The sequence below is a fragment of the Myotis nattereri genome (genome assembly GCF_964212035.1).
Source record: "Myotis nattereri genome assembly, chromosome: 2".
Classification (NCBI taxonomy): domain Eukaryota; kingdom Metazoa; phylum Chordata; class Mammalia; order Chiroptera; family Vespertilionidae; genus Myotis; species Myotis nattereri.
Genome location: NC_138076.1, coordinates 171,835,478 through 172,123,835, shown reverse-complemented (window position 1 = coordinate 172,123,835; position 288,358 = coordinate 171,835,478).

The window sequence follows — 288,358 nt, the reverse complement described above, 5'->3', positions numbered from 1 at the left end:
ACAATTTCAGGTACAGAGAGATGCTTAATAAATATTTGCTGAATTAATTATTAAGGATTAATTTTCACATAGAAGAGAGACAGCAGGAATACTAAGTATTTCACATTGCATTTTGGCAGCTCTCCAATTTTATCTTTTAAAATGGAGTTTCTATTATAATTTTTATAATTTTTAATAATTTACAAACTAAGAAAACTTCACTTAGGCAAACTTTCTGTTTGAATCACTAATCATTTATGTCTCCTTAGTAGTTACAAATCTTCCAAAGTCACTATACATTACTGATGACAAAAGCTTAATCAAGAATTTGAATCTATACCTCAATCAATAAATCTGTTTTTCCTACACCTTCAATCATGTTTATTATATTGATTTGGCTGAATGATGATTGGCATATTTGCAATAACAGGAAATAACTAAATTTTTCTAGTATAAATTCATTTCATTTAAGATTTTGGTCTCAAATGTTCCCTGAAACCCACATTGTCAGCTCCCCAGATTCCTTATATTATTGTGATCTATATCACTACATTCCATTACATACCACTCAAATTCATGATATGTAATTAAATGTAAATAAAACTGTGTTGGGAAACAGTATTTAAAATAATTTAATTCCATAACTATTTCATGGTGCCAGGCACTGTGCCAGGGACTACAGGAGATTCACAGAAGAGGAGAGAGCAGTGCCTCCTCTCAACACACTCACAGCCCTCAGACGCACCACGTTGAGAGAGAAAGGACATCACTGAGTAAAGTATTTCACTGGGGTTATCAGATCGCCTAAAAACACCAACAATTTGATTTAAAAGTTATGTATCTGATGACAGAAACTTGTAACAGCCAAAGGTTAAGTGTAGCTTGACACCCATAATTTACCAACTAAAATTATCTTGTCTTCTTATATTTTCTTTTAAATAACTTCAGGGGAATAATATTTGGCTTGGGTTTAAACCCTGGCCAACTCTAAAAATTGTTCTGCAGTAACTGTAAATTGTTCTAATGTTATTTTTCTACCCTATGTTTTCCAGTACAGAAGATAATATAAAAATAACTAAGTAAAATCAGTTTGTTCAATAAGATTTGGTCCAAGTTTTAGTTTGATGAGTCCAATCATTCAAGTTACCTCTGGAGGCCAGTTACCTGCAGATCATATTTGACAGGCTCATGTCATGTCAAATTCCTCCTAAAGCTCAGCAGCTATTACTAAACGCATTTTGTAAACATTCTTTAAATATCTTTTTTTTAAAAAAAATGTTTGGGGATACTGAGTGAAGAGGAAACAGTTTTTTAGAGAGTTAGGTCAGGGAGCTCACAATAAGGGGAAATCCATTGCTTTGCCTTTGTGGTGAGACAGCCACCATAAATTTAGATAGTTGTCAGGAATGATTTATCCTTCATATCAACTAGGTTCTTGGTCCATGGATTTTGCAAGCCACTTTGTGTTGGACATATGGTCCTGCTTATAGAAAGTAAGGAGAATGCTGAGACCCATTGGCCCACCAACAATGCAGATTTTAACTCTAAGGTGCTTTAAAGAATTAAAGTAGAGGGTATGTGTTACTTTTCACAACATAGGTGTTTATTTGTACTTCTCATTACTTTTCCTGAACAGGAGTGGTGAGATAAAAGGAACTAAAGAGCTGGGGGACAGATCTTTTACAAAGAGAGAGGAGTTTACTTTTTATTTCTCTGTTGTCCACATATAAATCTCTACAGCTGTGATCATGGAGAAAGTGCCCAAGAAAGTCACCAATTACAATGGCAAATGAATTTCATCTCTGATGCTAAAACATTCACAGTGCCTGCTTGAAACTATGTGCCAAGAAAAGCACGTGGCATATATTTGCTACTGCAGAACTGGGCGCAGGGCTCTCTTTGACCCGCACAATCCTTGAATCAAGTCAACATTTAATAATGGAAAACATCTTGGCACCTTGGTCCCACCGGGCAGGAGGAACTTTCTGGGCACCATAGTCTCACTCTGGTCTTCCCTTCTTTCCTTTCTACCTATATATTTCCTGTAAATCATTTAAGGCCCAGCCCAAACTCCAACTTCCTCAAAAGCCTTCCTACCAATTCTAATCCCCACACACTATTCTCTCCACAGAAACTTTATGACATATATAGTGTATGTCACGTAAGTTAGCATTTTATTAGATACTAGAGGCCCAATGCATGAAATTCGTGCAAGAGTAGGCCTTCCTTCCCCTGGCTGCTGGCACTGGCTTCCCTCTGGCACCTGGGACTCAGGCTTCCCTCTAGCTGCCAGGAGGCACCTAGGACCTGGGTTTCCCTCCGGGCGCCGGCAGGCACCCGGGACCTGGGCAACCCTGACTTCGTCTGGAAGCTCATCCGGAAAGACGTCCAGAAGGACATCCAGTCTAATTAGCATATTACACTTTTATTATTATAGACTAGAGGCCCGGCACATGAAATTCATGAGCAGGTACAGTCCCGAGGCCTGGTCTGCAATTAGTGCCATCCTCCCTGGCTGCCTGCAGCTGGCCCTGACCCCTGCCACCCTCCACCCCCAGTTCCCCATTTGCCAGGGGGAGGAACAAAGATGTCAGCCGTTCTGCCCACTCCTGCCCCCGTTGCAGGTTGCCCTCTGTGTGTGGGGCAATTGGTGGGGCGGGGCCTTGGCCTGACACCACCCGCATCCTCACCACCCATCGGGTGATGGGAGCCTGCCAGCCAGGAAAAGGGACCAAGAGGTGGTCAGTGCACCTCATAGTGACTGGTTGAGTGGTCATTCTGGTCTTTCTGCTGTTAGGGTCAATTTGCATATTACCCTTTTATTATATAGGCTTTTACTTTTTTCTAGCAAAAGCCTAACTTCAGTAAAAGAATAAAGATTTGTATTCATTTCATTATTCCTTACAGGGCCCAGTACCTTGTTGGTCACACAATATGTGCTTTGGAAATGTTGATCTTGTATTGAAAGGAAGGTTGTGGATGCCAAGCTGTTGGCAAGCTCCAGTTTATCTTAATATAGTCACTAATCAAGCAACCTATATAGACAAGCTGCAATAAATAGAACAGCCTGTTCAATAAATAGAACTCCTCTTCTCAAAGGAGTTAATTTGGCAAAGTAATCTCTCTTTTATGTTAGGACTACATTTTCCAAGTGAGGCCAAAGGCTTCAGCCACAGGCTCTTCTTTTTTCTACTGCTACTCCTGGTCACACAGAGACCCCCCAAGGCCTGCTAATTACATTCCTTGTGACAGAGTTCAGTGCTGAATATCCCCTGCTGTCATTGATGGATGTCAACAGACCTTAGGGTTCATGTAATCCAGGACTAAGGTTTACCTTCCCAAAGGGAAGGAGGCAAATCTTCCTCAGGACCAGAATTCAATGCGTAATGTGGGTAATAATGTCTATTGCATAGGGCTGTTTAGAGGTTTACATGGAGCTGGGTGGTGATGAGCCCCTAGTTGGTACTTTAATAACATTGGTTAGGCACTCAATAAATGAAGATAGCGTTGCTAGTATTATAATCTTGATTTAATTATCCATCTCCAACCTCGGCATCTATGTCTTAGGAATCTAATTTATTCTTTTGGTCACTTTTATTCAGGGATTTTTCTTGTCTTTGCCATTCACACCCCTCATAAGTCCCTCTCCATCCTATCAATCTTCCAAGGCTGAGATGGTGGAATACAATAACCATGACTGATCTTTTCCCAATAAACTGGTTCACATCTAACAGAGGCCACCCTCAGATCATGTAAACTTTTCATGTCCTTATTTGTCCTTCTCTCTGGCAAGCTGTTTGGGGGTCTCTTTGTACCTTTTAAAAATCAGATCACTTTGAAAAAAAAGAACTAAAAATCAAAACAATGTTCATGAGCTGTTTATTGCAATTCTGGTAAGAGATCAGATGGGATGAAGATTAAAATTAATAGATAAAATGAAGTAATAAGGCTTAGAAAGTATCTGTTAATACCAATTATCTACATTCTTTCATGCTATCCTCTCATTACCATGGACAATTGAGAAATGAAATATGCAAATTCAGTGTTATCCAATTTAAAAAAGAAAAGAAGAAGAGTTATACTAAGGAGTTATCTTATGACAAGGAAAGAAACTATCCTTAAGGCATTATTTTCTTATTCTAGAATGTCATCATTTCTTTTCTTATCCAGATTCTCTGTCAAGAAAGACATTTTTTCCCCTGTGCCTGGCTTCTGTCTCAATCCATGTGCCACTTAAAAATGAAGGGACATTTATGCATTTATTCAGGCCCACTTTACGTCTAATTTCAATAGTAAGACTAACTTTTTTCTGCTACCAAGTAAAGAATAGAAATTCAACCTTTAAAAAAATGAAAATTTTCTATCTTGACAGTTGAGTCAAGATGAATTTTAATCCTCATGATTTGTTCTACTTTCTAAGACTTTTGTAGTTCTCCCATAATTTCTTATGTTGTCCTACTTTATCTTTCCTTGTTACTCTTATTTACCTAATAATCTAAGGAACATAATATTCTGAATTTTAGTTAAACACAAGATCTCCTTTTGATAAGTGTTTATTATTATATTGAATTTGGCCTTCTTCAGAGAATCAAACAAGTAAACAAACCAAATTGTTACCAATTGTGTGTTGGAATTTACTCATTTACGCTTGCTTCAAGATTTCTGTTTAGCCCCTTTCACTATTCAATTGCATCCAGCAAGAATTTATTGAGCCCATATTCTATGTCTCAGCATATGTAAAGGAAAAGTAAAACATAATTCCTAACCATAAGAAGTAAATAGTCTACTTGAGATTTATTTAGTGTCTACCATGTCTAAAGCACTATATTAAGGTATTTTCACATATCAACAGTTACATAACAGTACACAACAGAATACTAGAGTTTAAGAGAAATTACTTTGGATTCAGTTCCATCTATGTTCAATGACAGTCATCAGCTACTTTGCTTGCCAGACCCAATATCCTTTCCTAATTTTCTAATTTAACTGATTTCATCCATGTCCACTGAAAAGTATAGCCCTACTTTATAGCCTGACCCTTTCTGCCCTCAACAAGAGCTGCTTAGATCAGTTGTTGATACTTGATTAATAGAGGCAATCCATAGACTGGAGGGGCCTCATTCTCTTCCAACCTCTCTCTCTCTCTCTCTCTCTCTCTCTCTCTCTCTCTCTCTCTCTCACACACACACACATTCTTTTTAACTCAGAGATAAAGAGGCTATATTTCTTTTGTTTCCCTAGCCGAAGGAGATATATGAGAAAAAATATTGTTATGAGAAATGTCTGAGATTTTACTGCCTATTTTTTCTTCTCAGACTTTTATGGTTTCAAGTCTAACAGTTACGTCTTTAATCCATCTTGAATTTACTATTGTGTATGGTGTAAGTTGGTGGTCTAGTTTCCTTTTTTGCATGTACCATTCCATTTTTCCCAACACCATTTATTGAATAGACTATCTTTACCCCATTGTATGTTTTTGTCTCCTTTGTAAAATATTTATCGATCATAAAGACATGGCTTCATTTCTGGGCTTTTTATTCTGTTTCATTGATCTATATGTCTGTTTTTATGTCAGTAGTACGCTGTCTTGATTACTATGGTTTTGTAGTATAGTTTGATATCAGGTAGTGTGATTCCTCCAACTTTGTTCTTCTTTCTCAAGATTGCCGGGGCTGCTCAGGGTCCTTTGTGGCTCCATATAAATTTTTGGAAATTTTTATTTTTTAGTTCTTTGAAATGTGCCATTGGTATCTTGATAGGAATTTCATTGAATCTGTAGATTGCTTTGGGCAGTATGGACATTTTAATGGTGTTAATTCTTTCTATCCATTAACATGGTATATGCTTCTACTTATTTGTATCTTCTTCCATTTCTTTCTTAGTGTCTTATAATTTCCCCACTATAAGTCTTTTACATCCTTGGTTAAATACATTGCAGCATTATTTACAATAGTCAAGATTTGGAAGCAGCCCAAGTGCCCATCAGTAGATGAGTAAATAAAGAAGCTGTGATACTTTACACAATGTAATACTACTTAGCTGTAAAAAAGAAGGACATCTTTCCCTTTGTGACAGGATGGATGGACCTGGAGAGTATTACACTGAGTGAAACAAGCCAGGGAAAGACAAATACCATGTGATTTCTCCTATACATGGAGTCTAATGAACAAAGTAAACTAACAAACAAAATAGAGGCAGACTCATAGATACAGAGAACAGAACGCCAGCTGTCAAAGGGCAGGAGGGTTAGGGGGCTGGGTGAAAAGGTGAAGGTACTATGCAAAGGGGGAAACTAATAGACACTGACAGCAACGTGGGGATTACCAGAGGGAAAAAGGGTAGGGGAGGCAGAAGATGGAAAAGGCGGGAAAAATGATAATGGAAGGAGACTTGACTTTGGGTGTGAACACACAATAAATATGTAGATGATGTATTATAAAACTGTATACCTTAAACCTATGTAATTTTATTAACCAATGTCACCCCAATAAATTTAATAAAAATATAAAAACAAAAAAGAGAAGATAAGAGGGAAAAAAAGAAAAGAGAAGAGAAGAGAAGAGAAGAGAAGAAAAGAAAAGAAAAATATTTCTTTATTTCAACAGCCACATCTTCACAAAACCTTTAGGTAGATTTTGCAACTTCACCCCACAAATGTCCCTATTGGTTCTCTGAGCCACTTAATATCCTCCTAGTAGATTCATTTTACTACTGAAGTTCGCCAGAGTCTGTTTCTATTACTTGCACTAAAGGATGTTGTAGCAGAGCAGGCTAATTCTCCACCAAGTATCTGTGCTCCCCTTCCAAAAGTTGTTTCTAGGAGATGCTTCCAGCCAGACTCTATTTCCAAGTACCCTGCCACCCTTCTATGTTCATGTGGCTAATTCTCATTGAGAGGATATAAATGTCAAGGATTTGTGTCTTTGTGTCATTTACAGACCCAAGTGGTAAACAAGTAGGTGAGGCTTCTCTACCTTTTCCTTCTGCCTGTGTGGGTAGAGTAGATGTTGCCACCCAGAGCAACCTTGGATGTCACATGTTGAAAATGGTAGATCCTCCATCAGCATGAGTGCCTGAATAACTGTGTGGACCAGAGTACCACATCCTCCCCCCTCCCCACGACCCTTACCTCCTCTATCACCTCTTCTTGCACATTATGAAAAACTGCTATTGTGTTAAACCATGGAGATTTCAAATTGTATCTATTATAGCAGCTGGCAGTACTTTAATACAAGCTAGCCAATACAAATGAAAATGTGAAAGTATTTTTATTAGCATTTTGAAGACTTTGAAACAACTGGGGAAAGCCTATTTGGCAGGGGCAAGAGTCATCTGACACTCCTCCCAAGGATCCAGCTGTCAGGATGCCAGACACGGACCCTCTCACTCACCCTACCCCCACTCCATTCTCTCCTTACCAGCAGAAAAATGACATTTTCTCTCTCCTCACCAAGAAACTGCTCAATATGTACGCTTTCCAAGATGAATTAAGTTCTGAGGTCAGTGTTGCCTTATTAATGACATCATGAAGCTATCTTAACACTTCTGTCTTCTTACTAGTACTTTTGGAGCCTTCAAAGGGAGTCTGCGCCAGAAAGATGCAGGTTGGACAGATCCAAACACACAAAAAAAGCAACTAATATGTCCTCTGAGAGAAAGAGCTTGGAAGGAGGTTGGAGAGCTATGGTTTCTATTAGTGTGGATGATCATGCTTGCACAGGACTGAGAACATTGAGATATATGTGTCAAAAGTTCTAAGTTTTCCACACCTGACTACATTAACTATATTAAACAAAATGTTTGGCCTCATTTTTTTTGCCTGTAATTCTTTCAATAATAATAAGTTACCAAGTAATAGTCTATAGCTTTGTGGCGTGTGATATGGTATGTGTGTGTGCATGTGCGTGTGTGTGTGTGTGTGTGTGTGTGTGTGTGTGTGATCAAAATGAGTAAGAAATGCCTATCTACAGACTTTTGAGTGTTTTCTGAGCACCTGATGAGTAATTCTCCCTTAGCCTGACTCTTAGGCCCTGGACTCCACTACTTGTATTTTTTGGAGAATGTGTGTTTGGAGGAAGAGTGGGGACTGGATTCGCACAATCCCATTTGAACCAGATCTCTACCATTTGTTTTACATAAAGCTTAACCTCCTTGAGACCACTTACACAGCTGAAAAATGAGTTGTGATATTTGCCCAGCCTCTCCCAGCAGAAATTAGGAGAGAGCGTGCAGAAATGCAGAAGTGAAAGTTCATACAGCTCTGGAACTCGGGTTGTGCAGGGCTCCAGCTCCCTCATTGTGTATGACTGTATAATCACGGCCCTAAAGCTTCTGTCCGCTCACCTTTCAGCTGAGGAGGGTGTCAAAAAGTGAACCTTCTTCACTCCGTTTTCTCAATTATAAAACAGGGAAAATGATACACCCTTGGCTAGTTTGTCGTGCTCACTGTGTCTAAGGTGCTTAGTGCAGTGCCAAGAAATCTACATACGGACCCTCAGTAGTTGGAGCAATTGTAAAATTATGCATTGCCTGAGGCCACACAACATCTTCTTGAAGTCTTAATAGAGGATGTCTGTATTTCTGACAAGGTTTTTCATTACCTTATGTACTCCAGTTTCATCTCTCACAGCTCATTCCTCCAAGTTTTGTGGGGTTCTTTTAGAACTCAGTTGAGGGGATTATTAACACAGTCCCATTTTCTTCTCTACAGAGAGTGTCCTGAAAAGTACTCTCCTATAAATTGAAATTAACCAAGTCAACCCATCGTAGGATTACTAGAATAAGCACTGCATGATCATAATTGTTCTCTCTCTGGTGTTACTTACCTTTACAAAGTTCTTTGTGAATATCTTTCTCTTCAGAGTATGTATGGTAGTATATAATAGACTTGTTACTTTTGCATTTATTTTTTTCTGCCTTTTTCATAATGTAGTCCTGAACTATTTACAGTCAGTTCTATATTTCAGTACTAGGGACTTGCAAGTCTCTGGTGAGTGTGTGTGTGTGTGTATACATATCTTCCATTTCTATCAGTGTGAAAAATGATATTTGCAAAATTTTTTTCCTGTGATATTGGCATTTAGAGTTAAGACATTTTGGGAAAAGGTTGTTAACAACATAAAAATGTAAAGGGAATAACATTAACTATGTGTGGTTATGTGTTTGGTTTTGTATGGATCTTAAGATACCAGATTTTAAAAAGAACTTAAGAAATATGATCTGATGATAACTTTGATGATTTTGATGCAAATTACACATTCTAAGAACAAGATGTAAGTTCTTGTCCCCTGGATGTCATAATGTCTCCTTTTAAGCCACCTTGTCAAGACCCATTTATGACCTTCTTATGGGGTTCATAACTCTTTCTTCTCACTTAGAGATTTCCTACCCATTAAAGACCATAAATTAAAGCACGCCAAGATAACCATTTGAGTAACAAACTTCTATTATGAAAGCTTCTTGGGTAATACCCAGTATCTTTGTTTCCAGTTCTTATAAAGAGTTCTTTTTTTTCTCCAAAACCTCAAAGCCCCACTTCACCTAATTGGTTAGTGCCCCATACATTCTTCATTTTCTAACACAGATCTCCTTTGAAGTGATAAGATTAAAAAACACATATACATTTTCTCCTTCAATCTAAATAGTTACAGTTCTGTGTGAAATTTAATATTATATCAAGTTTTAACACAAATCATTGCCAAGCTGTGAAATCAATACCTTGAAAGGGCCAAGGTTTAACCTTAAAGAATTTACTTTGAATTTGAGTTACAAACCTCAGAAGGAAAATACATTGAAAGGCTGCTATGACATATACACCTTGTTTTGTCTGACCATTTGTATCCTATCTCTATCACTAGGATGTGGAGAAGTGCCTAGAGGAAAGAAGGAAGGAAGGAAGGAACAAAGGAAGGAAGGAAGGAAGGAAGGGAGGGAGGAAGGAAGGAAGGAAGGAAGGAAGGAAGGAAGGTAGGAAGGAAGGAAGGAAGGAAATGAAATTCAGAGGGAGAGAAGAGGAAGAAAAAGGACAAAGAAAGGAGGGAAGGGAGAGTGAGAGGAAGAGAAGGAGGGAGGGAAGATGAAGATTCTTGTCTAAGTTGTCAGAAAGTGGACTTATTTTATCTCTTAGAAGGAGAGGAGGCAAACTCCTTGCACTTATGATGTTTTGGTGCTGCTCTGCACCTTGGAGCCCACAGAGAAATAGTTCTACAGGGAAATTCCCCTGTAGGTCAGCCACTTCTGAATCTCCACATTTTGGAGAAGAAAAATTAAAACTCTTGTTTTAAAAAGCAACTAATATATATCCACAGTCTATTCTCCCCATCACAGTATATGGTATATGATTCTCCCAGCCCAGATCAGTGAGTCTAGCTGCTCTGATTCAACAATATTGAATGTAAGAAACTAGCCATATTACACCCTGGAGTGGTACAATCAATATTCTGCCATTCCTGTGCTTTGTCTAGTTTTAAATTACACTCACAGAGTGGAATTTAGTTAAAGAAAATCTTCACTTGTCTGGGTTATGGTATCATAATAAACTCAATTTCCATAAACCGGGCAATAAAATGAATCTTATAACTTTGTCATTCTATCACGGGTAGAAATCATGTAAGTGGTTAGGTTGAATTTTTCACTTTTGGGGCTTATAACACAGCCCTTTTAATTTTGCCTGGAATACCTTTTTCCAGCACATAAACATAGTGAGGACATGTACCTTTCTGCATGGAAAAGACTATTTGCCACTGAGTTCCATTTCTCTGCATCCCCAGAAGAAGGGGAATGGAGACCCTGCAGACCTGCTGATATGAGTTATCAGGGTGTGTAGGGAAGGATTTGTCAAGAGGTCACTGACTTTCCTGTTCCTACTTGCCAGACTGACTCAACCACTGAATTCCTCTCCTTCAAATGCGTTCTTCCTGTTGCCTGGACTTTGAAAAGTCATGGATATTAATATGTTTGGCTCTATTTTTCTGGCAGAGCAGACTCTCTTAGCTATACTCCGGAAGAAACCTTTTTTTCTTGCCTTCTAGCAGTCTGTGAATAGGTTAAATCAACTCATACATTTTTAAAAAGTCAATGTTCCACTGATACACTGAGATTCTGGTTTTCAGAGCTACAGTGAAACATGTACTGATTTTTTAATTCAAAGAAAGGTAATTTGTTTTTGCATTTTGAGAAAATTCGTTTAAAATGCAGTTCAAGTGAAATTTCAGCTATGCTACTTGAATGAGAAATAAAGTTTAGGGGCCTCACTGAGAAAATTAATTTTTAATGGGAAGAAAAAGAGTACAGTAATCTTACTGAGGATATGCACAGATTCTGTAAATAATAATAATTGCAAATAAGACCAGAGCAAGTACTCTTTTACTCATTAAAATAAAATGTATTCACTGCCCTAACTGGTTTGGCTCATTGGATAGAGCAGTGGTTCTCAACCTTCTGGCCCTTTAAATACAGTTCCTCATGTTGTGGCCCAACCATAAAATTATTTTTGTTGCTACTTCATAACTGTAATGTTGCTACTGTTATGAATCATAATGTAAATATCTGATATGCAGGATGACCTTAGGTGACCCCTGTGAAAGGGTCGTTCGACTGCCAAAGGGGTCGTGACCCACAGGCTGAGAACCACTGGGATTAGAGCATCAGCCTGTGGACTGAAGAGTCCCAGGTTCGATTCCCATCGGGAATCCCAGGGTCACATCCCCATTAGGGAGTGTGCAGGAGAGTTAAACCTGTCTGTTAAATAATGATTGTAATGATGAGTCATGGAAACTAGGATGGATTATAAGGACTAGTGTTTTCTTCACCCCATTGGTGAGGAAGGAATTCCTGCCCTAGGGTTACAAGGAGAGGGAGGAGGACACCAATTACCATGCAGAGCCACACAGGGGTTGCACTGGGAAGCAGAGTGAACAATCAGTGGTTGTTGGAAGTTGACTTTGTAGTAGTAACAAGAGAATAAGTTACCCTTTGGTTTCTGCTGGGGGATGTGATTAGCTTGTTTTAATAATTTTGTCAGCTTGCAGTGAACTAAGACCTGCTACTCAGGGTTAAGCAAAACTGTGCCTGGGTCCCATGATCAGGAAGGTTGCTTGTGTAGGCCCTTATTTGCGGCAGAAGAGTGGAGAGGGGAACTTGCAGTTAGGCCATTTGAGGCTCTCCTGACTGTCCCCAGGTCTCAAAGTCACACATAATTGCCGGGAGTCAGTCCATCCTTGCTGTTTCAAGGGACCTGGCATATATGGCATACTGTTCTTAATATGTTTGCTCACCTTCTTGGCACTATGTGTTTTAACCAAGGTCACCTCTCTGAGAAAGGTTGTTTCCCCAGGTAGGGATTTTCCCCTGAAGTTAGGGAGGGAATAAAACCTCTTAACTAAGTGCCAGGCGGGTAATTAATCACTTTAACTACGAACAATCATGCTTAAGCTACATAATCTTTACTCCCTGGAATGGAGATAAGAAACGCCCTAACCTTTGAAATAGAGATTGATAGGATTGGAATCAACTGGTATAAATACAGATGTAAGAAGACAGAATGAAGAGAGACAGAAATTGGCACAGAACCTACACAGAACGTTCTCTAGAGACAGAAGAACTTCGCTGGAGAGAACATGGCAAAAGATCCTGGACAGAAACTGGCCTCAGAACCTAGAGACAGAACCTAGCGAGAGAACATGGCAAAAGATCCTGGACTGAACCTGACTACAGAAATTGGCAAGAGAACCTGACTAGAACCTGGTGACTGAACCTGGCTGGAGAACCTGGACAGAACCTGGCTGGAGAACCTAGCGAGGGAACATGGCTACAGAACCTGGCTGGAGAACCTGGAGAACCTGGCTGGAGAACCTAGCAAGAGACCATGGACACAGAACCTCTCTGGAGATCGAGACCAGAACTTGGCTGGAGATCCTGGCTAGGCTGCTGATCAACTGAACGCTGTCTCCGTGTCATTCCTTCTTCGCCGACTCCGTCCACACCTTTGGGGACCCCTGGACCCGCTGGGGTTGGACCCCGGCACATTATACTGAAACTTAAGTTTATTTATTTATTTTAAAATTGAATTTATTGGTGTGACATTGGTTCACAAAACCATATAGGTTTCAAGTGTACAACTCAACAAAATATAATCTGCATATTGCATTGTGGGCCCATTGTCCAAAGGAAAGCCTGTTTTTTTTCATTCTCATTTAGCCACATCCCTTTGCCTCTTCTACCTCCTCTCACCCCTTTCCCTCTGGCTATCACCATTGAACCGTAAGTTTAGATCCTATACCACAACTGAAAAGACAGATGAGGTGGTTCACAGTAACAAGGTAGTAATAGATTGGAAATCTCCATATGTTTGAAGAATTAGTAGAATGGAAATAATAGCACAACTGAGGTGGGAGGTTAAGAGATGGTTGTCAGAGTGATGATTGAAGCTGTGATCTTAGAGGGGTTTCAATTGTTTGAGATAAAATGAAGGATATGACCTTGGAAGTGGGTGGCTGAAATGGCATAGTGGGACTGGGTTGCAGTAGGTGATGATAAATGACCTTGGAGATGTGGAATTCTGGTGGTAATCAAGTTGTGAGACAGGATGGGGTTAGTTTTAAAATCATTTAAACATAGGTATGCAGTCAGATTACTGCCCTAGGTATTCACTGAGATGAGGTAGAGTCACTGGATAACTCTTCTTTTCTGGGGAGGATGATCTCACAGAGCCCAAGTGACTGTGATAACTTCCAAGGAAGCCAGGTGGACATGACCTCATTAGTAGCACTGAGGGTCGCAGACCACTTCTGCTGAGCTTAATTGCCTAGCATGGGCCCTGACATTAGGTGGAGGGTGCTCAATGAATGTTGGTGAAAATGATTTGGATTGAATGTATTAATTAAATAGAAAATTGCTAATGGAAATCCTGGAATTTCATCTTTATCCTTAAGAATCAAAGAAATGATTGTTTCCTTTCAGGTCTTTTAGATCATGGGATTATCTTGGGTACCAGGCTCAATTTAATTCAATTATTTAATATGCACTTAGTTTATGTCTACTAGATGCTAGGCATTGCATTAGGAGCTGAGCATGTATTGGAGAATAAGATACAGACTCCCCCTCCCCCGACACACACCCAAGTGGGACTTTTTGTGGTCTATATTTTAGGAAAATTGTAAAAAAACATTTGGAAGAAGTGTGATAAGTGCTATGATAGGGCAAGTATGTATACTTATAAGGGGCAGTTAATCTGGAATTAGGGTAAAGGAAGTCTTCATGGAAGGGATGATACCTACACTAGAATCTGAAAGATGAATAGAATTTAATTTCAGGGATTGGGGTCAGGGGGTGAGAAGTAAGCAAGTATGTTCCTGAATAAGAAAAAAGAATATATATTCCAACCATCTTGTGCATGTTCTTTGCCTCTCAACCTTAAAATGATTTTATCTTTGACCTTACACAACTAAAAGTATGCATTATATTAATTCGCATAATGGCTTTACAGTTTCATTCTTCTATTTATTTTCGGTATGTCCATAAACTCTTTTTACATCCATAAACTCTTGGGGGTCTAGTCTGTTTTCAGAGGAATTAGGTGCTTACTAAATAATAAGTCAAATAACTTGTGATTACTGTAGCAATGAGTATTCATATATAAACAACAGCATCACTAACAGAAAATGAAAATATTTTACACATAAAATGTGTATGTTTAAAAAGGAAATAGACTGAAATACACAAACTCACAGATACATGCTTTAATTTGAATTTATGTGAGCGATAATTCCTTATATTTCTAAAATATAAAAACAAAATCCAGACTTTCAAATATTCCCAGTTTCTGAAACAAACTCATAGACACAGACAATAGTATGATGGTTACCAGAGGGGAAAGGGGGTGTAGGGAGGAAGCAGAGGGTAAAAGGGGTTAAATATATGATGACGAAAGGAGACTAGACTATGGGTGATGAATACACAATGCAAAATACAGATGATGTGTTACACGATTGTATGCCTGAAACTTATATAATGCTATATAAGCAATGTTAGCCTGATAATTTAATTGAAAGACATAGTTCCCCCAAGGAATATTTTTTTTTCAAGAGCCTTTCCCCCAACCACCCCCACCCCCTCAGTTTCTACCCAATATGAAAACAACTAGCAAGAAAATAGGGACATCAATCATACAAGCTTGGAATCAGATCTTTCCCTAGTCAAGCCTCCGGATGAGGATGCAGCCAGCTGACACTTTGATTTCAACCTTGTGAAATGTTGAGCAGAGAATCTAGTGAAAATGTGCCAGATTCCTGACCCATGGAAACTGTGAGATAATAGATTTATATTGCTTTAAGCTGCTAAGTTTGTGGTGATTTGTTGTGGAGCAATAGAAAACTGTAACAGAATGATCATTACACTTTTTTTCCTAGGATTGTTTTGAGGTTCACATGAGATAATCCATGTGAAATATTTAGCATAGTACCTGGCACGTAGTAAACAGTATTAATTTAAGTTTAGGTAAATGATTTAATCTAGCTATACTTTTTTAATTATTATTATTCCCGATATAACATTGAACTAGAGCTAAATTTTTATAGACTCTGAAATCTGATTCAAAATGTACAGGAATTTCTAAAAAGCCAAACCACTGTTAGGATCTAGTCTTCTAAGCAGGAGCTGTGTGATGCTCCAGAAGCTGCTGCCTGACCAGTGTGGCTCAGTGGTTGAGTGTTGACCTATGGACCAGGAGGTCATGGCTCAATTCCCAGTCAGGGCACATTCCCAGGTTACGGGCTGGATCCCCAGTGTGGGCGTGCAGGAAGCAGCTGATCAATGATTCTCTCTCATCATTGATGTTTCTCTCTCCCTCTCCCTTCCTCTGAAATTAATAAAATATATTTAGAAACAGGAACTGCTAATATCAGAGCAACTAGTTTCATGGAACCTGCAATATGCTTTTTTGAATCATTAAGATATGCTTTTCAGGCTTTAAAAAATGTAGTTATTTATTTATCTAATGCCATCTTGTTGTGAAATAGTGTGTGTGTGTATGTGTGTGTGTGTGTGTGTGTGTGTGTGTGATTGTTTTTGGAGAGAACAGAAATCGGAATACTTCATGTCTATGGGGCACTATGCCATAAGCATTTAATAGTGGCTCTTCATTTCTTTCAGAAAATAAGGCCATTTTATAAGGTAAATTCAAAAGATTGAGTTTTACTAGCCAATTAATGCTGAACAAAGAACACCTCGAATGGAACAAAAAAGGCTATGGTCAGTTTTAAAACTCTTTGAAAACATCAATATACCAAATAAGCCATCTGGTCCTGGGTTAAAAGTAAAATGCAGGATATCAACCGTTGAAAATAAAATGTAGATAGTATATCAACTAGGTGCTAATATATCTTTATTAGGCCCCATTAATTCAAAATGAAGTTTTTAGAAAGAGCTCAGATTGGGTCTCATTAACCATCATCCTCTTTTAGGAAGAGATGTTAGAAGTCAGTGAATTCTCACAGCTATTTAAAAGCAGGCTTCCTGGATTTCACAGTATTTGTTAACAATGTGCAAAGATCACCTATAAAACCTAATGTGTTGGGCCAAGTAAACATGATATCCCAGCCATGATGAAATGTTTTTCGGGTGTTTTTTTTCCTTCTCATTATAGAGCCCACATGCAGCATGCATAAAAGGAGCAATGCTAAATTTACCTTGTAGCAACCTGTGATGGAAGATTCTGCTCCCATGTTGGGAGCCAGGCAGGAATGGCTTCCTTAATTCCTTTGGTGGAGGTTTCATGCAAGCTTTGATAATTGAAGAAAGAGTGAGGAAAAACAGTCTTTAAAAAAAATATGTGTTTATTGATTTCAGAGAGGAAGGGAGAGTGAGATAGAACCATCAATGGTGAGAGAGAATCATCGATCAGCTGCCTCCTGCATGCTCCCCCACTGGGGATCTAGTCTGCAACCTGGGCATGTGCCCTGACCAGGACTGGAACCGTGACCTCCTGGTTCATAGGTTGATGCTCAACTACTGAGCCAAGCTGGCTGGGCGAAAAGCAGTCTTGTTAAGGACCTAATGCGATTCTTTTTTTTTTTTTTTGTGGGTGTGCACATTCCAGATTCAGGAGGACCACCAGCAGATACTTGCCTCCCCATTTGCCTGTCATTAATTTTACTTCATTTATAATGGCTTATGATTGTGTGTATGTATTACTAGTCATATTTCTCTTCATCCTTAAAGGTTACAACCTGTGAAGCATTTACTTGTGCATTTCTGCGGCATTCCATTAGCTGCTAGTGCCTGAAAGAGAGAATTATCAAAAAGTGTTACTGGGCAGAGGTTGTTCTCATGTGAGCTGGGTTTTTCAATCTGTAACCCTTGAGTACGGGAGGCCTGCTGTATTTATTGGTCTAGTTAGTACTTGTACCTTCTTTCCCCCCCTAATTCAGCTGCTCAACAGGGACCCTGATTTCTGATGACAGACAGGCTTGTTTTCCATACAGAGTTGCTGTGCATTGCTTGAAGTCTCTTTTCCTAAATAATTAGGTGAAAGGCCATATTTTTCTTCCTGACTCTACTTTTGCTCAACATGCTCACTCTTCACTTATCACCTGACACAACGTATTTAACCTTTTGTTACTCATAATGTAAAAGTATGAAATCTGCATGTGGAGACCACCCCTGGTTCTAATATTAAGTGTTTTTCTGGCAGGTGGTCTTCCGTTTAACAATACTCCCTGTAGTTTATGCTTCTAACCCACATGGGATGGTTCTTCGGGGCTTAAGTAACCTATAATTATGCTACAGGCAATGTAGATGGCCCTGAACATCCTCCAAATTATCCCAAGGATTTTTTTGGTGATTGTGTGTGGAGTGGGGTCCCCATAATTGACCCCAGGAAACCTACAACAAGGTTGTCCACAGCCTCTCCATGAGTCATTAAACATTAAGTAGGGCCCTTGCTGGGCATTGGTTCAGCTTGGGGAACAGTGGGAAGCCTGTCTTAGGGGTCTGAGAACTCAGCAGGGAAGCTTGAAACCTCATGTGGGGTGGTTTTAAGAAAAGCATTGCCTATGGAGACAGGCATATGTGAAGCTGGAACTGGCTAGGCAAAGCGTTTTGTTCACCTCCTTTTTCTCAATAGTTTTTTTTTTAATAGCCTAACGTGCTGGGTAAATGGCCTGCATTCATGTTAGGCAGGTGGTCTCTTAAGGCAGGTTCAGAAAACATTACTCTGATGGGAAATAAACTATATGCTTAGAGCCCTTAGCTATTCCAGAAGGTGGTCTTTGGATATAGGTGGTCTCCTGAGCAATTTTTATTGTATACATTCAATGTATGTATTTGGTTAATTCTGCTTCATTTGTTTGTGTGTTCTCTATCTGTCTACAAACTTCTAATGGACAGTATCAGAATTAACTTGGTTTTTTAATAAACTGAGAAGAACTGTCTTTCACTATGGCTGTTTGAATGTGTTTTTAATTATCAAATGTGCTGGTTATGTTAAGCTTATGGGGGTACTGGGCTTATTGGGCAGACTGGTTTAGGAATGTCAAGTTACCCACCTGGAGCATGGGGTAGGAAACTCAGATGAACTAGCCAGAAGGTTAGGGACAATCTCATATGAGAAGGTAGGTACATGTTCTGATATATAGGTAGATAAAAAAAATGTCAGTCAGGGTTCCATTGATTAGAGTATCATAGTGTGAACCAAATACTGAAGCAAAGTCTGGCTTAACCAGGGCCCATGTCATCATCTAGTCCCCTGGTATAAAATCAGCTTGGCCTTCAAGTAACTAAATAAGTGGCTGTATCAAGTAGAAAGGAAGATGGAAGTGAAGAGCTGTTCTTAGAATGTTTCTGCCACATTTTCCTCTTCGGTTTACCTGGACTTAAGCAAGACCATCTTACTCTTTAGCTTCAAAGAACTGAGTTGTCCATCTTCTTTAAATATTAACATAGATGAAGCTTTGATGTAAGTAGGAGTGGACTAACATACTGTGCTCTGACATCGCAACTGTGAATGATTGTGCCTGACATTTAATGTAGAATGAGGCCTAACGGAGCTGCTGCCTTATCTGAGGATTTTCAGTGTTGGTCTTCTGCCTGGTCATATCCCCCTGGTGCTCCACAGCTTCCCCAAACTCAGAATGGCCAAATCTACACCTGGTGTATGTTACTCCAAAGCTTGTGGATGAATTCTCCATCCTAGGAAATACAACCACCATCCTCCTAGGGATTTGGGAGTCATTCATGACTCACGCCTTTCCTTATCCCTCATCCTTCAGCCAATTAAGTGCTAACGTCTAGTGCTTCTACCTTCTTCCAGTTCCTATTCTCAAGCTGCTTCCCTAGAACATCTGTTGTTATCTCCAACCTGAATTATTCCTATACCTCCCTGTGGCCTCCCTGTCTCTAGCTCTGCTCTCTCCAATCTAGTCTCAACAAGCTGCTAAGAGAATCTTTCTATAACCCAGATCTGGTCGTGTTTCTCCCTTGCTTGAAACCTTTTAATAACTACCCAGTTTTCTTAAGATAAAAACTCAAATCCTTATCATAAACTACAATCTGGCCCTAATTTACCTCTCTAGCCTCATATCTTGCTATGTCCTTTCTTGTATACCATGATGGAGTTACAGTGAACTATTTGTACTTAATTGAATAAATTATATTTCATTCTTTCTGCATTTGTTTATGCTCCCCATCAACCATTCTGTCACTCCTCTTCTAAATAACACCTTGCTAACCTGGGAACACCTACACATCATCTCTTGCATAGCTCAATGGTCACCTTTGTGAAGTGGAAAATTCCTGAAACATTTCCTCACGTTCCTCATTCATCAACTGAAGAACTAACTATTCCCTCCTTCGTACTTCACTGCACCAATTCTGTCACAGCAGCTATATCCCTTAATTTCTTCAATTTGTGTATGTCACCCCATCCCTTTACTAGACTGTAAATTTCTTAAGGGCAAGGACTTTGTTTTATTCATCTTGCATAGTGCCTGACACCTAGTAGTGATCCACACACACACACATGCACACACACATATAGAATAGATTTGTAGCTTATCTAGTGATCTCAGGTATAAGATTGATGGATGACAATTCTCTTGGGTAATAGGTTTCTTGCATTTTGTTAGTGCTTTTATTTATCTTATCAATATTTTTACATAAAAATAATAAAAAAACCAAGCCCCCTACCCCCAAAGGTTAAGTGACTTGCTTTTATAAAGTAAATGGCATCAGAATTAAGTTTTGTAAGTTCATATTTAGACTCTATGTTGGAGGAGGTTATTGAGAGGATGTAACTGCTGGTTGACCCTCAAGTTGAACCTAAATTGGAGGCTCCTCATCCCCACGCCTGTCTTTGAAATGTACATTCTGCCCACCGTTTCCATAGCAGAGCCCTTTCAAGGACTTAGCCTTGAGAGAGTAAGATATTTTGAGAACATCTGGATGGTATTCATGACAAAACCCAGTTAAGGCCTCTATATAAACTTTTAAGATTCTGGTAGGCATGGGCAGGAATCTCCTCATCTTGTGGGCCACCCAAGACAAGCCTAGTAAGGAAGCTCCCTTGCTCAGTAAAACTTTCTTCCATTTCTTCTTGTCCTTCGTGTATGGATGGCCAGCTTCAGAAGAAATGGGTATGGGAAGGAAGCATCTGTTGGGGAAATCTCAAGTTGTCCTTCAACCTCGATGTCGGAAGTTTGTGGACTGTGTAATTATAGGGACATGCCCAAACACCAGCTGCTTTCATGCACATAGTGCAATGTGGCAAAGAGAAACAAATGGCCGCCACAGTGGGCTCTCCTTTACTGCTAGCTTCAGGCCTAGGAGACAAGGTGGCAGAGCAAGATATTAAGGTGGAGGACTTAGTGTGCTGTTTGCAAAGCTAGGAGGGCACAAACTGAAGAGGATTAAGGTGTGAGTACTTATGACAGAGTCTGACTAGAATGCTAGGAGGTGGAATCCCTGGGGAGTGAGGAGAACCAAGGGGAGGATGCTATAGTGATTGCCAGTAGAGCACCCTGGTGTCATGGAAATCATGAATCTGGAGTGGTCTGCCACGTTCTTCTGTCTCTCCTTGTCCTCTGTGCAGGGGGGCCAGTTTCAGATTTCACCTGGGAAGCTCCTGAGTTTTCAACCAACACTCTAGTCAAATGCTGAATGTCTTACCAGCTCCATTTTGAACTGGTGCTAGATTGTATTGATTTTCTGGTTGCTGTTCCAACTTTCTATTATATATATATATAATAACTTTCATTTTTTCCAAGTACATGTTGATTTCATTTTATTTCAGTGTGTATTCTTTTATGTTATGAAGGTGTGCAAGGAGAAGGTGAAGATTGAGATCCATGGTAATTAAAAAGAAAAAGATATAAAAATGAACCAAGTTGGATAATATATACTTGGTGAATGAAATGTCTTAAAACTTTGTTTTCTTTGAATATGTAGTTTACTTTGCACATTTTGATTTTGCCTTGGGCCTTAAAGCATTTTTTAAACAAAGCTTTATTTCTCCCCACATGTCCAATGCAGTCTTTTAATAAGACCATAAAATAAAAATAAGTTTACTTGGGAAATGTAGACTGGTTTGTTATGAATACCAAGAATTATCAGCAAAGACCCCCATCTTTACATTTTGAGCAAAGAAAAGAACATTTCAAATTTAGAACTCATTTCAGCTCTCAGAGTATAAAGTAATCAGTCATCTTGGACTTTAAGATTTCTTCATAAAGCTATTATTTCCATTGAAATGAAGTTGAACAAAAATAATAGCCCATCATTACAATTATATTGATTGTAGCCATGATAGCAAACACTTTTCATACATTTAATTTGTTTGCATCCCCCAAATTGAATCTTTTCAGCTCTTGAATTTATAGCAAGTTTATTTTTATTTAAAATGAGTTTTGAAAAGATTTCCCACCAGACATTCTTTTTCCTGATTTAGGAATTATTTCTTCTGGGTTTTTTTTTCATCCTCCCTCTTCTTTCCCCCACAATTTAAAACTAAAGACCATTATCCTTTGTCCTTTGTCTACAGCTTGAGAAGGTTCACTACATGGCTGTCTAATGAGGAAATCACCACAGGGATGTCGGGGCAGTCACACCCCTTTGCCACTGCAGGTTTGTTCCATTACTGACCAAGGATGTGGGCTGTGTCTGTCATACATATGTTCTTCTGATGTCCTTATTTGGGATAACATTTAAGCAAAACTTGCTATAGCAATGCCCAATTGCATGACCCATAATTAGTCTGAATAACATTTTCCATTTTAAACCCTGATTTTATGGGGTTTACTACTTGGCCCATAAAATCTTGTTCCAAGCTTAGACTTGGCATAGTTTTTAGCATAAGCAAATTTATCATAGAAATAAATCATGAGCTAAATTCTTGAACCTATGGGGTGAAGAGCAAATTCATGTTAATTGACAGGGGAAAATCCCTGCAGGTTGGTGAGGCAGTGGCTGCATCTTTGCTGTTACTAGTTTTGTGCACAAGCTTTGTACCATCAGTGTCAGACCTAAATCGGGGAGGCGGAAAGGTGGGATTCAGAAAATAAGCATGTAGGTGCCGATCTTCTCTTAAGGGTAGTAAAGAATTGGCTAAAGACTCTTAGTGAAAGAATAATACTCATATGAATTTAGGAAAGTGTCTACCCTATGGATTTGATAAATGAGCATAGGAGGCTCTCTAAAGAAATCCAACGCTTTCGTGAAACTGGTATTCTTGGTGATAAAACATACCTATTTGAATACTAGCACCTGTCCCCCCTCCAGAAGAACATTGGCCAACATCCACTCAAATAAATAAATATTCCTGTTTCAATTTATTTATTTGATAGGGAAGGAAGTGTCAAATTTTTAGCATCAGAGTACTGCGGTGGTTCTCAGGGCGTGGTTCCTGTGCAGCGTCAGCATGACCTGGGAACTCATTAGAAATGAAAAGCCTGGGGACCCTCCCAGACATACTGAATCAGAAGCTGTGGGGGAAGGCCCAGGAACCTGTATTGTTATCAGTGATCCTGAGGCCTGCCCAAGTTTGAGAACCACTGGTGCACTGATTAGGATAAAGGGCTGTGTGATCAGGTGCATCTGGCTGTTGCCCTTGGTTCTGTTTCATCTTCTGCAAATTAATTAATTAAACTCCCTGACCCTTCATATTTTTACTTGTGTTTATTTATTTATAATGATAATGATATCACAACAATGATAACGATAAGAATAATACCTACCTCAAAAGGTTTTTATAATTATGAAATAAGCTAATATATACATTGAACTCTTAGCACATTGCCTGGAAGATATTAAGTGCTCAATAAAAATAATTATTATATTCATACATATAAAGAAGGAGAAAGTGAGAGAGGCATCTTGAATAGATCAAGATATGATAGAAGGATCTCCTATTTCTCTTAACCCACATGACACATTTTGTGCGCATGTGAGTTTGTGAGTAGTTGGACTAGGAGCTCATGAACCATGTAGCTAAGACAATTTGCATCTCCCACTTTGGTTGTTGTAGGGTAGGCTAATGACTCCCTCTGTACATAATGTAAGCCCAGACAATGAGGAGAATGAAGGATGGATGGATAGTATACTCCACAAATAATAGAGGCAATTCAAGCAAAGAATAATAGAGATGTTGTCTTGCTAAACAAAGAAAAATAATGTTCAGATTTTATGCTCATATTAGACGATTTGTCCGTTGTTTTTCAAGTTATGTAAATAGATGTTAATCAGTTAATGGAAGTATATTAAGTGCCAATAGGGCAGAGGAATTTACTCGTTTATATGACTTGTGAGGATTTTTTTTTTAGCATTAATTAGCTAATGTTTTGAAGATGAATATTACTGCAGAAGTTATAAAAATCATTATGTCAAAGATTATGAATCTGTCATTACCAGTAACGATTACAATCTGTAGCTTTGCTATTGCCTATAATTGCACATATTTATATCATAATTTAGAGCCAAAGGAAATTTAGAACATACTTAAAGATTTAAATATAACTTCAAATAAAGAAAAATTATTCTAAATAAATAAACAGTGTAATGGTAAATTCTTAAACAATGATCTGTGATATTTGGCATGTCGAAGTTTTATTATTACTTTGATTAAAAACGAGTGATTTTTCACTTTGAACTTTGGAATTTATTTTTGTATTTTGAAATCTTTTTGCGTCTTTAAAGTAGCTTGAATTGCCTCTTTCTCTCTTTGTACACAGAAACACACACACACATATTGCTCCTCAAAATTGAAATTTTTCACACATATAAATAAAGATTAAAAAGTTATTTTTCAGAATAAGATAACTACATGGACACAATTTAAAGTTTTTCTTTCTCAGTTTGATTGAAGAATGGAGATAAATGTAATATAATAATAAATAAATATAATAATAATGGGACCTAAGTCATTTAATTTTGGGATACAACATTATAATTTAGATATGACATAGTGATATTAAATAATTTAACACTTAATTCTCAGAAAGCAGTACTTGCTGTACAAATGAGAGAAGCTGGGGAAAATATCCGGGAAGGAGATGGCTAGATTACATCACAAAGTTCTTCCACGGTGATGGTGAAATGTGGGAAGCTGGGATTTTTTTTCTTCCCCAAGGTAAGGTAGAAAGGATGGGGGCAGCCTCTCAGGTGAGCTACGCCTCTTTTCAGACTTCTTTATTTCTTCATTGGAGAAGATGCAGGAAGTAGCATGATGTATGAAATCACAAAAATGAAATGTGAGACAAGTTGTTTCTGGATGTGAGTCCCTTCTCATTACTTTCTAGCTGTGTGACCTTCATTCGGTAAGTCACTTAACTACTCAGCTTTAGTTTCCTGAACATTGTAAAATGGACACGTTGAGCTCAAATGTGATAATATATATAAAATCAGGTGGTTAAATTACAAATGTTAGTTGTTATTATAAAAAATGTTATCCAACATTATGCCCATTTCCTCTTTTTCTGGAAAATAATTAGTAGGCCAAGGAGCTTGTTGCCTTTCTCTCACTTGTAGCACTTCAAGGAAGGCAGATTGGATAACTGAACCATCTGAGCTCATAAGGTGACTATGATGCGTGGATATAGCTCTGGTTGCCCTGGGATCTTAAGTGGTGATATTTAAGGATACATATATATACCAGTTGGGTGAATTAGCATATTTTTCCAAATGCCCAATCTACTCAATATATAAAGACTGAGTTCCAATTTTTTGCGATTGGCAATACTCATTTTCTCTAACTCAGGAAACACCCATTGGGAGCCTTCTAAATGTTGTCTTTGGGGTCAGTATTGAAGGGGAGCTTCAGGGGCAAAACATCTATACTAAAAAAGGGTAATATGCTAATTAGATCGGACATCGTCTGGACATCCTTCCAGACATCCTTCCGGACAATGCTACGGTGGCGGGGCTGAGGCAGAGGTGGTTAGGGGTGATCAGGCAGTCAGGCAGAGGTGGTTAGAGGTGATCAGGCAGGCAGGCAGAGGTGGTTAAGGGTGATCAGGCAGGCAGGCAGGTAGCATGATTAGGGGCAATCAGGAAGGTAGGCAGAGTGGTCAGGAGTGATCAGGCAGGCAGGCAGAGTGATTAGGGGTGATCAGGCAGGCTGGTGAGTGGTTAGGAGCCAGTGGTCCCAGATGTCCAACTGTGGGATCGGGCCTAAACTGCAGTCAGACAACCCTCGAGGAGTCCCGGATTGGAGAGTGACCCCCCCCCCCCGCCCCATATACAAATTTTATGCACCGGGCCTCTAGTCTATATATATAAAAGCCTAATATGCAAATTGTTCCTGCGGGAGTTTGACCAGGAGACCGATCTTCTCGTTATGATGTGCCCTGACCACAAGGGGGCAGCAAGGGATGAAGGAAGGCCCCAGCTGGCAGCCAGAAGGCCCCAATCGGTCTGGCCTAGGGACCCTACCCATGCATGAATTTTGTACACTGGGCTTCTAGTTTTATATAAAAGGCTTCTTGGAATTTTGCTCAGTCTCTTTCCTTAGATAGGATCTTGGGAACCAGATATTGCTGTGACTTTTTCTCTGTTGGTATCTTTATGATTATGATGTTTCATCAGATGTTGGTGTTTTCTTTTAATCTGTCTGGGGATTTAGCAGGGGTTGGAAACCCCAGCCAAGCTACTTTTAGGAACAAATGTACAATAAATTGACTTTCCATTTCCTCTCATTTTGTTTTCTTTTTTTTGTTTTTCATATGTAAATTCCAGAAAATTAATCATGCACTAGAATAGGACAAGCAGGGCCTTTTTGGTCAGAGTCCCTCATTCATCTGTGTTAGATGCTTAAACATGGAGTCCAGCTTCTATTTTAATGGCTTGAGAATAAGGGGGATTGAATATATTTCAGAATATCTTTGATTTAGTAAGAGAAGAATATCAGGTCCAGATTGTTTCACAGTACAGGACTGAGAACAGATATATTGCTATTAATCACTCTATGAAAGAGGGATTTAGTCTTTTAATAGGAGTTTAAAGATGAAAACACTTTAAACAAGTATATCAGAGAATGTTTCTTCTGGTGTTCTTGTGTTTTTTTTTTCTTTTTCTTTTTCTTGTTTTGTTTTGTTTTTGCTAACCCACGATAAAACTCTGGCTTTGAGTAAATCTAATTCCTGATTGATTTTTTCCCCCCTGAAAATCCCCTGCCAGATAATGTTGGGGTGGATTAAGCCAGTAATGCCCTGCTCCACTTCTTTTTCTCTCTTCTCCTCTTTAAAAACACCCCCACTTCAAGCCCAGCTCTTTGGCCCCCCTTCTACCACTATTAATTATCAACAATGTCATATGAACTGCCCATGGTGTTAGAAGCACTTATCATGTATTCTATAACACCTCATCTGTGCATTGTATTGTGTGTTCACCACCCAAAAGTCAATACTCTTTCTGTCACCATTTATCACTTCTTTACCCTCTTCTACTCACTACCCCCTGTTTTCCTCTGGTAATCACCATACTACTGTCTGTGTCTATGAGTTTTTTTCTTAATGCCTTCATCTTTCCCACCCAGCCCTCCAACCCCCTTCCCCTCTGACAGCTGTCAATCTGTTCTCTCTGTCTGTTTTTATTTCGTTTGTTTATTTTGTTCATTAGATTCCACACATAAGTGAAACCATATGGTACTTGTCTTTCTCTGACTGGCCTATTTCACTTAGCATAATACTCTCCAGGTCCATCCATGCTATCACGAAAGGTTCCTTCTTTTTATGGCTAATTAGTATTCCACTGTGTAAAGATACCACAGATTGTTTTTATTCACTCATCTACTCATGGGCACTTGAGCTGCTTCCAAATCTTGGCTATTGTTGATAATGCCGCAATGAACATAGGGGTGCATATATTCCTTTGAATTAGTGTTTTGGCTTTCCTCAGATTTATTCTCAGAAGTGGAATTGCTGGGTCATAAGGCAGTTCTATTTTAATTTTTTGAGGTAACTTTGTACTGTTTCCACAGTGACTGCACCCACCTGCCTTCCCGCCAGCAGTGCACCAGGGTTCTCTTTTCTCCACATCTTTGCCAACACATGGCTTCAGTGTGACTCCAGATCCATGAGCCTCGGCTTTTCAGAATCCTGTCTTCCTCCCCCACAACTGGTCTAGACTATGGACAGTGCAGCAATAACCTAAACAGCCTTATCACATTTTTACTTGGTTTTTCCAAAAATACTCCACAGAATGTTTCAACAATAATGGGAACTTAATTTTAATTGAGCACTGGGCTACATTCTAGTCATTTTTCTAGGTTCTAGAGAAAGAGATATAAATATGGCGAGGATGCATCCACCCTCATGGGACTTGTTTTTAATGGGGAGTCCAACATGAAGGGGACAACTTCCATACTTTTCTAGGGATTAGTGCTGGGATTCTCCAGGTTTTCAGGCCCTCCTGCTATCTCCCGGTAGGATTTGCATTCACCTCTACTGTCAATGTTTAGAAGAATGAAGAGTTAAAACCAAATGGAAATAAATACTTTTCATTAAAAAATAATAAATTCTACTGAAACAAAGTGTATGACTTTGTTTAGTATATATGCAACATGACTTATTCTTAAATATAGTTATTTCCCCTACTTGTTTGTAGATTGGTATAGGAGCAAGAACTACTCATGTATTTCTCATTTTCTAGAGAACAGCCAGGACTCTTGCACATAGTTGATGCTCAGTATTTGTTGTCTTTCTGGTTGGGGTAACTAGAAACTCTTATTTCATCTCACTTGATTTATAAGGGACAACTCACTGCACCTTCCTCGAGGCTTGAAGTTTTAAAAAGGCAAGAGGAAAGTTGGGCATGCTAAGTGAAGATGGCAACAATTGTGGTCTTGGGTGGCATATTTTGCTGTGTTAAATGAGAGAACCAACTCTCATCTGTGGTTTGCTAATTATTGTTTTTTTTTCCTTGCAGAACAAAGAAGTAAGAAACATTTCTTTTAAAGAAAAGCCAAAAAATTATTATAGATCTTTTCTTTTGACATTCCTAAACAAGAACAGGCCTACATGGTGTCATTTTTAATTCTTGCCCTAACTAGTATTGATTTTTTTTTTTTCAGATTGCCCTGAATTTTTGCCCAATTTTGGTTGTGTGTGGATGAACACTATTTTTGTATGGAACACCTAAGGTTTCTTAACTGTCTGCTTAGATACAAAATATTATTTTGTCTTCTTCTGAGTTTGATTAACAACTAACTTGATGTATATTATTAGTGATCCTTTGAGTTTTTCTTTTTGTAAGGATGGACTAACATCTAAGGCTCTCAGAGGAAAGAATCCATGGTGATTTTATTTGAAAATTTTCCCTTATTATCTCCATATGGCAAACTTACAACTTGACAGAAAAACTAGCTTTTGTATTATATGATTTAGAGATTTGTACTTTTGTTTTAGATTTTGTATGCTTTCTTTCTAGATTTTCTTTCTGTCCTTCTGGCTTAAGAGCCCTTGTTGGTACTGAGAAAAAGCATAGAATAAGTTTCATAAGGAGTTTATGAAAACTTCAAAATCATTTTTCCAAGCTTCAAAAATTGCTTCAGGGATTTATAAAAATGTGAGGGGAGATTTGCTATTTCATTTGTTATATTCAAACCAGAAACACACTGATGTTCTCATAGCTTAGCATTGGACTGAAAGTTTCTCAGAGCAGATTTCAAATGGTGCTACAAATAAAATTTACAAGTGTCATTTAAAATTCTAATTTGTCTCAGTTATCCATTAGAGCAACTGAGCAGTATTTATTGAACTTGTTCATCTTTCTATTTTGATGTGCTAACCATTTTAGGTTTCTTTTCTAGGGTGCCCAATCGATTTAAGATAAAAACAAAAACATAGGTGAGTAAATTAGACATTCTTTGTAATAAATAATTATATCTAGTGCATGGAAAAGATTGAGAAGATGATGGTCTAAAGTCACCTACATGTATCTCAGGGGACTATTCATTTTGAGAATTAACAAAGCTGGAATTTGAAGATATTGTTTAATTGAGAATCTGGATGTCCTGGGTGTACCTGATTTTAAAGCTGAATTTACAAATTCCTGGTTACTTGTTTTAAGTCTCTTGGTAAATGTGTTTGTGAGAAAACAAGAGGGGGAGAGAGAGACATAGGATTTTAAGCATTTTTATAGGGTGCAGTCACCAAATGAATCAAGAAGAGGAATTACAGTCAGAGAAAGAGAATGATGAGAGAGAGGGACTGTGAACTCAAAGCACATGGTTTTAAATATGTGATCTTGCTCTTTGATATTTTCTGAAGAGATAATTAACTTATTCTCAAATTCATAGTATTATTTATAATTGATTAAATATGATTTTCTTTTTTTAAAAATTTCTTTCTTTATTTTTTTTTTAATATATTTTATTGATTTTTTACAGAGAGGAAGGGAGAGAGATAGAGAGTTAGAAACATCGATGAGAGAGAATCACCGATCAGCTGCCTCCTGCACATCTCCCACTGGGGATATGCCCGCAACCCAGGTACATGCCCCTGACCAGAATCGAACCTGGGACCTCTCAGTCCGCAGGCCAACGCTCTATCCACTGAGCCAAACCGGTTTCGGCTAAAAATTTCTTTATTGATTAAGGTATTACATATGTGTTTTTATCCCCACACCCTTTACCCCCCACCCCCCCACTCATGCTCTCAACCCCCTGTTGTCTGTGTCCATTGGTTAGGCTTATATGCATGATTTTTTTTTTGATTCCTTAAATAAATGAAATGGTTATGTGCCCAAGAGTTAAACATGAACTTAAAATTTAAGTGGGTGCTTAGGCACTGGTGTTAGGCTTTTATTGATACAAAACTCGGGTATCTCCTCTTCTCTACCTCCAGATATTTTTGGTGGCCTTTCATTTTTTGAGTTAGTTTATTTTAATGCAGTATGAAAAAAATGATTCATAAATCCTTTAGGTATTGATGTCTAGTTTTTGGAGATTATGTTAACAATTACGAATCTTTATTGATACCAGGTACTAGATACTCTGCTAAGCATTTTATAAATATCATTTAATTTAATCTACACAGCTACACTACGGGGTAGGCACTATTTTTTTCTGACATTGTAGACATGAGGAAATTTAGGCACAAAAAGCTTAAGTAACTTGCATAAAGCCATGTAGCTAGTAAAGGGCGGATTTGGGATTTGAACCTGGGACTAAGACTATAGAGCTGTGGTCTTCACTACACCTCAGAGTACCTTCTTTCCTGACCAATAACACGGTCATTAAAGAGACTGTATCAAAAGCAAAGTCAAAGCACTTGTAGTCTCTGCTGTACTAGACACTTGGTTGTTTACCCAACAGCCATTTCCACTTCCCTACAATTTTGTTCAGGTAGTCAAGAACTTCAAGCACTGCCTCAACCTCAGGAAATTAAATAATGATTAGTCTAAGCCAAGACTGGTAACTCTGTTATTTTGCTATTAATTGCTTTGGGAATGGTCTTGTGACGGAATTCTCTTCAATCGGATATAAAGATAATTTTACATAATGGAGTCTGGAAAAGTGTACTTTGTTGTGAAAAGGGGATAAGGAAGAGGTACACTCCATTCTTCCTTCTTAAGATTGATTGGTGGGATAGAAAGCTTGGAGCAGCTGCAGTCAGCTTGCAACCACTAAGACACAGATCGAGGAAAAAAGCGCATTGAGAATGGTGGAAAGAACTTGAGTCCTTGTGGATGTCCTTAAGCTGCTGCAATAATTAATCCCAGAAATTCCCTACCTCTAAACTTCTTTTGGAGAAAATAAGCATACCCAACTGATTAAGCCATTTTGAACTGAGTTTTCTCTTTTTGTAGCCCCAAACATTCTAACTGATACATCTGCATTCCAGAACAGCCCCCACTCCCATATCTTCCCATCTTATTCCCTTTATAGGTGATATCAAGCTGTGTTTTTCTTTATAGTTTGTATTAGGTCAGAAACTGGCTGTAAGATCTTCTGAACAGTCCAGCTGGCATGGCTCAGTGGTTGAATGTCTACCAATGAACTAGGAGGTCATGGTTTGATTTCCGGTCAGGGCACATGCCCAGGGTTGCCGGCTCCATTCCCAGTAGGGGTCATGCAGGAGGAAGCCGATTGATGATTCTCATCATTGATGTTTCTCTCTCTCTCTCTCTCCTCTCTGAAATCAATAAAAACATATTTGAAAAAAAGACATAGATTATTAGCTTTGCTCCTTGTTAAAAAAAAAAAGTCTTCTGAACAGATGTTGAGATGTTGTAGACTTTTTCCAAACAGAGGTATTTTGAACAAAAGTGGATAGTTTTGACTTTCAGAACTAAATATTTACAGTGTCTCCAAGCCTCTAAAGCTGTCCAGGAAGAAAATTGTGAGTGAATGCTCTATCACATACAGAGCAGAATAAACAACGCACACGAGGGCCCTCAGGGGACTGTCAAACTACATAAAATTTTACACATCTTTAAGTAAAGCTACAGAGGCCAGTGCAAAGTGAGCACGAAGAGCCCAGAGTGGGTTTGGGACCTCCCTGAGGGCGTTTTCCCATCTCTTGAAAATATCCCAGATGGATGAGGCTCATCCATAAATATGCTCTTATTATCATCATGAGACAATTTAAAGAATTCAAATGGAGTAGACAAGTTCTCAGATAAAGTTTAAAACATTCTTGATTGACTTTATGTCTAACCCCATGTGTGAAGAGACCACAACCAAATGGAAAGCGTTCGTGAAAGCAAAGGGCAGGCTTCAACTTTATTATTATTATTTTTTAAATTTCTGAAGCCAACGGAAAGCCTCCAGGAGAGTGAAAGACACATTTCAAGACCTCCTCAGCTGTGGCCTGTTACCACCAGCTGTGACAGGTCTTCTGTGTCAGGAGCACACATGTTGCAGTTCATAGAATGAAGCTCAGAGTGCTTTCTTTTGGAGTATAACCCCTTGGTGACAAGGAGCATTTCTTATGAATGGCTTGCTTGGTTTTTCTTAGGGTGGGTCATCTTAAATTCTGTATTCAGAATAGGTTTGGCATTATCTCTAGGACTGGCTCAGACAACCTGGCAAATTATGAAATGTTGATTCCACCCCCTGGGTCTCTGGAACCAAATAGTGTGTGTCTTGAGGCCCTTCCTGTGGGTCTTGGAGGTGCTCTAACTCCACCTGATGAGATGTCTGACTGTTCAGGAAATGTCTCCTCTAGTTTTTTCTGCTTCAGTTATTATCTAAGGATGGTGAGTTTATCAATTTGTTTATGAATGTGTCTCCCTCAGTAGATGGTGAATTCCTTGAGGAACAGGCACTGGGATTTTTGAATTCCCAGCATGTAGCACCATGTCTGGCTCATATTAGCAGCTAATCAATAAACTCCATACTTTCCCCCCCACTCTTCAGTTGTCACTAAGAGAGATCTAAAGACAAATGCAGTGAAATGTCCTACCCTGCTCCTTTGCCAGAGAACAGAATGGGCTAAGTGGACTCCAGCCCAGTTGGTGCTCTGTATGCAGCCAAAGATTTGAAGGGGATGGATAGCCTCCTGGACTTGATTTGTCCTGGACAACAAAGGCAAAAAGCCAGATGTGTATTTGTAGGAAATCCATGGTGCTCTTGTTACAGCTCTAGGAGCCAAAGCAAAGGATCCTTCCCTTTCCTCTAAGCGCTGAATTTTGGAATTGGCAGACACATAACATAATAAGGCATGTCTATGGTTACTAAAGAATGGAAAACTAGAAAAATATTAAATCTAGGGTTATAATTATCTGATTAACCACAAATGGTACAAAATTTGAAAAATCTAATAAGGAAGCTGGCATGGCAAGCAGGATTGAGGCTTTCATAAAACTGAGCAACATATTGAAACAGAAATGTATTAAGTGTGATACTTGTAATGTGACAAGATCAAAATCCCCCCACCCTCAAGTATGCATATGGAATTCCAGAGATAAGGAAATTCACAATTGTTATGCGCCTCTTTATGCTTCTCCTCATGATAAAAATTCAGGATGCAATTGCAAAAGGTAAGGAAAGCTGCATGGGTAATTACAAGCAGAATGTCTTTGTTGAAATATATTCTTTTATGCTCATCAGTTATCTTCCTCCTCAAAGTGCTCTGGGAAGCATATAAAAATACTAAAACACATTAGTTGTTAAGAAAACCAATGCAGGATAGAATGAGCGAGGGGAGGAAGGTTGGCACAGAAGATGAAACTCGACTCCTGTTCTTTGGAAGGAACCAGGGAATAGTTAGTGCTGAAACAGGCCAAAAGGAGCATTCCCTTTAAAATCTAAATTATTTTCTAGGTCGGAATGACTTTGTAAGTACTTAGCTGTGGGATGGTGTCTGTTACTATATGCTCAGGATTTCTTAAGCAACTGGGATTCCGTCAGAAAAAACAAGCATCTTCCAGTTTGGTTCTCTCCCCACCCAACGGTTGCAGCAAAGCAACACATTTCTCAATATTGCACTCCAGTGAACGGTGACTGGGGCAGGACGTTCAAAGAGAAGTCTGTACTTACAAGGTGCTTTCATGGGTATTTCCACAATATCCTCTCGCCTCTCTTCTCACTCTTGTTGATAAGGGAGCAGGCATTTCCAGTTTGAGAGTGTCTGTGGAATGGTGATAGGGCTGTTCGTTTCTAACAGAGTTCACATGAGCGGTTAATAGGCTTGAAGGCTCAAAAGGAAATCCTGATGGAGACCATTGAGCTTTGACTTCGTGTCTGACGCTGTTCTAAGTGCTTCACTTATATCATTTTATTTAATCCTTACAACAAGCTTATTAGCTATGTACCTATCAGCATTTTAGAGGCTCAGAAAGGTTAGGGAAAGGTCACAGTGCTAGCAAGGACTGGACCCTGGATTCAAGCACAAGCAATCCGACTCCCACAGTGCAGCCACTCCTCCTGGTGGGATAAGATCACACCACGGGGCCTTGAACAGTACAGGTAATTAGTTACTCTATTCTTTGTGTAGGTCAATGGTGTGGAAACGTTTTCAACACTGTGAAATGCTCTTTCAAGTGATTTTTTGGTCAATAAATTGAACAGATAATAGTGAAAGCGCCAATGTACTAAAAAAAGACATTCGGTATATTAACAGATCACAGTGAACATGCTCTGGTTGAAGGGGGCAAGGATGTGGATCCCACCTACTCAGCAGCTTTCTCTGCCATGGCCCTGCAGACTCATCAGTGGCACTGCCAGGGTCCAGGTTGGCAATAATGGCCGTGTGTAAAGACAATCCTGGAGTTTGTTTAATAGAACAGTGTGCTGCTGAGTGGGATATTTTAGAAGTGTTTCTAGTACTGATCTGCAAGGTGATGATGGGGAGAGAAAGGGAGCAGGCCAATGAACAACCAGTCACAAGGTGACTGCAGGGGCCCACACCTGATTTGATGAAGGCCTGCTCTGGGTGGTAGAAACACGCAAGAGGAGGCTGTGAGGGAAGAATTAAACAAAAGATAAATGGTTTATAGTGAAGAGCAATGAAAGAGGAGAAGATAAATATTTCAGACAAGAATACTTTTTTTATTAAAAGTACAAGGTGTCAAGAATCAGGGGCTGGTTTGTGATTTTTTTTTTTTTTAGTGTATTCATTTAGTTCTTCTTTTTTTTTAGAATAAAAATTTTTTAGTTCAAAACATTTTTTAGTTTAAAAAATTGTTTCCCTGCCATATTTCATTTTAAAAGGCAGATTTAAGATGCGGGATATATAGAACATGTTGTAATCCATAAGCACTCGGGCATGAACTGAAAGGACATGATTGATTTAAATCTCAGAATGGTCTGTCACTACTCTCTGATAGCACACAGACAAGAGATTGATAGAGCGGCACGGGACCCACAGAGGGAAACCCCAATGTGTTTAGTGAGCGGCAGGGTTGTGGTTCCACAGATTTGAATGCCAGGAATGTACTCCTGGTTTTAAGAATCAATAGAACATTCATGCTGATTACATCAAGCTCTTAAATCTCTTTTACCTCTTGATGTCAACCAATCAGATTATGGAATTTTTGAAAAAAAATTTCAGTCCAAAGTTAGATGGATATGTTGTTACTAGATGGATGAACTTTCTCCCCCAAAACTACAGTTTAGACCCAGAATCATAAATCATTTTTAATTGACTAAAGCTGGTCCCTGAAGAAGAGTAATCAAAATATAGTGCTGGCTAATGAATCCACTGTGAAAGACAATTGTAGCACTTCCGGCGGATGACATTGTTTTTAAGCTGGCACTAAATTGCTTCAATTAATTCCATTTGGATTTATGAATAACCATTTGTTCTCCGTTGGGCATTCTAAATGTGTCTTTGCCTGAGAAAACTCACCTCAGCTCCTTCAATTCACGGTATTTTCTTCCAGTGAGTGATATGATTTATACACTAATGATTTTCTAATTTCTAGTTTTTAGAAAGCCTATCTCTGGGGACATCGTGTTCTTGGGTGGTTAAAGCAGTCCGCTGGGTAAAATATATGGAAATGACTAACAGTTGGAGACGTTAATGTAAAGAGAGAGTGTGATTTAATGAGCTGCTTTTGAAACAAGTTAGAACATTGATGTCGTTGGGGAGGGGGATCTCCCAGCCCACTTCTGGCTTCAGGACTACTCCAGAAACGGTAAGCGGAGTATTTCCTTAAGCCACGAGAGTGTGAAATCTTTTTAAAGCTTCTCAGAAAGCAAAAGGGGGGTACTAATGAACACAAACTATAATACAATTCCAATTTTACAGCACACTTAACGTTGCTGATAGCTTCTTAGAGCACGATTAAGTCAAATTGGAAGGAGATTCTGGTAGGAGAATAGTCCTCCTGGCTGAGAAAGTGGGTCCTCTTTTAAGTATTATTTACCCTAGGTTGACAATGTGCAAGCCAGCCCCGGGGAGTTCCTATGGGGGGCTGCAAGAAGCTATCAAGCTGTTTGGAGTGTTTTGTGATTTCCTCTATAGTATAAAGAAACATCTACTTTGGGACGAGAGAAGAAAAGGGGCAATTATGTTTGCACACTTAACTTTCTCTCAATAGAGGACTAAAAAAGGCAATACTACCCCTCCAAAAATATAACATAGCTTTCAAATAACAGGTTGCTTAAATTAACTTAGGAAGTGGTCTTATAGTAGAATGCATTAGCTTTTAAAAGCAAATTTCCCTGAGTATTTTGCTGACTTTTTCCTCTCATCCCAGGATTTATAAGTAAAAAAGGCTGCACACACTTTCTTCTAATGACCCCTACATTATAATTTTAAAACGCTAGTTAAAAAATGAAGGGTGATTGGATTGTTTATCTTATTTTTGTTAAGTTGTATGAGAGTTCCCTATAACAATTCAATCACAAAATGGGCAAAGAGAAGACATGCAGAAGTCCATGAGACATATGAAAACATGCTCAAAGTCATTAATCATCTGAAAGATGTAAATCAAAACAACAATGAGGTACCATCTCACACCTGTCAGAATGGCTATCATCAACAAATCAACAAATAATAAGTGCTGGAGAGGATGTGGAGAAAAAGGAACTCTTGTGCACTGCTGTGGGATGCAGACTGGTGCATCCACTGTGGAGAACAGTATGGAGTTTCCTCAAAAAACTAAAAATGGAACTCCCATTTGACCCAGTGATTCCACTTCTAGGAATATATCCCAAGAAACTAGAAACACCAATCAGAAAGGATATATGCATCCCTATGTTCATAGCAGCAACATTTGCAATAGTGAAGATTTGGAAACAGCCTAAGTGCCCATCAGCAGATGAGTGGATTAGAAAACAGTGGTATATCTACACAGTGGAATACTATGCTGCTGTAAAAAAAAGAAGGAATTCTTACCATTTGCAGCAGCATGGATGGACATGAAGAGCATTATGCTAAGCGAAATAAGCCAGTCAGAGAAAGATAAATACCACATGATCTCAATCATTTGTGGAATATAATGAACAACATAAACTGATGAACAAAAATAGAACCAGAGTCATAGAAGCATTGAACAGACTGTCCAACCTATGAGGGAAGGTGGAGGGTGAGGGGGTATGAGATCAACCAATTCTTGTATGCATGCATATGAACATAACTAATGGACATAGATGGGGGGTGGGTGAGGTGGTGAAGGCATGTGCTGGGGGGTGAGGGTGGCCGGGGAGTGGTCAATGTGGGATAAAGGAGACATATGTAATACTTTAAACAAGAAATAATTTAAATTAAAAATAAAAGTGAAGGGTGAGCCCAGCCAGTATGGCTCAGTGGTTGAGTGTCGACCTTTGAACTAGGAGGTCACCGTTTGATTCCTAGTCAGGGCTTGATCTCCAGTGTTGGGCATGCAGGAGGCAGCCGATCAATGATTCTCTCTCATCATTGATGTTTCTATTTCTCTCTCCTTCTTTGAAATCAATTATATATATATATATATATATATATATATATATATATATATATATATCCTTAAAAAGAAGGGTGATATCATTAAGCTTCGGGAAGAAAAATTAGGAAATCTAAACATGTAACTTCAAATTAATTACTTAAGAAGGTTTTCCTCAACTGTGTTGATTCTCCTTGGAAACTTACAGCTTGGCCTTGAAGCTGTTGGCTTCGGCCACACCTTTCAGCTCTCAGCAATCCTTACTGCAGGTTCCCCAGAGCTCCCCTGAAGTGGGTCTGAGCCCTCCCTGCCTCTTCCTTCCCCTTCTCTCATCAGCCTCACTAGGCAGCAGTTGACTTGGCTGTGTCTATTTAGGAAAGGGATTAAAAAACTGCCTGATTCTTTGTTATCTTCCCTCATCCCACTCCTTTAATTTTTTAAAATTGATTTCAGAGAGGAAGGGAGAGGGAGAGAGAGAGAGAGAGAGAGAGAAACATCAGTGATGAGAGAGAATCATTGATCAGCTGCCTCCTGCATGGCCCCACTAGGGATCGAGCCCCCAACCCGGGCATGTGCCCTTGACTGCAATCAAACCCAGGACCCTTCAGTCCACAGGCCGACGCTCCATCCACTGAACCAAACCAGCCAGGGCCCACTTCTTTAATTTGCAAAGACCTTCTTTGGATCCTAGAGCTTCTGATACACCACCCCAAACACTGTAGTTAAGGACAACAGAAATATCAATGGGCTTAGGTCAACGAAGGAGTTAAAGGAGAAATTTTTCAGGCATTCGGCCTCAAATTAGCACTCTGGAATGTGGGGAATGTTTTAAACATAAAAAGGCTGAGCTATATATTATAATACATGGTAACTTTTTAAATGTTAGGGTTTCATATCACAGAACATACACACTGGAAATTAAATGACCCATTGTTTTGAAACTGCTGCTGTTCCTATACTTACCTAAGCACTAGTTATAGCTGATTTAAAGACAGAGGCAGGGACCTCAAAAGACGTGTGTGATTTGAGGTTCTTTCTTCCATTACTTTTTATAAAAGCTTGGACGAGCCCAAGCATTCCCAAACATTGGTCTGAAGATTTAGGGCTCTTTTTACCATTACCTTTGGATTAGGCGGCTGTTTAATTTCTTGGTATGTGGGAGAAAATGAAATATGAGAGCAAACAGAGCTACAAATTGATTTTCAATCTGCCCTTTGTTGAAAAAGTTTTTCTTGGTACCTCAGGTAGGTTTCCAAGTCTGAGATTTCTACCACGGAAAATTAGACCCTCAGCTCTTTGAGAACATGAGAGCTATGTGATGTCCTTCTTGCAAACCTCACATAATTGTCCAGTTTGCTTCAAGGCAGTAGATAGGGATCTTCGAAGCCTCCATGGCACAGCTGTCCAGTCAGTAGGCAGACTGGTGGTGCCTCCGGGGCGATGGCTTGGCAAGTTCAGCAAAATCTGCCTTGTCCCAGAGTGCCTCCCCACACGCTTTCCTCTCTCCCAGAAACTCCCCCTTTCTCCCCTCAGCGCTGCTTTTTCACGAAGGCAGAGTTCCCTCTCTGGAGTCACTCCCTTAGTTACTTCCAGAAGGCCTCACGGAGCTCAGTCCTGGCCAAAGGGGACCTGGAGGGGACCAAACCTTTCACTCCCTTCTTTGTCCCTTCTCTTCCTTCTTCTACTTCTTTTTCTCCTCCTATCCTGCCACCTCCGTCAGACAGGACTTTTGATAGTGATTATTTCCTTAATTCATTGACCTGGAAACTTCCGATAGGATTAGGATTAGGGAGGAAAGAAAAAAGTAGTGTTTTTGTTTTCTGCCTCCAAGGCATGAGTAGTAACACCCTTCCTTCATGTGGTCAGTCCTGTTGGGTTCTGTTAGCACATTCTGAATGATCCAGCTTGCTCACGGGTTTCCCTCCATGAGATGCTACTTAGCCAGGGAGCAATGTGGAAGCAATTGGCTTCTTTTTCTTTTCCATTTTCTGTAAAGAGAAGGCTTGAGAATAAAAGCAGGAAGCATCATGTGTAGAATTATGGGCAGCATCACTGAGTAGGAAACTTTATTCCCTTGGAAATAAATGTGTGTTGCATGAATGACTAAAAATCTTTGCCTAGGGTTCCCCTTAAATAGCCTCAGTTACTCCAGGATGACACAGTAGACAAAAGGAAGATGGTTTGAGAGAGTGAAGAAGCTCATGGCTGGAGCCAAAAGAGATGCAGAATTAGATGTCAAAGTAAAAAGAGAATTTTATAAGATATAAATGATATGTCTTAATGCAAAAAAAGTTATTCAGGTATCTGTCTAGATCATCAGCAGAAATTCTATAAATAAACCAGAACACCTCTTAGGCCACTTTGAAAGCTCATCTGAAATTGTCATGTTAATGACAATTCACTCACACATTCATTTTTAGGAAGATCATAAAACCTGCCAGAACATTTAAGAAGAGAATATAAATAGTGAGATCAAATTTATTGTCTTATACAAGATTATCTATCTATCTATCTGCCAGGAGCCGGTCCATGCTTGCTGTTTCAAGGGACCTGGCATATATGGCATACTGTTCTTAATATGTTTGCTCACCTTCTAGGCACTATGTGTTTTAACCAAGGTCTCTGAGAAAGGTTGTTTCCCCAGGTAGGGATTTTCCCCTGAAGTTAGGGAGGGAATAAAACCTCTTAACTAAGTGCCAGGCGGGTAATTAATCACTTTAACTACGAACAATCATGCTTAAGCTACATAATCTTTACTCCCTGGAATGGAGATAAGAAACGCCCTAACCTTTGAAATAGAGATTGATAGGATTGGAATCAACTGGTATAAATACAGATGTAAGAAGACAGAAAGAAGAGAGACAGAACCTAGGCACAGAACCTACACAGAACGTTCTCTAGAGACAGAAGAACTTCGCTGGAGAGAACATGGCAAAAGATCCTGGACAGAAACTGGCCTCAGAACCTAGAGACAGAACCTAGCGAGAGAACATGGCAAAAGATCCTGGACTGAACCTGACTACAGAAATTGGCAAGAGAACCTGACTAGAACCTGGTGACTGAACCTGGCTGGAGAACCTGGAGAACCTGGCTGGAGAACCTAGCAAGAGACCATGGACACAGAACCTGGCTGGAGATCCTAGACAGAACTTCACTGGAGAACTGGCTACAGAACCTGGCTGGAGACCCTGACAAGAGAACCCGGCTATGATGATCACCTGAATGCTGCCTCTGTGTCATTCCTTCTTCGCCTACTCCGTCCACACCTTTGGGGACCCCTGGACCCGCTGGGGTTGGACCCCAGCATCTATCTATCTATCTATCTATCTATCATCTATCATATATGGATTCAATTTCTGCTGTGAAGTTAAAATACATGAAGATGTTAAAGTTGTCCTGTACCATCATGTCACTGGCATGATGTCTCTTTCATGTGGACTATATAAGGCCATATTGTATGTTTGGGGTTTTTAGGCACCCTAGAATATTTTCCCCTCCTTTCTTAAAATGCTGGCATTCACTCTGACCACTGTTCTAATGCATAAACTTCTTTATTATTGCTGTGGTTTAAATGAATTGATCAAGAACCTTCCAGAGAATAGGATTAAAAATGAGAAGGGCAGAAAGTTACCTGCAGGAGATGCTAGGTTTCAAGAGAGAAAGGAGTAAGTAAAACAATAATTGTGGTCTTATAATATTTCACTTTTTTGTGTCACTTTTTTTTTTTTGGTCAATGATATTGCCACACTTATAGTAGGGTAAAAAAAGAAGTTAAATGATAGATGATCTTATGTGCATCCTTGCACCTACTGATGTGTGAGGAAGTGCACTCAGTGGGATACAGATACCATAAATTGATTTTTTTGGAGAGGTTTTGCTAAGAGGAACCTTGGTTTTAAGATGGGAAAGGGGGTTGTATTAAGGAGCAATGTTCTGTCTTTTGTTTCTGTCACCATTAGAGAGAGTGAGGTGGGATGTGCAGGGCATGCAGAGGTTAGAAACCAGTCTTACCAAACGTATAGATACGAAGAACAAAGAGTTCCTTTCTGCAGTTCTGGTTCCAGAAGAAATGTCAGTGTAACCACATCACATTACAACTATAATAATAGGCCCCTGAATCATTCAACTGTATTGCCTTATTCTTTTGTTCTTGATATTAGTTGTTGTTTTTTTATTCGCTGTCAAACATTGAACTGTTCATAGGTATAGGCTTTATGATTTAAGTACCAAGCTAGGTCTTTGAGCAAATTCATCATTACAATAAATTTGTTGAAGTGGAATTGCTAGGAGTATTTGATGTTTATTGGCAATCTGCAATCAAGCAGGGTTGTACTGATTTATATAATCACCAATAGTATTCTCCCCAATACTTGTCAATAATAAATAGTCTAATTTTTTTCAATATTTGTCAATGTGAGAGGTGAAAGATTAGATACATAATTTAGTTTTCTTAGCTTTTAAATTGAATACTTTGTTTATTCTTATTTATTCTTATCTACACTAATAAAAGAGAAAAATGGTAATTGGCATACGGTGATACCGTTTTCATTGGCTAATCAGGGCTATATGCAAATTAACTGCCAACTAAGATTGGCAGTTAACTGCCAACAAGATGGCGGCTAATTTGCATATGTAGGCACAATGCAGGGAGGCGAAAGGGAAAGCAGGAAGAAGCCCCCTGCCACTGACAGTGATCTGAAACCCAGGGGGGAGCTAAGAGCTGGGGGGCAGGGCAAAGGCGGCCCTGGGGCCGCCTTTGCCCTGCCCCCCAGCCATGATTGGAGAATCAGGCGCCTTTGCCGCCCTGGCCAGTGATAGCAGGAAGTAGGGGTGGAGCCAGCGATGGGAGCTGGGCACGGTCGAAGCTGGCAGTCCCAGGAGCTAGGGGTCCCTTGCCTGGGCCCAAAGCGAAGCCCACGATCGCGGCGCCCACCGCTGCCACTGCAGGTCCCCGCTGCCCGGGCCAGACGCCTAGGCCAGAGGCGTTAGGCCTGGGCAGGGGCGGAGCCTGCAACCGCGGGGAGCTGGGGGTCCCCTGCCCAGGCCTAACACCTCTGCCGGAGGCCTCAGGCCTGGTCAAGGGGCCGATCCGGTGATTGGTGATCGGAGGGTGATGAGGGTCAACTCCTCTGGCTGAGGCATCAGGCCTGGGTGGGGGGCGGAGCCGGGGATTGGGGGGATATGATGGTCCCCTTGCCCAGGCCTGAAGCCTGGGTCAGAGGCGTCAGGCTTGGGCGGGGGGTGGAGCAAGCGATCAGAGGGAGATAGGGGTCCCCTGCCCAGGCATGATTCCTGGGCCAGAGGCCTCAGGCCTGGGCGGGGGCCAGAGCCAGTGATCGTGGGGAGATGGGGGTCCCCTGTCCAAGCCTGACACCTCTGGCGGAGGCGTCAGGCCTGGGCAATGGGCCGATCAGGCGATCGGAGGGTGATGGGGGTCAACGCCTGAGGGCTCCCAGTATGTGAGAGGGGGCAGGCTGGGCTGAGGGACACTCCCCCCGCCCCCCACCCAGTGCACGAATTTCGTGCACCGGGCCCCTAGTTTACTAATAATGCACTTAAAGCTACAAATTTTCCTCTGAGCACAGCTTTTGCCATACCTTTTGAGAGGTAGCTCCCACTGTTGATATTCTCTAAATAGCTTACACTAATAATTGAAATTTTTTTTTTACTTGTTACTTATGAGTATTTTTAAATTGCTAACTTGTTGTCCAGCCAGCACGCCTCATGGTTGAGCATTGACCTATAAACCAGGAGGTCATGGTTTGATTTCCATTGGGCACATGCCCAGGTTGCAAGCTTGTTCCCCAGTGGAGGCGTGTAGAAACCAGCCGATCAATGATTCTCTCTCATCACTGATGTTTCTATCTCTCCCTCTCTGAAATCAATAAAAATATATTAAAAAAATAAAATTGCTAAATTGTTGTTATTAGTTGCAGTAAAACATTTAAAATTGTTTTACAAAATCACATAGTTAGGACCATATTATATCACTCATTGAATTTCCCTTATAGTATTTTATGTTTTGGTAGACATTCTAAGAACATTTAAAAAGAAAGTGTATTCTCAGTTTGCAGAGTTTAGCAGACATTTATTACTAAAGCTTTTTATGTTATCCAAAACTATTATATCTGTTTTTATTGCCTTATCTGTCAAAGATAAGCCTACTTACAATTACATTTTAAAAAATTATTTGTTCTGTTTCTAAAAGCGTTTGCTATACTTTGCTATTGAAATTTAGCATGTCTATATTTAGTGCTGTAGTATCTTCACTATAGAGTATACCTTTTATTGACATAAAATAACTTCCTTTTTCTTTGACTTTAATTCAACTCTGATGTGTTAAAAAACAAAATTCAACCAAGTAAATTTGAAGATCTAACTGGCTTTATTCAGTGATTCATTCATGTATAGGGCAGCATGCTATCTAGCATCTAGAAGAGTGCAAATAGAAGGTTTTTATAGGAAGCAGTGTGGGGCATGGGAGCTATTAACAAAAGAAAAGGAGAAATTATTTTGAGAACTGGACATCTTTTTTAGGAAGGGAATTGACAAGGTTCTTTATCATGCAGATTGCCTTTTCTTTCCTGGGGGTGAAGGATGGAGAGGCCCACTTGACAGATTGCCTTGCTGGTGCCGACCAGAACATTTCAGACTGGTTAAGATGGCATTTCTGGGGGAAATTGAAATGGTAATTACATCAGGTGTTAAATCTAGGTTTGTTATCCTGGGGTTTTAGCTTGAGTGATGTCATCTGGGTCTGTGATTTCCTCTTTAGTAGATGTTAATAGGGCTGCTTCTTTCTTTTTATTTGAATATTTCATGGCATTTTAATTTAGTTTTGTCTTGTAAATAGCATACAATTATGTGTGTTTTTAATTAATCAGAGAGGGTGTTTGGTTTTTATGGAGGAGTCTTACTCATTTAATTTTCTCATAACTGAAAGGTTAGACTTACCTCTGGCATCTTATTTTATATCTGCATGTTGTCTTTTCTTGTTCTTTGCCCCTGTTTGCTATATTAGATTTTCTTAGTTCTTTTTTCCTTACTGCTTTTTTTTTTAAATCCTCACCCAAGAATATTTCTTTCATAATTTTTTTTTAAGAGAGAGAGAGAGAGAGAGAGAGAGAGAGAGAGAGAGAGAGAAAGAGAGAGAGAGAGGAAGGGAAGAGGGGGAAAGAGAGAAACATTCATGTGAAAGAGACACATCAATTGGTTGCCTCCCACATATGCCCCAACCGGTATTGGGGATCAAGCCTGCAACTGAGGTACGTGCCCTTGACCAAGAATCGAACCCAAGAGCCTTCAGTCAGTGGGCCAGCACTCTAACCACAGAGCAAAACTAGCCAGGGCCCTTCACTGCTTTGTAAGTTATGAGCTCCTTACTTAAATAACTAGTGGTTACTTTAAACATTTAAATATCATTTCCCTCTATGCATATCTATCAACATTAAAAATGAAACAATATCTAAAACCAAAATGTGGGATGCTGAGTTCGAATTCATTTTTTTTCTTTTCGCGAAATCGAAGAATTAAATCTCTGACAAAAACCATTTAGAGGAATGGAAGTTTATTGAGAGAAGCCAGTCCTGGAAAAGGTGCAGCAAGGTTCCAGAAACAGGCCAGTGTCCAGAGCTTCCTTTCCATGTCACAGTCAGGAGTAGTTTAGTATCCAAGCTAATTGAAGTCTAATAGTCCATGGGTGAAGGCCCACATGGCCATGAACCACCTGGGCACAGGGATGTGCGCTGCCACCACAGGAACAAATGTCAGGCACCCATTGCATGCCGGGGAGAAGAGAAGAGAGAGGAAGCACAGGCCTTTTGATAATGGGGGGTGGGTACAGTCTTGCTGTCTCCTGATTGGTCTTTCCAAAGAATTCTGCCTTAATAACATTCTTGGGATTGGTTATACACCTCATTGTCTTGTGGTCAGTTTTCTGTAAGCCACCTGTCCTGGTGATACAGGAATTTTGGATTGGAACATGCGGTGTTCCCCTGGGCATGATGGCTTCCTGGGGCTCTTTGTCCCTCAGAGTTGAAGGAAGAAACCACGGGTGGAAGTTGGTATAGCAAAGGTGGAAATTTATTAAAGAACAAGCATAGACTCCCACGTGGGGAGGGGGAAAGGGTCCCTCTGAGTTCCCTTTTCCCTGATTTATAAAGGCTGCAGTTTTTGTGTGCCTCCATACTGATTGTTTGCTATTCCCTTTGATTTGATCACTATAGTACAGTGATGGCGAACCTATGAACTCATTTTTTTGGTTGATTTTTCTTTGTTAAATGGCATTTAAATATATAAAATAAATATCAAAAATATAAATCTTTGTTTTACTATGGTTGCAAAGATCAAAAAATTTCTATATGTGACACGGCACCAGAGTTGAGTTAGGGTTTTTCAAAATGCTGACAGGCCGAGCTCAAAAGGTTCGCCATCACTGCTATAGTAACTCCTGAGCTCAAAGGTCAAACCTCACACAGGACCTGTGAGGCCCTCCTCCCTTATTGTTCTCCTAGTCCCTTTGAGCTTTCTTCCTGCTTCTTTATTTTATAAAAATAGACCTTTTGCTATGCCAAGTTCCCTTATCTTATGGAAATATAACTGTTGCCTCTCCCAACTCCCTTGTCTTATGTAAATGTAACCTTTGTAGCTCTGTAGCCCTGTGTTTCTTCCATGGACCCCCTTAATTTAAAAAATTCCCTAAATCTGCCTATTTCACCCCTAAAAATTCCTATTTCATTAGCAATAGCCAGACATTTCCAAGTTCATGCCTCTCGTTCACCCTTACTTCTCCATCCCGTTGGGGTGCCTTAGTAACTTCTCCTGAGTTCCTGGTTTCACTTCTTCCTCCCAGGGTCCTGCCACTATCCACCTAACTTTTTTCTGTTTCATATTTACTTATGCTTTAGTTACAGAATAAGAAAAATTCATTTTATTTATTTATTTATGAAAACACTTTCAGATTATTTTTCTTTAAAAATTTCGGGTTGTTTAATCTTAAAGCAAGTTGTATCAGATAACAATGGACAAAAGCATAAGAGGATGTAACAGAAGGATGGGAGTTGTTTTTAAGCAATGGTAGAGGTAGGAATAAAACATATATTAGTTAGCTGGAGCAGAGGGGCTAAATTGAGGAATAATCTATGAGAATCCATTTTTGTTTTATGTTGATGCAACTGGACACAGTTTTACCAAATTTGGGTTTGTTTGGGATGGTCTGACTTAAAATAGAGGACATTTGTTGGGGTAACCAGTGGGAGGCACCTCAATGAGTTCAGCTTCCAGAATGATGACCTCTCTAGTTTGCCACTGAGGTGTGAGATGCAGTTCTGTCTCAGTGAGATCCGGTTTGAGATTAGCAGAAATGGAGATTCATCTAGTTCATGATGCCTAATGAACAACTCAGAATAGCCCACTAGAGTGCAAAAAAATTGGATATACTATAGGGATCAAGTGAACTGACTTCACAAATTCTAGGGTTAAGAGTTTAGGTTTAAATCTTATTGGCTAAGAATGCATTGCTGGTCCCTTAGAAAGAAGTGACCTCTGCACCAATCGGCACCTATTATAGTACTTTGCCTCCTTTAGGTCCTGGAAGATTCTAAGAGCAATCACACATTTCTCATCTTTGCATTCACTTTAGAAATTGTCCTCAAATATAGGACTTTTGGTATGCAAAGGAAAAATTATTTCTACAAAATGTTTTATTAAGTACCAGGATTTTAATTCCACACAGAGTTAGTTCTTATGAAGCATTCTACCTACTAAAGAAAGAGTCATGATTTAGGGCCATCTGTGGTGTTTTAGGTGTGCTTTGTACAGCCTGTTCTCTGTAAAACTACAGAAAATTCCTATTCCAGTTTTTCTTTTATATGCATTTCTTTAATCAGCTAATAAGATCTATAGTGAAACTCTGACTTGCCTGACCAGTCCTTACTGAAAAGGTTAAAAAAGGACCTAAGAACATGGCTTTGGAAACGAACCAACACTTGCTTCATCAGGAGTCAAAGCAAAATGAAGAATCAGGAAATATCAGTTAAATGTGTATGTGTGCGGGGGGCAGGGGGAAAGTTCAGGGCAGGGGTATGTTCCTGATTGATCTTAGGGAAAGCAAGTGAAGAAAGGTATCAACCACTGCATTTGGTTTGTGAAAAACAACATTTAGTGTCTGTAAGACTTCATGCAAAATGCTTCTAAACCACTGCTACTATCATGTAATATAACTATTACCCAACCAAATGATAATACTTAGCATGAAGTGTCTTACTTCCCATTATTCAACTATCTAAATGCTATTCATTCTCCTTAGAATCTTCTCTGACTTCTCAAATTAGAGTTTTTTGTACTCTCGTATGTTAATCCATTGTAGCATTTTATAGGGTATAATTTATACACAATAATATTTACTTTCTTTAAGTGTACAGTTTGATGCATTTTGTTGGAATGTATACATCCATGTAACTATTAGTACAGTCAAGATACACAATGTTTTATCATCCCTCCAAAGTCCCTTCATCACTTTATAGTCAATCACCTCCCTCTATCCCAAGATGCAGCCACCAATGATCTCCCCTCCTCCCCCCCAGTTTTTTAAAGTATCATAGAAGCGCTTTTATTGTGAAATGAAGCATGAATTGATTTATGCTTTGCATAGATGCTACATAATGGAGGGATTAAGAGAATGAATCTGTCCCTAGATTCTGCCTTTTATAGAATGCCTTATAAAAAGAATCATACAGACTATAGTCTTTCATATTGGGCTGCTTTTCCTTAGCAAAATGCTTTTAAAACACAGCCATGTCATTGCATGTATTCATGGTTCAATCGTTTTTTATTGTGAAGTGTTTCACTTTATAGGTATACCACAATTTGTTTAGTGTTATTTGTTTTTGTTAAAAATAATCTCATCATCTATGAATGCATGTTGAACACTTACTATTATATGCTAGACATGTCATGGGTGCTGGGGGTAAAAATGTTAATTAAGAAATAGTTCCGATACTTCTGGAATTTTTATGAAAACAGATAATGCTACTACAATATGGCTGGGCCAAGATGAAGGTATATTCTGGAAGTATAGAGGAGGGATGTATAGAATAAGTTGAGCCTTTCAAGTGAATAAGAGCTAGCACAGAGGAGGAAGGTGTAGAAAGGAGAACAAGGAGAGGCAAGAGCATGGACAAAGGAATGAAGACAGATAAGAACAGATAATTATAAGGATTTTACTAGAGCGCTAAGTTTAAAGCCTGCCATGGCAAAAGAGGGTAAAGAAATATGTAGTGGCCAGAAAGTGGGGGACTAAGTATCATGAAAAGAGCGTGTTCTTTATTATGCCATGTTAGGAAGACTGATGTGTTTTAAGATGGAGAGATTGTTGGATTTGCACATTAGACTGGATTCAATGGGGCAGAGTCCAAGAGAACTGTAGGTGGTGTTTGTCTTATTGCAGGCCAGTGATAATGAGGACCTGAATAGCACAGGAGTCTTGAGGGCAGAGAAGTAAGTATCAGTTTGATAAATAGTTAGACAGGAAAAGAAGAACGTAGTGACTGTGTGGTTATGGATAGTAAGGAACAAAGAAACAGGAGCATGAGTCCCATGTTCTAAGGCAGGTGAAGGTTTTGGTTCTTTAAAAAAATATTTTTATTGATTTCAGATAGAAAGGGAGAGGGAGAGAGAGAAACATCAATGATGAGAGAGTCATTGATTGGCTGCCTCCTGCATGCTCCAAACTGGGGATCAAGCCCGCATCCTAGGCATATGCTCTGACCAGGAATTGAACTGTGACCTCCTGGTTCATTCAACCACTGAGCCACGATGGCTGGACTGTTTATGAAGGTTTGAGGAGGGGAGGTAAAGATTTTAGCTCTGCACATAGTGGGTTTGACATGCCTACTGTTCATTCAAGAAGAGATGTTTAGTGAGCAATGTGTTTATGAATCTAGACTTCATGTGTAAACATATGGCTGGGTTTAGGAATGATTAGCATATAAATGAAACATGGAAATGGAAGAAATTAAAGTTCTTGGAGAGTAGAGACAAAAATCCTTCTTAAGTCTCTGTTCTTCACAGCTCACAATACAGAGCCTGACATGCAAATGATGCTCCAGAAATATTTGTTGAGTAGATGAATGCATAGATGCTTATTTCCAAATTAAATTCTGTCCTATGCCTTGTACACTGGAGTTCATGGCACGAGACATATAACTAAGGCGTGGGATTGCATGACCTATTTAAAGACAGCCAGATAATGGTCTCTATCTATGGCAGAGAGAGCTTTGTGCAGTGAACATACAATAACCTTTTAGTTATTTTCTATTTCTGGGCTGCTGCGGGAGAGAGGGAAGGCCACCTGGAGCCTGGGTCGCATGGATTGCCAAACCACCCTGATGTCTACCATTTAGTTCTACTCTGATTAGGCCAGGACTGGGTAATGAATGTTTCATCTTGCATTTTTCCACATAAACAGATGTCCTTACCCACAGACAAATTTAGAAAATTGTGTGGTTACAAGGAAAGGGAGGCTATTTTTCCAGTGAGGAAAAAGGTGGCTGCTTATCATCATTCTTAAAGACATGTTTATGTTTCAAAACCCAGGTAACAAATCCCAGCTCTTCCAAGGAGGCGCCCAGATCTTGCCAGTTGGAATTAAATCCTGTCCACCATTTACTCTCTTATGTGCTCAGGAAGCTGCATGATACATTGGGAAGAGTATGAATTTTGGCATTGGGTAGTCATAGGTCCTATCTTGGCATTGGTGGTTACTAAATGAATCTGAATCCCACTCTTATCTCTGAATGATCTGTAATGATGCATGCTGGGGTTTGAAGGGATTCTGTAAAAAACCTTGTTTCCCCCTTATAAGTTCCAAACCTTGAGAGATAGATACAGGAGAGAGATGGACAAAAAATACTGATTGCTCCTCCCTAATTCACCAGCAGTTAAGCATCTCCTTCTGTAAAAAATTAAAAAAAAATACTAATGCAAGTCATATACTTTTCTTTAAAATAAAAATAAATAGGTTGTCATCTGATTTGTTGAATTGAGTCAGAAACAAATATTACCTGTTTCATTAATAGTAGATGTTGAATTTCTCTCCAGAATTATAATTCCTTTTCCATATGATCTTTAGACACCGTAGGCTTATACACTTTTCTTTCTTCAAATAAGTTTTAATTTGGAGTATAAATACAGAAATGTACAGAATCATAAATATACAACTTGATGAATTTAACCTATTGAACATACCTGTGTAACCATCACCCCAGGTGAAGCAATAGAACATCCTATCTAATAAAAGCATAATATGCAAATCAACTGAATGGCAGAATGACCAGTGGGTGGGGGGCGGGGCCAGTGAGCAGGCAGTGGTGGAGGGGCAATGTGGGGGGTGGCACCATCCCCTGATCAGCCCATCCAGTCGCCTGCTGCAGAGAGAGGCCAGACTGCAGGGAGCGGGCCTAAGCCATCAGTAGGAATCCCCTGAGGACTCCTGGACTGTGAGAGGGTGCAGGCCTGGCTAAGGGATGCCCCCTCCCACTGCATGAATTTTTGCGCACCGAGCCTCTAGTTAATAGTATATTAGAATACTCTCTTGAGTCCCCTCCAGAGATAGCCATTAGCTTTATTGCTAATCCTTATATTGATTTTATCTGTTTTTAAAAAGTGTATGTGTCTTATTCTCCTTATTTTATATATATATAAGATGCATCCATGTTGCTTTATATAGAAGTGATGTGTTCATTTTTTATTTGCTGTATCATTTTCCATTGTATGAATGTATTACCATTTATTTATCCATTCTACTGTTGATGGACATTTGGATTATTTCTGGTATTTTGCTAATGAATAAAGTTGCAATGAATATTCTTGCACAATTTTTGCATATTCATTTTAGGTACATACCTAGGAATGATATTAGTGGGACACAGGGTTAGTAAGTATATATTTAGATAATAAAAAAATCAATTTTCAAATGATTGTACCAATTTACAATTCCACCAGCACTGTATAAAAATTCAAATGCTCCATGTCATCATCAACACTGGATAATCTCAGTGTTTTGAATATTAGCTACTCTGCAGAGGGTGTAGTAATAACACATTGTGGTTTAAATTCGCATTTATATTATGATTAATAAAGTGAAGCAAATATTCATCACAGGTTTCTTTTGGCATTATATCATATAAAGTTCTTGTCTTTCATCTATTTTAATGAGGTTATTTATATTTTTATTATGAACTAGAGGCCTGGCCTGTGGGGATTGGGCCGAAACCAGCTCTCTGACATCCCCTGAGGGGTCCTGGATTGTGAGAGGGCGGTTCTTGGGTGACGCCACCCAAAATCGGGCTCCCTCCTCTCTGGTTCTGGGTGGGTCACCCAAGAACCACAGTTGCCAAATCACTGCAGCTCTGCAGCTCCTGCGTTGAGCATCTGCTCCTTGGTGGTCAGTGTGCATCATAGCTACTGGTCGGACAGTTGAATGGTCGGATGGTCACTTAGGCTTTTATATACATATGTATGTGTGTGTAGTCTACTTTAGAACCTATTTTCTTTATGATTGATGCTTTTTGTGTACTAGTTTAATAAATTGTTGCCTATCTCATGTCATTCAGATACATATCTATGCTATTTCTGGAAACTCCCCCATCCCCTTTTACATATACTTCTACATTCTACCTAGAATTGATTTTCTTGTATATGGTATGAGATAGGACCCATGTTAATTTTTTAATGAAAACCCAATTGGTTAGGGCTCTTTATTTTTAAAAAAATCTTTAAAATGTTCTCATTGTCATTAGCCCCCCCCCCCCCCCCCCCCCCCCCCCCGTAAATCAAGAGTGTATGTTTGAGGCTTTGTTTCTGGACTTTCTATTATATTCCATTGTTTTGTTGTTCTATTCTTGATTAATACCACAGTTTTAGTAGCTGTAGATTTACAATGTCTTGATATTGTGTGGCATAAGTCTTTTAGTTTATCTCTAAAATTGTCTTGGCTATTCTTGGCCCACTGAATTTCCATATAAAAATTAGTATTATCTCATTACTGCAAAAAAATCTATTGAAATATTTTTTAAAACTTTAAATTTGGGCATAATTTTATACTTACAGAAAAGTTGCATAGATCACACAGTAAGTTCTTGTGTACCCCTTATCGAGTTACTCACATTGTCCACAGCTCATATTACTGTGGTACATTTATCAAAACTAACAGACAATGATATAATACTATGAACTAAACTTCAGTCTTTATTTGAATTTCACCAGTTTTTCCATTAATGTCCTCTTCCTCTCCAGCATATCCCATTACATTTAGTTGTCATGTCTCTGCAGTTTTCTTTGATCCATGACGGTTTCTCAGCCTTTCCTTATGTTCTATCATGATTTTGACAGTCTTCAGGAGTCCTGGCTAGTCATTCTGTAGACTGTCCCTCATCCGAGATTTTCCACTGTGTTTCTTCTTGTTATTCTGGGGTTATGGGTTTTTGGAAAGAATATAACAGAGTTAAAGTGCCTTTCTTATCAAATTATATCAGGGATACATGACATCCACATGAAATCCCTGGAGATGGCAACCTTCATCACTTGGTTAAAGTAGTGTTTGACGGGTTTCTTCATTTCAAAGTTATAGTTTTCTTTTTCTCACTCTATGTTTTGGAAATGAGTCATTAGGTCTGGTCTATCCTGATGGTGTTGGGTGTGGTGGTGGTGATGGTGGGGTATTAAGCTTTACCTCCAGTAGAATGTACTATCTTCACATATTATTTGGAATTCTTCTGTAAAAAAAATCTTTCTTTCTTTCTCTCTCTTTCTTCTTTCTTTCTTTCTTTCTTTCTTTCTTTCTTTCTTTCTTTCTTTCTTCCTCTATCTATTTATTTAATCAATATGGACTCATGTACATATATTAACTTTATACTTTCTTAACTTTATTGCTAAAATTGTCCTTACTTTCGCGATGGGAAAATTTTCAGTTTGGTTCCTATACTTTTGTTTTTGGAGTACTTCCTTACTTTTTGGCACTACAAGATGCTTCAGGCCTAGCTTGCATATTCCCAGTCCTAGAATCAGTCGATTTCTTCAATGAGCCTTTGCTACTTTTATTGAAGAACTAGAGGCCTGGTGCACAAAATTCGTGCATGGGGGAGGGGGTTCCCTCAGCCCAGCCTGCACCCTCTCGCAATCTGGGACCCCTCGGGGGATTTCTGACTGCTGTTTTAGGCCTGATCCCGCAGGGATTCCTGCAGGTTCGGGCCTAAACTGGCAGTCGGACATCTCTCTCACAATACAGGACCACTGGCTCCTAACTGCTCACCTGCCTGCCTGCATGATCACCCCTAACTGCCACCCCTGCTGGCCTGGTCACCCTCAATTGCCCCTGCTGCTGGCCTGGTCATCCCCAACTGTCCCCTTGCCAGCCTGGTTGCCCCATGCAGCCTGCTGTTCAGTCATCCATCTGGTTATTTTGGTCATGATGGCCCCTGGCTTTTTATATATTAGGATGATATTTAGAAACCAAGATCTGAGCATTGCTTTTAGGTTTCATTGCTTTTAGGTCCTCTCAGTGGATAATATATGTATTTTTACTCACATCTACACACATATATACACACAAATATATGTATATATGTACATGTATATATATATCTATGGATACTAACCTATGCATATACACAATTATAATTGTTCCGTCTAACTATATGTATAGAGATAGCTAAACATTTGCTTGGGCTGCTTCTCAGCACTACGAGGTTCATTCTAGCCTTCCTTCCTTATTTATCTGTAACTGTCCCTCTGACAGTGAGAAGCTTGGTGCTCAACACACATTGTCTATTAACCAACTTGTTCAACCTTAGTATACAACTAGAACAGTCTCAAAATTGTTAATCTGTATCTCTATGACAAAGAAATTCACCAACTAGAGCAGTGGTTCTCAACCTTCCTAATGCCATGACCCTTTAATACAGTTCCTCATGTTGTGGTGACCCCCAATTTCATTGTTACAAATTGAACATAATTAAAGCATAGTGATTAATCACAAAAACAATATGTAATTATATATGTGTTTTCCGATTATCTTAGGCGACCCCTGTGAAAGGGTCATTTGACCCCCAAAGGGGTTGCGACCCACAGGTTGAGAACCGCTGAATTAGCGTATAGTGTTTATATATGGTTCCTTTTGTCTATACCTTGTAACTTTTAGTAAGAAAAATGTTTTTCAAATGGTTAGTTCCTTTTGTTTTTGCACACATGAAATGTACAGTTTTTAAGTTTTGATAAATGCGTACAGTCATGTGTCCATTGTCCCAGAATATTTCCTTTGCCCTAAAAGTTCCTCTGTAAATCCCTTTGTAGTCAACCATTCGCTCTACTCCAATCCCTGGCAACCACTAATCTTTTTATTTCTTATAGTTTTGCCTTTCCCAGAATGTCATATGAATGAAATCATACACTATGTAATCTTTTGGATATGACTTCTTTCACTTAGTACAATGCATTTAAGATTCATCCATGTCTGCATATGAATCAGTGGCTCATTCCTTTTTATAGCTGAATAGCATTTCATTGTACTGCCACTTTGTTTATCTATTCCTCTGTTAAAGGACTTTTTGGTTGAGTCCAGTTTTTAGCAATTAGGAATAAAGCTGCTAGAAACATAAACATACAGGCTTTTGTTTGGACATACAATTTCAAGTCATTTTGTTAAGTTCCCAAGAATGTGATTGCTGAATAGTATGGTAGGTTTATGCTTATAAGCATTGCCAAATGTTTTCCAAAGGGGCAGCACCATTTTGCATTCCCACCAGCATTGAATGAGACTTCCTGTTGATCTGCATCCTTGCCAGCATTTATTGTCATTTATGTCATTTTTTTTAGACTTAAGCCATGCCAATAAGTGTGTAGTGATATCTCATTGTGGTTTTAATTTATAGTCCCTAATGACATAATGTTTTTGTATATTCTTTTCATTTTTATGTTTTTTTTTAAAATGTTTTATATCTTCTTCACAGACGTGTCTGTTCATACCTTTATTTGACCATTTTTAAAACTAGGTGTTTCTTTTCCTTTTTCTGTGTTTTAAGAGTTCTTTACATAGTCTAAATAGAAGTCCTTTATCAGACATGTGATTTAAATATATTTTGTCTGTGGCTTATCTGTTCATTCTCCTAACAGTATCTTCACAAAGCAAAGTTTTAATGTTAATGAAGTTCAACTTCTCAGTTTCTTTCTTTTATAGATTGTATTTTTGATGTTTTATTTAAAAAGACTTGACTAAATTCAAGTCATGTAGTTTTTCTTCTGTTTTTTTTTCTCTCTAGAAATTTTAAGCTTATGCTTTACATTTATTTCTATGATTCATTTTGAACTAATTTTTGTATAAGGTATTAATTATATGGGTTTTTTTTAATGTATATGGGTGCCCAAATGTTTAAGCACTATTTGTTGAAAAGGCTATATTTTTTCAATTAAATTACATCAGCCCTTTTATCAAATATCAATTTGTGTTGCTCTCTATTCTGTTTTATTTGGGAGTGGGGATAGGATTTTTAATGGGAGTGCATATGAGAAGTCTATAGATCACTTTTTAAAAATATATATATTTTTATTGATTTTAGAGAGGCAGGGAGAGGGAAATAAAGATAGAAAGATCAATGTTGAGAGAAAATCACTGATTGGCTGCCTCCTGCACACCCCGCTCTGGGGATTGACCCCACAACCTGGGTATGTGCCTGTGACCGAAATTGAACCTGGGACCCTTCAGTCTGCAGGCTGATGCTCTATCCACTGGGCCAAACTGGATAGGGCTCCATAGATTACTTGTGACACAATTGGTATCCTTATAATAGTGAGCCTTCCAATCTATGAATATGGCTTATCTTTACATTTATTTACTTTTTCTTTAATTTACTTAAATAATGTTTGGTGTAGTGGTCATGTATATCTTTTTAAAAATTTATTCTTGAGTATTTCATGATTTTTTGATGCTATAGTAAATTACATTATTTCTTAAATTTTATTTTCTAATTGTTTGTTAATTGTATATAAACATGCAATTGATTTTTTAAAATATTGGTTTTGTATCCAGCAACATTGCCAAATGAATTTCCCATATTTTACCTCTCATAGTTTATTTCTCATAGTTAATCTGTAGATTAAAAAGAAAATTTAATTACATAGATTTTTCTTTTAAATAGTAACATTTATTTCTTTCCTTTAAAATTTTAGTTTTTAAAAAAATCTTACTGCATTGGCTAGAACACCCAGCACAATTCTGAATAGAAGTGCTAGCACACATCATTGTGTGTCTCAGCGGTAAATCTTTCAACATTAAAAAACTAATACAATGTTTTTTATGAATTAAAAAAAACTTTATCGAGTTAAGTAAATTCCAGTTTATTCCCAGTTTGCTAAGAGTTTTTAATAATGAATATATCTTGAATTTTGCGATTGCTTTTCCTGCATTTACTGAGGTAATCATATAGTCACTATCACTATCTTCTATTTTTTTAATGTTGTGAATTACATTTATTGTTTTTTGAATGGTAAACTAACCTTGAATTCCTGGGATAATGTCCCCCCACTCTTGATCACATTGTATTATCTTTTTAATTTAATACTGAGTTAAATATAGAATTTAGTTAATGATTTTTTATATACATTGAAAGAGATATTGGTTTGTATTTTTCCTTTTTTGAATATTTTTGTTCGATTTTGAAATAAAAAGCAGTGCTAGCCTCATAAAATGAGTTGGGAATAATTTTTTCTCTTTCTTACCTAAAAGATTTGAGTAAGATGGGTACTACTGCTTCTTTAATTTTTTGAGGGAATTTGCCACTGATGTCATCTGGATAATTTCTGCCATTGGTAGGTGCAATCTTCTATATATATGTTAATTAAGTTTGTTATTTATATCATTCAACTCTTTATTCTTATTTTTGTTGTTGTTAATCCATGCCTGAATATATTTTTTTCCATTGCTTTTTAGAGAGAGTGGAAGAGAAGGAAGGAGGGGAGAGAGAAAAAAAAACATCAGTGTGAAAGAGACACATCTATTGGTTGCCTCCCGCACGTGCTCTGACCAGGGCTGGGTATAGGACCTGCAACCCAGGTACATGCCTCTGATCAAGAATCGATACCATGACCCTTTGGTGCTCAGACCCATACTCCAACCATTGTACAACACAAGCCAGGCCAAACCAACTCAATATTCTTTTTTAAAAAATATATATTTTATTGATTTTTTACAGAGAGAAAGAGAGAGGGATAGAGAGCTAGAAACATCGATGAGAGAGAAACATCGATCAGCTGCTTCCTGTACACCTCCCACTGGGGATGTGCCCGCAACCAAGGTACATGCCCTTGACTGGAATCAAACCTGGGACCTTTCAGCCTGCAGGCCGACGCTCTATCCACTGAGCTAAACCAGCTAGGGCCAACTCAATATTCTTAATAAGATTTTATCTGCTTGTTCTATTAGTTATGAAGAATAGTGTGTTAAGGTCTACCACTGTGATTTTGGATTTTTGTGATTTATCCTTTAATTCTGTTATTTGTTTTATATATTTTAAAGGTATGTTATTAGGTGCAAAAACTAGAAATTACTGTATCTTCCTGGTACATTGAAAAATTTATTATTGTTATTTATCCATTTAATTTCTAATAATTTCTCCTATTTAAAATCTATTTGATATTAATATAGTCATAACAGCTTGCTTTTCATTACTATTTGACATATATAACAAATACATATGTATATATCAATACCTTCATATGTATTGATTTCAACATTTCTATGTTCTAATATTTAAGGTTTGTCTCACCAAGCAGCTTAAAGTATAGCTAAAGTTCAGTGTTTCACTTATATTTTATTGGAGCATTTAGTCTATTTTAAATAATAAGTTATAGGTACAGTTATATTTACCTTTATGATTTGTTTTCTATTTCTTCCAAGTCTTCTATGCTTCTTTGTTTTTAATCCTTTCTAACATGCTTTGAAATTAATTAAATATTTTGTTTTTCCTCTCTGTTGACTGGTTAGTTATATATTATTTACTTTATGTTTAGTAGTTACCCTAGAGGTTTCGATGTACAGTCTTGACTAATATAAATTAGTACTTCTACCCTTTTCTGTATACCCTTTAACTCCATTTTTTTACCACCCCATTTTTTATTAAAACAAACATGAAAATAAAAACTTTGTCTGTGTTTATTTCTGCTGTTACCCCACAGAAATGACTGTTATTTCATATAGTCAATATTAATGTAGATATACCCACACTTCTACACTTTGTATTGCTCTTTATTCTTTCCTGCATTTTCATACTACCATCTTGTTCCTTCTTGAAGTATTTGCTTTAATTTCCTTGAATGTGGATCTATTTTACTTGTCTGAAAATGTCTTTTTGCATTTGGTTATGATGAATATTTTTGTTGGAAATAGAGTCTAGGCTGGCATTTAGAAATTAGTTATTTTCTTTCAGCACCTGTAGTTTTCATTCTAATCATATGGATTCCATTGTTCTTGCGAAGTAGTCAGCCCTCAGTCATATTGATTCTCTTTAAAGAAAATATTTCTTTTTTCCCTCTGGTTGCTTCAAAATTCCCTTTGTCTTTGTTTTTCTGGCAGTTTTATTATCATTCTTAGGTACAGTTTTCTTTGAATTTACCTTGATTAGGATTTGTGGCACTTTTCAGTTTTGCAGTTTGATGTCTTTTTGTGTTATGAAATTAAAGGCCATTATTTCCTCAAAATTACTTTTGAACCATTCTCTGTCTTTCTTCTCCTCTGTGACACCAAACATTATTCTGGAATATCATATGTCTTTTACATCCCCCCTCCTGTATATTCCATCTCTTTTTCTCTTGTACTTCAGTCTGAATTTTTCTTTTGATCTTTAGTTTCACTAATCATCTCTTTATGTCTATTTCTGTTGTTAACCCATCTATTACAGTTTTAATTTTAGCTAATGCATTTCTTAGTTCTAGAATTTTCTTTGGACCCAATTTTTTAGATAAAATTCTCCATCTCTTCAACTAATTTCTTCAACATACTTATAAAGTATATTTCAAAATACATGTCTAGTAACTTAATGGCTGTTTCTTCTATGGGGCTGTTTCTATTTTATTTATCTTGCTTTTGACCACTTAGTCTTGTTTTCTGATATGCCTAGTAATGTTTGATTTACTGCAGGACATCAGATATGAACAATTGTAGAGATAAAGTGACTCTTTGGAGGGAGCTTTCTGTATCCCTAGAGAATTTGATTTGTATCTGTTAGGCAGCTAGGACATGGGTCATCACCTTAACCCAATCAGCAATTGAGTTGATTAAAACCAGTGCCTTTGTGAGCACTGATTTTATTTTGATTTCTCTCTGTTTTCTAGGTGGAGGCCTTTTGTGATCTGAAATGAAGGCCTGGGTAGTTTTTATAGGGATTTTTCTTTTTGAACTTCAACTATTGTCCCTCAATCTTATAAAAGTGTAAGAAGTTCTGCTCAGCATTTTAGCCTCTTAAGCTGCTATTTATTTTTCAGTTTCATGATGTCCCGGCAGCCACTTGAGAACCCAAAAATGATGTAAGGGAAAAAGTATACCAAATGTTGATGTTGATCCTCTAACTTTCCCTTCATTTTGAGGTCTTGGCCACTTAGTCCTCACAGGTTTGGATACCCTAATGCCTTCAAAGAAATTACACACACACACACACACACACACACACACACATACATATACACATATATAATTCAGATTCTTTTGGTTTGTTTTCATCATGGTATGCAACATACTTTTTGCAGAAAGATGTTGTTAATTTATATAATTATTGTATCTGATATATATCATATAAACTGAAGATTATTGTAAGAATCAAATAAGAGCATACATGGGAAAACTTGAGCAAACTGGAAAGCTCTATGTGAACAAAGCATTATTGGCCTAATATAGACCATGATCTCTATGAAATCTACAGCAATATGCAGGGAAATATTTGATAATTTCTTATTTGTTATTTTTGAAACTATAGATCTTCTTAAAGAGCCTGGGTCAATCTAGCAAATGAATTACTCAATGTAGAAGTGGGAGTGGTATTAAATAGGGGCCCTATGTATTAAATACATCTCTCAGTGTTCCCAGGCCTTACAGTTCTATAAGGCCAGAAGCAAGATGGGTAAAGGGCAGGAGGGAATAAAATAAGTAAGTGAATCACAGCATAGATGATGAACAGTGAGAGATATTTGGTGAGAACTTATCTGTTGCATTTCATGGGCCATGGCTGTGAGAATAAAATAAACTTCATGGGCTATAATTTACAACCTGATAATTTTTGTGGGTTTTATTTTTGCATCTCCTCAAGGCCATCTACTAGAATCATTTCTTTTCTGCTATTTCTTACACCCAAGTTAGAGACTGGGATGCATGGCCGCAATAATGTACTCTATCAGAGACACATTGAGGATTACTATGCAGATGAGCTCACATTGACTGTCCTTTGATTCTCTGGATACTGGTGTTGTGCTGTAGGAAAGATATGAGTACACAAAAGTGGATGATGTATGAAAGTGAAAGAAGGACAATATACCAGTGTTGAAGTGGCTTATCAGTCAGAGTTTAATTTAAAAACAGTAAAACAGTGTCCGTTTTGCTTAATATTGAAAATTATGCCGTTTTCATTATTGTCATTATTATTGTTGTTGTTTTTGAATCCATAGCATCTGCTGATAGAGGTAGAATGCCATCCTGATAGATGACCAAGATGGGTGCGAACAGTGTGGTTCTTTCTCTCGGGCCTTGTCCAGGTTCTCAGTGCGCAATGGCTCCAGACTGAAACCCACACACCCTGTCATCCCCTCCTTGCCAGTCTTGCTCAGGGTTTTTACTGTTAACAACTTTACACTTACACCTTTCTTCCTTTCTTCACTATTTCCTACTACCCCTAATTCCTCTGTGAGCTCAACTTCTCCGTACATTAGAAATGTTCAAGAGAAGAAGAATGAGATTAGCATTTGTTTCATTCTGAGCACTGTATCTTGATGTATAGTGTCTCATAAAGTAAGAAGACATTTCCAAATAAATATCACCTATTTTTAAAGCATATCTTTAAAAAATATAGTTTTATTGATTTCAGAGAAAAAGGGAGAGGGAAAGAGAGATATACAAACATCAATGATGAGAGAGAATCATGGATCGGCCACCTCTTATATGCCCCAAACTGGGGATCAAGCCTGCAACCCAGGCATGTGCCCCGACCAGGAATCAAGCAGTGACATCCTGGTTTATAGGTCAACTGAACCATGCTGGCTGGGCTAAAGTATATCTTTTAATAACTGCAATAAGAACTGTGTATTAGTCTAGATTGAATTTATGTATGTTTTTCTATAAAGGATCAGAAGAAAGGTTCAGATTAATTATCCAGGTTTATAATGGCCACTTCCAATGATGAATAAAAGAACTGTCAATAATAATATAAGAAACAGAAATAGTGCTTGGCCGGCATGGCTCAGTGGTTCAGCATTGACCTGTGAACCAGGAGATCAATGGTTCGATTCCCAATTAGGGTACATGCCTGGATTGCGGGCTCGGTCCCCATTGGGGACCATGCAAGGAAGCAGCCAATCAATGATTATCTCTCATCATTGATATTTCTATCTATCTCTCCCTTTCCCTTTTTCTATGAAATCAATAAAAAATATTTAAAATAAAACAAAGAAAAACAGAAATAGTAATTTAGAGTATGGGAGGTGAGTCCTATCATAAGTGCATTATTTGTCATAAAAGGGAAAAATAGATGTAGTTTTATAAGTTAGGAAATAGGGTAAAAGCATTGTATGTAATGTAATAACGGAAACACCCAAGAAGTGGAAGTTAATAAACTCATCTTAAAATGTTAATTTTAGAAAGTATGTTAAGAAAGATATTCTTAAGTAATGAACTAGCAAAAGAGGTATGCAATCTTGCAACCAGATATTAAATCATTCTAGATTGAGTTCAGTGCTGGACTTCTACTTTTGTGAAGTCAGAGACTTTGTACAATTTCAAGCTTTTCTTAAAATGATCTGTAATTTTGAGTAATATATGCGCTTGTTATTTGAGTTTATAAGTCTAAAAATTCTTATCACAACTTAAGGATCAAAATATCTGAATTGAAAAAAGAAACCTGGATATGCTCCAGGCATCTTATTTTAAAACATCAATCTCTTTTATAATTCTCTCCAACACATTGCTTTAGATTTATAATATCTGCTGATAACAGCAGATAGCCAATACATGTAATAATTTGACTTTGCTTTAGGATATTTCAGGATATTTAAAAATACATATAAAAAACAAAACGATAATTTGAGGCACACCCTGTTGCTTAGCATGCTTACATATAAGAAACCTAGTTTTGATTTTTAATAATGGGTTATTTTCATTTAGTTGCAAAATTTACACCTTTTTTATGTGTTCGGTGAAAAATGTATGGAGGAGCCTGTAAAAGACATCAACTAAAGTGATAAATTGTATACAAGTAATTATAAAGAAATTTTAGATTAAAATCTCTTTGGTTTTAAATACCTCTGAGTTATACATGCAAACTGCTTAGAACTCGGTATGGAATGTAATGAGTTTGACATGGGTTAAAAATTAAATGATTTCTTTCTATTTGAATGTTTTCTTAAGATGGGTATGATTGAGGTGTAACTGAAGTGACGATGCTGATTCTGTAAGTAGTTGGATCCTTGCACGGATGACACCTTGCATTCATTCATCACCAGTCAGTGTTTGACTTAAGAGGAGATCCAGGTGAGCCACATGCCAACGCGGAGGCTTTTTCATCTCCCTCACTCTTTGTTGATAGTTTTTCATTTTAATTCCTAATCCTTCAGTAGAGCTTTCACTCAAAGCTGACACTGGGGGAGGAAGAATGAAAAGATAGGGAGCTGTGAGCAAAGAGGAAGATATGGAAGGGCCTGGAGTAGGGGCAAGACTGGAAAATAGACATGAAAAGCAGGAAGAAAATTTCTTTAAGGAGTCAGGGGAGTAGTATAGAATCAAAAATTATCTCTTGCGTATTAACGTTGCCAGAGACTCCTCAGTGGAAATGCTTTCCCTGGAATTACATTTAGGAGACAGAGAACCAATAGAATTTTAAAGCCGGAATGAACATTGCAATCTGTCAGATAAAAGCAATTTAACAGGTGAGAGTAGAGTTTGCTAAAAATTGTAATGGGAAAGTTAGTAGAAAAAGCTAGCATTTCAAGAACAGCTCCACTTGTTGAGCCCATGCTATCTGAAAGTTGCTTTGCTCGATTTATAAGTTATATTTAATATATAGAATTTCTTTATGTACATCTTGTTTTTATTGGTAAAGCAGATCATATATGATTGGTAATTCAATCATTATTGTTGTTTTTAAAAATCTTTGTATGTTGAAAGTATTACATATGCCTCCTTTTCCTCCCCATTGATCCCTTTTAGCCTCCCCCCGCCCCCCCCCCCCCCGTAATGCAGTCATTATTGACATGAATAATGTTTTATTTTTTTTAGATGCAGAATATCAGTGTTTTCAAAAAATAGGGATCTACTCAATAGCATTGTCAAAAGGTAATCATTGAAAATGCAAAGCTTTATTTGGTTTTTGGACATCTGAAAGGCCACAGACTCTGCTTTATACTGAACTTAATTATCTCCCTGCTGCATTCATCCATTGCTGTTCAGTTCTTTGAGGTGAAATGGAATAAGCCACACCCATTTTAGGTATTTGCAGATCGCTATGCAATCCCAGCTCTCCTTTAAGTTTTCACCATATGGCATGGCCCCTTTCCCTTTATAATCCTGATTATCTTACTTGATTCAAGATAACTAAGGTCCATCTTGAGAATAGAGATAAAAAAGAAATATAAAAATGTGCTGCCTACCATTAGAGGATTTAGGAAATATTGACCCACCCTCATCCCCAAAACGCCTGTCATATCTTTCTGCCCAACAGGTTAACAGCTACAAAAGAGGAATTCTCACAAATAAAATCAGTTTTAGGAGCCTGCTGAGTTCTAAGTGGCAGTGAAAGTTCGTTTGCAGCACGTGCTGTCCCAACAAATACACCCATCAGGAAGGGATAGGTGCCAATTAGCGAATCCATTCAAAAATTACTTTTATTCATCCGTTCAGTCTTGTCACACTTCTCAAAATGTGTTCTGGGAACCACTCTGCTGAGAAAAGTTTTGTGTGTTTAAGTTAATTCTGCATACTGTGTTGCCCCTTTGAGGTTCTCTGCAATAATTTTCACAGGAAGGATTCTGATCAATCCTATAGTAAAGAAACTCCTTTGTCACTGTTTCATTCAGCTTCTCCAAACGTGATTTTGCTATGGAGAATTTTGTGCGCAACATCCATTGACCTCTTGAAGAACGTCTTTGGAAAGCACTGTCTTAAAACATTGAACCACAGGATTGACTGAACTTCCTATGCCAAACATGTCAATGTGAGTATAACTGTTTTCATGAAAAATGATTCTCCTGGGAGGACTGAGTGGCATCTGAACGTGACTCCAGTTTCTACTGGAGATTGATCACAAAACCCTGGGAGAAGGGATAGAGGAGATCAGTAGAGCACTCTGGCATGAGATTTCCAGGGAAATTCATAAAGGAGCGAGAAGGCAGGCATATCTTAAAACTGGAAGAAAACTTGAGAGATTTTTTTTTGTATCTCTATTCCATGGCTTCTTTTCTTTAATTAGGACAGTAGTTATTAAATAATCATCCACCAAAAATATATTCTAAGTCAGAGTATTTATAGATCACTAACTACAAGTGAAGACAAAACCGTTGTTGCCAAAGAGCCTAGAATGTAACCACAGAGAAAAGCTTTATATTCACAAAATAATCAGACAATGATATGAGGCAGTATATAATTAGTTGTTGAGTTGAGTGGCTCAGGTTATAAATACTCTGGAGTGAAGGAAGTTATCTTTTGCAAATGGAGTTGGAGAAGGTCTTCTATTTTTAAGAACTACTCAAAAAGGACAGTTTTAATGTATCTGATGAAAGAGAGCAACTACTTCAAAGTTATTTATGTTTAACAAAGGTATTATTACTGTAATTCGTACCAATTTCTCTTTGTCAGGCTTTGGTGAGAATGGAGAAAGGACATCTAATATATTAATACTACTTCATTAATACTTCATGAAAAGATCATTACAATTCTCTTTTGTCACCAGAGGATTTTAAGAAATATTTAGGTCAACAACAGATGGGTCTGCAAATCAGTGATAGCATTTGAAATGTTGACTTTAGAGAGCAGCTGGGGAAACTAAAAGAGTCATGGTAAGGAATAAATAAAATATAGGGTAAAATCTAACAAAGGCAATTTGATGTAAGCATCAGAAGGAAAGAGTTAACAGGGAATGTGTATTAAAGTCATAGAAGAAAATGGAAGCAAAGGAACAGAAAGGATGCAGAGGAAGCAGGTCCACCGGGTGAGTGAAAGGCTGAGATTAACATACGGAAACCAGACTGCAAGGATGTGTCAGAAGAAAGGAACAGCCACCTGGGGATGAATACAGCAGCAGATAAGAAGGAAGGGAAATATTGGATGGGGGTTTCCTTCCTATCTTGGAAAGATGGGGGAAAAGCATGAACTAGCTACTTTAAACAGCTTAAAAATTATATACTTCCCCTTTCTCAAAGGGGTTATGTAATTTGTAAATGCAAAAGCAGACCTTTAAAAAAACACTGGCATCACTCTCCATGTTATTTTTAAACGCCCTTTCATTCATTAAGCACAATTAAGCTATCAAGTCCTCTGCTTTAACTATGCAGAACATAGTTCCTACAGCCAGGAGTGCACAGCAATATTAGAAACATCATGAACAATTCTGAACTTGCACAAAGTGTAATTGGCCAATTTGGAGACATTGTTTTGCACAGTATGATGTGTCTCATACATTTTTCATATAGAGGCAATGCAGTTTAGGAGACACACAATAAGCATATGGAAATACATGCATTCTCAGGAGGCTAAGAAAAAACAGTGGGGGGGGGGGAGGGGGGGATGGGAGACCAAGAACTGAGCTGAGCTGCGTGACAAGATTTGTGAGCTCTGAAACTTGACAATCTTGGATAAAAACTATTCTAGGCAGTCTTTCCAAGGCACTTACAATGCTAATTATATCTGGTGTACTCCATTTTTCCCTAGCTATACTTTCTTCACTGGTTTTAATTAAGTGCTTTTAATGTCTTTTAGGGAGGTGGAGGAACAAGGAGGGTGAGAATTTGCTTACCAGACACGTTTTGCCTTGCCCTCACTTATTTTATGCCCTGCCCAACCTGTGCCTTTGCTAATCTTTTATATGATTAACCTACATTTCTCCTAATTGATGGCTTTTTAATTCTCTTCTTTTGCTAATTCTACAATTAAGCTTCTATTTAATGTTGTCAAGTTCAATCAATATCCTCTTTTGAGGTGTATTAGGGTAAATGGGTAATAATCTTTTGTTGATTGAAACGTGGTAATATTAAAAATTACTGATGCAGCTTGAAAGTAGCATTGCAGAGAATATGGAGAAGCCACTGAAATGTGGTGAGAAATGCCTTCAGCGGAGAGTGACCTATTTGTGTAGACAGACTTGGATCCGGACTGTAGAAGGAGCCCACGGCTCCCTTCACTCCCACTCCTGCATGAGCCGGGTCAGCACTGCCTGACTACTGTACTTGGGACAAAGCACATTTGTAATAATTTCAGAATTACATTGAAAAATTTAAAGCTGAACATACACATTATAGCATTTAATTTGTTACGCTCAGTTGCATTTAAAAAGAAGAAAGAAAGCTCTTTTTATTTATTCACCCAATCACCCAAAATGTATTGGGTACTATCTGTACCCAAGAATTTAATGTAGAAATGGATGGAATGAGACCACTAAGCATGTATTGGCTGACTTCTCTTGTCAGGAACAATGCTAGGGAATATGAAGATGAGGAGTACACAGCATGTATTCCCAAAGGATTTGGTAACTGGGATAGGGGCACAGACATGCAAATAAGCAATTACAGCAATGGGGAACTGTTATATAATTTCATGCGAGTGGTTCTCAGAATCCTGAGAAGGAAGTACTGAACTCTGCAAGAGAGTCAGGCTGGCTTCTTGGAAAAAAGGAGAGGCCTTCTCAGTGTAGTTAGAGTTTCTAGTTCCACACAATTTTCACTCTCCAGTGCTAGATCATGTGAGCGAATAAATACCCCACTTCCTTTTTTGCCTAAGCAAATTTGAGTTGGATTTCTCTCACTTATAGTCAAAAGAATCCTGTAGAAATCATAGCCAGACAGAGACTTGTACATATTGTTGCAAAACTGCTTGGAGAGATGCTAAGGAGCCATAGCAGAATACTTGTTTTGTCTTTTCACTGGAAATATTACTACATTTACATTTGAGTTATCTTCTTATACATTTTCAATTCTTACTTATTTTATGTTTAAATGTATTTCTACCATCTTGTGTTTTCTTTTTATCATGCTTTTATGTGTTTTTCTGCTTTTTACTGGATTGATTACATTTTTATCATTCTTTGTTTGCCCTTTACTTACTTGAAAGTTAAACATTCTATTTCTATTTTTTTGTAGTTTCTATTCCATTTTAAACATCAAAGTTTAAGTAAAAATGTAATAAATATCCTATTCTTCTCTGACTAATACAAATATTTTATTTCATTTATTCTTTTAAAAATATGTTTTTATTGATTTTAGAAAGAGAGGAAGGGAGAGGGATAGAGAGATAGACCATGGATGAGAGAGAAATACTCATTGGCTGCCTCCTGCATGCCCCTAACTGGGGATCAAGCCCAAAACTCAGGCATGTACCCTGACTGGGAATCAAACCAGTGACCTCTGGGTTCATGGGTTGACTCTCAACCACTGAGCACACTGGCCAGGCCAATATAAATAGTATAATGCTGTAATGTTACTCACCACTCATATATATATATATATATATATATATATATATATATATATATGTTTGGCATTGTTTTTACCACCACCCCACATTAATTATTATTACTAGTATTGTTTTTAGAATCTATACTTATATAGATTTACAAATGTTATCACTTTATTTTTTTAAAACATATTTTATTGATTTTTTACAGAGAGGAAGGGAGAGGGATAGAGAGTTAGAAACATCAATCAGAGAGAAACATCGATCAGCTGCCTCCTGCACACCCCCCACTGGGGATGTGCCCACAACCAAGGTACATGCCCTTGACTGGAATCGAACCCAGGACCCTCCAGTCCGCAAGCCGATGCTCTATCCACTGAGCTAAATCTGTCAGGGCAACAAATATTATCACTTTAACCTATTATTTTCTTTTGGACTTATTTCCTTCATATATATCAAAATGAAGGAAATAACTGATATATATCCTGCTCATTGCCCCAGAAGCGGATCTATACAGACCGAATCAAAGTCTCTTTGGCTTTGAATTGGGTAAAGCAGGAGAAACTCTGACAGGAGAGGGTTTGGAGGGAGGAGAAGGAGAATGAGGTATTTATTTCCTCCACTTCTCTCTCATATGTTACTATAGCTTGGCTTCTTCCTTTGACCAAAGGCCAAAGCTACCCATAGGTGGCCTTCCTCTTGCACTTTCTACAGGTTCCAGTAATTGCTCCTCCTTTTTGTTTCTTCAGGTTTAGGAGGTGGGTCATTGTCAGCAGTTATTAAGCCTGTAGTACTACTAGTATAGCACCTTTTGTTAACTTCTTTTAAACCTTCCTCCTACTTTTGGAGCTAGTCAGTCCCTTTATTAAAGTCCCCTCAATCATGGAGATGAGGTGTCATCTTTTTTCTCTTGGTTATAATAGTTATTTTTATTTTAGTATTTTAAGCACCTCTTCTTATTATCTCCTGCTCTGTTATTGGTGATGCGAAGCATGCTACCTAACATTCCTTTTTAGATTATCCATCTTTTCTCTCAGGTTGCTATTAAGATTTTTATTGTGTCCTTGGTGTTTTGCAGTTTCATGATCATGTATATAAGGGAGGGATTCATTTTTATTAGTGCTTCTTGATATGCTTCTTAAATTTGAGAATTTATGCCTTTTGGTCAATTCTAAAAGTTTCTTAGTTATCATCTTTTCACATATTACCTTCTTTCACTGTGCTATGCTCTCCTTGTGTAATTTTTATTAAATATATGCTGGGCCTTCTCATTCTGTTTTCCAGATAGAGCTTGTTTTAATCTTTCTTTTCTATTTCTACTTCTTTATTTCTCTGTGCTCCAGTATGCATAATTTTCTCAGAGCCTCCCTCTCATTTCTCTAATTATTTTTAATATGCTGTTCTCTGGTTCATTGATTTTTTAATTTCAATTACTAAGTCTTTCATCTTATGATGTTATAATTGCTCTTTTTCAATCTGCCATTATTTTTAGATGGCCCTTTCCTTCTTTTACCTCCTTGATAGTTTTAAGGAGATAGTTTTATCTTATAGTCACTTCTAGATTGTTATTTTATCTTATATTCTTGGTAGTTAAACTTTCTCTGTTACATTTGCTGATTCTGTCAGCAAATCATTTTCTCTTGCACTGTGAATGCACCTTCATCCCATATTTATTTGTGAGGGTGACACGCACTTGCTGAGTGGTGGAAGGGTTGTGATAGGGTAGTTTTGCCTTTGCTCTGTTAGATGTCAAAGGTTTCATTGATCCAGAAAAAGCCTTCATATTAAAGTACTATTATCTTGTACAAGAGTCCCTCAGGCTTCAGGTGATATTATACTATAGTCCACACCTGTGTGTGTGAAGGGCCTCAGACTTCAATTTCTCATGGGAGACTTTTATCTCTATAAAAACTTGAGCAGATCTAATCTTCCTTTTACTTCCCCAAAGCTGGTGGCAGTCTTTCTTGAGTTCCAGTTAGAGATCGTTTTCAGATCTTCACCGAGCATAGACTCTAAGCTATTATTCCTACTACTACTTGGATATATTTTCCTTATGGCCAAATGGATCTAGCTTGATGTTCTGGTAGATTTTCCTATTTGTCTTTTGAATTCAGCTAGGTATTAAAGTATTGTTATATTTTTATTTTTATATGTTTAGAAAGGGATGTTTTCTCCTCTGTCCTCTGTGATGCTTAAACAGGATATATATATATATATATATATATATATATATATATATATATATATATAAAGTTTTTCAAACAAAGGTTTAAAATGGTCTAGTTTTTATTTCAAAGGGCTCATGTTTAAAAGGATTCATGAAAGCCTGAACAAAGACAGGGTGTGAATGCAGATTTGAGTAATATTTAAGAGGCACAGAGTAAGTGTCTTCAAGAGACTCAAGCCTAAGTACTTGATGAGGTTTTAAGGTGGTGGCAGTTTGGTTTGAATCACTTAGTGAATCATGGTGCTGTTGATTCAAATCAGGAACAGGGAAAATTCACATATTCTGGTCTTTGTAGGATATATAGGTAGTAAAATCTAGAAGGCAGTTGGAAATAATGGTCAAGAGCTTTGTAGCTCTGGAGATAAATGAGAGGCTTAATTTTGTAATTAGGTTGGAGACATGGTAGTAGATTAAATTATATAAGGAGGGTGTATACCAGTAGTTCTCAACCTTGGCTGCACATTAGAATCACCTGGGAATCTTTTCAAAATCCTGATTTCTGGGCCTCATCCTCCGGAAATTCTCTTTCTTTGTTATGGGGTGGGGCCACAACATTAGTAACAAAGACACAGAATTTCCGGAGGATGAGGCCCAGAAATCAGGATTTTAAAAAGATTCCCAGGTGATTCTAATGTGCAGCCAAGGTTGAGAATCACTGGTGTATACAATGAGTAGAGACTGGTACAATGAACACTATTAATATAAAGAGTAGAAAACACTGATGTTTCCAATATATGTGAAAGGACAGTTGGTGATTTGAGAGTAAAGGATGGACAATAAAGACAAAGTAAATTAAGATTTTAAGGTGTAAGATGATCAATTAATAAGGTAAGGCTGTCAGAACATGATATTTATCACAAGAGGAAGTGAGTTGCTTATGTTCAGGTGTTCAAGAGTAGGTGTATATGGATGATGGGGGACTGGGGAGGGCCTGTAAAGTCTGACCCCCAAAGTCTATGGAAGAAGAGAGTTAGATCTCACCTCATAGGGTACAGGGTGCAGTTCCTATTGATCCAATACTAGGTGACTAGCAACGGTTGTTGATATTAGGATGCATTCTTCATTTCACCATCTACATCATGTAGCTGGCCAGACCTAAATAGAAATTACTATAAGTTCGTACCCAGCCCAGAAAAGAATATTTCTCTAAATATAACCAATTTGGGAGTCTTCACTATATGAGACTTTAAGGCTATTAAGTTGTAAAACTGAGGTTCAGACAGGGGGTGACAAAGTTGTTTGTTATACAGGAAAGACCCCTGAGTCAATCACCTCTGAACATTGTAGGTCGTATACAAACTAAAACCTGCTTTCTTCTCTAATTCAGAGCTCTCTCCTTTACAATTATTTTCCTGTGAATTGGGGTTGCCTGGGCCTCCATGGACATTCACTCTGTCTCCTCCCAGAACAGCCTGGTTCCTTCCCGGCCCCTGGGCTGCAGCCTGAAAAAGCACTCAAGGCAGCAACCTGGGGCAATCCGGGTCCACCTCTCAGGGATTGCCTTCATGTGTTACCTGGTGCCCAATACTTTAAGAATCTGTTTTTTTGTGTTTTTTTTTTTCATTTATTTGGCCAGTTATTTTAGTAACTTTCCCGTCAACACTGCATCTCCTTTTCTACCTTGCAACCAGTAATTTGTAAGGAATCCATGTAGCTTGCATTTGAATGACTTCAAAATACTCGAGTTCTACATTTTGATTTGACCCTTTGGGTTGACACTTTTTTTTTTAAACAATTTTAATCGTGTTACTAGTTAGCACTAAAAGTGCAATTATACGAAAAGCTCCATATTTTACATGTTTACGTTGTTTTTCTTTGTCTTTCCTTGTAACGTGTTGAAGGTGGGAATCTTCTTTCAAGCAAACGGGAAAATGATCAAGTGACACAATAAGCATGAAATGCATGAGCTGCTGCTGGCATAACGCAGCATACGGTCTTACAGCAAACTTTTTAAGAAGTAGAAAGAGTAGTCTAACAAAAATGTGTCGTAAATAAACCAGTGACCTAGTCATTTACTATCATTAGCAAGTATTATGTCCCGTACATCACTGGATGTGCTGTAATTTGATACAAGTGGCAGCACAATAGGTCTCCTACGCCATCATCACCACTAACACCTGTGCAGTGCCTTGCGTGGGCTGCAACGTCCTTAGGCGACAGGAAGTTTTCAGCTCCACTGTCATCTCATGGGACTGCCTGTGTCTTCAGAGTATTTGTTTCCATGTTTGTCTTTCCTAACGTACAAATCCTCACATCAGTGGCCTTGATAGCAGCAGAGGCCCCTGCTGCCACTCACCTGCTGCACCCTGCACTTGAGAACATGCAGGGATGCCTTATAATCTTGCAGGCTCCTCCCCAAGCCCCCTCCCAGGCCCCGCCTCCCAGGCCCCGCCCCCCAGACCCCCTCCCTGGCCCCCCCTCCCTGGCCCCCCTCCCAGGCCCCCCTCCCAGGCCCCGCCTCCCAGGCCCCGCCTCCCAGGCCCCGCCTCCCACCTGCAGGAAGCGCCACTCAGTGGCCTGGAGACCACCAGCAGGACATTTCAATTGCGAGAGGATTCAGACTCCTGCTCCTTTTTGGGTAAGAATTAAAAATTGATTTTATGCATTTCAACTTATTCCTTTCACTTTTACAATAAAAATTTAGTTTAGGAAACCCATTAGGTTGCATATAAACGTATCTATTTGATAGCCCACATTCTGAGACTTAGAATGGGCCGCGCCAGTAACCAGACCTTCTGGAAAATGGAGCCCTAACACTGCTCATTCCCTCTGGCTGTTTCACTTCACAAAACAGCATTCAAACAGTGTTGTTGTTTTTTTAAGGGGGGGGGGCGGTTCTGATTGGTCCAAATTGTGTAGTTTTTTAATTTAAAAACATTTTGAATCATAGTTTACATTTAATGTTATATTAGTTTCAGGTGTACAGCATAGAGGACAGACATTTATATAACTTACAAAGTGATTCCCCTTTTAAGTCTAGTGCCCACCTGACACCATACGGTTATTATGGAATATTGACTGTATTCCCTCTGCTGGCAAATACTTCACTTTAAAAAAAATGTTTTTTTATTGATTTCAGAGAGGAAGGGAGAGGCAGATAGAAACATCAATGATGAGAGCCATGCCGGCCAGATGCAAATACTTTAGTTTTAATGAACTGTCTCAAACAAGACAAACCTGATTTGGAAAAATTGGTTGAAAAAATTGCTGAAAATTAATAAAGAGTTAGGAATGTTTGAAAGGTATTACCCTGGACTACTGATAATTATAATTATAGTTGATTTTCAGTTGTACAACCAAAAGTTTGTATAAATTAAGTTATTAGAACTGAGGAAAAGATTCAAAATACAGAGATATTATGAAGACCAGGAAATTATTTTGTTCATCATGGTATTCCCAGGCCTAATAATATGTCTAGTAGATTGTAAAACTCCATAAATATTTGTGAAATAAAGAATAAATGAAAGAATTAATGCTGACTTCTTGAAGGCAGGGATTGTACTTATCTTGTTCATTATTCAATGTACAACACCGAGTTTTGTGTTGGGCACATTATACTCAATGAACATTTTGTGATTGGATTAATGAAGTGATTAAAATTGCATAGCCTACAGCTAATATTTTTGCGTGTAAATTTGAAAATATGTATTCAGTTCTGGACATTTCTAGTTATTCTAAAAATGGGAGGCTATATGAGTAAATGGTATAATGGTTAGAGGAATTTAAACATAGTCTTTTCCAATCTAGTGAGGAAAGAATGTTGAAAATACGAGTTGTACTACAAAAGCTAGAAAAATGAAAGAGTTCATATGTAGGCAATCCTTTTCTCTATTTCTATTTGAAGTTCATTCCATAAAGAAGGCATGGAAAGATAAAAATGCCAAAAAAGCAGACACAGGGATATAAAGAGAAAGGAAAATTAGTCAGCAACCCTGCACCACAAATCACCACTCAAACAATGAAAACTCATGAGATCAGAAGGTTGTTCCAGACAATAGATACTGCAAGGCCAAGGGTGGACCTCAGGGAACAAAAGGGAGCTATTTCCTGAGCTCCCTCTGCCTTAGTTCACAGGGCTGTTTTATCATAAATTCCTTGCTCATTGTTAGTAGGAATGCCCAGTTTTCCTCATGTACCTCAAAGCCAGTTGTGGGATAAGTGAGATGCACTTAATGTTATCAAGTCACTATCAGCCAGAAGCAGAGGGTGAGGATGCCTAGAGGGAGCAGGCCAGGTCAGCAGCTTGCCCGTCCATATAACAGCATCTTCACTGGTTTTATTCCTATCAGGGGCACAGGAGAGGCACAGGAATGCTAATAAAGCATCCCATCATGAAGCAAGCTGCCACAAAACAAGACTGTAAAACATTAGAAATGATAATTTTGTAATTGGGTCATTTCAGTCTTATTCTCTGATGTTAGACTCCAGCCTTTGGTGAAGATAATTCTGGGCAATGAGGTTAAACTCTCTCTCTCTCTCTCTCTCTCTCTCTCTCTCTCTCTCTCTCTCTCACACACACACACACACACACACACACACACACACACACCCACACCTACACCTACACCTGCCTCAGGTCAGGTCGTTCCCCCTCCTGGCCATGCCTGGTATGTTGCAGGATGTCTGTGACTCTGCAACAGAGCAGCAGCCCTCCCTCCCTTTTCCATTTGGACCCCAAGGAAACAGTGAGACCTAGTTCGTCAACTATTTGCTTGTGGGACTTTGCCATTCCTCTACTCAGCAAAAGACAGTTTCCTCTGTGTTGCAACTCTGTATTTGGCGAGAGGATAGGAGGGTTGGCACGACCGGAGTGGCTACGATGGTAAAAGCAGGCACAGTGAAACCCCACAGCGATCGGCCTCTTTTTCAGCTTGGAAGCTGGAATAGAGGAATGTTTGTAATAAATTACAGTTGGGAGGAGAGTGATGGCGCTTCTGTGGAAGTCCTGTGTTCCCTTCCCCACCCCCTCTCGGTGGCATAGTCATGAGCCTCACTTTTGTTTTTCATATTTTAAATCCAGCCTGTACGGAACTTGCCACAGAAATAGATCTGCACTGACACTCCCACTCTCAAGCTGCTATAGTGGCAGGCTTTGACATTGCTTGAGCCAACCCAGAAACTAGAAAGTTGAAGTCGAATTAAAGAGGGAGTTGTGTGAATAGACCCACTTCCTGGTTGGAGAATCAGGATCATATTTCATTTCCATCTGTGACACTGACACATCTTTCACACCAACACTATGCTTGTCACATAGTGATTGCCTACATTCACAGGTCTTGCTAAAAAAGGGATTGCTTTATGACACAGGTATTTTTTTGCCTAAGTGAAAGGGTACAGTGGGACTCGTCCTTCTGGCCACCTCCTCATTTGGATTACTCCACTGCAGATGCCTAATTCCTGGAAGTCAGATGGAACCACTGGGTGAGGGCCAACCTTCAGAGTGGGAGGTCAGCATCAGAGAGGCCAAGAGGGAGGCAACAGGAGGTCCAGGCTGGCAAGGGGGACAGAGCATCAAAGGTGGAGGTCTGGAAAGGCAGGCCAAGGTTCCAGGGACACTTGCCAGAGTGAGTCTCACTGTAGGGCTGAAAACCAGAGCAGCCCTTAAATGCTAGGCTGAGGTAGGAGAAAGGCGAGATCAGTGCTCTGTCCCTAGAGACAGATAACATTTATTGAGCAACTGAGCCTGGGCCTGGGCCAGCAATGTTCTGTACACCCATCACAGCCCTTTCAAAATCCATTTCATCTGCTTACTCATTCTTGTCTCTCTCTGGGTTGTGAGTTCCTTGAGGGAAGGACCTATGTCTTGATCACTTAACAGGGAACCTGGGGTATAGAAAGCATTTGGTAAATATTTATTGATTGACTGGGTAACCTTACATCTTTCAAATCCCTGCAAGATCCCTGGTCCTATTGACCAAACCAAGTGTTAGATTTAAAGACTTTTCCAAGGTCTCACACACAGAAGTAATCTCAAAGACAAGTTTTATTTATTTATTTTTTATTGTTGACACTATTACAGATGTCCCCATTTTCACCCCTTTCCCCCCTCTCCCCAGCTCCCGGCCCCCTTCCCTCTGGCATTATCACATTGTTGTCTGTGTCCATGTATCACATTGTTGTCTGTGTCCATGTATCACATTGTTGTCTGTGTCCATGTATCACATTGTTGTCGGTGTTCATGTATCACATTGTTGTCGGTGTCCATGTATCACATTGTTGTCTGTGTCCATGTATCACATTGTTGTCTGTGTCCATGTATCACATTGTTGTCGGTGTCCATGTATCACATTGTTGTCTGTGTCCATGTATCACATTGTTGTCGGTGTCCATGTATCACATTGTTGTCTGTGTCCATGTATCACATTGTTGTCGGTGTCCATGTATCACATTGTTGTCTGTGTCCATGTATCACATTGTTGTTGGTGTCCATTGTTGTCTATGCATCTGTGTTCTTTGGCTAATCCCTCTTTAAGCCACACTACTCAAAGGACCAAATCAGAATTTAAGAATGAAGACGCATTAGAGGTCCCAGAATCTGGAGGTGGAAGTTCAGAGTAGGGAACTTTTCAGATCGAAATTCCGTGGAAGGTGAAGTGCAACCAGCACCAGGGCTGGACTTGCTATAAAACTCCTGAGCTACTGAAATTATGCTAAACACACTTCCTGTGCCCTGCTCTGCTTATGCAGTAGGGGTAAGGTTGCCGGACAAAAATCTAGGGAACCCAGTTAAATTTGAATTTCAGATAAACAATGGATAATTTTTTTTTTAGTGTAAGTCTATCCCAGGTATTGCATGGACATACTTATATTGAAAACGCATTCATTGTTTATCTGACTTTCAAATATAACTTGCATCCTGTATTTTTATTTGCTCACTCTGGCAACCTAGTCGGGGGTTGATTTTAAGGACACATGTGGAAATCAGGAGATAGGTTAAACCATCTCAGCAGCCACAAAGCTAGTTACACAGTCTGCCAGCCCTTCCATGACTGGGGTATTCAATGGGAGAAAGGAGTGCTATAAAAACAGGCCACTGGATTCGAATTTAGCAGCAGCTAGCATGGCCTCTGGTCACCTCCTCAGAAGAAAGCCCATTCTTCCTGGTGCTGCTTCATTCCCGCTGTGCATCTCACCGCCATAATTCCCAAGACAGCATAGGGCCGGACGAGCTTGTCACTGTTTGGTATGGATGACCTGATGCAGAATAGGCACTCAGCAAATGTTTCTTGAATTAATGAATAATAAGTTTCAAATATGTCATCTATCTTATGTCCAAACTGTCCATGGTCAAGTTTGGCTGCATTTTCTCCAGTGTAACCAGTTATGGCTAAGGTATCAGGGCCAATTAGTGTCTCAATGCAAAAGCATGGGAGTTTTCTTTTTTCCTGAAAGAGCCCCTTGGGCTGCTTCTAGTAGGAATCTGGAGTACGGCAAGCGATCTAGGACATTTTATCATGTCTAGTTCGCATGGCCTGTCTAGCACACCTGTTTAGTACACACCTGTCTGATGAACATGGCTTGTCCAGTCTGAGACTATTAATAACCAATATGCTCTAGTCCCATTAATGTTGGGGTGACTAGTATATAATTTATTATCTAAACTGGAATACTTTGATGCATAAAGAAGATGCTATTCATAAATGCTGTTAGGACAAATGATAAAAACCTGAACTGTTCTGGGCAAACTGGGTCATGCTGACATCTTAGTCTTTATGAATAATGAATACCCTCTAGAATCCCCTGGATAATGTCATTTGAGAATGTCACTCTTTGGACACAGTGACCATATTACCCAACCAGCTACAGTGTGACCCTCTACTGCTTTTCCTCAAAGTAGTGTATCAGGAGAGATTCTATGAGATTTTCCTCACAAATCTGACTCATCCAATATTTTGCTGGGTATATTTCTGTCTCCATCACTTGATTGAATCTCTTAAAGATGATGGTCTGTACCTTTTACCTTTGTAGTCTAGCATCTGACACAGTTCCCTACACAAAGGAAGTCTACTTGTATCAATAGTAACACGCTGTGACAAACTACCCTCAATTCTGGTGGTATGTGAGGACAAGAGTTATTTTCTTGTTCACACCATATGTCCACTGTTGATCAGCTTGGGCTCTGCTCTGAGTTCTATTTAATCTGGAACCCAGACCGATGAGCAGTTTTATCGGGAATGCTGCAGGTCTCATGGCCGAGGGAAAAGGGACAATGTTGAATCACAGGCTGGCTCTTCAAGCTCCCGCTCAGAGGAGACAGTTACTGCCACTAGCGTTTCATTGTCAGAGCAAGTCATATGGCCAAGTGTGCTCCAATAAGGAAGGGAAATAGAATTCTCTCACAGGGAAGAATAGCAAAAGTTTTGAACAATAGTACAAAATCTGCCACTGTAGATTTTGAATGGAAATGTGAATGGAGTTAAATTTAGCATTATTATTTAACTCAGGAGGGCCACTTAGCTCCTAGGTGAGCCATGCCCACCCTCCATATCTCACCAGGTAGTTTTGGGAAATTTCAGAATTATTAAAGGTTTCAAGACAAATCTCTTCAAATGTCCAAGGTTCAGGTGTACCTCTCTGTGGATTCCAGAGCTGTGGTCCATTACTTTTCTGATTTCATGTTGACATTTTACTCATGAAAGACTGAAGTCTAGAAAGATGTAAGCAGTTTGCCCAAGGTCGCACACTTGGTTGATTGAAACATTCTACAACTCTGAAAGGTGACCCTGTATATGAAATGAAATCCATTAGGACAGTTGATCCCAAGAATGACAGGGCAGGTTTTCCTGAGTTCTGTGTTTGTGAAGACATCTCTTCGTAGACTTTTCAGTTTTTTAGTGTCATGTTGAATAAGACAACCCTGGTGAGCATGTACTGCATGTTTCACAATAGTACTGGTTCTTTAAAAGTCAGATTTCTGAGTCATGTTGAGTTATTAACACTAACAAAATCAGAATTCAGCAAATGGAATAACAGGGACAAACAGTAATATCACATGTGTCTTCTATAAAAGGCTGAAGCAACCCAGAAAGGAAGTTTCTCCATGAATTAGGGCAAAGTTGACTACTGAACATAACCTAATTATAATGATAGATAAAGAAGAATCATATCTGGTGAAGTAGACAAAATTGAGATAGTGTCTTTAATAAGCAGTAAAGTGCCTCTGTTATGGACTTTACTACTTAACAGTTAAAACTAACCTGGATATAAACTTCACTTAACTGACTCTGTGAAGATCCTCCTACTTGGGACCCTTTTGGATCCTTCTGCCCTTTGGTCCTCTAATGACAGTTTGGATAAGTCTCCTTTATAGTCCTTATCAGATCCTAGCCAAGCACATATAATAATTATCTTCATGTTTCATCTCCTCTGCTGTATAATAAGCCACCTGAATACAGGGAATGCATCTTTTCATCTGTGTCTTCACAAGGTCTAGCACTATGCCAAGTACATAGTCTACATTCTCCAAATGTTTGAGCAATTAAATGAAAATGAACTACATTTGAATTGATAGGGCTAGAGCTGAGTTAAAGTCTGAGAAGCATTGCCTGTTGACATAAAAGAAATCAAAGAAAGGTTGAGAATTTCAAATATCAGAGTTAAAGTGCGAGAACATGTACTTTTCAAATTCGAAAATATTTTTCTTTTTTGTTCATTGTGTATTTTGTATGATATGATTAATATATATTATCAAAAAGGAGTTAAATTATATTATGTTTTGTGCTTATAAGAAAATCTGTTTCCTTATGAAAATACTGAAAAGACTTTGACATATTACTTTACTCCCTTCCTATGCTTATACCATCCTGAATAATACAGAGGCCATATTAATGACCTGCATAAGAAAGCATTTTTTATCATTATCAGTGTTATATTTTTGTTTAAATTCCAGGTGCAGTCTTGATAGCACATTTGTTTATATGTTTTACCCTCCTTAGTCAGTGGCAGAATAGAGGGCCAGACCATGGGGAAAACACTGGCATGTTTTATGAGTGGACAGGGCTGAGACTAGCTCATCCTAGAATGAGAAAAAGATTAAAGGGACAACTGAAGGACTTGTATGCATGCATATAAGCATAATCAATGGACATAAGACACTGGGGGGTAGGGGAGGCCAGAGGAATGTGGGGGGGGGAGGGAAAGGAGACATATGTAATAAATACTCTTTATAATACTTGAAGCAAGAAAACAAATTTTTTAAAAAAACCCAAATGAAAAAAAAAAAGATTAAAGGGACAAAGACCAGCCTATGACAAAGCGTCAGCCTGTGAGGCTGATTAAGTGCCTGGCAGGATGTAGTGCACACTTCTCCATCGTAGATTCCTTGAGGAGATAGATTATTCCAGCCTAGGGTGAGATTTGGTGTAGCTGAGTATGCACACTTTGCCTGTGTGAATAAAGAGAGTTTGTATAGAACACATTTGAAATCTATCAATACTCTAGGTAGTTGTATATACATATGTGTGATAAAGAACCAATGCATAGGAGGAATGGATAAAGGAAATGATATTTTTTTGAGTCCCTGCCATGGACTAGGTAATGTGCCGTTAAATAATAATGATAGTAACAATAATAATGATGATGGTAGTAAAAATAACTTATTTTTAATGAATGCTTGGTCTGTGTATACATTGAGCCATTGAATCCTTTCATCAACCTCACAACATATTCTGTTCATTTTACAGATGAGTAAAGAAGCTCTGAGATTTTGAGTAAACTGTTCAAGGTCACCCATCCAGTTAGCGCCAGAGCTGGGACTGGACCTGATCTAGCCAGGGATGGTTTTGCTGCAGGGCCAGACCTCATCTCAGTCTAGTTCAAGGAACAAGAGTTCCTTTATTTTGTATATGCATGTATGTATATATGTGTGTGTGTGTGTGTGTGTGTGTGTGTGTGTGTGTGTGTGTGTGTATATATTAGAAGAGTTTAGACAGAAAAATTCCAAAGATATTATAGAAGTTCTCTTATACTCAACACTTTCCTTTGTTAACATGTTGAATTAGTACATCTTGTTATAGTTAATAAATCAATATTGATACATATTATTAAACTAGAGGCCCGGTGCACAAATTCATGCACAGGTGGGGTCCCTCGGCCTGGCCAGCGATTGGGACTGATACGGGCTGGCGGCTGCGGGGAGGGACCATGGGAGGTTGGCTGTGGGAATGCACTGACCACCGGGGGCAGTGCACATCATAGCTATCAGGCGGTCGTACAATCTTAACAGTCACTTAAGCTTTTATATATATAGATAAACTCTATAGTTTATTCAGATTTGCTTAGTTTTTACTAATGTCCCTTTTCTGTTCCAGATTCCAGTCCAGGAAACCATGCTAAATTTAGTCATCATGTCTCCTTGGGCTCATAGCTGTGATAGTTTTGCAGGTCTTCCTTGTTTTTGATGACATTGTCAGTTTTAAGGAATACTGTTTGGGTGTTTTTTAGAATGTCCCTCAATTGAGCTTCGTGCAGTCTTTTCTTATAATTTGACATGGCTTTCCTGAGCTGAGTCAGGAGCTAGTCCTGGATTATCTATGTTAGTCATTCTCCTCCTTGTTTCTTCTACTCTTTTTTGTCATTTCTCTGCTTCTTAGCACTTCCATTAAGGACTAGGGAAAAGAAGTTATAGCAAAGGCACTAGTTTTTCTGGATGCTTCCTGGTGTTGATAAATACTTAACGGTGTAGAAATAAATTCTTGGGATCTGCAGTGGCTTTTAAAAAAATCTCCCATTTTTTTCGTGTGTGTGTGTTTTGTCACTGACTATCAGAAATTAGTGTTACTTAAAATTGACTACAAAGTATCTAGCTCTAGCTAGTTTTCTGATCAGAGTCATATAGTATTTAAAAATAATTTAAGGGAATTTAATGCATCAAGAAGAAGTAAAGAAGCTAATATTGAGGAGGCAATATACACATGCCAACTATTTAAAATTTTAATATCTTTTTATGTGCAAAACCATCATTTAGAAAGTAATGCCAATGTAAATTTAAATATAGGATAGTACGAAAGTATCCTATTAATGAAAGTAGTTATTTTTCCTCCTCAAGAGATTATGGCCCCAGAGGAGGAGGAGACATAATAGATCAAAAGTCCAATGTTGTTGCCCTGGAATGGGATAATATGAAAACTCAGATTAACTTAAAAAATACTTTTAATTAGAAAATTAAATTTATTTTGTGAGAGTTTTTTTATTATTGAAAAACTGCTTATATTCTTAATGTAACCTGAATAATACTGACTAAACATTACCCAGGATTATGGCTTTCAGACTGTTGTATCTTTTGGTATGAAACGACACTATGAAACCAAAAGGCAATCTATTTGTTGGCAAGCATATCATTTAAATTGAATGGCCCTTCTGACTGTCCTGTGCCAGAAACAGAGCCGGGTCTGGCATCAGGTGCCGTGGAGAAACCTCTCTTCTGAGACTCAAGGTTTATCCAAATGCTCTATGCTCCCAAATATCTCCATGCTCAACTCCCACCCTCAACCAGCCATGTACTAAGCATTTCCCATCACTCACTCCTTCGAATAAAAGCACTAAAGTGTACATACTATCTTGGAGTGATAACTTGTAAAGTAATGTTTTTAAAGATAAGGCACTTCATTACCTCTGGAAAAAAATATTTAGATATGGAAATAGCTAATTAAACACTCAGCACCATGTTAACCATCTTGGATTATATAAACATATTTTTTCCATGTCCTCTTCAATTTATATACTTATTTTAAGCTATACCAAATAGATAAGAGAACTAAGTATTGATCTTCACATTGTAAAGACATAAGAAGAAAGTAAAACCTGGAAAAACAATCTATTCGTTTTTTTTAATGTTTTTATTGAAGGGAAAGAAGAGATAGGAACGTTAATGAGGAGAGAGAATCATTGATTGGCTGCCTCCTGCACCCCCTCCCCCCCAACTGGGGATGGAGCCTGCAAGCCGGGCATGTGCCCTTGACCGGAATCAAACCCATGACCCTTTAGTCCACAGGCCAATGCTCCATCCACTGAGCCAAAGCAGCAAGGGCAACCTATTCTTAACAAAAGAAAAAATGACCAAAAGATTTCCTAAAGATAAGCTAGATATTTTAGTGGCCTGCTGAGGAAAATAAAAGTAGCCAGGTATCCTCCACAGGATAGTCAAAATTCCATTCTAATGGCTCATGAATTTGCCATTCCTTGTTTAGCAATATTACTATTCTTTGTTCTCTGTACCATTCTTTCATTCATTTAATTAAATTCTAACCCCAGGGCATGCTTAGAGAGTAGAAGGTGGTGGTGGTGGTGGGGGGGGGGGAGGGTATTTCAAACATTGATGTGAGAGAGAAACATTAATCGGTTGCCTTCCTAAAGCTCCATGACCGGGGATCAAACTTGCAACCCAGGTATGTGCTCTGACAAGGAATTGAACTTTCAATTGAGCGTCAAACTTTCGGTGTAAGGTGTGATGCTCAATCAACTGTGCCTCGCTCACTGGGCTCATTTATTTTTTATATTTTAATTTTTTATACCCATGATTGATTCATCCCCCAAATGGACTCCTGGGTGTGGATTTTTTGCTACTATTATTCTTGGCCACATCCCTAGCAACCTTAGCCAATCTTGACCACACTGAAGTTCAGACTCAATGACTTGGGAGTTACCCTGATACCTGGGCCTACCTGTGCATGAGAAAAAAGGGACCTGCTTGTTAAATAATACTATTTCCCTGCATTCTCAGATCAGGGAGTTTACTTCTGCCGGCCTAGTTCAGCTATGGACCCTGGAATATAAATACATTTTTTCACTTTCCACTCTCCTGCCCCCTGCCCTGAGTTTTTGTCTCTGGGGCTATTTTCCTAATCACCTGCACTCTAGCCATTACCCAGCAGGTCCCACATCCCCCTCATGAACTTTATACTTATTTACAAGACTGAGTCCTCAATGTTCTGTACAGTGTCATTCTGGATGACTGTGGTCAGTAACCAAAAGTTGGACAACCAATGAGTCAGAACATATCAGGAATGCTTGGAGAAAAACAGTTAAAGAAAAATTACATGGTGGAAGATAGAAGTCCAATATGTTTTGATTGGATTTGGCTAAGAGTAAGGTATTAAATTATGCAATCATCCATATTCATAGCCAAAAAGTCATTCTTGTGGTAGCTAAATATAAAATATCTGTAATAAATAGACACCCATAAATAAAATCAGCTGCCTGATGATTTATATTGGCTACAATGAGAGGATAACATAAATAGTATTTTATTTCTACCATAACACAGTTATTAAGGCAGAACAGTCAAACATTTTATAGTTCCTCCTAATTATATAATTGCTATTATATAAACCAATTTCCGTTCTGATGGTTAAAGAATAGACTGTCTATTTTATAGCAGTTCAACAATGTCACTCGTGTGTTAATAAAGCACTATTTGTAACATCCATAATTTTTTAAAAAAATATATTTTATTGATTTTTTACAGAGAGGAAGGGAGAGAGATAGAGAGTTAGAAACATCGATGAGAGAGAAACATCGATCAGCTGCCTCCTGCACATCTCCAACTGGGGATATGCCCGCAACCCAGGTACATGCCCCTGACCGGAATCGAACCTGGGACCCCTCAGTCCGCAGGCCGACGCTCTATCCACTGAGCCAAACCGGTTTCGGCAACATCCATAATTTTTACTTAAAAATTTTAATCAATATTATCATTACCTCTTATGAAAGGTAAGAATTTTACTCCTGAAGAAAAACACAGACTTGCCTTATTTTTAGGGTGAATTTTGATTAAAAACTTATTTTCATACAAAATAATTGATGAATATTCATTTTAGTTGGAGGAGACATGGAATATATAGTGTGTTCTTTCTTTAGGGATTATGTATTTCTACCTTTATTCATTGACTTGCATTAGAAGTCATTGCCTGCTTTGAATGTGGGTAAATTTGAGATGTTCTTAGGACATCTGTAATAAAATAGATAGAACAAGTAATATTTTTAAAGCAATAGCATTCCTGTCATTCTTGTTCACAGGGCTGTGCAGTAAAGACTGCACATTTCCTTCTCTTTGCTTCTTGGACATGACTAGAAAGGCCACTTTCTTTCCTGGCTTTCGGAACCCTGGCTCTGGGATGCTGGGAAAGACATTTAGTATATTTGTGCCTCAGTGCCGCCTCTGCAAAGTAAGAAGTTGACTAGGATGTTCTTTGAGTCCCCTTTTAATTACATAGAAATAATAAAAAGCTCGTTGAGCAGACTTTTAATGCTTATTAATGCGGGTTCTTTGAAACAGATGACGGAGGAAAAAGCAGCCAAATAGTAGAGGAAGAAAACCCCCAGAATGGAGAATGTGTGGGAAGACCTGGAGGTGGCTCATCATGGCTAGCAGCTTGGCTCTTCTTCCTCCCTCTGTTTCCGATCAATTTCTTTATGATGCACTCTGAATGATCTCACACTAAGAAAGTCTGGGTGTGGGTTGAAAAGGAAGGGGGTAAATGTTACTGGTTGAGAATGCCAAGCTTAGTCTAAAATCCATTAGTTTCTTAAGTGATAGTTAAAACGATAGAACATTAGGTCAGAGGTGTGGTAATGAAGACAGGCAAACATATCTGCTAATCCATACTTCCCCTGTAAGGTCATTCGAGGCAATATTTTACCAGATTTAGAAAATATATATTTAGTTATGTCATTTATATGGTCAACATATGTCACACCCCTAAAACATATGCTTCTCCCTAAAATGCTGCTCAGAGGATGTTTTTCCTTTCCTAAATTTGTATCCTAGTCACTTTCTCACTGTGTGCATGTATGTGTGAGCAAATGTATGTGTGTATATGTATGTGTGTGCATGTGTGTTTATTTTTATAAAGTCAGCAAGAAATCTATGATGGTCCCAAATAAGTCTGTCTGCTGGCTTAGCTACATCTCCTCTGTGAGCATGTTTCCTCTAGCTCTGTGTTTGCCCGTGTGCTGTGGTGGTTTGTCTTCATTTTATTGCCCCTCAACAGAAACGTCCCTTGAGAACAGAAATTATATCTTATTTTGTTTTCCTACAACCAAAACTGCCCCTGGCTCGGAATGGATCAGACATGGTGCTGGAAAAGGTGATGGGCAGATGCAGGTTCAAACTGAGAAGCTTATAGTTCAGTGGGGGAATCAGGAGTAAAAATGTCTATGATGTTAACTGCAATAAATACTCTATTTGCTATATGACCCAGAGGACAATAAGTCATTAAAAATTTGGTTGTAAGGGCAAAAAAATGAGAAGGTGGTCGTAGAGTAGTTCACCTTATAATCACTAAATATTAATTAGACTTTTGCCATTACCATTAGATACTGCATCACCAGGATGAGAAATGCTGAGTTAGAGGATCAGTTTCTTTTCTTCCAATGAGATGGTGATGCCACATAGTTCTACACAGGTGCAGTGTGGAGCGAGGAATTATGAAATTGAACTACTGGCAATAGCCTCGCCTTGCCTCCAACTCCAACTACCAGTATGTGGCCTACACGCCAAACTGGGAGAAGATGAATGCTTGGTCCAGCTCCAGCCTCTGTCCACCCAGTCTGTTCTCTAGGTCTGGAAATGTTTCCACCACTTTTCTGTTTGATGACTTCCTACACATCTATGATAGATGAAAGATGGCTGAAAATTGTTGCTACTCTTGTCATTGAGAGGTATGGTGTGTATTCCTTCACTCTGAACATGGTTGGGCTCTGTGACTGCTTGGCTAATAAAACAAGACCGGCCCAAGCTTCACAGACTGGCAGCTTCCACTCTCTGTCTCTTAGAGTGCAAGCTCTGGAGGTGGCTAACAGTCATTAGTAGTCTGGCTACACTGCGACTGCCATGCTATTGAGAAGCCCAAGCCCCATGGACAGTCCCTGAAGGATGAGATGCCATGTAAAGAAAGGGAGAGGCCAAGGGACACCGAGTTACCAGACAGACAAGTGAGGGAGCATCTTGTGAGTGAATGCTGATGCCCCAGCTGCCTCAACTGACACCGCATGTGGAGATGATCCGCCCCCCTGCCCTCAGTCCTTCCTGAATTCCTGACCAGCAAAATCAGGAGCAATATGAGATGGCTATTTTCAGGCAGTAGGTTTTAGTGTAGTTTGTAACAGAGAAATAAATGCCTGAAGCAATATCCTTCAAGACCTGTTTGACATATTATTTCCCCTGGGCAGTAGTTGCCCTGTTTTGGGAGCATAATTGGCCTTTTCCTCCACTTCTCCCCATGTCCCTGTGTCCAAGAGCAGAAGCAGTTACATTTTGTTGACTGTCTTCTATGTGTTAGGGACATCACATGACGCCTCACATACATTTTCTCACTATTCTCTTAAGACAAATCTATAAAGAAGACATTCCTGTGATATTGATCAGGAAGTTGGGACTCAGTATTATCCAGAATTATTGACGGTCATGTAGCAGAATGTTGTGGAGCAGGAATCAGACCCCAGTTCTGTCTGATTCCTTCCACTGCAGGGCAGTGTATTCGCTTAGCCACTGTTGTTCTGGATTATGACCACCTCCTAATGAGGCTTTCTCTCCACATCCTCCCTCGCTTGCCTGTCTGGGAGAGTTTCTGTTGACCACCATGCACTAAGGGTCTTACACGAAGTGTTCCTTGAGTGAGTGAATGGCCTGCAGACACATTTCTAGAAAATCAAATACGAGGCCCTATTCACGTCGAAACAGAGTTGCTTTCCAGTGGAAAGGAAACAAGTCTTAGCAGGCCGTTGACATCCAGATTCTGCAATTCCTACCTGCTCCATCCTGAGAAGGCTACCGATGATAAAAATCGAGTGGTTAACCACGGGCCTGGCCTATCTTTACCAGAATCTTGAACAGACAATACCTCAGCAGGTTCACAGGGAACTAATATTGTTATCTGCAGTTGCTGTTGAGAAACACCTGTCTACCAAATGAGCTTGCTTTAAACAATAGTGGACTCAGTCACCTCTGTAGCGAACGTATTTGCTATCTTTTACTGCAAAAGCTATTAGAGTTGAGAATGCCGGGCTGGTACTTACTTAAAAGAAGGGAGACAGATAAGCAGCGTTGGGTGATGCAGCACAGGCTAGATAGAGATAAGATGCTCAAGAGGCTGGGCTTCCCACTTGGCTGCTGCTCTCACACTTACTTATTACAGACAAGAATTTTCTCTGGGACCCCTTACTTTTGCTGTTGCTGACATTGCACTCCCTTTGACACTTTATTGGGTGGACTCCATAAGCATTTGCTAACAGGATTCAGCAAAGACTATTTCAAAGACAGCCGTGTGGCCTGACTCCTTTTGTGAAAGCAGAGCTGATATAAAGGATTTCCATGGAGTATATGGCAAATAAAATGCCAGCTTAGAGCTGCAATCCTGCCCGGGGATCTGAGATCATGTAAAAATGTGTCCTTTTCACAAGCATATTTGCATGCAGGTATGGCTACGATAAGGAGCGAGGAGTCTTCTGCAAGAGAAATTACACCTTGAGATGTTGCTTGCTGTATTATGTGGGTGCCCTTCAGTGTGCAGTTACAGGCACGTGAATCATTTTGAGGAGGGTAGAGATTTTGTTAATTTTGTCCTATATTGGAAGAGGGAAATGAATTCCCATTATAGTACCTTTACATTTTGTTAATGGATTTGAAAAAAGAGAAAGATTTTGTGATGGATTGGTTTTTAATTAGCTTTCTGTTCCATTCTCTGAGTATACGGAGGCTTAATAAAAGAAAGGAAAAGAAAAGGAAAGGAAAACAACTATTGTAGTCTTATTGGGGTCAAGCAGCTGTATTCTTCTGGGTTTTCTGATGTGCAGGTACCCTTTACTGGCCTTGCAAGGCTCTGTATTCTTCTCAGTAACATGTCAGTACTATTGCTAAGGAATGTGTTTGAAACTCAAGGGGAAAATATGGATCATCCACTGCTTATATTATATTTCTTTCTTTGCATGTCTGTCATTTTCGTTGGAACATGCAGTGAAATTAGGTCAGTTATGGTTTTAGTTAGCAATGCAGCTCTTGTGTTGTACACAAATCATATGATGTTTCTAATTATCTCTGCTTTTTAACATTGATCTGAAACCAAATCCTTAATTATGCATGGCTTAGAGGTGTTTCCCTCTCCCCCTCTCCTTTTTGTTTTGACTTCTTTCTGGGGTGAATATGAAACTTAATCTTAAAATAGAAAAATATATTTTTGGCTTTATAGGCAGCTTGAAAGGCCAGGCTTAAGAGGAAAAGAAATGGATAATTTCTGAATGCGCAGTTGTAGGTAGAAATTTTGGGAGTAATTAATTGGGTGAGCCGCCAGTCTACTTCTGAGAGGTCGAGTGATGCTTATCTGCAATCTAGCTCTGCATAGACCAGCCTGTGGAATCTCAGTGGTCTGCCTGAGGCCAGGAGCTCTACATTTTTTGACTCTTGAACTGTGTTCAGTTTCCAAGGGTAGGGGAGCAACTGGAATGGGTTTCCAAGGGTCTTTATGTGGGAGGAGAACTTGGGAAATGCAGCATAATATATAAGGAAATATTGTGGGTTTTTTTTTAAAAGCGAATATTACTAGGAATGGCATCACAAAAGGAGGTTTTCAAAAGTATTTCTCCCATGGCTTCCCCCACTTCTTTTTTATTAAATTTATTGGGAAGACATTGGTTAATAAAATTATGTGTTTCAGGTGTACAAGTCTATAATACATCATCTGTATACTGTATTGTGTGTTCACCACCCCAAGTCAAGAATATAACTATGAAGTACATTGTCATTAAAACAAACTTAAATTAAGGAACAGTGTGTATTACCTAATCCCACTACACATACAAATATTACCTAATAATAGACAAACATGCAAATCGACCATACCTTCACTATGCCTTAAGCCACACCCAGCAGGCAATCAGAGCAACTATATGCAAATTAACCCAACCAAGATGGCGGCCAGCAGCCACGGAGCTGGAGTGAGCAGGAGGCTTGGTTGCCCCAATGATGGAGGAAACCCTGCTTCCTGGCCGGCTCTGAGCTCCACTCAAAGCAACAAAGTTTCAATTATAGAAGATAAATAAACCTCAGATACCTGCTTTCAGCCAGCCGCGAGCAGGAGGCTTGGTTGCCCCGGTGATGGAAGAAGCCAAGCTTCCCGCCGGCTGCTGCCTCCTCTCAAAGCAACAAAGTTTCAATTAGAGAAGGCAAATAAACCCCAGATACCTGCTTCCAGTCACCATGGCCATGGAGCTGGAGTGAATAAAAAACAAAAAACAAAAAAAGGAAAGGCTGGGAGCTTTGGTCTCTGGGGGGCTTGGTCAGTTTGAAAACAGCCATCAGCCCCTCACCCAGGCTGGCCAGGCACCCCAGTGGGGACCCCCACCCTGAATGGAGTGTGGGCAGCCTGCAAACAACCATTAGCCCCTCACCCAGGCTGGCCAGGCACCCCAGTGGGACCCCCACCCTGATCCAAGACACTCTTCAGGGAAAACCAGTTGGCTCTCACCCGTGCATCAGGCCTCTATTCTGTATAATAAAAGGGTAATATGCAAACTGACCCTAACAACAGAATGACTGGGAATGACTGGTCACTATGACCAGTCATTCTACCACCAGGGGGCAGATGCTCAATGCAGGAGCTGCCCCCTGGTGGTCAGTGTGCTCCCACAGGGGGAACTCTGCTCAGCCACAAGCCAGGCTGACGGCTGCCAGTACAGCAGTGGTGGCAGAAGCCTCTCTCACCTCCTCAGCAGCACTAAGGATGTCAGACTGCAGCTTAGGCCTGCTCCCCGCTGGCAAGTGGACATCCCCCGAGGGCTGCCGGGCTGCCAGAGGGATGTCTGACTGCCAGCTTGGGCCCGATCCCCCAGAGAGGGGGCCTAAGTCAGCAGGTGGACATCCTCCGAGGAGTCCCAGACTACAAGAGGGCATAGGCTGGGCTGAGGGACCCCCCCGAGTGCACAAATTTTTGTGCACTGGGCCTCTAGTATATAAATAATAACCAAGCTGTTAACCATACTCATTTACTGGGGGTTGCAGATTACAGAAAGACTTTCATGTTCTTGTTGTAATCAGAGTTCTTTACAAGGTGCAAGCATTGTTAGAATAAATGGTTGAAAAGTTTTTTTTATTCTCCTCAGTGTAGTTTATTAGATACTTTTTGGACACTAACTGTGCAGATGTGCCTCGAGGCAGACACTAAATGACTTCTGAATGCTTTCAGATCTGCAGCTCTGTAAAGAGACAGGAAGACTTTCAGTGTCATCTGGCCCTTTGGGGCTGATCCTTGGTAATGTTTGTTAACGGCTGTAGGCATAGAAGACTCTTTGAAGCTTAAGGGCAGAGAGAAGCTGTGTGTGAGCAAAAGAGAGACCATTTCACTTATAACCCACCTGCTTTTTTTCTTTCTTCTTCACAAATGTATTTATTAAGTGCTTAGTGGGTACTTGGAGCTATAATAAACTGTGGGGATTATTGAAGAGTAGGAGATAGTCCTTGCCCTCAAAAAGCCTGATGGAGGAGACATACACAAGAACAAATTATTATCTGACAGAGGTATTGTAGTAGATTGAATTGTGTCCCACAAAATGATATGTCTAGGTCCTAACACTGGGTACCTGTGAATGTAAGCTTATTTGGAAATAGAGTCTTTGCCGATATAGTTAAGATAAAGGTCTTGAAGTAAGATCATCCTGGGTTTAGGGTGGCCCCTAAATCATCGACTGGTGTCTCTATAAGAGAAAAGAGAGGGCAATTTGAGACACGGAGACACACAGAGAGACCATGTGATGACAGAGGCAGAAATGGAGTTTAAAGCAGCCCCAAGCCAAGGAGTGCTTAGGTTCCCAGTGAAGATGAGAAGTTAGGAAAAGGTAAGGAAGGATTCTCCCTCAGAGTCCCCAGAGGAAACCAGCCCTGCTGACACCTTGTTTTTGGGCTTCTGGGCTCCTGAATGTGAGAGCATACATTTCTGTTGTTTGAGGCCAAGTGTGGTAATTGGTCATGACAGCCTTAGGAAACTATTACACATTTTAAAATACTGTGTAGGAAGATCCAAGGAACAACTAAGTCTAAAAGAATCCTGGGGGGGCTTCTCAGAGAAGTTGCTATTTAAGCAGAATCTTGAAAGGAGAACAGTTCACTAGTTGTACAAGGTGGGGGATACATTACAGGCAGATGGAACATAATGGCAAATTCAATGTTAATAAACATGATGTCTTCAGGAAATGCTGTGGAATTCAGTGTCACTGGAGTATAGGGTGTGGTTTGGGGAATTCAAGATAATAACAAAAATTGAAGCAAAATTATGAAGGATTTGTATGGTATGCTAAAGTGAATTGAATTTTTCTTTAGGCTATTCATCCTTAATTTGAAGTATACCTGTGAGATATATTGTAAATAATTTATTATAAGCTAGAGGCCTGGTGCACAAAATTCATATACTCAGGGGGTAAATCCCTCTGCCTGGGCTGCGCCCTCTCACAGTTCAGGAGCCCTCAGGGGATGTCCAACTGATGGCTTAGGGGAGCAGGCCTAAGCTGTCAGTCGGACATCTTTAGCGCTGCCACGGTGGGAGAGGCTCCCCCCACCGCCACTGCACTCGCCAGCCATGAGCCCAGCTTCTTGCTGAGCAGCACTCGCCCTGTGGGACCACACTGACCAGCAGGGGGCAGCTCCTGCGTTGAGCATCTGCCCCCTGGTGGTCAGTGCGCATCATAGCAACCTGTCGTTCTACCGTTTGGTCGATTTGCTTATTAGTCTTTTATTATATAGGATAATATGCAAATCGACCAAAAGGTGGAACGACCGGTTGCTATGATGCGCACTGACCACCAGGGGTCAGATGCTTAATGCAGGAGCTGCCCCTGGTGGTCAGTGTGCTCCCACAGGGGGAGTGCTGCTCAACCAGAAGCCAGACTCACAACTGGCGAGCGCAGAGGTGGTGGCAGGAGCCTCTCCCGCCTCTGCAGCAGTGCTAAGGACCCCCGACGGTTCCTGACCTGAGAGAGGGTGCAGGCTGGACTGAGGAACACCTCCCCTCAGTGCACGAATGTCATGCACCAGGCCTCTAGTATAGGATAATAAAATGTTAAATTTTCTAAAATAATTAATTTTACTTTCAACTAGGGAATATTTACAGTTGTTCAGGTAAATATGACATCTTTACTCATTTGTGTTTTGATGTGTTTCTTCATTGGGAGAGAAAGGGGCTATGACAAACATTAGAGTGTTTTACTGTGTAGAACTAAGTTCTATGTTCTATGTTTTCCACAATATGGGCCAATTATATAGAGAACCATGAAAGAAGTAGTGGACTAAGTTCTTAATGGTCCTTCTCTGATGAAAGTAAAAGATTTAATAAAAATGGAAGTGGATAGACTCCTTCGGGAAACCAAGACAATATGATGTACACTTGGATAATTGCATCTATGTATTAATCTTTGTTAGTCTCACTGTTTCCATGTTTGCAAAATAACCTTGATTTTTTTCTTATGTATACAATATGAAATATAAGCCATGTGTGGATGTGCTATAATGCTAGTGAGGAGGATGATTGAAGAGAAGGGGAAGGGCTGATTCTTTATAGAAATGCACACTAATGCAAGGAAATTAAATGACCAGGGTTCGGATTAGGGATTAAATGTTATGGACTGAATAGCTTCGATGGTGTCATCAGTTGGTGCTTTAGCTTGGAAATATGGAATAAATACATGGATATTAATAATATCTTGTCCTGATTTGTTTGATGTTAAGTTGAAAGGTCTTTGAACCATAATAAATGTCCTATGATATGTCCCAAGGCATTTTGTTATTACAGTTTTTCAGGAGTATAGTCAAGATCATTGAACATTGAGGAATACACATTTTGACCAATATAGTTTCATGTCATGTGCATAGAATTTAGAGACCTTTAGTTCTGCACATACTTGGGAAGCCCATAGGTGACTTGCAAATGTGTAAAACAATTTACAAAGAAGTCCACATTGTATAGCTAGGATTAAATATATCTGGCATTGAGACATTTTTACTGCCTGTTTCGTAACCCATTGTCCAATCTTCTGTATTATATATTTAAGTAATAGTAGGCTTCTCCTTCAGACACCAGTCAGAATGGTTATAGTTTTGATTTACTGATTTTTGTTGGATTGTTTCAGTTTTGGAGAGGCCATTTAGTCCATCCTCATCACATGCATAGCCGATATCTATTCACTTTTGGAAGGTGGAAGGCCCAGGGCATATGAACTCCTTGGCAGAGGGGGCTGGCACGTGTACAGGTTGTTGACTTTTGGGAATATTTAAGCTGAAAGTATATGAGGCAGAGGCAAGGACATTGCGGTGCTTCATTTTTTTTAATGCACTGATTTTTTTTTTTTTTTTTTGCTTTGGTGATTGTGACTAAATTTAAACGTGGGAGGATCTTGTGGGTGTGGGTGTTCTACATGAGAAAGAAGTTGTCTGATAAAGCTATGAAAGTTTTATTTCTTCAATCAGGTACATGGCAATTTTCATGGTCTCAAGCCACAAACATTACCTCATAAATGGCACCATGGAAATGTGTCAACAGAATTCAACCTACTCCAATCAGGTCTTAGAGTAACAGCTGCTGGTGCTCTGGCTCCAGGAGCAGGTGTGAGACCACCTACGGTACCAGCTCAGAAAGCATTCTGTCAGTAGGCAGCCAGCCTGTGCCTCCCCCCGGGTGCCAAACAATGCAGTAGATAGGGCAGCAACACGAAGATAAAAATTAGTACAATTTACGTTTCACAAGAACTTGAGCTCGTGCCAGAGAAACAAATTAATGATAAAATAACTGCTCAAACCAAGGCATTGAGCCTGCAGCTAATAATATACCAGGGCCTGTTTCTGAACATTTATGTTTTCTGTTTATGGTTTGCCAGGCTGTGAAAATCCCCATGGTTGGAGGTAGGGAAGAGATAGGGTTGGTTTTAATCCATTGTAGGACAGCACTTTGCATCTGTTTTTACAAGAAAGAACATGTAATATAAACTGTGTGTGTGTGTGTGTGTGTGTGTGTGTGTTTGGGGGGCGGGGCGGGCTGATGAAGAGCGGAAAAGTGAGAGGGCCATCAAAGGTGGAGGGAGCTCCTCAGTCAGGGAGGTCCAAGGTTTTACTGCCTGAGAACTGTGTAACCCACTGCCAAGGGGGAAACGGGCTCCACCCTAACCTGCTCAAATGAAAGCTACAAAAGCAAAGGACAAGTGGAGAAGTCATTAGGAAATCCTTGCCTGAAACAGAGACCCAGCATGCGAGCCCCTTGCCACCTTTCATGGGATGCCCCCTCCCACACCCTTGCAGTTCTGGGAGACAGGCAACATCATGTCCACAGTGCTGGAAAAGACATTTTGCAAACTCTTGTAAAAATCTTGAAAATTTGGCTTGCATTAACTTTCCACCCAGATCTACTTGGAGGATTTCTTTTTTTTTTTTTTTTTTAAATCACGGCATGCTTTCAATAGCAATTTATCTTAAAGCTCTGGTTAATTTTATAGTATATTGAAAGTCTAAAGTTTTATGGCACAACTGAGTGTGGGCCAGGAAGAAATGTTAGGGAAAGAAGCAAGCTGGTGGACTGTACTGCAGGAAGCTAGAGGCAGAAGGAAGGCAAGAAAAAATGTGTCGCCTTTGCAGATTTCGCCTTGATTTGAAGAGTGTCTGGATTTGAGAGAGCCACATGTACTAGGAGTAAGGTTGTCTGCGACAATAAGAGCGTAGTGTGTGGTGGTCTAGGAGTGTTTTCATTATGTTGTTCTAAGGCATTTTTCACCCACTGCAATTTATTTCCCGTGAAATTGATATCTCTGAATAAAATGTAATAGTCGAGTATCGAGGTGGCGACAATTACACTGATTAAAATGGAATCCCATTACGTTTATTTTCTTTGGGAATCCAGCATCCTCTGCTACAGGAGGGCAAATCAAGCAAGGTAGCACTATACCATCCTTTGCTCAGTCTCAGCTCACGAATTTGGATTGTCTGGGGCCAGGTATGAGGTAGATTATTGCAACCAAAGACCAGAAATCTAAAGAGATATTCTAAGACTCTTCTTCTGCATAGAGATGACTTTGGAATGGCTCAATAAAACTGAAGAGCTATCCTTCCGTGTAAGCACTGGACAGGTCTTTTCATCAGGCATTTACTTTTTTTAAAGTAATACACTTTAATTTCTCAGAGCAGTTTTAGTTTCACTGCAAAACTGAACAGAAAGTACAGATTTGCCATGCACCTCTGCTCCCACACGTGTACAGCCTCCCTCACTATCAACATCCCCCACCATAGTGGTACATTTGTTACAGTGGTTGAACCTAATTGACACATGATTATCACTCCATGTCCATAATTTACATCAGGGTTTTTTCTTAGTGTTGTATATTTTATGGGTTTGGGAAAATGTCTAATGACATATATCCACCATTGTAGTATCATATAAAATGGGTTCACTGCCAGAAAATCCTCTGTGTTCTGCCTTTTTATTTTTTAAATCTGTTTTTAGTGATTTCAGAGAGAGGAAGGGAGAGGGAGATGACAGAAACTCATCAATTGGGCTGCCTCCCACACGCCCCCTCCTGGGGATAGAGCCCCAAACTCAGGCATGTGTCCTGACCGGGAATCCTACTGTGACCTCCTAGTTCATGGGTCTATACTCAACCACTGAGTAACACCGGCCGGGTGGTGTTCTGCCTTTTTATCCCTTCCTCTCCCTCACCCCCTGGCAACCACTGACCTTTTTACTTTATCCATAGTGTTGCCTTTTCCCTAATGTTATATGGATGGAATCATACAGTATGTGGTCTTTTCAGGTTGGCTTCTTTAACTTAATAATATGCATTTAAGGTTTCTCCATGTCTTTTTATAACTCGATAGCCCATTTCTTTTTAGTGCTGAACAGTATTCTATTGTCTGAATGCAGGTATTTAATTTCAAGCTCAGGATTCTGCTGAAATGGAAGAAACGGAAATGTGGGCTGTGCCATGTGGGGCAGAAAACAGACTTAAATAAACAACACCTATCTGCACCAGGGGACGTTGAATGGATGAGGCTGCACCATTTTCCCTGGTAGCATGGAATTGGGTTTTTCATTACAGACTATGCGCTCCGTTCTTGGAGTTTCCCCATTATCACGGGGCAATTCCGTTCTTCTGAGTTCTCCAGATGTGTGGACTGTGTTTGTTAGTGAGGATGCAGCTTCTGTTCACCCTCAGCACCCTGGGCTGCTCATTGCTGCTGGACTGGACTTTTCAGTGATGTGAGCGCTTCCTGCTGAAAGACAATTTCCAGAAGTTAAGTCCCATCACATGAGGAATTTGAATGTTACTAATATGCCATCATACTCTGGGGTGTTGGGTACTATTTTGCCATTAAAGGAGAGTTCTGTACTGGTAAATTTTAGCTTTTATTGCTTTTGTTGGTACACTTAAAGGAAACCTTTTCTTCCTTACATTTGATAGTGAGAGGAGGAGAAAAAGTTTCACATAAAAGGCAAAATTGACACAGAGAGATGTTTAAAGTTAGTATGAGGATGTTAAGTTTTGGGGCTATTAAAAGAATCCATTAATTATGTAACTGTGGTGTGTGGTAATGCAGATTAAGGAGATGATTACTACTTTCCCAATCCTGTTGGATTTAGGACAGTTGGTTCTGAACATTTTCCAGTTTGACGCTGAATGTCACAAGGAGAAACATGGGCTTCTCCATTTGTTAATGATGTGTTGTTGGCATTTAGTTGAGTACTGACATGGAAGAGCTGGTGCTGCTGACTCAATGCAATAAACAGTTGACTCATCCTGACAGAGCCTCTTTTCATGATGAAGGGCACCACCTGCCAGGGGGGCTGCCAAGGACTGATGGATAGTCCCTCATGCATCAGCACCAATCAATTCCCAGCTCCCTTGCATTGCCTGCTACCTTGCTAATGCCAGGATGGGCATCATCTTGTTCCATCCCATTATCCTTAACGCTGGAATGCTTTTACCCTCTGATGCTTGACTCCATGCCCCCATTCCAAATTCTTAGCCCCTCAATTCTTCTGTTTTTAACTGAAGAAGACATTTCATTCCAGAGTTGGTGTCTGTTAGCCATTGTAACCAGGGCATGTAGCAATTCCAAGAATAGATCCTGAAAAATTATCTGTCTAAACATGAAGAGAATCAAGGGGCAGTAAACAGTCACCTTGGATTAAAACAGATTAAACATTTGCATATGTCAAGCGCTGAGTTAGGTACTGAGGATATATAGATGAATAGGACACAGTCCCTAAGCTTGAGGAATTGTCAGGGAGTGTGGTAGAAAGCCATAGAAAGCAAATGATTATAATGCAGCCCGATATGGCAACAGTGTGAATATCAATACCAGAGAAATTAACTTTGGGAGGGGGGTCAATGTGGGGTATATGTTATGGAAAGCTTCATTTAGTTCACAAGGTAAACAAAAGGCGGTGAGAGGGGGCATTCTAGGCAGAAAAAGTTGCATGTTCAAGGCACAGAAGTGTAATATGTTACAGTAATTAGAAATATATTATTGCTGAGGGTAGGGTTGCTAAGTAGATCCAAGTAAAAGCCATATCAGGAAATAGTTTTAAGCCATTAAGGAATGTGTGTTTATCTTGTAGATAATGGGGAAGCATTAAAGGATTTAATCAGCAGAGTGACTTGGTTGCCTTTATATTTTAGAGAGGTATTTGTGTGCATCACAGAAGATGATTTTGAAGAGGACGAAGTTGGACAGAGGGAGACCAGTCAGGATGCTATCATCATATTTCAGGTGAGAGATGGTAGCTGCCAAATGAGGAATATTGAAGACATGATGAAACAGAACAGAGTTAGATGAAAAATGGACAGAACTTAAATATGTGTTTGAAAGTGGGGGATGAGGGAGGGATCAGAATGGCTCCCAGTTTTCTGTCATGGGGAAGCAGTCACTGCCACACTGAAGTCACAAGTGAGGTGGAGAACTCATGGGAGAAGCAGGATTTGTGAGTTATGTGGTGGGGTGGTAACTGTGGCAACATCGAGAATAGAGAATTCAAGTTGGGACGCTCTACATTTTGGGTATCTGTGGATCAGCAGGTGGAGGAGTCCAGTAGATAGTGGGATGTAAACATCTGGGCTGGATGTTCAGGTTGGCACACTTCATGGGAACTCTCAGCTCTAGGTGTTTCATTCTTTGAAAGGAAAAACGCATCAAAACTTAAGTATTTGATTCTACTTGTCAGGGGTTCAGCTTGGCAGGGTACTTATTCCTAAGATATTTATTATTCCAAATGTCACCAGAATATTTTATTCCAGATTTTACTTTAAGTGCTTATGGGTAAGACAAACATCTATTCCCAGTCTTGTTCTTTACCTTTTCTTCTTGAAGTGGAGAATATTGATAGCACATACTTTGAATCAAGCAGAAATATGCCCCCCATCTAATATTCCAGTTTCATCTTTTGTCTCTTTCTCTCTCACCGTACTCTAGTCTAGAGTCACCACAATGTATATGCTGTACTGTCTCGTGTGATTTAGCCCTCATGGCAGCTCACTACAGTAAATACTTTTTAGCTCCACTTTAAAGATGAGCCAGCAGGCTGAGACAAGCTAAGTAAATTGCTCATTGACAAACAGAGCTGGAATTTGCATGGCTGGAATTCAAATCCAACTATTTCATTGCCTATGCTTTAGGATATTGACACATATTTCTCATAATTTATTTAAATAAGTCAAAGCAATTTTTGATGTATTCAGTAACATTGATTTAGCATTCCATGCAGTTGAAAAAATGAACAAAGGAATCCAATTCAGCACAGCTCTAACACATTTTTTGGGGGAAGGGGAATCAATTAGCCATTTATTTGTTTTACTCCATTTGATTTATTTAAATGAAAAATAGAATATTCTAGTAGAAATATTGAACACTTGCTGTGAAAATATCTTATTTTCCTAGCTATTACCGGGTACAATTTTATTGTTAAGATAAACAATTTTCATTCATCCATTTTAATAGGTAAGAAAATTGCAATCAATACTAGAGGCAAAATGACAAAACCATAAATTCTAAAATATAGGCCTAAGCAAGAGTAAGGGGAAAAAGTGAAAAGCTGACTTCTATCAGACCACATCTTCATGGTCTTTTCCAAACCATAATTTTCTTGGGGGGCAGGGGATCTCCATTTTTTCCATCTGCAAATGGTGAATAGTATTAAGCTCCTCTCCCAAAATCATATAGAGGGGGCCCTATTTAATCAAAATAATAGACTTGAAAAATATTTGATTTAGACATGCTGAAAGCCTCAGTTTTGATCAAAACAACAATTAATTATAAAGTTTTCTTCTGACACTGGTTTTCCTGATGTTACACTGGCTTCTTTTTTTTTTTTTAATATATATTTTATTGATTTTTTACAGAGAGGAAGGGAGAGAGATAGAGAGTTAGAAACATCGATCAGCTGCCTCCTGCACATCTCCTACTGGGGATATGCCCGCAAGCCAGGTACATGCCCTTGACCGGAATCGAACCTGGGACCTTTCAGTCCGCAGGCCGACGCTCTATCCACTGAGCCAAACCGGTTTCGGCTACACTGGCTTCTTATAAAACAACCAATAATTAACAATACTTTGAATCCTTAATATGTACTCAGAAAATTATAAGACATGGAAGAAAGAAATTAAAGAAGATAAAAATAAGTGGAAGCATATACTGTGTTCATGGATAGGAAGAATTAACATCATTAAACTATCTATACTTCCCAAAGCAACCTATAGATTCAACACAATTCCAATCAAGTTACCAATGATGCATTTCACAGAACTAGAACAAATATTCCAAATATTTATATGGAACCACAAAAGACTCCAAATAGCCACAGCAATCTCGAGAAAGAAGAATAAAGTTGGAGGAATCACTACCTGATTTCAAAGTATATTACATGGCCATAATAATCAAAACAGCATGGTTCTGGGATCAAAACAGACATATAGAGTCAATGGAACAGAATAAAGAGCCTAGACATAACAGTTTTTAAAAACCTTATTTACAATACAAGGGCTTATAATGTAGCTAGAAAAATGTAATTATCTCGACTGGTCCAATATAATGTTTTATATATGAAAAGAGAAGAGCCTCATTTTGAGGTTCTTTAGCTGGAAACATCTCCATTTTCAATCTTACTGTGGGAGTTCCAAAGAGAGGCAGTGGACTGCATTTGTGAGAACATGAGATGGCAATCTGGACGCTCCGAATCCGGCCTGGCCCCAACTTTGTGTGCCTTTAAACAAGTCTCTTCATCTTTCTGGGCCACATTTTCTCTGCCATGAAATGAGAGGTTTATATTAGATTAGTAATTTCCAAACGTATTGAAGCAACAGACTTCTTTCTTCTGATGACAGCTCAAAGTGGTTGAGCATTGACCTATGAACCAGGAGGTGATGGTTCAATTCCCAGTCAGGGCACATGCCCGGTTTGCGGGCTTGATCCCCAGTGTTGGGTGTGCAGGAGGCAGCCTATCAATGATTCTTTCTCATCATTGATGTTTCTATCTCTTTCTCCCTCTCCCTTTCTCTCTGAAATCAATAAAAATATATTTTTTAAAAAGGGAGCCCAGTATAAAAGACAGAAAAAGGACAAGAAGCTTAGTTTTAAAAGAAGGTGTGTAAAACCCCAACTGCCTGTTGTGTAAATTGTGATGATGCCTTGAGAAAGGGAAACATTTCAAACATCTTTAGCCCCAACATGAATTATTTATTTCCATCCCTGATGACAAAAATAATGAAAAAAAAAAGAAAAAAAAAACAAGTAAAGAAAAACCAGTGGCAGAGAGTACTTTCAAATTGGAAAAAGAAGATATGAAAACCTCTGACGTTGGAGGCAGTACAGGCTCTGGAGTCACAGAGCACACCCAGCTCTGCTACTCACTTGCTGTGAGATCCTGGGGCAAATTAGCCTAAACCCCAGTTTGCTCCTCTCTCTGAAATAGGGTTAAGAATCGGATCTATCTCATAGAAACATGGGGAGGAATGATTAGGATGAGCCTTGTAAGATGGTTAGGACAGTGCCTGACACCTACTAAGAGCTCATAACTGTTAACTGCTATTAGTATTACTTTTTGTTATTATTAAAAGCATTTTAGTTTATTGGTGGCAAAAAGTATTTGACAAATGATTGCTGATATGATGAGAAGATGACCATGACCACCCCGCCCCCCCCCCCAAAAAAAAAAATCAATTCCAGATTAAGGACTTAAATGACCAAAACAAACAAAAATTACCTTAAAATCTCTAGTAGAATTATAGGTAAATCTCTTTTAGACTTTAATTTTTGAAAAGATTATAGATTATGAACTTAAATGTCAAAAACAAAGCTTTAGAACCCTTAGTGGGAAGTATAGGTGAAAATATTTTAGACCCTAGAGTTGAGAAAAAATGTTCAGCACCATTAAAGATCAAGGAAATGCAAATCAAGATCTCAGTTGGCAATAATTTTACACTCAATTGGCAAAAATTTAAAAATCTAATAATACCAAGTGTCAGAGAGAACCTGGATGGCATACGCTGTTGATGGGAGTGTAATTAGTGCAACTATGTTGGAAAGCAGTTTGCTATGATCTACTAAAGTTGAATATTCACCTATTCTGGGTCCCAGTGATTCCATTTCTAGGTGACAAAAAAAAAATAGAAAAAAAGAAGGAAGGTATTTAGAACCCCAACTCTCTCTGCAGGCCCTGAGGAAGCTCCTCAGAGTGCAGCTTGAAAACCATTGAATTGGATGATCTCTAATGATCAGCAAATTATATATATATGTATATACACACACACACACACATATATATATATATATATATATATATATATATATATTTTTTTTTTTTTTTTTCAGAGAGGAAGGGAGAAGGAGAGAGAGGGAGAAACATCAATGATGAGAGAGAATCATCGATTGGCTGTCCCCTGCATGCCCCACACTGGGAATTGAGCCTGAAACCCTGGCAAGTTCCCTGACCGGGAATCAAACCCTGACCTCCTTGGTTCATTGGTCAACACTCAACCACTGAGCCATGCTGGCCCGACATGGTCAGCAATATTAATATTATCTTATAGGACCTTGATTAAAGTGGTGCTAGTATTTTTCCTAATAGCTGTATGTATTATTGACACATAATATAAACTGTGCATATGTAAATTGTACAATTTGATGAGTTTTGACATATGTATGCACTCATGCAAGGATCATTTATCAAAATAATCAACATATCCACCCTCAACACTTTCCTTGTGACTTTCCCCTCCTTTGCCACATTGCCAAGCAACCACTGACCTGTTTTTGCTATCCTGGGGTAGTTTGCATTTTCTAGAGTTTTATGTAAACATTTAATAGTGAACATACTCTTTTTTAAGTCTGGCTTCTTTCAACTCAGCATAATTATTTCAAGATTCATCTATAGAATGTCTGTCAATGGTTCCTTTTTATTGCTGAGTGATATTCCATTGTATGGACATACCAGTTTGTTCATTCATCTGTTGGTGGACATTTTGAATATTTCCAGTTTTTTACTATTAAAACACATGTGCTATAAACATTCATGTACAAGCTTTGAGTGTGCATATGTTTCTCTTTCTCCTGGGTAAATACCTAGGAGTGGAATGGCTGGATTATATGATTGGTGTATGTTTAAATTTCTATGAAGCTGTTTTCCAGAAATGATCTCATAATTTGATATTCCTACTGGCAACATATGAGAATTCCAGTTCCTCTATGTCCTTTATGCACTTGCTATGGTCAGATTTGTTCATTGAGTCATTCCTGAGATACTAGTGTGAGGTGCTCTTTCATTGTGGTTTTGCATTTCCCTAATGACAAATGATGTAGAGCGTCTTTTCATGGGCTTAATTGTCACATAAAACTTCTCTGGTGAAGTGTCTGTTCAAATAATGCCTATTTTTAAAAATGGGTTGCTTTCTTATTATTGAGTTTTGAGAGTGATTTGTGCATTCTTGGTACAAATCCGTTGTCAGATATATGATTTGCAAATATTCTCTTCTTAGTCTGTGGCTTATCTTTTCATTCTCTCAACAGTGTCTTTAAAAGAGTAGACATTTTTAATTTTGATGAAATTGAACTTATCAACATTTTCTCCTATAGAGTTCCTTTTGATGTGATATGTAACATATGCCTTTAGTGATATAAATTTTCCTGTAAATTCTGCTTCAGTGGCATCCCACAATATTAATGTTATGTCCTCATCTACATTTAGTTATCAACCCTTTATAATTTCCCTTTTGATTTTTTTTTCTATGACCCATGGGTTATTTAGAAGTGTATTATTCAATTTCCTAATAGTTGGGAGCTTTCCATATACTAATTTTGTGTTATTGATTTTTAATTTAATTCCACTCTGGTCAGCACGTACTTTGCATAAATTAAACCCTCATAGTTTATTGAGACTTGTTTTATGGCTCGGAATATGATCTATCTTGGAAAATTTTACTGTGCACTGGAAAAGAATGTATATTCTGCCTGAGTGGGGTGGTGTGCTCTGTAAAGGTCACTGAGATCAGATTTGTTGACAGTGTTATTAAGTCTTCTGTAACCTTACTGATTTTCTGTCTACTTGTTGTTATCAATTACTGAGAGATGTGTATTGCAATCTTTCTAATCATAAATCTATGTCTCCCTGAACCTTCATCAGTGTTTGTTTCATTCTGAAGCTCTATTATTAGGTGTTTAAATGATTATGTACCTCCTAATGAATTGACCCCTTTATTGTAATGAAACAATTTCTTTATTCCTAGTAATGTTCTTTGCTCTGACATCGGCTATCTTTTTATTTGTGTTAACATTTTCCAATCTTTTATTTTTAAGTCTGTGTGTGTCTTTATACTTACAGTGCATTTCTTATAGGAGCATAAACTTAGGTCTTTTAAAAAAAATCTAATCTGACAGTCTCTGCTCTTTAACTGGGGTACATAGACCATTTGCATTTAATGAGGTTATTGATATCACTAGGTTTAAACCTACTTGTTATTTATCTCATCTGTTCTTTGCTTCCTTTGTCCCTTTTTCTGCCATTTGAATTAAAATATTTTTAACGTTTTTATTTTATCTCATTTGCTGGTTTATTAGCTGCAACTCTTTGTTTTATTATTTCAGTGGCTGTATTTGGTTTACGGTATACATCTTTAACTTATCATCATCTATTTTCAAGTAATATTCAACTACTTTATGAATAATAGAACCTTTTAACTTACTTTATACTTAAGAATCTTATACTTACATTTATCACTTTCTAAACTTTGTGCTATTATTGGCATGCATTTCACTTTTATGTATGTTGCAATGTTATTTTTGGTTAACCATAAATCACCTTTTCAAAATATTTCAATAATAATAAAATCATGCTATGTATTTACCATGTAGGTACCATTCCCAGGGCTCTTCATTCCTTTATATAGATCTGTTATCATTTTCTTTATGCCAGAAGGAATTCTTCTAACATTTCTTGTAGTGTAATTTGGTAGGTGATATAATCGTTCAATTTTTATATGTCTGAAAAAGTGTTCTTTTACCTTTGTTTTTGAAAGGCATTTTTACGGAATTCTCAAATGGACATGTTTTTCTTTCAGTACTTTTAAGATGTTGCTGTATTCTTCTCACTTTCACAAATTCTGACGAGAAATAGGCAGTCATCATTACCTTTGTTTCTTTTTATGTAGCATATCTTTTTGGGGGGCTGCTTTTAAGATTTTCTCTTTGTCCCTGGTGCTCAGCTGTGAAGCCTGCTGGGACCTTAGTGTATTGGCCACTTTGGGTAAAGGAAACAGGAATAAGCCTACATATTGGAATATGGCCTGTGGAATCCAGACCACCCTGGAAAGTGGCAGGCCAGCATGCCAGCAGAGTGGCAAGGCGCCTCTAGTCAGGAGTCTATGGTACAAACTGGGCCACATGACCATGGGTATGGGCACACTGAATATGGACATCCCATCATGACTCATTCCAGAGCTCTGTAGTTGATGACTGGAGCATGGAGTACAAAGTGGGTGTGGCTGAACCTAGTAGAGAGGCATCAGAGAAGGGCTTCCAGATAGCAGAACTCAAAATAACCCCAAAGTAAGTAATAATAGAGCAAAATAATGGGAGTGATTAAGGGAAGTTGAAGGGCTAATTCTAAGGCTTTAATTCTACAAAAAAACCCCACACCATTTAAATGTGTGTGTGTGTGTGTGTGTGTGTGTGTGTGTGTTTGTGTAGATTTGCCTAGTAGAATTCCATTACATTTCCAGAGTTGCCCTTTCCAAATGAGTAAAAAGTAAGAAGCACTGTGTGCAAAATAACTAACTTACAAAATATTTTTGGAAGACATTTTTTAATATCACAGACCAATAGTATTATTAAAAACAAGGGGCCCAGTGCACCTTGAAAGGAACTGTGGGCCACAAGGCTGCGGTGACACAGGGGCGGGTCTTGGCCCATCATTCGTGCCCCCACCCCATCCCTTCCACCACAGCCTCTGGTCCCCTGTCTGCTGGCAGCCCCGCTCCAGCCACAGCCGCCCCCATGCACTGACATTGCCGGCCCTGCTTGCACCCACTGATGGCACCTAGCTATTGAGGCTGGCACCGGCAGCAGGTGTGATTGCCGAGCGGGATTGTAGTGCGCAGGAGCAAAGAATTTTCAGTAACTACCACAGGCTTGCCCCGATGACAGTGACCGGCGCCCCATCTTGGTCTGGTGCTCCCCCTCACCTGCTCCACCATCTCACCGCAGCCTATGCCCACCATGTTCCGTGTGTGCCCCCCTGGTGGTCAGCGCATGTCATAGCAACCGGTTGTTTGGTTGTTCTGCCGTTCGGTCTATTTGCATATTAACCTTTTATTATATAGATAGTTTGTGTAACAGTATTATTAAAAAAAATAGTGTGGAAGTTAAAAATACCCCCCAAAATAAAATTTTTTTATTCTTTCCATTTAATCATTTAAAAACATTCTTTTAACATTTTGCATTTGATGATGTAATTTTGTTTTACCTTCTTATGATTTGCCTCTTGTTTTGCATGGACAAGTTCCTATTGCTTATAGGAACTTATCTTTTCAAACAGGGAACTCCTCGAAAGCTTTTATTTAATCTGGTTAAATAAATTACTAATTATCATTAAGCAGGGACAAGTCCAAAGTCACCACACGAAGGGTAATTAACAATAGTTTTTTTTAGCAACAACTATCTCTGTTTCTTGCCAAACTAGTCAGCAGTCTGGCAATTTGGTTTTTGCAATGAATCAGAATTTTGTGCCAGGCCATTTGCACCATCTGCTGCAGGGGTGTCACAGGAGAGAGGCTGTGGACACCTGGTGGGTTGACGTGGAAATGTCAGCTTGAGGGCAAACCCCCGCTTCCGTGATGAAAGACCAAGGAAGCAAAAAGCCAGGAGGACAGGAAGCTGCTGGTAGCAGCAAAAGAGACACACCTGTTTCTGAACTCAGAAGAATGTATGTATGCATGTATAGGTGTATGTATGTATGCACTTATGTAGGTCTGTATTTTCAGCATCAGTGAATTTTCAGAATCAGAATGACAGGATGAGATTAAATTCTTGGAAAAGATAAAACCAGATAACATTATACATGCAAGTTCTATTAAAGGCAACTAATACTATTTGGAGGAGAAACTGTAAAACATGCATATATTTATGTTATGTTGCCTATGGGTGACTTGGAGTGAGATTTTTTCACTGCATCCTTTAGGAATAAAGCTGTAACCATGGGCTCAGAAAAACTCTTTTCACTCTCCACATGGCATATGCTGTCCAATAGATTTAATTTTGGTTCCTTTTTTTGTTAAGGATCTATTCAACATCCCCCTAATGTTTAAGGTGATTAAAACACCTACTAGTTGAATCCAACTGGGAAGTGCTTTAAGATTTCGGTTTTGTATAACACAAAACACCTGGCCATGATAGGGGAGGAATTATGAGCCATTTTCCAGTTATGGGCTCTTGAAGTTGGTGTGCTACAGTGACAGTTTCCTGTAAAAATAAAAATAACTCTCTTCTGTGTGCCTTTATCCAGCTTAAATATACCCACACATACTCATGCTTTTTATCTTCTCTCTAGTGGTACGCGGGAGTAAAGACCATCAGAATCGCACTTGAAGGGATTCTGAACTTGTTGGAGTTCAAGATCTTGTAGTCAGTAGGGGAGCTAGTGTTTGAGGCCAGCCCCTCCCAGCCCCAAAGATTATGCATATTTCATCTGCCATGCTGCATTCTAAGGTCGTTGTTCATTAGTTCCCCATGGTCGGCAAGGGGGCCACGAGATGCTCTGGAGTAGCATGTAGTTGACCTCATTGGCATCTGTTTCAAATTCAGCTCCTATCCCAAGTGTTTCTCACTTCCCAGAAGAGTAAACTTATTATAATAATAACCATAAATGTCAATCATTTTTCCTGGCTGCTGTACAGTTATAATTTTGGTATATATCTAAAATTCTTATCTCTAATTTTTCAATTTCTATCCTCTCATCCCTCCCAAATCTGCATCCATTTTCTCTTTTTCCTATCTTAGTCCAGGCTCTTACAGTTTTTTTTGCATGGAACTTTACAACTTCCTGCTAGGCTTTCTCCTTCTCCTCCTTCTTCTGGCACAAAAGATAGCTTATGATGTGATTTCTTCTGATGTTCTCCCCAGGATCCTGAAATATCAGCTATTTTCTTTTAAAAAATATATTTTTATTAGTTTCAGAGAGGAAGGGAGAGGGAGAGAGAGACAGAAACATCAATGATGATAAAGAATCATTGGTTGGCTGCCTCTTGCACACCCCCTACCAGGGGGTGAGCCCACAACCTGGACATGTGCCCTGACTGGGAATCGAACCATGACTTCCTGTTTTATAGGTCAGCGCTCAACTACTGAACAACACTGGCCGGGCTCCCCACTGTTTTCTAAGCATAAAATGTACAAGACTGTTTTGTGCTCCTGGATGCTTCTGTCTTCTCTGCTCCTTGCCACTCATCTGATCTGCCTGACGAACTCACTCCTAAGACTCAGCTCTAAGGTCCACTTCCATGAAGCCTTCATAGATTGTTTCAGCCTTTCTTTTTCTTGCTCTTTGAATATTTTGTTTTTCCTAATTACATGGCTCTAATTATTTGTTAATTGCCTGCCAACCCTGTTGCCCTGTGAACCCTTTGAAGGCAGAGCTTGACTTATAGTCATCTCTGCAGCCCCAGAACTTGCACAGTACTTGGCAGAAAGGAGGTGCATAATGAGAAATTTGTGAGTGCATTGTTTGCCTTTTGAAACCTTCAGGAAGTTTTGCTGGTGTTTGGGGGAAGTATTTATCTGTGGCCTTTCTTCACGGGAGATATTTTTACAACTGGAAATGACTAAAGGGAGCTTGACAAAGGATTTACTTTATAAATGTCATTAAATGCCTAGAATTGGCACAGTTTCTCAACCCTGATGCTCAGAGGATCAGAGACTTAAATTGCCATATACATGCAGATGATTCCAGTCTTTAGCTGCTGCCCAGAGAGCTCTTGGAGGGAATGCCATACCAAACCTCAGAGTGTCTATCAAACATGCCTGCGTACATACCTCCAGGGCCCCCAAATTCTCCTCTCAGCCACTGCACAGAAGGACAAATGGTACCCAGATACCCAAGCAACAACCTGGGAATTATTCTGAAATACCTGCTCTTCCTCGTTCTTCTACATTCAACAATCTCCAAGTCCAGCTAATTCTCCCACAGTAATGATGACAAATCTGTTCCCTTTGCTACAGTTTTATAGTCCTTTCCCAGATGTCCCCATTTTTTTTTCTCCCTGGATAAGAAAAAAGGCTGATTTGTTTTGTCTCCTCCCAATATCTGTTCTCTACAGTATAGTTGAGTGTGTGTGTGTGTGTGTGTGTGTGTGTGTGTGAGAAAGAGAGAGAGAGAGAGAGAGAGAGAGAGAGAGAGAGAGAGAGAGAGAGAGAGACAGAGACAGAAGCAAATCTGATCAGTGGTTGTTCCTACATAAAGCTGTCTTTGGCTCTTCATCACCTTCAGAAAAGAGCCTGAACTCCTCAGCTTGGTTTCCCAGGCCCTGGGGTGCCTGCTGTTACCTCTAGCTGAGCTCCATTCACTACCCCTCCACCCCCGACCCTGCCCCCCTGCCAGTGCTTTAGCCATGCTAAGTTACTTGTTTACCACCCCCCAAGTAATATATATATATATATATATATAATTTATTTTGCCTTCAGGGTTTTAACATAGTGTTCTCTTTTTCTAGAACTTTAAAACCTGCCCGCCTCCCTATTCCCACCTTCCATGTCCTACTCATCTTTCAGTCCTTAATGTAAACATTATCTCTTTAGGAAGAATTTCTTTATTCTCTCAAACCCAGTTAACTGCGCCTCCTAAGTGCCCCATGAATATATCTATTATGATTCTTACCGCAAGTACTGTGGTGATCTAATTTGTGTTTGTCTCTCTCACTAGAGCCAGTGGTTCTCAACCTTCCTAATGCCGCGACCCTTTAATACAGATCCTCATGTTGTGGTGACCCCCAACCGTACAATTATTTTCATTGCTACTTCATAACTGTAATTTTGCTACTGTTATGAATCGTAATGTAAATATCTGATATGCAGGATGTATTTAGGCAACCCCTGTGAAGGGTCGTTCGACCCCCAAAGGGGTCGTGACCCACAGGTTGAGAACCACTGCCTAGACTGTGAGTTCCATTGTACAAGACTAGGTCCTGTGCATTATTATAATCCTAGTTTCTAGCACACTGTCTGGACCCAGAAGTTGCTCAAGAAGTACTTGTTGGCTAAACAAATAATTGTTAATACATAACCAAGTAAATACATTGGGCAATTTGCAAGTACTTGGAGATCTGCTCAGATAAAGCTCTTCATAACCACTACAATCTTGACATTTGTTTTAACCAAGATACTTAGAGCATTTAAAATACTCACCTACTTCATTGACATCTTTATCTGTTTGCTTATGAAGAGTGAACAAGTCAGTCTAGTGTCTAGTCTAATTAGGAGTGAAAGGGGTCTGGAGTGTGCAGCCTAGCCCTGCAATGCTTATGAAGGACATGTTTTGTCTTGGTCTCTGCCAATTAAAATAAAGGTAAAGGGGAAGTAAAACTTCAGACATCTTGTTATGGCAGGAGCAAACTGTGAATTTAAGACAAAGGAGATTATTTAATAGAAAATATTTTGACCTTGAATAATAAAAAGCCTGAGAAAAATTTGTGGAGATAAAGAATACTAATCTTCTTGCCCTGGGTTACTGTTGGGGTCAGTACAAATAGTGTCCAATTTGTATATGGATGACCTCTTTTAAAAGGTGTCAACACTCATCTATCATTATCTACACTGACTTCCATTGTCTAGTTGCAACTCTAGGTACAATTCATGAAACTTTTCTGGAAACACCAGTGAGAATAGTTAAAAAGGAACACACACACACACACACACACACACACACTACTTTGAATTATCAACTACAATTAATCTGTCGTATGGGTAATTTTTCAAGTTCTAAAAAAGCAAATAAAGTATCTGAAAAAAATTTGTAACCACAGTAGACTCAGAGAGAAAAGTCAATTTCTAAAGTGTAGGAAAATATTTATTATCCCAGAATTTGTTGATGTATTGGTAGTTGGTAGAAGAGACCTCAATAGTGATAAATCTTTTGGAAAATATGGTTGCAGTCAGCCAGCCTGGCGATTTGTTTTTATTTTCAGTGTATATTTCATGTCACTTTACTTATGCTGTGACTTATTCAGCATTCCTACTTCATTCATTCAGTGTACACTGAGAACATAATAAGTGCCATGTAACCGTTGGGTATATAAAGTTGCCTGAGATAGAGGTGCTGCTTATAAGGAGTGCCTAGACTCATAGAATAGAAATGCTTATAGACATAATTACAAATCAGCAGGATGGGTTGAGTGACTAGTTCTGCATGGAGGAATGAGGGAAGGCTTTAGGGCTAATGTGAACTCTGACTTGTATTAACTCCTTAAAGGAGTTTTCCAGGATTTTGTTGAGGGTAGAGAGTGCAGAATGGGGAATGAGATGGGGTTTGAGGAGAGAACATTCTAGCCATCAAGAATGGAATGGGCAGAGAAATATAAAGGTGCATGCGATGTTAGGGAAAGAATGTTTGTTAAGGGCAGTAAAATAGATGCTTGGAAAGGGAATGACTAAAGATGAAGCTATTTTCAGATTTCGAAAAACATGGTATTATAACCTCAAGACATTATAAGCACATTTTATTCATTTCTCACTTTTTAGGATGAACTTTTTAAACCAATCAAAATTTTATACATAAAATTTATACACGTACTCAAATTAAATTGACAAATAGTTCTATCAGACTTACTACAAAATTTAATTTAATTAATTAATTTATTTATTTGTCAAATGCTAAGATTACTCATATACCAGGTGGTTTACTAAATACTTTAGCAACATTACCTCATTTTAAACAAAGCACAGCAGTCTTATTTCTCTCTCCACATTATGTACTAGATTCTTACTCCATGCCATAGCTATTTTAAGCTATTTTAGTTATTTCTTTTGGTATTCTCCTTTGTTTCTAAATAATGGGCTCAGACTGCTCTTCACTGATATATTATTCATTAAATTCCTGCAATTATATAGTTGTTATTTTTGGTTAGATCAGTATTCAGGATTGACATTATTATGCTCATGCAAATGTAACTTACAGTTGAGTCATATAGAATTCTATGGCAAGATTAATTTTGTGTGAAAAGTTTTTGTCCTTTCTGGACACGATTCTCTTGTTTGTTACTTGCTTTCTTATTTATGTTCTCATCATTAATTCTTCCTCCCAAAAATCTTTGTCAGAAGTGCTAGTATTACATAAATCAGGAATTCTATCAGTTTCTCCTTTGTCATTCATTCCCTTCTGGATGTTGCTCCTTTTCTGCGCTAGTCTAAGCCTCTGTGTCTGGGTCTGCTGCCCAGCTGCTGCTTTAAAATATCCCTTGGGTCATCATTCTGGAGCTTCCTTTCACTTCTTTCCTGGGTTAGGTTCTCTACTTTTTTGATTCTACAAAATTCCACTCTTTTGTTTTGGTAGATCATCAGCTCTAGTAGCTTCCAAATATATTGTGTGGACCAGTGATGGCGAACCTATGACACGCATGTCAAATCAACCACCTTTTTTTGGTTGATTTTTCTTTGTTAAATGGCATTTAAATATATAAAATAAATATCAAAAATATAAATCTTTGTTTTACTATGGTTGCAAATATCAAAAAATTTCTATATGTGACACGGCACTAGGGTTAAGTTAGGGTTTTTCAAAATGCTGACACGCCGAGCTCAAAAGGTTCGCCATCACTAGTGTAGATGAAACTTTCATAGATATTGAATATGTGAAAAGTCTCTTTATTCTACATATTGACCTTGGTGGAGGTGGGATTTTGAGGTCCATTTTCTTTTAACACCATTTAGATTCCTGTTGCTTTACATAAAATCTGTTTTTGGTTTTCCTCATTCAAGCTTGTAAAATCTCCTCTTTGTCAGTGTTTTAAAATTTTATGATAATATGTCTTGGTATAGGTCTTTTTCACTCTTTATTTTGGGCACTCCGTGAACCTTTTCAATCTAGAGACTCATGTAATCAATTTTGGGCAATTACATAGAATATTTCATCTTTTTCATTTCTTCTTCTCATTCTTTATGCAACTCCAAATATTTTGTTGTTGAAACTACTAGACTTCCCTCTCTTGCATTTTAAATACCTCAGTGAAAAGGGATGAAGACCAAATGAAGGCTAATACTCAGTGATGAGTCAGGCAGGAAAAGGAAATAACATCACATAGCTGAGTCCATCTTTTTATACCTTAACTAGAGGCCTGGTGCATGAATTTCGTGCATGGGGGGGTCTCCTCAGCCCAGCCTGCACCCTCTCCAATCTGGGACCCCTCAGACATCCCTCTCACAATCCTGGACTGCTGGCTCCTAATCTCTCACCTGCCTGCCTGCCTGGTTGCCCCTAACTGCCCTCCTTGCCGGCCTAATTGCCCCTCACTGCCTCCGCGTGCTGGCCTGATCGCCCCTAACTGCCCCCCCTCCACTGGCCTGGTTGCCCCTAACTGCCCCCCGCTGCTGGCCAGGTCGCCCCCAACTGCCTTCTTCCTGCTGGCCTGGTCATTCCTAACTGCCCCCTTCCCGCTGGCCTGGTCACCCCCAACTGCCTTCTTCCTGCCGGCCTGGTCATTCCTAACTGCCCCCTTCCCACTGGCCTGGTCGCCCCTAACTGCCCCCCCCCCTGCCATCCTGGTTGCCCCCAACTGCCTCCCCCCGCTGGCCTGGTCACCCCTCACAGCCCACCCCCGCCGGCCTGGTCGCCCCACACAGCCTGCTGTTCAGTCGTTTGGTCGTCCCTCATTAACTCCCCTGCTGGCCTGGTGGCCCAAAGGCAGCATGCTTGTTCAGTCATCTGGTCGTGTCCCTCACTAACCCCTGCCTGGTCATAGGCAGCCATCTTGTGAGGGTGTGAGGGTTAATTTGCATATTACCTCTTTATTATATAGGACAATATGAAAGACCATTTTAAATGCAGACCTCTAGCTTTCAAGAACATTCTAGACCAGCGGTTCTCAACCTGTGGGTTGCGACCTCTTTGGGGGTCGAACGACCCTTTCACAGGGGTTGCCTAAATATATCCTGCATATCAGATATTTACATTAGGATTCATAACAGTAGCAACATTACAGTTATGAAGTAGCAACGAAAATAATTTTCTGGTTGGGGGTTACCACAACATGAGGAACTGTATTAAAGGGTCGCAGCATTAGAAAGGTTGAGAACTACTGTTCTAGAGCATGTGCCTACTAAAAGACCTATCTCACAAAACTGGCTTGATATGTCCTAAGTGTTTCAATTACACCTAATATTAGAATTATTTAAAAAAAATCTGAGTTTGTCCAGATAAAGATTAGACTTGTGTATTCACCTAATAAAATGAGGGCCCAACCAGGAAGATTTCAAATTCTTTGGGTGCACAACACACTCACAACTTCTCTTAGAATAGGAGATCAGCTAGTGGTGATATGTCTTTTCCCATTCATTCCAAAAACTTGGCTTCTAACATTATATCTCCTCCAGTAAGGCTTTACATAAAAAAAAACAAACGAGTTCATCCAAATAAGAGCTGGGGTCTTTTAATTGGATAAAAATTTGTGATGTTGGCTGTTGATGGAAGTTGCATGTACCTAAGAAAGTTGGGTAAACTTACGTCCAGCATATGGAGGTGAAATGACCTTCTTCTAGCCCTTAGGTTTTCCAACCTGAGTCATGACCAAAAAGGCAGGCTTCAGCAAGAACACATCAGATTTATGTTTTTAAAAGTCCTATGTCCACTTTGGCCAGTGTATTCTTTCTTATTATAACATGGGGGTGGAGGAAGCCATTCCAAGAAGATGCTCCTCTGAATCTGGTGAGAAGGGGGAAGACCCGCCTGGAAATAAGTATATTAGGAGTGGATGAGTTTATAAGTGGTGCAAACAGTCGAACCAATGGCCATTTACTTTCCCTTCTGAGGGGTTTCAAGGTCATCTCAATTACTTACTACCCTAGACTTGGCCCAATGGTCTTACACTCAGGGGATAGTTTTTGTTGATTTCTCAGTAATCATTTCTCCTCAGCTTGTAGAATACTATTGACCTTCTTTCCCAAAAGCACCCAGGGTAAATATGTCAGAGGTCATGGATTTGAAGACACAATTTCTCTGTTTATTAATGAAGTTAATTTTGTTTGTCTTTTAAATCCAGTCCTACAGCAGCTAGAGCATCCATTGAGCGCATCAGAAAGGCAGCCTTGGATAGTTGGAGCTACAGGGGCTTAGAAGAGGGAGGTGAGGGTGAGGAAGAAATGCCTGAACTTCCCCAATTAAGGTGATTTGGCTTCTTTACATACTACCATCCCTTGATGCTCATTATGAAAAATATTAAAATCAGGAAACAATATAAAAGAAGAAAAGTGAAAGACAATTAGAAAAATGGAAAAGGACAGTTGGCTAAGTAGAGGTTAAAATTTAAAAACAGAGTCTAAGGTAAGAAAAAACTAAGCTAAAAGAGAATAAAGTGAACGCTAAAGTGGGAGATTTAAAATCCCCACAAAAGGTTAAGAGTTTAAAAATACGAAACACATGAGATTTAAAAATAAAGGATAAAATACTGTAAGCCAATGAGATAAAAGGTTAAAACAAGAGTAAAAGCTGTAATGGTTTAGGCTAACAGACTAAAGCCCATGAGATGAAAAGCTAAAAACAGACCATTCCTTGGGATTAAGGCTTTGAAACAGGAAATCAGAACTAAAAAGTCAAACAACAGAACATTTAAAAATTAAATTAAAATTATAAGACTGAAGTGGATTAGGGGAACTATTATTTATTTATTTTTTTAAAAAATGAATTAACAGAAAAACAAAAGAGAACTGGTTAGGGGAAGTGGCACAATCCTCAGGGCAGCCTGGCCTTCCCTGTGGAAAGAGAGGCCGGGTGAGGCAGTAGCGATGGAGTCTTCTGCAGGGGGCATCGGGGGCAGAGGCAGCTGGGGGAGGACTGCACAGGCAGGAGCTGGCCGGGCCCCTGCAGACATCATAGGGATGCATCTCCTCCTTTATCTTTAAAAAATTCCCTTTCACTTGCTCCCCATGTTCTCTTCCCACGGCTACCCCAGCAGCCTCTGCCTTCAGCACCTCCTCTCTAATCTTTAAATTGGCTGCTGCCTCAAGTCTTTTCCCCTCCAGTCTCTCCCCACACTGCATCCAGACTAATCTTCTAAAAACACTCTTTTGGTCAAGGCATTATATTGTATAAAACCTTCTGTGCTTATCATTTTAAAGACCAAACTCTGGCTTAATGCACTCTTTTCAAATACGTTAGAGATCTTCTATGTTTGTACTTAAATTCAACCTTATCTATTACTTTACGTATGCTAACCCCCAAGATATCTACGGGTTAAGTGTTTTGAAGTTCAGGGTTTGATCATGCGATTTGGAATTATATTTCAGCTTTTGGTTCCCAGTGAGAGAGAGGGGGAGCGGGGAAGGAAAGAGAAAAGGACAGAAGAGAGAGACAAGGAAAAGAACAAAAGAACTAAAATTCATGTGCTTCTGGGAAAATTAGATTTTTGTTTTATCAGAATGATGGCGCTCCCTTCCTAGCTACTCCCCCCAAAATGACTTACTTTCCTGAGTTTAAGGATATATTATCTTTAAAAATACATTTTGATTATTTCTCTACTAAGTCCTGAAAAATAAGAAAAATTCAGCTTCTCTCAGTGTTTGTAAGGAAAAAAAAAAAAGATTTGGGAAAGAAAACACACCATATTTAAGATTATCCCAATGAGTTTTATGCCAAAACACCAGATGCTACTGGGGAAAAAAACTTTCTGCCATAATTTGTTCTCTGGGAGCTGTGCCTGGCTCTTTAGCAGGATGAGGAGAGTAATGTAAAGGATTGAGGTAAATGGCAATCCTACTCGAAATAACCAGTGCTTTAATATTAAAAATGTTTGCATTAAGACTATTATGATTATAACACTAATTCACATTAAACTGTCTAATATAATCAGGAATACAAGGCCACCTTGGAGCAAAGATGGTATAAATGCTGGCCACTGTCATACTTAGCCTTCCTAAAAGCTTTTTAATATCTTCATAATTAAACTTTCTAGAAATATTATAAGTTTCAGCCTGGGTATTCTAGCTGAAATTTATAATATTAAAATTACTAACTTTGCTTTACATTTCCATGTTCTCATGTTGATTTTTGTTTTAATTTTTACACCAGTTTGGATATGTCCAAAGCCTTATATAAGCCAAATCTGTGTTGCATTTGCTATATCCATATTTAGATCCCCTTCGCCTCCTCTCAGTGAATGAAAGCATTATAAATAGAATTGAATTTTGAAAAATGGAATATGTGTAGCTTGAAGTGAGGCAATTAAAACTCATATTAGAAGAAAGTTTCAAATTTTGGGGTTTTTTTTTGTACATTAAAAGAATGCTCAGGTGACTGGCTCATGTCCTCTATTTTCATGCGATTCTGCAACCTGGCTGGCTCCAGCCTACAGCAGCCACAGAAGTTCCAAAAAACTGGGGAAGGCAGATTTTGCCATACTTCTCAACTCTCTAGGATGTAAAAGAAAACCAGAAGGAAGATAGGATCTAGAATTCTGCTTTTTGAGTTATCCTAGTCTTACTCAATCTGAGATTTGGATTGTTTAATAGTTCATCATTTAAAAAATTTGTTATGGACTGAATGCATGTGTGTCCCCTGAATTCATGTGTTGAAGCCTTGATTCCTCAGTGTGGCTGTCTTTGGAGTAAGGAAGTGATTAGGTTCAGATGAGGTCATAAGGATGAGGCCTTAATCCAATAGGATTATTGTCTTTATAAGAAGAAATACCAGAGAGCTCCCCCAACCCCAGCATCGCTCCCCACTGCCCACGCATCGAGGAAAGGCCACGTGAGGACAGAATGAGAAGGTAGCCGTCTGACAGCCGGGATGAAAGCACTCACCAGAAACCTAATTGGCCAGAAATTTGATCTTGAATTACCCAGTCTACGGCATTTTGTTATGATAGCCTGAGAAGACTAATGTAATATTCTTATTTGTGCTGAAAATAAAAGAAGATATATTAGCTCCAAAAAGGAGACCGGTTATAGAAGGGCTTAGGGACCTTGTTTGTCTTGTTTAATGACTGTATCCCTAACACCCACAGGAGGGCCTGGCTCTTGGCAGATACTCAGTGTATATTTTGTTAAATGAATGAATAGATGAATGAATGAATGAATGCATAGGAAGAGAACCCATCTAAGCTCATGATAAACCAAATTGATTACTGACGTGAATTGCAAAAGCGAGTATGGCATTTCTTCCCTTAAGATTTTCATATGTATGCCAATCTTGTTTATTATGGATTGTTTTGGGGCAGTTCTAACTAAAGGCCATCCTGAGTTTTAGTTTTAACTCCAGATTTATTTGGTTTTCACTAGTATTTCCATTAATGTTCTCTCTCCTTCTCCAGAACTTAATACAGCATACCACATTGCATTTGCTGTCATGTCTCCCTGATCTCTCGGTATATTATTGTTTCCCAGTTTTTTTCTTGCTTTTCATCACCTTGAGGAGTGCAGGGCAAACGGTTCTGTATAATGCCCCCCCTCCCCCAATCTAGATTGGTCTAATGTTTTTCTCATGATGAGACTGGGATTATGGGTCTTTGGAAAGAATATCACAGAGGTGAAATGCCCTTCTCCTCACATGATCTCAGCAAGCACATGAAATTACTAGTGATTACACGGAAGTCATTTGTGCCATATTACTATGATTACTTTATACTTCCATGGTGTTTACAGCAATAATACTTTCCACGTTCTGATTAGACATAGGAGATTTCAATCTCATCTTCCTGAATTCAGAAATGAAGACATCTCCCTTTCCACTCATGTTATAGAAAATAAGATTATCTGTATATCTTTGTGTGTGGTCTCATACTATGTAGAATGAATGTTATCTTTACAGCCGAATCTTTTTCTCTTTGTCTGAAGAACCACAGTGAAATATGCTAATAAATGAATAAGGAGGGAATTTTCTCTAAGGTACTTGGTTCATTTTTGAGATCCAGATAGGAACTTGGATGGCATGGAGCCCAACCTAGCCCTCCCGGCATTAGCGCATTAGGCACCTTATAAAATATAATTTATTTAATGTCCCGCCAGCCATACCACCCTTGAGTGTGATGTCATCAACACATTAAATAAAGACATTTGGGACCTCCAAAATATGAGTTTTGGCAGGTAGCTAAGAAAGTAGTATGGAAGCAGTGGTGTGGTCTCCCTTCAGCTACACCTGAGTAATGCACTTGTGAGTAACGCAGAGGGCAGGTACTGTGTGCTGATGGGCACAAATAAAGAGACATAGAGCTCAGAGTCAGACCACTTTCTTCTGGAAAGATTGAGATGTTTCCCTCAGCCTTACTTTTTTTGTAGGGATATTTATATTGGAACTTATCCAGAGTTAAGTCAAATTAGGGTGAGTAAAGTAGCCCCTGGGGGATAGTGTGCTCGTCCAGCAGGGGTCGTTTCCTTGGCTAGGGTTTGGCATGTGAATGAGCACTTTGCTCTCAACAAGGCCTGCAACTTGCCCAGCCTTCACTCTTGAATTGGGCCCATTGTGCCTTACTGAAATCTCGAAATTTTATTGACTATTCACATTTTACTTTCTGTCTTGGCATATAATTTAATGCACCCACAGTCACAGTGCAAATCAAGCAGGTCCCTGTGACTCAGAAAGTGAGAAGTAACCTCAGATAGATAGTCATTTTCTGGATTAAAGTTATTTTTGACCATGAAGGTTGACGCAAACTACGATTTCAAAAAGAGCACTTTTAAGTGTTCATTCTAGTTTAAGGACTCTTTTTGAATGTGTCTTATGTGCAGATCATTATGTTAGATCTATAAAGAGAAATAAGACATGGCCTGCCCTTCCCATAATGTATTGTTAGACAAAAATTAATTTCATGATCAATTAATAATAAAATCCAGAATATAAACTATAATAAAAAAGAAGGAAATATAGCAGTTGACTTTATGAAGCTGTTTACAGTATTAAAGTAGGAAGAGGCATGCAAATTGGATGGGCATTTTACTTTATGACGAGGTGAAGTCATGCCTGTATTTGGTGACGCGTAAGCATTTCCGAGTCTCATAGATCAAACTTTACAATTGCCTTTGTAATTTTCTTGTGGGATATTATCTCACCAAACTAGAAGTCAACCTTAGACCTTTCAGCTGCATAACTTGGCAGTTCTGAAAACTGCACCCACATTCCTTGGCAGAAAAAGGCTCCAAAGAATTCTGAGTTCTTAACCTCTAAGTTTTCTTAGAGGCATGTCATCAACCACACCTATAGTCACCCTTCTCATTCCTTTAGCATTCTACTAAGCTGGGTACAGACAGCTAAACTACCCAACACATATTCTTTACTTTCAGAGTATATTAAATGGTGCAATAAGTTTAGGAGGTTTGCAGGAAAACACACACACAACTGAAAGCATTGTAGTGATTTTCCTCATTTGTTAATTCTGACACATCTTTCATCATCCGTGGCTCCTATTTTGGAATGTACTGCCCAGCAATGAGGATGCTTATCTTTGGTTTCTAGGGATGGTATTGTTTCCTAGGGTATCCTGTTTTCTTTACTTCTTCCTCATTTTTTGGTGGCAGAGAGAGGGTGAGTTCTTGGGGATTATTTTTGATTTTCATATATTCTCAACAATGCTTTTAAAATAATTGTATTTTATCCAGCATTTAGGTTTTTATAATTGAAGATCTTTTCAAAACACCTAATTCATTATGCTCTTCAATGCGGAAGTTCTCTCGAACAGCTAGAAAAAGGAATAAATATGTATGGTTTTATCTCATTCCTTTCAGTTTTATCTCATGCTCTACCGGTAAAATACTTTTTGTAATGAATAAATGAGGTGCTGTAAATCAGTTCACGTATATTATTAGAAAGCATAGAGAATTCTGTGAGGTTCTCTTCTATACTTTCTGTAGCACCACCTCTGCTTTCTGACTCCCATAGCAACTTTGAGTTGCTAGGAAATTTTAGTCATTTTTGTGGAAATAGGCACTGTGAACTGGTCCTCCCCTGAAAGAGCTAAAGAAAGGCAGGTCTTTTCAGCCTGTTCCTCAGGCTGGTTCACCTGATGGATTTGGCCTCATGGAAGAACTTAGAAGAAAATTTCATGGTGGAGCTTGTGTTGGTGTACCGTTATGAGGGCCATAGGTAGAGTTGGGGTATGATCGGAATGGCCAGAAGAGTCAGTTAAGGTACAGAATAATGGGGAGGGTGATAATGACAAAAAAAAGATACTGATATCGGTGTTTATGATCTGTCAGGCATTGCTTTCAGCATTTTAGATATTTAGATCATTTAATGCTTAACACAACCCTATGAGTAGGTACAATGATTTTCTCCATTTTACATTGTTTATACACCTTGCCTAAAGTCATCCAGTTGGCAAGGATTCAGGCCTCAAGTCCATGTTCAAAATCTCCATGCTTTTCTCACAGAATCGCTCAAGGTGGCTAACTCTATGACCTGTGTTCATAAGTCCACAGAGTCATCTATTTATTTACTTATTTGTTATTTTTTAAAAAAATATTTTTATTGAGTTCAGAGAGGAAAGGAGAGGGAGAGAGAGATAGAAACATCAATGATGAGAGAGAATCATTGATCGGCAGCCTCCTGCACACCCCACACTGGGGATCGAGCCCACAACCCATGCATGTACCCTGACTGGGAATTGAACCTCCTGGTTCATAGGTCAACACTCAACCACTGAGCTACACTGGCCAGGTCACACAGTCATCTATTTAGACACGTATTTGAAGTGAGATAAATTTCATTTTTGCATTTCATTAGCAGTAGGTGATTAGTTATAGCTAGGCCTTTTAATGTATGTACTTAGTGAATTAATACTTTAATTTTTTCTTTTAGAGGCTGGTGATAAAGATAAGAATAGATTATGTCCCATGTTCAACTATAACATTCAAAAAACATTTTAAAAAATCTTGCCCAGCCAGCATGGCTCAGTGGTTGAGATTAGGCCTATGAACTAGGAGATCACGGTTTGATTCTCGGTCAGAGCACGTGCCTGGGTTTGGGCTTGATCTCCAATAGAGGGTGTGCAGGAAGCTGCCAATCAATGATTGTTTCTCAACATTGATGTTTCTCTCTCTCGCCTTCTCTTTTCCTCTCTAAAAAAATAAAATAAATAAATAAATAAATAAAAATCTTTATGTCTTGTATGTACCAGTTATTATATGAGAATCTGGGATAATAGTGTTAGGACAAGCAAGGTCACTAGGCCAAAGGGTATTAAAATCTGGTGGAGGTTATAGATAAGTAAATAAATAAATACAGTTGGATAAAATCCAAGAGAGAGCTCAGTCTTTTCTACCCATAGATACTTTGTTATCTTGAGATTTTGCTATTAAAAACTTTAAACAAAAGAGACAACAAATGTAAATACGATGCACATTTAAAGAAATTATGACTGATGATCTGTGAAAATTTTATAATTTTGATTCTTTGGCACAGTGAGAATTTACATAATAAAGAGTGTTATTGGGGGAAATCTGTAATTTTAACATCCCAGGTATATAATTTAAGAAAATGGCAGCAAATTGGAATGGCATGAAATGAAACTCAGAAATATTTGTTGAATGGGTGAATGAAGAAAAGCACAGTTGACTATAGAGCTTTTCCATCTTGCCTCTTAGTTGAGAAACATTGAAACTATTCTTTGTAACTTGCTTAATTTCATTCCTCATGTTAATGATTGCCCTGCTAGATCTCAATTATTTTTTCAGGTTTTATTTTCGTTGCAAAGAATTCAACAATTCTCTTCTTTGCTCTGTTTTAGGAACATCTGTTGCAAATCTAGTGTTGAGTTTATTTGAAACTAACAGCTGCCCGGTAGCACCTTAAGAGAAACAGCCTGGATGAAATTTCCATGCAGATTCCTTTCTAAAAGGGCTAGTTCTAAAAATCTACCTTCAATTACATTTAAATTATGTGATATGAGGGATATGGGGATGGCAGCAACTCTCTCTGGTTAGCAGGACTCACCAGTGTTTTGTGTTTATGATAATCCTAATGTATTTAATCCAAATATTTAGATATTTAAAGACTACAAAAGAGAAATAAAAAGTTACAATTTGAACTTGAAGCCAGCTGGCTTATCTGGCTTTTCTTGGCTAATGCTTTCCAAGCAAAGTGCCACTGTCCAGACTGCAAGTTTCTTTGACAAATTCCCAATTCATGCCTGCCTACAAATTACATTAAAATAAATGTGAATGGTCTAACAATCCGAGTCTTTGAGTGGAGCTTACTTTTCAGAACTGAGCAAACACAAGCTACTACTAAAACAGCCATTCAAAAGAAAACCACTACCAGACCAGACTCTACAAATCTTAGGGCCTCTGATGCCCAACTCAGAGGTTTTCACTAATTCTTCAAGGAGCATTTCTGAAATGTTTGCAAAGTCTCCTCCAGACACATAACATAATACAGCAATAACATACACTTTAAGCCCTGAATTTGTAGAATTGCTTGATAACCAAATAAGACCCTTGCTCATATAGCTAAATTTTTGTATGGAGTCTATTATGCTAAGCGTCTATACACACTGTCTCCTATTCCAGACAGCAGCCCTGAGAGGTGAGGATTATTGCTAACCTTATGTTGTAAATGAGGAGTGGAAGTTGAATAACTCATTTAAAGTCATGTAGCAAACAGATGGGCAAAGTCTAAGGTCACGGAGCTAGCAAATGGCAGGGCTGGGACTGAAATGCAGGCCTTTCCAATTCAAAATTCCATCTGCCTTAGTGCAATTAAGGATTCATCTTTTAGGTATCTGCCTTGGGAGTGTGCAAAAGCAATAAAAAGATATTAGGGGCAGAATTCAAGACACAGAAACACTCGGTAATTCTGTGGAAATGTGCTGGTTCTCTCTTTACTCCATCTTCCTTCCTTCCTGTTGTCTTAATATCTATTTCATTTGGTCCCCATATTGCATATTCCTACTCTGTACTAATATGGAAATTCTTCCTAAGTGCTTATCAGGATCTGCAAAACTGTCTACGTGTTAAAAGACAAAAGAGAACTAAAAAAATAGAGTATGTAGAGATCAAAATACATCATTTAAATCTCAAAGTCAACTTTTTCTGATATTCTTCCCATAGACGGGCCAGGAAATATCATTGATTGATGGCATTCTTAGAGTTGGAAAGAGCCATACTTGCAGTCAAGTCAACATCTTAACTGTAAAGATACAGGAAATGTGTCCTAGGGAGTAGGGTGATGCCCAAGGTCACGGAGACCTGGGGCTTTGCCATGGGAATCCTCATGCTTAGCTTATACTCTCCTCTCCTCTTTGAATCCATGTGGCAGAGGTCTCCCTCATGGCACACAGAATGACTGTTTGGCTTATGCCCAAGCAGGAGATTGCATGCTGTGGGGGACGAGGCAGAGTACATTGCCTTTAAGACTTTGAGTTCTGGAATCAGATAGTCCTGGGTCCAATTCTTGACTCTGCCACTGAATAGCTGTGTGATTCAAGACATGTTAGTCTCTTTAAGACTCACTTTCCTCATCTGTAAAAAGAAGATACTTCATGCCTCCTGTAAAGGAAATAATACTGAATGTTTGCAAACTGCTTGCTTGCTGTGTCATATTCTGTGGTAAATAGATTTCTTTAATGTAATACTTATAATGTATGCTAAGTGCTTAGACCATATAGTAGTAAGTGTGTGTGTGTGCGCGTGTGTGTACCCATACACATCAGGAAACACACACACACACATACACGTACACACACATCCTGGTCAGGAATTTCATTTCAGTTTTGTCTACATTGACTAAATAAATAACAGTGGTTTGTTGAAGGCAGTCCCTGTGGTTGTCCCATGAAGCTACCACGGCTCACACTTTTTCTGTCTTTTTTGCCCTGCCAAAGCTTGGGTAGGAAGCTTTTACTTTCAAGGTCACAGGATGACTGCTAAGTCATACTGTTGTCTGGGCTTCGGGCAGTCAAATAGCAGAAAGGGAGATAGTAAGAGCAGGGCAAAGCATGCTCTCCTGAAAATGTTGACCGATGATATATACGTGCTCCTGCTTATGTATCATTAACATCTCTAGCTATGAGAAAGGCGGGGAAAGATAGTTTTTATTTGGTCATTTCATAGCAACAGGTATATGAAATAAGTAGGTGATTGGCAAGTTCTACCACATATTTATCAAGGTCAGGTGAAGATTGTGTACAACTCTCTCCAATTTATTGAGAAATACACACACACACACACACACACATTCTATATATTACACTGATATGTTTTATTGTTAAGAAAACATGGGTACTTACTACATGCAGAAGTGGGGCCTTAATATATGTAGAGGTCAGAAGTGTAAAGATAATTTTCACATCATCCCAGTGAATTGGTAGCTGATATTTGGGGCAAGGATTAAGCAAAATTAAATTACCCAAAACAAAATTATTTTTTGTGGGCCGGGGTAATTAAAGCAGGATTAAGAAAGGAGTATAACAGCAGAGAAAAAGCAAATTGGCTAGAAATGTGATCAAAGGGACAGCTATGGGAGGAAAGTCATCTGGGTACAGAGAAATGGTCTGGGGTAGGGAGCTCTGGAAGGCGCTCGCACTCAAAGTTAGAAAGCTGTTTGGGGGCAGTGTCAGCTAACCTTGAGGTCAACAGATGGAGAAACTGCAAAGGGATGGCCTGGCCTCCTCACTAAAGGACAGAGAGAGGGACAGAGGGACAGAAGGAGAGAGGGAAAGAGAGAGAGGTGGGGAGAAAGAAGGAGAGGGGGAGAGAGAGAGGAGAGAGAGAGAGAGAGAGAGAGAGAGAAAGAGAGAGAGAGAGAGAGAGAGAGAGAGAGATCTGATCTCCAGTTCATATGTGGGGCAGGAGGGAGGTTAAGATTAGATGGGAAATATAATAGCTTGTAATAAGTTGTTCCAAGTTGAGTTGAGTAATGAATCTGTACACTTATATTTCATGACATATAATAAAATAAATTTTCCACCCTCACTGCTTCCCTGGTTTTGGGCTTTCTCCCACACCCCTTACTGAGCAGGGCCATTAGGGAAGACAAACAGCCAAGTTTGAAGTCTTAGAAGACAATCTCCTGAGACGTTGGCCAAGAACCATTGAAAGTTACTTGTGGCAGAAACTTTCTGGAAGTTTTCCATTCTGAGATACTCAGCCCATTTTGTCAGAGGCCTTTATGATTTGGCAAATGGATGACATATTGAGTAGGTCCCAAAGCTGAACAAAGGACAGCCTGAAATCTGAGTTTATCAATTCCTTGTTAGGTGTGTTTGAGAAGCGTGCCTAGCACAGCCGTGGGCAAACTACGGCCCGCGGGCCGGATCCGGCCAGTTTGAAATGAATAAAACTAAAAAGAAAAAGACCGTACCCTTTTATGTAATGATGTTTACTTTGAATTTATATTAGTTCACACAAACACTCCATCCACGCTTTTGTTCCGGCCCTCCGGTCCAGTTTAAGGACCCATTGTGGCCCTTGAGTCAAAAAGTTTGCCCACCCCTGGCCTAGCACATGCCACCCAATACAAATGTAACTAATTTTATTAATGAAAATAAATAAATGAGTAACCATCTAGAGCAGTGGTTCTCAACCTTCCTAATGCCGCAACCCTTTAATACAGTTCCTCATGTTGTGGTGACCCCCAACCATACAATTATTTTCGTTGCTACTTCATAACTGTAATTTTGCTACTGTTATGAATCGTAATGTAAATATCTGATATGCTATATGTGTTTTCCGATGGTCGCGACCCACAGGTTGAGAACCGCTGATCAGATATTTACATTATGATTCATAACAGTGGCAAAATTACAGTTATGAAGTAGCAACAAAAATAATTTTATGGTTGGGGGTCACCACAACATGAGGAACTGTATTAAAGGGTTGCGGCATTAGGAAGGTTGAGAACCACTGAGCTAGAGGATACTTATTATGGCTCCAGAAAGTGGCAATCTGATCTAATAAAGAGGGAATATGCAAATTGACCATTCCTCCAGAACGGTCAATATGGCTGCGCCGACACTGGAGGTAGGGATTCCGTAAAACAGGTGGCTGTGCCCACAGTGGAGGCCGAGTTCCCATAACGAGCCTTAATGAGCAATTAGCAGGGACCTGAGGCTGTGCCCCCTGCCTCGTGGGGCTTGACAGGGGACCTCAGGCCATGCCTCCCGCCCCGGCACTAGGCTGGGGGACCTCAGGCTGTGCCCCCTGCCCAGCAGGGCTTGACGGGGGAACCTCAGGTGGTGCCCCCCACCCCTGTGCCAGGCCGGGGGAACTCAGGCTGCAACCCACGCCCCAGTGCTGGGCTGTGGGACCTGAGGCCATGCCCCCTGCCTGGTGGGGCTTGACAAGGGACCTCAGGCTGTGCCCTCTGCCCCGGCGCCAGGCTGGAGGATCTGTGGCCATGCCCCCCACCCCAGCGCCAGGCTGGGGAACCTGAGGCCGAGCCCCCCACCTGGCAGGGCTTGATGGGGGTGGGTCTGGCTGGGTCTGGATCTAACCCAATGGGGATGGGGCCGGCTGGGTTTGTCTTGTGCGATTTCAAGGCAAACATGGGTGGGCGGGGACTTGACTCTGGTTCCCATGGCGGGCCCTAGACTCTGACAGGAGGAAGATTTTCATATACATTTTACTAATTTTCTTTCATCTCTGACACTTCTATTATAGAGAAAGGGCAAACAGCAATATTAAAATATTTCCTCTAATTAATTCCCTTTTAATGTGCATGAATTTTGTGCATTGGGTCACTAGTATGACTATAATTACTTAGTCATCTATCCATAGTGTTGCAAAAACTAGCTTGCCTAAAGTAAAATTTGAGTGTTTATATTCTAGTATTTTGTTGAAATCATCACAAATGAACTATTCCCATGCAGTGAAAAAGTACTTTGGAGGAGTAACAGCAACAATTGCTTTAAAACATGTTGATTTCCTGGTCGAATGTCTTGAAATCATATTACTTTTCTCAAATCTACAACTCGTGAGGATGAGGACATCATTCCTCGCCCCACCCAATCACCCAAAACAGATAAAACAGTTTCTAATATTTTATTAATATTCATGACAGATTGGCTAAAAATCCTTTCCTAAATTAGGTTTTTTTCTTAGTTCCCCCAAACATATTTTTAAAGAATAAGCCCTAGATATATAAGTTTGATTACCTTAAAGTCTTTCCCACTTGGTATATCTGATACTAGTGTTTATTCATGCAATGAGTATAGTCCCACTCTTTTCAAAGCAGTGAGTCAAATAAGATCTGATTCCCCATTTCAAGGAGCTCTCAGTCTACCAAAAGATAAAAATATACAGAGCACCAGTTAAAATATAATGCTACGAGGTGATGTAAGTGCTAAAATACAGTGATGTAAATGCTATGATGATGATTTCCATAGTGTCTTCTGGCAATAGAGGGAGGCGGATTAGTGTCATTTTTAAAAGCTTAAACTTAGATGTCTGCATTTAAATCTTCTAATCCGCTTATACCCCTCACTAGCTGGGTAATGTTGAACAAATTCCTTTTATCTCTCAGAGCCTCAAGTTCCTCATCTGTAAAATGAAGCTAACAGTAGTATTTATCTCAAAAGGTGTTGTAGGGACTTCATGAGATATGTTTATAATGGAATCACTTAGAATAAAATAAGTACTCCTTAGCATCATGCTAAGTCCTAGCATTGTCTGTCACCGATTTCATCTTTCCCACCTTCTCCCTCTCTGCCTTCACACCAGCCAGACTCCCTCCAGGCCCTGCAGTGCACCAAGCTTTCTCTGCCCCAGGGCCTCAGCACAGGCTGGTTTCCTGTCTGAAATGCTTTAATACCTGAAGTCACCCCACTAATGATGACTCATCCCTGAAATTCAAGCCCAAATGACTTTTTTCCCTGATCCCAAAGTGGAAATGAGTTCCATTCACTTTGTGGTTTTCTTTCCTAGCTGCCTATTGTTTTCTTATACAGAATTTCTCATAATATATAATTCTACTAGAGGCTTGATGCATGAAATTTGTGCACGGGGCAGGGGTGGGGGGTTCCCTCAGCCCAGCCTGCACCCTCTCGAAATCCAGGACCTCTGTGGATCAGGCCTAAACTGGCAGTCAGACATCCCTCTCACAATCCGGGACTGCTGGGCCCTAACTGCTCACCTGTCTGCCTGATCTCCCCTAATCATTCTACCTTCCTGCCTGATCACCCCTAACCACCTCTGCCTGCTTGCCTGATTGCCCCTAACCACTCGCCTGCCTTCCTGATCGCCCCAACTCCTCTGCCTGCCTGACTGTCTCTGCTTGCCTGGCTGCCCCTAACCACTCGCCCATCTGCCTGATAGCCCCTAACTGCCTCAGCCTGCCTGGTCACCCCTAACCACTCTGCCTGCCTGACTGATCACCCCTAACCTCTTCTGCCTGCCTGATCACCCCTAACCACTCACTGGGGGTGGCCGGCTGGGGTGAGGGGCCATGGTAGTTCTGGTCTCTGGTCGATCCTTTTTTTCGGTTGCTGGGCTCTTATTATATAGGATATTTTGCCATCCTATCTAATAATAGACAAACATGGTAATTAACCATACCTCCGACATGCTTCCTATTGGCTAATCAGGGCGCTATGCAAATTAACTGCCAAGAAAGATGGCGGTAACCGCCAAGAAAGATGGCGTTTAATTTGCATATGTGCAATGATGGGAGGCGAAAGGGGAAGGACTGAAGAATGGTGATCGGCAACCCAGGCGGCAGGCAAGAGCTGGGGGGTGGGCAAAGGCTGCCTTTCCCCACGCCCCAGCTGGTGATTGCCATCGGAAAGCCGGGGGGCAACCCCGGACCCCAGGAGGCCATGATCGCCATGGTGATCGGAGGGCGAGAGGGCCGGGGCGCAGGCCAGGTGGCAACCCCGAACCCTGGAACCTCTCTTAAAGGTTCTCTTAAAGCAGTTGGAGAGGGACCTCGGAGAGTCCCAGGGGGCCCTGGTGCCAGCAAAACTGAGACCTGGGGCGGCTCTCCCCAGGAAGTCCACGCTGGGCCCGAGGACCCACCCCCTCCCAGAGGCCCCTCGCTTGCTCATGCAGCCCTGGTCACGTCACCGGAGCAGCTACAAGGCACAGACAGCACCAGGGCCGGCCGCTGGCCCCCACCCGCATTTGCAAAGACAAGGCCGGAGGGTGGAGGGCCGCTCACACCTCCTCCTCCCTCCTTTTGCTCCTCCTCTGGCTGCTCAGCTCGCCCAGCTTCTTATCCAGGCTTCTCTGCAGCTGGGCCCTCTTGGCGGGGTCCAGGGACCGGTCCTTGGCCCCACTGCCGGCGTACAGCACTCCCTCCCAGCTGATTCTCTGCCGGCTGCCGGCTGTGGGCGCGGGCCCTCTCCCCACAGCCGTGGATCTCGGGCAGGCAGTGGCCGAGGCAGTAGCGGTGGCTGCAGTGTGGGCAGAGCTGGCCCAGAGTCACGACGCTGGCCTGGCACCTGGGGAGGCCACAGGTGTTATCAGCCTTCATGGAGGCCGAGACCAGGGCATCAAAGTCCTCCATGGAGGGCAGATCCAGGGCCATGGGTCCTTTTGCATCTTTCTTCTTTTTCTTTTCTGGTAACTTCCACAGTCCCGGGCCTGTGGCCTGTGGGCCCTCCTTGGCTCACTGCTTCTGCCTGCCCCTCTCCCTCTGCAGTTGCTGCAGGTGCACAGCCCTCAGGTCCACGCTGCTAGGCTCTCGCCCCGGGGGGCTCTGTCTGCACGGGGCTGGAGGGCTCGGGATGGAGAGGGGCTTTGCTGTCAGTCCCTGCCAGGATGGGTGGGACAGGTGAGACTGGTGGAGCCGATTTTTTATTTTTGGCCGTGTGCATATAGCTTTAATTCTTAAATAATTTATACTCCTCTGAAACAAATAAAACTCTGCGGCCCCGTGATCGCCACGGTGATCAGAGGGCGGGAGAGCCTGGGCGCAGGCCAGGCGGCACCCAGGCACCCCAGCACCTGACATGCAAAGGTCGGGGATGAAATGACTTTTCCCAACCACATCTGCAAATATCCTGGGGAAGGCATCACTGAAGCGTTCACAACAACTTTCTTACTTGGCAAGGAAGAAAAAAGTTGGCAATGGAAACAATCCCTTACATCAAAGTTAAGGTCCCTCTGGGTAAAAAAGAATATTTCCAACGTAAAGGAGGGAGCAGGCAAAAATAATAGGTTCTCATGACTTCCACTGAAGATTGAGCATATGACAGAGTCAAAACAAACATACAAATTAAAACAGACAGTGGACATTCAAATGACCTGAATCAACTGTCACTGTTTGTCCCAATAGCAGCAATGCTTATGTGATAATATAGTTTAACAGACATACAAAACAAGTCACATGATAAGATAGGTTCGGCTTCTAAAGTAAATTGAATATGTTCTTTTAAAATTCTAATGTCCTTCCCTCTGACTATAATTCTTAATTTTCCAATTAGAAAATTACCCCAGGTGATCCAGTAACATGTAGAACTCCAGTAACCTAACTTATTTAAAAAAACAAACATCCCAACCATTTTAAAAATATTTAAATTGATATTTTAGGGTTAAAATTATAGAAGATATTTAGATCTAAATATATTTTCTGAATAGAAAATATTTCAGTTTTTGATTTAAAAAAAATATATATATATAAGTGACACATTTTCCCAAGGAACTCTGAATTAGTACCTTTCCCTCTAACTTTCTTCAAATTGAGAGAATCTATGGAGTTCTCTATACTGCACAAGTTTTAATGAAAGAAAATAAGACTTTCTATGAGCATCAAATACATGTTTTCTTATTTACAAACATATACACTCCTCTCCCTCTCTCTCTCTCTCTCTCTCTCTCTCTCTCTCTCTCTCTCTCTCTCTCTCTCTCTCTCTCTCTCTCTCTCTCTCTCTCTCTCTCTCTCTCTCTCTCTCTCTCTCTAAAATATATTCTTACTGATTCAGAGAGGAAGGGAGAGGGAGAGAGAAACATCAATGATGAGAGAGAATCATTGATCAGCTGCCTCCTACACACCTCGTACTGGGGATCAGGCCAAAACCTGGGCATGTGGCCTGACCTGGAATCAAACTGTGACTTCCTGGTTCATAGGTCGATGCTAAACCACTGAGTCACACCCGCCGGGCTCAAATCTTATTTATAAATTCATTCCAAGGACATATACAGCTTGAAAAGCTTTGGAAGCAGTTTCAAAAAAAACTAGCTTTTAAGTAACAAGAAAACAGTTATAGAAGAAAGTTTAAATTAAAAGAAAAAAATTGTTTTGATTTATTCAAGAGTGGGAACATCCTCCATGAAAATGTGTACCTTGACTGTGGATGGCTGGGAGGCCTTATCACACCTTAGGAATTCAAATGATTTTTACAATGAAAAGAAAGGGAGTTTCATCTCATTTCTCTCCCAGGGTAGATGTCTGTCAACAGAAGGTGGACATCAATAAAAGGAGGGGCTTGCATAATCAATCCAGAAAGTCAGCAATCTACAAATAATCCAGAACCCAGTATTTATCTCCTCTGCCACACACCCTCCCTCCCAGCCAGTGAGCAAGATAATTACCCTCAAGTCAAGCTAAGTGCCTCCCAGTCACAGTGGCCCAATGCTGACATACAAAGCATACAAATAATTCTCACTCTGGCATAAAAGTGACAACTTTCTTGGAAGAAAAGCAGATACTGTAAATTTCTCAAAGTCTTCCTGAAACACTTTTTAAAGTAAGTTTTACTTCTTTAGAAAAAATGCATACATGACAAACCATCTGTAATAAAAGGCCCATTCTATAAAATTTTACCTGGTCCTACTCATATCTGCAATCATAATCATATTTACAGACAAATATATCTATACTAATAAAAGAATAATATGCTAATTAGACTGGGAGACCTTCCAGGAGACCTTCCAGATGTTCTTCTGGACAAAGCCATGGTGGTGGGGCCGAGGTAGAGGCGGTTAGAGGCCAAGAGGGGAGGGCAGTTGTGGGTGATCAGGCTGGTGGGGGGGTGGGGCCATTGGGGGTAAGCAGACCAGCAGGGGGGGACAGTTGGGGGAAAGCAGGCCATCAGTGGGGGTCAGTTGGAGGTGATCAGGACAGCGGTGGGAGGAGCAGTTTGGAGTGAGCAGGCCAGCAGGGGGACAGTTGGGGATGAGCAGGCCAGTGGGGATGGAAGGTAGGGGCGAGCAGGCCAGCAGGGGGGGCAGTTTGGGGTGATCAGGCTGGCGGGGGGGCATTTGGGGGCAAGCAGGCTGGCAGCGGCGGGGAGGGCAGTTGGGGGCGAACAGGCCAGCAGGCAGAGTGGTTAGAGGCAATCAGGCAGGCAGGCAGGCAGGCAGGTGAGCGGTTAGGAGCCAACAGTCCCAGATTACGAGAGGGATGTCCGACTGCTGGTTTAGGCCCAATCCCTGTAAACTGGCAGGACATTTTTCGAGGGGTCCCAAATTGGAGAGGGTGCAGGCCAGGCTGAGGAACACACCCTCTTCCGTGCACGAATTTCGTGCACCGGGCCACTAGTATATATAATATTTATCTTCCTCTCTGGATAGTAGCTCAAGAAGGGTAAGGATCATATCTTTTTGGTTCATCACCATAAATTCAGTTCAGCACAAAGCTTGGCACACAGGATGCACTTTAAAGATTTGATATTTAGCCCTAGCTGGTTTGGCTCAGTGGATAGAGCATTGGCCTGCTTACTGAAGGGTTCCAGGCTCGATTCTAGTCAAGGCCACATGCCCAGGTTGCGGGCTTGATCCCCAGTAGGGGGCATGCAGGAGGCAGCCGATCAATGATTGTCATCATTGATGTTTCTATCTCTCCCTTCCTCTATGAAATCAATAAAAATATATTAAAAAATAAGTATTTGACATTTAAAGAATAAATCAGTGAATAGAAACATGAATTTTCATATAAAGCCTTACCACCATGTTTGGCTCTTAGTGTCTTTTAAATACCAGTTTTTACCATTTCAAAGAGCAGGTATCAGATGTAGATTGCAGTTGAGGTCAGAAAAATTTTTTTAGAAGAGATGACATTGGAGATGAATTTCGAAGTCAAGTTCTTTTATCTCCCATATTTCTGGCTTTGAAGAACAGAGGTTTTCAGGCCATATCAGAATGTTTTATGGCAATCCAGAAGAATTATAGGGAAAGAGTGATGAGTCACTTCACTTTTGAAATTATTTGGTGTAGTACCTTCTGAAATGTACAAGGCGTTGCTTCATATTATCTCTTTAAGGTAGGTAGCAGAAAAGATGATCAGTTCTATTTCAGAGGTGACGAATTATGTAACACAAATCAGAGGTTAAGTCAGGCTATGTGCTGGAACTTCTGGAAGAAACAGGAGTAAAAGGCAGAAGGCAACAAAATAAACTGTAAAGCCTACGGGTCAAAGACACTATCATTGAACTCCCAGCCAGTTACATGTTTGGCAGCTGTCGGCTACGTGCTGAGCTGATCCACCCAAAGAGGGCATGCAGGAAAAGGGAGTGGTCCCCATTCCAGCAGGCTGGACCCCCCAAGTGCAACTCACTAGAGCCTCATTAGGAATCAGATGCCTCTGTCTTGGTGGGCCTTGGCCTGCCAAATGAAATGACCTGCAGTAGGTCAAAAGCAGACTCTGATAAAATCTCAAGTGTGGCAAGGTGCTTAACTTCGGGACTTTTTATTTATTTATTTTTTTTCAGAAAATACTGAAGATTTCAGATTTGCATGCCTACTTATGGAATTTTGTAGGAAACCATCATTCTACCACATACTGTAGCATTTCAAGTTTTCCAATCTAAGCTTATTTAAAGAATTTAAAATAGCAAAATATGATGAAGTATTTAACATCTGTTTTCCTTAAAATGAGTCAAAGGCAGAAGGATTAGATCTCTTTTGGGAAACTCATCAAGTTTACAATAGGAAGAAAAGGGCTCTGATTTCTGTTCAAGGAAGTCTGTTGTTTCTTTCCTTTTTTTCCTTTCTTTTTTTAATTCTCTCTTGGTCTCTGGCCCCTAACAATTGTCAGAAAGATGAAAACCAAGGCTATCTGTCAGATCTGACTCCTCAGTTTCTGTATCTCAGCTTGGGCTGGCTTGTCCCCGCCCATCTGAATAACTGGATTCCGTGTCATTCTTGAAACGAATACAGGCGCTTTCTCCTGCCTGACATGCCAGCCTTGTAAACTGAGGCTATGATGCCTTTGAGTCAGCATTGATTTAATGTTTAGTATAGGGCAAAGTCTAAACTAAACTAACCAAAAGAATGCAAAGGCAACTCTAATCTAGGGGGTAGGAGGAAATGCCAACCTTTTGTGGCAGTGCGATAACTACTCCATCATAGGCGCACTTGTTATGGAGGCACAGGAGAGAAATTGCCTTCCGATCATACATTATAGATATAGAGCATCTACTCTTTGCCCCTTAACTGAGGAAGATAAACCCTGAAGAGAAATTTCTTTCCCTCCAGGAACTCTGCGTGCTCCTGTGAGAGGCATACTCATAGGTCAGGGGTGGGGAATGTCCAGCCCACGGGCCATATGTATAAGGCCCACAGAAGCCTTGGGTCTGGTCCTGCCAAGGCATAGGAGTGAGTTAATTAAATGTTTGACCAAACATAGCAGGCTAATTTTTAAGTTGATAATTTTGTATGGCCTGCAAATGGTATTATAAATGTCCAAATGGCCCATGGCAGAAAAAAGGTTCTCTGATGTAGATAATAACCCAAATAACATATAATGAAATCTGTTATAGGTTCTTTAAAATAACTGAAAAAGCGATTTGTGTCTGGGAGGACATCTATTTCAAGCATTATGGCAAACTAAAAATCCTACAACCCTCCTACATCTAAAAACCCTTAGTAAAATGTTTTAATATATACTTTTAAATGCATTGCTGAGCCAGAAACAAGGTAAAGAAAATACTAAGAGGCTGAAAAGTAAATCAAAAGCACTGATTCCTCAAGGTGAGCCATTGGTGAAAATCAGCTGTTTTTCTAAAATCATTTCCCATGGCTACAGGGTTGGTTTTGTTGCTAAATGTGGGTCATGAAGAAAGACTATGCGCATACCAGAAGGGATATCAGATTAGAGATACAAAATCAAAAAACCTATCTGTCCAAAACTATAGTCAGTGAAATTGTGAACAGGAAAAATTCTTTACTTGGCCTTGGCTTTGGGTGGGAGGGAAAAATTCTCCTCTGAGTTGGCCATCGAAGAGATTGGGGCACCTTTGCATGTGAGATATCTTAAGTTGATAATTTATTATAAAGTGACCCCATGTTGCCACTCTCCCAAAATGCTTGAAAGAAGCAAATATAAATCCTGTCTAAAAGAATGCATCTTTTAAAATCTACACCTTAAAAATCCCTATAGATGAAGTTTATGGAACATGTGCTGATGATAACAAAAATCATAAAATTCAGGGAAAGAATAGAAAACACAATTTAGTAAAAACAAACAAAAAATCCACAAAAAACCCTCCCCAAACCAAAAGAAACATAAAACAGCCAGACCCACAAAGACATTAGATATTATAATTATTACATTAGTATGTTTAATGTGTTTAAACATTAAAATATATTTGAAGCATGAGTTTAGAAGAGAGGTTTTTAAAAATTAATAGGCAGATTCAAAAAGACTCAAATAGAAATTGTAGAAATAAAAATATAATCATTGAAATGAAAAACAATGAATTGGTTAAACAACACATTAAATAAAAGTGAAGAGAGAATTAGTAAACAGAAAGATACCTAAAGAAATCCAGAATGTGGCCAGAGAAACAAAGATATAAAATATTATGAAAGAGAAATTAAGAATCATGAAACGATGCAGTGAGACAACATAATAAATTTGTATTTGGGCTTCTAGAAGAAAAGCAGAGATAATCCAGACAGGCACTATCTGAAGTGATACGGTCTGCAAATTATGCAGAAATGGTAAAAGAACTAAGGATTCATAGAAGCAGAAAGCCCAAAAAGTTCCAAGCAAGTTAAATAAAAAGAAGTCCACATCAAGTCATTTTGTTGTGAGGTTTCTGAATTCCAAGAAGAAATAAAAAACTCAAAAATAGCCAGAGAGAGTAAAACCAGGTTATCTGTGGAAGAAAAACAATTAAATTGACATTTAACTTCTCCAAAAACAGCAGTGTAAACTAAAAGAGCATAGAAAACAATCTTCACAGTGTAGAGAAAATACTTGTCAACCTAGTTGTGTGTACTCAGCAAAAATAAGCTTGAGAATAACATCAAAGTTTTTTCAGATGACGAATAAATTTTTTGATCAATAACATACCCTAATGCAACAAAAATTAATACAATTTGAATAAACAGTAACAATACTGTCTAATTTTGTGGGTCTAACAGCGACATAATCAAAATATTATGGTAATTAGACTTTCTTTGATTAAATACAGATGTGAAAATTTCTAGGTTAGTGGTTAGAATAATAAAGGAAAAAATCTATAATTCCAGACTAGTTATGGTCAGGGACAGGAATGATAAAAAATAGCACAAACTATGAAAAAAAGTAGACAAGCAGAAAATTTAGAAAGCACAAAATAAGAAAGTAAAAATATATTAGTAATCATAACAAAAGCATATGAGCTATTTTTTTTGTGTGTGTGTATTAAAAGACAAAATTGCCAGACTGGGGAAGAAACAAATTCAGCTATATGTTATATAGAGGTATACCAAAAATAAAAGTACTCAGAAAAGGTGAAAGTGAAAGAATAAAACAATCCTATGTAATAAAAGCCCAGTGACCAAAATGGCAGAATGACCAGAATGACCAAAGACCAGAACGACTGCAGCCCCTAGCCACGGCTGGCCATTTATTGAAGAGACTGTCTTGACTCCATTGTATGCTCTTACCTCTTTTGTCAAATATTAATTGAGCATAGTGGTTTGAGGCGATTTCTGGGTCCTCTATTCTTTTCCATTGGTCTATATATCTTTTATTGTGCCTGTACCAGGCAGTTCTATTGTGCCAGTACCAGGCTTTGTAATATAGCTTGATATCTGATATTGTGATCCCTCCAACTTTGTTCTTCTTTCTCAGGATTGCTGCAGCTATTTGGGGTATTTTTTGTTCCATATGAATTTTTGGGGAGTTTGTTCTAGGTCTGTGAAATATGCCTTTGGTATTTTAATGGGGATTGCATTAAATCTATAGATTGCTTTGGGTAGTATAGACATTTTAATTATGTTGATTCTACCAATCCATGAACATGGTATATTCTTCCATTTGTTTATGTCTTCCTCTATTTCTTTTTTCAATGTCCTATAGTTTTTTGAGTGCAGGTCTTTTATCTCCTTAGTTAAGTTTATTCCTAGGTATCTTAATTTTTTGGTGCAATGGTAAATGGGATTGCTTTTTGAGTTTCTCTTTCTGTGAGTTCATTATTGGTGTATAAAAAAAGCCATAGATTCCTGGGTGTTAATTTTGTATCCTGCTACATTGCTGAATTCATTTATTAAATCTAGTAGTTTTTTGATGGAGTCTTTAGGGTTTTCTGTGTACAATATCATGTCATCTGTGAATAATGACAGTTTTACTTCTTCTTCTCCAGTTTGGATGCCTTTTATTTCTTCTTCTTGCCTGATCGCTATGGCTAGCAGTCCCAGTACTTTGTTGAACAGGAGTGGTGAGAGTGGGCATCCGTGTCTTGTTCCTGTTCTTAGGGGAAATGGTTTTAGTTTTTGCCCATTGAGTATGATGTTGGCTGTGGGTTTATCATATATGGCTTTTATTATATTGGGGTATGATCCCTCTATTCCCATTTTGCTGAGAGTTTTTAACAAGAAAGGGTGTTGGATTTTGTCAAATGCTTTATCTGCATTGATTCATATGACTATGTGATTTTTGTCTCTCAAATTGTTTATGTGATCTATGATGTTTATTGATTTGCGGATATTGTACCAACCTTGCATCCTCAGAATAAATCCCACTTGGTCATGGTGTAAGATCTTTCTAATGTAATGCTTGATCTGATTTACTAGGATTTTGTTGAGGATTTTAGCATCTATGTTCATCAGGGATATTGGCCTGTAATTCTCTTTCTTTGTAGTGTCTTTACGTAGTGTTGGGATTAGGATAGTGCTGACTTAATCCTCTTGAATTTTTTGGAATAGTCTAAGGAGGATAGGTTTTAGATTTTCTTTGAATGTTTGGTAAAACTCCCCCATGTGAAGCCATGGACCAGGGCTTTTGTTTTCTGGAAATTTTTTGATTAATGATTCAATTTCCTCCATAGTTAAAGGCCTATTCAGATTTTTTGATTTTTCCTGATTGAGTATTGGAAGGTCATATTTTTCTAGGAATAGGTCCATTTCTTCTAAGTTGACCAGTTTGTTGGAATAGAATTTTTCATACTATTATTATTATTATTATTATTATTATTATTATTATTATTTTACAATCCTTTTTATTTCTGTGGGGTCTGTTGTTATTTCGCCCATTTTATTTCTGATTTTGTTTATTTTGGTCCTCTCTCTTTGCTCCTTGGTGAACTGGCTAGAGGTTCACCAATCTCATTTTTCCTTTCAAAGAACCAGCTCTTGGTTTCAGTGATCTTTTGTATTGCCTTTTTTGGTCTCTGTCATTTATTTCCACTGTGATCTTTTTTATTTCCTTCCTTCTGTTCACTCTGGGCATTTCTTGTTGCTCTTTTTCTAATTCTTTAAGTTGTAGACTTAGATAATTTATTACCAGTTTTTCTTATTTTTTGAGGTAGGCCTGTAATGCTAGGAACTTGCCTCTCAAGGCTGCTTTCACTGTATCCCATAGATTTTGGATTGTTGTGTTTTCATTGTCATTTGTTTCCAGGAAGTTTTTTATTGCTTCTTCGATCTTTTTGGTAACCTAATCATGTATATATACATATATAAAGAGCCAGGGGACCGTCACATCTGAAACAACCAAATGGACAACCAAATAGGCTGAGTGGGCTGATAAGGCTGGCAGGGGGGTTAGTGAGGGTCAACCAATCGATTGAACACCAGGCTGCGTGGAGTGACCAGGCCGGCAGGAGGGTTAATGAGGGATGACCAAAAGACTGAACAAGCAGGCTGTGTGGGGTGATCAGGCCATCAGGGGGGTTAGTGAGGGACGACCAAACAACTGAGCAGCAGGCTGTGTGGGACGTACCTGACCAGCAGGGGGGGCAGTGACGGGTGACCAAATGACTGAACAGCAGGCTGCTTGGGGCAACCAGGGGGGCAGTGAGGGGTGACCATGCTGGCAGAGAGGGGCAGTGAAGGGTGACCAGGCTGTCAGGGGGTGCAATTGGCGGCGACCAGGCCAGCAGAAGGGGGCAGTGTAGGGTAACCAGGCCAGCAGGGGAGGCAATTGGGGTCCACCAGGCTGGCGGGGGGGCTGTGACAGGTGACCAAGCCAGCAGGGGGGCAGTTTGGGGTGACCAGGCTGGCCGGGGGGGGGCAGTGAGGGGTGACCAGGCTGGTGGTGGGGGGGAGTTAGAGACGATCAGGCTGGCAGAGGGGCAGTTAGGGGTGACCAGGCAGGCAGGCAGGTGAGCGATTAGGAGCCAGTGGTTCAGGATTGTGAGAAGGATGTCCAACTGCCGGTTTAGGCCTGATCTCGGGCCTAAACCGGCAGTCGGACATCTCCCAAGGGGTCCTGTATTAGAGAGGGTGCAGGCTGGGCTGAGGGGACCCCCCTACCCCCTGTGCATGAATTTCATGCACTGGGCCTCTAGTTGTTTAATAACATGCTATTTAGCCTCCAAGTGTTTGAATTTCTTTTGGTTGTTTTTATTGTAGTTTATTTTTAATATTATGCCATTGTGATCTGAGAAGATGCTTCATATGATTTTAATCTTCTTGAATTTGATGACACTTTGCTTGTGTCCCAATATGTGGTCCATCTTTGAAAATGTCCCATGTAAACTTGAGCAGAATGTATATTCTGTAGCTTTTGGGTGAAATGTCCTAAAGATGTCTATTAAGTCCATCTGATCTAGTGAGTTGTTTAGATTGCTATTTCTTTGTTGATTTTATGTCTAGAGGATTTATCCAGTGATGCCAATGGGGTATTTAAGTCCTCTACTATGATTGTATTGGTGTCAATTTCTCCCTTGATATCTTCCAGAAGTTTTTTTAATGTATTTGGGTGTTCCTGCATTGGGTGCATATATGTTTACCAGAGTTATATCCTCTTGTTGTATCGATCCCTTTAATATTATGAAGTGCCCTTCCTTATCTCTTGTTATGGCCTTCACTTTGAGGTCTATTTTTCCAGATATAAAAATTGCTACCCCACTTTTTCATTTCCATTTGTCTGAAAAATATTTTTCCAACCCTTCACTTTCAGTCTGTGTGAGTCCCTTGTTCTCAGGTGGGTATCTTTAAGACAGAATGTATATAGGTCATGTTTTATTTTTTATCCACTCAGCCACTCTGTCTTTTGATTGGACCAGTTAGTCCATTTACATTTAAAGTTATTATTAATAGGTACTTGTTTGTAGCCATTTCTATTCTTTATGCCTGTGTTCATCTCTTTCTATTTCATCTTTTTACAATAGTCCCTTTAGCATTTCTTGCATTGCTGGCTTGGTAGTGATAAACTCCCTTAGCTTTTTTTTTTTTTTTTTTTTTTTTTTTTGTCTGAGAAGCTCCTGATTTCCCCTTTAATTTTGAATGATAGCCTTGATGGGTAGAGTATTCTTGGATTCAGTCCCTTGTTTTGCATCACTTTGTATACTTCATTCCATTTCCTTGTGGCCTGATGTGTTTCTGGTGAGAAATCATTTGATAATATAATGGGAGATCCTTTGTAGGTAACTTTCTGTCTCTCTCTGGTAGCCTTTAAGATTCTCTCTTTTTGTTAATGTTTGCCATTGTAATTATGACGTGTCTTGGTGTGGGCCTTTTTGGGTTCATCTTGTTTGGGACTCTCTGTGCTTGTGTGACTTTTCTTCCCCAAATCAGGGAAGTTTTCTGTCAGTATTTCTTCAAATAGTTTTTCGAATCCTTGCTGCTCTTCTTGTCCTTCTAGCACCTCCATTATACATATGTTACTTCATTTCATGTTGTCCCAGAGCTCCCCTAGGCTCTTCTCCTGCTTTCTAATTTCTTTCTCCAATTGTTATTCAGATGGGGTGTGTTTTTCTGCCCTATCTTCTAATTCACTAATTCGGCCCTCCACTGCTTCTAGTCTATTGCTGAAACCTTCCACCATGTTTTTTATTGTAGCTATATCATTTTTTATTTCCTCTTGATTATTACATAAATTATTGATTTTCTCATCCATACAGTTTATGAACTGTATGACCCTTACTCTGAATTCTTTTTATGACATATTTCATGCCTCCATTTCATTTATTTCCTTTTCTGGAGATGCCTCCTTTATTTTCCTTGGTGGGTTGTTTCTTTGTCTCCCCATTTTTGCTTCTGTTTCTGTCCATGGGCACCCTGCTTGGGGTTTTAGAGGTTGAAGATCCTATCAGGGCAATGGTCTGAAAATTGTTATCCTAGTGTGGGTATCTCTTGAGTTTCAAGCCTTTATTGTCTCTGCACTGAGTTGTATCCCCTTCTCCCACAAATCTGGTCCCTCAGTTGTCTGCTTCAGATACTTGGGATGGGGGGAGCATGTATACTGTTCCTCTGATGTGTCCTGTGAGGACCCAGAGAGCTCTGGAATGCAATTTCCTGTGCAGCCTCAGCACTTGTGCCAGGGTGGCACACTAGGTCCCTCTGGAAGTGCACTTGGACATGGTCCTGTGGCCCCTGGCTGGGCACATCAGCTAGCTCCAGGTTGCCCCAGGAGTGCTTTCCTATGGCCCAGAGAGAGGCATGTGCTGGGTTGCTCTGGGTAGCCCCTGCAGGACTGTCCCTGGAGCCAGGTAGAAGCTGCTGAGGGTTGCTCTGGGTCACTCAGTCCCTGCTTTCTTGTATCCAGGAGTGAGATATGCACTGGGTTTTTCCAGATTGCCCTTCCTTGGTGTGGAGTGGGGGCGGGTTGCCCTGGGTTGCTCAGTCTGCGATTCTGTGTCACCCAGAGTGAGGTGGGCATTGTGTTGCTTCAGATGGCCCCAGAAAGACTATCCTGGTGGCCAAGGTGGAGCAGGTATGGGCTGCTTTGGGTCGCACAGTTAGAGATCCCCTGTGGCGTGCTCTGGGTCACCCTGGCAGCAGGTCCTGGTGCTGGGATGGCATGGGTTCCGGGTGGCTTGGGGTCAGGCTAACAGCAAGGTTCTGGGGTCCTGGGTTGGGTAGGGCATAGGGTTTCCCCGGTTTGCACTCAGTGTGGGGTGCTGGAGCCGGATCCTAGATGCTGGATTCCAGCAGGCTGGTGAGGAGGCCTGGTGATGGAGCTCACTTTGGCAGCACACACTCCCTGCAGACATCTAAGAACCTGCTGGAAGGTACTGGTCCACTCACGGCTGGGGCATGGTGCTGGTTCCATGCAGGTTATGGCTGGCAAACAGCATCCTCTAGGTCAGTGATGGCGAACCTTTTGAGCTTGGTGTGTCAGCATTTTGAAAAACTCTAACTTAACTCTGGTGCTGTGTCACATATAGACATTTTTTGATATTTGTAACCATAGTAAAACAAAGATTTATATTTTTGATATTTATTTTATATATTTAAATGCCATTTAACAAAGAAAAATCAACCAAAAAAATGAGTGTTATAGGTTCGCCATCACTGCTCTAGGTGTCCTCTGCCCTTCCTTATTTAAAATTATCTCCTCAGCTGTGTCTAATTTATTAATTCAGGGTGGGTGTTCTCCGATTTAGTTGCTTTTCTGGCCTGGCCCTAGGAAGAGGTGCATGACACTGCTACCTGTTCAGCTACCATTTTTCACACTCTGCAGCACTGTTTTTAATATCCTGAACTAGAAAAAAATCCAAATATCCATAATTAAAAGTGGTGTGTTCATATAATAAAATACTATGCAACAATAAAAATGAGGGAACACAGCCACACAAAATAGCAAGGAAGGAATACACCAAAGAATACATAGATAATGGCATCTTTTATATAAAACACAAAAATGGGTAAAATGAACCATACAGTAAACAATGAACTAGCCGTAGAGCAAATATCAACACATAGTGAGTTTTATATAGATTCTATTTCTTAACCACACTTTAATTAAATTTGAAATAAATAATAAAGTTATATTTCTAAAACTCCCATTCATTTGATACTTTTTAAAGTGGTGGGGACTGTATTTGGAAAAATGAATAAGAATGTCAACGGGAATGTTTAGTAGCTATGATAATTGACATTATGGAGGGCTTGCTTGGTGCCAGGCAAAATTCCAAGTGCTTTATCTGTAGTATCTCATTTATTTCTACAGCAATCATATGAATTAAGTCCTTTTTATTAGCTCTGTTTTACCATGAAGGAAACAAATTAACTTGCCTGAAGTCACATAACTGCTAAGTGGTGGAGCCATATGGGATCCAAACCCCAGGCCATCTGATTCTAGAGACTGTCCTTAACCTTTGCTATGCTGGGCAGGAAGAGCAAAGATGGAGAAACAGGGACATGCAAGACATATTTGTGAAATATGTATCGGTGTCGATGGACTATGGGGAATGTTGGTGATAAAGATGAAAAAATACCTGGTAGTGGAAAGAGCAAAATTTGAATGATGAATTGGATTAGTTTTGTGTGTGCTAGGGAAACACTGAAGACTATGGAGCAGAGAGATGACGCAATGAAATCTGTATTTAAAGAATATCTGTCTCTTGTCGTGGGAGAGAAACATTTGGAGGGCAAGGTAGCAAGATCCTTTAGCAGAAATGAGAAAGGACCTGTGCCAGAGAAGTTTGGATGGAAGAGAAGTATAAGAGGAAGGAGCATTTCTGAAGAATTGATACTTGATACATGGTTAGATGTGGTGGCTAATTCCAAATTTATAAGCCTCTTCAATTGGCAAGATCATGATGCCATGAACCAAGATAAAGAATAGAAATGAAGGTGTAAGTATTTGGGGAAGGCTGAGCCCTGAGTTGGACATGCTGACTTTAAGTTCTGCATAATATAGAAATACTTAGAGGTTCATTGCCAATTCTGGAAATTGAAGCAAAGCAGTGAGAAAGGAAGGGCTAGAGACATAGGCTTGGTCAATCATCCCACATGGTGACAGTGCATCATGGGAAGCTTCTGAGAGGAATTTCTTCTGCATAGCCAGATGATAACGGTTAGAGCAGAGAGGGGTGCAGAAGTGCAGAGATTCAGTGTCTGCCAATCTTTTAAGAATTTGGGTAAATAAAGAGAAAGTGAAGGAGAAATGGTGAACTAGAGAAAAATGGCATCAAATTGGTAATAACTGCTGACATTTATTGAGTGTTTATTAAGAGCTTTACCTAGATTATCTCAGTTAACCCTAAAAATTCAGAGATGGGTCCTTTTGTTATTTACATTTCATAGGTGGGAGAACTGAGGCACAGGGAGATTCAGGTCACACAGCTGAGTGGTAAAGTCAGGATTTATACATAAGGAGTCTGACCAGAATATACTTTTACAAACAGGATACTTAAACGCAGCAGGATTCCCGGCAGTGGGTGAGATTTCAGCATCTTGTAGCATGAAGGGAGTGGGGTGAGGAGAAGGCCTTGTGAAGGAAGTGGGTTGGGCACAGCAGACAACAGGAAGTACTAGGGTTGACTGGGAGGAGGGGTGGGGAAGGGGATAATGTTTCCACTGGGTCTAGAGGAAAAAAAAGGGGGTGATGGAGAAGCTTTGAGGTGTGGGTGGCAGGAAATCACAGGGAATCATTTTGTTGGATTCCTGTAGTTTGCTCATGGGGATCATCTGTTGAGATAAAGGGAGACCAGAGTAGCTTTGTGGCACTGAGTGGTTGGTAGCCCTTGTTTGAAGCAGCTGGGGACCCTAGGCTGAAACAGTGGCAGTGCATTGGAGTCACACATGACTGGGGTTAGGTCCAAATGTCAGCACATAAAGTAAAAATCACATAGAGTAAGAGTTACTTTTGAAAAATCTCTTAAGTCTCCCCTAAAGTACTGTCCTGTGTATTGTCCTGTCTCTGTCTGACAGAGCCAGCTTTTCCTCTAGCGACGAAACAGCTGGTCATTCCCTTGTTGGAGCACCACAAGAAGGAGTCAGCTTGCACTGGGCCCTTTGTATGAGAATTCTACGCACATCCAGACTCCACCATGCACGATGGTGTTACAAGTGTCACCTGTGTAGGCACACAGGGGTGTGAATCCTGGCCTGACCTGTTCGCTGTGTGATGGTGGGCACAGCTTCACCATAGTTTTCAGTCTCAAGTTCTATGTCTAAAATACTATGGGGCATCGATTAGATGCTCAATGACCAGGAGAAAATAAGAAAACATAAAACCAAGTAGTAAAACCAGCTGGTGTGGATAAGTAAATGAAGAGGCTAAGCCAAGGACTGGGCTGAGGTTGTGGAGCCTGAAGCTGTTATCTGTTAGGCCGGTGCCAGGGGTGCTCACCGTATGGAACCTAAAGTAAGAAAGCACACAGTTGAGTTTACCCCGAGTCGAGGATCGGTGTCAATGCTGTATAGAGTGTAGCATCAGGTCAAGAGTAGTGGCACATAGGTCCCTTGTAGAAAAACTTGTTGAAAACACGTGCCTGAGGAGACTCCATTGGGTGATGACAGAGGAGTGGGAAGAGTTAATACGTGGAGAATAAGGAGGACTCAGGAACTAAACGCCATGCTGGGTTTTAAGAGCAGGATCTAGCAGGATGAGGGAAGAAAGAGTAAAATATGGGAAGTGATAGTATAGGGGAGAACCTCTACTCTTAGGTTCTGTGACTGGGGCCTACAAATTAAGCAGACAAAGGACTGCTTCACAGGAAAAACGTTCATATTTTATGTGACTTTCATATTTTTATGTGCATGGGGGTTTCAAAGGAAGAAGCAAAAACCCTAAAGAAGCATTTAGACCAGGGCTTATATCCTATTTAACAAAGAGCAATACATTGTGGAGAGATGACAAGATGAAGGAACAAGGGGTTTTGGCTAGGGCGGGTAAGTTGTGGGAAAGAGACTAGGAAATCTATGGGGGGAACTAATGCAAGGCACGGGTTATTTTACTAAAGTTTGTTTGTACAGACTCATCTTGGAATTGACTCCTCATCTCTCATTGTAAGAATGCTCTCTTCTTCCTAGTAGAGGGAAAGCACCTTTCTCACTGGAAATTTATGCCCTGCTTTTAGTTAAAATAGGGGAGGTTCAGAGAACCCTTCCTGCATCTGCTATTTCTCAGTTGCCTTTGGCTCAAAATAATGACTAATAATGGCATATTGGGAGGAAGTGTGTTCTGATCTTCTTCAGTGGAGTTCAGGGCCAGTGCCTGGAGCTCTTCCATCCACAGTGATGCCTTCCATGGACTGCGGAGGTCAGAGGCAGCAGAACACTTCCTTTCTAACCTTGGATTTGAGTAGTGGGCACATTCCTCTGAGCCAGGGGTCCTCAAACTACGGCCCGCAGGCCACATGCAAATACAAATACTGTATTTGTCCCCGTTTTGTTTTTTTACTTCAAAATAAGATATGTGCAGTGTGCATAGAAATTTGTTCATAGTTGTTTTTTTTTTTTAAACTATAGTCCGGCCCTCCAATGGTCTGAGGGACAGTGAACTGGCCCCCTGTTTAAAAAGTTTGAGGACCCCTGCTCTGAGCACTCACGAAAGCCTCGTTATTTTAAAGGATGACAGCACTGTGCTCTGGTAAGATCATGAAGTCTAGAGCCAAGAGCATGGGGCCTGGAACCATGCTCTCTCAGGTCAAGTACTGCTCTTCCATCAGCCAGCTGTGTGATTTTGGTCAATGGGGCTAACTTCTCTGTTCCTTGGTTTCCCCATCTATAAAAAGGAAGTAAAAGTGGTTGTCAAGGGTCTTAAATGAATAACATGCTGAAACCTGTGATGAGCCCTTAGGAAGTGCTTGACAAGTGAGGTCTCATTATTATAAAAATGGGAAAAAAAGCTAATTTACTGATGGGCGCTAACCTTTGTTGGGCCGGTTCTATTTTGATTGTCTAGTTTGCTTTTAGTCAGTGGTGTATACCTATGAGTTTGTTGGCTAGGATTAAAAGGGTCATCAATGGCCATGGAGCATACTGTGCTCTGCCAAGGGAATGACAGGGGGTGGGGATGGTGTAGGGGAGACGAAGGGTTTGGTCTGTGATTGTAACTTTAGGAGCACTGTGATTGGCTCAGCTGAGAATGTTACTACCTATGGGCACCCTTCCTTAGCCATCACAGCAGCAGATCTCATTCCCCACTTTTTTTTTCCTAGAGGCATTTTCATTTTTTTCCTGGAAGTCTGTCTATCCCCAGGTCCTGGATTACCGTTATGGAGAGAGACCTGTACAATAATTTCTATTGTTTGGGGGGGGGGGGTTGGCCATAATTTTAATTTTTTAAAAATCTGTGTAGTTTGCAACCTAATGACTGTTTCTGTAACATCCATCACTCTGACAGAGATAATCACACCCAAGTAGAACAAGGAATTAATAATTTAACAGAAAAAAATAGGATCCCAGCATAAGTTCCTCAAAGAGAGAATATTCTCTGAATTGGAGGTGAGGTCATCTGTTTGGCACAGAATAAATTAACCCTTTCTTTTGTGTTCAGAGCTCCTTGAAGGATTGTTCATATCGTATCTGAATGGAGTTGAAACAATTAGGCATTATCTAGGTATCTAAAAGTATCCATGCAAGATTCTCTTATATTATAACAAGTCCCTTGAATGGTTATTGCAACAACCTGTCTAGCCTAACTGCCTAACCTGGGTCCCCACTGAGCCTTTAACAATGTCTTTCACAGTATAGGGCTGGAAGCTATAGGGCTCTCTGAAGTCACATCACCTGTAATGCTTATTGATTAGAAAATCAACCTGCTTTGATTCCTTCCAAAGGTTCGGAAACTCTGACTCTGATGCTACGCCAGCAGGGTATGCTCTTAATGTGAAGATGGGGCAGAAGCCAGTTCTGTGATGCTTTTTATTCTTATATACCGACAGTGTGTGCAAGCATTTGCTAATGGAAAATAGGGCAGGAGAAGCCATTAAAAGATATTAGTATTGCCAAGCTCCAGAGAGATGAAGGAAAATGTGGGGGCATCAGTACCAGGCAAGTTTAAACAAAGAGGAAAGATGATTTATAGTTTAATATACTATTATAATTTTTGACTTTAGAATTTCTTCTTGAACGAGCAATCTGGAGAGCAGTAGCCATGTAGCAGTAGTAGCCTTTAAAGAAGAAAATCTGTTTTTTAGTTTCAGTATCTCTTTTAAGTCATGCCTTGCGATCAGGAATGGATGTTTGGATCTGCAGCTGGGAGGTCAAAAGGCCAGTGGAGACGAGGTTCTTTTTTATTGTAAACATATGAATTAATCATGACTCAAAAATGAAATCAGGAGAAAATCTGCAGCTGGAAAAGGAAATAAAAAAAGGAAAAATGTTTTAATTTATTTATTTGAATAAATAGACACACAGACATGTAAATATGTACACATACATATATATGCACATGGCATAAATATCTATATATATAAAAGCCTAATATGCAAAGTGTCCCCTCGGGAGTTTGACTGACTGGGAGTTTGATCGCTCACTATGATGTGCGCTGACCACCAGGGGGTGGCACGGAACAAAGGAAGACCCCGGCCAGGGAAGGGAGACCCTGGCTGGCAGCTGGCAGCCGCTAGGGACCCTACCTGGGCACAAATTTCGTGCACTGGGCCTCTATTGCACTCATATTCACCATCTAGTTTCTGAAAATCATGAGCTCGAGTATAGAAGTAATATTGATTCGACACTTGAGAAGAAAACCAACGTTCATATTTTTACATTGGGTTGATTTTAGATAGAATTTGTGCTTAAGGAGGAGTGTTCTCAACAGATTTTAAAACAAAATAATTTCCTTACTCCTATTTGTACCCCAAATCTGATGCATTTTATATATATATCTTAGAGAGGAAGGGAGAGGGAGAGAGAGACAGAAACATCAATGATGAGAGAGAATCATCAATCGGCTGCCTCCTGCATGCCCCACACTGAGGATCAAGCCCACAACCTGGGCATGTGCTCTTGACCAGGAATAGTATTGTGACCTCCAGGTTCATAGGTTGATGCTCAACCACTGAGCCACACTAGCCAGGGAAATCAGAGGCATTTTCAAAAGCAAAAATGAAATGAAATGCCATGTGAGTTCTTGTGTGACAATGCCTCAGAACTATAAAGAGGGCAAGCAGCCATTGAGGGGCATCAAACTATCAAACTAGTGGCGGTAATTCTGGGTAAATGGTCCTTCTTCACTGCTTTGAAATGTTTTCTTTCAAAAATTTTATCATCTATCTATTATCTATCAATCAAACACTCATCTATTTATCTTTATCACAGTACAATGCACAAAGACATGGAACTTTCCACAATCTGATTTTTTTTTCTTCTTCAAAATGAAACTTACAGAATTTACAACCCAGAATACTGACTCTACTCAATGTGGTCGTGAGTTCTTTCTTACAATTACTGGCTACTCCAGAGGGCTGGGGTCAGAGGCTTGATTAAATAAATTACGGCTTCGGGTCCCCTCCAATAAACCATGTCAGGCTTTGGGCAACCCAAAACAATGCTCCCTGTTTTAACCCATAATGGGCAGTTGAGTTTAGTAAATGGCCTAATCACTACAGCATAAATATTTATGGGAGAATTTTTCCAATTAAGGTAGAGGCTTGTTTAGATGCTATCAGTTTAGAGAGGGCTTTTCCAACAAGAAAATTACTGTTAAAAGACATCAGGAAATGGTTAAACTCCAGAAGGCTAAAAGGTCAGTGAGTCTGCAAAGCGCAAAGCCTGCGTTCTTATTACTGCAGTCAATATGCATGAAACTCTCTCTCCTACCCCTTTAAAAGGGGGATTAAAAAATAGTCCTTTGTACCCAAGAAAAAAATGTTGGTGCATTTATATAAAAATATTTATGCTAAGAAGTATAAAAATGTGGGCAATGACTCAATGAGATTTCGTGTTATCCCAACTTTTACAACAGGCTGTGCATGGGGCTTGTATCTTTGCTGGGAGGATGGAGGGTGGCGCCAATAAAGGTAGGCATTGAGTGATCTCCATAGTAGGTGCTGTCAGCATGGACTTCCTGGATTCCTGTTGAACACACACTAGAAAAAGATGCAAACATGCCATTTGTAAGCCATATTACCAAGAAAGAGCTGTATGAAATCTGAAATGTGGAGTGCAGGCAGAAAAACTCCCAGAGGAGAAGAATATGTGATCTCAGTGGGAATTCATTAATCGACCAAACAGTGTACATGCGTGTCTGCCATATGGTATTTTACTCTAAAGGAAAACATAGAAAAAAGAAAAAGAGAATGTGAACACCAAGTACCTTTGCCTGAAGAATAAACTTGCTACGTTTATAACAGAAGAAACACAGGAGAGTACCCTACATCCCGCCATGGGAGCTGAGAAGGTTCCAGAAGCATTGCCATCTGATTTTGATTCTCCTTGGAAAAATGGAATAAAAGTATTAAAGATTAAGGTTATTTAGCAACAATTTCAGCAGTTAGCTATGACGTAAAACAGCATAAACTACATAAGATGGGGGAAGATTGGTCTTCTGCAGGAGGATAACGGGTCTGCGTAAGCCAAAAGTACAGTCAGTCCTTTCCAAGTCACAGCTGTGGCAAAAGCAGAAGGCAGTGAGACACCTGAAAAAAATAGAGACCATAAAGAGAGGCATTTGCAGTTTCGTAATTAAACTGGAGGACAATCGACTCTGAGTCCCTGTCCAAAGCCCACCCCCAGCGTGAACATGTTAAGTATTTCAAAATAATGCCTCCAAGCTCAGCCTCAGCAATGACTTTGACTCTTGCCCAAACTGCCCCTTTCCTTCCAGGACTGAGGATTAACCAAACCAGTGCTGGAAACAGCACAGGTGGCAGAGCCCAAGGGTTCCCTGGAGCATCCTTTCTGCCAAGAAAGTGCCCACCTGCACATGCGCGAAGCGTGGCTTTGAGGGAGAGCCTTTAAGACAGTGACACTTGGTCAGGGCTGCTTCAGGTTCTGTGTAGGCAGCCTCTAGGCCTGGGAAAACACAGGGCAGTTGTCTTTTAAACACTTGCCCATTGGCGTTGGCAATGGGCAAGGAAATTAGAGTAAACATTTTCTCATTCTCGTTCCTGCTCTTCTATGTCTTCCTTTTAAAACAATGTGTTCTTATATTTCCCCTCTTATTTTATATCTTCAACTTAATGATATCAGTTGCTTTAGAATTTAATTTCTCTTAAGATGGAAGCTGAAGCACTCATCCATGGACAGAAATCCTCTAACTTTGGGGTGGAAGTCCTGTTATTTACCGTGGCGGGAAAGGGGGTCAATCATACAAATTTAAGCAGATTCTCATTCTACTCAGACTTGTATCTGATTATGTAAAAGCATGTTTGTAGTTAGAGAACTCGAGTTTCTACTTAAAAGAGACCATCCTATATAATGAAAGCTTAATATGCAAGTTGACCAAATGGCAGAACGACTGAAATGCCTGTGGCTCCTCACCCCAGCCGGCCCCACTCCCAAGTGGGCACCCCATCCCGATTGGGGGCGGGGCCAGCCAGCAAACCGCCCACAGCCCCTTGCCTGGGCTGGCCCCACCCACAGCCCCTTGCCCCAGCCGGCCTGCCCCTGATGGCCCCCATCAGGGTGGGCCAGCTGGATCCCACCAGTGCACGAATTCATGCACTGGACCTCTAGTATTTTATAATATGGAGGTTGGGAGTCAGCTCAGAACTCTACCATTAGCCTTTCCTCTGAAATGTCCATTGGCCCAGATTTGGGGGAGGACACACATTTCATGCAGTGTTTGGCTCACAAATTAGCAGCAGGAAAACAACTGTATTCAGAAGATTTTCTTCTAAATTAGATCACTAATACATGTGGAGATTGGAGATTTGGGCAGATTTGATTTGGTTTCCTCGTTCCCACTAGAAGTGTCTTAGAGATCAACTGAGTGGCGTTGATAATTGCTTTAGGAAAGTTGCTATATAGATATAATAGATTGAAGACTCATTATTAATTAAGAAAAGGAAATTAGTCTTCCTTCTACATCATCTTAAAGAAACCATCACAGACAACTTCAAGAGCTTTGGCAGGATTGCTAGATCACCGTGATGATCACACTGGGGCTTTGGTGGAAGGGCAATTTCCTCCCTTGTCTCTCGCTAATGCATATTGCAGTCTTGACCATCTGCAACGTGCCTAATACATCCTTTTCCTGACATAGAGTCTTCAGTGTGAGTACTTCAGAAGCTTTTCAAAATGGGTATTTTTATAATAAGAACTGTAATAATCTGTTATTATTTTTTAAAGCCTACAGATGATAAGAACAGGCATAATGTTCTTTAGTTTCAACAAGTAGCATGTAGCAACACTTCTTACTCCGATAGTTTTCCAAGTGGTGCTCTCCACATGCTTTCTGTGTAGGTATAGCTCTCTAAATTCAGAGAAATAATAACAAAGAGGACATGCTGGGTTTAACTCTGATTTGTCTTCTGACCTCAAAGGCTGAAGAGACAGTGATTCTTTCTTTTTTTGTTTGATTTTTGGTTAATCCTCACCTGAGGATATTTTTCCGTTGATTTTTAGAGAGAGTGGAAGTTGAGGGGGAGAGACACAGAGAGAGGAACATCAATGTGAGAGAGACACAGTGATTGGTTGCCTCCGGGGATTGAGCCTGCAACTGAGGTGCATGTCCTTGACTGGAATCGAATCTGTGACCCTTCAGCCCACAGGCCGACGCTCTATCCACTGAGCCAAACCAGCTAGGGAGAGACAGTTATTCTTGATGATAACACTGTGATTTGAATTGAAAAGGTTTGGTTTTTTTGATAGGAATAAGTAAGGTATTGTTCCACATGCGCTTCATTGTTTGTGCAGTGGCTGTAACAACCCAAACTAAATAACTAAATTGCCAAGTCATAAACAGAATAACAAAACCAGAGCATGAATGCGGTATCTTAGGAAGCCTACTGTTTGTATGCACATAAGTGAACCCATCTGAGACAAACACTGAACCCAAGCCATGCATCCATTTCCACAAATGAGCTCCAGTCTATGGTGAACCAGGTTGGCCAAATGGCTTAAAATAAACTGTTTACTTTCAGAACCCAAATACATTCTTTTCTAAGAATTTGGAGCATCATTTAGAGCAGTTATGGAAATAACTAATGTTCTGCACATACACAGAAATCAGGACCAGACTAAAGAAACAGGTTTTGGATCTAATAGCAATTCAATATATCCTTTCTCTTTTTGCTTTGTTCCTTTTGTTTTGTTCTCATGGAAACTACAGTTTATGAGAAAATTCTGAATTTTTTTTTGCTGTTAGCATAAGTATGTGTTATATTAGTCAAGTGATATAGAAGAATAGTTCTCATAAAGTTGATTTAATCAATTGTAAATTTTAGGGTACTATTGAATTGCTCATGGTTTGATAAATGGGTTTAACATCTTTCAGGACTTAACATCCTGTTTTTCAGACATTTTCCATTTTATTTCATGAATAGATTTTTTTTTGCTTACATCCTATAATTTTATATCAAATTCAATTACAGTCATCATTAAAAATACATACAACACAAAATAGCACCGTAGTAAAAAAAATCAATACCAATTTTTACAATGTTACGCTACTGTAATGCTATGAAAATAATTCCCAAATTTGTTTTGTTTCTAACATATTACTTCAAAAATAAACCCACAATATAATACTAATTGAATATTATGTTCATGTAGTACTTTATGCATTTAGAAATTATTTTACATCTACTACTTAAAAACACCTCTGGAAAGCAGTATAAAAAAGACCAAATGATTTTATTAATAGTTTGGGGATCATATATAATAGACTCATTCTACCAGTGACTACTTTTTAAGCAAATTACTTAAATATCTCAAATACTTTGCCAGAATCATGTATTTTGGTGATTGCTACATTAAAACAAAACTACTAGATTACCAAAATGTCTCTGTGTTTAAAGGGAAAACCTACCCTTAAAAAAAGTGGGGTTGTTTTGGTTGTTGTTTTTTTAGTAAATAGCTAGAAATGACGTATGTTAGGTTTGAAACTCCGGGTGACCTGCTGATTTTTTAGGTGGACAGCATGATGATCAATTATTTTTTGAGAAATAAAATTTTCAAGATTTATACTTAGTGTATGATTCCAAGCAGTGAATTTTAATCATTTTCAGGATGCAGGGGCTGGGGTACTCAATTTAGAGTTTCTGAGGCACAAGTTTACGGCACTTTGGGTAACTGTGGCACAGACGACATTGTTATAACTCAAGCACTTCACAGCTAAGGAATGCATGTCTGGAAATTTCCTTCTGGAGTGAACTGTTCCTAGGGCTGATAACGGTGGTGTTGAGAGGTACGCTCTGCCCCATAACTTCCCTTGCCCCATGGCTAGTCTGGCTGTGTAGGAGAAGTCATGTATTCTGGCAGCTGGAGCCTCTTTCCCTAAGACCTTTCGAAAGCACCCATCCTTCACTCCTCTGTACACCTGCTGACAGTCTCTGCCATGGATCAGCGGTTTCTTCACGACTCTACAGAATTGATGACAGTTTTCAAGGGGGTATGAAAAATATCCTGGCCTTGAAGTTGTTTATACCAATATTCACAGTTGATAAATTTTGCTGTCATTCTGATCTTACCGGGGAGGGCAAAAAAGGGGATTTAGTAGTGGTGTTGATCATGGCGATACAAGGCACACACTGATCCTACATCCATTACCAGGTTTCTGCGTTTGCCACCATCTGTTGTTCTCATCTCTGTGGAGCAGAGGCAAAGAAGGGCTCACCTGCAACAGAAGGATGCAGGTTATAGCGCAGAGGAAAGGATAGCTGGGAAAGAAAAGGCGTTACATCCTGAACTGGACAGCTGAGAGAGTTTATGGACCCTGCTTACACTAAAGGGCTTTAAATATAAACTGGGAACTCTTCTGTTTGGGGACTAGTTTATTAAAAGTTCTTACTTCAAGACAGGTGAAGAAAAAAATGGTCTCACAGTAGTGGTTTTATGATTTTAGTTCTTTGTTGTACTCACTTCCAAACCACTGATATGTGTGGATAGGTAGGCTAGACCAGTGGTTGGCAAACCGCGGCTCGTGAGTCACACGCGGCTCTTTGGCCCCTTGACTGTGGCTCTTCCACAAAATACTGGCTCTTCCACAAAATACTAGCTCTTCCACAAAATACTGACTTCTGTGTATGGGCCACAAAGTTTCAATCACACTGTACATGCGCGCCCGCACCTGGTATTTTGTGGACGAGCCACAGTCAAGGGGCCAAAGAGCCACATGTGGCTCGTGAGCCGTGGTTTGCCGACCACCAGGGGTGGGCAAACTTTTTGACTCGAGGGCCACAATGGGTTCTTAAACTGGACCGGAGGGCCGGAACAAAAGCATGGATGGAGTGTTTGTGTGAACTAATATAAATTCAAAGTAAACATCATTACATAAAAGGGTACGGTCTTTTTTTTTTTTTTTTAGTTTTATTCATTTCAAAGGGGCCGGATCCGGCCCGCGAGCCGTAGTTTGCCCACGGCTGGCTAGACTATATTAAAATACGGGGCTGAGCAAAGTAGGTTTACAGTTGTTAATATAAAAAATATATATAATACAAAAATGAACTCTGTGTTTTGAGTACTCAGGACTATAAGCCTACTTTTGCCCACCCCTGTATAATGCTATATTTAGGAATTACAATGTACAAAGTCAGAATCATCTGGATAGTTTTGGCAAACTGCACGCCTGGTCCTTGCAACCTCAGTCCTGCTGAGCCAGATTCCTGGGGCTGGGTGAGTGGGATCTAGACTGATGAGGCTCAGCCATGTGATCAGTAGTGTGTCTTGTTCTCCTGGTCAAGACATACTACTTTAGGTAGATCAGTGTTTCCTAAAAATCTCAGCTTATCAGGATCACCTGGGGAGCTTTATCAAAATATAAATATCCAGCTCCCACTCCAGCCCTAAGCAGAATCCTTAGGAGGTTGGGGGGTGGGGGGTGGGTAGGAACTATGTATCTGTATTTTGAAAAACCTGCCCAGGTGATTCTGAGACGCTGGCAGGTTTTGGAACAATTATCCTAGATAGTGGAATAAATTGATGGAATGAGAATAGCATATTTAATGGTGAAAAGGCTCCCTGGCAGTGAGGAAGCAATTCATGGAGGATTCAAAGCTGAGGTTTGAAATTTGATGAAGGCTATTTTCATTAGATTAGTTTTCTGCTCACAATATCAGTTTGTTTAAATTGAAATTTTTATTTTTATGTTTTGACAATCAGAAATATTGATAGTTTTTTAGTAGTGGCAGTGGAAGCACGTAGATGTTTCGGAACCCTAGGGTAGGAAAGTGTAGAAATGACCTTTAATTCAGAAATTCATTTGAGGCACCGGTTCTCAACCTGTGGGTCGCGACCCCTTTGGGGGTCGAACAACCCTTTCACAGGGGTTGCCTAAGACCATCGGAAAACACATATATAATTACTTATTGTTTTTGTGATTAATCACTATGCTTTAATTATGTTCAATTTGTAACAATGAAATTGGGGGGCACCACAACATGAGGAACTGTATTAAAGGGTCGCGGCATTAGGAAGGTTGAGAACCACGGGTCTAAGGTCCTTAGGAAAAAAATGGAGTCTGGGAAAACTGGCTGCCCCACCTGTGGGCTGATGTGTGAATGATCCAGCTGCTAAGCTGTTTGCAGGATTCTTGCACGCAGTGATGACTTTGCCTCCAGGAAGATTGCAGCAGGGCACTGGCTACATAAATACATAAGCAGTTACTAAGACTGGCGGGGTGTTGTTTTGGGAGTGGGTGGGGGAGGGGTAAGAGGAAGCTGAGCAATTTTGGGGGAAATGTAGCAATCACTGCATAGTCTGGTAAGGGTTGAGGCGAATAGGTTATTTTATGGACAAGGTGGTTCTGTGATGCCCCGGTTTTGCCAGCCTGCTGGAATGATCATGCAAGCTCGTTCTCATTTTTCACTTCCTAAGAACAGCATTCTAGTAACCAACTTAACATGAAAATGTAAACTTTTTGTTTCAGAAGTGTAGTCATACAAATATAGATTCATTGGTTACGAAAACTTCCTTTGGCGCTTAAAACTGGCAGGAAAAAAGCCTGACGTTATTAAGTAACGTCATCGTTATCAAAACTGGAGTGATGGGAACCGTTGTATCTTTTGCAGAAATTGGATAAAAAGTAGCTGAAACTGGTGTTCCAAATGGCAAGGATCAAACCACGTGGCAGCCTGAGACAGCAGTCACAGGGGCCTGGAGGCCTGCTCTGTGACTCCCGGGCCCTTTAAAGCTGTGCCCCTGGCTGAGCAGATAAGTGGCGATGAGATAGTCAGCAGCCTGGCCTGGGCTGCTTTCTTGCCAGGGAACAACCCTAATTTGAACTCTGCTTCTCCCACCCCTCCCCCCTGCTCTCCAAATTAGGATGTTTGCTTGTTTTTTCATAGTGTCAACTTTCAAATATAAGATCCTGAAGAAAAAAGGACTGTTTCTTTGGAATGTTTTAATGTATGTTTCCCAAGTCAGTGGCTACTTTTCATAAAAACAAAGTAACTAAAAACTTGAAATGATATTCACCTCCCTAAACTTGTGCTTTAGAAACATTCTCTTCTATGAGATTCCTTAGAAGAGAATCCAGCAGGCTTCAGAGAGACTTCTTAGGTGCTTGAATACCAAACTGAAAAACTGCTAAATGAACTCAGGCGTTCTTGTCGTGGCCTTGGTGCAGTCACTCTGTAGATTGATCAGTTATCAAATCCCATTAATAAATCCAATTTAACTAGCATTTATTTTTAAAAATATATTTTTATTATTTATTTCAGAGAGGAAGGAGAGAGAGAGAGAGGGAGAGAGAAACATCAACGATGAGAGAGAATCATTGATCGGCTGCTGCCTTCTGCACATCCCACATCCCACACTGGGGATCGAGCCCATAATCCGGGCATGCACCCTGACCGGGAATCGAACCGTGACCTCCTGGTTCATAGGTTGACGCTCAACTACTGAGCCACACCAGCTGGGCTTTACTACCATTTAAATTCTCTCGCAGGAAATGTATATGAGCTTATGGCAAAGGGTATGAATCTAAATCACAGACTTTTACTCTTTACAAGAATGTTATTCAACTCGGTTAAACAAGTATTGGAGGAAAAATCTGAAAAGCTGACTGTGTTTTTAAGGCACCAGAACAGTAGTGGAAGATCCCATACTTTTCTACAGTTCTGACACTCTCTAGCCCGAGGGAAAGGGCATTCGATGCCAGGACCTGGGCTCAATTGATAGCTCCCAGCCCAAGAGCTTAATGAATCATGGGATCTGAGCGATAAATGAATGTCAGATGGAGCTTAACAATTATGACTTACAAGCAATAATCTGATTTAGAAAAATATTAAATTAGGGACTAAATGGAAAGTGGGGCTTAAACCGTTCCATTTGAGGGACCCACTTGCACTCTGCTAAGTGGTGTTGGTGGGCAAAGGCCGTTTGTTTCTGCCGTGGCAGCAGCATGATTGATGCAGCTGCTCCTGCAAGCCTCGTAACCAACTTATTATTCCAGCGGCTCTGAGGTTTGTCGCCGGGCTGTGCAAACAAATGATCGACATCATGTGGGAATGGCAGTAAGTGGAAGGGCCTCGGTGGAAAACATCGTTTGTGAAACAGGCTTTTCAGCCCAGAAGTTAGCTACTGAGAGTGTAAAAACAAAGGTCTTTGCAAGAGAGACAGTGAGCAAAGCATGATGGATAATCTCGACCATGCACGTAATTGCTTCCAGGTGCCTGGCCACTTTATTACTCTTGGGGTTAGGCTACCACCCTGACAATGTTTTCTTTCTCAAACACGATAACTCCTCAGAAGGCTGGTGCCAGCAGTTACTGTTACCTACATCACCCTAGGTTTGACTTGGTTATGGCACCGTCTCCAGACAACTGCCACACTAGGGAGATTTAACAAGGTGTGCATATAAAATGGAGTTCAGGGGAACCCCAGGGAAAGTCAGCCGAGGGCTGGGAGTTTGTTTTCTCCATCTGGGCTGAGTCATCCACTGCTAGAGGTATTGATAATTCTTTTCAAAGGCAGTTGCTTTTTTCCCCTCTGAATGGCACTTTTAGATAAAAGAATAGCTTTCTTTCCTTTAACTGATTGGATTTCTATGCCATTTTCAGAGTTTTGCTATCCACAATTCAGTCTTTAATGATTTAATTCAGATGCAGAGTGAAAATATAGTGTGTTCTTGCCAGGATGTCAACACCTAGGAAGTTGAAGCCCTTTTCTTAACTACTTGTTTTTCTAGGCAGGAGAGAATGATCATGAAATCTTAAAAATAATATGTCACATTTTATTTCTAAAAAGCTTGTCCCAAGAATAATCAAAACAAATTCTTGTGTCCTTTAAATTCCTTGATACAGGCAGATTTAGGGGCTTTAATAATTCAGTATCTGGTTTTAAAATTTGCTATAAAAAGACCAAAACCTTGAAAGTAAATTTCAACACTGCTGACATTTTGTAACTAATTACAGTGTTCCCCTCCCAGAATCCCCAGAATCTCCAGAATCAATGGAGAGAGAAGAAATATGTTTTTGAAAGTTGGAAATAAATGATAGGCTTGGTGAAAAAATTATGACATGTAGGAAAAATACAATAATGTATCTAATCTATTTTATCATTAGGTAGTATTTGACTTAAGACATCCTATAAGTCAATATATATATATATTAGTTACTTTATGCTCCTATAAGAATATTTTTAGACTTTAAACTCTCTTACAAGAAAAAATGTTATTAAACTATGGGGATAATTTTATATTTATTAAAATTTTTATTACTCTATTATTTTAAAAACTGATCACCAGAGTCATCAGCAATTTCCTTTTATTCTGTATACTGAGTGGCATCTACAAGGTGAAAGTCCTGCCCTTGGGGCAGAGGAGACCTTACATTCAGGGCCATTCTGCTTCCACCATCCATCATCCATTTTTTCACATGTTTGTGTTCCTCTTCCCTTCTTGACCTTATCTCATATATTCACAATTCAGGGAAGTACACAAAGGTTGCATCTTACATGTAAAAATTCAAATGTATTTTGACTCACATGACTCAATCAAATTTTACAGTAAAAATGAATTGTGTTGGAATACAGACCTAATCTCCTAGGATGCACTGAAGCGTCACTTTTGACCTGGGCGAGGCCAGACGCATCTGCATGCTGGCAGGGGGGCCACAGCGGAGAGCAGGATGGTTATTAAAAAATATAATAGTGTGAGGATTGCAATGAATTTTAATAAACTTATCTTTCCGCAATTTAAGTCCATTTCTTCTACAAGAACATATGTATAGAAAAAGGTCCTCCTTCTTATTACAAAGATAATAACAATAACTTTCCACTATTCAAATGTGCCAGGCAAAAGGCTTTTACTTTATACAGAGCAATTTATATGGGGACCCGAAGTAAACCATTTTACATGGCATTTAGAATATCTCAATTTATTTTACATTCTTCATGACCGAAGTGGTGGGTCTGGAATATAGAATGGCCTGCCAAGTGTGTCTTTCATAGGTACACAGCCTGGTTCTGCTCTTTCCCGGGTGCTCTTCCTCTGGCCTGCTTTTGCCCAGCTGCTCTCATCTGCTGACCCATCCCTGAACGTTTCTCTTCCTCTGTGGCCAGTCAAATGACCGATCCTGTTCTCTTGGACCCACTGTTTCTTGACCACTTCTCTGAGTAACAACTCCTGGCTCCTCCCTGAATAGACAGTCTGCACCACCAGCACCCTTGAAATGCTTGCATTCGCAATGTGAACCCAGCTCAGGGCCTTCCTCCGAGAACCTTGCCTGAAGAAATAACAAGTGAAGCAGGAGTAATGAATGGCTCTGGAAGGACATAGCCAAGAACAGAATGTCGTTTCTTCATCAAAGGCCCTGGAAAGGATTTCAGCCAAGGAACCATGTCATTGGGTCATTCTCTTTTAATGGTGTTGAACATTCTCGAATAAGGCCATCAGGAAGCAGGCGAGGAAGTGAAAGCTTAATGGCTTATAGCAGGAGGGTCAGTCTGAAAGTGAGACCGACCCTCCCTTCTTGCAGTTTGCAGAGGTTTTATATGTTACACAGGAGTCTGGTTGGTCATAAGGAATAGGAACGTGAAGAAGAGACTGAGGCAGATAATACTCAACAGTTCTGTTTTCAGAACAGACTGCTAAGGAGAGGCAGTCCAGGAAAAGAATGTTCTGTGGTCATTGGTTTATCAAGGAAATGGCAACCTGGGGCTTGAGTAGCACAGATCTTTTTACCCATAGGCTGTGAAAGGACCTGAAGCTATTATCATGGCCCTGATTCCTGTCCTGTGCACACCTGACTGGGTGCGTCCTCTAGTGCTCTGCCTTGCCCTTTTCTACCTGTGAGACGTGGCTCTTGCATTTTCTCCATCTCAAAGGTTCTCCCTCAGCTCTCCTCGGCCAAATCTCAGCCATTCCACATGGCTTAGATCAGATGTCACTTCCTGAAGGTGTCTCTGATCACCTTGGCAACTACTGAGCTCTCCTTTGAAGTCCACATGGGTCGATTGTAATGCAATATAACATTTACCTCCTCTGGCCTTCTACTGCAGTTATTTGTGTGTTTGTCCCCCTCCTTCTATTGGACTTGTAATCATTTGGTGGAGAGAAAATTCATGTGCCAGGCGGTGTGTTATATGCTGCTTGTATCTAATCTCCTTTGTTCCTGGTGAAATACCTCTAGGCATTTTGCCCTCATTTTGAAGAAGCCGAGACCAGAAGGTTTGAGGAACTTGTTCAGGTTCCACGGGTGGTCAGTGGCAGGCTGGGGGTTTGGCTCAGGTGTGCATGACTGTTCAGCCGATGCCTGTGCCCACACTGTATGCTGACCCTCTCAGAGCAGGGATGAAAACTGATTTTTATCCTCTCCTGGGACTGTTACATATTTGTTGACTTAATGAGTGATTTTGACAAATTACCTGGCATTTGGCTTTGTAAGTGTGATAGTCTAAAGTGGTTGAAGATGGCATTAAAGAAAAAGGAGTGTATTTTGTATTTGGCATTGTGGTTAATTGATTGCATGTCATTTTAACAATCATAGGTTCAGTGATTGGGTAAAACGATAGCAAGAAATGACTGACTTGACCAAAGGGACTTAAATTTTTTCCTATCACTTTAACAATATGGATGAATTAAAGAAATTTGGGGGGCAGTTTGTTTATTTTAAATGCCAATAGCAAATAAAAGACTTGGTCTTTTGCTTTTCAGGATTTCTTCATAATGGAGTAAGCGGCTGGCTCATCCTGAGGGCAGAGAAAGTTCACATGTTTGGTCTGGAGTCACTGTTTCTGGGGAAGGAATAGTTCTGAGTGCAGATTAGTATAACGTCCCTGGAATTGAGGTTCATTTCAGGGGAACCTGAACCACATCAGAATAAAAATCCATAACACTGTCAACAACAATACCAAAAATCCATAACACTAGATGGGCCATGAAGCACTCTGCTGGCCATGCGATTGAGGAAGCAAAAGGGAGGCAGTAGGTAGGGGTGGGCTGTGTTCACCATAGTGAAGAGACCGTCAGAGTAAATTCCAGAAGCCTGTGGCTTTCACAAACAGGGAGGAGAGGGTGGCAACAGAGTCAAGACTACAAAGGTAGAGACTAAGTCCTCCTTGCTCATTCTTTTAACCCCCACTGCCCAGCAGTTTGCATGGTCCATAGTGCTCAAAACATACTTGAATGAATGGCTATTAGAAGCTGCCATGGAACGGTGCTTTGCCCACATACAGATTATGGTACATAGCGTGCTATGTGTAACCAAGAGACCTGTTATTTGTGAATGAATGTGAGGCTGTCTCAGAATCATTCTGAGTTAGGTAGGAGGGAAGTGGGGGCTGAAGGACAGTGATTTCCACAGTAGGAGCTAAACTGATGATTAGGGGTATTTTTCTTCTGATCCCATTATTCCCCTAGGTAGGTTCAGCCTGAGGAAATGTGAGGGAACATGCTTGTGTATTTATGCTGAGATTTACACCGTGGGAGATAGCTCCTGGGGTAGTAAGATGAGTACTCTTGGAAACTGTTTTGTCATTTCCAGGGATTGTTTAGTAAATTATTATTATTTTTTCAAACCTTACGTGGGCCCCAATATGGCCAGAAAGAGTTAATGTAACTTCCCAAACATCCCTTATATAGTCCTAGAGACAGATATAGTCGCAGGAGAAGCGATTTCCAAATTTAGTTTACAAACACAATTAAATAATCTATGTTGTAAAGGGTTTGGAGATATTTTAAAATGATTTAATTCGGCCCTGGTTTTAGCACCCATTTAACTTACATGTATAGCCTGGGATAATACTTCTAAGACTGCTGACTTGGAATTCCATTTAGGGCTTGTAAGCCTTTTTAAAAACCTCATTTCCTTAAAAGGAACAAGAAGCCCTGTTTTTGTCCTACACAGAGGAATTTGTGCAGGAACCAGGAAGGTAGCAGGGTTAGTTATTTGAAGCAGATTCCTGCTGTGTGCAGCATCGCTGGTGAAATTGCATTTGAGGCTCCAAAGACAGTTTACTCCAAATGGGTAGAAGAGCTCTCTGTTGATCTGAGAGAACAAATGAAATCAAGAACACACCATACGTCTTCCGCATCTCAGAATTCCTAGAAACGCTGCTGCTTTTCTTGTGGAGACGTGATGTAAAAATTCATGGTGAAAGGCAGATGTTCTTAATTAGCACCTAGAAATATTGCTGATAACCGACAAGTTTATACATTTGGTAGCAAGTCCCTAAATGAACTTGAGAAGCAAAGACATATTTTGAGGGAGAAGGAGGGGAAGGACCTGAGGAAATGGAACTCTGTTAGACTGGGAATGGCCCCCATGCTCAGTTGATCAATAAGGTTCTTGTTTCCAAGGCGGTGACATTCATTCCGAGGAAAGAAGCAAAGTGAATGAACCTCCAACTGGAGGTTGGCTTAGCTTGTAAGGTGGAAGGCAGCAGCTGGATCCTGGCACATGGTCGTGTCTTGTGCTGTTGGATTTTCAGAGACTGTCACCAGGTTGCACCCAGTAGTGCAGGTTGTTTATTTATTTATATTTGACATTGTTGATTAAGCCAATATGGGTGTCCGAGGTCTCTCACCAGATGGTCACAGGATTGTTCCCCGTGTGCTTTTGGTTCAGTAGGGTCATCCATTTATGTGTTGTTTAGAAAGGAAACATAATCAAGCTTGTAAAAGGGCTAGCACTCCTCCAGTCCAGAGAAGCAGCCTAGTTATGAGGGAACAAGGTCAAGGTTATGAGGACAAAGCCAGATCTCAGCATAATGCTGGGTTGCATGTGGCAAGAGGCAGAGTGGGAATAAGATCAAAAATGGGAAAATCAAGGTCAGAATTGGAACTGGGGAGGGCAGGAGAGAGGCTCCCAGGGCTGGAGGCCAGGGAAGCCACAGGGATGCCTTTCTTCCTGAGGGGAAGCCACAGTGCCTTCTATGACAGAATAATAATGCTTTGGGTTTACTTAGAACTTTTATACTGAAGAACTTTGGGTTTATAAAATATTGACTAGAGAACTAAATATTAAAATATTTTATTCTTAAGAATTTTTTATGCAATAAACAATCCCTTTGAATCTAAAATGTAAACCCTATAAAAACAAGGGCTGCATTTCACTCACTATTGAATTCTCAATGCACAGGACAGTATCCAATAAATATTTATACAGTGAATGAAAATCTCACGGACCATGGAATTAAGCTAGATTCTATGGAGACACACATAACTCAGGGGATTTAGGTCATTCATAAATAACTATACATAAGGCAGGAAATGGTAATAGAGGAGACCATACTCAATGAGTTTATAGTGAAGATGGAGTCTTCCTGATGGGTGGGGAGTGGCAGTTGGTAAGGGAAGACAATGTATGGCCAGTTATATTCTCCTTAGACTTTGTAGGGTGGAGTGGGGTTTAGAAATAGCAGGGATGTAGAAAAAGGTTTTCAGGCCAAAGGAAACACACAAAGGAGGGTATATCAGGAAGTATAGGAGACCCTGAGTAGCTTATTTCAGCTACAGTAAAAGCTACTCAGTGGGGAATCCTGGGAAATCACATGGGGAATGAGCGTCAGTTTAAATTGGTTGACTTTATCGCAGAAAGAAGTTTGAATACCGCATAAATGAATGCCATGGGGCTTTATTTTGTAGGATGGAGAAGTATAGAGAGTTGTTTTTAAAAAACAAAACAAAACATGGTCAGGGTCGTACTTTTGGAAAAAGAATTTGGTAGCAGGATAGGCAATGCGTTCGAAGAGAGTGAGGTTAGAATCCACTAAGGAGGTCTTCATGGGACCCAGGCAAAAGGCCTTGAGCATTTGAACTAGGGCAGTGATAATGAGGGTGAAATGTGAAGGTGAAGGTGACAGACATCACAGAAGGAGTGATCATAGGTGCTGAGGTAATATCCAAGTGTAATTGTTTGACACAGAGTTGGAGATGTGGAAGTAACACTTGGGAGAGAAGGCAGAAATAGATTTGGAAGTCATTCGTATAGAGCTGTTAGTTGAAGCTATAACATTGAATCAGTCACCAAGTGAGTGAAAGTAGAATGAACAGGGAATTTTGCCAAAGATCCTCTAGGAACACCTGCATTTATGGAGACAATTAAAGAAGGAGAACTGGAGAAAAAATGCAGAGGAAAGATTGTCAGAGTCACGAGAGAATGATGAGTATGCATTATGGAAACCATAGGGAGAGGGCTTCAAGACATGAGTGTCCAAGGGCTTCTAATGTGGTAAGAAGGTGAAGGATGCAAAATGAGAAAAAAAGCTCTCTCAACAGAAAGTTTATTAGAGACACAAAGGAAAGTGCAGTGATAAAATTGAGCCAGTGATTCAATCCACTCATTCTAGAAGTTTTGAGATTAAGAGGAAAGAGATATAGTAGTGCCTTGATGGAATGGTAAAGGTATTGGGAAAAGCTTATGGATAGAATAGGTTTGTGTTGCTCTATTAGAGAAATGGAAGGATAGAAGGGGGAGACAGGGAAAGGTTGGTGGTGGTGGTGAGAGAGGGAGAGGGAGAGGGAGAGAGAGAGAGATTTGATAGCATAAATTACCAAAAAGGAGAAAAAGGAGCAAGGTCCTTAAATTGAGATCCTGTCTACAAACTGAAAATATTCTGAAATGTTTTTACGAATACAGAATGAAAGTTGGAGATTAGAGGGTCTTTACTGCATCACTTTTTTTAATGTACTTTTGTGTGTGTGCCTGAGTTGTGGGGAGGGGAGAGATGGAAAAATGGATGAAGCATTTGGGAAAAATCCTGGAATCATTAGCCATTTTTTCCCCTCTCTGATTCTTTCCAGTAGGGCTTGGAAAAGGGGCTTAGTAAATAAAGAGATGTCAGATTGTCAGTTGAGTATGGAATGTTCACCTGAACTCTGCTTTTGCCAAAGCCCAAATTATGTTTTTGCAGAAGTACTTTTCCCTATTATTTTCTTATCATTTGTTGGCTGGAGTTATCCCCTGAGTGCACCTGGTCTGCCAGTTTGAAAACACAGACCTAGACTTTTGGTTCCAAAATATAATAACTTAACTGTTGAAGCTGTTACCATGACCTGTTCATTCATGCGAATGGTCCAGATTAGAATGGCCCCGTCGTACACTTTGTACCTTTTAAGGACTGTTTCTGCTGATTTCTGGGCATGGTTTTGGGTTGCTTTTGAAAATGGAAGCCAATGCCAAAATTACACGCATATTCATAAACTATAAACAAACACACAATTATACATACACAATCTGACACACCCCCTCGAATAATAAAACTAAAAAACCAAAGGCACCACACAAAATACTTTTTCGCTTTGCTGGCGGAGGTTGTGGAAGGCTTTTTGTAACACTGGGCTCAATTTTCAGAGTTTATTACAAGTCCACAATTAAAGATAGTGCACACAAAAGAATTATTCTCAGATGTAGGATTGCAGTACTGTTTGCGACTCAAATATGCACTAGCTGGGATGCCATTTGAGGTTCACAACATAGTACTTATAATTGTATGTAGCCCTGGTCATGTTTTCAACATATTCTTGGAAAAGTTCTTTTATTTGCTTTTTAGCATACGTGGGCCTTTGCAATTTGTTCTCTTATTTGGGCTGTATAAACAGCATCAAGAAGCTTTTTCCTTTCATTCAAACAAACAATGGCTTTGTAACTAAGAAGAAAATTAGTAACAGGTGAAAGTTTATTTTTAATGATGTTGAGATCAAATTGCTGTTTAACTTACAGAAAAAATTCCCCCACGTCTCTTTTAATGTTTCAAAATTATTTATAAGTTAAACTTACACAACCTCCAAACATGCTCAGAGCAAAAAAGGGCCTCTTTATTCTGTATTACTAACAGAATAGGAAGGATATTGCTTTGTTCTGATTTTTTTTTTTGCAAATTTATTTTCAAAACATCTTGCATTATAAAAATTTACATAGAGCTGTCTTGGAGAGTTTTAGTTTTGTACTTGTATGTGAATCAAAGTTCTGAGCTTAGCATTATGTTTCTCTTTAAAATTCATACTAAGTTTGCTTTCATTAGGTATGTTTCATATTTCATTGTATCAACATGATCGTGTCTTTTGGGGACTTTTCTTTGTCCTTATCCTATTTCATTACCATAATCTAGAGAGCTTATAACCACCAATCTAATAAGAATATTTATTAAAGGTAAAATCCTCCCTACCCCTTTCTCTTTCTCTAAAAAGTCAAAGTGTCTAGTACCTTTAAATTACATAAACAATATAAATCAAGATCTACTTTTAATCAATATGTCCCTACTTCTAGCATACATTTCTGTTGAAATAAGTCAAATATTGGATTCTTTCATTAATGATGGTTTTATAAGGTATTTGGGACAGAAGGAAGATAGATCTCAGCTCAAACAAAGAATGTTGTAAAGTCAAGAGCTCTTCAGAGATGAACACAGTGACCTGTAAGGTGGAGGGGTCTCCATAAGTGGGTTGATGGTTCCATGGGGGAGGAGGCTTCCCTCGTAGGTGAGAGACCAGGGAACATTGCCAACGCCTGGTTGGACTTGTTAAGTGTGTCGCTAAGACTCGGTCAGGTTATAAGAACTGCAGATTTGAGAATAATTCCACAATGGATCCGATTGAAACAATGCAGATTTTCAAGATTGGGGTGTGACATGGGTGGGTAGGCTTAAGGAAGTTGGTTTGTATAGCCTTGAAAATGACTGGTGACAAGTTAAATTTTCTTTCCTTTTTCTCCAATGTTAGGGATATTCTGTCCCCTTTTGAAAGCGTTTACTTGTAGCACTGTGCTGTGCATGCAAATGTCTCCAAACTAAATACTCGTAAAGGTCCCATCTTTTCCCAACTTAAAAATGGTTGATTCGAGTGTAAACTTTGGTGGGCTGAGAGCATGTCTTCTGTATCCAGCTCTGGGCAGGAAGTGGGATGGCCTATAAATCACTGTGAATGGGAGATGCTGCAAGTTCTGTAGAGATTTAGTTCAATTCCCCTTAATAAACAACTTACTGGATACCAGTTATGTGTAGTAATTATGCTAGCAGAAGACCTAGTCCTATAATTGAGGGTTTTGCATCGAGAGAAATAGAAAGCCGGTAGAAGACGTAGGTATTTTTGCTTCTCTTCTACTTTCTCATTCACATTGCCTTTCCTCCTTTTACCTACTGGCAAACTGAATGAGTAAATCCAGACTAGGGAGCCAACAATGGTTTGGGGGCAGTTTAGCTTGGCAACAAGTTCTGATAATGGAGGCTTTAGTGGTGTAGAGGTGAACCTTGCCCTGGCTGGAGTGGCTCAGATGGTTGGGCGTTGTCTGTGCACTGAAAGGTTGCCCATTTGATGCCCTGTAACCAATCGATGTTCTGCTCTCAAATCAATGTTTCTCTCTACCCCTGCTGCCTTCCTCAATAAAAATATTTTTTAAAAAACATAGGAAAACCTGCAACATTCCTGTAGGCCAGGGAATGGTTCGCATTCATCCATCTGTGGCTAGTGCCCACCTCATGGAAGGCACCCATCTGTGTTGGTTTAACCATTGAGTGGGCAGGACAGATTTCAGTGTGCTCTGCCCCCTACTTTTCTAGAGCCTCTTCCCCCTTCTTTGGCATAACCCTTATTATCATGCTACCATAGGTCCCCCAAACACCCTCCCTCTGTCTACTCCAGATCAAAACCACCATTTTCTAAGGAGGTTGCTTAGATTATTCTGCCCTGGAGCGAATGAGCTCCAGATTTCTAGGTGTTTGTGTTTTAGACAAGCACATTGATCCGGTGACTATGGAGCTAGCATGAGCTGTCAGTAAAGAGTGCAAAGTTCTGAGTCGGATGCTCCCTGCCTACTCTTCTTCTTCCACATCTGCTGGCCTCACCTCTGCCAAGGACTAAAATGTATGGCATCAGCTTTACAGAAACAGATCATTCACTGCTATTTTTCCCGCTTTTTGTAGACACTGAACCCCCAGGGGCTCAGAAGAGGAAAGAGTTGTTGCTTAGTGAGTGTATGTGGCCGGAACATATCACACATATTTGAAATGTGGGTTTCCAAATGTGGGGGTCTCTTTTAATTCTCTTGCAGCACAGTTCTGAGCACATTATTGGGGTGGCTTCAGTTACCTGTTTTGCTGCATAAAAACCACCCAAACTTAGAGGTGCGAAACAACAAGCATTTTGCTGCGCTCATGTTTCTGTGGGTGAAGGGTCGCATAGAGCATAGCCCTGTACTACCTGGGGGCCTCAGCTGGGAAGCCTCAAACGACTGGGGGTGACTCACAGGACTGGGGCTGGAATCTCCTGGAGACTTCTTCAGTCGCTGGCATCTGGGCTGATCTCCGTTGGGATTGTTTAACAGAACACTACCTGTCACCTCTCCATGTAGCTTGGGCTCCTGGTCATAGCAGCTGGGTTCAGAGAGGAAGTGTTCCCAGAGGAGTGTCAGGGGGGTAAATGTTCCAAGAGAATGGGGAGGTTGCGGGCTTTCCTTGTGAAGCTTCATCGGGCAGCCAAGGTCACACTGGGGAAGAGAACGTGAGATAGGAGTGAATGGTGGACTCATGCTCAGAAAATACAGTCAGCCACAGCGCTCAGTAACGTTGCCCCTGGTTAGGATACCCTATGCTTAACACATGCACTCCAATCCTCTCAACCACCCTGCAGGGTAACCATGGCCCTTATTTCTGAGCTAAAGAGACTGAGGCCCAGGGAAGCTGAGAGACTTGCCTCAGGCCACACGGTGGGTGATAAAGCCAGGATTGCGCCCTGGCGCTGTGTTACTCCAAAGCCACACTCCTTGGGTTCTATTACCTTTTTTATATCAGATTATACGGGGAAAGGGTACAATTATGTTTAATAGAACTAGTTTTAACTAGCTAGAGTAATTAGCGAATTATGAGGGATTATTTAAACTGAAATCAATACATGTTCACATTAAAGAAATGAGAAAGTTTCACACAATACAAGTCATTTTTCCTTCTTACTGATTTTTTATTGTTGTCGCTCTACCCTGGAACGGGTTGAAACTAAGATGTAAGCATGAATGTATACTTTAAACATTTAGGTTATGTACTGTTTAGGCAGTCATCGGGTAGTCAAATTCTTTGGGAAAAGGAGAACAATATTTCCAAATTTTTAGTCACTGAACATCAGATTATCTGACAATGTTAACAATGTGTGGCAGACACATAGTGAGAGGAAACCATCTAGATTGTTTTTAACCACATTCCTTGCTTCAAATTTTTCCAGTGCATCTCTCTACAGACTCTCTGACATTAATTAAAAACAACTTGTTGAAGCATTTGTGATGTATTAGATCGAGTTGTAAGATATTTATTTTCAAAGGAACAGCATCAATGACAAATGCTCTGTTTGCATCTGTAAGTGTATGTTCATGGCTGTGACCTGGTGTAGCTAAGAAGATAGAAGATAAAATTTTACAAAATGTATACAAATCCTAAATTTCTGGGTCTAGCGTCTTTGTGTCTGTGAGTAGATGTACGTGGGAGGGGAAGGGGTGGTGAAAGGGTAGAGCTGCTGGGAGAAACGTGCTGCTGTTTCCGTGAGGAAAAATATTGCTGTAAAACTAGGTCTGATTTATGTAACTTGCATATATTTACTTTAGAGAACAAAGAGCAAATTATCAGCCCTCTGAATGACTGGTAAATTCCATGGGTACAGATTCCTCATAATAGTGTGCTGTTATGCTTTCTAGATAAATGTGTTAATAATTTATAACTCCCAGGCAGCTGGAGTAGAGATTCTGAGGTGTTTTCAGGGAACCTCAACTCTGATATATGTCATTCTTGCTAATTGAGCATTTTTGTCATTATTCACAGCTTTATTTTTAGTTTTCTCTCTAGAGTTCCCATAGAACATTGCTGCAAGTAACTGATGATGGGCCTTCTCCCTTGGACACTATGTTGGTTTCCTAGGGTTGGTGTTACAAAGTACAACAAACTAGGCAGCAACAGAAATCCGTCAACAACAGAAAATTCATTGTCTCACAGTTCTGGGGGATGGAAGTCTGAGAGCGAGGTGTTTGCAGGGTTGGTTCCTTCTGAGGCAGTGAGGGGAGGTGCTGTTCCAGGTCTCTCTCATCTCCAGGCTGCAGATGGCTGTCTTCTCCCTGTATCTTCACATCATCTCCCTCTATGCCTATCTGCTTCCAATTTCCTTTTTTTTTATAAGAAAGCCAGTTATATTGGATTAGAGCTCACTCTAATGACCTCATTTTAATTTGGTAACCCCTGTAAAGCCATATCTGCAAATAGGGTCACATTCTAAGGTACTGGGGGTTAGGACTTCAACCTAAGAAATGTAGTGGGAGAGGGGGCACAGTTCCATCCACAACTGACTCTGTCCTAAGCTTTGATCTGGAAAGGGGCACAGAGTCCTCTAGGTGCTTGAGAACCTGGCTGCTCAAAATCACTCAGAGAAAGAAGAACACTAAAGTTCCTAGTAGAAGGGTGACTCTGTGATTTCTGATTTAAATAAGGACACTTGAGAGCAAAAGGGGGCCACTAACCAGATGACATGCTGGGCCCCGGTGCATCCTGGGACTGTCACCCTACTGTAGACAGACTCAGAGAATTCCCAATGGAGAATAAATGCATTCCCACAAATGGTGCTGCCACCTCCCAATGCATGACAGTCATGGTGCTGTGTGTGACATACTGCTAACCCCTTTCTGTATGTTGTCTCATAGTCTCTATAATGTTCTTCCAGGCAAGTGTTATTTTCTTTTTACAGATGAGGAAAATGAGACTTGGAGAGTTAGTAGTTCAGTGGAAGTCACACAGCTACTAAAAAGAAGAGCCTGGATCCTTACTCACGTTATTCAATTTCCAAGCCTGTTCCTCCCTCCCTCCCTCCCTCCCTCCCTCCCTCCCTCCCTCCCTCCCTCCCTCCCTCCTTCCCTGCCCACTCTCCTCCCTTCTCTCTTTCACATTGCACACAGACTACCTGGAATGTAGCAAACTAACATGGAGGGAGTTCTCTGAGTCTGAATTCTCATCTTCCATAAAGAATTAACCTAGTAGACAAGTACTGCGAAAGGGCTGTTGTTCTTGTGTTGGTTCTACAGCTACACATACGCAAAGCAATCCTCACTATAAAAACATGCAGTCACAATGCATTTTATTAAGTTGACTTACATAGAGAGCTCTTTTAAAAAACTGGACGGACTGTGTACGCAGGTCCAGTTAACTAATACAGGTTTGGTGAGCTTATACCTTCCACATGCAGCCTGAAGCCTTTGCCACTGGTTACATAGTTGGGCTCGTGCCTCCCTTTATCACCTGAAAGCTCTTTATAAGTCTACATCCTTGTACACGGTTGCATATGTAGCACTTAGGAAGGTTAATAATTATGGCCTTTGACACAAGAAAAAGGATTAAGTGATTCAATTCACATTTAATCATTTTTATTTCATTCTGATGCAGAAATCCATTTCCTTCAGAATGAAATAAATGATTCAATCTTCCTCCAGGGAAGAATTAAGGTAAATGCAGTTGCCACATAAAATCCAAATGGCTCAATGTAATATTACATATTTCTAAAAGTAGGCAGTTGGATATGGAAATGAAATTTAATAATAATACTGCAAGCATGCCTGGGGATTTTATTATAAGCTTATTGCGATCATAAATATGGAATTTACATGCAATATATATATATATTTCAATATTATGTTTTGTTAAATTAGTTCAGCATTTAGTCATTAACTTGTTGGTGGTATGTTACTTATATTCCCTTTACATTATATATTCGTCTTCTGAGGCCCACAAAATGAATTAAAAATCAATTCTTTACCTTCATAATATATTCTAAAGCAGAGTTTATATATATTCTCCGTGTTTTAACTACGTAGGAGGTTTTTTGCTCAAACACCTGTGAAAAATTAAATCTGTTCTGTAATCGGTGTGCTTGTGTATATGTGTGTATGTGTGTGTGCAAAATTGAGGGTTTGACATGGAAATTAAGCCATAAATAATTGAATGACCCACCTAATGATCTACAAAGAATCCAATGACTTCCTTCTCTGAATTCATAGATGAAACTCCCAGGGCGGTCTCTCATATTCACTCACCAGAGAAGCCCAACAGGCTGTCAACAAGGTCTGAAGCTCAACAAGGTCCCAAGCTCAACAGACTGTCACTGGGGTACCCTGTGAAAGGGGATCCTGTGGAGTTAGTGTTCTGTCCCACCCTTCTTCCTTTCTGTTTCTGTATCACATATCTCCCAGGCCTGCTGTCCCCATCCCCCCTCCATCCCCTTTTCGTCCTCCCCCAACCTGCCCTAACCCATTAAGAAGTTGGAGCAGGGCATCCAACAGTTTTCCTAATTTCCTATTTCCAAAGCCAAGCCAAATAGATTAGGACAGTGTACGTTCCTTTGCTTTGGACTACCCTGGGTCCTCCTAAGAATGACCATGAATTTTAGCATGGGTGTCAGAAAGAGACTTCCTTTTAGCTGATTCTGTTGACCCCATAGATTCTTAGAGAGAATCCTATTTATGTTAAGGTTCATTTGGTATAAGATCATTACATAAGCTTTCAGGAAAGAAAAAAGTTTCAAAATGACTCTATTTGCAATATTTATTAAAACACATAATGTTCTTAAGCCTCATTATAAATTCATTTCAGGGTTCAAGTCACATAACTACACAAACACAAAGTCTTCCAGAAAATTTTGTAACTAAATTTACTTGGCTGAAAATTCAAGATAGATCAAGTTTACAGCCACAAGCCGAATGGTTATATCCCAAATGTAACCTGTGTCTACACCCATGCCCCCTACTACTAAAAGCATGTGGACAGTGAAGAGTGACTACAATTCTTTTTTTTACAGCGGGATTTGGGATAGAAAACTGGAACTTGTGGTGAGGAGCTGCATTTGCATGGCAAGCACATTTTAAATATAGAATACATGTTATAAGTCAATTAAAATAACAGCCTTCTATTTCCAGATGCTTTTGTTCACACTTAGTAACATTGGGAAATGTCAACTGTCTGTATTGAAAAAATATTACTTTATTTTACCTGAGTGGTTGGAGGATTGATAGGAAATATTTGTGTGTGGGATTAAAGCCCCCTCTCCCATTCAAGCTCCCACTTCGTGCAAAGCTTAGCGAAAGTTAGAGCGATGTAGGCAAAAAGAGAATCCAACACAAAAGTGAAACTTTGACCATGGGAAGTGGTTGGTTAATTCAGATCTGTTTCCTCATCTCCACCTCCCATAGCCTGACAAGTCTCAGATGATGCAGTTATAAGCGTAGCAGAATAAAATATTAACCCTTGGAAAGAGAAAAGGATCATAAAGATGCATGCATCAGGCTATATTAGCAATGTGGATACAGAAATTCAAGGAAGATTCTTAATGTGGCGACTTTTCTCCCACTCACCTATCACACTATGCCTGGGAGGGGTGGTGGTGTTCTCCTTGCTTCTCATTACCACCTTCTAGTTTATTCTTTCTCCTTTGTCCCACACCCCTCAGATTTTTCTGCTCTTATCCTCAGGCTAACACCTATAGCACCCACCCCCCTCTTGTTGAAGTTGGTCAAAGATCTCTGACTACTTTCCCTAGTTACTTGAGAATTTTAGCTTTTGTTCCCTGGTTCTCCATCTCCATTCAACATTTATGGGTATTTTAATACTGACGTGGACCATTTTTCTAATGACCTACCTTCAGAGTTTCTCTCTTCCAATTTTCTTGTTCTCTATCCCACTGCAGTAATCAACTCCTATGGTCACACATACCATAGGCCTTTTAATTAGCAATAACAAAACCTCCTTTAAAAATAATAATTTTAAGCATCAAGTTCTCCGAGTCCCTCTTCCTGTCTTTTCAACTTACTCCCTCTAGAACTTGGCCCAAATGATTTTCTGATCTCACTGGGATATACGTTGATTCTTCTACTCTTTCTTTGTTTCACATTCCCTTCTTGGCCCTATTTATCTCTTTACCCAACTTTCATTCTATGATCTTTCATCATCATCACCACCATCACCATTGTCATCATCATTACTACCTTCACAGCCTTCCTCTTCTTTCTCCTTATTGTGCTCACTTAGAAAAATCTAACTGTGCACATCAGTCCTTCATTTATGTGAATGAATGTGGCTGGAGGAAACAAACCCTTCATGCCACCTGGTCTCACTGTAAAGTCAAGACTGCCATTCTCAAGCATGTTCTCGGGCTGTCAGGCAATCCCATCTTATGTCACTAGTTTTTTCATTCTATCATTCTTCTAAATAACTTTGTCATCCCTTCTCCCCTTCTTTAGGCCTTTAATACCCTCCCCAATTTCCACTCCTAGCAGATGGCCTTGCTTTCTCTATCACTGAGAGTCATATCCTATATTCCCACCACATCTGCCAACCGATTAGCACCTGTATCCACATGCTTTAGTGTCTGCCCTTTTCTCTGGAAGGAGTGTCCATACTCCTATCTGCCTAATCCTTCTAATTGTGCACTAGCTAGATGCCTTCTCCTTTCCTTTTCTCAGGGATAGCACATCAGCAACTGTCCCTCTATTCCTGGAATCAACAGACTTTGCCTTCTATGGAAACAGAATTCCACAAAAATAAAAAGATGCTATAATGTTTATCAGCTAAATAAAACAAAACACTGCTTTCTCATCCATATACTACTCCATTTCTCATTTTTTTTCTGAAAAATTTCTTCAAAGTGGTTAAAATTATAGTGTGCAAATTTTCCTGCTGAATTGTGTGTTAGTGGCTAAGGAATTTCATACAGATTGTAAATTTTAAAAGTATAGCAGCACAAAAGGGGGGGCAAAGGCAGGAGTAGAAGCAGGTGCTTTTCAGTCTTAGCCAGTCTGGTTAATAAAAGTTTCTGTCCTTCTCATTGCTCTCTTTATATATCATAATAATATTCTTATCCATAACAATCAAGCTTAAAAAGAATTCAAAACCTAGAAGTATTTTTATTTTGCCAGCACTATCTTATGAGAATTGTATTTTATTCTGAAGCACTGGCATTCTGGTAAATCTTAATCATAATTTTGTATGGAAAAAGGCTTACAGGGAGTAAATGGAAAAGTTGCTGAGCATAAGGAAGAGGTGGGAAGACACATCAGGACAGAGCTCATTCTGTATGTATTAGAGTCCTTTCTGTTAAAATTTCTAAATATTTAGAATAGACAGTATATTCATTCAAGTAGCTCTTGATGACCATAAATTACATGAAGAATACTTATTCATTCTTTGTTTACAATTTTCTTTAAGCTTGGCAACGAAAATGAAATCCTGCTTTCATACCCATTTTTTTTTTGGTGTTTCTTGGAAAGAATATTTTGAAACCCAGTGCCCACCCACCTTGATGTACAAGTGACTCAAGCAGAAAGGAAAAAAAAAGGCAAAATTCCATGAATAAATAGAATAAATTGGGAAGTCAACGAATAAAACAAAACGTAAATCCCTCGGACGATTGCATTTTCCAGGCCAGCAAATAATGAATTACCCACCCTTAAGAAATATGTATGGTAGACTTGGTCCAGACTTCATTTTATATTCTCGTGGGAAAAGATAAAATGCGGCTATTAACATGGTTTTGCGCCTCTGAGATGTTTTATCTCTATAGTTATAACACTGTGCAATGTAACCAAACACCTGACTAATTCATGAGTCCAGAAATTAGCATACTTCAGTAGCCAAGAGACACAAAACTGCTGTTGAAATACAATCTTGCTTGGAAAAGGTATTGGGGACACAGCACTAGAGGGTCCCATTGATTTATACTTTCACATTCTATGTGTATATGACTTATGTGTTCAGTTATTCGTTTTCCCCCAGAAAATAATTCAGCATCAAAGCCGTTCCTTTAGGCCATGTGTGAAAACGTGGAAACCAAGGCGAGCAAGAACAAACAAAAGCCATGTGTATCTGAGCGAGCTGTTCGAAGCGCATAGGAGATGCTGTCTTTAGAAGTCCTACCGCCAGAGCTAAAAAGTGACCGAAATACCACCATTTCTAAAAACTAGAACTGTTTTGATTCATCACAAAAAATTAATGCCCTGACTGTTTCTGGGAGCCCTTTCGCTCCTCTTGTTCTCTTTTCTTTATGGACACTTTATGGTAAGAAGAAACAATGGTGACTTTGATGTTTTGTTGTTAGTGCCAGTCCTTCCTCTTCCCTTTGGCACTTCTCAGAGTCAGCGAAAGCCTTTCCTAGATCGCCTGCCCTGAGCTGGGCCTTGCAGTGAGCGGGAGCGAGTCCTGGCAGGAATCCCGTTCTTATCATTCAAAGTCACTGTTGTTTCTTCTCCGGAGGGGATAGGAAAGGGAAGACAATTTCAGGCATTGCGTAGAGCCAAGATAATTCTTTATTTTGAATGTGTTCAAAGAAGATCTTTTTCAAATGTTTCTACCTATAAAACTTTATGTAAATCTTGAAAAGTCATTTCTGCAGAAACCAGATTTCCTGACAGTCGTCGCTTTCTATCATTCATTTGCAGGCTGTGTTCCAAAGATAAAATAAAGAAAAGCCTATTTACAGTCCATGCTAAATCTATTCTTCCCATCTTATTTTTATAAAATGTTTCAGTCATACAAAATGATGGTATGAGATAATATAACAAATAACTGTGTTTCTAGCACTCAGTTAAGAAATAAAACATAAATACAGTGGAAATCTGTGTACCTTCCCCAGTTGCATTTTTCTCCACCTTTTATCTAACCTGTGGATAACTGTTGTCCAAAATTCAGTGCTGATCATTCCTACTGTGACTGTATACTTTTGTATGCTAAATCTTCAAAACAAATTTACTGACCAAAGTCAGAGAACATGAAGCAATAGAACAAGAATACAATATCTCTAAAAATAAGAGCGCTTTAGAGCATGTTTCCACTCTGAAATTCCATGGTTCTATAAAATGTGGAAAATACAGGGGATCAACTAATTTGTTAACATAAAACCAAATGGCAGAAGTCAGTATTTTGTGGAAGAGCCACACTGAAGGAGCCAAAGAGCTGCATATGGCTCGCGAGCCGCGGTTTACTGAACAGCAGTTTGCCAGCCACTGGAATAAGGGATTTATATAGGAATTTGGTCTACACAATTATAGGAGAAGCTGGGGATATAAGGGTCTGTGAAGGCAAGCTGGAGGGTCAGAGACTATTTACTAAGCAGTCCTTCTAAAGTCAGGCACATCACTGCCAGATGTAAGCACAAGGGAAAGCTGGTGATGAAGAGGGGAGGCATCATCTCTGCATCTGTGGATGAGCCTGTCAGGAAGAAGAGCTGGGTATGGGGTGGGGGGCAGGAGACAAGAAGTCGCACCCACCCTGGGTGGTTTGGCACAGTGGATGGAGCGTCGGCCTGCGGACTGAAGGGTCCTGAGTTTTATTCCAGTCGGGGAGCCCATTCCTGGGGTGTGGGCTCGATCCCCCGTAGGGGACATGCAGGAGGCAGCTGATCAGTGATTCTCATCATTGATGTTTCACTCTCCTTCCCTCTTCCTTCCTCTCTGAAATCAATAAAAATATATTAAAAAAGAAGAAGAAGAAGCCGCACCCGCCAGCACCTGTGCATCTATTCCTTATTACATCTAATCACCATCTGACCTCCAAATCTTGTGCCAACTTCTTCTTTGGTCAATTCCAACCTAGAACCACATAGGAAAGGGGGTTCTGGGAAACAGAGTTTGCCCAAGTTGATACAAAACAAAACCACCACGCCTTCTTATCTTCAATACCTGGCTCTAATTGCTGAGTTAGAATCTATCCTATTCTCACTCAAACTTATCTACTTTTTTTCATTTGATTATTATCACCATATATTTGAGATAGATCTGTTGTTTGTCTGTTTATCTGAGTTAGTATGCCCCTATTTCTGACTTCATCCAAAATACCAGGCTTTCTTATTCTATCTATATTTCCCCCTGTATCTACTTTAATCCCTAGAGATATTTGCTCTATTTGTGGCCACCAGCATCTTCTGAACACATTTTCCGTATTATGAGTCCTTCCATCCTGAAATATAAACTATAACTCACCTTCCCAGCCCCCACTGATCTAGATTCTACAGATCAAACTCATCACCATGGTCCCAGGTTGGTATTGAAGTTTTGGAGGCAGCAACAGCCGAAGTCCCAGTGGGCGTGGTCCGTGTTGGACATCCCAGGGACAAATGTGGTGCCTGTTCCCACAGGCCTAGAGATGTTCAAGGCCTGCCCATAACCATCCTGATAGCGAGAGTATGCGTAATTCCAGGATGCAGAGTCTCCAAGATGATTCCCCACACCTCCTGAAGGGTCTGTGAACCACCTGATATCCCTAATAGCACTTCTCAAACTTGGATGTACATGTGAAGTAGGTCTAGAATGGGGTTTGGACTCTGTACTTCTGCAAGCTCCCAGGTAATGGCAAAGCTTCTGGTCTAACTGATTCAGGGCAAATCCATTTTCAACTTTGTGCCATCAGTGTGGAGGCCAGCATTCCTGGGATTTAGTGGGTGAACATCCTGCTGCAAATAGGAAAAGTGTGACTATTACTTCCTTTCTATCTTAAGGGAAGAGGGATTCCTTACAAAATTTTACTCACTATTTTTCAGTGTTCTAATTATGATTGGCATTGTAGATGATCTCATGCCTCTTTTCTATGTTGAGCCCAGAACTCACGCCTGGACTCTAGACTTGTATATCCAGCTATCAATTCAACATCTCCACTTGCGAGTCTCATTTTAGATTTAGCACAACCCAAACTGATCTCATGATATTGTCCCCAAACCTACTCCACTCATAAATCTTTCTCATCTCAGTTAATGGCAACTCCATCACTTGAGCTGCTCATGTTCAAACCTGAGAGGCAGTCGGACTCCTCCTTTTGTAACTAACATCCATTTCATCGGAAAATTCTCTTCAAAATCTAATTCTTAGCACCTTCACTGCTCTCACTCTGGTTTAAACCACCGTCATCTCTTGCCTGGACTGTAAGTCTTCCAGGGCTTCTCTCTTTGCTCTGCTTGTCTGTCTGTAGCACAGAAACAAGTTTTGTTGATAAAACACATCCTTCATTTGCTCCTCGGCTGAAAATATACCAGTGACTCTCCCTTTCTTTCAGACTAAGAGCCAAACTCCTTACAGTGGCCTGCAAGGACCTACATAATTTGGCCCTTTGTCAATGTTTGACTTTATCTTCTGTTAGTTTAATCTTCTGCATATTGAGCTATAGACAGATTGGCCTTGCTCACTCAAACATGCTAGTCAGGGACCTACTTCAGAGCCCTCACATTGCCTAGTCTCTCTGTCTGGAATATTGTTGTTGTTTTTCTCTCCAGATTTTCACATAGTTTTCCCCACACAATACCTTTACTTTTTACTCAGATGTCCGATTTTCTCACTAAAACCTTTGCTGGCCATCCTATCTAAAATTCAGTCTTCTTTCCCCTCCTTTGCCAAACCCTTTCTCTGCTTTAGGTTTTTTCCTTGTTCTTATTACATTGACCATACTGTATATGTTGTCTTGTATATTTTGTTTTTCTCATTAGAGTGTGAGCTCCATGAGGGAGACATTTTGTGTGTTTTGTTTATGGCTCTGTACACAGTGCATAGAAATGCGCTTGGCACATAATAGGTGATCACTGAGTGTCTATGAATGATGGAATCAACAGAAGAAAAGATAAATCAGTGTAAACCTAGCAGCCAAGAAAAGTGAATTTCAGGCCTTTCAGGTAGATCTAGTCATAAAATAGGAGTATTTTATGCTGTATAAGATGACACTGTATGGGAACATTTATTTATGGTAACAATTATTCAGTACTAAGAAAAGTGGGATAAAAGATGCATAGAACATAGTTATTGCTTCTAAAAATCTAGAGATCAAATTAAGAAGGAAAATATCTCCAAAAAATAACTGTAATTCAAGATGGGTGTTGGTTGGTGGGCCTTCTACGAATGTGCTATTAGCAAGTAATTAGTTTCAAAGTTCACATGGGCACACTGTGGTGGAGGGGTTAATTTTAAAGCCTTGTAAAATGAGAAGATGCCTGTCATCACACAGCCCAATGCTACTAAATGGCAACTGTTATAAAAAATAGCATGTCATTGTAATAATGCCATTAGAGATAGGGGAGGAGCCGAATGAAAGAATGCCTGTCTCAGAATTAGCATTAAACTACCACCACTTTTCTGATTAGTTGGGAAGTATTGCTTATTATCTAAAATTGGAAAATTGAACAAGGTCAACATATCAAATGAAGAAATTGAAGTACACTAATAATTCTACAACCCAGAGTTCATCAAATTTGATAAATATGAATGAGATCATATGACATATTCTGTCCCATATTTTTTTTACCTATTTTATCAAGAACATTTTCCTTTATCGATAAGCATATTTTAAATATAATTTTGAATGCCTACAATATGTTTTATTTTATGTCATATAATTTTTAAAGTTATTTTTCAGTTGTTGGATCTTTATATCATTTTCTTGTCAAAACTATGTGTAATACCATCCACTTTCCTAATATTTACTTAGGATGGATTCCACCAAATTATATTAGTCAAAAGTTTTGTTCAAGGCAAAAAAAAGTGCATACTGTAGAGTAGACATCTTTATAAAATGTTGCACTGATTAGTATGTGAATGAATATAAAATAGAGATGGACATTTTTACCAGCTGCATAATTATAAAAATGCGCTTTTCCCACTTACAATATAAGTGCTCTTTCCTGTTGACTTGATTAGTATCCAACATCCTTGGCTCCATGCAATAATATCATTGTCCTTAGGAAGAACGGGAGGTGACACATTTGGACTCTTGGGGTCTGGTTCTGCTTTGCCCACCTGGTTGGTACTTATCACCAGAAGGATTTCTCTTATATGACATAAGTGTATTTAAAGTGTTTTCTCTGCATCAGTGCTGCGTTCTACTGGTGGACTGTTAAAGAGAGGCAAGGTAAGAGAGCATCACACCCCCAGGCACCCCTGGCAGCAAGCAAGCTTGGGAACCCTCATAATGCCAAAGTAAGCTACTGTACAGTGGTGTAAAGGTCTTCTCTTCTTCAGAAGCATTTGCCAATACTAACTCATTAACCTTAATGCCATCCCTGTGAGGCAGGCAAGGCTAGGGAGGAAAGACGAACTAATAATTATAAGGCCCCTTTAAAATAAAAATGCTCTCTAAATGCTGAATACCAAATAATAAAAAACAGGTAAATATTATTGTCCCAGTTTTATAGACTGGGGAACTAGGTCATGGGTATTAAGCATTAAGTTATTGCCCACTGGGGACAATATAACTCAGGGTATAGGAGGATGCATAATTCGAACTCAGCATCCTCCAGTCTGAGAGGCTGTGCTCAGAGATCTGGATCAGGCCTTTGGCAGTGGTCTTACACACTGGGAACTATTAGAAATTGGTAACTACTAGTAAAGATCAGGGGCTTGAAAGCGAAAGATTCAGAGTTTGTACTGAAGTGCTCTTAATGCTGGGCAATAAAAATGCTCGTTGCAATTAAATGCATAGCATGCTCATGGCAGAGTTTCCTCTTCTGAGCTTCCAATACACATTAAATTTGTTCATATTATAGCACCTCTTCTTCATAATAATAGTTATTTTTTTTACATTTTTGTCTTTCAGTGAAGCTATCCCTGAGATCATGAGTTACATTTTATTTTTTGTATCTTTGGTGCCTAGCTCAGTTCTTGGTACATAGTAGGTGTCAAATTTTATGGAATGTACACAAAAGAATAAGTAGTTAGAAACATGATAGCATCATAACTTTGTACAATGAACCTACCGCCTAGGAAACGATATTCCAGTGGTTCTCAACAGAAGATTCGCATCAAAATCAATTGTAGAGCTATTAAAAAATAGTATCTACTCCAACCCAGACCTTATAATGTATAATCTCTGAGATAGTTGAACTCTGTAGTTGACCTCAACGTTCACTGCTGATGAAGAATATTTAGTCTATTTTCTTGTAAAATCCTTCAGTATCCTGTTGTGAACCCACCACTGAAGGACACACACAGGAATCCCTTTACACTATATATTTAAAGTGATGTGAGAGAGATTGATAGAAAAGAAGGGGGGGATCACATCGATGGAGTACCTTCTATGTGCCACGCTTGTAGTTGCTCACGTAGGTTATCCTGCTGAGTCTTCACAATAACTGTGCAAGTAGGTGCTATTATTGCTAATTTTCTTTATTTTAAAGATAGAAAAACTGGGCTTTCATATTTCAAGTTAAATATGAATGACAATTATTTCATTTACAATTACATGTACAATTAATTACAACTATTTCATTGGTTTCAACTACCATTCAATAAAATTATATACAAATATAGTTTTTTTCTTTTGCTATTAAGATAGTAAGGTAAAGATATTTAGATTTAGTCTCTTAATTGGGTTGCACTGGTGTTTTTGTTTAGTAAGTACTCAGTTTATTTCTATTAGTTTTCATGCACTATGCTAGCTTCTCATTTGGATTAAAAGTCATGCAAAGGCAGAGTTCATCTTTATTTTTTTTCTCCCTCCTTTTCCTTCTCTCTCTTCCTCTCTATTTTAAAAAACAGGTTTTCCTATTATTCAGGTATAGGAGGCCAACAGATCAGGAGATGACAACTGGCACTGAAAAGATAATTGGTTACACATAGTTCCAAGAGGAGGAGCAGGCTGTGCCACGGAGACACCTGGTAAAGCATCAGGATAGTCAGGAGGCAGAAGGAGATAGGAGGAAGGATGGGCAAAAGCCTTGATTGTGGTTTCTACAGGAAAGAACAGGGCAGGAAAAGTGAGCACGTTTAGGATTAGCTAGTTTGCATCATTTTAGTGGGCTCTGGCTTATAGGGATGGTCTCTAGTTGTCTGGGACCAGGCTCTGGGGTGATTTAGTGCAAAGGAAGTAGGTGAGAGTAAGGATGCGTATCAAAGGCTTGCTCTAGGCATATTGTGTGCTACCCCCTAGGAAGTAGCTGCCCTTGAGTAAGGAAGTTCCTCCCCAGGCCCACAAGGCACCAAGATGTCAAAGCATCACAAAATATAGAAAAAAAAATGCCCATGATGGACACACACTTTGTTCTCCATCATACGATTCCATACGTTTCTTAGTTAACACCTATAGCAACACAAGAGAAAGGAAACTGTGAGAAAACACCTGTAGAATATACATAACAGATTTCAGATGAAAAGTCTTTCCGGAATTACTTTTTTTTTTTTTTTTTTTTTTTTTTTATATATTTTATTGATTTTTTACAGAGAGGAAGGGAGAGAGATAGAGAGTTAGAAACATCGATGAGAGAGAAACATCGATCAGCTGCCTCCTGCACATCTCCTACTGGGGATGTGCCCGCAACCCAGGTACATGCCCTTGACCGGAATCGAACCTGGGACCCCTCAGTCCGCAGGCCGACGCTCTATCCACTGAGCCAAACCGGTTTCGGCCGGAATTACTTTTAAAAGAAAAACTTAAGTTAGGAATTAATGATTAAGTTTCAAAAGATTTAAACTTGTATTTCCTTACAGTAAAATATGTGAAAACAAAGACAAGTTAAATTGAGCCAATGACCTGATGAGAAGGAAAAAAGGTACAAACACAGTAACCTTTGTCTTTAAGGATAAAGAGATGACCAGTTTGATCTCTGAGCTCAGAAAGATGTGTTTGTTTATTTTTTACTGGAATAGACATGCTGATCCCAGACAGCAGTATAGCTCTATTGTCTTAATCGCCACTCCCCGCCTCCTCCCCAGTGGTCTCATGATAATTTAAGACCCAGAAACACGTTTTTGGGTAAGAAGATAAGCATGTAATTAAAGGAAGGAGAAAATCTAGGATTCAGTCTGTTGAAAACCCTTGAATAATGTTCAGCCAATCTGAGGCAGATATATCCAAATGTCAGCTTTCTACTCACAAATGAATGAATAATGAGTAACAAGGAGAAGCTGGATTCACTGAGAAAATCAAAAGTATTCCATGTTTTCTCTGGCAGGGTAACTCATAAATATGATATACTGGCTGGAAATTTTTTTCTCTTTAATGCACATTTTGTTCCAGGTCAAAAAGAATTCAGAGGCAGTATCCATGATTGGAAAACCAGCTGCTTATAAAAGAGGATTAAAGATTAAAAAAATACTTGATACTAGTATAAAATAAAGGGTTACCAGAGAACAGTGTGGCTAACTGGAAAAAGCCTTTGCATAGCCTCTTCTCTAAAAACATTAGGAAATGAACTATGCTCATATAAACTGCTTCAATCAAGCTATGCCTTTCCAATTATATTCAGTATTGCTCTTGGAGTGGTGAAATTGTGTTAGGGTAATTAAAATGGTCACAACTGACATTCCTATGACCTCTGCACATATTCTCCTCATTTAATGCTCAGAACAATTCCATAACCCAGGTTACTGTTTTTATTTTACAGCTAATGTAAGAGAGGATCAAAGGTTTGCATCACAACCCAAATATAAATACCCAGTCATTGACTGACCTGGGATTCAAGTTCAGGTCTTGTTGGCTACCAGTGTTATGCCCTTTCAGCTACCACGTCCTGCCTCCTTGTCCACTGTTGGTGCTGCACAGATATGTGTTGAATTATATTGAGTTGACATCAAATTTGAAGGAGTTCCAAAATTATATATGTATATATATATATATATATATACACACACACATATGTATATATACATATATAATATGTATATATACATATATGTGTGTGTATATATATATATATATATATATATGCAATCTTTTACTTTTGAAATTTAAAATAGGCATGTGAATAAAAAGTGGACTTGATACCCAAAACACTGAGAAATTTTTGACCTGTGATGGGAGAACAAAAGTAAGTCCACAGGGATACAACTTTCTATGTTATTTAAAAAAACACAGTTCACCCCATACCTTCAGGTGTCTAGCCTGTCAGCTGCTGATTTGGGAGACATCTGCGTTCTTTCCCTTTCCCACCAATGCGTAGATGATCCCTCCTCTAGTCACCAGTGGAAGAGATAACAGCCTCTCCATCTTGGAGATGTACGTGGGAAGGTCATGAGAAGAAAGAAGGGCCGTAGCCTAGTGTATGTCTTTGAGGCAGATCATTTTCACTAACTGTTGGGTTAGAGGATGTGCTTGCTAGCCATGATAGCCATGGATAGTTACTTCGCCATCTCACCTGGCTCCTGGGAAAGCTCCCTAAATGATTCAAAACCTAGTGATTATTCCAGTTGTTTCTGCCAGTGGTACACACCCCATTCCACTCTGACAGCAGCTACCAATACACAATGGCTGCTCACTTTAGCTACTCAGCACTCTCCTAAGAAATGACGACTGTGGATGGGATTTGTGAGGGAGTAACAGACATCCTAACACTGCAACACCAGGGAAATTTTTTTCCCCTAGAAAATATCTCTTAGGCATAAACTCTGTCCTTTGTTAGATTACTGCCTTCCATAGAAGTGGATGCAGTACTGAAAGCAGTGGTTTGTATTATTTTTTTTCTCTAATCCCCTATTGTGACTCCAAAACCTGATGTTTTTGACTTTTGGGTATAGATCAAGTTTCCTTTCAATAATAATTTGCATCTAGTTCTTTATGGGCATTTCCTTATTTGTTTGTTTCTCAAAGACGAGCAGATCCTATCAGTGCTCATACTGGCTCTTAAATTCAAGGATTCTGTGACTCATATTAGTCCTCTGTCAAAATCCCAGTTGCACAGCAGGCTCAATGAACCTATCTTTGATTACATATGGATTCCCATCCATCTTGCATGTAAGGAAAAAGCTTCCCTAACATACTCCAGAGCTACTGTAGTAAGCCTAATGGCAAATCACCTCTGCCAAAGGTCAGGGGCAGCAACTTAATTCAAAGCTTGAGCACTGTTGGGATTTAATTGTGGCAAGTGTTGCTCATGAATGCTGCCTTTTGGCACTGAAATGGATAGCCTCTGGGTTTTATACCCTGAGGATGAAATACAGCTTAATATCTCAAAAGTAAATTTTTAGTAATTGGGTGAAGAGGACAAGTCATAAAACACTAACATGAGAGTTAAATCTGTTGTGATGCTACCTACGCCAGGGGTGGAGAGGGAGTGCAGGAGAAGGGAGAGGGGTTTCATTTAACATTTGCTGTCCTGAGTAGCAACAACCAGGTCAAGTGGTAAAAGCAGCTCTGAACATCTAATGTGCTATTAGATCACACCAAGTGGTTTTTAAAGGTATAGTATACTTATATAGGAGATGCCGGAATAGAAATTCCCAATTTTAGATTCATGGCCTATGGTACATACATAATTTCTCACTTGATACAATTTCTAGTGTTGGTTGCTTTTCATATTGCGCCTGACACATGCAATTTGAAACATTTCCTTTTAACTATACAAATTGTATAACTTAAGTTTTAAGACTAGCAGAGCAAAATATCCTAGTTTATCAACTGGAATTTGTAATGGTTAGATATTTATCAAACTTTATAATAAAAATGTTGGGACAAGAAAGTTGGAATAGTGGTGGGATAGGTGGGAGTAATATTAACTAATAGGTTCACATCTGATTAATTGCTAACGTGCAATACATCATCACTACTGTTGACTGCATATCCCCTTTGGAGTCAAACCTATTTGTTTAGAACACTAAATGGTGAGTACAGCTTCCCAGCTGAAATGAGGTGGCTTAAGATATATCCCCATCAAACTTGTTCCAAACCACCAAAGGAAATCAAATAAGGCCAGATACCACATTTCTAATCTGTCTTCAACATGCCAGAAAAATTAAAAATTTGCAACTTATTGAATGTAGCTTATGAATGAGATTGACAGATGTTTAGTCTCAATAGGGAATGGTTAGTGTAACTGACTTCCAATTGTTACTACTGACTACCAGGCAGGGTAAATACAGAGATTTATGGACATTTATATTTAGTTATGTTGAAAGTAAAATGCCGTTATGCAGATGGTGTCCTTTATCTCATCTGCAGCTTAACACATCTTGCCTAGTGACATTATTAGGTAGAACAATAAACTTTCTAGGAACCCAGTGCTCAGATCCATCCGTGTTGTTTTTCAATATGGTGGTGATCTGGTATAAGTCATATAAGCTGGGAGGGAGAACACTGAACTTCTGTCTGCTCTTGGCTTTTGGGCTAAGTATTCATATTTCCCTAAATTAGTAACCCAAGATGAATGATGATAGACAATAGCTTCAGTAAGCAAAAAGTCATGACATATAAAGCAGGCTATAGTTAGTTGGAAAGGTGGGGCACAGAATACTTTTTAAAAACTCAAACATTCTCAATGATTATAGCTCTTTATGTCAAAATATTCAGGACTGAAATTACTGAAACCCACAAGAGCAGGTGTTCTGAATAATACTCTAAGGTATAATTAGCGTTTCTGAAGAACATTATGAGGTACAGTTAATTGAAAGACACTATATGGTTAATCATGAAACGATTTATTAAAAACATTAAAAATAGACAAGCTATAAAAAAACCCTTTTCCAAATCTCTATTTTACTAAATATAACCTGAAATATGTTGCTCCTTTGATTAAAAAATGTAAACAATTTAGTTGTGTCTTCAAAATGGTATATAATTATCTCACTTTTTATTATATTACACCTCATTATTTACATAATATGTAAGTTGTTTCCAAGGTTCGCAAAACCACGCTGAGCAGATAGATTATAGGGATAAGTGGTAGGACAGTGCTTTAAATTCCACTTGGATTAAAGGACTTAAAAAATGTAGAACAAAATAGAGATGTAGCCCTCTGCTCTTAGTATTTGTAACCACTTTGGGTGTTCATATTTAAACCACTGTAATCTCTATGTGTCTATCAATAACTTCTTAGTCACATCTTTGATTTTGTCAATTCCCCCCAAATCTAATGTAGACCTCTGTAATTAGTATGAAAGGAATTTTAATGCATGATGGTAGGTGCTGGTGTGACAGGTTAGAACAAGAATACTTCAGAGGTAGGGTTCATTTGAATACTGGTGTGTGGGGACAGGGATCACACATTAGCCAGAAGAAGGGCATCAAAGAGTAGTGCTGGAAAGAGTATTAAAGGTATCACATTGTTCTCCTTTATCCTGCGAATGATAAAATTGGGGCCCAATGAGAATAAATGACTTCCCCAAAGGACCAATGTAAAGCACTAAGTTCATGGAGAAAACAATTGGATCAGTGATCAGTACTTTGGCATAATCTGTTCAAGAGGAGTAGATGTCACATTCAAAAGCAGGAAAGACAAAGGCATCGCAAAGAGAGTGATATTTCATCATATGGCTTTTAAAAACAGAGATTTAGAATTTTCAATGGTTGAGCTGAAGGTCAAAAAGAATGACAAGGGGAAAGTATTCTACTGTGTATAATGACCTTGTGCCACAAAATATGGAATACCTTAGAGCAGCGGTTCTCAACCTGTGGGTCCGACCCCTTTGGCAGTCGAACGAGCCTTTCACAGGGGTCGCCTAAGACCATCCTGCATATTTACCATCCTGTAAATACCGATATTTACATTACGATTCATAACAGTAGCAACATTATAGTTATGAAGTAGCACCGAAAATAATTTTATGGTTGGGTCACAACATGAGGAACTGTATTTAAAGGGCCAGAAGGTTGAGAACCACTGCCTTAGAGCAAGGTTTCTCAACCTCAGAACTACTAACATTTGGGGGCAGATCGTTCCTTGGTGTCAGGGGCTACCCTGTGCATTGTAAATGTTTAGCAGAATCCCTGCGCTCTATCCACTATGTGCCACGAGTACACCCATCCACCCACACTCTTGATCTGTGGCAACCAGAACTATTTCCAGACTTTGTCAAATGTAGGGCAAAATTGCTCCTCTAAAATCTTAAGAACAACTGCAATAAAGCAACAGATAGTCTTGGAAAAAGGGTTTGGTCACTGTATATATTAGTCACTCCTACATGCTTGTTAAAAATAAAAAAGGAGAAAAAAATATGTCAGGAGAGAAGGGAGGAAAGAAAGAATATATTTATATTCCTGAAAACTCCATTACTAAGCTAAAAGCCATTAAAATGATTTTAATGGAAAAATTGTGATGCATTCCATTTCAAACTGAGATATGCAAATAATTTTCACAGACAGAAAATTACATCAGTTTAACTCCATGTTTTAACCTTGGGGCTTAAAATTCAGTCTAAGGAAAGTTTGCTCTATAAAATTCACCCAGGGAAGGTGGAAGAAAGGATGTGATAGTCGGTATGTGGGTGGCAGTGGGCTATGAGGGAGTGAGTTATTGAAAGGTAGTGGAGAGTCAGATGATTCACTTTTTGCAAGCAACCTTTTTGTGACTCATGGTTATCTTATATTTAAAATTTAATAATAAAGTAATAGCTCAGAAAAACATCTTCAGGGCAAAATGAAGGTTAAAAATGAGAGTGTTTTGGGACCTATGGAAATAACACAATGAATACAGGCGAGTGAAAAGTAGTAAAAGTTGCTGCCTCTTCATCCCACTCACCAAGCAACATGTCTTGAGTTCATTCAAATATGGTGCATAATTCAGATTGGTTCCCTTTAGTAGTCTCAAACCAGAAATTGATGTATGAAGTAAATTGGTAAGAGTAAGTTTCCATGAGGGTTAAAATGTTAAACCTAGAAACAAAAATTATAGGTATCTTCAACTATATTTATGATATAAAATAGTGAACTGAAGAAACATTCTGTGATATGTCTGTATATGTCAGGGTTCATGGGGAGCTGAGCTGTGAAGGTAGGATGGAGACATATGATTAAACAAATATTATAGTCAAGTACATGCAACATAAGGATGAATAAGACGTGGAACCTATTATCTAGGAAGAATTGCTGTAGACATCAGAGAAGCGTAGAATTAAGTGTGACTAGTAGACCTGTGAATGCTTCACAGGAAAGGTTGCCATAAATGAGTAAGACTCCAAAAGAAGTGGGTGGGGGAAAAGTATGCTCTGGGATGAAGGAAGGCTATAGCCTAAGAGGGCAGAGTGGGTTTGTGAAATAGAATGGGATCTGAGGTTTCTGAGCATGGTGTCGTTGTGAGGTGACGACAAGGGGCCCTAAGCCACTTCATAGAGCTGCTTGCCTGTGTTGCATAGTTGGTTTTTTTGTGTGTATAACAAACCATCCCTAAACTAATATATCAAAACAGAAAATATCTGTTATTTCTCATGATTCTGTGGGTTGGCTGAGTAGTATATTTGGTTTGGGCTGGGTCAGCTGATTTTTTTAGTATTCTAGCAGCATGGCTGAGTGAAGGTTCTAGAATGGCTTTATTCAACTGACTAGTCCTAGAGCAGGGGTCAGCAGAATTCTTCTATGAAGGATCAGCAGTAAATATTTTAGTCTTTGTCGTCCAAAAGGCAAAATGGAGGATATCTATAATAATAAAAGCGTAATATGCTAATTAGACCAGACAGCTGGACGACACCTTCCAGATGTCCTTCAGGACGGCTTTTCAGATGAAGCCGCAGTGGTAGGGGCTGAGGCAGAGGTGATGAGGGGTGATCAAGCAGTTAGGGGTGATCAGGCAGGCAGGCAAGCAGTTAGGGGCAATCAGCAGCAGGTGAGCAATTAGGGGCAATCAGGCAGGCAGGCAGAGTGGTTAGGGGCAATCAGGCAGGCAGGCAGGTGCGCGGTTAGGAGCCAGTGATCCTGAATTGTGAGAAGGTGCAGGCCAAGCTGAGGAACACGCCCACCCCTCCATGCATGAATTTCATGCACCAGGCCTCTAGTATTTAAATAAGAGTATTAAAGTATAAAAAAGAGTACTTGTAACAAAATGTGGAAGGGAATGAACAAATACTACCTATTATTTGCAGACCAATTGGTTTACCGGGAAGTGTGAGTGCCTTGTGCAGGGGAAACTCAAGATAGGTCCTTTTTGTTGAGCTCTCCAGCACTAATGTTCTCTTCATGTTCTACTCATGTCTCCCATAAGACATATGACTAAAAGGTCCATATTTTATTCCATGGCTTTGAGGATGTAGAGAATGTGTGAATGATTCTTCCACTGGTGCCAAGCAGTAGGTGACGAGAACAGGAGAATATTGAGAGTTGGAGAGAGCCCAAAAGAAATATTATATTGAAGAGTACCAGAAGATCTAGTGGTTGAAAGCAGAACTTGGTCAATGGAGGAGATCAAGTGAGACTGGAAGTATTAGTGCAATTTAGAAAATTAATTGAGGGAGAAATTAGGATGGACAAAATGTAGGTTTTCAAAATGTAAATTTAAAAATAAACTCAATAGCTATAGTAAAGTAAAATAAATATAAATGAGGACAATTAATCAAAAAATGTTTTACTAGGTTCTATAAGTTTAGTATAAGGAGTGTTAATATGATAAAAGCAAAATAATTCAGGATGGCAAGCATAATTAAGGCCTCTTAATTATAAGAGGACTTTTCTTCTTTTCTTTAATTGGATTAAATTTGGTCTAATTTTTACCCATGCTGAGGTGAAAACCTTGAAATAGAATATTTAATAAGCCATAGAGTGTTTCACTAAATAGAGTTTGTGTCAGATAAATATTTGCTCTTCAAATTCAGTGAAGTATTTCATGTTACCAGTATTCCAGGTGAAAACTTGCCTCCAAGTCTTAAGAAGAAGGTAGTACCTTTAAATCACTTGTTAGCATCTCTGTCTTTGGTTCATCACTCTTTCTGTTCGATTGAATAATTAACTTAATATCAATCTGCCTTTTCCTCCCTCCCTCCCTCCCTCCCTCCCTCCCTCCCTCCCTCCCTCCCTCCCTCCCTCCCTTCCTTCTCTCTCTCTCTCTCTCTCTCTCTCTCTCTCTCTCTCTCTCTCTCTCTCTTCTCTCTCTCTTCCTCCTATTTTTCTTTTTTAATCAACAACAAACCTATAGTACAACCAGGCATCCAAAATTTTTTTTATAACTGCATACTCTGTTGGATAAAGGACTCATAAGACAGCAAATTTTTGTTGAACACCACACTTCCTACACACTCCTCAACCCCTTCAATCCAGCTTCCACCCCCATCATTCCTGAAATACCTCCTGCTAAGGTCATCAACCATCCTAGGGCCCCAAATTTAAAGGATACTGTTCAGCCTTAATTCTGTTTGACTTTCACAACAGTGAATCATTCTGTCCTTAAAACAATCTTTTCCCTTGTCTTCTAGAACAAAGCCATCCTCCTGAGGTTTTTACCCTCCTCTCTTCCTCAGACTCTTTTTAACTGGCTCATTTCACTCTGCCCACTCTTTAAATATTAAAGTTCCTTAAGATTTGTTTATAGAACCCTTTCTCTTCTCATCCTATACAACTTTCCCATTGCTGCAGTTATCTTTGATGTGTCAGTGACTCCCAAATTTGTTTCCAGTTTGAATGAGTCTCTTCAGAGTCTCAGACATGTGTATCTGAGTGACTTGATATCTTGACATAGAGGTCTTACAAGTACCCAAAATTCAACATGGTCACAACTAAACTTATTTTTACCTGCAACCTACTTCAGTGCCTCCTACCATAGAAAGTGTCACTGTCATCCATAGAGATTCAAAAGCCAGAAATCTAGACATCATTCTTGACTAAATCTAATCCTTCTTAATGTTGTTACTCTGGTCAAAGCTATCAACAACTGTTGCTTGGAGTAAAGCAGTTGCCTCCTAAATAATCTTCCAGACATTCATTGTTTGTTCTCTGCAATCTGCTATTTTCATGGCCGCCCAAGTAATCTCTTAAATATGTAAACTTTATCACATCAACATCTTACCCCAAATCCTTGAATGACTTTCATTGTTACTAGACTAAAAACCCAAATCCTCATCTCCTAACACTTTCCTACCACTTCCCTATCTCTTAGGTCTCACATATTGAGCTGGTTCATTTCCTTGAATGTTTCATGTTTTATTCTCACCTAATACCTTTGTGTACACCTGTCTATCTACCTGGGATGCTTCCTCTTTTCATTCCTTCCATATTTAAATAAACGAATTTCCACTCATCCATCAGATTTCATCTCTATTGTCCTGGTCTCACATAAACTTCCTGTTATGTACAATGTTATATACTCTCACAAATTCCTGTTCTTTTTCTTTGTAGAATTTGTTGGAGTTTGAAACTTTCTGTGTGGAATTATTTGCTTATTATATGTCTTCCTCACTAGACTTCAAGCTCTACGGCAGTGGTTCTCAACCTTCCTAATGCCACGACCCTTTAATACAGTTCCTCATGTTGTGGTGACCCCCAACCATAAAATTATTTTCGTTGCTACTTCATAACTGTAATTTTGTTACTGTTATGAATTGTAATGTAAATATCTGATGTGCAGGATGTATTTTCATTGTTATAAATTGAACATAATTAAAGCATAGTGATTAATCACAAAAACAATATGTAATTATATATGTGTTTTCCGATGGTCTTAGGCGACCTCGGTGAAAGGGTCGTTTGACCCCCAAAGGGGTCGCGACCCACAGGTTGAGAATCGCTGCTCTACGGGGAAGGGTGGGAGAGACCATTTCTGTTCTGCTGGTCATTGTGCGAATCACTGTTCCTGACTCAATTGACACTTAATAGTTCCTTGTTGAATCAACGGAGAGGCTATTGTCTATTCTCGTTTCTGACTCATGCAAGAAAAATGAGTTAAGTGTATATATAACACAAGTCTTAATATACATACAAATTTGTAAAACATGAGCTTGTTAGAGGATGCACCAAAATAACTTTACCTAATGAAGCAAGAAACATTGAATCTGGATAGCATTCAGCCTAGAATTTTCTCAGATACAGAAGTACATTTTGGGGGTTCTTTGGGGAAACTGACTGTTATTTTTAACTATTATTGTTCCTTTGCCGTGGTCCACAAGATCAATGTGTAATGTAGAGGGCAATGGTTAGAATGGGCATAATGACGAGCTTGGGCAAAGTGGGCTGCACTCAGTTTCCAGCTCCACTGGCCATCCCGGAAAGGTAATGGTGTACCCTACGTGTTGGCTGCGAGAGACACCCACCCAGGCAGAGCTCTCAGCGGTAGGCTTCGAAAAGGAAAGTGCTGGTGCATGCCATCAGTGTGAAGTTGAGTTGTTGCCACTGGGGGAAGAGAGCAGGTGATCATTTAAAAAGCTTTTCGCAAATATTCCTCCATCCAACTTGAAGTGAAACATATACGGCATCCCAAGTTCCAGTGTGTGGATCACATTCCTGAAAAAGTCAGACTAAGTGTCAGAATCGGCAGGTGTTTCCTTTTAGTTTTTTGCCTCTAGAAATAAACCAAAAGTAAATAAAAATTATGGTTATTCCATTGGCACCAGAATTATATATATATTTAGTATAAGCTATAAAGGAAGAAGTTGTGAGTGAAGAGAACTATCCTTTCTGCACTTTCTGATTATTTTAATAACTATCACCAATATGAATTTAATTCAGGAAAGAGTGAATGGACTCCAGTATTTCAAATACCTTTGTGTAACTGGTCTTGAAATTTTATCTGTTTTCTTTTTCAAGGTAAGGGATCTGTTTTTGTTCTGTTTATTTTGTTTTAGTCATGCCATGAGGAAATGAGGTATATAAGTTAATTATTTTAATCCCAATAAAATGATAACAAACTGTAACTACATAATACTCTCCCCAACTGGTCAATTTATTTAAACAGTATGTAAACTAGACTTTATTTTGGTGATTTGTAAACAAAGTGCTTAAATGTTCCTCGTGGAAATGGGTTACTAAATCATGCTATCTTAGAGAAAATCTGAAATTGAGTAAGATGCAAAATCTCATTCTATTCTATCCCAGAAATCTTAGCTACATTACTATAAGTTCAAAAGATTTAAAATAGTTGTTGAGACTCACAAGCAACTATGCTAAGTTACTATGGCCTTGCCATTTTTACCCCGCAGGGACACATTTTTCTATGAGCATAAGATTTGGTGTAAAAGTTCATGCAATTTTTCAAGAACCTGTTACGAAATAATTGTCATCTCTAGGAACATGGGTTTTCAAATTAGCATCATGTATGTATCACAAAGAACTCACATCTACTTTTCAATTAATAAAATTGTAAAATCAATAAACCAAATAAGCAAGCAAGCAACCAAGCAAATAAAAATCACTCCACCTCAGTATTTCTGTACTGGATTGAGTAGTGTCTCCCCAAAACTCCTGCCACTGGAACCTAAGAATGTGGCCTTATTTGGAAAAAATGCTCTTTGTGGATGTAATTAGTTAGGTTATGATGAGGTCATACTGGATGTTATGGACTAAAGGTTTGTATATCCCTACCCCCACACACACACAAAAAATCATGTTGAAATCTAATCCCCAATGTGATGGTGTTTTGAAGTGGGACCTTTCGGAGACTATTAGGCCATAAGGGTAGAGCTCCTCTGAATGGGATTAGTGCCCTTATAAGAAAAGGCCAAAGAACTAGCTCACTCTCGTCCCACCATGTGAGGATGCAAGGAGAAGTTGGCAGTCCACAAAACAGAAGAGGGCTCTCACCGGGGCTCAATCGTATTTCCAGCCTCCAGAACTGTGAGAAATGCATTTCTGTTGGGTAAGCCACCCAGCTTTTGGTATTTTGTTTTAGCAGCCTGAGCTGACTAAAATGCTGGAGTAGGTGGACCCTACGTCCAAGGACTGGTGTTTTTATAAGAGAAAGGAGAGGAAGATTCAGACACAGAGACACAGACACAGAGGGAAGAAGGCCAGGTGGAGACAGTGGTAGAGACTGCAGTACCTCAGCCACAAGCCAAGGAACACCAATCGTTACCAGACACCCCCAGAGGCAAAGAAGTAGTCTGCCCTAGAAATGTCAGAGACCCCGTGGGCTTGTCGACACTTTGATTTCAGACTTCAAGCCTCCAGAACTGTGAGAGAATTAAAGTCTGTTGTTTTAAGCCTTCTAGTTTGTAGTAATTTGTTATGGCAACCCCAGGGAACTAAATCAATGTCTCCAGCTCTTTTCCTATCTTCTCCACTTCCTAGTTAAATTTATTGAAATAATTCCTTATCATTTCTTATTCCTTTCTATGGCATGACATTCACTCCTCAACCGCTATCTGGGGTCTACCCTCATCATTCCACAGAAATTGCTTTCCCCCGGGTTTCCAGTAGCCCCTTGTGGCTGTATTCAGTGGATACTTCTCAGCCTTTGGATTATTTCCTCTTCATCAGCATTGGGTTCTCTTCATCACTTCCTCTAAGAGCACTGTAATGGAATCCACAAAATGTTCTTCCTCCCTTTATGGCCACTCTGTCGCAGTGATTGTTCAAGCTCCCCTTCTTGGAGTTGTCCGTTAAGTGCTGGTATTTGTCAGGATTGTGCCATGGATCTTCTTCCCCCTGTAAGTACTCTGTGTGGTTCTTCAGATCAAATCTCTCTCCTGAGTTTTGGATTGATATCAGCTCCGCAACTTAAGTGAGGCATTGCAAGTTAAGTGCCTCATGAGTCCTCCAAAATCAGTGTGCTCAAACCTGCAATCACCGTTTTCTCATTCACACTTGCTCCTTTTTTTTTTTTTTTTTGGTCTGAGCCCCAGATCATGATACCACCTTTATATCAGTTAATAAAGTCAGAAACCTGGGAGGCATCTTTGGTTCTCTCTTCCTCTCATACCTTGAATCCTGGCTCTCTTTTTGGCATCTCTCCCATTTCCTGCAAGAGCACAGGAGCGGGTCCTCTCTCTGTAGGCATCTTTGTGAAACATAAATGTGCTTGTGTGACCCTCTTGCTTAAACACCTGCAACACCACCCCAATCCTTGTAGGATCAAGTCCAGCATGGCTCACAAGGCTCACATGACATGTCCTTTATCCTCAAGCCAAACAAAAACTGTCTTTGGGGGTGAATGAGATGTCACCCCTAGGAAGCTTTTGTGCCCCCCCCCTCCCATAGTGCTTATCCCACTTGTAATTCTGATTCCCCCAGTGGTCCTTAAAATGCAAGGAGCTCACACATCTTATTCACCATGTATCTCTGGTGCCAGTTACAGTGGCTGAAGTTGAGAGGTGCAATAAACATTGGCTGAATGAATTACCTACTAAAATTATCCCCAAAAGGAAAGCAAGGCTCATAATCATTAACTCATTTGACCAAACAAAGCAAGCAGGGTCACATACTCCTAGTTCCCTTTCCATTCTTACATATCCCCCTTTTTAAAAAGAAAGCAGCTTGCATGACATAAAGTTAAATCATAATTTTTAGGAAACATCGCTTCTAAATTACCACATACAAAATTGCGAACCAATGAGAAAAACCAAGAAGGGCTTAGTTATAAATACTATACCTCCTTACCAATTTAAAATAAGTTCTTTCTTCTAACCACAGCCTTGTTTAGCCACTTTTGAAGCTTTGAACTGTTCTCCTTTAGCTTGTGCTCAGCTGCTGGTGAGTCCACAGGTGTCGAATGCCACATTTTCCACTTCGCTCGCTCTGAGCCCTGGCAGTGCCCTCATGATGCCTCCTGCACATTTTTAGCTTAATCCACCCATTTGTAAGCTCTGATCTGCTCTGAACTCTCTCTCACCTTGCCTGCCTCTGTGCTGCCTTTGAAGGGGGCATGCGTGTCATGGCTTTGAATCTGCCCCAGCTGTTCCTAATTCTTTCATTGCCGAAGCACTCCAGTCTCAGAGCTCTGCTTGCTTCTCAAAGGAGCGGCTACACTGGGGAGATTTGGGGGGCACATGAGCTCTATTCTGTCCAGGAACCTTCCCTGAAAATTGTTGATCCAGTTAGTGATGCAAATTAGTTGGGCTTGTTTTGTTTAATCAAAAAATACATTTTTTTTCATGTTCATCAAAGAAACACTGGCAATAGAGAAAATTAGGAAAAATATTCCACAGCACCTCTTGTTCCACCAACCACTCACCATTGCCATTAAGATTTTGATATATTTCCTTTCAGTCTTTTATTCCATGTATAAAACTTTAATTTTGACATAGTTACTCTATTGTGAATATAACTTTATATCTTTTATTTTCCCTTAATATGGTTGTAGTCTATTTTGCATAATATCTCCTTGAGTACATATGCCAGAAAAATAATTATTCTCTTCCGGTTACATTTCTAAGTTGTTTCCATTGTCATTGTGGAAAGTAACAGGATAAATCTGATTTAAATATAGAAGGAAAAAAAACCCACAATAAACCCCAGAAGAAGCCTAACAGGTTTAAAATGCTTTCCCTAAGATTTATATCCAGAAGTGAAATTACTGCATAAAAGGGAATGAGTATTTCCAAAGATCAGATTTCATTTGCCCAAATTGCTTTTCAAACATGTACCAATTTATATTACAACTGAGTATGTATGCGTTGCTATTTCATTCATCTTTGCCAGGCTGTTGTTGTACTTCTCTTTTTCTCTCTAATTTCGTAGATCACTTACGGAACTGTTTCTTAGATTCTTAAAGAAGCTGCACATTTTCACAAACGTTAATTTATATTAATTGAATTTCTTGATCATTGATATTTTTGAGACTCTGTACTTTTCTATCACATAGCTCTTTAGTTAATAACAAAGTTAACTGTCATATTACTGCACACATGTTTCCCCTATGGTTGTTAATGTTTTGAATGTTTCCCTATAGATTTAAAATTTTTATATAATAAAATCCATTTATCTTTATAATTTATAATTTTATTAAAGTTTAAAAATACTTTTCACTCCCTGTCTGCTCCCTCACTCCACCCAAGCATTTAATAATATTCACTTCAGTATTATTTTCTAAGGTTTTATGTTTTAATATTTTTTACATACATCTCTTTAATTCATATGAGATTGTATTCTAGCGTGTAAAGTTAGAATCTGTATTTTGCTTTGAAAGTTTTTAACTAAATGTCCCCAAACCATTTTTAACACATTCTTTTTCTTGTACATTGTTTTGTGAATCTTTGTTAACCATATTTTCAATTCTCAAATATACTGGGATTTATTGTTGGGCAGTTTATAATGTTTTTCATTGACTTGTGGCTATTTTTTATACCAGTAGTCAGAATTTAGTAAATTTAAACTTTATAATATGTTTAAGATTTTGGGTAAAGTCTGTACTTAATTTACAAAGTTTATAAAAAGCTCCTCTTCAGTTTGTAATAGACTTAAATTTTTGTATTTATTGGGGGTAAGGAAGTTGTCATGTTTTAAAATATTTTGTCTTTTATTTCACAGCATAAGAATTGTATGGGTTAATTTTTTTAATGTTATACCTGGATTTTTACCACATATTTTTTGTGTGTGAATATTGCATATGTAGCCTCTTCTTGCCATTATATTTTAAATGGTTATTTCATTCTCTACAAAGACTATAAAATTTTATGCATTTATTTTGAATTCGCATCACTTCACAAAATTAATTTTAAAAGTTTTTCCCATTGATTCTTTTTCCAGATATATAATCATATCACCTGAAAATAATAATTTTGTCTCTCTTTACCAATATGTTTTTGTTTTCTGTGCATCTAATAGCACTTTTCAGACCTTTCATATTAAAAATTACAATATTTGGCATTACTTTATTTCTGATGTTAGTAAAATAACTAAATTTTCATTACCAGTATTTTTTTGACTACTGTTTTAAAATAAATATTGGTTATCATTTTAAGAAATTATCCATCTATTCTGATTTCTTAAAAAAACATGTAAATTAGGGATACATTTTAAAACTAAGTTTTGAAATTCATTAAATAAAATTATTTTAGAAATTGTTCATAAGTGTTAATTTGATAATAATGTTAATAATGTTAATAATGTTAATGTTAATTAACATTAGTGTTAATTGCTAAGTGTTTTAGTTTATATATATTGGGTGGGACAAAATTAGGTAAACAGTTGTCCATGTAAAAAATAATACAATAATTAATACAAAATAATATAAGAATAAATTGTGTTTTGCATACTCACAATTGTAAACTTACTTTTGCCCCACACTGTATTTTTAAATTTTTACTTTTTTTCTTATTTTCTTCTTTAGATTTGCTAATAGTTTATTAAAAAAACACATTTGTTTATTCTTTACTTATTTCATGTTTCTCATTGCAGTATAGTCATTTCTGATTTTTACACACTCTTATTTATTTCTGCCCTACTTAGGATTGTTAATTCCAACAGCTTGAGTTAAATATTTATTTCATTTCTTTCTTTCTTATCTCTTTTGAGATAAAATACCTATTTGTATTATCATTTTCGTCTAAGTAGTGTGCTATTCTGTATTTTATTTCTTTTTATTTATTAAATCTTTTTTGTTGAGAGTATTACAGATGTCCCTCTACTTCCCCCCATTAACCCTCTCCACTTGGTTCCCGCCCTACCCAAGGCTTTCACCACCCTATTGTCTGTATCCATAGGTAATGCATATCCTATATAATAAAGAGCTAATATGTTAATTAGACTGGATGGCAGAATGACCTTCCAGAACAACCAGTGGGCGGGGCCATGAGGCAGCAGGGGTCAGAAGGACCAAGGCAGCTGGGGCCACAATGGTCGGGGCTGCAAGGGCCAGGGCAGCCAGGGCTGCGAGGGCCTACCTTTGCACAAATTTCATGCATCGGGCCTCTAGTATGCATATAAGATCTTTGGTTAATCTCGTCCTGCCTCCCCTCCCCACTTCCCTCTGAGATTAGTCAATCTGTTCCATGTTTCTATGTCTCTGGTTTTATTTTATTCATAGATTCCTTCTTTGTTTATTTTTATTTTTAGATTCAATTGTTGATAGATATGTATTCATTGCTATTTTATTGTTCATATTCCTTCTTCTTCTTCTTCTTCTTCTTCTTCTTCTTCTTCTTCTTCTTCTTTTTCTTCTTCTTCTTTTTCCTTCTTCTTCAGCTTACTAACTGCTTTCCTTTTTCTGTTTTTAAGATTCTCTCTTTGTCTTTAACCTTTGGCATTTTAATTATGATGTGTCTTGGTGTGGGCCTATTTGGGTTCATCTTGTTTGGGACTCTTTGTGCTTCCTGGACTTGTAAGTCTATTTCTTTCACCACGTAGGAGAAGCTTTCTGTCATTATTTCTTTAAATAGGTTTAAACATCTTACTGTCTTTCTTCTTTTGACACCTCCATAATATGAATGTTGTACTCTTGAAGTTGTCCAACAGGCTCCTTACACTATCTTCATATTTTTGGATTCTTTTTTCTTTTTGCTCTTCTGATTGTTTTTTTCTTCTTCATATTCCAAATCATTTATTTGATTGTTGGAATCATCTACACTACTGTTGAATCTCTGTAAATTATTCTTTATTTTAGTTAGTGTGTGCATAATTTCTGACTGATCCTTTTCATGTCTTTGATGTCTCACTAAGGTTCTTGAAATTCTCACTAAGATCCTTATTTCTTATTTGAATCAATAATTAATTGAATCTGCTTCATAGTTTTGATTAGACTTTTTGTTACTGGTGGTTTAAATTTTTACTTACAATTTCTACTTTTTGTGGTTAGAAATGTAGAGTTCAAATTTTACTCTTTTTTAGAATTATTTTTTTAGTTTGTCATAAATATATGCCTTATTAAAAATGCAGATGGAATATTTCTCTTTTAATTCATAATGTTTGATTAATATTCTACATAACATTTTAGATTAATATATTTTAAACATTTTTTTATATTTTTAAATCATTTATCTTGTCTCTTGTTCTACAATAAGTAATAAGATAGAGCTAAACTTTCTACAATTATGTTTTTTCAATTTATTACTGCCTTTCCAACTCATTTGACCTGTTATTGGTTATTTAAAGTTCTCTATTGTTATGCTTTTTTGTATATTTTATTTCTATAAAATGATTTCATTTATTCAATTTAATATTTTTCCCTGTAAATTCTTTCTTGCCTAGTATTTCTCTAGTCACTCTTGCTTTTTTATAGACACTATATTAAAAATCTTTTTGCTAATCTTTTAATTTTTATATTTCTGTTTTAAACTTTCTTTGATCTTGTATTTATCCTCTAATATGCAGTCAGTTTTGTTCACTTTTATCTTTAAAAATGGCAAAGCAGATGCATTAGTTTTAAAATATTTTAGTGTAATTATGATTCTTAAAACTATGAAAATAGAAAAACTTTAACATTCTATTCAGAAAAAAACTTTGACATTAAGTGCACGATCATTTACAGGTAAGATAAAACTACAGGCACTCCTCGGGTTATGTCGGACTCGACATATATTGTTTCGTGGTTACGTCGCCATCTCCCATTTTTTTTTTTTTTTTAAAAAAAGTTCCATCATTTCAACATATGTACATATATGCTTTATGTTTTTTATTATTTATTTACCACAAGTAAAGGTCAGGAATTGTTATCTTTTAATTTTTTTTTTACTGTTTCACTTCATTACTGCTGTGCATGTGCTCCATGTGAGGATGTAGGTGCTTATGTAGGTGGGTTCCGACGTACGGTGAAAATCTCGTTATGTGGCGTCGTAGGAACGGATCTCCGATGTAACCTGAGGACCTGCTGTACTTGCAGAACTAGCTGAGTGCTCCACATTAGGCAACTTCCTAGCCAGAACTCACCATTCTCAAATTCCACAGCACCAATTCCTATAAGATTTCTCCTTTCCCTCTGGCCACTTGCTAGCTCCTTCCAGACTCCACAGCCTTCAAGAGAAGGTTGGGCACTTTCTGTGCAGATGTCTTATATGTCCTTATCATCCACTATATTGTCCTTATCATCCACTATATTGCTAGTGAGATTAAAAGTCTTTCAACATATTTATTAGTCATTTAAAATTTTTGCATTAATTTTTAAGACTTTCAGCTTTTTATTTCTATGCTTATTCTTAATTATCTAGAGCTCTTCATATATTAAAATAAAAAAATTAGTTTTTAAAAATGTGTCATGATATGTGACTGAATTATTTCTAGCACTTAGGATCCCTGTTGAATTTGCTATTTCTCATTTAGATATCTACTATTACCAAGACATTTGTGTCAAGGACAGACAGCTCGTTTGGGACAATAAGATTTATATTTTATTCTAGTAATGTTATCACTATAGTGTCTTTCTAAAAAGTCCAGCTGTATGCAAATGTAATCATTAGCGTCAGAATAATAAAGCCATCAATGTAGTTCTTTTATTGCTTCTACACAGCATTATAACTTATTTAAAGAGAAATCTTAAGCTTGGAAATGAAAATTTAGACTGGAATTTTTACCAACAGCTCCATTCTTTACAATGGCAAGGTTTAGAAAATCAAATTCAATGGATAATTATACAAATTGTATTCTAGTTTTTATATTTTGTTTCTACTTTTCTTTGAAATTATATTTTTCTAATGACATGCATCCATTGTTAGATGGATAACCAAGAAAATAATCTCATAAAATGAACAGATTAAATCAAGGCACCATAAATATACTAGTCTCCTCTCTCTCTCTCTCTCTCTCTCTCTCTCTCTCTCTCTCTCTCTCTCTCATTTCTTCAGGAAAGTGTAATGAGCACAAATTGTAGAGTGTGACTTGGGCTCCCTTTATCTTTGTGTTTTGTTCATAGAGGCGATCTTAGTGACTACAGTATGTTTTAGTGTCATTGAACTTTTAGTGAAACCCAGTGTTAAGTAGCAAGAATCCGAAGGGCAAGATACATGAAATCTAGGCTTCACTTGCAAATTTGCATTAACTATTCCTTAAAAGGAAGCACTTATCTGTTGTCAGTTTCCTATCTGTAGAGGTTGTAGCTACCTCACAGGTTGGTGCCAGATCAAATGTGTAGACTGCCAGAAAATATTAAAGCAAGTCAAACGCAACATTTATTAGTCATTATTTAGTTTATAGGGATAAATTTTGAAATCTGTAGAGAAAAACCTGATCACTTTAGAAAAAGTGAGTTATGTAAATCCAAAGCCTTGTTATTCCCATCATCCTATTTCCAGTAGAGAACCAGAAGTAAAATTGTTTGTGCTCTGGATTAGGCCTAAAGAGTCATTTTGATTCTTTCTGGAATGCCTGGTGGCAGGGGATCACTGGAGCATCTTTGGCTGGTCAGGTTTTCATTAGTGTCCTGCCCTCTTCTCAACTTTATATAAAGTCCTGCGTATAAGATAATAATATAAATAATAGGTAACTGTATAATTGTATTCTGGTTATTTTTTTATTTTTTCATTTTTATTGAATTTATGGGGGTGATACTGGTTAACAAAATGATACAGGTTTCAGGTACACAATTCTACAGCACATCATCTATACACCGTATCGTCTATCCATCACCATTAATCCTCCCACACCCTCTACCACCTCTCCTCCCCCCAGCAATCACCACACTGTTTGTGTCCATATGGTTTTTTCTTTTTCTTTTTTTCTATTTTGCTCTATCCCTTCACAGTCTCCACACCCCCACCCAAGGCTGTCAGCCTGTTCTCTATTTTGCTTGTTAGTTCATTTTGTTCATTAGATTCCATATATGAGTGAACTCATGTGATGCTTGTCTTGTTTTGATTGGCTTATATTTTGTGTCTTTTGAAGAGGATGGAAAAATGACCAGGGGCATGAATGTTCTGTGTGAGGCTAAGTGAACAAATTGTGGAGCACTCTTACTGGCCCACAAATCCCTCTCTGCTAAAGCCAAATTTTCTGCTTTAAGAAAGTCTCTGGTTACTTAGCTCAGGCTGGAGTGTTCAGCAAGACCTTGCCATAATTATAAATTAACTTTTTTAAAAATATATATTTTATTGATTTTTTACAGAGAGGAAGGGAGAGGGATAGAGAGTTAGAAACATCGATGGGAGAGAAACATTGATCAGCTGCCTCCTGCACACCCCCCACTGCGGATATGCCCACAACCAAGATACATGCCCTTGACCGGAATCCAACCTGGGACCCTTCAGTCTGCAATCCAACGCTCCATCCTCTGAGCCAAACTGGTTCAGGCATAAATTAACTTTTTATATTGATTAAGTGAGAAGATGGAAGAAGATAATCGCTCACATTGGTTTACTCTTCACTGTAGCTGACATAAGGAAAAACATCATAGCAATCACAGCTTGAGATTCATTTTGCTTAAAATAAGAAACTCAATGGCATAGGTAGTTCAGCATTGGTAGGTGTGGTTGTAGATGGGCATTTATGGCAATAACTCATGTATTAAGAAAGAATGTTCTGATCTATAATTAATTGATACTTTACATTTTCATTGATAAAAGTGATTTGCTTTACATTCACCCTGGCCTGAAAGACTGCAGTTGTTTTCCTGGAAACATGTACAAAGCAAAAAGCTGTTTGAAAGAGAAATGAATTTTCCAGGGAAATTTATCTAGAAATGTATAGATAATTTTGAAATAACAAAATGAAAGCTAACAAATTAAAGAGTCATTGGGGAATGTTTTCTTGTGTTCTTTTTTATTTGTTTATTTTAAGAATTTAGGGATAAATGTGCCAGTTCAAGGCATAGGTCTATTTCAGTGTGAAGCATTGTGCTAAGCACCGAAGGGAATACAGTGTTGAAAACCAAGAATTTGTTTTATGCTATTGCATTTGCAGCTTACTGCACACTTTAATATTTATAATTCATTTTGACCTTTTAACCACCCTGTGAGGTACACCTGACAGGGTAACATTATCACCCTTTATAGACACAGAGGAAGAAATAAGACCAGAGACAGTAGCTGCCTTGCCTAAGGTCAAACAGCTGGTTTGACTGGGTGGTGTCTTGAGTGAATTAATAATGCTGTAAAAAGGTTTTCTAAGGGACCCTGAGAAAAGGAAGACCAGTTTCTGCTAAAAGAAATGAAGATACCAGTTCCTCCAGCTGGAGGAAATAAGATGGGCCTTGAAAAATGCTTTAAATTACAATTAGACATTAAAGGCAGAGGAAGTGGTGAGACATAAAAGCATGGGTCTGTGGAAATTAGGATGCTGCCTGATAGAGGGTCTTGCTGCGCATTTGTCGGAGGATGGGGAGCCACCACAATTTGTTGTGATCGCTTCCTGTTCATGCAGCAAGACTCAGTCTGCTAGGGTTCAAGTCTCAGTTGTAGCATTTATAAATTGTTTGATCTTGGGCTTTGTCTAGACCAGTGATGGCGAACCTATGACACGCGTGTCAGAGGTGACACGCGGACTCATTTTTTTGGTTGATTTTCCTTTGTTAAATGGCATTTAAATATATAAAATAAATATCAAAAATATAAGTCTTTGTTTTACTATGGCTGCAAATATCAAAACATTTCTATATGTGACACGGCACCAGAGTTAAGTTAGGGTTTTTCAAAATGCTGACACGCCGAGCTCAGAAGGTTCGCCACCACTGGGCCTAGGCCTTACTTTCCTCAATAGTAAAATGAGTGGAACAGTAACTGCTTTGAAGGGTGGTTGTAAGGATTTAAATGGCTAAAGTACATATGCCTGGAACATAGCAACTGAAAATAATTGTTAGTTATACATATGACGTGATCAGAGATGCAGTTTAGGAATGCTATCGTGGTGTGAACTGTTCAAAGGCAGGGCTGGGACAGAGGTGGGGTAGAATACCTAGAGGAGGGAGTCAAGTTGAAGCTCAAACAGCAAGTTGGAGCCAATAGCAAGAGTCCAAGTGATGTGCAGTGAGGGCTTGACTCGGGATACCAACATTGGGAATCTCAGATGTCAAGCATTTTAGAACCTTTTACAGAAGAAAAATAAAACGTGAAATGTGCTTTTTAATTGTCTGAAAATTAAAACGTCTCCCTGTTGACTGGCTAGATTTAAAATTTGATGACCAAATTTATAAAGATTTATTCCAGTTCAAATAATCCTATAAATACACCAGGATAATTCCAACCTTCACATCTGTTCAAACCACAACACAGATAAAAGAACTAATGGGAAGACCAACCCTTTCCTTTCCTAAATGAGGCTCCATTGATTTTTTGGGGGGCAAACCAATGAAAGATGATAAATTGCCCCAAATCTATAGGACTGATTGGGGTGTTTCCAACTGACTCAAATCTATAAGATCTCATAGCTAGACCATAAAATGCTTTTGCAGCTCTGAGGATATTCCTTAAATTCCTTTGTTCCCATCAGACCTTTGGGCACTTGGGAGTATATTCTCTTGGCTCCAAGACTAACTTTTTTTGTTTGTTTCACAGGCCAATGACCAAAACCTCTAAATAGTCACCCAAAAAGCTCATGAGGAGGTCAGAGACTGCCCCACAGGCATTTGGTTTCTGGCCCAGGAACTCAGTGAGACCTGAAATCTGTCCTAGCAACCTGCGATTACCTCCAGCAGTGGTGAGCTGGCTTCCTTCCAGGGGCTCCTGCTTTGTGTGTTCAGTTCTTCCCAGAGACTGAGGCCTAGCACTGTGCTGTTCAGTGTGGGAGCCAGGACCAGGCGGGCTAGTGAGCACCCGACATGTGTCTGGAGTTGAAATGTGCTCCAAGTGTAAATTACACACCGATTTCAGAGGCTTAGTGTGAAAAAAGACAAAAAAACCACACAATAGAAATATCTCAACATTTTCATATTGATTGCATTTTGAAAAGATAACATTATAAAATTTCCCTGGTGTCTTTTTTACTTTTTCTGATGTGGCTATTAGACATCTTCAAATGACCCGTGTGGCTCACATTGTATTTATATTGGAAAGTGCCACTCTAGAGGTAGGATGCCGTTAGTCTCCCAGATTCTTCTGCAAAGCATTTAGTAATGTTCCATTGTTCCGTTGATCACCTTTTAGTTGGACGTGTAACCTCACTGTTCTAGAAGCTGATTGTTTTATCTCTATGTACACTTGTCCTGCAATTCATGATTGTCCTGTAAACCTAATATTAGTACAAGATGACTTCCTTCCATTTTGTCTTAATAAAAGCTGAAGGGGCTGAATTAAGTGGAGGATGAACAAATAAAGGCCGATGGAAATTTAAAAAGGAAGGAAAGGCCCAGCCATCATGGCTCAGTGATGGCGCGTTGGGCCTATGAACCAGGAGATCACTGTTTGATTCCCGGTCAGGGCACATGCCTGGGTTGCAGGCTCAATCCTCAAGTGTGGGGCATGCAGGAGGCAGCTGACCAATGATTTTCTCTCATCATTGATGTTTCTATCTCTCTCTTCCTTCCTCTCTGAAATAAATAAAAATGTGTTTCTTAAAAAGAGGCGGGAAATAAAATGCACGATATTGAGAAATTCCTACTCAAAACATACATCTGCAGGATGTATGTTTTTTTCTCTATTTTTATAGAGGAAGATACAGTGCTCAGAGAGGTTAAGTAACTTTCCCAAAGTAATATAGTTCATACCTGCCGGAGGATTCAAAAGGTCTAACAAATTCCAAAGCATAACTCTTTCTCGTATCACAATGCCTTTCCTCTACTGACACCTTTTGTGAAAATTAAACAGTAACCATTGTTTTGTAGATATTTCTCTTATTAACCACAAATGTCTTTCTTTAAGTGTGTGCTGTGCTTGTCAAATTAGTTTAATATCGACTAAAGTGTGTATAGAACAAAGTTTATTCATGGGAGTTTTTATTCATGAGAGGCCAGTAAATATTCCATATGCCCTCTCTTCTCTCTCCCAGTTGTGTAACCTTAATAGCCATTTGTGCAACATGGAGTTAATGACACAAATCTCACAGGGCTGCTGAGGTGCTAAAAGCAGGCTGTGAGAGAGAAAGTGCTATGTAGAACATGAACTTTACAGAGTCAACCTCCCCATACCCTTCTCCCACTCCTGGAATGGGTGCGACATAATGATTTCACCTTGTTCTGCTACATTTATATATATTATACTGACAGACTATGGGTTCATAGTTTTTTGTCTTTGAAAATGAGATGCAATATGAAAATCTAGAAATTATGAGGACCTTATGTGTCACCTTCCTGATCCCTCTCTCAACACAAGACTGCCTTTCAGAAACCACAGGCAAGTCTCATCCTCTCCTTCCAATAATCCATGCCAGTCCCTTTGATCTTTTCACTCAAAAGTTTCTTTCCCCATCTGCTAACCTAAAGTTTCCTCATTAATTACTTTGGATGAAAATGAGAAAGATAATGGAGGATTAATGTCACCCCATAACTTTTTCTTCTCTAGACAAAGTTATTTTATAGTCTTTAAGTGTCTTTTTTTCTCCATTTTGATTGTTATCTCCTGAAACCCATTTACATTAATTTTCATTCAACTGGGTCTTATTTTTTAAGTATGTAGAAATCGTGATTACAGAGAGGATAATGCATTGCTACCATTATTTTAGAAAGGTTTACTCTAAAGTCAGTATTTGTTTTCTTGCTTAGGCTAGATTCTAGGAGAATGATTTCAGGAATAATAATCAATGGTTTGCTGTTTGCTGCTGTTGAATTGGTTAGTTTCCCATTTTAACAATTGAGAGAAAAAATAAGGGATAGTGAAGCAGGGGGATCAACAGGAAAGGTGCCATTTGTTCATCAGGATTTGACATGGAGTCAGTGCAGTGTACAGGTAGGTAGGTAGTGGTGGAACTAAACTGAAACAATAGAAGTGTTGCCTCAGGTCCCTTAGTCTTCTGAGGTTCCGCCCATACAAACCTCTCATTTTAAGGGTTGGAGGCATTGCCAAGATGAATGTGTTAACCAAAAAGAACAAAACGTAGAAAAAATGAGAGTGATTCCACAATATTTATCTTGTTTATTTACTAACAAAACACTTTATGAACCTGGCCAGTGTTGCTCAGTTGGTTGGAGCATTGTCTTGTGGACCCAAAGGGTTGCGGGTTTGATTCCTGGTCAGGGCACAAACCCAGTTTGGGCATGTGTGGAGGCAGCTGATTGATGTTTTTCTCTTTCTCTCTCTCAAATCAATAAAACATCTCTTTAAAATAAAAAACAGCCGAAACCGGTTTGGCTCAGTGGATAGAGCGTCGGCCTGTGGACTGAAAGGTCCCAGGTTCGATTCCGGTCAAGGGCATGTACCTGGGTTGCGGGCACATCCCCAGTGGGAGATGTGCAGGAGGCAGCTGATCGATGTTTCTCTCTCATCGATGTTTCTAACTCTCTATCTCTCTCCCTTCCTCTCTGTAAAAAAATCAATAAAATATATTAAAAAAAATAAAAATAAAAAACAAAAAACAAAATACCCCCTCTTTTTCTTTTTGTAATTTGCATAAGTTTAGAGATTTTAGTTCCTAAAGGCGGAACGTTCCCACCAAGGAACACAGCAATGGTTCCATGGAACTGGAAGTTGAGACTGTTTCCTGGCCACCCTCACCCTAATCTCATGCCACTAAAACAGCATGAATAGGTGCATATGTTTTGACTAGGAGATTGATCCTGATTATCAGTGGGAAGTTGAGTTGGTCTGATACAATGGCACCAAAGATGAGCATGCTTGGAAATAGGAAGATTTTTCTGAACATGTCACTCAGTTTCCCATGTGCTGTGGTAAAATAATGTAGGCATAACTGCTAATGACACAGCCCTGAGGTAATAAAGATATGTTACCACATCAGGCAAAGAATCAAAACTAGCTAAGGTACTTGATAAGGTTAGAGAGAATTTAGAATAGGAATGTAAGAAGGATATTATAAATACTAATTACAGCCATGTGAGTGGTTTCACAAAAAAGGCTCTAGAAGTCATGTGTATTTTTTGTGTGTTCATATGAATATATTCATGTATATTAACCAGTCTTTCCCTCTGCTCAATTTTTATGTAATCTAAGATGTTTTAACAATGATTAACTCTGTATCTCATTCTTATTGTTAAACTGTGGGATATCAAGGGGGAGTGTGAATCATATGCAAAAGAAATAAATATCACCCAGAGATGCATGAAATGATAAGAGACTTTGTGTTTCATCTTTTGTGGAAGTCAGCATGTCTTCAATTGAATGAAGGATAGTTGTACTATATTAGGTGGAAACATGCTGTTTTGTCTTTATTTGGAAATTAAATATGGGTAAAGGAATGTTTATGCATGTTGAATTGACCCAACCCCAACACTTCTGGGTCTGGTAACTGTATTTCTAAGGATTTGCACCCCCTGCCTCTTCCCCCCGCTCCCCCCCCCCCCCCCCCCGCCCCACACACACACTGTGGTTCTGGCATACAGTTTGCCAGTGAGAAGATCACCTGGGAGATTTGGAAGTTGTAAATAAAGCAGAAACCACTATTCTTGGGAAGACATGGTGAGAGAGTGTTGGACAGATGTGGTAGCTCTCTAGACCTGTCCAGAAGCCTGACTTTACAGCTGTGACTGCCAGACGTGGTAGCATCGCTGATACCTCTACGAGCCCCTCCTCCACAGTTATGGCAGCCAGATGTGGTGGCTTCTTGACCTTCTCAGTGACTCTGACTTAGCTGCCTTTTCTAGTGCTGTGGGCGCAAGTCACTAGCAATTGCTTCTCTGATGTTTTAGCTCTGGCCTTTCAGGTGTTTACTGCCCAGTTCTTCCCACATTCATAAGACATCTAATTCCTATATTATGTATATCAATTTATCTTCAACACATGTAATGGCTCTGTTTCCCTAACTGAATCCAGACAAGGATAGTATGGGATCAAGTGATTATTGAACTATATAGCCCATTATTCCTTAGTTTGATTCCTTCAATGTTAATTGCCACAAAACTTGTAACCTAAACCTAATATTTCATTATAATCATTATGATTATAACTTTTTATGTCATATTTGTAAACTAGTAGACAAGAACGATTTTTGGTGTCTAGAACATTGACCTATAAATATTTTGAAACAGACTCATTAAAATGATGTTAACATTTAACTCTTTATGACACTAAATGAGATATAAAAATGATAATAGGACACAGACCAATATTTTATACTCATTGCTTCCAGGTAAAATGATGCTCAGTAGGTGGTAGTCATGCTGATGGTGAGACATAAGTATGTTGATGAATACTGAAGAAATCAACCATCATCTGATGGTTTGAGAACATAGAGTTAATCATTTTGATGCCTCCAATATTTTGGAGTTTTGACATTTTGTAGGTAAAATTTTAAAATGAATCATTAAGCTTTTAACTGTTTATCCAGATGTTTGTCCTAGTGCACTTAGAGTAGGTAAAAGCTAAATTGCTATTTGTTTTAGTCCCAAATTAATGCAAAAAAAATCTAATTAGTCTAAATGCTGAGCCACTGAATTAAGCACTAGTTCTGTAATTCAAACAGTTTCATCAAATGGCCTTGCTGTTTCTGGACTCATATTGAATCACTTTGGTTTAATGCCAGTTTCATGGATTTCATGGCAAGAGAATAATTAGTTGACATGTAATTAAATTAAACATGAATTATTTCCCATTTCAACACTATAAGCTAAAGCATATTTAGGTGTGTGTTGATAATCATAAATGAATATGTTCTCAAGCACAAACCTCTCCTAAATCAAACTAATAAAATACTGGCCTCGTTAAATATGTCCATGGTATCAGGATAATTTCAGCCTTGAATGACTACATATCAAATTGAATCTGGCTGAAATAATGAAGATAACTTAGTATTTCACAAAACATGTATACTGAAATTCCCATGAACTCCAAATAATTTTAATTTTTGGGCTTGTTTAGAAAATGTAGGGACAAGTCTCAATGACAAGCATTTAAAACTGTGTTGAAGGAATCCTCTGACCATGAATTAATCTGAGGAATTTTTAACTTTTAAAAAACAAATCTTCATAATGTTTTCTAAATTCTTTTTTTTTTTTTTTTAATTTTTTTATTGCTTAAAGTATTACAAAGGGTATTACATATGTGTCCATTTTATCCCCCCGCCCTAGACAGTCCCCCAGCCTCCCCTATCCCCCAGTGTCTTATGTCCATTGGTTATGCTTATACGCATGCATACAAGTCCTTTAGTTGATCTCTTACCCCCCTACCTCCTGCCCCCCAACCCTCCCCGGCCTTCCCACTGCAGTTTGACAATCTGTTTGAGGCAGCTCTGCCTCTGAATCTATTATTGTTCAAAAGTTTATAATGGTCTCTATTATCCATGAATGAGTGAGATCATGTGGTATTTTTCCTTCATTGACTGGCTTATTTCACTTAGCATAATGCTCTCCAGTTCCATCCATGACGTTGCAAATGGTAAGAGTTCCTTCCTTTTTAGAGCAGCATAGTATTCCATCGTGTAGATGTACCACAGTTTTCTAATCCATTCATCTACTGATGGGCACTTAGGCTGTTTCCAGATCTTAGCTATGGTGAATTGTGCTGCTATGAACATAGGGGTGCATATATCTTTTCTGATTGGTGGTTCTGGTTTCTTGGGATATATTCCTAGAAGTGGGATCACAGGGTCAAATGGGAGTTCCATTTTCAGTTTTTTAAGGAAACTCCATACTGTCTTCCATAGTGGCTGCACCAGTCTGCATTCCCACCAGCAGTGCACAAGTGTTCCTTTTTCTCCACATCCTCTCCAGCACTTGTCGTTTGCTGATTTGTTGATGATAGCCAGTCTGACAGGTGTGAGATGGTACCTCATTGTTGTTTTGATTTGCATCTCTCGGATGATTAGTGACTTTGAGCATGTTTTCATATGTCTCTTGGCTTTCTGAATGTCCTCTTTTGAAAGGTGTCTATTTAGGTCCTTTGCCCATTTTTTGATTGGATTGTTTATCTTCCTTTTGTTAAGTTGTATGAGTTCCCTATAGATTTTGGAGATTAGGCCCTTATCAGATATGACATTGGCAAATATGTTTTCCCACACAGTGGGTTTTCTCGTTGTTTTGTTGATGGTTTCTTTTGCTGTGCAGAAGCTTTTTATTTTGATGTAGTCCCATTTGTTCATTTTCTCTTTAGTTTCAAGTGCCCTAGGAGCTGTATCAGTGAAGAAATTGCTTCGGCATATGTCTGAGATTTTGTTGCCTTTGGATTCTTCTAGAATTTTTATGGTTTCCTGTCGTACATTTAAGTCCTTTATCCATTTTGAGTTTATTTTTGTGTATGGTGTAAGTTGGTGGTCTAGTTTCATTTTCTTGCATATATCTGTCCAATTTTCCCAACACCATTTATTGAAGAGACTATCTTGGCTCCATTGTATGTTCTTGCCTCCTTTGTCAAATATTAATTGAGCATATTGGTTCGGGCCGATTTCTGGGCTCTCTATTCTATTCCATTGATCTATATGCCTATTCTTGTGCCAGTACCAGGCAGTTTTGAGAACAGTGGCTTTGTAATACAACTTGATATCTGGTATTGAGATCCCACCTACTTTGTTCTTTTTCAGGATTGCTGCAGCTATTCGGGGTCTTTTTTTATTCCAGATGAATTTTTGGAGAGTTCGTTCTAGATCTCTGAAGTATGCCGTTGGTATTTTAATGGGAAGTGCATTGAATTTATAGATTGCTTTGGGTAGTATGGACATTTTAATGATGTTGATTCTACCAATCCATGAACACGGTATGTTCTTCCATCTGTTTATGTCTTCCTCTATATCTTTTTTCAACGTCCTGTAGTTTTCTGAGTAGAGGTCTTTTACCTCTTTAGTTAAGTTTATTCCTAGGTAGCTTAGTTTTTTTGGTGCGATGGTAAACGGGATTGTTTTTATAATCTCTCTTTCTGAAAGTTCACTATTGGTGTATAGAAATGCCTCAGATTTCTTGGGGTTAATTTTGTATCCTGCTACATTGCCAAATTCATGTATTAAGTCTAGTAGCTTTTTGATGGAGTCTCTAGGGTTTTGTATGTATAATATCATGTCGTCTGCAAATAAGGACAGTTTTACTTCCTCTTTTCCAATTTGGATGCCTTTTATTTCTTCTTCTTGCCGAATTGCAATGGCTAACACTTCCAGTACTATGTTGAACAGGAGTGGTGAGAGGGGGCATCCCTGTCTTGTTCCTGTTCTTAGGGGAAATGGTGTAAGTTTTTGTCCATTGAGAATGATGTTGGCTGTGGGCCTGTCATATATGGCTTTTATTATGTTGAGGTATGATCCTCCTACTCCCACCTTGCTGAGAGTTTTTATCAAAAATGGGTGTTGAATTTTGTCAAATGCTTTTTCTGCATCAATTGATATGACCATGTGGTTTTTTTCTTTCAATTTGTTTATGTGATGTATCACGTTTATTGATTTGCGGATATTGTACCATCCTTGCATCCCTGGGATAAATCCTACTTGGTCATGATGTATGATCTTTCTGATGTACTGCTGGATCCGATTTGCTAAGATTTTGTTGAGGATTTTGGCATCTATGTTCATGAGGGATATTGGCCTGTAATTCTCTTTCATTGTGTTGTCTTTACCTGGTTTTGGTATTAGGGTGATGCTGGCTTCATAGAATGAGCTTGGAAGTGTTCCTTCCTCTTGAATTTTTTGTAGTAGTCTGAGGAGGATAGGTTTTAGTTCTTCCTTGAATGTTTGGTAAAACTCCCCTGTGAAGCCGTCTGGTCCTGGGCTTTTGTTTGCTGGAAGCTTTTTGATGACTGCTTCAATTTCTTCCATAGTTATTGGCCTGTTGAGATTTTTAGATTCTTCCTGATTGAGTTTTGGAATGTTGTATTTTTCTAGGAATTTGTCCATTTCCTCCAGGTTGTCTAGTTTGCTGGAGTAGAGCTGTCCATAGTATTTTTTAACAATCATTTGTATTTCTGTGGGGTCTGTTGTTATTTCACCTCTTTCATTTCTGATTTTGTTTATTTGGGTCCTCTCTCTTTGCTTCTTGGTGAGTCTGGCTAGAGGTTTGTCAATCTTGTTTATCCTTTCGAAGAACCAGCTCTTGGTTTCATTGATTTTCTGTATTATTTTTTTGGTCTCTATGTTATTTATTTCTGCTCTAATCTTTATTATCTCCTTCCTTCTGCTCACTCTGGGGTTTTCTTGTTGCTCTCTTTCTAATTCTTTGAGTTGTAGAGTTAGCTGATTTACTACCATTTTTTCTTGTTTTTTGAGATAGGCCTGTAGAGCTATAAACTTCCCTCTCAGGACTGCTTTCATTGTGTCCCATAGGTTTTGGATTGTTGTGTTTTCATTGTCATTAGTTTCCAGGATGTTTTGAATTTCTTCTTTGATTTCATTGGTAACCCAATCAATATTTAATAGCATGCTATTCAGCTTCCAGGTGTTTGAGTATTTTGGGTTGTTTTTATTGCAGTTTATTTCTAATATTATGCCATCATGGTCTGCGAAGACGCTTTTTATGATTTCAATCTTCTTGAATTTGGGGATACTTTGCTTGTGACCCAATATATGGTCTATTTTTGAATATGTGTCATGAGCACTTGAGTAGAATGTATATTCCGTGGCACTGGGGTGAAGTGTTCTGAAGATGTCTATTAAGTCCATCTGATCTAGTGAGTCATTTAGTATTGCTGTATCTTTGCTGATTGTTTGTCTAGAGGACTTATCCAGTGATGACAGTGGTGTATTAAAGTCCCCTACTATGATTGTATTGTTGTCGATCTCTCCTTTGATATCTTCCAGAAGATTTTTTATGTATTTGGGTGCTCCTGCATTGGGTGCATATATGTTTATCAGGGTTATATCTTCTTGTTGTATTGATCCTTTTAGTATTATGAAGTGGCCTTCCGTATCTCGTTATGGCCTTCACTTTGAGGTCTATTTTGTCCGATATAAGTATTGCTACCCCAGCTTTCTTTTCTTTTCCATTAGCCTGAAAGATATTTTTCCATCCCTTCACTTTCAGTCTGTGTGAGTCCTTTCTAATGAGGTGGGTCTCTTGTAGACAGCAAATGTATGGGTCATGATTTTTTATCCATTCAGCCACTCGATATCTTTTGGTTGGAGCATTTAGCCCGTTTACATTTAAAGTTATTATTGAAAGGTACTTGTTTGTAGCCATTTCTTTTTGTGTGTGTGTGGCTGTTTTCTTTCTGGGATTTTTATTTCTTCTTTTTACACCAGTCCCTTTAGCATTTTTTGCATTGCTGGCTTGGTGGTGATAAACTCCCTTAGCCTTTTTTTGTCTGTGAAGCTTCTTATTTCCCCTTCAATTTTGAATGATAGCCTTGCTGGATAGAGTATTCTTGGATTCAGTCCTTTGCTTTGCATCACTTTGTAAATTTCCGTCCATTCTTTTCTGGCCTGATGTGTTTCTGTTGAGAAATCATTTGATAATCTAATGGGAGATCCCTTGTATGTAACTTTCCGTCTCTCTCTTGCAGCCTGTAAGATTCTCTCTTTGTCCTGAACATTTGCCATGGTAATGATGATGTGTCTTGGTGTGGGTCTTTTCGGGTTCACCTTGCTTGGGACTCTCTGGGCTTGTGTGACTTTTTTCTTCCCCACCTCAGGGAAGTTTTCTGATATTATTTCTTCCAATAGGTTTTCTAATCCTTGTTCCTCTTTCTGTTGTTCTGGCACCCCTATTATTCGTATGTTGTTTCGTTTCATGTTGTCCCAAAGCTCCCTTAGGCTCTCCTCCTGTCTTTTAATTTTTTTCTCCAACTGAAGTACAGTTTGGGTGTGTTTTGCTTCCCTGTCTTCTAATTCACTAATCTGGTCTTCCGCTTCTCCTAGTCTACTGTTGATACTTTCAATGGTGTTCTTTATTGCAGCTATATCGCACTTCATTTCTTCTTGGGTCTTAGTTAAGTTGTCGATTTTTTCATCTGTTTCTTCTTGCTTCTTGGATAAGTTGTCGATTTTTTCCTCCATCCGGTGTATGCACTCTAGGACCCTTATTCTGAATTCTTTTTCTGTCATGTTGTATGCCTCTGTATCACTTAGCTGCTTTTCTGGTGAGTCCTCCTTTTCTTTCCTTTGGGGATTTCTTTGTCTACCCATGTTTGATCTCACTGACGTATATAGATATTGAGTCGTTCAGTGGCTGCTCCCTAGGTGGCAGTGGCTCCTCGGGCTGTGGTTGCTCCTTGGGCGGTTGTGGTAGCAGCTGCTCCTCTGTTGTTAGCGGGTCTTCTGATGGGTGCTGTTCACAGCTGTTGTGGCTCTTCTGGCTGGTGGAGGGAGGCTTCACCCACAGCAGCTGTTCCTCAGACAGAGCGTGTGGAGATCAGGAGGCCGCTGTCGCTTGGATCTGCTGCGTTGATTTAAAGGCACAAGATACAACACAACAAGGCACAACGTACCAGGCACTGAACACAAATGAATTACGGTATTAATAACCCCAAATAAAGATGGCCACCCAAGCTAAGAGAGTTGGGGGGTAAGGAAGAAAGAAGAGAAAAAGATAGAGAGAAAAACAGAAAAAAGAGAAAAAAAAGAAGAAAAAGAAAAAAAAAGAAAAATAGAATGAAGTAGAAGAGGGGAGGAGACTATTCATATGCGGAGAAAACTCCGATAGAACCGCCACTAACCCCAACAAATTCCAGCAACGGATCTCTGGAGTGAATACAAACTACAAACAGCCAATAATATCAAGTGAGGCAAGGGAAAGCAGAAGCACAAAAATAACTGGCCGGGGGTGGGGTGGGGAGGGGGAATGGGAGACAGAAAAAGAAAAAGAAAAAGAAAAAGCAGAACAACCTCACATACAATCCTTAAAGAAAAGAAAAGAAAAAAAAACACAATATACTCAACAATCGAGCAAGCAACAACAGAACAATAGAGAAAAGGAGAGAATAAAAAATTTGGATAGTGAAGAAAGATAAGGGAGAGGTGGATAAGGATTTAGAGCAGGTGATTGGAAAAGGGATATATAAGTAAGGTGAAATTTAGACAGGGTGTATGAAGAATAGGAAAAATCTAAAGCAGGAATAGGGAAAGAGAAACAGGACAGCAAAAGGGGAAAAGTGGGGAAGAGAGTTTTAGCACAGCAGCACAATTGAGGTAGAGGAAAATGATGCTAAAGGAACGATGAAAATAGAATGGAGAACCTTAGTCCCAAAATAAAATAAAGAGAAAATAAAACGACACTTTAAAAAAAAATGGTAAAATGGCAGCAGTAATAGTACTGGTTAAAAATAAAAATGTAGTAATTAAAAGGGAAATATCAGGTGATGAAAAAAGAAAATAAATGGTTTCTTAGTTAAAAGGTGAAACAATAATTAAAAAAAATAATTAAAAAAAATGGGCTGTAATGAAGGTGCTTCAGATCTTCTGCTCCTCTTTTTGGCACACCAGGTATTCAGGAGAATGTTGAATTTTCCTCTGATACACTGTTCCTCTGTGTTGTAAGCCACAGTCCTGATTTTAAGGCAGGCTACATTGGTTTCCCAGACAACCCTTATCTGTATTTACAGAAGAGTCAGTTCATGGCTCTGCCTCTGGGTGGCAGTGCGTCGGGATTGACCTCCGAGGGTATAGGACCTCTCTGACCAGGTGTTCTCTATTGTACTGGAAGCTGGTCTGGGAATGTCCTCCGCCCAGAGCTGGTTTTCCAGTAGTCACTCCCCGCTCTGTTTCCCAGGCTCCCCCAAAACAGCCTTCCCTTACAAGCTCTGTGACTGACCCCAACTGGGTAGTCCCTTGCACTGGGTTCAACAATCAAACGCACAGATTTAAGAGCCTGGGAAGTTGTGCGTACTCAAAACGCTTCACCTTCCAAATCTGCGCGAAGTCTCTGCGCGCGCTCTGGCTCCTGGCACCGAGTAGCCGGCAAACTGGCGTAATCTGAGGCTGCCCGTTTGTGTCCCGTCCAACTGTGGGCTTATTTATAGCGTTCCCTTCTGCCAGCAGCCCTGGGGGTGCCCTTCCACACTCGTGGGTCACGCTGGCTCCAATGGCCGCGGTCTTTGTGGGGCGCAGAGCCCCCACCCCCCTGCGCGCGTTCCACTCTCCAACCTAAACTGCAAACCGCACCTTTGGGGAAAGTCTAACCTTTCTGTGGGGAGAAGCCGAGTTCCTCTGAGTTCACGTAGTCGCGCTGCTTGAGAGCCGTTGTTGCCGGGTTAGTAGCTGGTCTCTGGATGCCGGCGACAGTCACCCAAGATGGCACGGTCTCCGCGGCTGTGCCGGCGCACCTGGAGAGGTTTCAGCCTCAGCCTCTAACCCTTTATCTAGGATTTCTCTGTCTTTCCTGGCTGCAGACTGTCTCAGCTGAATCTCCTCTGCTTATTCGGGCTGTATGCTACCCGTTTCAGCTGCCCGCCCTTATCTGCTCCGGGACAAGGCACCGACACGTCTGTCTAAACCTCCGCCATTTTCTCTCCCCTGTTTTCTAAATTCTTGTGATTTCTGGAATTGTACTCACATATATATTCAATAAAAATATACTTTAAATAAAAATGTTGCAATTATTCTGAATATTGTAGTTAAAGGGTATAACAAAGTCTTGCAATCATGAAATCTCAGAATTGGAGTGGATTTTAACATTCATCTATTGAATGAATTATATATGTATATTCAGATAATCAAAGTTTAATGTACTATATTTAACATAAACTATTTCAAGCATTATTTAATTTGTGTTAACAATGGAGTCCTTAAGTATCTTGCTGCAAGATATTATTGTGATTACCAGTTATCATACTCTAAAAATGCACAAGTTCAGTTAATACAGTGTGTAGGTAGGAGAATGTCATATAAACCAATTCCATCCATAAATCTAAATTATTATTTTTGTAAAGTTATCTGGAAATCATAACTCTAGACCATTTTTTGGCAACAATAATCTACAAAATGTTAAATTTCCATAGGAATTTATTGACTTGATAATTTAATCCTAATGATACACTATATATAGCGTTAGAAAACATCATTGAATAGCTAGTAGACACCAAGACAAACTGAGTGAGGGTATTAGACCCCTTCTATGCCAAATATTAGACCAAGAGAATTAGCTTTTTCAGTTGTAAGATATACAGCAACCTAAGCAGTATTACTACATATTAAAATGTAGTAAAATGTTTTGAAAAAAAAGAATTATCTGACCTTGATAATAATAACAGTACTATATTTCTGATTATAAAAGCAAGACATGTTCATTATTATATAAAATTGGAAAATCAAACAGCCTAAAGAATGCAGAAAAAACAAAAATTTTATGTTCTTACAATCTATAGGTAATCACTGATTTTATTTTTAAAATACTATTTATGTATACAAATTTATGCCTATACATTTAATTCAAAGAACACATACAACTTTGTGTATTACATTCAAACATTTCCCATTCTTAATATTGTTTAAGAATATAATTTTTAATTCACCAAATACTCAATTATTTGGACATGTAATAATTAATTAATTGAATTTATATAGCTAGAAAATCAGATTGTTTATTTTTTTACTACAAATAATTCATTGACGAAAATCTTTGTATATAATCGACAATATGACAGATTATTTTCTTAGATGAATTCCTCAGATGGGGCACTTTTAAGTCAAATGATATGAACATTTTTAATATTTTGGATTTATATTTCCTAACTGTATTCCCTAAGATTCTTGGAGATTAGCTTCGTCAACCTCTAATATGATAAAATTGTGTTATAGGTGGCTGAGTCTCAGATTTTTGATATTTTTTTTATCATTTCCGTCTGCTCAGCTTTGGACCTGTTTGGGAGAGGTTCTTAAAGAATTCTAGATTGTCCCTCTGGAACCAGCTTCTAGTGGTCCTTGAGGCTCTTCTGACCTTGAATATCTGTTTCTTCTTCAGTTTGGACTCCTGGTTTTAGAAATCTGTTTTACCTCACATTCCTTCTTCTAACTCCTGTCTTGCCTAAATCTGATGGAACCTTTGCCTACTTACCAAAAGGTTGGAGTCTGGCTTTTGGATTCCAGTCTAATAGCTACAGGCCTAGTACTGATAACTTCCCAGAAGCAGACAACCTTAACTGTGACCACTAAGATGAACACATAATGTATTGTCCAAATAGGAATGCATTTGAAAGTGGTAGGGGAGCACTATTTAAAAATTATGCCTGTGTGACAGGCATAAATTGGGATTGCCCCAGGCAATCTGGGATGTTTGGTTACCCCTAGATTCCTTATCTCCATGTATGCCCACCAGTTGGGACCTTTTGTGTTAAATCTCCATGACTAATTAATTGACTGCCATTTTGTGGTTGTGCTCAAGGTTTTTGCCATAAAATGCAACCTTAAATTTTCTGCTGTTTAAGCCTTATTATAATGTTAGTTGAGAAACATTCTATTTAATAATATTTATGAATGAATATTTACAGGGCATGCAGCTTTTCCATTCCTCTAAGATATTCTAAATTAGGCCATCTATCAAACCAGATGTTAGAGTTCTGCATTCTTGGAACCTGGATTAATTGCCATCTGGTATCATTTCCTTTTAGGATATATTGGGGCACATTTTAAGAAATGGGTGTTTGAAATTTGTTGCTTTATCAGTTGTTGACATCTTGTAAGGAAGGCATTTCCCCCCCTCATTGTGTCATCTTTGTGAGAACAAGAACAAATTCCTCTCTGGTCTTGCTTTAAGGAGAAGCAGCTATGTCTCTTCTGGGCCACTGGTTTGTCTTTAGTTTCCAGACACAGAGCCTTGTAACATTTTATTTATCTCTTTGCTTTGGTGACCATTAAGCTCAGAGTCCAGTTTAGCTACATTTCCAGCAAATCTACAAGGCTTTGTATATATTTCTTATACCTGGCTTTATTATTTTTCTACCCTTATTCCTCTTAGTCCAGATCCCCAAATCTGGTTTGCAATTTTGTAATGAAGTTTTAGTTTTGCTATTGTTATGTTGTCAGCTACTTCAGCCCTTTGTGGAAGGAGGCGGTACTTAAGCGTACAGTTGACCCTTACACGATGCTGGTTAACAGCATAGACTGCCCACCCTTTGTTTCCAAATAGAAAAAAGTATTTTCCACCCATGGTCAGAAATCTACGGTTGTAAACTGTGGTTGAGAATGAGAAAATGCTGTTTCAGTCCACGGTTGGTTGAATCTATAAATGCAAAACCCATGGCCAGAAAGGGCCAACTGGGGATCGAGCTGGCAACCCGGGCACGTGCCCAGACCTGGAATTGAACTGTGACCTGGTTCATAGGCCAACACTCAACCACTGAGCCATGCTGGCTGGGATTTTTAAAAATTGAGGTAACATTGGTTTAAAACATTACAGAAGTTTCAGGTGTACCGCATTGTAATTCGATATCCATATACACTATAGCATGCTCACCACCAAACATCTAGTTTCAGTCTATCTCCATACATTTGACACTTTTTGCCCTTTTTGTCCTCCTCCTACTCCTCTTCTCTCCTGGTATCTACCAGTCTGTTGTCTGTATCTATGAGTTTTTGTTTTTGTTTTGTTTGTTTCTTCTTTTTTTTAAATTTTGTTTTATTGCTTAAAATATTACAAAGAGTAGTCTCCTTCCCCCCCGCCTTGACCTTCCCCTGGCCTCCCCTACCCCCCAGTGTCTTGTTTCCATTGATTATGTTTATATGCATACATACAAGTCCTTTGGTTGATCTCTTAACCCACCCATCCCCCCCAACCCTCTGACGGTTGTGGGTTATTGTTAAGCTGATTAACATTGTTTCTTCTTTTAAAAAAATATTCCCATATGAGTAAAATCATATGATTTTGGTCCTTTTCCAGTCTGACTTATTTCACTTATCATAATATCCTCAAGGTCCATTCATATTATTGCAAATGGCAATATTTCATCTTTTAAAATATATTTTTATTGATTTCAGAGAGGAAGGGAGTGGGAGAGCAAGCTAGAAACATCAATGATAAAAGAGAATCATTGATTGGATGCCTCCTGCACACCCCATACTGGGGATTGAACTCGCAAGCCAGGCATATGTTCTGATTGGGAATTGGACTGTGACCTCCTGGTTCATACATTGATGCTCAACCACTGAGCCACGCCAGCTGGGCTTTTATTTATTTTTTATCATTTTTAGTGTCCCAGTAATACCCAGTACTCTATTGCATGTGTATGCATGTGTATATGTGCCTGTCTATCTATCTATCTATCGATCTATCTATCTATACCACTTCTTCTTTATCCATTCCTTGGTTGATGGATATTTAGGTTGTTTCCATATGTTGGCTATTGTAAATGATGCTGCAATGAACATAGAGGTACAGATATCTTTTCAGATCTCATCTTTCTTACACAACTAGAATCCTTCCTCTAAGGTTTTAAAACTGAGACACCAGATTCCTGCCATCCCTGCTATCTCTTTCTCTCCACGTTAAGAGTGTGCAATCACTGTCTCTATTACTCCCCCCCCCCCCGCCCCCGCCCCACTGAAGCTGTCCCCGTGAATGTCAGCCTGCTTTCCTCAGTGCTCAATGCAAGGGATACTTCTTAGTCCCGAACTTACTTAGCTCTCAATTCTTCTTTCTCAGGACGTGTTGTTCCCACGGAGTTCCTGATGCCATAAGTTTTGTAATTAATCTCATTTATCTCCTAACATCTCTCTAGCCTGGTAACTTTCCTGTTCTCCGTTGCCTGTTAGCCACTATGTCTAGAAGTCTCGCAGGCATGTCGCACTCAGCAGCTTTTCATCTTGGTCCTTCTCTCTTGGACTTAGTTCTTTTTTTGTTGTTTTCCCCTAGCTTTGAGAACGGTACCACCAGATGCCTTCTTGCCAACTCCAAAAGCCTAGGTATCTCTTCGATTTCTCTCTGTCCCTGCTCACACCCCAAATATCACCAAATCCTGGAGATACATTGCCTAAACATCTCTTACATCACCACCATGCAGCCTGACCCCACCACAGGGGCTCCACTCTCTCAGTCACCTTGATGTCTCCTGTGCCTTGTATGTTGCCAAGGGCATAATAAGTGCTCAAAGTATTTCACGAATGAATAATTAAATTATTTTAGAAAATTGAAAAACATTAAGAGATAACAGAAATGGAATATGGACTTTAAAAAAATACCCTTCATGTTATTAGCACAAAATTTGTTTTAACAAGCCAAATGAATCCAATATTTTTTGCACTGAATTGCTATTTGGAACATCTTATCAAAAATATATACTTAGAAATGTATTTTTAATGACATCCAGGAAGCTGTTTCTCTACAATTTGAGTAGGAAAATGCTATACGGTGAGTAATTTAGTCATATGAGCCTTTGGTTGAGACCTAACATATAAACATTTAACATAAGAAAACACCAAAATGAAGAAGTAGCACACAAATTGAGGGTTGCTACAATGAAATTTCATGTATTATTTGCTTTTAGGGAAGCAAGAATCACATTTCTAACTATCTTTGAAACCTACTTATAAAATGCATGGTTGAGAGAGGCTTTTTAATGTGTTCTAATTTATAAAAGTAAGTTCAGCTTCGGTTTGGTGATAAAATTCTAATTGTTCAACATACATGTGTTCATAATGAGGCAGCAAAGAGTGTGGGTAATTGGGTAGCTCTTTAGAAAATTGAATCCTGGTAATTTATCTACTAATTAGTAACTGGATGCTTCCCTTTTCCAGGGCACCACTTTTAAAGGCTTTTCTGAAAGCTTCTGCAAAGCAGTATTCACATCTAATAGTCAGTCTTTCTGGTCATCAAACACCACAGCCCTTTGGAATGAGAAAGGTAAAGGATTACTTCTGAAGGGCCGTATGTGGAAGAGGAGGATTGCTTCTTGAGATTGTGCTCACACTCTAGGTCAGCCTAGGTTTCACCTGGTTGGTATGGGAATCTTGGAAGTTCTTTTCTGATGCTCTGGGAGAACAGTATTAGGTTGGGATTTTCTCTAGTCAGGGTAGGGTGGGGTGGGTCAGAGGTGAATTAGAGACTTTGCAGCCTGCATGCTGTGTAGAAATTGATGTTTAGAGATTGATCACCCCTGTGATGATTATTCCTGCAGTATCCCTGGAGACAAAAAAAGAAAAGTAAAGGAAAAGACATTAGCTCATCAAGTTAGAATAATTAATAAATCATGGCATTGCTCTTGACCATTGGAATTTTGATGCTGACTTGGTAGTGTACTGAATGAACTCGTTAACTTTCAAGTTAGGGTTGTTTAGACACTGGATGGGCAGATTTCCAGTACAGGACTGGAGGCTTGCATTTTTTATTTGCTGGAGATTCCTTTGACCTTGATGAAAGCCAAAAGAGAGGAAATCGCATGCAAGGAGGCAGAACTTAAAATGAAAAACACATGAAATAGGCGCTCTCTGCGGAATTGAAGCATGGAACACTGGCTGGGAGTGGCGTGGTGTTTGCCCTTGCACAGTTTGGCCTGATCGCTCAGAGGAATGCCGTGCAATGGTCACAGGGAAAGGGAGCTGATGGTCAGGCAGTGACATTTCTTATATAGTTTCTCCAAAAGATAAACCTTTTTTGATCACATATACGTGTCTGCGGTGTTCTGTGAATTTGTTAATGGCTGTAATGTTCACATGTGTCTTTCACTTTGTCCACTTGAAGACATCACATTAAAAGGCCGGTGATTTCTAGGATCCTTTCATATTATATAAGGGAGAGCTTGCATAACAAAAGGCATGTATTTACAATCCAGATATAGAAAATTTGTTGCAGATGGCACTGACTGCCGTGTAGAGGATGCTATTCTGCATTAAAATTACTTTTATGGTTAACTAACATTTAATGTCTTATGTAATTATAGCATTATAATTTAAAAAAGAAAACAAATTAATTACCCATATGAAAGTTAATCTGCTGAAATTAGATTTAAAAAATAAATCCAGCCCAACCGATGTGGCAGTGGTTGAGCATCGACCTTTGAACAAGGAGGTTGGGGTTTGATTCCCAATCAGGGCACATGCTCAGGTTGCAGGTTTGATCCCTGGGAGGGGATGTGCAGGGGGCAGCTGATCAATAATTCTCTCTCATCATTGATGTTTCTGTCACCCTCTCCCTGTCCTCTCTCTGAAATCATTAAAAAATATGTATTTTTAAAAATCCAAAAACAAATTTCTGTCATTCTACAGGTGAAATTGTCATGAACCTAACATACATTTAAAAAATTTCATTATATGAGAGTGACATTTTTCTTTCAGGATAAGTATATTATGACCCCTTCCACTAATATTTTTGCCTTTAAGTTTTTAACAAGGAACAGAATTTTTATAATAAAGTTAATAAGTTATATTTATTGCCCATTATGCAGTATATGTCACCGAACAAATAAACCACTTAGTTATTAAAGGAGGAGTCAGCTCTGCACATAAATGGAAGTACTAGTTCTTTCATCTGCTGCCTCTTCCTCCCGTCAAGAATGATGACGAGATTTTTAAAACTGTACTTCACATGCCCCTACTTATCCTGTTTCCAGTGTCGAATGCTCTTTCCCTCTATTTGATGTTTGGTGAAACCCTATCCACTCTTCAAAGGCCGATACAAAATGTCATCTTCGTGGAAGGAATTAACTTGCCTTCTCAAGAGTTCCCTTTGCCCTGGGCCATCGGGCCAGGTGCACCTATGACAAAGATACACTGTTTGCTGTGGTTTTTAATGAAGGTGATAGCACTTTATCATATTTTGTGGCCCATTTGGTAGTACAATACCTGTCACAGAATAATGTTTGACTAAATAATGAAACATAAGTTGAAGGTCTTTATATAGGTTTCAAATGAAAATACCATTAATTTGATACTAACTCAAGGAAATAAAAATTTTACATCAAAGAAATAAACATTTATGTCCCAAAGTGATGGGATCCAGACTTAAAGGCTTTTATTTTATTTCTCTTACTGTACTGGTTTTGGGAACAGATGAAAGATCAAACTACTAAAATCCAGCAATGTTTATGAAAAACTACTACCTACTTTATTTGCCTAAAATGCTTCAGAATCATCTCTTGTTACATGGCAGCAGATACACTACAGCTCAAAGCTGTTAAAACAATCAACAGTGCAATATCCGTTACCTGTATCATGATGTAATTCACCTTTTAAGATAAGCTTTACAAGTTCATGAAAGGTTTTTATTGTGCAGTTTGTGTTTATTTTTGCTATTTATGTAAAAGATGATATGAAACACTAATAACATTTTGAAAATAATAATAAATCCTAATACAACTATTTTCATTTTTTGCCAGAGACTTTATTTATATGTATATACCCATTTTATATACCTACTAGAGTGCGTGGATTCATGCACATTGAAAGGAAATTAATTAGAAGGTGGCCAGTGGGGCGGGACTGGGAGAGACAGGCCGGACATACCCTGGAGCCAACCACCGCAGTCCCTCCCATGCTGGCTGCACCTGGGGTGGCATCTGCGGAGTGAGCGGGGTCCCTCCGGCAGGTGGGGTCCCTTGGCCTGGCCTGCGGGGATTGGGGCGAAACCATCAGTCCGACGTCCCCAGAGGGGTCCGGGAGTGCCAGAGACCACTCTGCAAGTTGCTGTCACTCAGCAGCTCCTGTGTCGAGCATCTGCCCCCTGGTGGTCAGTGCACATCATAGCTGCCGGCAGGTCAACCAGTCAGCAGGTTGGCGGGCCACTTAGCCTTTTATAGATAGAGACTAGAGCCCGGTGCACCACATGTGTGCGCTGGGAGGTGTGGGGGTCCCTCAGCCTGACCTGCACCCTCTCCAATCTGGGAGCCCTCAGGGGAGCCCTCTCCAATCCAGGAGTTTCTGTCCGTCTTTACAATCATATGAGCAAATTGTCTGAGACCCCAACTCAGTTTGGTTTGTTGCTCACAGAATAATAGAGGCATTTTTTTCCCCCTTTGCTTCATTGGTGGAGATTTCCTGGAAGTTTTAGGATATCTTCCCGTTAATTTTTCCTAGACACTCTGATTTTATTTATGTCTCTCACCTTTGCTTTCCCTCTATCCCCCACCGCAACAGTAATTTGCTCCAGGCCCACTTTGCTCTAGTGTCTAGGACAGCCGTGGGCAAACTACGGCCCGTGGGCCGGATCCGGTCCATTTGAAATGAATAAAACTAAAAAAAAACCAAAAAAAAAAAACCGTACCCTTTTATGTAATGATGTTTACTTTGAATTTATATTAGTTCACACAAACACTCCATCCATGCTTTTGTTCCGGCCCTCCAGTCCAGTTTAAGAACCCATTGTGGCCCTCGAGTCAAAAAGTTTGCCCACCCCTGGTCTAGGAGATCCATCTGCCACCAGAACTATGATTCCCAGCATTCCTGGTGCTCCCCGCGCTCTTGGTTTTCCCCTCCTGCTCTGTCTCCATCCCATGGTCTCCCACTCTGCCAAGTCCTCCAAGCCACCAGCTCTCCCTCTCTGCTCTCCATCTGGCGGTTTTGGGGAGCCAAGTTCCCTAAGCCGCTCCACTCTCTGCCTGCTCTCCCATTCTGCTCTCCACCCAGCAGCTTGTGGGGAGCGACCGAGAGAGCCACATCTGCCTAAGCTGCCGGCTCTCCTGCTCTGCTCTCCGCCCGGCATCTGTGTATGCAAATTAGCCCGCCATCTTTATTGGGTTAATTTTCATACTCACTCCTGATTGGCTGGTGAGCGTAGCAGAGGGATGGTCAATTTACATGTTTCTCTTTTATTATATAGGATAATTGTATTAAAATACCTTTTTGTACTATACTTTCTAACTGAATACCATATCATATTTCCACATGTTTCAGCATGGCCTTTAATACAGTTTTCAGAAAAGTTTACTTTTTATGTCATTGTGCCATAATATATACATATGATATATACATACTATACACTGTATAAAATACACATGTACATATTATATAATAGAGATGTAAATTAAATTTATGTAATATACACTGAGTGGCCAGATTATTATGACCACCTGATGTTTGTAGACAAATTAGCTATAATTTCTCTCTGAAGTTGCTAGAGGGCCAGACCATTATAAATAGGGAATCAGGTTGTTTACCACGACAGTAGAAGTGATTTTTTTCCTGAAGATATGGGTAAACAACACGATTTAACAGCCTTTGAATGTGGTATATATTTGAACGTGAGTCGCCAGATTATTATGACCACCTGACATTTGTAGGCAAATTAGCCGTACACTGTATTGTATGGAATATGGAAGTCGCAGGCCTGTTCGAACACCTTTGCTGTCTGCAGTTACCAAGATAAAACATCTCCAATTCGCACAGGAACACAAGGATTGGACAGTCGAGCATTGGAAAAAAGTCATGTGGTCCGATGAATCACGTTTCCAGTTGCATCATGCAGATGGCAGAGTGAGAATTCGGTGGAAACAGCATGAAAGCATGCACCCGACATGCATGAGTACAACCCTTCAAGCTGGTGGGGGCAGTGTTATGGATTGGGGCATGTTTTCCTGGCATGATTTGAGCCCTTTAATTCGTGTGGAACAACGTCTGAATAGCACAACATACCTAAGTATCATTGCTGATCAAGTTCATCCTATCACGTTGATGGTGTATCCCAGTGATGGTGAACCTATGACACGCATGTCAGAGGTGACATGCGAACTCATTTTTTTGGTTGATTTTTCTTTGTTAAATGGCATTTAAAATATATAAAATAAATATCAAAAAAATAAGTCTTTGTTTTACTATGGTTGCAAATATCAAAAAATTTCTATATGTGACACACGGCACCAGAGTTAAGTTAAGGTTTTTCAAAATGCTGGCACACCGAGCTCAAAAGGTTCACCATCACTGGTGTATCCCAATGGAGATGGCTTCTTTTAACAAGACAATGCGCCATGTCACGGTGCTCGTATTGTGCAGGAGTGGTTTGATGAACATGAGGGAGACTTTACCTTGCTTAGGTGGCCCCCACAATCACCAGATCTCAATCCAATTGAGCATTTGTGGGATGAGGTTAAAAGAGCCATCAGGCAGCTGGTTCCACAACCATCAAATTTCACAGAACTGGACAGTGCTATTCATCAGGCATGGTGTCAGATTTCTCACATCACCTTTCAACATCTCATGGAGTCAATGCCAAGAAGAATCGCCGCAGTATTGAAGGCAAAAGGTGGCCCAATGAAGTACTGATTGAGTGGTCATAATAATCTGGCCACTCACATTCAAATACATCCCATGTTCAAAGGCTGTTATATTGCGTTGTTTACCCATATCTTCAGAAAAAAATCACATTTACTGTTGTGGTAAACAACCTGCTTCCCTATGTATAATGGTCTGGCCCTCTAGCAACTTCAGCACGAAATTATAGCTAATTTGCCTACAAACGTCAGGTGGTCATAATAATCTGGCCACTCAGTGTATAAATAAATATATATTTGTCTAACTATCTATTTATCTATCACCTGGATAGCTAGCTAAACATCTATCCAAAATCCAAAATGAATCTTTCAGGCTACCTAAATGAATTATAAAATCTTCTCTATTTTTTTTCTAATGATCTTGTTTCATTATCTGTATCAAAATTAAACATGGTTTATCAGAGAAATGGTTGTTGGTCTAGTGACATAGGAATAGTAGGATAAGACCTTTAAGCTAAGGGATCTTTTTTTCAGATTAATAGAATACTTTATTTTCTTTAAAATGTTTTTGAATGTTTACTCTGTTTCAGGACTTTGTATTTTGTTGGGATCATAAAAATGAACTTTATCAACATATCTACAACTATAAGAACTTATATTCTAGTCAAGATGAGAAATGAAAAACAGGTATGTGGACAAGTAAAAAAAATATTTACAATTTATAATACATCAAGGAAATATTTTTAAACTCATCTTAAAATATGTCTGTTTATCGTGAGAGGTTGATGAACTCCTTATTGGCCATCTGGTTAAGTTACAGTAAAGGAGTCAGGATGTAGGGGGAAGCTTTCAGGCAGTAGGAACAGCATGAGATGAAGCTCTGAGGTGGAGAAGAGCTTATTTGAAAACTGGGAGTGGAGGTGTGGGCAGGATGAGACTCAGACAGCAGAGGGTAAATGGCACGAGACAGAATTGAAACAATAGGAACAGATTGAGGGACCAGATAGTGTTGGACTTGTCTGGGATTAGTAATGTAGACTTTGTTTTGGGTGTAATAAGAAGCCTTTGAATGATTCATCAGTGTAGTAACATAGTCCATTTTCCATATTAAAAGAGTTAGTTTTTTTGCCCTAGCCGGTTTGGCTCAGTGGATAGAATATTAGCTTGTGGACTGAGGGTCCTGGGTTCCATTCCAGTCAAGGGCACATGCCTGGATTTCAGGCTCGATCCCCAGTGGGGAGCATGCAGGAGGCAGCAGATCAATGATTCTCTCTCATCATTAATGTTTCTAGCTCCCTCTCCTTCCTCTCTGAAATCAATAAAAATATATATATTTTTTAAAAAGTTACTTTTTATGCAATATGGAGCATGAATGGAGGGGGCAAGGATGGCAAAGGAGACCATGTAGGAGGCAGTTGCAACTGTGCAGGTCAAACATTGGCATTGCGGAGTAGGGTGATGGCAGAGGAGATGGAGAGTGGTGGGCACAATGATAGAAGGTGATGCTTAGATGCAGGGAATGAAAAGAGAAATCAGAAGGACCGAAATATCTGACTTAACCAATTGCTCGTGTTAATGTTTACTGAGATGTGGGAGACATATAGGTTGGCAGGGTGGGTAGCAGTGATGATGTTCAGTAGTCAGTTGGATATGATGAATCTGGCGGTTAGAGAAGTGGCCTGGCTGGAGAGGCAGGCAGACTCCTTAGGTGGCGGGAGCAGGCAGTATGATTAAGGCCCTCTGACAACGTGTGTGTCTTCATCTTAACTATACTTTTAAATGTAAGGAAATGGATAACATCATTTAGAGAGAAAGATGAGAAGTCATCTTAATACCATGTTTGGGAACACAAACATTTAAAGGCTGGGTGGAGTTAGAGATGCTGGCAAAGGAGATTTGACAGTGAAACTTTAGCTGTACCTATAATGTTTTATTTCTAAAACCTTGAGATAAAATTACAGAATACATTGATATGTCTGGATGAGAGGTATGTAGATATTAGTTTTGTTATGTTCTGCAGTTTTAAAAATATATTTAAAATATCTAATTAAAACAGTTAAAATAAAATTATGGAAAGCTTTGCAAAAGCTATTTATAACATGACAACATTAGATAATACAAACTTCACAAACTCAATCATCATTTATTAGTTAATGACTCTAGTAAACAAGTATTTAAATGGTGGAATTAACTAGAACACTGAGGTTCTTATAATGCTAAATGATATAGATAATAAAGCATAAAATGTAGGTCATCTACTAGAGAAGTTTTGAAGTGACCTTAAAAAGAATGTCTCTGGAATGAAATTGTCTTCAGTTCACATTTTCCATCTGCTGTGACCCATTGGTCCCAAAGCCAGGAGAGATTGTAAAGCCATCTAATCCATCACATGGTTTCTAATGAAAAAACCAACTCAGAGATGCTTAAGGGCTTGCTCGCAGCCTCAGCCAGGTCTTCCACATTCTCGCTCAAGACTCGTCACATGCGTGGTTCCACGTAAAGACCCATTTACATGACGTATGTCCAGGGACAGCTTTATGCTGTATTAAAAATACACATGTTAGACTACCTGTTTAGGTCACATGAAGTTTGGAAAGCTCAAGTAGATTATTTTATAATATAAACATGGTTTTAACCCCTCTCAGTGTATTATTGGTAGGCTATGAGAAACATTTCTATAATCCTATATAATAAAAGCCTAATATGCTAAGTGTCCGGTCATCCGTTCAGCCAATCAAAACATAATATGCTAATGATATGCTAAGGCCGCCCAACTGCTCACTATGACATACACTGACCACTAGGTGGCAGACAGTCGACCAGTAGACCAGTCGCTATGATGTGTACTGACCACCAGGGGGCAGATGCTCCAACCGGTAGGTTAGCTTGCTGCTGGGGTCTGGTTGGTTGGGTTGGTTGGGACTGAGCGAGATGGGCCAGACATGCCCTGGAGCCCTTCTGTGGTCCCTCCTTGGCTGGCCAAACTCCTGCATCCCTCCCTGGCTCTGATCATGCACCAGTGGGGTTGCTTGGGCTGGCCTGTGCCCTCTTGCAATCCAGGACCCCTTGAGGGATGTCAGGGAGCCAGTTTTGGCCTGATCCCACAGGCCAGGCCAAAGGACCTCACTGGTGCACGAATTCGTGCACCAGGCCTCTAGTATATAATAAAGAGCTGTGAGATGTGTTTTGATTTAAGCACATGAAGGTCACATGAAGTTTGGAAAGCTCAAGTAGATTATTTTATAATATAAACATGACTTTAACCCCTTAAGCATCTCTGAGTTGGTTTTTTCATTAGACCTTGATTAAATAAAGAAAATATACCTAAAAGAAAAAAGTACTTAAACACATTGCATAAATATACCTAAAAGAAAAAAGTAAACACATTGTGTAAATTTTTACTTTATGCTGTTATTCCTTATGCTATTTTCCTAAATATCAAGATATCCTAATATAGAAATGGCTAATAGATCTCATTGAGTGTGTCATTTCTAATTGGACAGTAGTGACGGCCTAGAGCAAGTATCAGAAAAGACCATGCCTGGACTTATTGGGTGTATTAGGCAGAGTTCTTTAGAACCCATAGTATATTATACATACCATATAGCACATGTAATACATAGAGAAATGTAATATATATATATTTGTTTTAAAAAATCAGCTCATGTGATTATGGGGGCTGGCAAGGGTGGGGTTTGTATGCTAGCTGGCAGGCTGGAAATTCAGGTGAGAGTTGATGTTCCAGTCCCGAGCAGAATTGCTTCTTCTTGCAAAAACTTCAGTCTTTGCTCTTTCGGCCTTCAACTCATTGGATGAGGCCCACCCAAATTATAGAGGGTAATCTGCTTTACTCAAAGTCCACTGGTTATAATGTTAATCACATCTAAACAATATCTTCACAGCAATAAATAGACTGTTGTTTGACCAAACAACAGAGCATCATAGTCTAGCCCAGCCGTGGGCAAACTATGGCCCATGGGCCGGATCCGGCCTGTTTGAAATGAATAAAACTATTGAAAAAAAAGACCGTACCCTTTTATGTAATGATGTTTACTTTGAATTTATATTAGTTCACACAAACACTCCATCCATGCTTTTGTTCCGGCCCTCCGGTCCAGTTTAAGAACCCATTGTGGCCCTCGAGTTGAAAAGTGTGCCCACCCCTGGTCTAACCAAAACTGACACATATAGTTAACCATCAAACTGGGAGGGCGCATTCTTGCTCTGTGTTTGTCATTTTTACCCTGGTTGTATGTAAATGTTCTTTTAGTGTAAGAAAATCCTTCTTATTGGCAAAACTTTAAGAATCCTATATAATAAAAGCCTAATATGTAGTCTGGTTGTGCGTTCAACCAATTAAAGTGTAATATGCTAATGATATGCTAAAGCTGCTTAACTGCTCTCTATGATGTACACTGACCGTCAGGGGGAAGATTCTCCAACCGGTAGGTTAGCTTGCTGGTGGGGCCTGGCTGATCAGGACTATGTGAGACAGGCCGGACATGTCCTGGAGCCCTCCTGCAGTCCCTCCTTGGCTGGCCAATCTGCATACTCCATCATGTGCCCATCACCCAAGCAAAGTCTCTTTCCCCCTCCTTTGCCTATCTCCACCTACCCCCACCCCGCCTTTCCCTCTGGCTATCACCACAATATTGTCTTTGTCTATGGGGGTATGCATATATGCTCTTTGGCTAATCCCTTCACCTTCTTTCATCCAGTACCCTCTCCCCACTCCCCTCTGACAGTTGTCAGTCATTTTTATGTATCCATGCCTCTGTGTAAAGAAAGTATTTTAAATCTTTTCCATCCCATTCCATCTCATTTTATAACCAGAGTTTTAGTCCATATTTGCTATGCCTCCCTTACTCACCCATCTATGCTGTAGAGAGGTCTTCAGTGGTCACATTTTTGTCCTTTTCCATATAGAAATTACTGTCTGGATATTTTTCAGTAATTAATCATCACTTGGAGTCTCAAAACTATAAAATGCAAACTGTCCAAAAATATTTAATAATCATTAGATGGATCTCCTTCAGTTTATTATGTTTTAATCCTTTAGGTGATATGACACATCGTAAACTTCTGGTGACTTCATCCATTGGTGTCTCATGTAATTCGATGTGCTGTAGCTCTAACAATTGTACTATTATATCAAGTAATTCCTATAGTCTCAGAAAATGGTGGGACAAAGTCTCATCTGAAAAGTGGCTTCAGCTATACATTTTAATTAGAGGAGATTTGAAACAAGACTTAAAATAATAACCTTTGTTATAAGAACATCTTCATATAAGAGCATTTTAAAAATCTCAGAAATAATAATCCCTTAGAAGTAAACCAATGGTTACCAAAGGAATGATACTTGGATAGTATGTAAGTTAAACCAAATCCAACAAGTATTTTTTATTAGAGTGTTCCTTTTGTTCCCCTAGAAAATGTTTTATTTTATTGAATATCACATGTCTCTCTGAATTTCTGTTTTCAGGCACGTTTCCTGCTAGGAACATATGGAAAGGGTAAATGTCTGGAGTATAGCTTGAATGATATTATAAACTATGAGAGAGGATCTTGAAGGATTAATGCAGTTAAAAGAGCTAAAACTATGTCTGCAGTTTGATTTAGACAACCATTTTGCTTATCCTATACTTCTTTTATAGAATATGATAAAGAAAATGTGAAAAGCAGATCTTATAAAATCCTGCTACTTTATGTGTTTACGTTTTGATGTTGGTATCAATTTACCCTCTTACAGATGCTTAGTACTATTATGTTTGGAACACAGAGAACTTTCCTGTGTGTAACACTGCGGAGAATGCTAGCCGTGGACATTTATGAATCGGTTAATGACTTTCATGGAGCCCTTTCACTGGAAACTCAGTGCTGACTCATGCAGGCTCCTACGCCCGAGTGTCCTGAGCAAACTGAAGCCTTGGGATTCTTAGAGGCTAGAGGTGAACTTAAGAGTCACGGCCAACAGTAAGGGTAGATACGGGCAGTTGCTTCACCAAGTCAGGCGTAACATGTGCTGTTTGTTAGCATTTGGCTCATTTAGTCTTCAGTTCTCCTCCTTGCTGAGGTTGTAAAGGCATGGCCTTTCTTCCCTCTCCCAATGTTAAATGTAGACCTCCAGAGAAGAGTGCACAGTCTCTTGTCTTCCTGTGTGCACTCTCACCTCAGAGCGCTTGCTAGCCAAGGTGCAGGGAGCGGATCAGCCAATGTAGGCCAGGGTGGATTGCTTCTGGGTGTGGCACCAACCGGGAGGCATAATGATACTGACCGCACGTTTTATCACATGCAGACTGTAGGGCATACATGCTTTTGGGGACCTTGAAGCAAATCTAGAAGGTCGGCTTACTACTCCTATTTTACAAATAAGGTAGCTAGTTTAAGATTGACTTGCCTTAAGTCTTCTGAAGTTCAGAACTACGATTAGAACACAACACTGTTTCCATACCTTGCTTTCCCTCTGTTATTATTTTCATTACTGAACCCAGCCTTACACATTTGGAGCTTACTTATCCAGCTTGTGAGTGATTTGCTCCATGAATGTCATTATGCTGCTCAGTGCTAGGAGACATTTACTATTTCACTAGCTCTCTAAAACAGATCATCAAAGCCCTTGAATTCTTGTCAGTACCAGCCCACAGCGCTGACACAGAGAGGGCATGCTGATGGTGGAGATGAGCAGTCCTTTAAGAATGAACCCAGAATGCTCTGAATCGATTGGGTTGTCATGTAGTCCTGAAATTGGTCATCATTCAAAATTCAGGGCAGATGGTCTATAGAGCTTCTGTGTACTCCTGGGTATTTATCAATTAGGATTCAGCAGCATTTCGCCTGTTCTCATTAGGTAATTACATTAAAAATATTCCTTATCACAGGAAAGAAAAACCTAATTATCAAATCTTGATTAAACCTTATGCCAGAGGCTAACCTCTTGACCAGTGACATATGACCACGATAAAAGGAAAGCCAGAAAATTACTTAGGGGCCTGACAATGGCAAGCATGCACCCAGGAACTGATCTAGGAAGTGTGTTTGCTCTCTTTTCGTTTTGCTCTTTCCTAGTATCAATGATTATAAATAATATTAGCCTCATTGAAATCACATGTATTGTCCATAACAACAACAGTTTTTCTTACATATATGTCTTGATTTTGCTATAAATCCAAAGCTCTTCCATATATATATATATATATATATATATATATATATATAGAGAGAGAGAGAGAGAGAGAGAGAGAGAGAGAGAGAGATCAGTCATTTGCCTTCCATACATGCTACAACAGGGATCAAACCCGCAACCCACGAGTGTGCTCTGACCAAGTATTGAATTGAACCTGCAATCTTTTGGTGCAGGGAATGAGGATGCTCCAACCAACTGAGCCACTTCAGCAGGGCTGAAATATATTCTGGAAGAAAAGCTTTGGTGGCCAAAAAATGGGTACCAACACATTTTTCTTTCTTCTGCTTCCTCTGTGTAGGTAGAGAACATAAGATTGCTTTGCTATAGAATTAGAGAATAACTTGCGTTTCCATTTTTATTGAATCATATGTAATGATAAATTAAACCTGAACTCTTTTAGTCTCTCATACTTTTATATTTTAAATTCTAACATCATCAGGCTAATATCACAAATCTAGATATTTCTCACAAAATGTTTTAAAGGTTTATTATTAGATATTTGGTACTAATATGGTTATATTTATAATGATAACCCCAGGATTTGCCGTGGTATAACTTTTTATTTTATTTTTTTAAATATATTTTTATTGATTTCAGAGAGGAAAGGAGAGGAAAAGAAAGAGATAAAAACATCAAAAAAGCATCAATGATGAAAGAGAATCATTGTTCATCTGCCTCCTGTACGCCCCACACTGGGGATGGAGCCTGGAACCCAGGCATGTGCCCTGACCAGGAATCAAACTGTGACCTCCTGGCTCACAGGTGAACATTCGACCACTGAGCCATGCTGGCTGGGCTGTGGTAGATAGTTTTATTATCCATATAATTTTAAAAGTACTTGAGCCCATAAAGGTAAAGGGAGTTTTCCAGTCTTTTAACCATCTGGTACCTAAAACTGTGTCCCATTTCGCCATGTATAATATATACTCTTGGGGAATCAAGTTTGCTGTATTATGTCATTTCTATTATAATAACAGCTTCTGTTATTAGTGCATATTCAAATAAATCCATAAACAAGTTGATTACAAGAAACTGTGATGCCCATGTTCCCCCCTAAAGTTTCTTCCCTCTATGGGCATGCATATTTTCCTCTCCTGTTCCTGAGCTTAAGTTGAAAGGTCCTTTCTAGTTTCAGCTCTTGTGAAGGAAGGTTTGTAGGAATAGGACTCTCCTCCTGAAAGAGTCTTTTGTTGACCATCTTATAAAAATCAGCCTCTCCCCTCCCTGCTCTGCTAATTATTTTGTTTATTTTGGCTTGTGGTTTATCTCAGAAGAAAGAAAATTTGCCGTGGCCCTTGTGGTTTAGTTGGTTGGGTGTCATCCTGTGCACCAAAGAGTTGCCCGTTCCATTCTGGGTCAGGGCACATGCCCTGGTTGTGGGCTTGATCCCCAGTTGGGGGCATGTGGGAGGCAACCAATTAACGTTTCTTTCTCATGTTGATGTTTTTTATCTCCTGCTCTTAAAGAGAGAGAGAGAGAGAGAGAGAGAGAGAGAGAGAGAACTTCACAAGGGCAGTTATCACAATCACAATTGCCTTATTAACCATTGCTTTCTCAGTGGTCATGGTTCAATGCCAGTCACATAGTGGTTGCTTAGAAATATTTGAAGGTGGAATGAATACATGAGTGATGTACACATGAATTAATGACTGAGGAAGAATGGTAGAAAAATGTGATCAGTAGAGTATTTCATTTGGATCACTTCCGATGGGGACCCAGTATATTTCATTTTGTACCCATCTGCAGCTGCAGACTGAGTGGTGAATAATGAATAACAACAAAAACCCAACAGGCAGACTTGCTACTGCTACCATAGCCACTTTCATTTATTAAACTTGTACTGTATGCCAGAGTCTGCTATATATTTCATTTTTCATTATGATTATTAGTTCTCCCTAGAAAGGTCAGGACAGGCCTCACTAAGGGGGTAATATCTGAGTAAGAGAGAAGAAAAAGAAGAACAGAGATTTGAGCTATAATGCAGGTAACTCAGGCATAAATTATACTATTTGCATTTGACAGATTTAGGCTTTTGTGTTTCTTTGTGGTGAAATATTCTTTGTTGTTTTTTTTTGTTTTTTTTTTTTTTTTTTTTACTATTTTGAATTTGACTGCTAAGAGAATAAAAGGCACAAACTCATTGTCCTATGGTAAATGTCTTTCTGCAGAACTAACCTGGTGCCATCAGCCACATCAGTGGTATTAAGAGGTGACATTCCAGCTCACAGTTTAATTGGCAGAGGGAAGAGGCAGGTCAATGACATGCATACATGTCTACCAGGTGGGCCATGCCATTTGCAACCTGTGTCGATCGGTTGGCAGGCCTGCAGGGTGTGTAGTATTAGTCAATGTGATGAGAATCACTGTTCAGAGAGGGCTTCCAAGAAGGTAAAATGCATGCAACTTATAGTAAAAGACATTGCAAAGAGTCTTGTCCGAAAGAGTTTTAGCATCTCCCCCCCTTCTTCCCTTCACATACCACCATGTATAAGGGCAGAAGAAAATTCAGAGGTGAATTTCTTGTGATGAGAAGTAATTGTAGGAAGATGACTTTTGAAATTCCAGATAGAATGACTATCCTTTTGATAATATAAAGAATCAAAAGAACCATTTGATTCTTAGGATACAATTCTGACACTTGAGTATGTTAATACATTTTTTCCTATCAAGCAATATAAAAACCAGAGACGTATATTGATTGTACTTTCTTGGTGAGTCACCTTTGTTTGACAGTAGCAGATTAACAGGTACTTTCTATATCCTGAGCTAACTCCCTGATAGTTCCCTGCACTTGTTAGTTTGAAGAAAGGTGGATGATGAGATCAAGGCTAAGAGACTTATAATATTTTATCCTGCTGTCAAAACCTATTATTTAAATAATTGGAAACCCCTGAAACATTGAAATAAAGTAGTCCTCAAGGGAGTAGAAAGAAGTTTTTAAAGGAGGAAGAGAGACAGAAAAAGAAGAAGGATATTGGACTTTGGGTGATAATGACGTGTCAATGTATGTTCATTCCCTGTAACAAACGAACTACTGTGGCGGGAGTTGTTGATAGTGGAGGAGGCCATATGTGTGTGAGGCAGGGGTACATAGGTATAAGTTTTGCTTCATTTTGCTGAAAACTTAAAAATGCTCTATAAAATAAAATCTATTTAAAAACATAAATGAATAAGCCCAGCTGGAATGGCTCCGTTGGTTGAGCAGTGTCCTGTACACCAAAAGGTTGCAGGTTCAATTCCCAGTCAGAGTACATACCTGGGTTGTGGGTTCAATCTTCGATCAGGGCATGTATGGAAGGCAACTGATTAATGTTTTTCTCTCTCTCTCCTTTCCTGTCTCTAAGCATATCCTCGGGTGAGGATTTAAAATATATTTTAAAAATATATAAATGGATAAGATTTAAAAATCTGTGCATTCCTTTGGGATATTGCAATTTGCAGAACTTAATTACTCATATTGATAACCACATCCATATTAATGACCACACATGGAGTGGAGAAGCCTGAACATTCAGTTATATCTGATTCTTCTTGTGAGTTCTTCCTTCAAAAGGCAGTGACAGCAGTACTTCTTCTCTGAGCTATACTCCATATCAATACATCATTTTCCTCTTACATGCGAAAATTTAATTTTGAGAGATGCCTTACAGGATAATGCTTGAGAGTTCTGAAAAAATTTCTCCCAGGCATGTATATATATATATATATATATATATATATATATATATATATATATATCACTCTGAAGATCCTAAGTTCTAAAGATCACTGTGAATCAAAAACTAAGCAAGCTGGGCCACCATAGATAGGGAACCCTGATGTAAACCTTGGGAAGTTCAGTTCCTAGGTTGCCATAACCAATTATGGTGATTCTGTCTCCATCATCTAGGGGAGACTTTCAGGCCTGATTGCCTTAGATCTATGGAATTTAAAGTTTAGGGCTATGTTTGCTGTATTAATTTGTGAAGTTCTTGCTTTGCCTGAGGTTTCTCTGAATACGTTTGATAAGGTGAGGAAATTCATTGCCTCCTTTTCAAGTGATTTTAATGCTTATCTCTAGCTATATGTCTTACAAATAGTGCTTCCCTTTTTTTCTATAAATTCTTCATTTCAAATTGATTGTTACTGTGGAGAAAACTTCATATCCATCAGGCAGAATTTGGAAAGATATTCATGAAATGTTAAAGTTGCAGATCAAGAGGTAACATTTTTTACCCTTTTAATTTGGCCAAGATTTCTGGGAAAGGATATAGCAAATGGCTAGAATACATTACAACCAAAACTTGAAATCTGCAATATTAAGAAAAGAAGATGCATGAATATGTGTGCCCTGTGGAGGCAATATAACTCCTGCTGGGGGAATTGCGATGGACAGCTCTTTAAGTGAGTTCAGAAATCCAGTGACTGTACATATTGTTAAATAATTCCATTCCATGTGACTTTAAAAACCCTTTAAATATTAATCAATGAATAGTTTTCACGTATATTAGGATGCTTCTCTCAATTATCTTTTCTTTGAGAATTTCAAAATCATACTCTAGTATGATTTCCATTTGTAGGATATATTGATATAGCTTTGAAAATGTTTCCCAAACATCCAGAAATATCAGTGTCATAATACAAACACAACTCTATACAAAAGGCACTGGTTAATATAGGTATTTTTTTTCTTAGCTACTGAATGATTCATCAACTATTTATTGGGCTCCCGAAAGAAGTTCATAAAAATGGAAAATAATAATTAAAACTCCCTGAGGGTTGTTCATTAACATCTGATTTTCTTGAACCCATTACCTTGCATAATAATAATAATTCCTGCACAGTATGTCTCTCTGTAATCTGTGTGAAAGCACACACTTATAAACTCAGTTATGTTTTTTAGGTGATGGTTTCATTATGTTTTTATTCTACTATTATTCTTAAAATATATCTGAGAGCAGAAACCTTCTAATTCTGAATCTGTTATTATATAAAACATAAGCCTCTTTCAGTTGACACTATTTTTATTTATTTATTTATTTATTTATTTGATGCTGTTTTTTTTTTTTTTTTTTTTTTAAATATATTTTATTGATTTCTTACAGAGAGGAAGGGAGAGGGATAGAGAGCCAGAAACACCCATGAGAGAGAAACATGGATCAGCTGCCTCCTGCACGGCCCCCCACTGGGGATGTGCCCGCAACCAAGGTACATGCCCTTGACCGGAATCGAACCGGGGACCCTTGAGTCCGCAGGCCGAAGCTTTATCCACTGAGCTAAACCGGTACTGGCTGATGCTGTTTATATTTATTTATTAGTAAGTCTTTATATCCTATGGGAAATATCTAATAAATGTTTCTTCAGATTATATTATTTTAATCCTCTTACATTTAGGTTAAATATTTGTAGAACAGTCTTTTTAGCATAATTTCCAGTGGGAAATATTGTATAATTGCAACACAGTGAGACCAATATAAAATTTTCTTCTTATAATGTTTATCCTATGCAATGTTTATCCTTTGGAAATCCATCCTCATGCATACGCCTGACAATTCTTCCTTTTCTCATGCTTAAAATATTTTATTCTTTGTTTTATTGGAAAAACATTATGAAAAAGTTTCACCTTATCCTCATTCTTTTGTACAAAAATAATAAAAACTCCCTTATACCTGATGTTCATGAAATTGGTATAGAAAGTGACATTCTGGAACTTGGAATATTTATTACTAATATTTTAATTGAAGTTCCCATCACTTAAACAGAAAACACCTACATATCAGGTTGCTTACAATTACAGGATCACTTATTGAGGCAAAATGATGTGTAATAACCAAATCAAGTAATTTACTTAGGCAGAAAATCAAGTCATTTGATTTTGTGTCTGGTATCTAGTTCCCCCCACGCAGGTATGTAAACATAGTTTAAGACAATCTTGCTGAGCGTTATCTGAAGGCATCCTGCAGATCACCAGCGGTTACAGATCACCAGCGGTTCTTGTTAAAGATGAAGAACCTTAGACCCAGGACTCCACTGAAACAGTTCTCCTCAAATCCCACAGTGATGCCTGTCTTGTCAAACATAATTATCACCTGACGACTCACTAGCACCTGCCACAGTTGCAAGTTTCTCCCCTTTTAAAAAAAATTATATGTTATTTCTATTGTTGACAGTATTACATATGTCCTTCATTCCCCCCTCATACTTCCCTTTACCTAGACCACGCCCTCCCCTCCCTCTGGCCCTCACCGCTTTGTTTCCTGTGTCCATGGGTATATGTATACAATGAAATACTATGCGGCTATAAAAAGGAAGGAACTCTTTACCTTTTGCGACAGCATGGATAGACCTGGAGATTATTATGCTAAGCCAGTTTATCCTCTTCATGCACTCTCTTCTCTAGGAATTTGTGAGAAAGACTTTTCTCTATCTCATAGCAATAGCTCTATCCTTGCCTAGTTTTTCCTTTTTTGAGAATCTGCTGTTATTAACAAGCATCCCATACTATTCTCCCCATCTCCCCCCAACCCCTCAAAGATATGGTTTAACATTTCTTTGTCATCTTCATTACTCATTATAGGACATTTCACCTTCTAGGAGCGATTCATTATCAATACATTTTAGAATTAGTAAGTACATGGAATTTAGGAACATAGATATAAATGGATTTAAAAGGGATTCCTGTTCATAAGTAAAATTTATATAAAGTTATCAATTTAAGGAATTAATTGAAAAGCTCTAAACAGAAAGACAAAATCATCAAAGCAAAAGCAAGTAGCAAACCATTGGTGAAGCCATTAACAGTTTAATAAAAGGCAATTAAGGTGATTTCAGTCACCAAAGAGAATAAAGGATCACATATATGATTGACATAATTATGCAACTATAATAGCAAAGGAAGGTGGATAGCTCCATAGGGCTGTTTCTGATTCTTTAATCTTATTGCATTAATCACAAGTAGTGTATCTTTATAAAGTAGCTTATGTTGCATCCTATATAATGAAAGGGTAATATGCAAATCGACCAAACAGCAGAACAACGGGTCGCTATGATGCACACTGACCACGAGGGGGCAGATGCTCAATGCAGGAGCTGCCCCCTGGTGGTCAGTGCGCTCCCACAGCAGGAGCTCTGCTCAGCCACAAGCTGGGCTGACAGCTGGCAAGTGCAGCGGTGGTGCGGGAGCCTTTCCCGCCTCTGAGGCAGCGCTAAGGATGTCTGATTGCTGGCTTAGGCCCACAGTTAGACATCTCCCGAGGGCTCCTAGACTGCTAAAGGGCACAGGCCTGGCCTCTAGTTTTATTATAATTATGATGGCATGTATGTTGTCTATCAGTACAAGGAGACAACTGTATGGAGTACAAAGAAGTTTGATAGGCTTAAAAACTATCTTCTGTCTTTCCAGGAAACAATCCCTCCAATAAGTAATCTTGGGACTGGAAGATTTCTTACAATATTTATGCAAAAATCATTTCTCAGCACCTATTGTATATACAAAAGGCAAGCCTTCCAGTATTTCTAAGAAACTGCAGATGCAAATATAAATCAGACCTGGACTCTGCCTCAGGAATCTTACAGTCTAATAGGGAAATTTGTCAAGAATATGGCCATTTATGATCATGGTTCAGTTAAATACTATGGGAGTGCAGATTAGGGAAGTTGTCTTCCTAATAGTTTTATATTGACAGGAAATAAGTGACCCTTTAAAAGCATAAACATGATTAAGTCTCTTCCATCTTAAAATTCAATGATATTTTACAACAAACACTTAGTCTTTATAAGTACCGCGCGCTAACCGATTGCACACACTTAGTCTTTATAACAAAGCCAATACCCCTCTTCCTTTAACCCTGTGTATTTTTCCAGATTGCTTCTCCTCCGCTAATGAAAATTTCTTAAAAGGAGGAGTCTTTAGTTTTCTTTTACACCTTCTTGTCTAAAACCCATCTACTCCACAATCAACCACAAACCTACTTCCACATCCACCATTTCATCAGGTATCAATGCCGAATACAACAAATGATGTTGAGTCCCTTTACTACCTTGTACATCTTCTGCATTTAGCTGTTGATCTTTTTCCCCCCTTGAAAATGTTTCCTCTCCTAGTGTCTTAGGTTTTGCACTCTGTTTGATGATTCCTTCCCAAGGTTCTTTTCCTCAGCCAGTCCCTTAAATGTTGGTGTACTCTAGAGATTCATCCTTGGCTCTTTCAGTTATTTCTTTCATCACATTTCTCCTGGCTGAAATCCTCCATTCTTAAGACTTTTCTTTTTCTATAAATAACTTATGTCTCCAACAAAATATTCGTGTTTTCTCTTCCATAATGTAGAGAGACTTTCCAACCAAAGACTGTATTTTCCAGACCAAGTCCCCTTGGATACAAGAGATGGCATAAGACCAGTTCTTGACAGTAGAATGGGCCTGTAGCTTAAAAATAACTTTTTCCATCCATGTGCCTGCCCTGGGAGAAAGTGGAATGACACCATGCAAGTAACCTGGGACCCATAATCAGGATGTGAGCAACCACCAGCCAGAAATAGTTATAACTGACACTTATGTGAATCAGAAATAAATTTATATTATATTATGCCACTGGAATTGGGGGATTTATTTATTATAGTAACTGACATTAATATAGAAATTGGTAACTTGAAGTGTAGTGCTATACTGAAAAAACTTCAAGTATGTGGAATTTGATTAGTATTTGGGTAGTAGGCAATTGGAAATCAATATCAGAGTGTGGAAAGATGATGACAAAGTCACACCGTGGCTAAATATTTGGTAAATTATTGCCTGTAATCATTTGGAAGTCACCCAAGACTCCTATGTATAGTTAAAGGAGCAAGGATTGGAAAACAGAATTTTGGTACTGTTTGTTGATTGTTACTGGTTGAATTAAAACGAGGTATGAGAAGAAAAAAGATGAAGTCAGACAAGAAAGAATCATTATACAAGCAATAAACAAAAGAAGTATAGAGCGTTCTGAAATAGGAAACCTCTCAAGGTAATAAAATTTTACAACTTTTATTTATTTTTTAAATATATTTTATTGATTTTTTTACAGAGAGGAAGGGAGTGGGATAGAGAGTTAGAAACATCGATGAGAGAGAAACATCAATCAGCTGCCGCCTGCACACTCCCTACTGGGGATGTGCCCGCAACCAAAGTACATGCCCTTGACTGGAATCGAACCTGGGACCCTTGAGTCCGCAGGCTGACACTCTATCCACTGAGCCAAACCGGTTAGGGCAAAACTTTACAACTTTTAGAGCCAAATCAAAAAGAAATGAGACTAAAAAAGGCTTTGAGGAGATGCAATACCAAAGGCACAATCCATGAAAAAAAATAATTGATAAACTGGACTTCATTAAAATTAAAAACTTATGGTCTTTGAAAGTCAGTCAAGTGAATAAGAAGACACCACAATCTGAGAGAAAATATTTGCAAAAGATATATTTGATAAAAGACTGCTATGCAAAATATACAAAGAACTCTTAAAAACTCAACAATAAGAGTTTTTGCCTATTACAAAGTAAGCAAAAGATCTAACACACCCCTCATCAAAGAAGATATGCAGGTGGAAAATAAGAATATAAAAAGATGCTCACATCATGCATCATTAGGGAATTGTAATTTAAAATGAGATATCACTAGACATCTATTAAAATGATGAAAATCCAAAATACTGACAACACCAAATGCTAGTGAGGATATAGAGCAATAGGAACTTTTATTAATTGCTGATAGGAATAAAACTAAATATACTCTTACCATACAACCCAGTAATATTGCTTCTTGCTATTTACCCAAATGAATTGAAAACTTTCTGCACACAGATGTTTGCAGCAGCTTTATTTATAATTGCTAAAACTTAAAAGCAACCAAAATGTCTTTTAGTAGGTGAATAGATGAATTAACTATGATACAGATGGTAGAATATTATTCAATGCTAAAAAAGGAATGAGATATCTAGCCATGAAAAGATATGGAGATGAAAGTGGAGACTTGGTAACTGATACCACAGAAATCCAAAGGAATTTGAATCACAAGAGAATGCTACCAACAATTAATTATACACTAAATGACTGGATGCTTTAGAAAAAAATCAGTAGATTCCTAGAAACATGCAAGTACCAAGATCGAATCATGAAGAAATAGAAAATATGAACAGACTAATACCAAGTAAGGAGATTAGAGCAGTAATAAAAAAAAAAATCTTCCAATAAAGAAAGGCCCAAGACCGGATGGCTTCATGGTTGGATTCTATCAAACATTTACAGGAGAATTAACAACGATCCATCTCAAATGCTTTTAAATAACTAAAGAGGACATCCAAATTCATTTTTAAGGTCAGCATTATCCTCATACCAACACCAGATGAAAACAACACTACAAGAAAATTATAGGCCAGTATCCCTGATGAACATTGATTACATTCTCAACACAAAATTGATTTCATTCTCAGCAAAAATTCTCAACACAATACTGGGAAACCAAATTTGACAGCACGTTAAAAGAATCATAAGCCATAATCAAGTGGGATTTGTCCTGGAAATTTGTTAACGGCTGCAAAATCAGTTTTTTTGTGTGTAGATAGAAAATGGCACCTCACCATACCCTTGTTTTGTAGTAGTGATAAACTCAATGGTTGTGTGATTATTTTCCCAGTGAAGGAGGGAGCAGAGTAGACAGGGAAGGAATAGAGTAAGAAAATACTGTGATGGCTAACCAATATGCTAGAATGGGCAAAGGGATGTCTAATAGTCAATTTTAACTTGATTGCATTGTGCAACACAAAAGCCCTCTGTCACCCAGGTCATCAGTAACTTCTACACTCACAAGGAATTCTCATGGGAGTATTTCCTGTTGATGTACATGTTTGTTTGTGTGTCGGTCTGTCTATTTTTGATGAATATCAAGTAACGGTACTGAGTTTAGGAAACAGCGCAAACACATCAAATAGAAAACAAGAATTCAGTGGATGCTGGAAGAGACAGCTGGAAGTAATGATGAGACTCCCCAGTTCCTGACTTGAATTTTAAAAAGTCTAGGGAGAGACTTGTGACAAATGGGAAAGTTTTGAGCTTGAGCTAATCTTATTTGGAGCTTAAGGAAGTGCGTGATTCTCTTGAATGCCTTAATCACATAAAACATTTGTATTTTAACAGTAATCAAACTGTTAAAGGATGACATTCCTTGCCTGAAATATGAGGCACACTATAAAGTAGAGATATTTTTGGGTGCATATTAAGGGGCTGAGAGAGAGAGAATAAGAAAAAAAGTGAAAGAAAAGTCTAGATAGAGGGTCACTAGAAGGAAGAAAGGAGAGAAAAAGAGTGAAATGTCCTTTCCATATGCTCATTTCCCCAAGATGCCCTGGCTTCCTTCTTCCTGTGTTTCATTTTCTTCCCTAACCCCAGCCCTGGTGGAGCCTGCTCTTACTTGCAGGTATCTGCTCTCGACACTTCCCAGGTCCTTGCATCTAGGTTGAATCATGGTATTTGGGCTAATGGGATGTGGGCAGAATGCTGTAACTATTTTCTCTTTCTTGTTCCAACTTCATGGCTAGAAAAGAAAGTTGAGGGGATACTTCCCAGGAGAGCTCCTGACTGGGGACAGCTGCCTTAGACTTTATGTAAATGATAACCTTTTCTGTGAAGCCACTGGTATCTTGTTTTTTGTTTTTAGAGTAGCCATTGCACTTGATATAACATCCCAGTGCTGTTTCTCTCCACTACCGTCTCCCTCTTCTAACCTGTCACCTCAAACTCCCTCTCTATTTTCCATCTGGTCAAAGCCTTCCTGTGAAGTATGTACCTTCTATTTGACTTTGTGACGTGCCAGTGGTCTTGATCCAGCATCTAGAAGGGTTCAGGAATCTAGAGAAGGCGCTGTGTGTAGATTAATCAAGAGTCCAGAGATGAAACATAATTTTGAAAGGCATTTGGGGCCAGGGAAGCTTAGCTAAAGAAACCAAGTTCTCCTTGTCTCAGGACCCCTTGCTATTTATTAACACAATTTGTCCTAAGGCAAGTAGATATACACATCAAAGGGTAGGGTCAGTATACAGAATCCATTGTCAGATTGAGGAAAAACTGCCTACGGCTGTTCAGGTGTTTGGCCAGTAGGAGGCAATAACATGTAGATTGAAATGCCCTGAGCTGTCTGGCAGTAAACAATCATTTAATGCATCCTTTTCAGGCTTGGGGAAATGCCCTTGCCACTTCCAGATGATTCAGCCCTGCTGACGTGCTGGAACTGGCTTCTGGCAGTGACATTCAGGGACAGAGCAGGGATGAAGGGGGCAGAAAAGGGGGTTGATTTTAGGTAGTGTCGGCAAATCACTGAGTAGAAAACAAGAATTCCAAGAAAAGTGGAAGAGGCAGCTGGAAGTTACCATGAGACTCCCCAGTCTTTGATAAATTTGAATTCTATGGGACTATCACTGCTATAACCATTCGTTACCTTTTAACTATGTGCAAAATTGTATTATCTTCATTAGAGGGGTTAAAGAAGGTTTGGAAGATTTGTTTTTAAGCTCATTGAGGACAGGGATTGCATATCTTTGTAGCTTTATATTTTATTTATTAAAAGCTTAAAAAAAAAGAGAGGTGTAACTTAGCCAGCATGGTTGAGCATTGACCTATGAATCTGGAGATCTTGGTTCAATTCTGGGTAGGGGCACATGCCCAGGTTGTGGGCTTGATCCCCGGTGTGGGGTGTGTAGGAGGCAGCCAATCAATGATTCTCTCTCATCATTCCTCTCTGAAATAAATAAAAACATATTTTAAAGTTAAAAAAATAGAAAATGTAATTTAACAGGCTTAATGAAATTAAGGAAAGCACTAGATCTGCTTCCAAGATACTGATTAAAAAAAAAAAGACCTAAATTGAGTCACTGAATAAAACTTAATAAATTTTCAACCGATTATGAGCCTTTTGTTAAGATGTACTTATACTTCCCAAGGTCAAAACCACCCACTTTATGTAAAGGTCTTGATGTCAGCAGCTCCTGTCAAGGCCAGATGGGTTGCCTCGAAGAACCTATCTACTGCCTCTTGTTAAGCACTGTGAGCTGCTTATGACATATTTTAGATTCTATAGTTAATTTTCAGGGCATTCATGTACATGAGATTCATTTTAAATCCTTTAACACATTTTTCTCATATGGATGTTACTGTTACAGTCCCTTGTGAGAACATGTGTTGGTTATGTTAGAATTAGACTTAAAGTAACAAATTGACTTCCTTTCAAAGACTTTAGAAAATTTTAACCCTCAGGAGTAAATCCATAATTAGGTGGTTAAGTCTTAGGGAGAAAGTGAAAATAGACAAGGGGAAGTTTTCTAGAGTTCCCCTCCTCCCCTCCACCCTACCCCCGAAAACCCATCTTTAAGGGTTGTCAGGAAACTACTGTTCTCTCTTACAATTCTCCCAGTTACCTGCCACCATGTGGTGGTCATGCTTAGGTAAACAGATTCTTAGATGGGGAATGAAGGGAAGAGGGCAGTGGGCCAGTTATTCTGGGAAGCAGAGTGTAGAAATAAATGTAGGATTGCCTGTTTGTGAGAAGGAAATTTAAAGGAGATAAATTCTATGGCTATTATAAGCAAAAGCAAAGACTTAGCTCATTCAAAATAATTTTTCTTTTTAGACCTGAAAAATATCATTAAATCACTCTTCACTCTTGCTTTGTGCCTCTTTAACTGGTTCTCTTTGACTTACTCCAGGGCATACTTCTATATTCATGCTATACTTTTATGAATAAAACTAGAGGTGGATCCCTCGACCTGGCCTGCAGGGATTAGGCTGAAACCAGCTCTCTGACATCCTCTGAGGGGTCCCGATTGCGAAAGGGAGCAGGCCAGGTCAAGAGACCCCACCAGTGCACGATGGGGGCCAGGGAGGACCACCGAAGGGCTCCAGGGCATGTCCAGCCCATCTCGCCCATTCTTGATCAGCCAGACCCCAGAAGCAAGCTAACCTATCAGTTGGAGCATCTGCCCCCTGGTGTTCAGTGCGCGTCATAGCAACTGATTGAACAGTCGGAGGGACAATTAGCATATTAGGCTTTTACATATATAGATTTCTCATGTATTATCTCATGTTATATTGATAGTAGGCATGGGATGTAGGAGGTGTCTTCAGTTTATAAATCAGGCAAGTGCATTTCAGAAGGCTTATAGATATATTTGAATGTTTCAAGTTTGGGTCATTTGGTTTTAAACCTTATGATTGATTTATATGTTCTTCACGAGCCTATGAATGTCTCTATGATCTGGTTCTTTTTTTTTTCCTTCTCCAGCTTTGTATCTTGTCATTTTCTCATTGTGCAGTCTGTTATTCAGTGAGGTGGAGCATCTCTCGAGGCCTCACTTTGCCACAGCCGCTCTCAATTCGGAGTATTCACTCGGGTGCTCTGCTTCTGCTATAACATTCTGGCCACCATTCTGTCTGGTTAACTCTTGGTCAGTCTTCACATTTCATCAAAAATGTCATCACTTGCAGGGAATCTCTACTGAGCAGTCCACTCTGTGGTATCCCCCATAGTGCCTTGCTTGCCCTTTATCTTCATACTTTTCACGCTTAATGTGTAGTGACTGTATCACCCACTGGTCTGTGAAATGTATGAGAAGAGCAGACCACATCTGTTCTAGTCAGTGTCTGGCTCATAGTAGGTGCTCAATATTTATTCAGACTGACTGAAAGAAGGAATGGTTAAATATTCCTTATTCAAATTTACCCTTTCTCCCTTATAATTTTCTCAAATGTTTGAGCATACTAAGGATAACAGTTCATTTTACTTAAAGGTGTGTCCTATATTTACAAATATGAAGCCTCTGTAGTCATTCTGTGGCTTCCTGAAAGTAATGGAAGACAAGACATCTCTTTGAGAAGAAAGAATAAATAAAAAATTCCACTTTGCTACTTTTCTGGTTCTACTTTTCCCACCACCTACTTTTTAACCAATTTTTTTTAGCCCATCCTTCAAAATTTGTGAATATTTCTGTGAACTATATGCTATCTATACAGAGCTAAAGCATAGGTCAAAATAATAATAAAGTGCAAATTTATAGGAGTTTCCCATTATGCAGAAAAGGTTATTGGAATTCTTGGTCAGACATATTGTAAACTTAGACCTTGCTAAAATCAGTTCCCTCGAGATTTTCCATCCATCAATTTACTCATTGTCTTCTCACAATTCTTTGTTAGATTTCTCAGTCATGTCTTGCAACTTTGAAGGCTTGGGCATTCTCTGATAGAAATTTTTTTAACCCAAAGAAACAAAAGCATCTCGAGGTTATCTATCTTGAACTATGTCCAAGATTCCCATGAATGAGCTACACAAAATCTTGCCATATGTTCTTCTTCATATTGGTACATCTGAATAGATATTTATAAAACAATGTAGGTATATTCACTGGTTGATGAAAGTCATTAGTTTATGAATATTTAGATAACTCAATATCTGGTATTGTTTGATTTACCTAGACAAGTGAAATGTGGTTAAAACAAATCTTTGGGTCTTATACCATGGATCCCCCCCCTTTTCACGCTTGGAAAAGGTCTGGGGAGCAGCTGGCTGCCAGCTGGAGCCTCATACTGTTTTATTGAAGTGGAATTGGGGCTTTAACAAGCTTAATTATAACAAGACTTCACCTGCATCACAGAACCCGTTGCTACCACCCCCTCCCTCTTTTTCTATAACACATTGCTGGTTGTTTTGAAGCCTGTTTTCAATATTTCCACCCAGGCCTTATTTGATCTGAAAGCTTTTTAGTGATACTCTTGATTTAGTTACAATGGCATAAAAGGGTAAATTAAATCTAGCCACTTTTGTGTAGGTAAGATCAGGAATGGGGTCGAGGGAAGTTGAAGATAATGGTGTTATCTATAAACTTGATTTAAGTGATAGATCCGGCTAGGTCGTCAGTTGCTATGAGCTAATGAGGGAACCATGCAGTCTTAGCATTAGTCCAGGTATCCTGAGGCTTTACCTTTACTTTGCTTTATGATTCTCTTAAGCGCAGTATATAATGTAAGCCCCACATTTGATTGTAAGCACTTCTAAGTACTACCTAGGGTCGCTGATAAAGTTCTCAGCACATGAGTGACACTTAGGAAATATCATCAATATCTTTATTTATTGGAAGTCTACATGAATTTGCAAAAGAGATTAATGATCACATATTTAAACATTATCTTATAAACTCTGGCATTTTCTTTTAGCATAAACTGCCAGGTGATGATTAACAGCTGCTGTTTCCTTTGTGTTGTGTTTTTAGTGCATGAAAAATGATTGTTAACCTCTTTAAGATGATAACTTGAGGGATGGCTTTAGGGAGAGATTAGAAATTACCCTTTTAAACATGAAAAGAGAAAAGTGATAAGAATTTCTGAAGGTGACAATAGTAATAATACAATGTGAAAATGTTGGTTAAAAGCAATAATCCCTGTTGCTTTTTGTGCTAAAAGATTTCTAGATCCTGGGCAGCCTGGAAAGGCACAAGGATACCTGAATAAATTAGATGTTAGCAAGAAATAAGTGGGGTTGACCCTCTTGGGCTTATATTTATAGCTTTCTTGTGGCCAGTATAGTAATTACATTTCTACTTACCTGTAACACTTGGGATTAGAGATGTTTATAGGTCTTGGGGAAGGAATTGGGGACAGTTGGCTCATATTCCAATAGACAAGGTTTTCTAAACTGAAAATTGGATGAAAAAAATCTATGATATTTACTATGTGCTTTATTTTAAGAGGTTTATCTGATGCATGATAGGAGAGACAGGAAAATACCATATTGCTTTGGACAATCTTACATGGGAACATACTCATATAATAGAAGAAAAGAAACGATGATTCTTTCTTTTTTATTCATAGTATTACAGATATCTCCCATTTCCCCCTCTCCTCCTAGTCCAGTGATGGCGAACTTTTGAGCTCGGCATGTCAGCATTTTGAAAAACCCTAACTTAACTCTGGTGCCGTGTCACATGTAGAAATTTTTTTATATTTGCAACCATAGTAAAACAAAGACTTATATTTTTGATATTTATTTTATATATTTAAACGCCATTTAACAAAGAAAAATCAACCAAAGAAATGAGTGCCATAGGTTCGCCATCACTGTCCTAGTCCTCCCCCACCCCCCACCCCGCCCCTGCCAGGTCTTCACTACCCTATTGCCTGTGTCCATGTGCTATGCATATAAGAATATAAGTTCTTTGGTGCTTCTTATGATTATTATATATATTATGCTACTTAGCCTGTGGTTCAAATATTTTAATGGCTAAATTCAACTTCTCTCAAGCCCTAGACTCAAACATGATCTCTTCCTTGTAGGTTTGTCTGACTTTCCTTCCTGCTCCCCCTGCGCCCCCCTCCCTCCCAGGAGGAGGACCATCTCCTTCATCTCTGCTAACAGTGCATTCCTCTTCTCTTATGGCACTTCTCAAATTGCATTGTAATTATTTGTTTACATATCTGTCTCCCTCACCAGACTGTGAGGTCTTCAAGGACTGAGACAGTGTTTTATTTAATTCACTTGGTATACCCGCAGCCTGTCAGTGTCTGGCACATAATAGACACATAATAAATGCCGAAAGAAAAAAAAGAAGGGCGGGGATTAATGAATGAATATAAATTATTGTCATCTCTGATTTATTTGGCAGTCATATCATAGCGTGCAAAAAAGAAACACCCATTGTATTACTCCTCAATGTCATGTTGTCTTTTCTAGAAAACTGCAGAGAGCTTAACAGTCCTCTCCGCGCATAGTGCATAATTCCTTAATAGCGGTAACAGTGCTGTAATTAAAGCACAAACATGACCAAATCTTTGTAAATCACACCGATTTCCAGTCCTGGCATCTACAGTGTGGTTTTTTGTTTCCATTGTAATTCACGCATTTAAAAAACAACCACATGATGTTTGATTGGTTATATAAAACTTGTTAACTAATTGTTAGACTTTTAAAAATTCATTTGTATTTACAAATAATTTAAATTACAATTTATTCTTTGAAAAATAAATAGAAGGTTTAGTAAGTAGGCATTGAGGCCATCAACTAACTAACTAGACTTGTTGGTAAATGGTACACTGGCTCAAAAACCAAAGTTAACATGGTTGGTGAGTAGATAGGATGGTAGCTGAAAAGCTGGCTGGATATTAAGTCCATCTTCTGAACAAATGTTTTGGTTTCATTAAAAATGAAAATGCATTCCACAAAGATTTACCTGTTATTAAGTAAATGTGTGTGTACCTAAGAGAAATGTATTTATTCCATTTCATTCATTTATACGTGAGTCCCTAAAAAGGCATTTGTTAATGGATAAGAGGGGCCCCTTTCTTGGCTTTGCTCTTTATTATTATTTTTTAAAATATATATTTTATTGATTTTTTACAGAGAGGAAGACAGAGGGATAGAGAGTTAGAAACATCGATCAGCTGCCCCCTGCACACCCCCTACTGGGGATGTGCCTGCAACAAAGATACATGCCCTTGACCGGAATCGAACCTGGGACCCTTGAGTCCTCAGGCTCTATCCACTGAGCCAAACCAGTTAGGGCTGCTCTTTATTATGTAAACCCCCATGGGATATGTTTTTTTCTCATCTTCAACAAACCTAACCAATTAGGTGATCTGACAGTAGCACAATTGCCTCCAATACCAACTTAAGCTGAAAGAATAGGAAAAAATATTTACTATCCTTATTAAATAATGTCTGATAGGTTATGTTGATTTTATAAACAAACTTACGGATAATTAAACAACATGTAAAATTGTAGCATGAACATTTATTATTCTTTAAGAACAGGGACCATGATTTCTCATTCTTAGCTATTTAGCAGGTCCTAGCAGAATGCCTGGGAGAAAACAGAAACTCAATAAATATTAAATATAGTGTAATTGATGAATGCATCAACAAATGTTATAGAATAACATAACATTTTTTCGTGTGCTGATTGTGCCAGCAGAAGGAAATGCAAAGGTCATTTTTGAATTTGAAGCATGTGGGGAATTTCAGTTATGGTGGGAGGCTTGCAGAGAGAGAAGCCTGTTTTATATTTAATGCACATTTTGTACCTTGGAGAAAAAATAGCAGGGTTGCTCTTAAACAGAACAAAGCAAAGATTTAATTAAAATTACAACTTTCTGATTAGCCAATATTGGGACTAAAAAAGGCTGGGAGATGAGAAGGCTTGTTCTTTTCTTTTCTCCCATATTTCTAAAATGACCAACAGTAGGGAATGGACAAAGGCCATTTTCCACATTCCCTACATCAACACCCACCTTCCCTCCCAACTTAATTGTTGAACTCTCTACACATACTGGTGGAGAGGGAATTAGTTCTATTTACCATGCTCTAGCGCCAGACTAGCAGTGTCCAAAGGACCGTGCATTGCTCTATGATAATTCACTGAATCATTGGGTAACATGTGAAAAGAAAAATTAAAACTGTCACTTATTTTCCAAAAATTAAGGAATGAGTTAAGCTTTCTTTATTCTTTGTGTGTGTTTTTTTAAATTTGTTAAGTACACATACATACAGACAAGTGAACAAAAGGGGGAGGAGATTAAGAAGTACAAACTTCTAGTTATAAAATCAGTGATGGGTTTCTAATGTACAGCATAGGGAACAGAGACAAAAAGAAAAAAGTGAACAATGAAAGGAGTACAATTAGCCTGATTTTCATAAAATGAACACACATATAACTAACACAGATGAGAAGCAGGCATTATCAACACCACTGAAGACCCTCCTCATATTTCCTTCCTATGACTGCTCCTCAAGAAAAAATCACTGCCTTGACTTCTAATCCTATGTAATAAAAGCCTAATATGCTAAGTGTCGGGTTGTCCTGTCGGCTGTTCAATCAATCAAAGCATAATATGCTAATGATATGCTTAAAGCCACTGAACCACTCTCTATCATGTGCACTGACCACCAGGGGGCAGACACTCCGACCAGTAGGTTAGCTTGCTGCTGGGGTCCGGCAGATGGGGACTGAATGAGATGGGCTGGACATGCCCTGGAGCCCTCCCGTGGCCCCTCCCTGGCTGGCCAACCTCCCATATCCCTCCTCAGTCCTGATCGTGCATTGGTGGGGTCCCTTAGCCTGGCCTGTGCCCTCTCACAATCCGGGACCCCTCAGGGGATGTTGGAGAGCCAGTTTTGGCCCAATCCCGCTCAATGCAACAGCTGCCCCCTGGTGGTCAGTGCACTCCCATAGGGGTAGCACTCCTCAGCCAGAAGCTGGGCTCACGCTGGCGAGCACAGCAGCGGTGGTGGGAGCCTCTCCTGCCTCCAGCAGTCGGACATCCCCCGAGGGCTCCCGGACTGCGAGAGGGCACAGGCCAGGCTGAGGGACCAACCCCCACCCCCAGTGCAAAAATTTCGTGCACCAGGCCTCTAGTACTATATATTAGTTTTGCCTTAAAATTTCTTTTTAGATAAATAAAATCTTTTTTGTCTTGCTTCTACTTATCAGTATGTTTTTGAGATTTATCTCTATTGTTACATGTAGTTGTAACTCATTCATTTTCAATGTTATGTATTAGTCCATTATTTGAATGTACCACAATTTATCCATTCTACTATTGATGAACATTTGGGTTGTTTCATTGTTGTCAATGTTTGGCTCTCACAAATACTAGTAGTGCTGCTATGAAGAATTATCTACCAGCATTTCTGTTGAATGAGTGGCATTCCTGCCTTTTAGGGTATGAATATATTAAGCATTAGTTGATAGTACAAAAGTTCTCCAATATGGTTGTACCAATTTATACTTCCAACAGCCATTGCACGAGAGTTCTAGTTACTTCATATCCTCACTAACACATGATACAGTTAACTATTTGTGGCAATTCTTTTGCATAGGTAGTCACATTACACTGTTGTTTCAATCTCTACTTCCCTCATGACTAATGACTTTTAGCATTTTTCCAGATGATTAATGACCATTTAGATATTATTTTCTTCTCCAAGTTTTACTGGGTTGTTGGCCCCTCTCCTTACTGATTTGTAAAGTTTTTTTACACCAGTCTTTTGCTGACATATGTATTAAAAATACCTTCCCCATTTCTGTGGCTTGTCTTTTCACATCTTAAGGGTAAACACTACTAATTTGTTATGTGGAATGACATTAACATTCTCACTTCACATGCATGTCAGATGGTCACCTATTGCATACAGACTCATATGTGTGTGGGGGAGGAAGAAAGGTTGGGAGAGGAAGTTGGGTGATGAGCTTAACTGCAGTGCACGTACTTGAACCTTTCTTTTCAAGGTAATGTTGTACATTATAATTAATATGTGCATGATTCAATTGATTGAATCATTTATTATCCAGCTTTTACTAGAGTAATCTTAACAAAATGGATAAATAGCCTTAAAATATTCTTGCAAAGCAAACTTAAATGGAAGATAATACTAACAGAGCAAGAGTTTGGGGACTCTGTGAAAGTGTTGACTTGATACCTCCCCAAATAAGAGCAGTTCTTTAGCTTGATAAAGAAAATGAAAAAAAACTAATAATATCTGAAAAGCAAAAAATAGAATGATCAGAAAAGCTATTTAAAATAAAGACTCATATTTGCTTTAGATAGCAGTGAGTCCTAGCCTAATATATTTTTCCTTGACATATTAGTGTATAAAACTACCATGGTCAGCAAAGCGTTAAGTATGTTAATTTCCATTTCATCCATTTAAATTGTCCAGTTTTTGTGTATTATACTTACAATATAAACAAATTAATATACATCTATTGAGCTCCTAATCAAAATAGTTTGGAGCACTGCTCTAGAAAACTTAAAACTATTGATGTACTATATAGAAGCATTACCATAAAAACATCTAGGCAACTTTTAAAATGGATGCTTACAAAGCACCTTTTCCATTTCAGTTTAGACCTGGCTGTTTGAAAAGCAGGGCAGAGATATGTATGGTGCATGCGGCAGAGTGGAGGTGCCTGGAACAAAATTCTGGTAGGTTCGTAAATAATAGAAGCATCTGTCCTGAAAGCTACATTATTCAGTAAGAGCTGTCCTGAACCTCCTCACATTCTCAGGTGAGGGCTGACTCCTGAGAGTGGAATATGCCTACCGAAGATGGGAGATTTCCCTTTGGAATGTGGGATGCAGAGCCCAAGCCCAGATGCCTGGGAATATCTAACCACGCCTTAACTATGGCAGCAAAACAACTGGTAGAGGAAGTTGCCACACAGTGGCCGGGGGAGCTTTTTGGGGAGAAGCCAACTTCTTGAAGGCCACCGTAAAGGCTAAAGTAAGCTGAGGTAGAAGCATATATATTTTTTAATACTAAAATGTTTAAGTGTAAATATAAATAATGCAAAGAAGTAAAAAAAGATTATATATATATATATATATATATATATATATATATATATATATATATAATTTTTTTTTTCTTTTCATCGTATTCTAGAGATTTTTGTAAGATTTGCTGACACTAACTGGGCAAACAGTTTTGTTTGTGGGTATTTATTACAAAGGTCTCCTTTCATCTGATGAATGAAAAGAGCCTCAGCAATCACCTACCACATCCTGCCTGTCATTGGCAAGCCTGGGAGGAGGCACCCTGGGTGGGGGAGTCTTCAGGTCTCCAGAAGAGGAGTTTCCAGATCCTGTCGACAACCCACTATAGTTGTTTTTGGCTACATATTCGGTGGACACCTTTTTTTCAGCTAAGCCTCACATCATACACTTGGAATGATACACCCTCCCCTCACTCTCATCCCAAATGCTATGAACACTTTGGAAGAAAGAGCTGTGGAAATGTGAAGCATTATTTTAGGAACAGAGTCCTTGTTGCCGCAAAGCTTTTGCAAGCACTCTGTCTAGAGGCGATCTGCCTGCCACATCTGTTTTTGTGTGTGGGAGACACACTCTGTCATCCAAGATGAGTCACCTCGTAAAGAAGCATAATCTACTGGAGCTTTTGTGTTGAAGGTGCTCTCTGGTAGAGTGAGCTGTAGTATTTAAGCTTTAAGTGGTACATATCTAGGCCTCCTGGTAGCATCCTGCCAAGAGCAACAATAGCTACAGAGAAGAAAAATCTTCTTCCTTTCATTTCCTCTCAGTCTGCCTTTTGAATATTACTGCTGCAGCAAAGGCAGTGGGGACTCTCAGGGGTACTGCCGTGGAAGACCGAGCCATCCCACACCTGTTCTGGAATCAGAACAACTGAATTTGGCAAGGCAAGAAGTCACAAAAACAAAGGATAAAAAGAAACCCAGAAATATTATAAAAGAGCAGTTAACTATCTCTAACCAATCACTACACATCCATTGCACTTGATATCAGGGTTTCTGAAATGTGGTGCTCAGACAGGGCCTTTAGTAAGTAACCCTTGGTATATGTTACTGACTCAATGATTTTTCTTTAGTTTCTCAAGGTCTAAAACAAAACAGGGACTTTAACCCTCTTTGCAGTTTTTTCTTGGGCCTCTTGAAAAAATTATTTTTCATTGTAGATCATTTTTTTTTACAAAGAATATCTTTTACTCTAAAATGTTTATGAGTTATTTCAGTAGTTATTGATAAACTAGTGGCCTGGTGCATGAAATTCGTGCACGGGAAGAGGGGAGTGTTCCCTCAGCCCAGTCTGCACCCTCTCCAATCGGGGACTTCCTTGGGGGATGTCCAACTGCCAGTTTAAGCCTCATCCCCCAGGAGGTTGGGCCTAAACCAGTAGTCAGACATCCCTCTCGCAATCTGGGATTACTGGCTCCTAACCGCTCACCTGCCTGCCAGCCTCATCTCCCTAACTGCTCTCCCCTCCTGGCCTGATCCCCCTGACTGCTCTCCCCTGAAGGCCTGATCACCCCTAACCACCTCTGCCTCGGCCCCGCCACCATGCCTTTGTCCGAAAGGACGTCCGGGAAGTCATCCGGAAGTTGTTTGGTCTAATTAGCATATTACCATTTTATTAGTATAGATTGTATGTCTGAGGTAAGCACATCTTTAGAAAGACAATCTGTAGCTTGATTATTTTAGTGGAACATGCACTGGTTTCCATTCTGTGGAGTATGTCTGAGGTTTGCCTTCCATATCCTAATACATGGGTAAGACTTCTCACCTAGACCAACATATGTACATGATCTAAGTCATGAGTCAAATAGTGCTGGGCCTGTGAGTGCGACAGAAGCCGTAACATTGTCCCACATATTAACCCACTATTTTAGCCCCAGGTCCTACATTTCTATCCTGTTCAAAAGGAGAAAGAGATGTAATCTGAGTGATAATCATGTCTGCTTCTCTTTAGAGAAAGTTATGCAGTCAGCATATAAACACAGGATTTAGCTGACACCTTGCTATAGTCTGTGTGTGTGTGTGTGTGTGTGTGTGTGATTAAAATTGAGTGCTAAAGAGGCCTAGGACATAAGTTTATTCCCCATTGATGTTCAGTTCTCTTTAACGATGTGGCGATAACCTTTTCCATGGCCTAACTGGCTTTTTGATGAGGTAATTGTGTGCCTCCGTCTAGTTGATTTGAGAAGCATGGTAATGTTCTCTTTCTATTCCATTCCAAGGAATGGATAGTCAACATTGCCGTTACTTTTTATCCTGATAGTCTCACCTTACTCTTTCTCTTGGTTTTAAGTAATATAGTTCCTTTTAAAAAGTAAAGATAATTTGGAAGACATCAACTATTAGGGTACCATCAACCCTTAAATTTTGCTACAGGATTTTTCTCCCATTGTACAAAAAATATGAGGGAATATGATTCTGGAGAGGCAAACGTGGTAAAAAGGAGAAGTCCAAGAACAAAGAAATATACTATAGTCTCTAAGGAGAAAAATAGTGCTTATCTTATGGGGCTCAGGATGGCAAGTGGGAACTTGGTTTTTGATGGCAGAAAGGTACAAATAATGAAAGAAAGAGAACAGAAGAGTGCCAAGGAGAAAGATCCTACTTCCTAGCTTCCCTCATCCTTTTTACTTATCATTCTTATGTGTGGTCGTGCTAAGTGTAAGGAGGCCTGTGGATGGCTCAAAGAAAAATGTCACCACTTGTGGAAAAATATTATAAGACGTCTCACTGTAGGTCAAGAAACTTAAGATGAAAGTGTTTAGAACATTCACCCATATTACAGATCATATAATGCACTCAGCCCACTTTTTGCGGAGCATAATAAATACTGAGTTAACGTGAGGTCTTCTTCTTCTCCTCCTCTTCCTTCTTCTTTGTCATCTTCCTCATCTTCTTTTTTCACCTTCTGATTATTTCTCTTGCTGTTCATCTCTTCCCCCTCCTGCTTTTATTGCTGCTTTTGTTACTTACTCTCATTACTTCCTCGTGGCTTTATTTCCAATCCTGACTATTGAGGTCTTACCCAACCACCAAGGTCATCTCTCTAGTATGTTCGTTCCTTCACTAAGCTGCCAATGACTAATCCTAACCCACCTTGACCTCCCATTTGGGGATTGGTACTTAGTTGTACATTGTCTTGAATTGTCCTTTGTTATTTCAAGTACTATTTAATTTTGTTAGCTGAACAAGGTGAGAAATATATTGAAGATTGAAATCATCTGCCTATTTATTTCTCTGTGTTGACTACAATAATTAGAACAATGTTGGGCATATGTCCTAATGAATTTTAGGTATATAATAAATACTGTTTGATTGGCTGTCTTTCCTCTGCATGCTCAAAAAAGCATATATATTCTACTGTACTATAAGGAGAAGGGAGAAAAGGATTTATTAGCATTCACAATTTACTTGGCATACTCGTATTTCTGTCCTGCCAGGTTAAAATCTATCCTTTACTCACCACTCTGGCCAGAAGAAACAAAAGACAAATGAAGAAAGAAAAATTGCCCAAAGGATAAAACACACTGAACAACAACAACAAAAAAATAGAAAGCCAAGAAACGCAACAAACAAATCCAAATGCTCATGAAATGAATAAAAATAATACATTTGTAAGGTCAACCTAGATAACTTGAATACAGATTACAACTGGGAAAGAATTACTGTCAAGGTTATATTTATTATCCTGGAATTGAAACAACTATTTGAAATGAATTAATAATGGATAGAGCAGCATCTGATTTTTCCACATAATCCATTTTAGATCAAGAGTACTTTGTGGCAAGAACATGAAATCAGTTGAGACCAGCTGACCTTTGCAAAGAATTGTGGCTGGTTAACTTCATAGTTCACTTCATATTGTATTTGAGACATGAAAGAAAAATCTTCCAGTCCCCATCTGCTGAATTATTTCCCTCCCGTCCTTCAAAGCCCATACAGAAAACCACCTCTACCACAAAAAGCCTTCAAATGGAAGACGCATGTGAATCCCCTGCTCCGTCGTGTTAGAGCAGTGAAACAGCCATTTCAGCTCTTGATTAATTCAAGCAAACAAGAAGACAATTCGGTTAAATATGATTAAATATGCAGCAGGGCATTTTTTTCCTTTTCTTTACAAAAAATTTTGCTTTGTTCTTATAGTTTGTCAAACCAGCTTCGAATTAAGTATATGATAAAGAGCGACTGATTTTGGGGGTCATGTTTAAATTTTATGAGTTAAGGATATAAACTTTAGACAGTGTCTGCTAAGATTACAACATATTCAGACAGATTCTTTTTTAATTATAGCTTCTCCTTGGCTAAAACTAAAACTTTTTCTAAATGCCTGACAGCAGAATGCTTCCAAGCAATGTGATAGTTGTAACTCTGTGCAAGCTGAGTAGTACAGGCTTCTCTGACGCTGAAAAAAGAATTAAGATAGCCATGTCTTCTTGCACTGGGTCCTGTTCCTCAGTGCTTCCCAGGCAGGCCAGAGCTGGATGAACACCAACACCAGTACACTCCACATACTTGGCTAAATGAGATGGTTTATAGAAATTCCACCACAAAGACATTCCATTCGTGTGGTGGAGTTTGGGCTTGGCACTCTGCAATGTGCTTTTATGTCTGCATTTGTGCCTACTTCTTTGCATCTGTGAATTTGAACTCTTCTTCTTTTAACTGTTCTGTGCCAGTGTGCCTCATAGAATACTGCCTCATCTCTATTGGAGACAAAATTATCCTTAAAAACACACACCGATTTCTACCCTAATGGGAACATTGCTCTCTCACGAAGAATCTGAATTCTCATTATTTTTTTTTTTTATTTCCCATGGAGGTCTTACCTCCCACTGGCCCTGATGAATTGGGTTGAAGTGACAGTTGGCATCCTTTTGTATACCATTTGTTGATCAACAAACCAGCTAGGAGAGCAAGTAGGGTGTATACCAAAGAGGCATTATTTTATTTTACTTTATTTCAGATGTTCTACTTTCTCATGTTAATAGTTGGAATGAAGGAGCCCTGTCTTCTGAAGGACCTCCCATTTTCATCATGTGAAGGTCATTATCTCTCTCTGTGTGACCTTCCTTGAAACATCATTACCGTTGTTTACCACGCCCTGGAATTTATTTCAGGTTACATAAACGTTTTGGCTCAAAGCCTTTCTTTTCATGTGTTTCCTGCAATCTTCCTACATACTTCAATACTTACACTTTTGACCCTGAAGATTCCTTGATCTGATTGCTTTTCCCTTCTGACCTTCTGGACCTGTAGCTCATTGCTTCCTGAGCCACACAGCCTGAAATTTATCATCATAGGCCAATATTTTTCTTTCTGAGATCTGTCATTCAGCCCTTCCCTTCCTCTTTCCCTCCACTGTCACCCAGCCTTATATGCACAGGCAACCTTTTCAGGTGGCCTCTCTGATCCTTTGTCTCTGTCCAACTCAACAACTCTCAACCCTGGATAACCTCACCAGTTGCTTTCCCTGCTTTCTTCTTCTTTCTCTTATTCTTTTCTTTTTTCTTTCTTTTTTTTTAAGACCGCAAGATGTTTTTAAAGGAGGAGAAAACAAAATATGAAGACTTGCCTAACTTTTGAAGATACTTTACTTCCACTTTCAATGCTCCCTAATATTGAAAATTCACTTCTTAAGTTCTTACTTTAGCTTTAACACCCCAGTTAGCAGTTTAGTTTCCTTTCATGTCTAAACACCATTTATGATTATCCACTATTTTTAGGGAGAAAACTCCAGATTTGCCCACTTTTTCACACTCCCATGGCCCTTCTGCTATTCTATAGTTTAGATTCATGCCTCTCTCAATATTCTAAACTCCAGACATTACCAATGTTTTCAGGACATCATCACCACAAGTATCCTTTTTATCTGACATCTTCACTCTATCCCAATCTGTAGACACATGCACTTTAAATAAAAATAAAGACAAGAATAAAACTTATTCATTCAATAAATATTTATTGTTCACCTGCTTTGTACAGAGACTTTTGTAGGTGTATGGGATGCAAGAAAATAAAAGTCAATAAAGACATTCATATACTTGCTTCCTTTTCTGTATATAAACTGAATTCTTTACTTTCTTCAAACAATATTTTAAAATTCACTTCCTCTACATTTATTCTAACCATTTCCTTCAGAACTTTCTTACAGTCTAGTTTTGCCTCCACTGACACCATTCTCCTGAGTATTAAGAAAAAATGATGACTTGTTTTGCCTTGTTAGATTTTTTCTCTGTCCTTATTTTCCTTGTTGATTTCACTTTGTTTTGTATTCTGTTTTCTATTTTTCAAGTTCTCCTGTCATATCTCAGACTTCTTCTTTATCTCTTCTCACACCATTGTTTGGTTGTTCTTTAAAGTGTTGTCATAAACCCTATAATATTTTCTCTTTAGTCACTGTATCAAAGAGCAATTGTATTTTAAAAGGCGAAAGATTTATGCGATCTGAAGAGAAACCAGAGTATAGCAATTGTATTTTAAATAGCTCTCACTGTCATCCCTATGTACCCGTGTCACAAGTATATCATATCTCCTCAGTAGTCCACCTTTAAAATAAATTGGCTTACCCAGTAATTCTGTTTGGATACCCTGCCACACCTCGAATTCAACACGATCATAGCTATGACATAGGGTCTGGGACATGTTGAACTATAGAAGGGCAGGAACCCTAACTGGATGAGGGCACATAAGAGTCAACTCTTCTGTAGAGTCAGTCCTAGTAAGATCAGCTGGAAATGTCCCAAAGCATGAGTCCAATGGATAGGGTCAGTTTTAAAAAATATATATTTTTTTACTGATTTTTAGGGAGAGGGAGAGAAACATTGATGTGAGAGTGAAACATTGATCGGCTACCTCCTATACGCCCCCTACTGGATATTGAACCCACAGCCTCTTTTGGTGTGTGGTAACAAGCCTAACAACTGAGCCACGCTGGCCAAGGCAGGATATGGTCATTTTAGGCAAGGCCAAACCAGTAGTTCTAGAACATTATTAGGGACATAGATTTCAGGGAAAGGATAGAAATGCAGAAAGCTGTTTATACTTAGCAAGCCCTAAATTCATGGTTGGATATATGGGAAATATAAGACAACCATAGAGAAACAGACAAGCAAGAGACATAGAAGGCATTTTGGATGCAGTTGTTACGTGAAATTCATAGGAGGGTCCTAGAACAAAAAGCAAGATTACAGAACAGACTACATACGGACTAATGGTCAGGCCAAAACCTAGTGACATGGATCTTGACAATCAGCCTCTATGATGCTGGAAAGAAAGAGAAGGGGCCAGGGAAAAAGTATCTTTTATCTGAATGACAATGTAGGCTCCCAGGTGACCTTATGACACCTGTATGGTAAGGGCCAAATTGCTTCACTATCCAAATCTCTGCATTCCCTGATTGTTGACTGGTTTCTCTACAATACATTGCTCTTCAGTCTGGGTGCTGTATCTGAAATTCAAATCTGGCCAGGTCACCTTCCTGCTTCTAAATTTGCCAAGGTTCTTCATAAAATTCCAGTGCTACTGCAGTTCCTAACTTATTGGACAGCTCGTCAATACTGAGGCTATCAACTAGGCATTGAGTCTTTAAAATCTCTAATGTGCTAAAATCTATGAAGCTGCTCTTTTTTGACTCCTTTTTTTATTCCCTAAATATTTCTTCTTAATCTTCCTTGAGTGTCATTCCATGTTTTGCACTCTAAAATATGGTTGTTTCCTTGGATTCTGTCTTTGGCCCTTCTTCCATTCTCTCTATCTTCAATTTCCTTGGGCAAATTGTTTCAATTTCTTTATTTTGACTACCACTGTATCTTGTTGATTTGTAATCCAGGTCTACAATTCTGGTATCTCCCTTGGGTTTCAGACTCATATATTTAACTACCTTCTAGTTAAATCCATTTAGATGTCTTACTCATCCTGTTCAAATACAACATGTTCAAAATGGATCTGAAATATTTTTACCTCTCTCTCCCCAAGCCCACTCTTCCTTCCGATGTTTCCTGTTAATTAATTGCAACATTATTCATCTAGTCAGTCACTCGAGCCAGAAATTTAGAGTCATCCTAAACCACTTCCTCTCTCTCATCCCCCACATACAATCAACCAACCAATCCTACCAATTTTACCTCATGATTATTTCTCAATCTCTTCTTATACTCTCCTGCTCCAGTTCATCATAACAGCACACCTGGAATTCTTCACTATCCAAATCCCTGCGTTCTCTGATTGCTGACTGGTTTCTTCACAATACATTGCTCTTCAAGCAGTCTGGTTGCTATATCTGAAATTCAAATCTGGCCAGGTCACCTTCCTGCTTATAAATTTGCCAAGGTTCTTCACTTCTTATTGAATCTACCTAAGTTTCTTAGTACAAATTAAAGACACTTCGGGCCCTGGCCCCTATCTGGGATCTTAGTATCATCTTCTATTGTACCATATTTTAAACTATCTGCCTAAGACAAATCATAATTTATTTTTACCCACTTCTCACCCCCTAAACCTATACCTCCTCCTAGATTCATTATAATTTTAATCAATCTTCTCAACTAGAAAAGAAGTCAACATCTACTCCTTTGCCTTTCACAGTAATAACTCCAAACAATTACCACATTTGATGACTTTTATGCTAGAATGTATCTCTCCAATCTGGACCCTTCATTTAATTTCTCTCTTAATATTTCTTCTCTGAACTACTAAAGTATCTTGATACATAGAAGTTAGCTTTCTTAGCATTTGATGGTCCCATTCTGTGTTGTGGTTTTGAACAATCCTAAAAATGTTCCTAAACATTATTGAACATTTCTGGAGGAAAAGGACATATTGCACATAAATCATATATGCCAGCACTAGGTACAAAGTAGGTACTTATTTGGTATGTAATTAGCAGGAATTACATAGAAAGATACATGGTCAGAATCACTCAGCCATTGTTTGTGGATATAAGGTGACATTTATCTCTCAGGTTTTTTTTGTTTGTTTTTTTGTTTTTGTTTTTTGTAGCAGAAGGGGTTAACATGACATAAGGATGAAAGTCCTTTTTCCTTCTAACAAAGAACCATGAAGAGTTTATTATAAAATAAAGAGACATGACAAAATGTTTGCTATCTAACTAATCTCAATGTCATTTATACTACTTCTTGCCCACGCAGTGGCACAAATATATAGAAAGTGTTTTGAAGATTTCCTGGCTTTTAAGAAAAATGCAAACAGCTGACTACAAAAACTCATTCAAGAGAACCTTTCTTTCTGAAGATTTGGTGTTACCTATTTTTAATGTGACCAAAAATGCTATTAAAAAAGCAACTTTTTGGGAAGTAGTATCTGTGAATGTTCTCATACTTTGCCTTTTCCTTCTGCCAACTCAGTAAAAATAGCTCCAAATTCAAGTCTTAAATTGAGTCCCGATGAAAAACTACATGCTTTTAATAATTCAATAACTTCACAAATGGTCCCTCAAGGCATGAACCTAACTGCAATATATACTGTTAATGAGGATGGGAAATGAGAAAAGAGAGAGGAGAAATTGAGCCTGCTTAGGAATCAAAGATGATATAAAGATGCCCTCTGTTTCACCATTTAAGTAGCAATTATAAAAAGTGACTGCTTGCAATGTTCAGAAGAAAAATTTCTGCTTTTTTTGTTGGAAGGTACAGATAGTTCACACATTTCACCAGTTCATTGCGGGGGGGGGGGGGAGGGGGGCTGGGGGGCGGGGGGGGGGGCTCCTTTTCACCACACCTCTTACCGAACATTTAATCGTAAAGACTCGTATTTCACTTTTCACCAACATAGCTACTCATTTGGTGGCTTGCACTCCCATCTGACAGCACATGCATAATCAGGATGTAATACAAGACCAGCCACATTGGGCCTTGCCATAATCTTCTTTAAGTTGCATTTGCATCAGACACTTTGTGTCTAAAAGTGGGGACGGCCTTTAATGCTGGCAAGTTGATGATGGGGAAGCAAAAAGTGTCTGAGTTCTCTGAGAAGATAACCTTATCTTGAGTGTAAGTTTGTTTGGAATGTCAGCAGCCAGTCCGAACAAAGACTTCCTTGTATGGTGAAGACGCCTTCTGAATTGATGTTTCCGTGGAAGGACTGAATGGAAGACAATAGACTCTAGGGAGAAAACAGAGTTTAACCACACTCCAGATCCCTGGCATTTACAATTAATATGATTTTTATTTTTCCTGGAGACCCAAATGGCAGGTATATGCCATTTTGATTCAATTATCTGCTCTCAGCATTTTTCCCATACCACCAAGTTAGGCAGTCTAGACAGTGTGGTTGCTCTCTGGTAAGTGGGCTTCTTTCTGGGAATTGATTTCTTTTGGATCACCGAGGAAGTCTCAGCAGACCTGGGTAACTCTTCCCACACACTTCCTTTGCCAATATATTTCAATATCTATGAAGCCATAATAAATTAATACATCTGTATCATATTAATACTACATTAGAGTAATGCAACAGTAACACGATACAATAGAAACATTGCTAACCCCCTAGGACTTTCACATGGCTCTGCTGGACTAAAACCATTACTGTCAGTTCCAGCTCACAGACTTTATGTCTGTGAAAAGGCAAAATAGACAGTGTCCTGGGTGCCTTTGAGTAGTATAAACTGTCTTGTTATCAACACCAACGCTGCTGTCCAGAGATAAGGAAAGCAGACACTCAGACTAGTTACTCTGTGAGCTCTGCATTTTTTATAACCCTACGCACTCTCCTCTCTAGCATTGTTGGTTTGTCATTCTCTGGATAATTGTTCATAAATCATTGCTTAAATTGCTCATAACTCCATAGTGTTTCTTGCCAAAAAGTATTTCACTGAATATCTGATAGGTTTTCCAAAATAATTTACTCGTAAAATGCTTGGATTTCAACATTTCAAAAGGATAGGAAAAAATATAAAGAGGAAAAAATTAAGGCTTTTTCTAAAAGCCAAGTTTGTTGGATATTTTATTTCCGGTGGGTGGGGGAGGTAGAAAAGGGTAAAGGGGGTGAAAAATGTAATGGAAAGAGACTTGATTTGGGGTGATGAACACACAATAAAATGTACAGATGATGTATTGTAGAATTGTACATCTGAAACCTATATAATTTTATTAACCAATGCCACCCTGATCAATTTAATTAAAAAGAAAACACCACGTACATAACACAGATGCCTGAATCTTAGCTAGATTCTTTCTAGCCACATTCCCATCTCTTTCTTCTTTCTAGTCAGGTTGAGGCACAATGCACTTTCTTTCTATGGAAGATGACTCTTATCACAAAAGTTTCCAAGAGAAGAAATACCAAAACTTTTTGGGTTAAGTCTATTATTTCATAAAAACTTTACAAAGACTAACCTAAACCTTTATGCTGCATTTGAAATCCACTGTCCTATATTTCTACTATCAAAAATTAAAATCAGAACAGCTGCTTTTACCTCTCTCTATTTCTTTTCACATCCTTGAAATATGTTGATTGGTTTGCCCCTTCATGTTTCTATACTAAGTAGGCCCAGTTCCCGTGACCTTTCTTCATGGAGAAAATTTTCCAACCATTTAATCATTTTCATTGCTCTTCTTTGGACCTGCTCCAGTTCTTTTTCATGGGGTGGGCCCCCAGTGGTCATAGTGTTGAGGTGTAGACCTAAGCCGTGCTCACTAAGTGGGAAGTTACTTCACTGGAGGCACAGAGCATCAACCTGATGTCACTCTATCTGTGTGGCTACACCTCATTTGGTCCAGTTTCACTATGTGAAAATCCAGGTAGAGCTTAAAATAAACTTCACAAGAAGATTCACCATGAGAGAGCTTCTGGAAAACTACTCTATCACATTTAAAATATTATTTATTTTCCAAAATCTATGTGTGCACAAGTTTTTAGAGCGCATCTATCATGTGAGGGGAAGTAATATACATCTATTCATCCACTCATTCATTCTAGCATTTATTCAAGAGCATGTGTCAAATGTCCACTATGTTCTGATAGTCACAGGGGGATATAAAAATAAATACCTTATTGCTCTTATTTTGCTTTCTTGCCTTGAGGAGTGGCTAGCCCAGAGAGAGATAGTATGTAAATAGTGTGGCCTTTGGAACCAATCATATCTGTGTAAAAACTGTGGCCCCAGCAGTTACCAGCTGCATATCATCAGCACATACTTCCTCCAAACCTTAATTTCCTCATCTTTAAAATGAACATAATGTCAGCTTCTATCTCATGGGGAGTGACAATTTTAAATAAGAAATTCATGTGAATAGTGTGACAGAGCAGCTGGTTGTTATTATATTGCAAGGCTTTTCATACAGCAGACAATTTTATTTATTGATCAACTGAGTAAATAAAACAATGAATAAATAAGTAAAACCTATGGAAACCGATTACTACAATACAATATAATAAGCACTATAATAAAATCAGAAACAAAATCTCATGGGAGAACAGAGATGCAAAAGGTGAAGCCTACTTATGGAGACTCTAGGAGACATGCAGGAAACAATATTTAAATGGTGTAATTAAGGACAAGTAGAAGTTTGCTATGTGGAAAATATGGGGAAAGGTGTGCCAGACAGAGGAAAGAACATGTGTAAAGGCACTGAAATAAAACTCAATATGGCAGGTGAAGGAATTGTGAGGGGCCAGGTGAATTCTGAATGGAAGGGCTAGAAGGAGGGTTCTTGCAAGTGATGGGGCTAGAGAAATAGGCGAGGGGCAGAGATGAAGAGTCACAAATGCATTGTTAGAATTTATTCTTTAGGTATGGGGAGACAGTGAGGTTTCTGCAGAAGAATGAGGTTCCAAGAGAATTTGGAAACAATTATCCTATATAATAAAAGCCTAATATGCTAAGTGTCCGGATGTCCGATCAACCAATCAAAGCGTAATATGCTAATGATATGCTAAGGCCACTCAACCAGTTGCTATGACATGCACTGACCACCAGGGGGAAGACAGTTAACTGGCCGACCAGTCGCCATGATGTGCACTGACCACCAGGGGGAAGACACTCCAAATGGTAGGTTAGCTTGCTGCTGGGGTCCGGCCAATCCAGACTGAGCAAGATGGGCCAGACACACCCTGGAGTCCTCCGCCTCCATGGCAGCACTAAGGCATCCCCTAAGGGCTCCCGGACTGTGAGAGGACACAGGCCCAGGCTGAGGGATTCCCCACCCCCCCGTGCACAAATTTCGTGTACCAGGCCTCTAGTTATTAATATAATTGGCAATGCTGTAACAAGGGTGGGGAACATCTGGCCTATGGGCCATATAAGGCCCGCAAAATCCTTTGGTCTGGCCCTGCCAAGGCATTAGGGGTGAGTTAATGAAATGTTTGACCAAATATAGCAGGCTAATTTTTAAGTGAACAATTTTGTATGACCCACAAATGATGTTATAAATATCCAAATGGCCCTTGGCAGAAAAAGGTTTCCCCACCCCTGGAAAGGATGTAATTGGATGAAAAAAAATTGGCGTCAGAGAGTCCAGTTATGAAACGAAGTCTATTGAGGTGATTTAGGGATGAGATGAGAAAGGTCTGAATTATAGACAGCAGGAATAGAGTGGAAAACTCAGATTTGAGAGATATTTTCTGGCATAAAATTAATAAAATGTGGAGAGTGATCATTTTGGGTTATTGATAAGGGAGGCAGAGGAGTATTGATCTTTCCTAGTTTAGAAGATTAGGTAAAATGATGAGAAATATAAGAAGATGAGAAGTGGATTAAAATGAATCACGAGTTCAGTTTTAGTCAAACAGTATAAGGCTTTCTCTACAGAGCTGGAAATTAGAATCTGTGGCTTGAAAGAAAGGTTTGGGACAGAAATGTGGACTTGCGAATTATTAGCATGGAGAGAGCAATTGAAGTTTGGGTATGGGTGAAGTTGCACATTGAGTTTGGGAACCTTTATGGTCCCTGTCTAATTACCATTTCTAATCCATATCATACTTACAAAAAATGTTCTTTTAAATATAAATGAGCTTCGACTTGCTCATTTGGTGTAACGTACACCTACTTTTTGTGCATCTGTCATTAATTCATTTAATGTTTAATTCTGTTTCCCAGGGACTGGCTCTTTTACTAAAGGAACGTCTCTGTCTTCCAAAAACGCTTATGGAAAGAAACTTGGCACTGAAATATAGGACACCATCAAGTGCACTCCATTTCTTGAAGCACAGATGACAAGAACATGTAGTAATGCTGGGTTTCATTACATGAGCAGGGAACATTAACTAAAATGGGAGGAATGATAACTGCCTGCGATGTCCCTATAAAGACAAACACTGATTCAAGATCCATTTGGCACCATTTAGAGCATGCTGTCACTCAATCATGTGTATTGTTCCTGATATCCAGATATATTCCAAACCCACCTCCTCTGTCTTCTGAGCTGCAGTGAAGTTATCACATCTAAGTCTGTGAGTGCTGGATTGCTTGATCAACATCCGCCCCCCCCCCCCCCTCAACCTTAGACCCTTTATTCATCAGTTATATGACTGAGCAGCCAAAGAAATTCTAGCCATTCATTATACAATGTTGTCTTCTGTTAATCAGCTATAATCGTGCATAGGATTCTTTCAAATACCATCACTTCTAATTTATGAATACACAATGTTTAGAGTGTTAATTTTAAAATTTTATAAATTTCCTTGCATTTCTCTAGATTAAATAAATCTTTCTAAACTTTTTGGAATTAAAAAAATATATACGTATATCAATTGTGGTTGGACTCTTTATAGACCAAGGGACCCTCTTTTTAAAAAAATATATTTTATTGATTTTTTACAGAAAGGAAGGGAGAAAAATAGAGAGTTAGAAACATTGATGAGAGAGAAACATCCATCAGCTGCCTCCTGCACACCCCCTACTGGGGATGTGCCCACAACCAAGGTGCATGCCCTTGACCAGAATCAAACCTGGGACCCTTCAGTCCACAGGCCGACGATCTATCCATTGAGCCAAACTGGTCAGAGCATAAGGACCCTCTTAATCATATCCCATTTCTATTTTTTTTCTAGCTCTTGGGTACAGAACAAGGGTTAAAAACTTGGCTGCAATTAAAAGTTAAAGTTCTAAGGATATGCCTAGAATTATCATTAAAAAAATAAAAGCTAAAGATTTGTCTAATCAGGCAAGACTCTGAAGATGGGAATATTTTATAGTGCTAAATGTTTCTTCCTAGTGTCCTGTTGTGCCATACTCTAAACATTCACAGTACTTTCATAGCACTTGTTTGTACATTTTTTTAAATTACATAAATCCAATTTCTATAAGAATAATTCTTTCCATAGGTGTTAAGTAATATGTGAGTTGTTTACTTCTTGTTTGGAAATAATTCCCCACATTAAAAACATCACTTCTCTGGCTTTTTATTTCCTAATAACCCAAAGACTCATTTTTCCTGGCCCCATTTTTAGCAGGTATGAGAGAGCTCAAATTAAAAAAACAAATTCATGTGAATATATGTATGGATGTCAGTACACAAACAGAGGGAAGAAAACGGTTTCACATAAAATAGGGATTTCCAAGGTGAGAGTTTTATGGCCCTTGCATCATTTGCAAAAGCTGATTCATGAGATTAAGGATCAGACCACAATGCTGTACACTGGTAGGTACAACTGTTCATTGACCAATGCCATGTGCCTGTAATCGGCCCTGCTGAGTATTTGGCCTACTCTCATAGCTGCCTTTTAGTTAAATGATTTTCTACCAATTTTTTCTAAAGCAAGTAAGTTTGGACAGTTGTATATTTTTTAATGAAAGGATTATTTTTGTATGGTATTTTCAGAAATAAATGTACAATTAAATCAACAAAAATTGGAAAACAGAAAACATTTTTTCTATCCCAGACAAGATTCTGTCATTTCTTTTTTATTAAACTCCTCATTACATAAAAATAAAACTTTTATGACAATTTAGGTATTCCTAAAAAAGTTACAGACATTTTAAGGTTTTAAATAAATTGATGCATTCCATACTTTTGGTAATAACACATATGTCCCTCATTGCACATCTTCTTTCATCTCTAACAACAATTTTGCACAATTATTTAGTTCTCAAGTTAAAGTGTGTATGTGTGTGTGTGTTTTTTGTGGTAACAGAGATGCCAAGTAGTAATTCAAATTTTATGTTTGCAATTTCTTACTTTTTGTCCAAGAACTTTAGTAACTTAATTATTTTGCTCATGATGATCCCATGGATTAACCCACATCTGTTTCATAAATCTAGAAAGATCCCTGAGAATTGTCCAGTATTTTTATGGAAATACATAATAGACTAAACCCAAGCCTTATCTTGTATACGTGTGTGTTCATGATATATCCAGGCATATCTTGGAGATATTGAGGGTTTTTGTTCCAGACTAAAGCAATAAAATAAATATTTCGATAGAGTCGCACAAATATTTTCATTTATCGCTGCATATAAAATTATGTTTACACTATACATTAGGCTATTAATTGTACAATAGCATTATGTCTAAAAAACTGCATTATACATACCTTAATTAAAAAGTACTTTATTGCCTGCAGTGAGTTGGAATGTTTTACTTGTAGGGGGTCTTTCCTTGATGTTGATGGTTGCCTTGCCGACTGAGCTGGTGGTTGCTGAAGATTGGGGTGGCTGTGGCAGTTTCTTAAAATAAGACAACAATGAAGTTTGGTGTAGTGATTGACTATTCCTTTCACGAACAATTTCTTTCTAGTATGAGATGCTGTTTTACAGCATTTTACCCACCGTAGAACTTCTTTCAAAATTAGAGTCAATCCTTCTGAAACCTTGCCTCTGCTTTATCTAATTTTATGTAATATGCTTAATCTTTCACTATCATCTTAACAATCTTCACGGCATCTTCACTATCTCACAAAATTCCATCTCACAAAAACACTTTCTTTGTTCATCCATAAGAAGCAATTCCTTATCTGTTAAATTTTTATCGTGAGATTGTAGCAGTTCACTCACATCTTCAAACGTCACTTCTAATTCTCGTTCTCTTGCTATTTCTGCCACATCTTCAGGTACTTTCTCCACTGAATTCCTAAACCCCTCGAAGTCATCCATGAGAGTCAGAATCAATTTCCTCCAAGCTCCTGTTAATGTTGATACGTTGACCTCATCTCATGAATGTTCTGAATGGCATCTAGAATGGTGAATCTTTTCCAGAAGGTTTTCAATTTACTTTGACAAGATTTGTCAGAGGAATCACTATCTATGGCAGCTATAACCTCACAAAAAACTACAGAGTGTTGAAAAAAATAGAGGAAGATACAAGCAGAAGAATATACTGTATTCATGGATTGGTAGAATTAAAATCATTAAATGTCCATACTACCCAAAGCAATCTATGGATTCAATGCAATCTCTATTAAAATACCAACAGTGTATTTTACAGATCTAGAACAAATAATCCCAAAATTTATGTGGAACCATAAAAGACACTGAATGAATAGCCACAGCAATCTTGAGAAAGAAGAACAAAGTTGGAGGAATCACAATACCAGTTATAAAGTTATACTACAAAGCCACTGTAATCAAAACAGACTGGTACTGGCACAATAATAGGCATATAGATCAATGGAACAGAACAGAGAACTCAGAAATCAACCCAAGCCATTCTGTTCAATTAATATTTGACAAAGGAGGCAAGAGCATACAATGGAATCAAGACAGTCTCTTCAACAAATTGTTTTGGGAAAATTGGATATGTATATACAAAAAAAGAACACAAACCACCAATTTACACCATACACAAGAATAAACTCAAAATGAATAAAAGACTTAAATGTAAGTCCTGAAACCAAACCATAAAAATCCTACCAGAAACCATAGGCAGCAAAATCTTACATCTTTCATAGCAATATGTTTGCTGATGTAAGGGAAACAAAGAAAAAAATAAATAAATGGGACTACATCAAAATAAAAAGCTTCTGCACAGCAAAAGAAACCATCAACAAAATGAAAAGGAAGCCCACCATATGGAAGAATATATTTGGCAATGATACATCTGATAAAGGTTTAATATCCAAAATATATAAGGAACTCATACAAAAGTAAGACAAACAATCCAATTTAAAAAAATGGGCAAAAGAGCTAAATAGACACTTCTCCAAAGTGAACAAAAAGATACGGTGTTACTTTTATTTATTCATCCATTAACAAATATTTATTGAACACTTATTCTGAACTGGCTGGCCACTATATTAAATGAATAATATATGCTTATTCTTTGTGCAACTTTGAGCAAGTTATTTAACCAAGAGCTTCAGCATTATAATCTGCAAAATAGGGAAAATGATGCCTTCATAATAGAGTTGGGGGAAGACTGAGTATCTCAGGGCATATTCATGGGCCCATTGGTTCCCAATGCATGAGCTTGGGTGATCTTCTGAAATAGGGAGTTCTATATGGAAATCTAGGTCAAAACATAGAGGAGTTGATGTTGGACTTTGGAGTCATGTTCATCTGTATCATTGCAATAAACTAAAGGAAAGTAGCATGAGGAATGAAAACACAGCATATCTTCAGGGAACTTTGGACGGATCTATGTTATAATCTTGAACCTGCCTAATTATTAGCCGATTGACTGTGTGTTAGTAATTGGTCCTCTTTGAGACTGTTACCTCATCTGTTAAATTGGATAATATTGATGACATAAAATTATTGAATTAAATGTGATGATCCTTTTAAAGAATCTAGCACAGTAGATGGCAGTAATTATTATTGTTGTTGTTATTACTAAGGATTCCTTGGAAACTCTACTAAGTTTGTCATTTATGTAGCCATCTGAACTTTTAGATCATGCCTTTCCTGAGTTCATGGTGAAAAGACAAATGGAGTCATAGAATTGCAGGGTCATTTGAGTAGTCCATCTCTAATAAATATTATTTTTCAGAAAATTCTTCCTTTTTTTAAAAAAAGAAAAAAATAACTTTAAAAACAATCCTTGAATGGAACTACTATCCATTAGGATATGCAGTCAAAGTTATACATACACTTAATGTTGGATCACTGGGTGGAGAAAATAAGCAACGTTTCCCTACCTAAGATTTCAAGGCTTTCTTTGAATAAATACATGGCATCTCATAAAGTAAAGGAAATGTTATTTCCTATGAATTAAAAAAAAAAAAACCCAGTATGTTCTTCTGTTTTATCTTCTTAATCATTTACTTGTTCACCTATTCCTATTTTAAATTCAGTTTATAAAAGACTATTTTCCTACATCAGCTTTCTGTTCTTTCTCATGTGTGCATTGCTTATCTACAGAAAATGATAGAACATCCTTCATGTGAAGATTTAGTGAAAGTAACAGCACCAACATTCTTTATCTGTGATGATGGAAAGATAATCCTCATGTGAAAGCACTTGGTGCCTCAGCTTATTTTGAGTGACAGAAGCATAATAGAATCTTCTAAGCATTAACATTCTACAATAACACAGCATTGTCATCTGTTGTCTGATCCTGGCTCATGCTAATCTCACTCAGTGTTTCAAATTCCTAACAAAAACTAGAGGAATACACCTCAGAGCTATTATGTGGAAATGGATTAACTATAGTTCTAAATCTTTAAACAAACCCTTAATGATATAAAAGTCCTATTTATATACTTCTCAAGGGATGTTTATGGGCAGGATGAAAATTAAGAATCTAGGTCTCACAAGCAATTTGCATGCCTAAATCCTGTATATATTTTGCTTCACAAGGTATTAGCCTTTTCTGTCCTTTTTCCACATTTGATATTTTGGCTTCTTAATGGTGTTCTGAAAACGGTTTTAAGAATGCTGAGAAGAAAATTCTATATCCATGCGAATTTAAATTAAGGACATCGTGTCATCTTCCATCATCTCCTGATTTTTAACTTCAAAAATCCAACCTTTTTTATGATCCAAATATGGCAATCCTTTGCAATTTTTTAACATGAGGAATTTGTTATCCATTTCCTCCCAGGTCTCTTTGCCCACTTCCTGTACTGCTCCCTGGCTATCCTGAACTCTTGTCCAATGCACAGATTTGGACCTTCCTTTCCAGGCAGTATTCTTGCCAAAGTTTTCTTTCTTTCCTTGTACCCGTTGTACCTTAGCCATCTTGGTTCTTGTTCTCTCAACTTCCTACTTTTAATCAGTGTCCAGGGAGGCAGCATGGTAGGAGAAGAAAGAGCACTGGGGTGCAGAGAAGAGATTTGAGTCAAAATTCTGGTCAATACTTGTGGTGTGCTCACCCGTGCTAGGTACTATCTTTAGTACCTGTCATGTGATCATTCATTCAATTCTCACCAACAGTCCCATGAAAGCAAGTACAGGAGGGTTAAATCAGTTGCCTAAAATCACCAAACAGGCAAGAGGGGGAACCAGGATTCCAGTACAAGTGGTCTTTCTCCAGAGTCTATGTGTTTAAAACTATGCATAGTGCCTGCAGGGCACCCTATGGACTTCTCTTGGCCTCAGTTTCTTCTGTCAGAGAGGAGAGGTTGGACAATAGCAAACATCACTTTCTGCTATAAAACTGTGTAGTTCTAAGGAGGAACTCAATTGAAGCAACCAACTTACGTTTAAGGCTTGACCTGCAAGAGCTTTAAAATAATTTTTATTTACCTATTTTATTATTTTTTATTGAGGTATACTCATACTCGACATATAACATTATATCAGTTTCAAGTATACAACATAATGATTTGATATTTGTATATATAGAAATAATCACCACATAATTTAGTTTGTCACCATACATAGTTACAGTTTTTTTTCTCTTGTGATAGGGAGTTTAAAATCTACTCTCTTAGCAACTTTCAAATTTGCAATACAGTATTAACTATAGTCACCATGTTTTACATTACATCTCCATGACTTATTTATTTTATATTGGAAGTTTGCACATTTTGACCCACTTCACACATTTCACCCACTTTCTACTCCTGCCTGTGGTAACCCCCAATTTATTCTCTGTGTCTTGGTTGTTTTTTTTTAATTCCATATATAAGTGAGGTCAAATAGTCTGTGTCTTTCTCTGTCTCACTTATTTCACTTAGCATAATGCCCTCAAAGTTGATCCATATTGTTAAAAATGGAAAGATTTTATTCCTTTTATGGTGGCTGAATAATATTTTGTGGCTGAGTTCACCCATAGCTGGGCATTTAGATTGTTTCCATATCTTGGCTATTGTACATAATGCTGCAGTGAATATGGGAGTGCATGTATCTTTTAAAATTATTGCTCTTGTTTTCATCAGATATATACCCAGAAGTAGAATTGCTGGATCATATGATAGTTCTATTTTTCAATTATTAGAGGAACCTCCGTACAGTTTCCAGAGTGGCTGTACAATTTACATTCCCATTAACAACACTCTTTGTCTGAAGATAGAGGGCACAAAATAAAATTGTTTACTAATATAAAATATGTTGATATTGGTAATAATCTTCTCTTGTATCACCATCAGAAGGTGTGAAATTGACAACTTATACCTGGACATATAAATAAATATATACAGGCCTACAATCATGCAATGTAATCTAACATGTTGTATCAGAATTAGGCCTTGCCCATTATAGGAAAAACCCAATGGCTCACACAAAACAGAAATTTATTTGCCCCATGTAAAAGAAGCCTGGAGGTAAGTGTTCCAGAAGCCAAGATACCTTGATCATCAAGCTTCCTTCTATATTCCCACTCTATCATAGGTGATGGCTTTCTTTCATCCTTAAAATCAACTCATCGTCTAAGGTGATTGCATTTTAAACAGAAGGAAAGAAGGCAGCAAGCACCAAAAGCCCTTCTCCCATATGAGTCAGCTGTCTTTTTTCCTTATTATTGCACTTATTGGGGTGACATTGGTTACTAAAATTATATAGGTTTCAGGTGTACAATTCTATAGCACATCATATGTATTTTGTATTGTGTGTTCACCACCCCAAGTCAAGTCTCCATCCATCACCACTTATTCCCCCTTTTTTTTCTTTCCCAGCAATCCCCACACTTGTCCATATCCATGAGTTTTTTTCTCTTTTTTCTTTTTTTGTTCAATCTCTCCACCACCCCCTCCTAGGCCTCCAAGCCCCGCTCCTGACTGTCTATCTAGGAGTCAAGTCAGCTGTTTTTAAATAGCTTTTATTGAAGACCAGTCAAGCATTTCCATTGAACATTTCTACTCATATGTCTCTAGCCAGAATGTGTGGCCAATCTTAGCACCAAAGTAGGCTGGTACATGTTATCTCTTAGCTGGGTGTTTTGCATTCTGGAATAAGATGGACAGTGAGTGGCAAAAGTGAGTCTTGTTGACCATCTATGAGATAATTATAGAAATCTATGAAAGAATAATACCAGCGACATAGAGAAATCACATTTGGAAGGTTTGTAAGTAGAGTTAATAGAACGTGATGGTTGATTGGATGTGGTGGGTAGAAAAGATGGAAGAATCAAAGTCAGTGAGTAAATTGAAATGACAAAGTAGATGGAGGAACCATTCTCAGATAAAGAAGAACATAAGAAACAGATTGCATGGAGAATATAATCCATAGCATTTACTTTTGTTAAACTCAGGTATATGTAGAGGAATAAGAAAGGAAATGCCAGGAGAACGTTGGATATTCAGGATCAGAGCTCAATACATTTATGTAGATATGTGAGTAGATGATGTTATGTGAGTAACTGAAATAATTGGAATTGGTAAGCTCACCTGGAGAGAATGTGAATAATGAGAAGAGGCTGAAAATTAGGGCTCTGCTGTATGAGTTTAAATGAAGAACAACTACATTTAAACATGAGGAGAGAAAGAAGACCCAATAAAGATGCAGAGAGACAGGAGGAAAGCCAGGAGAGCTTGGGATCAATTAAGTCAAATGGAGTTTAAAGTAGAAGGGAACGGATAATGGCATCAAGTCTACTGAGGAGCCAAGTGAAATAAGGGCTAAAAAAATATTTGAAATAAAAATTTAGTCTCAACGAAGTTTTCAATGGCTTTGAAGAAAGTAGATTTGTGGCCTCTTAATGAAGAAACAAGGAAACAATGAGATAAGTGTACAAAAGGCAAGGAAATAGAGATAGTATGCACAGACCACTTTTTCAAAAAGTTTCTTGTGATGAAGAGTAAAAAAAGGATGATAGCTGGAGGAAGATGAGGAATGAAGGAAGAATAAAATCAATACAGTGAGGTTCTCCAAGGCTATTGCATGGTTAGATTGATCACTTTTAGGCAGGAGGAAAAGCATTGTGATAAGAGTTAGACACAGCTCCATTTATTTGTAGATAATAGGAATTTTAAAAAGTTCTAATGGGTGTCTTAATTTTCTCTGTGAATCAGCAGTCAAGCTCATCTTCTGAGAGAAAGGGGGAGAGTTAAAAATCGTGGATCAGGGTTGAAATGAGCCTGGAGAATGTGTGAGAATATTGACCAACAAAGGATAAGAGATTCTGGTAGTGCTCAAGGGCAAGATTAAGATCAAAGACCTCACATGGACTGTGATCTGCCACCTCTCCTCCTTCTGTTTCTTACCAGGTACATATTTCCATATTTCCAGCTATTTTTTTCTTGGGTGTTTTGTATTTTTATTTGTATTGGAGGATTTTTAAAACAAGATTTTTTCTAACTAGTTATTACCAATATAAAATAAAACTATTTCAATTTTATGAATTAGTTTCCATGCCTCCATGTTGAAATTTGTTATTAAAGTTGTTCAGATAAAAACATACCTCTACAAAGAATCCCTCCTTTCTAAAACATATCATCTTTTTCCTCTTTATTCAGTGACTACAACTTCTGAATAATGGTGAATAACAATGGTTACAGAAATAATTTTTTTCTTGTTCCTGACTTTAGTGGGGATGCCTCTGATGACTATTTTTTTTAGGATTCATCTATCCCATTTATAAGTTTTTATTGAGCACCTCTCAGGTGTAGTTATTGTGTTAAGTACTGGTTATATTGTGGTGAAATAATTTGACACTGTTTTTGATGTCATATTTAAAGTTTCATGGTAAGAGAAAAACTTTAAGAGGTTATAAAGATATGGTCTCATAATTATAACTTGTGATAAGGGCCATGACTTTTTTTAAAAAGGGTAATGCTATGAGAGAAAAATATGCAAGCTCTAATTTAGATTGGAGGTTCAAGTAATTTTTCTCTGAAAAAGTTACATTTAATTAAAACATAAATGGATCCAGAATTATAGAAAAATCAGGTCAGGTGTCAAGGTTGAGTTAAGTAAGAGGTGTGGGTTGTTAATTAATGTAGAATATTAAATGAGCTTGCAGATTGAGATTACTTTGTACAATGGAAGATATATAGAAAATATACTAAGTGCTTAATGTTAACTCTATGTAATATTAGATAACTTGAAACCTTTCTTAAGTTAAG